The sequence below is a fragment of the Lissotriton vulgaris genome, chromosome 7, assembly GCF_964263255.1.
Source record: "Lissotriton vulgaris chromosome 7, aLisVul1.2, whole genome shotgun sequence".
Classification (NCBI taxonomy): Eukaryota; Metazoa; Chordata; class Amphibia; order Caudata; family Salamandridae; genus Lissotriton; species Lissotriton vulgaris.
The window spans coordinates 669849741-670138098 of NC_141695.1; positions in this window are offsets into that span (position 1 = coordinate 669849741).

Sequence of the window (288358 nt, forward strand, 5' to 3'; positions counted from 1 at the left end):
AAGTATGTTTAAGTTAGTTATATTTATTATTTCATTAATTTGAACTATTAAAAAAATTAAATATTTTGACTATCTATATTTATTACAACGATATTTTTGATTCAATATGTTTGTACTTACCTGTTTGGAGATAGGAAGTCGATATTTTGGCATTCTATATTTTTTACTCAATATTTTTTTATTTCTATATTTTTGCCATCAATATTGTTTCAGTGATCTGACTGGATTAGCATGTAGCCTGAACACATTTCTGACACACTGACCGGCACTGTGAGAAACTCTCACTGTCTGTAGCCTCAACTCCCGAGCTCTCAATTGTGCCCCATCTTGCACATCCTCCCAAAACTTACCAAGATACCTAGAGGGAACCATAACATCCTGAAAACATCTATACCCTTAGGAAATGCAAGATGAAGCAAAATGTGAAACTGGAAGGGCATCACTGACAGGGATTATTTTAAGGGTTTACCATCACTCAATGCACTCTCCAGGCAGGCTAAGGACTGGATGAGCATTTATTCTGAACACATAAATCACCAATAGATATTCGCGAAACAGTCACTACAGTTAGCCTCGACTCCAGGGCTCTTAATCGTTCTGTCATGCTCATCGATGCATTGCCTGATCTTATGCAAAGACCATAATGGTGCAACAGATCATAGAACGCACTATACAAGAGTCACATACTTCACGAAAAAACACAAAAACACAAATTCAAAACATGAAATAAAAACATGGACTGCAACTGCATCACTTGCATGGATTACCTTAAATGTTTGCTTTTATTTATGATAACTCAATCTGGGCTGTACTGACTAAATGAGTCCCTGCTGCTGTCTAGGAGTGCCAGCTTGCCTTCTACTGCGTCACTGGTCATCTTATTCAGAGACTTAACCTGACCTGGAAAGATGTGTGAGCTGGGCCCAGAGCTGGTTTCAATACAACCACAGTTACCTCTTCCCTGGGCTCGTCTCACACTGCCTTGAACACGTTAAAAGATCAATCAGGGGCGTGGCTTGCGCGCCGACGAAGATGGCGGCGTGATACCGGAGCTCTGGAGCCGACCCTTCTTTGAACGCGATTTGCAGCGTTCTTCGGACCAACTCAGCCCAGCCACACACTCCACCTATCACCGGAATGTGAGTTGAGCCCAGCGCCCTCACTCATGTGACTTTTCTTGCCGTTTTGACGGAGTTGCTCGTTTCGGCCGGATGATTTAGCTCCGGCCGCCATTTTGTGTGCGACGCGCACTTTCCTGCAATGTCGGCGCTTCCATTATGCTTCTGGCCATGCTATTTGACTGAAACTGCGCTTCCCTTCTAGCGGTGTGTCTCCCATGCTGGTAGCTGTTTGGTATGTGCCTCATTTCCTCCTCTATTGATGCCAAATTTACACCTGCTTTGACAACCGCCATTTTGTGACGCGCTGACGCCTTGTACCTCTGCAATGCAGCTCTCTCTTGGTCTCCTTGGCTTTGACCTCTTGACTACGTCCCAGTGTTAAATGATGAATGGCGATCGTTTTTCGCTTCTGCATGTCCCTGCGTGCTTTTGAACTTTTCTTCACCTCAACTGAATTCCACGCAGTTTTGCCATCTTCCTCTCAGCATCTGCTGCTGCTCTTGCCAATTTGCCTCCATGGTTTTTGGACTCTCCACACATGTCTTTAATATCCACCGTCAACTTCTCTCCTGGTGTCATAAGCTGGCTGATATAGCAGGTGCTCTCATTAACGAAGGGGTCCAACCCTACTACTTTCTTTCAAACTTTCCTCTCAAAAGTCTTAGATGCTCCGGCCCTGGCCTCCATCAACATACAGAGAGCTCACCGCCTTGGTCCTAGAGTCTTTTCTAAGCCTAGAGGTGTTGTCATGCTGTTCCTTCAGTATACTGATCTTCTGCAAGTTCTCTCAGCTGCAAAAGTTAAAAAACAAATCGTTTGGCAAGGCCACCGCCTCTATTTGTCTCAAGATGTCTCCAAGGCCACTGCAGACAGGTGGAAAAAGTTCCTAGATATGCGCCCGCAACTCAGAGCTCTCAATGCCTGATATGGACTTCTTCATCCATGTCTTTTCAAGGTTACCTACAAGGACAAAACTACCACCTATGAAGACCCTGCTGTCCTTCAAGAATTCCTTCGTCAGCACAGCTCTGATGTTATGGACGTCTCCAGACCGCCTTGAATGAACTTCTATCTTATATGTTCCTCCATTCTGCTATCATTCTTTGTACTCCATGACTCTTTTCACTGTTTTCATTTTACTCCTTTGTATATCTACCTCTGTTTACTCCTACCTTGCGCCATGTCTCCCTCAAGCCTTATCCATTTACTCTGTTTTCTTCTCTTATATTTACAGATGCCGCTCTTTTCTTCTCCTCCTCCCCCATGTACCCATCCTGTTTGTATACCACCCTTCGAATCTGTGATTTTTGTGGTCTGGCACCCGTTCTTGGTGTTACCGTCGTCATCTCCTCGGCGCCTCCACCCCCATCTCCGTTTGCGTTTTTCGTTTTCGTAAGTATGTCTTTCAGTCGTTCGTTATGGACGTGTACTGTATATTTGATTTTTCTTGTCCCTGTCCTTTTTCTCCTCCTCTCTTTTTCTGAACTTCTTTCTTCAACTCCTTCCTTCTTTTTTCTTTTCTTCTCCACTATCTCACTTTTCTGTGCTTTCTGGCCTCATTTTTCCTCTCTTATTATTCCTCTACTATCTATATCATCTTTTCCTTTCATCATTTCACTAGTTTCTTTCTCAATTTTCTCAGTTTACTTCTTCTGCAATAAAAAGCATGTTGTTGTTAGTTGTTTTTCTCTACTGTTCCATTCCGTGTAAAGACATGGAACATTAAGGGATTAAATAATCCCATTAAAAGGCAAAGGGTTCTTTCCCATTTAGCAAGACTTAAGACTGATGTTGCCCTCCTTCAGGAGACTCATCTCGCTGAGGTAGAGGCTCTAAAGCTCAAGCGTTGTTGGGTGGGTCATGTTATTTGCTCTCCTACGGCAACCAGAAAGAATGGTGTTGTAATTATGTTGCATAAAAAGTTAAATGTTTCTTCAATCACTCATGAATGTGACGTTGAGGGTTGTTGGGTTATTGTTACATTACTCATAGATAATATTCCTCTCACCCTTTTTAATGTGTATGCTCCTACTGGGATTGATAGGTCCTTTTGGGCATCTATCTCTAATAAGCTGTCCTCCCTCTCTGGGGATTACATACTTCTTGGAGGAGATTGTAATCAGGTTGTTGACCCCTTCCTTGACCGACATTCAAAAGTCAAATTTATCCCCTCTAGGATGCACACTCAATTTGTAAATTCTTTTCAAAACAATGCTTTGGTAGATATATGGAGATTGTGTAACCCAGATATTAGAGAATACAGTTTTTTCTCCCCCACTCATCAATCCCAATCCCACATTGACCATATTTTCCATTGTAAATCCCTGTCCCAACACGCTATTCGCTCTGAAATCGGATCCATTCTGCTCTCCGACCATGCTCCAGTTTTTGTGGATCTTGACCTACTCCCATTTTCTCCCCACTCTGGCAGATGGCGCTTCAATAATGCTTTGCTTTTGGAACCCACTTTTTGTACCACTGAAATTTTCCTATTAAACCATACCCCTGATTCCTCTTTTGTTATGGTTTGGGACTCTTTTAAAGCAGCCTCTAGGGGTTTTATTATCAATTTTGTGGCTCGGTGGAAGAAACTCCGAGAGGCCAAGTCAGAGAAAATTTTGGCTGATATTAAAGCTTTGGAACTTGCCTATTACACTTCTAAATCTGAAATGTCCCTTAAATCACTTATTGAAGCAAAAATCTCATTTAACAAATTCACTACCCACGCTGCCTCTAATGTCTGGCCAATTATTTAAAGATACGAAAGGAACGTACAAAGATTGAATCTATCAAGACTTCTTCTGAAGAATCTACATTTAAGGATAAAGACATCCTCACTGAGTTTGTCAAATTTTACGATAACCTTTATACTCCCGAACAGGTTCCGGAGTCTGCTGATCTCCTTTCTTACTTTCATTCTCTTCCCTCTCCCCCGGTTTCTCATGTTGATTTTCCCTCCCTAGAACAGGACATTTCCCTCTCTGAAATCTCCCATGCTGTTTCCAATTTACGTCACGGTAAATCTCCGGGTACTGACGGATTAACAATTGAGTTTTATAGCCACTTCGCCTCTCTCCTTCTTCCTAAACTTTCACTCTTATTTCAAGCTTTCCTCGGAGCGGGCTCTTCAAGCGGCTCTTTTCAACAGGCTTTGATTTGTTTGATCCCAAAGAGAAAGAGAATAAGAATCATTCTTTATGCAAGAATTACAGATCAATATCCTTGGTCAATTATAAGATTCTAGCCAAGATACTAGCATTACGCATGGATCACCTCTTACCGGATCTAATTGGTCCTGAACAATCGGGTTTTGTCAAAGGACGTCTCTCCTCCGATAACTCCTGTGTCTTCCTTAACATACTTAGCAAGGCTTCCTCTCTGGCTCTTCCTTTTGCAGCTATCTCTTTAGACGCAGAGAAAGCCTTTGATAGGATTGGATGGGACTTTATGTTTCAGGCTTTACGTTGGATCTGCATCTCTTCCAAATTCATCTCTATTGTTTCTTTACTTTATTCCGATCCTCAGGCCTCTATTTTTGTCAACGGGATGTCCTCGGACTATTTCTCTTTTCATAGGGGAGTTCGACAGGGTTGCCCTCTATCCCCCTTACTTTTTGTTTTAGCCTTGGAACCTTTCCTTACTAAAATCCGTCTGGATAACAGTATTTCTGGTTTCCAATTTGGTTCTTGTCAGGTTAAACTCTCGGTTTACGCTGATGACATTCTTTTTTATTGCTCTGATCCTATTACTTCTATTCCCTCCTTTCTTCAGCAGGTCTCTTCCTTCTCTGCAGTGTCTGTTTACCGCTTAAACGCCGATAAGTGTGAAATTTTGCCTTTGAATACTCTCTGCCAGAACCATCTTTTTTCTCAAACAGGTTTCTCATGGCAACCATCTAAAATCAAATACCTGGGGGTGTGGTTTGCTCCTCTTTTATCTGATACTCTTAAACTAAACTTCGATTATATTTCCAAGAAAATACACGCTGGCATCCGCTCTTTTTGTCCTGGTGGGGCCGGCTCAACTCTATAAAGATGATGCTATCCCCCCTTCTACTTTATACTATTTCCATGCTCCCTTTATGCATTCCAATTTCTTTCTTCAAAAGGATTGATTCTTTATTATTGAAATTTCTGTGGAACGGTAAGCGTCCTCGGATAGCTCTTGCCTCCTTAAGAAAGGACAAGGCTCATTCTGGAGTACGTTTTCCTGATTTTAGAGAGTATCATCGAGCCTTTTCTTTGAAACAATCAATCCGTTGGTTTTCTTCTGATCTTCCTCATTATCTTCCTGTCTTTGAGTATGGAATCCTCCTTTATTTCTCCCTTTACCTTTCGCGAATTCTTGTCCTTTACATCTTCCTTAGCTCGCCTTCGTACGCCTGTTATTTCTCATTCTCGTAATCTCCTTTTACCCTACCTGTCTTCATATTATCCTTCCCTCCTTTCCATCCACGAACAACCGATCTGGAACAATTCACTTCTTAAAATCCGTAATCGCACCATCTTTTGGAAAACATGGCATTCTCGAGGAATATGTTGGATTTCTCAATTAATTTCTCATGGTACTCCTTTCTCCTTCCCGGAACTTCAATCCTGTTTATCACTACCCGCTTCTGCTCGGTCACAATACGATGCCCTTTATCCAGTGTTGATCTCATATCTTCGTTCCCTATCATCTTCCAACGATGTTCCTTTAGAGCGTAGATCCACTTCTCTATTATTAGAGGCTTCTCCTTCTGCATCTGCTCTGTATAATTATTTCCGTTTTACCAACGATAGACTAAAATCTTGTATTGAGATTGCCTGGCAATCGAATATTTCTCACAATTGGACTGTACTTTTTTGGGATAAAATATGGACTAAACTTCATAAGACCTCTAGAGCTGCTAATACTACCCAAACTTTATATTTTATTTATAACAGAACTTTATTCACCCCACTTGCTTTATCCTGTTTTTCATCAGATACTCCCTCTACTTGTTGGTCATGTCCCTGTCCCTCTGGAGATCTCAAACATATGCTGTTTGATTGCCCTCCTATTTCCCAGTTCTGGCAGCTAGTTTGGAAGCAAATACAAAGAAATTTCCAGTTCCAGGTTCCCTTTTCCCCTACACAAGTTTTTCTAGGCTCCCTTTCACCGGATCTTCCTCAATCTCCCGGTCACTACCTTTTATTCGACCTTTTAATAGCTGTAGCTTTCCATAACATCACTTCAAACTGGAAACAAGCTGCAAGTATTTCCTACCAATCTTGGTGGAATGCGGTCTGTTTTCATCATCGTCTAGATACCAATTATGTGTCTCCCATCTCCCTGGCCATTAAACGTGACCTGATTTGGCTACCTTTGGTAACATATCTTTCTTCCTCTGCTCCTGTGCATCCTTCTCCAGATTCTAGCACAATTGAAGTACGCAAACCCCCACGATTTTCTTATTACCTGATTGCTGTAATTTTTTAAGTCTCACTATACTGTATTATACCTTTCATTTGTATTCACATGCTATGTTCATAATTTCTCATGCTTGTTATACTTACTTTTCATGAAAATTGTTAATGTATTGCTTATTTCATCTATATATTTATTGTAACTGTTATTCCCCCTTTCTCCCTCTCCTCCCCTCCCCCTCTTTATTTTCTTCAATAAATCAAACTTAAAAAAAAAAGATCAATCAGACTAGTCCTGGCTTTACGCATGCTGCCCTGAGATGAACTCCCCTTCAACAATAAAGAGAAGCTAAACATGCATGACAGTAAAGTTTAATTTTAATGCGGTGTTCCAGGAACACCCACTAAAATGCATTAGACTAACCCGAGAGGCCTGGCACTTGAATGGGCTGCTTCAACGTGGACTTGTGCAGAGAAATAATGTAGCTCAAATCTTAGAATAAGGGCCACAGAAGTATTATAACAGAAAGTAATGATTTATAACATACACTAGAAATTATGACTGTTAGCCAGCTGTCATAGAACTGCTGCAGCACATCGCAGACGGAGAAGATACAGGCATGGGACTACAAAATACACACTAAAATCAAGATGATTAAGCAAGTGTGAAAACATAAGCAGAAGAAAAGATATCTGGTGGCAGTCATCTCCGGAAGACTGTCGGACATGCCATGATCTCAACTGATGTCTTCACATTCATACGACCTCAGTAGTTCTTGAAAAAGGGGTTAGGTCAGTGCCTAATTTGTACAATAATAAGTGGTGAGTCCCAAAGTTTTGCTCTGAGGCCCACAGCCGGCACTGCCCAATTACAGGGATGCCGAATACCAAGACTGTGAGTCTCAGTTCCACATCATGCCTCTTTCATCCACCACCAGACACTCTCAGCCCCAATTATCTCACTTTTGCAGGTTATTATTTTATCCCTGCTTTCTCCCTTTGTAATTCTCTTTCGGTCTTGTTTGTCTCTCTGTCTCTTGCTCTGGATCTAAATCTGATGAGTAAAAGTGCTGGTGCCCAAAAATAAGTGCCTGTTGGCACCACCTGCAATCAGTCTAAAATTAAGCACTGGGTAAACACCAAACAGAACTATTAATGGTAGTGAACATTGATTTGTTTTCACAGATATTATTTTTTCTCCCAAACCTGTTTTATTTTCATATTATATAAAACATTAATTAGAGAAATATGTTTTCAATCTTTTCGACAATTATAGAATGAATTGAATAAACACTTAGCAGCCAAATATATCACTAAAAAGAACTGTCAAATGGGAATGGAGATAAAACATATGTATCTCGAGATTTATATTCATAGAAATTACATCTGATGTAATCCTAACGTTCATCAAACAATGTATTTTTTCTGAAGGTTACCACATTTGTTGTAGGACTATCCAGTGTTTTCTTTTACCTACAAGATTTGTGGTGTAGCAAGACACAGCATTTTCAAAAATGTTTTTGAGAAGTCCTAGTGATTTTTCCAGGCCTCATCTTTAAGCCTCACTATGTTCAACATTTATATTAGACTTCTGGTCATACTTATGTGTTCATATAAACTTTTTATAGACATATAGACAATGCACAATCTATAGGTCATGTCGAGAGGAGATTTGGGAAATGAAGGTGAAATTTAACATTGATTATGTTTCATTCTCAATTGAATGAAACAAAATGAGACACTGCTGAATGTAAGCAAAATGGAAGTCAAACTGGTTGGGGGCAAATTTTTGGCCCAACAACATGTGTCCTTCCCCTTTTTGGAAGAGGCGATAAAAAAAGTCTTTTAGGCATAATATCAAGAACAGCGTTAAAGTTATCGCTGCTTTAGCGGCGAGAAACTGCAGCTAAAGCGGTGATAATGGGCTTGATAATATGCCCATGTGAATTCCCATAGAAGCCCAAGTTCACACCAGACCATGGGCTTTTATGGGAATTCAAAAGGGAATATTATCAAGCACATTATCTCAGCTTTAGTTGCAGTTTCCTGCCACTAAAGCGGCGATAATTTTAACGCCATACTTGATAATATGCCCCTTGGTTTTCTTTTTGATCACAACCTGTGAAACCATCAATTGCCAAAACAACAGCCACTTGCTCTGTCTGTTAAAAGGCTGCAGAATAGTATTCCTGTCTGCCCTGCAGAGACGGTCAAAAAATGTTGGTTTTCATTTGGATCACAACCTGTAAAAAATTCCAAATTAACAAACCACTCGCTCTGCCACACTGAAAGGCTGCAGAACCTTTTTCCTATCTTTCTGATAGATAACGAAAGATCAATTCTTCAGGTGACTATTACATCGTGCCTAGAGTAGACTAAGGTAATTCACTCTATAAAGACATGCCCCAATATTTTATAGGTAAATGGAAGGTAGCTCAAAACACAGCTGCTAGATTGATATTGTCAGGACACTCAGATCAGGAAATCTGAATCCAACAGGAGCAAGGATATGTTCTGCACTTCCCCAAAGCCAACTCCACACTATTATGTTGAAGCTATACTATGGGCTTGAAGAAAGGAGAATGGGACAAGGGAGATGATGGATAACATCAGATGCCTGGCTGAACAATGGACATAAACTGCACTACTGGAGCATCTACATCTAAAAAGCAAATGGAGGTTTCAGTATAACAATAGTTTGAAAACTGATGTTTCAACTTGTAGTGTTACCTATGATAATTCTAATGAGACTTTCAGTATTTCCACTCCCTGTTGTAATTTTAAACTCAGCCTCTCTTCTGTGCTGAAATACAATTACGTGTTGGTAGAGTAACTGAATAACCACCAAGATGCAGTAAGGTTGTTTTGCAATGAGCGCTACCTCTAAACTTGGGAAATAACTTTGTGTGCTTGGTTGTGTTGAAGGTCATATGTGGATACCTGTAACATGAAAGTATGTGTGCTGCATATCTAGTTTCCAACCCTGCTCGTGTATGTATTCTCTGTCATTCATAACAGCATATCATACAGAAATGTGCTAATGGATTTCCATTAAAGTTTGCAATAGTTTTAACCCACATGATTGATTCCTTGTGGAGTGAACAGTGGAATAGGGTTCAATGTTTTATCTAAGACTCTTGAGAAACAAGCTAGTGCTATGAGTAGTACTTCGATTCAAGTAAGATACACCTGTCGTTCTAGATGTCTTGATCACCTTCATGGAAAAGCAGAATATAAGATCCTGACTGCAGTGACTATATATCACAAGGAATTAATAGTATGTGCTTCAAGTTGGCTGCCACCTCTTACTTGCGCTGTTGCAAATTGTTATGATCTTCTATGTTCATTATGGAGCATGGAGCTCTGTGTTAGTGTATTCTACATTCTAGTTGTGTGTGGATGTTCTCTACCCTGGCAGCTGCTGTCTGACTGGCCAGGGGAGAGCCACGCTTTTCTTACTCAGGATTACTTATAAGAATAAACCTTTTATTCTTCATTCAATACCTTGTTTTGTCGTTGGATCTATCTACAAAATTTTTGGCAACGTTTTGCCCAGTATTGCACTATTCTGAGTAGGACTGGCGAGAGGACCCGTACGCGAAAGAAATATTGGCAGAATATTGGCAGAAAAGAAAATCTTCGCTTTGCCAAAGATTCTTACCGGTACCTTCCTTCTATGAAACTGACTCGTTGTGAGTAATTTTGTCCAGAATTTATTCTCCGTCAAGTTTGGAGTGTGACCGTTGCTTTGAGTCAGCTCGTACGTGAGATTGAAAGACGCCGTCTCGAGCTGTGTGCGATCTCGAGCTGTGCATCTACCACGTCACAGTCACTGCATCTAATGCGCTCGATCGGCTGTAGATACAACGTCACGCACATCACGTTGCTGCAACAAGGTCAACTTTCCTTAGAAACCAACGTGAAAAAACGTAGTGCCCATTTTGAAATGTTGGTATTTTATCGGAAACCCCAGACTTTCTTTACTTTCATGAGGAATGAGGAGAATCTTTGGATAAACAGGTATTACTCGAAGGATTTTGTTTACTTTTGCAATTGAGTCATTTTCGCTCCAGCGCTTCATTCAGAAAAATTTATAGCGTTATTCTCTTCGTGTTGGTGAAGTACTTTTTTTTTTTTTTTAAATTGACTATATTTTTGCATCCAATTGCTTACTTTTGTATTTTCAATACATTATGGAGAGTCAAAGTTCCATAATTACTCCTCCACTTTTTCTAGCTTCACCTGGACCACTGTTAATAGAGTGGGAAGATTGGCTACCTATGTTTGAAAATTACTTAGATTCCTTGGATGGCTCAAAGTTCAGTGCTGCAAGAAAAAAAGCTTTACTTCTAAACAACATAGGCAAAGAGGGTCAACGCATCTTTAAGTATTTACCGGTAGCGACTTTACCAAATGGCAATGCAATTGAAGATGTTTATGTTGAAGCTCAGAAACGTTTGGAAGTTAGATTTGCAAAAGAGATAAACATTGTCATGAACCGATACCAATTTTACACCCATAGACAGGAAGAGAATCAATCTATAGATGAATATGTGTCCAAACTTAGAGAGTTATCGCTAGAATGCAAATTTGGAGCAATGACAGATGAGTTGGTAAGAGACCAACTCATAGTACAATGCAAATGTAAGAAGAAACAAGAACGACTTTGGGCGGCGAAGAACCCTTCCTTGAAGGATGCTATAGATATAGCCAAAGTTCTAGAACACTCTCAAAGAGGAAGGCAACAAGTTAGATCTTGCTTTAGGTGTGGGAACTTGTCCCACAATGCTGACTTTCGCAAATGCCCTGCCTTCGAAAAAAATTGCCTGAAATGTGGACGTAAAGGTCACTTTTCAAAAATGTGTAGGAAATCATTTAAACAACGAGTAGCAGTCATAGATGATGATAATGACAACTTAACTCCAAATGTTTATTTATCTGGTGCTACTAATGATATTTCTTTACAGGTTGACCGGATTTTACTTGTTGATGATCCCAGTGATCAGAGTGGCAGGAAAAATAGACCTAAAGCTAGCTTTAAGATTAATGATGTCTCAGTAGACTTAATGGTTGATTGTGGTTCAATGTACACCATCATACCAAAACATATTTATGACAATTTGTGGCCTAATAGTGCATTATTACCTAAAGATATAAATCCAGGAGGATATCAAGGTGAAACGATAAATATTATGGGTTACATGAAGTCTGTCATTGAGTTCAAAGGCAGATCCGTTGTGGGCAAGGTATATGTGGCAAGTGATGGTCCACCTATCTTAGGTTGGATGCACCAATTTGATCTATCGATTATTATTGATCCCAGAGCTCCAACTCAGGTTCTGGTGGTGGATGATCTGCCCTTAGAGAAGATTTTAGAAGAGAACAAGGAGGTATTGAAAGATGAATTAGGTGTTTCAAAGGGTATGTACACAAAATAGTGTTGAAACCCAATGTTGTTCCAATACAGCATAAAGTAGGAAGGACACCTTTAGTAGCTAGAGAAGCGGTCAAGGAGATGCTTCAAGAGATGCTTACCTCTGGGGTGATTGAGCCGGTTGAAAGCTCATCATGGTTTCTCCAGTGGTGATTACAGAGAAATCTGATGGCAAATTTAGATTTTGCATTGACCTCAGGTCCCTCAATCAGAATGTGGTTGTTGACACTTTCCCACTTCCAAATATTAACAAACTAATCTTAGCGTTGAGTGGTGGTAAATTCTTTTCAAAGTTAGACTTGAAAAATGCTTACCACCAGATCAAACTACATGCAGACTCAAAACCCCTTACAGTAAAAGACAAAAGGGAGGCCTCCTCTATTGTAAAATAGGGGACAAGGAGTCAAAGTGTGAGGAACAAGAAAGGTCCCAGAAAGCCAATTGACTTGTACGACCCCAAGTGTAAATCATATATTACGTAAAATGCCAGATTTATAAAAGAATTTGTACCATATTTTCATAAACAGATATTCAGTAAATCATGAACCATAAAAAATGTGTGTATTATAAAAATATACAATTTATTCCAATGTGAAGATAAAATCAAACAATTTACACAATAAATGTGCCCAAAGACACAGTGGCTTACTAAAAACAATAAAAATTGCAAATGTACCACATAAAGTCCAATTGTTTACAACCTTTCTTATACAGTTCTCAGTGTGTATAAACTGTGCCCAAAAAAAGCATTAAAAAACGTTTTAATTGTGAAGAGAATGAAAATGCAGAATTCTGCAACAACTGGCATGTTTCTAATTGTAATGTTCTCTTGTAGAATTGTTTGTCCTGAAGAAGGTGTTATCTCTGATTCACCGAAACGCTACGTCGACTACAACAACAACTGTGATACCTATGAAAATTGTTTTAATAATTTGTGATTTTTATTGTTTTTAATAAGCCACTGTGTCTTTGGGCACATTTATTGTGTAAATTGTTTGATTTTATCTTCACATTGGAATAAATTGTATATTTTTATAATACACACATTTTTTATGGTTCATGATTTACTGAATATCTGTTTATGAAAATATGGTACACATTCTTTTATAAATCTGGCATTTTACGTAATATATGATTTACACTTGGGGTCGTACAAGTCAATTGGCTTTCTGGGACCTTTCTTGTTCCTCAAAACCCCTTACAGCCTTCATCACCATGGAAGGTATCTACCAATGCACCAGGATGCCTTTTGGACTTTGCTCTGCAGCAAGCATTTTTCAGAGGATGATGAATGTACTTTTTAAAGGGGTGAGAAATATCGTTTTCTTTCAAGATGACATTTTGATATTTGGTAACACGGTTGTCCAACACAACTACACACTCCGTGAGGCTTTGTCAAAGATTAAAGATTCTGGATTAACGCTTAGGTGTGATAAATGTAAGTTTCTAGTAGACAAAGTAGACTATTTGGAGTACGAGATTTCAGATTTGGGAGTGTAACCTAAAAAGAATTTAATAGATGCAATTAGGTTAGCTCCTGTTCCTTCAGATAAAGACAAACTTAGGTCTTTCTTAGGTTTAGTAGAATACTATTCCAGGTTTGTCAAAGATTTCTCGTCTAAGACAGCTGATTTAAGGTGTTTGATGAAGAAGGGTGTTAGTTTTTCATGGAGTGCTTCACAACAAACCTGTTTTGAAAACATAAAAAAGGATATTTGTGAGGCAGGAATTCTCACACCATTTGACACTAAATGTCAGACGGTACTCACTGTTGATGCGAGTGCCACAGGTCTAGGTGCTGTCTTAGGAACAAATTCATAACGGTCAAGAAAAGACTGTGGCGTTTGCATCAAGAACTTTAACTTGTTCAGAGAAAAATTATTCCGTTATAGAACGTGAGACCTTAGCTGCTGCTTGGGCTTGTGAATACATTAGAACTTATTTATGGGGATCTAAGTTTTCATTGAAGTCTGATCACAAACCTCTTGTTAAAGTACTGTTACCAGGTGGTGATGCCAGATGCTCAGCTAGGTTGGCTAGATTAGCTTCTCGCCTTCAAGAGTACTGTTACAACATAGAGTACATTCAATGGTGGAAAAACACACAAGCAGATTGTCTATCGAGACTGCCACTAGATTGGAAGACAGTTGATGAAGTAGCTGTTTTAAAGAAACAGAATGAAGGAGCAGTTGCTTTTGTACAGGATGTTTTGAATATATGTGAACCTTAGGCCTTGACCAAGAGTGAGTGGATTAATGCTATGTCTACAGACAGTTCTATGGCTGAACTTAAACTAATTCAAATGGGATGTAAGAGAGAGAGCACTGTTTCACTCACCAATAGGCCGTTTGTTAAGATGTTAGATGAACTGTCAGTCTATGATGATACTGTGATAATGCGGGTGATTTGTTTATTCCTCCGATTTCCTTGAGAAATAGTTTGATTATGCTAGCCCATGAAGGACATTTTGGTCAAACGAGAACTAAACAAAGACTGAGAACAAATTGCTGGTGGCTAGGTATGGATTCGGAGGTGAATGTTTGGATTACTAAGTGTGAAGCTTGCAAAGAGAGTGATAAACGTCTGAAAGTTGGTGTTCAGGCTTCCTCTGGACATATCTCCGATCCAGGTCAACCTTGGCACACCATATGTTTGGATTTCATTGGGCCAATGAATAGCTTGAAAGAGAGTTTAAGTTTTGGCATTGTAGTTGTTGATGTACACACGAGATGGTTGATTGTTAAATCACTAAAGACATCACAACTTCCACTACCATTAGTGCCATGAGGTGCATTTGGAGAGAAGAAGGTATACCCTTGGTTCTCTTAACAGACAATGGTACACAATTGACATCTGACCTAGTTTAGGACACCCCCGCGCCGCACGGCCACCAGCTGCTGCGTGTGCCTCCCCGCCTGACTGCCTCGCTGCCCCGGCTGCCGCCGCGTGACCACGCCCCCTGCCACTGAGCGGCGTGGTCGGTGCTCGCCTGACCTGCAGGCTCCTGGGCCCCGCTTCTTGCCCTGTGCCCCTGTATTTATTGTATTGTATTGTTATTTTGCATTTCTGTAGTGCCTGTTTGCCTGTTTTGTTGTTGCCCATCGTCTCTTCCCTCCCCGCTCCCCGCTTCCCGCCACCGCCGCTAACCACGCCCCTTTTCTCCTTCTGTACCCTCCCCGCTCCCAACTCCCAGCTGCTCCGCCCCCCCTCGCACTTGGCCATATATGGCGACCGTGCGACGCAGGTGAGTGTGACCTAGTTTAGGACACCCCCGCGCCGCACGGCCACCAGCTGCTGCGTGTGCCTCCCCGCCTGACTGCCTCGCTGCCCCGGCTGCCGCCGCGTGACCACGCCCCCTGCCGCCGAGCGGCGTGGTCCGTGCTCGCCTGACCTGCAGGCTCCTGGGCCCCGCTTCTTGCCCTGTGCCCCTGTATTTATTGTACTGTATTGTTATTTTGCATTTCTGTAGTGCCTGTTTGCCTGTTTTGTTGTTGCCCATCGTCTCTTCCCTCCCCGCTCCCCGCTTCCCGCCACCGCCGCTAACCACGCCCCTTTTCTCCTTCTGTACCCTCCACGCTCCCGCCTCCCAGCTGCTCCGCCCCCCTCGCACTTCGCCATATATGGCGACCGTGCGCACGCGCAGCGGTCACGCGCAGCGGGCGCGCCGATTGTGCGCCGATGGCGCGCCAAAGGTAAGCCCGTCTGCGCCCATCCGCGCCTGGACCGCGCCCAGTGCCAGGACCCCTGACCCTCGAGGACCCCTGCCCACCCGCCTGATGTACACCGCCGCCACCCTCAACGCGCTCAACACCGGCCGAATCCCAGGATGCTACCGAGCCACCCCGAGACGCACCCACGGACCCATCAGCTGCCACGCCTGCAAGTTCACCTGCATCCGGACCTGCCTCGCACCAGCGCCCGCCAAGCCGAACACCAGCAGCAACCACCTCAAGTGCATCCTGCTCAACACCCGCTCCGTCCACAGACACGCCATCGAACTCTGGAACCTCCTCGACACCACAGCCCCTGACGTTGCCTTCCTCACGGAAACCTGGATGAACGACTCTTCAGCGCCCGACATCGCCATCGCCTTACCAGAGGGCTACAAGATCACCCGGAGGGACCGCACCGCCAACCAGATGGGAGGAGGCATCGCCATCATCCACAGGGACACCATCTGCATCACGACCAACACCGACAACACCCTGACCACCGCCGAACACCTGCACTTCCAGATCCACACCGACCCGAAGACCACCCTCAGAGGCACCCTTATCTACCGACCCCCGGGACCACACACACAATTCAGCGAGGACATCGCCGACTTCGTCAGCCCGCATGCCTTTCCCTTGGCTGACTACATCCTCCTGGGGGACCTCAACTTCCACCTGGAGAACAACAGCGACCGCAACACCATCACCCTGCTCGACAACCTCGCCAACCTCGGACTCAAGCAGCTGGTGTCCACCCCCGCCCACCTCGCCGGGCACACACTCGACGCCGTCTTCTCATCCAGCAAAGACATCGCCTTCAGCCACGCCACAGGACTCCACTGGACGGACCACAGCTGTGTCCACTTCACCTTCAGAAGAACGACGATCCACCACCACCAGCAACAGGTTGCCCGAAGAAGCTGGAACAAGATCACAGCCGACCAGCTCGCCGCTTCCTGAGCCAGCACCCTCCTGCCAGCTCAGCGAACCCCAGCCAGGCCGCCGACAACCTCACGAAGTGGATCAGCAACTGCGCAAGAAAGCCCCATGGTTCACCGACGAACTCAAGAGCTCCAAGAAGAACTGCCGAGCCCTCGAGAAAGTCTGGAGAAGGGAACCAACACCGGACAACATGACCACCCTCAAGCTTGCCACCCGGAAGCACCACCAACTGATCCACGCCACCAAGAAAACTGCATTCAAGGACCGGCTGGACAACAACGCACACAACTGCAAGGAACTCTTCAACATCATGAAAGAGCTCTCCAACCCCAACGCCGGAAACAACGACATCACCCCATTGCAAGACCTCTGCAACTCCCTCGCCTCCTACTTCCACAACAAGATCGCGGACATACACAGCAGCTTCAGCATTCAACCGACGCACGCCACGACCGCAGCAACACCGCCCACCACCACCCTCTGCGCCTGGACTCCGATCAGCACCGAAGACACCGTCCGCATGATGAACTCCATCCACTCCGGATCTCCGACCGACCCCTGCCCTCACCACGTCTTCAACAAGGCCGACGCTGTCATCGCACCCCACCTGCGGGACATCATCAACACCTCCTTTGACACCGCCACCTTCCCGGAGAGCTGGAAACATGCCGAACTCAGCGCTCTACTCAAGAAACCAACAGCGGACCCCACCGAACTCAAGAATTACCGGCCTATCTCGCTCCTCCCGTTTCCAGCCAAAGTCATCGAGAAGACCGTCAACAAACAGCTGGCCGCCTTCCTCGAGACGAATGGATCCCTCGACCCCTCACAGTCTGGCTTCCGAGCCAACCACAGCACCGAGACCGCCCTCATCGCTGCCACCGATGACATCCGAGCCCTGATGGACAACGGAGAAACAGCGGCCCTCATCCTCCTAGACCTCTCCGCGGCATTCGACACTGTCTGCCACCGCACCCTAGTGCAGCGCCTCAGCAACGTCGGAATCCAGGAGAAGGCACTGGAATGAATCATCTCCTCCCTCGACGGAAGAACACAGAGAGTCCGCCTACCACCGTACAAGTCAGAGGCCACCGAAGTCATCTGCGGCATCCCTCAAGGATCCTCGCTGAGCCCCACCCTCTTCAACATCTACATGAGCTCCCTCGCGGCCATCGCACGCCAACACAACCTCAACATCATCTCCTACGCCGACGACACCCAGCTGATCCTCTCCCTGACCAACGACCCAGCCGCCGCCAGAGCCAACCTTCACGAAGGGATGAAAGATGTAGCCGAGTGGATGACGACCAGCCGCCTAAAAATGAACTCAGACAAGACGGAGGTCCTCATCCTGGGCTCCTCGCCCTCCGCCTGGGATGACTCCTGGTGGCCCCCGCCCTGGGCACCGCACCCAAACCGACGGACCACGCACGCAACCTGGGCTTCATCCTGGACTCCTCCCTCTCCATGACCAGACAAGTCAACGCCGTCTCCTCGTCGTGCTTCAACATCCTGCGCATGCTACGGAAGATCTTCCGGTGGATCCCCACCGAGACCAGGAAGACTGTCACCCAGGCCCTCGTCACCAGCCGACTGGACTACGGCAACGCCCTCTACGCTGGAACCACCGCCAAGCTCCAGAAGAGACTCCAGCGGATCCAGAACGCCTCAGCCAGACTCATCCTCGACATCCCACGAAACAGCCACATCTCCGGACATCTGAGAGACCTGCATTGGCTCCCCGTCAACAAAAGAATCACCTTCCGTCTCCTCACCCACGCACACAAAGCCCTACACGATCAAGGCCCGAGCTACCTCAACAACCGCATCAACTTCTACGCTCCCAAACGCCACCTCCGATCAGCCAGCCACGCCCTCGCCGCCGTCCCCCCCATCCGAAGAGCGACAACAGGAGGGAGGTCCTTCTCCTACCTGGCCACCAAGACCTGAAATTCCCTCCCTCCCGACCTGAGCCTGACCCAAGACCACCTCTCCTTCAGGAAGAAGCTCAAGACCTGGCTGTTCGAGCAGTAACGCCCCCCCCCCAAGCGCCTTGAGACCCTACGGGTAAGTAGTGCACTCTATAAATGTCTTTGATTGATGAAAGGCAGAAATTTCTTTCCACTTGTGGAATTAGGCACAGCTGTACCTCTTTATATAACCCACAGGGTAATGGCATTGTTGAGAGGGCTAACCGATTAATTAAAGGTGCTATACAGATGGCAATCTCCAGTGGGCAAGATGTAGAGTCAATGGTATCAGAAATGCTGTGGGCTCATCGCTCAAGTGTGCATGGTGTCACGGGTAAGTCACCATTTGAAATGATGCGTGGGAGACAACCAAATACCAAGCTTGTACCTACTTGGATGAGAGACATTATTACTGGGAAAAGTATTGCTATTGATTCACCTTCGGTTTCTTCTCAACAACGTGTGAACTGCAAGAAAAGTCTTGATAAGAAAATTTGTCCTGGAGATTGGGTCAAAATACGTTCTGGTAGACCTAGTTCCTCTACAAAGTTTCTTGGACCTTTTAAGGTCAAGGTTACCTTGCCGTAGGAGGTAATATTGAATAATGGTGAGAAATGGAATTATAGGAGGGTCGCATTGTATCAGAAAAGTAATGGTGATGTAAGTGTTAATGCCAAACCCATACGTCATGATGTTCCTGTAAGCAACACTTTCTTGTCAATGTCAGATGATGATTTTATTCAAAATCCTCAGAGTATGAGTGTTTCTCAAAATGTGGTACAAGGAGGAGGTGATGCTCCTGCTTCTCTTCCTTCTGGTTCTCCTTGTGTACGTCAACTGAGGGCGTATAGAAATTGTCATCCTCCAGGTTATCTGAAAGATTACATTTGAAAATAGGATGAGTACTCTTTTCTTTTACTAGTTTTATACTACTGTTATATTTTGTTTGATCTAATTTCCTTGTTTCTTTTCTTCTTTATTTATTTATATAAGAGAAGAGGATATGGTATGATCTTCTATGTTCATTATGGAGCATGGAGCTCTGTGTTAGTGTATTCTACATTCTAGTTGTGTGTGGATGTTCTCTACCCTGGCAGTTGCTATCTGACTGGCCAGGGGAGAGCCACTCTTTTCTTACGCAGGATTACTTATAAGAATAAACCTTTTATTCTTGCTTCAATACCTTGTCTTGTCGTTGGATCTATCTACAACACAAATGTTGTTACACAGCTTTGAATTTGTCTAAGGTTAGCCACAATGATGAAGTGAAATGTATATTTCAACTTTCCTACGTAGATAATATTGTGCCACCCTCTATAAACTTACGCCTTAATGTGTTTCTCTCTTCTGATGTATTTTGCTGTTGTTTCCACGTAACTACATCTGGTGTGACCTTTGATTTGCTGAAATGTAGAATGACGTAATGCCCTTCCTGTTTTCCTCACAGCATAAAAAAGGTGAAGGCCTTCCGATGAAGTCAAATACGTTGAGCTTAAAACTTTTCTAATGCTATTTTATTGACATCGTATTTATTTGGATTGTTGTTGCTCTCCGAGTTTCAATAAGAAAAAAGTCATCATTTTAACTTTTGTTTCTTTTCTTAAAGTTCTGGCTTAATTTGACCAGATAAAGGAGAAAGGTATTATATTGATGAGAGACATGTTGTCATATATCACTGAGGAAACATCCCTAAAGTTTTTAACTGAATCTGTATTTTGGAGCTTTTATAATATAGTTTTACCCTTTCAGCAATGTGTTTTTGTGCAATCGTAGCGTGCTTCGGAGTACAAAATTATGTAACAACAATGTTTGATCAGAGATAAAAGAGGTGCAGTGGAGAATGCATCCAGTAAGGTCAGGTAGGCACCCCAAGTTGATATTTTGTAGTCATGGTTTATTAAGTAGGGCACTTCCGCTCGAACAAGAGCTGAAACAATTCTATTTGCAGGAGTTTCTTGAAGAACAGGTGGTTAGGCAGGGATCAGCAGAGTGGTCAAGGGCAGTGGTGGCCGAAAGAATAGGCGGTAGGGGTGGGAGGCCTGGAAGGGGTTGAAACAAAATAGTGGAAAAACGTACATGATTGCTGAGCTCTCCTACGTCTCTACTCCGTGTCGTCTCTCCCGGCCAGACGTAGCAATGCATTCAGCGTGGTGATTGGTCTGAACGCTGTGGTTCACCACACAGACAGGCAGTGGGAACCTGGGCATGCTTTCCACCAAGGCTTTAATGCAGCGTGGCTGGAGAAAATGCAAAGTGAGACAGCCAGACAAATATTCATGCGCGCTTGGAGTGGGCAAACCATTCACCCCCCTGCTCTGAGAACAGAGCAGCCTGCCTTCCCCGCCCCACCCTGCAAAGCTGCACCAGCCGGAAAACATAAATTGATCATAACCCCGAGTTATTATCATTTTATGTTTCCTTTATTTTACTGAGGCAAAGCAGTGGGCGACACTCCTCCGTCTTGGGTTAGGAGCCACCACTGGTCAAGGGCATTCCATTGTCTTGGGCTTTGCACATCCAGGTGTCTCCCTCTGTGTTTCGTGAAGTGTAATTGATCTGGATGCCACTGATGAGTGGACGTTTCTCCCTGCGGTATAGTGTGAAGGTAGCTTATGTAGCTAGTTTTTGGGTTTTTCCCCAATAAGCTTTTTGGCGATGCAGGAACCTTGAATTTGATCCAACTTTGACTGATAACCAGTGAAGGGCATTTAGAGCAGGCTAAATATGTTCTTAGTTGTGATGATTAAGGCACATTCTGGCTCCTGGTTTTTTAGTCTACGTAGCCTGGCGATGGCATGAACGACTTAGGACCTGAATCACAAAGGTTAGCTAAACTTTGAGAAAGATTACATTTTGAAGTTAGTTTCACTACCTTTTGGTATACACAAACTACACTTTTGTAGTAGCTTTCACTTTTGTAGTAAACCTAAACTTTTGTAGTAAGTCCAGTAGTACACATGTCAACCTGCAGATACTACCACACCCTTCCATAGAAAATAATGGAGAGTGGGATTGTTAGACCTGGCATCATTGGCGTGGGTTTCCCATGTATGTTTTCCGTTACCTCCTGTTATGTTGCTGTGTGTTGGACGTTTGTACTGGTCTAGATGCTTTGGGCACTTTGCCCCTGCTGTTCAGTGCCTAAGTACAAGTGCTCCCTGTATATTGTTGTTAAGGATTAGTGATTCCATGACTGGCATATTTGATTTACTAGTCAGTCCCTAGTACAGTGCACCATGGGTGCCCAGAGCCTGTATATAAAATGCTAAAAGTGGGCCTACAGCACAGGTTGTGTCACCCTCATAAGCAGCTTGTAATTATAACTCAGGCCTGCCACTGCAGTGCCTGTCTGCAGTCTGGTACTGCAATGTCGACCTGTCAAGTGCACCCACTAGCCAGGCCCTAACTTTCCATTTAGGGAACCCTGTGAGCAGGGTGCAGTGTATTTGAAAGGTGGGATATACCCTGATGTGGGTGGCATGTCCTGATAGTGAAATACGGCCAATTCCGTTTTTCGCTATCTGTCCCTAAAAGATAGAATGGGTAGTTTGGTTATAACATCTTATGAGCATTACTGCCCATGGGAACAAGATAGCACAATAAAGTTTGATATGCCTGAACTCAGAATGTTAAGATGCATCTTTTTGTGAGGGTGATTTTTACATTCTGGGTTTGAAAAGACCACTTTTAGAAAGTAGGTATTTCCTTGCCTAACCATCCAGCGTGCCCCTGGTAGGTTGTGTATTGACTGTCTTGCTTTGGAAGTGACGGCTGGGGATGTACATTGTGTTCAGACAGCCAGTTGGTGTGTTAGGTGTGTCCTACATTTCCAAGGTGAGTCAGGGCTGGGTTGAATAGGAGGAGATTTCTTTCACACCTGAATGGGTCTGGTCTGCCAAGGACAATGCTGTCTCCACCTCCTGCCAAGAAGCTGCACCACAGAGGGCAGAACTAGTTTTGGCTGGGTGAAAAGCTTCTCTGCACCAGAGAACAAAGGAATTCACTGTATAAAAAGTGGAGCCCAGACCCACATTTGTATATCACTTTTGGACTTCAAGAGGAACCTCTGCCATGGAAATAATCTGGAAGAGACTAGAGGAGGAGTTCTGTCCCTTTGCTGGGTGCTGTCTGGGGTTGGCCTGCAGTAGTTTTTTCTGCCAAGGAGAGGAACTGTGTGTGCATCCCGCTTGAGAAAGTATCTCCAAGGGCTTGGAAGTGGTGTTTGCCCCTTGTTTAAGAGGTTTCAGGAACAGCAAAGAATTCACCATCGTTCTGGGCATCGTCTCTGGAACCACTGGTTTCAGCAGCCACAGAAGAAAGGAGCAACCAACTCTGTCCCCGAGACAGTTGCAGGGTTCTGTGTCATAAAGGCACCACAGAAGGCCCCACTGCACTTCACACTGCATCTTAGGCCTCACCAACACCGTCTGGATGATCATCACCAAGCCATTGCTTGCACCACATCCCGTGGGAAGCTCACTCCGCACCTTCTCACCTTATCTTGCCTGGACCTACTGATACCATCATTGCACGACCCACACAATGACCAGCTTCGTCGCCTGCACCGTCTCACTCCGCACCTTAATCCCTGGGCTCACCGATGCCGTCTGGACAATTGTCACCAAGCAGCTGCTTGCACTGTATCGTGAGGGCACCACACTCTGCACCGCTTCAGTTTGTCTGTAACGCAACCGCGAAGGTTGCCCCCGACCGACTCGCACCAACATGTCAGTGTAATGTATGATATTACACAAGGATGGTAATATTAAAAAGGTTTAATGGTAGGAAGCACAGGAGCAAGGTAGAGCACAGCCTACACAGGACTTCTTCCCCAGCAACTGTCTTCACAGAAGCAGGGAAAGGAATACTGTGAACATACAGAAGGTTGAAGCAAAACAATTCTAGAAAGAACTTAAATAGATAACATGACACATCTTCTTCCTTATGAAACAAAAAGAAACAAAAGAAAATTAACAAACAAAATCCTCTAACCATTTGGGTTTAGAGCAAACATGTTTCTTGCATATAACAATATTACTGTTACACTCAATCCCATCAACATTTGTTGTATTCTGATTTACACAATTTTGAACAGAATCTTGATTAGTTGAAATATTCATGCTAGGAGTATTTACAGAAAGATCATCAACAACTACATCAGTAGCGTTACTGGAAGATTCATTGCATCCATCCGAGTCGGGCAAGGTGATATTTTTAGATACAATTAAACCACCATGATCCTCTTTCTGAACAGGTTGAAATTCAGATACATTCCTAGAAGATTTATATGAAGGCAAAAAAACATTACATGAATCTTTTTTACCTTTATAAATGGCAATTCTTCTCAAATTCCATACTTTGCCATCACTTAAAAGTACAGCATTCCGTAAAACTTTTTTTACTTTTAAGGGTTCTGAAAACTGAGATTCACCTTTGTGAACCTTCCAAGGTTTTTTAACCTTGACCCACATGCCAGCTTCAACTTCAGCTGAACCCGAACCAAATTTATCATCAAAAGTCCTTTTATATTGTAAATGTTTCTCAAGAATATTGGATCTAACTTTATTCATGCATATATCTAAACAAGAGGTTTTATGCAACCAATTGGGACAACATTTGGTTCTAGTAATATGACCTCTCATGATTTCAAAAGGTGACATTTTCAAAGCATCATGGATACTGGTTATATAGGACCAAACAGCTTTGTAAACGCAAGTTTCCCAATCTTCCTTTTTTAAACTAGCAATTTGAATAGCATTTTTTAAAACTTTATTAAATCTCTCACACAGCCCATTCCCACTAGGATTATATAATGAAGTTGTTCTGTGGATAATACCAGTTCTATCAAAATAAGCTTTAGCTAATTTTGACATAAATTGTACTCCGTTATCACTAATGATTTGAGTAGAGAGACCTTCTTCAATAAACACTTTGTCAATGAAATCTAATACTGTAGCTGAATCAACTTTGTCAACAATGCTAATACAAGGCCATCTAGAGAAAATGTCATTAATGGAAATTACAAATTTATGATTATCACCTATGGACCCCATAATATCCATAGCAAAAGTATGCCAAGGAATCACAGGTTCACACATGTCAGGTCTTAAAGTGTTAAGTACCTTATCTGAATTTGAGCAAATGATACATTCACGAACAACCCTTGCAGTAAAAACATCAATTCCTGGCCACCAGTACCAGTGTTTAACATTTTGTTTAGTTTTAACTATACCACAATGGTCTTTGTGACACAACTGTATAATGGAATTCCTTAAGATTGCAGGAGGAACAGCCTTGTCACCCCGAAAGATGGTATCATCCAAAATAGTAAGTTCATTTTTCACTTCCCAAAAAGGTTTATTTTTCTCTATCCACCCTCCACGAATGAATGAAATAGCAGAGACTAAAATACTGTCTTTTAAATACTCCTCATTCCATACCTTTTTATCAACACAAAAGGGATTTTCATCATGGATAAGAGCAATCCATAAAGAATCCCACTCATTAACCTCACACTCTTGTAAATCAGAAGGCATGCGGGAAAGAAAATCAGCAATTACATTGCTTTTACCAGGAAAATATTCAATTTTAATGATAAAATCCTGTAGACGCATAGACATTCTGGCTAATCTAGCCGTTGCATTGTAAAGACCATCAGTGGAAAGGAGCTTAGTAAGAGGTTTATGGTCAGATCTAACTATGCATTTCTTACCCCACACAAAACTCCGAAAGTGTTCTAGAGCCCAAACTACAGCCAGTGTTTCCTTTTCAATCACAGAGAATTTACTTTCTGGAATAGAAAGAGCCCTGGACGCGAATGCAACAATTAGTTCTTTACCTAATTCATCAATTTGGGAAAGCACACTGCCCAAGCCTTTATTGCTGGCATCTACAGTAATTACAGAATTGAGGTCTAAATCAAAAGGAGATAACACTGGAGCATTAATAATGTCCATCTTGATGCCTTTAAATTCATCCTCGCATAAAGCAGACCATTCAAAACTAACCTTACTTTTCAGAAAATGTCTGATATTGAAAACTTTGCTAGAAAAGCCCTTAATGAATTTGGAGTAAAATTCTACCATTGCAAGGAATGATCGGACATCATCCTTATTGGAAGGAGGAGGAGATTCCTTTATAGCATTAACTAATTTGGGTTTGGTAGCTACACCATCAGAACACAATACATGCCCTAGGTAGGTTACGGATTTAACACCAAAGTGACACTTCGAAAATTCTATGGTTAAACCTTTGTTTTCAAGAGTGCTAAGGACATCCTCAAGGATAGAATTGTGTTCCATTAGGTCTTTTCCATATAACAGAATGTCATCGTGGAAAAATTTAACTTTGGGATGTTTACCAAAAAGCTGATGCATAATGCGTTGAAAAATGGCAGCTGCATATAACGAATAAACGAATATAAACACATTTTGCCATTAGAACGTCTGGCAATTACAACTGGCGAAATCCATTCGGAGGATTCTACGGGTTAAATTATATCCTACTTAACTAATTTTTCTAACTCTTTTTCTACATCCCAACGTATCAAAATAGGAATGTTTCACTCTTTGAAAGTCTTGGGAATAGCATTAGTCTTTAAAACAATATGATGGGAAAAACCTTCAAAACAGCCAATTTTCCCACTAAAGACTTCATGGAATCGCCAATTTCTGCACCATCATTGATGACTAAAACAGGTTCTGGACTGTTAGGATTCAAGATAATATCTAAATCCTGTTGGTCTCTCCATCCGAGAACAGAGGGTCCATGTTTAACAACATAACGTTTTCCAAATGATTCCCTCCCCTTAAATCTAAACTTTAATGGTCTGAAACCTACCATATCAATTTTTTCTCCAGAATATCCTCCAGGAGCACTGTCTGGTGTGTAGAGGTTATGTCATAGGCAACGTACAAAATCAGAATTCCAGACATCCTCATTGACGATAGTGTACGGAGAACCAGAATCAGCATATATATTAATAGGAACTCCACCAATAAGCATAATGCAAATGGGTTTCTTGAGAATGTTTTTACGAAAGGAATCATTAATATTAAATATGTAAACCTTTTCAAGAGGTCTTTGAATACATTCATCTTCAACTGAACAATGCATCACTTTTTTAACACATTCATCCTCAACAGAACAGTGCATAACTTTTTTAACAATGCACTCATCATCACTGGAAGATGAATCACAAATAACTTTCACTTTTTTACTTTTAACTCTGTGGCAAGCTCTGGAATAATGCCCAATTAATCCACAAATTGAAAATTATTCCTTAATTGCTGGACACAGTTTGTAATTTGCTAAATGTGAAAACACTTCAGATTATCACTATTTCTCACTTCAATAGGTTTGACTTTAGGTTGAAACTTTTGTTTATAATTAGATTTACTTTGAATCTTGGAGATGGTTTGCTCAGAGACTGTTTTGTCCTCTACTTTATTAGCCTTGGCACTTCGACCAGAAAGTTCCACTTTCCTGACAATAGCTAAAACATCTTTTGAATCAGAATCACCATTGATCCAAAGTCTGTTTTGAATCAATGGATCTGAGGCATGCATGACAACTTGGTCTCTCATGAACTGTTCTTGAAGATGGTCAAATTTACAGTCTTCTGCCATTTTTTTAAGTTCAGCAACATAAACATCAATGGTTTCACCTGGAAGTTGTTCCCTACGGAAAAAACTTGTATCTGGTGATGCCTATGCACACTTTAGGAGAATAATAATTATCAAAATCTTTCAAAATAACATCAAATACATTATAATCTCCACCAACAGTAGTTTTTATCATTTCATCATAAACCTTCAAACCACCAGCACCTAGAGAGTGTAAAAATAGTTTTTTCTTTCTTTCTTGGTTCATTTTTCCTTCTTCGTCATTTGTTTCAATACAGTTTAAAAAATACACTTTCCACTGAAGCCACTTCATACATGGTTCAATTCCAGAAGGCCAAAAGGCTTGTGGTGATTGGATAGTAAAGTTTTGAGAGGCCATGTTAAAAAATACAAGTGAATAAAGTGGATCACTTACTTGTAAAAGTCAAAAGCTAAATCAGTAATATGAAGGAGTAAGAAAGAAAAAAAATAATGTGAATATAACTGTTGAAAAGATTAACTTGAAATTGTGTTCATAAAAATAATTAAATTAATCAGTGAAACAAAACCTTTTTAAAACGCTCTTCAAACACTGCAGAAGAAAATTTGTAAAACGCTGCACAAAACGGAGAAAAACCTTCGGGATCCGAGGTTGTTTACGTTGTTATGGAAACAATCAAAGATGGCTGCCAAGCGTCTTACGATATTACGTTACGTCGTGCGTTGTTCATGTAGGATGCTAGCATCATTCCAGTAAGACAGAAACAACATTCGACGTGCGCGTAGAGAATGAAATTGATCTGGTGCACCCGCGCTTCAGGTAACGGATTCTGCTACTTTCAAATGACGCGTTAGCAAGCAAAGGCGCTTTAGCAGCAATTGTATCCAAGGAAGGGCACTTTAGCAGCAATTGCATAAATGTCAAATTTCCGAATGTGCAGGAAATAAAGTGGCACTGGCAAGGATTGGTATTAAACGACACTATGAACATTTAAGCGCAATTGAGTTAAAATATTCCAGATGCGTGCGCGTCTAAAATGAAGAGGCAGAAAATTAAATAATTACTCACATAAGTCCTAAAAGAAGGTGGACACGCACTCTTAGGCAATTAGAAGTTGAAATCTTCTTCCATAAATTCACGATGAGGAGGATTATTGAATAAATCCATGAAATGTTCAAAAGTAGGTTTGAGGGTTCCTGGTGCTTCTAAGGATCGTCGCCAAAATTGTTAAGTATGATATTACACAAGGATGGTAATATTAAAAAGGTTTAATGGTAGGAAGCACAGGCGCAAGGTAGAGCACAGCCTACAAAGGACTTCTTCCCCAGCAACTGTCTTCACAGAAGCAGGGAAAGAAATCCTGAACTTAAAGAGACAACATGACAGTCAGCCGCAACAAGAAAAGTACTGTTCACGAGTCTGTCAACGCTTTAGCTGGCCCGTACTGACGCAGTGGGCTGGAACTGTTGGACTCTGTTGTTTTCGGCATCGCAATAGCCCCGGACGGAGCTACCGACTTGGAAAAATTGTGTTTTTCAGCTATTTCTACAATTTAGAGGTTATCTTGCAAAGTAACTATTTTTGCAATATTGTATGTTGGATGTTTGGTCTTGTTGGTTTAGATAAAGTTTTGCCTATTTTTCTAAACTGGTGTGGTGTACATCTGTAGTGTTTTCACTTTAGTACTGTGTAAATGCACAAATGCTTTACACACTGCCCTTGAGATAAGCCAGTCTGCTCATGTCAAGCTACCAAGGGGATGAGCAGGGATTATTTTAGATGTGCATCCCCCTTCCCCTGACTAGAAAGAAAGGTCCCTACTTAGACAAAGGTACTTACCTCTACCAACTAGAGATCCCAATTTCTAACAGGGATTTACTACAAAAGTGTAATTTAAAGTGTATGTTATTAAAAAAGTACAGTTTGTGAATATCGAAAAGTAGTAAGCTCACTCAAAAGTGTAAGTTACTCCAAAAGTGCAATCTGTGAATAGCATTTTGTAGTAGATTCTGTAATACTACAGTGTTACCACAAACACACTGCAAAGTGCAGATTGTGAACCAGACCCTTTGGGTTTTTCTTTGGTCGAAATTGTAAGATACTATCTTATTATTGTCCCAGAAATGTGTTATGAATGCAAACAAAAACATCAATGAATTCATTAATGAAAATGTTTAATCTATAATAACGGTAGTTAGTCTTTGATTGCCTTTTGAATATTTAGTTCATCTATCTAATGGGAAAGAGACGAGTGGTATTCATTCAGGCTGGAGCTGCCCCAGAACGGAAGGTCAAGCTTTCAGCACTATGCAGTGTCTTTTCTTAACAAGAACTGAGTAGCACTTCATGCACTTTGAGCTTGGTACCATGTCTGGATGCCTGGTGCCCTTTATGGAGACTCACTTAGTACAAAAGTGATGTATAGAAATCGTAAATTAATCTAAACTGCCAATAATTAATCTGTGGAAATTACGAGTCCTTTTTTTAAAGTCTTCTGTGTCATTCCGACAGGAGTCAATCAATTGCAAATTAATCTTGGCCCTGTCCTTAAATAAGCATTCCATATCCAACATTCTCGCCAAGTTCATTTCCACAAGCACATCAGCAACCCAAGGCTCGTTTCCAAAAAATGAATGAGATCATTTATTAATGTTGTGCTCCTAGTGTGGCAACTCTTCACTACATCGTTTCTTTAGTCATGTTTTGTCTATGCTTTTTTGCCGAAGGGCAAGCCAGTTTGCAAGTTTTTACCCAATGACTGGTAAACTTGAAGGAAGTGCATACATGTACTGATGTATGTGGTGGCTCAGTGAACTCATAAATCCACTGCCAGGTCAGTCTTTGATCCCATGTTCACATCTTTCATACTTTTAAGTTTGAAGAAATTAGTATAATTAGATTTGCAAATAATGAACATCTTTTCTTTGTGACAAGATGTCCACTACCCGATGTGCACTTTACAAATACACGTGCTATGTGAGTACCTCTACTACTCAAAGTTGTATTTTAATTTGTAAAGCACTTTTAGATCTCTCCTTGCAGTATTGAAAATAGTAAAAGAAAAACCTACACACCCCTTTCAAATCGCCAGGAGAGTTAGGCAGGGCTGTGTTCTTGCGCCATGTCTCGCCTCCCCTTATACAAATGGAGTAGAAAAAGCCCTTATCGAGTCCACAAGAGATGTTCCAATATTTAATTCACAAACTCTACCTATCTTGGCATACGCAGGCGATGCGGTGCTGATAGCCAGGTCCCTCCTTCAGCACCTCATATCTTTGTATGTATCGTTTATGGACTCACTTGATTTGAGGGTGAACCGTACCAAATCCTTTCCTGTAATAGTGGGGGCAAGGAAAGAGAGAGAACACCATACCTCCATTTGGAGAATAAGAGGATTGAGGTGGTGGATTCCGTCCTATATTTGGGGGTTCTTATTGATAAGGATTTGGCTTGGACAACACTAGTGCAAGGACGTGGAGGGGTAATGGAAAGAACCCTGTCGGCAGTAAAGACCTTTGCTAAAAAACTGGGCAATAGGCCATTATTACCAATAAAACAAATTTATCAGGCTAAAGTTACACCAGCAGTGACATATGGGGCGGGGGTATGGGGCACTGTCGACATGGGTGCACTGCAAACTATAGAAAACACGTTTTTCAAATCAAAAGCTGGCCTCCCCACCTCAACCCTTAACTACATTTTGCACTTTGAACTGGGACTCCCCTGTATCACTGACTCAATACAATTGGCCCCTGTCCTTCTGTGGCACGCAATCTGGAGAAGGGATACACTCCCCCTGACACACACAATAATTAAGAATTGCTTAAACATGGATAAGTGGAGGAGATCCAGATGAATGGAGAAAGATCTTTAAAGAAAAGGTCAAATATGTTTTTATGATGAGGGTAGAGTTTGAGAGAAGGGAAACTCATGGTAAGAAGCAGGCAATGGTGAACTATAGATCAATCCCCCCAGAGTTAGAGAGAGGATATTTCATTTATCTGTCAGATGTTACAAATGCACAACACAGATTCATATTGATTAGGTTTCGTCTGAATATGATCCATCTCATGTTAGGTTACCATGGTAAAATGTATAACCTTGCTGATGTAACTTTGTGCCCCTGTAATGGCTTGTAAAGACAAACTCATCTGCACCTTGTTTTATTCTGCAAACTGTATAAGGAGAGGAATAGTTATTTAAAACCGATATTGTAGAAGATGAAGTTCAAACAATGTAGGGTGGCACTATATTAAAGATCAGATCCTTTTACTTGTTTTACATTAGCTTCGTTTCTATGGGCGTGCATGAAAAAAAGAAAAAACCCAACACTAGAATCAACCACTGGATAAAAAGTATGTAATAGGAGTAAAACCATGGAAACAGATCATCTTTTATAGATTTAATTTCAATATTTTTAGTAAGGTTATAACGGACCATTGTATTTTGGATTTTACATGGAATAGAATATCTTTTTTTTTATATATATGTACTTTTATGATAATTTTGTAGTTGATCGAATAAAGGATTTTGACTTTGGAAAACCTAGAGAAAATATAAAAGGATGTATTGAAAGTCATATAGATATCACATTTTTTTAAAGGTAGCAGATCCTTAATTTAGTTTGCACTTTATTATTAACATGCCTGCTACTGCTAAAGTCAATCACCCCAACTGTAAGATACTGAGCGGGAGCATCAAAGATACACGTAGAACTCTGACAAGCTGCCGAAGAAAACTCACCCTTCATTTATTCTTGTTATGCTAGCAGCAGCTCACTCTTTCTAGCTCAACCCACTTGCATTGTGCCAAATGCAGTTAAAGAAGCAAGGCCAATTCTCGGAGTGAAAATTATTTCAGTGTAATGAATAATAACACCCATGTTCATAACACTCTAGGTGTATGTTATATTAAATGTAACAAACAGACAGAGAGGCAGCAATAACAGTGATATGATAATGTATCAATACATCACAACGCAGCACAAGTCCTTCTTTGATATGAAAAAGTCCAGTTTTAATATGTTTTCTTGACACAATGATACAATTAGACAGTCAGTACTATTAACATAGGAATACCAGGTGAATGAATATACAAATAAGCTTGTTGATACAGGTATCCTATGTATTTAGCAACCTAGGGCCCGATGTAGGTAAAATTGATTTACCGATTTTCAATTACCGAATTTTACCGATTCGGTAATTGAAAATCGGTAAATCAATGTGGTGGACATGTAGGTATTTCCAGATGTGTAAATACCGAATCTGTCACTTTCGGTATTTACCGATTCTGTAAATACAGATTCGGTATTTCCCATTGATTCCTATGGGCTTCAAAGCCCATAGGAATCAATGGGAAATACCGATTCTGTATTTACAGAATCGGTAAATACCGATTTTTGCAAGGGTGCAGGGGGTGTCACTTTGACACCCTCTGCCACCCCACAAATAGGCATGTGCGCCATGTGGCACACAGACATGCCCTAAGGGCATGTCTGTCTGTCACATGGCTAGGTGTGCATGCACACATGTGCATGCACACCTGAAATCGGTATTTTACCACACAATAGGATTGTGTGGTAAAATACCGATTTTGTAGGGCCTTTGGGACTCAGAAGACTCCCACCTACATCAGAGATTTACCGAATCGGTAAAAATACCGATTCGGTATTTTACAAAATCGATAACTTTACCGATTCGGTAAAGTTACCAATTCTGTAAAAATGTGCCCCTACATGCCAAATCTTGTTTACCGGTCGGTAACGGCCGAAAATACCAATTTTCGGCCGTTACCGACCGACCTACATCTGGCCCAAAATTCTTTTTTGCATGAAATTTGGTTGAAGAGAAGAGGGCGCCGAGATACCTTGGAAGATATGGGGACGTGCTAGAATACAGATGACTTATTGTGAGTGTTGCCTATCCTAGCCTATACACTCATCGTAAAACTCAGCACCTCTTTTGTAAGAAAAGGAAGATAAGCACAGATATTACGCTGTCTGCGTGAATCGTTTTGGATAGACATTGTGTCCAAGTCATGTCCCCCTCTTCTTCTCGTTTTTGTTGCTACATACACAGTATACCTGTATCAACAAGCTTATTTGTATATTCATTCACCTGGAAATAAGCGTGAATACGGTTAATCTGAATAACCTGCCCTGAGGAAGCCCACATCGGGCGAAACGTGTTGGCTGTTCCTTGGCTGCTTTTGTGATCATCTTATGGCTATTTCTTGGCTGCCTTTGTGATCATCCTATGTTAAGAGTACTGACTGTCTAATTTTATCATTGTGTCAAGAAAACATATTAAAACTGGACTTTTTCATATCAAAGAAGGACTTGTGCTGTGTTGTGATGTATTGATACATTATCATATCACTGTTATTGCTGCCCCTCTATCTGTATGTTATCTATCTTTTTTGTATGGTCCCGTGGCAGTGGACCTAAAATGTGGGCAGCATTTTTAAGAGCAATCTACTTGAATTACTGTGTATAGTTAGGTGGTGCGACGACAAATCCTTTACTGCCATCCTCTTGCTGTCTTGTTATATTAAATGTGTACATGAAATATGTCTAGGGTGAGGAAAAAAAATAAGAATATTTCTTTTTACACTTTATAATTTATTATATTAATACTATTATTTGTCCACTTATATGGCACTCCTTCCTACACACATTCGATTACTAATGAATTAACTGATAGATTCCAGTAAATCTCTGGTCAAAATGTATCTGTATCTGTTTTTGAGGCCACAGATTAGGAGCTCTCTTAGCCTACTAAATTAATTTTTAAGTGGTGTGAATGCTGTAAATCATGATAGTTTCTTAGTGTAAAGCTAATTGGCAGTGTGTGCCCTAACGTGTAACAAAATTATCTTAGCACACTGTTAAATGCAAAATAACATTTATGTTCGTTACCACTGACCAATGGGATGCAGGTGCCAGCCAGGTGTATGACTACTTTCTTCAAAGTGCAGCATATTCTTGATCCAGAAAGCACTATTCATTAAAAGTCCAAAATGGAGAAACTCACTGCTGGAGGATTAGATCTGGCTAAGTCAACCCACTAGTGTGGCTATGTTTCCCTAACAGTCCCCTTCCTGCGCCTTCTGCTAATCTAATTACAGGGGCTTCAGTCTCGTTGAGAGTGCAGGATGTGGGGGCGAGTCTAGGCTGCGCTAAACTGTCACTTCTTCTTTGAAGACCAGTTTGGCTACTCCACCCCTGCCTTTTGCTCTGCAGCTTGCAATTCTCTTTCCACTGAAAATCCTTTGTCTCTAGTCAGGCCATTTCACTCATTAAGAAAGCTAGCCTGGCAGAGGTTGACCAATCAAAGCATGGCTGCTGGAAGACTGGATGTTCGGTTACAGAAAAGAAAGTTCTATAACTTCTTTTCTGTGAAAGCTATAATACATCTAACATTGGCAAGTTGTTGGATCTGTTCTATCATTTTGATAAACTTTGAAGTATGTTTGTAGCCCCTTTCTTTCAACAGTTATACTTTAATAAAGTATTCCAATGTCAGCCTATGGAGCCATTGTGCTCCAATTGGGAAATGATATTGGCCATTTTTCCACTTACCAAGGCTCATAAAACATGTTTTATAATGTTCCTGCTTATAGTTAAAAGGTACCCACCCCCTGGGGCGTAGGGGAGACCTTAGGGATGACATATCTGTGTGAACATAATGAGGTCTGAGACTTCAGAATTCCAAAGACAAATTTGCATATAATTCTAATTTAAAACAAGCCTGGAAGATAGGGCTGGCTTTTAAAATGACAGCAGACACCTCAGCAGTGCCCACTCAAGTACATTATATCTAACTTTACATGCCCTACCATATACTAGTGACCTACAGGCAGATCGTCAGTACTAATTATCATGTACTTTTAATCAGAGCGCATGCCCTGGGTCTGGCTAGCATAGCCCAGGGCACAATCAAAGTCAGATAACCAACATTTAGTAGTCAAATGAATCGAAAAGTGGGGGGGGGGCACTGCAAACAGGTCCTGGTTTTTCACGGCCCCCAACAAGCAGATCCATGTATATTTTACACACTTACACCACTTGAGCCTCAGCTCTGAAAATGTTACTTCTCTTTGATCACAGAGATGCTACTTTGGTAAAACAAAATCCCAGCATTCATCCTTTTCCTACCACCATCCTCTTCTCATACATCATCCCTAACACTACACCTTTGTTGTCTTTGTAAAACTGTAAAGCTAATCAGGAACCTTATAGTTCATATAAGCTAGATCTCTGGCTCCATTCAAAGATTTGAACTGCCATGGTAAATTAGTCCCTTTACAAGAAGTGTGCACCTTTTATGCTGAGAAGCACTGATTTTATTTTACTTTATGGTACTTATGGTTCGCAACTCATAATATGATTGTAAATTGATTGAGAGTATTCATTATGTTACGGTGGTTTTGGCATCTTATTTGATAGTGCTTGGAATGCTTAGCCATCTAGGGTCCGTATTTATCAAGCATTCATTCAGCACAATGTAGCAAGCCACCGTGCTGTGCTGAGATGTGCTGCGCAAAACAACAGGAATGTGATGTAAATACCATTATAAGGTGCATTCAGTCCTTTCCTAGCGCTGGTGCACTTTTGCTGCCTAGCGCCAAAGAAGGCTCCCATGCACCATGAAGAATTCAGCCCACTTAGAAAGAGGAAGCAATGGGGAGAAATAAAGATATCTCTTCTCGTTGCGCCTCTGGTGGGGAGGCGTACAATTCTGATTCATTTCCAGGTCTACCAATGTTGGCAAATCTGGAAGTATTATAAACGATGTTTCAACGCACTCCTATTATGTACTGAAAAAAACTGTTTTAAGAAAAGATCAATGATGTGTGCTACCCAGTGAGAGGCTGCCGACCTCTTAAATCATGTAGTCCTGCTGATGAACGTACATCAGTGTACTGGATGCACAGCAAAAAATACAGTCACTACTACTCCACGTTTGAGCAAAAATCAATCATATTAATTAATTGTTTAAAGAAAAATTATATTGCAACAAATGGTCAAGAAACTGAATATATATCAGTCACAAACCATGTATGCTGAATAATGAATGACAATATGAAACATATATTACAGAAATTATTATTTTGATTGTTTGCAATCTGCAAAAATAAACTTCTAATACATTTTGCAAACTGAATTGCCCAGCCCATCCCAATGCATTTCGGGATTCAGATAATCCCTTCTTCAGGGGCCACTGTGGAAAAAAGATTAGACACATGATCAATATGAGTGTACATTCAACTCATGGTTATTGTACAGAATCTAGAAGTGTGTCAGAATTTATGACTGGATGTGTGGGACCACCCACGCTCCACCCATGGGTCATCTTTATGTGGCAAACTAACGCAAGTCAACGATTTGCGCTGCCCGTCATTGCTCCTGATTTATCAGGCCACTCAGGGCCACTTAAGGTGGGCTTGCATGGCTTGATAAATCTCTTTTTAGGTTTTGAATCGCCCTTGCGTCCTCTTGCGTGGCACAAGGGCAACATAAAACCTTTTATAAATATGGGTCTAGTTTTCTATATTTCAGGTGTGTCCAAAAGAGTTACTCTGAAGGACTTTGAAGCTTAAAAAATCTGAAAAAAACCTTTTTAATGGAGAAAGGTTTTAAATCCGCCTCAATACCTTAAAATGTTTATCTTGTGCTAAATCTGGAAATAGAATATTCACATTTTTATGTAAGAGGGTCAAAAATGTAAGGAAACATGGATAAGCTTCGAAAACATAGATGGAGTTGTGTCAATCCATACCAAGTGAATCAATATACTCGAGGTAGTGCTTTTCTTCATTCTTTAGCAAGAGTGTCAATTATCGGGTCTACGAGCAGCAAATGCGCGAAGTTTTCAAAGGCATCCTAAATGTACATGCTTGATACACGTGCATAATATTGTTCCAAATGTTACTTCTTCAGTTGCGCATGTTCACTGATCAAGCTCGAAACCTGCCTGGTTTGTGGCTTCCATGGACAGGATCTGCAAACCACTACTATAAATATAATCGAAGCCATGGAAAATACCAAAGATATGTAAAAAAAACAGCAAAAATATGGTCTCTGTGGCTTTCTTGACAACACATACAAGCCAAAGCTCCTCCACAGGGTAATTTTTTCCATGGACTATATCAATATTTTAAAACCATCCATCAGCAAATAATGTGACCATAAAATTAAATGGCTATTAAACATAAATAGTTTGACAGAATTCACATCACTGGGAGTGGATACCAGCTAATGATGATTATACATAAGCACCTGACTGAAAGTACACAAAGATACAATCTTTCGCTTTAGATTTTAAATAGTTCAGACATTCTTAAATACCATGTTTCTGAATATGCCAGGTCAGTGTAAAGAAGCTAATTGTATGAGATCTAAACTGCGGTATTAAAACAAAGCATGTTCCTCATACCAAACATTTCTCTTCGAATTGTTTGTTTGGTGTTTCTTTAAACAAGTTTATTTAAGCTATCGATGCAATGCTTGCTCTATGCGTGCCTGTAAGAGAGAGTAAGAGCGAGAAATGGAAACATTCACTTAAATGCTCGAAGTTTAACCATTATTTATACTGTTGTACCGTTGAATCAATTGCACAATGCACTGCCCAAAGCAATGCAACTACCTTCAAAAAATGCACAGTTGCGACCACCAGGAATCGCATTATGCAGTCAAGACAGATATATAATGACACTTTTACCCGGATTACCTTTGTGAAAGGCCATATGGCTTTGTAGCAAATGTGCACAAGAATTGTGCTTTAAAAAACACTATTAAATTATTTTTTTCATGTTTTTCTCAGACAGATAACCTCCTCGAACCCTTCTAGTCGAAGTGGGGGTTACTCTCTTCACTGGCTTGCTGAAAGTTAAAGTTCGTTCAAATTTAGGCCGGTACAAAAACAGATGCAGGTGCGAACGCGCAGCGGGAACGCCGAAGGCAAGCCTGTCTGCGCCCATCCGCGCCAGACCCGCGCCTAGCGCCATCCCCCTGGTCGGATCTTGTCAGGTAAAGATATAATTCAATATTCAAATACTACACTTAAAGCCCTCAATCCTACTACCTCATTCCAGAGGTGCTCGACATCGTACATGGATTTTGCACTCCCTCGGGGTAAGGAGCATTGTTCAGAGTGTAACACCATGTTGCCAGAGCTTCTTCTGGAATCTATAGCGACCCCACCACCGATAAATACAATTGGGGTCCATAATAACTCTCATTTGGCCCGTAAATGTACGCTGCTCAATGCCAGATCCCTGGACAGATGATTCCTCTAGTCCAGACCTAGTTAAAGCCACGCCACCCAATTACCTCTCCTACACTCTGAATAGACCCCATAAAAAGGGGCGGGGCTGGCAATTATATATCATGAATCCATCTCCGCATCCTTCAGTCCCATTCAGGTTGTGAAGCCTTAGAGTTCTGTCTCAATTTCTCACACCACTATTCTTTTAGAGGAGCCCTTATCTACAGGCTCCCGGGCCCAAGAGGGCGGTTTCTGGCACAGATAGGATGCATACTGGAAAGAGGGATTAGCCTCAATTCCTACACCATTCTGGGGGACTTGCACTTTCACCTGGAGACCTCCCTTGATCCAGATACCCTCCGGTTGCTGGGATTAATAGAAGGTGCAAATTTAAAACAACTAGTGAGAGAAACCACTCATGTAGCCGGCCATACCCTAGACGGTATTTTTTCAAACAACTCGTTATTGGAAACCCTCAATGTCCTCCCCCTGACATGGTCAGATCACTCAGCAGTCTTTTATCAGGTCACCTTGCCTGACCGTATGACCCCTAAACCTCTAAGAAAGCATTCAGTAACCAGAGCCTAGAATAAGATAGATACTAAGGAAGCACACCAACTGCTCACATCAACCATGCCGTTGATGTCTAGAGACATAGATGAGGCCACCGATACTTATTCCAATTGGCTAGCAGAGGCAGGTAAGGAACTGGCACCTATAAAACATCTTCATCAAACTAGTCAAAACCCCTCTGCCCCATGGTTCTCTCCCGAACTCAGAGATCAGAAATTAGTTTGTAAACATCTAGAAAGAAAATGGAGGAAGGGCTACAGTGACAAGGATAAGAAGGACCACAAAACAAGTCTCGTAGTATACAAACAGCTGCTTCTCAAAGCAAAACAAGAATATTTTGCTGACAGAATTATTCAGGCCAGAAGTTCCTCCAAAGAGATTTTTACAATAGTAAAACAACTATCTGCTCCACGCACGCCACCCCTTAAAGCCAATCAGGAGCTGTGTAATAAAATTGCCAACTTCTTCTTTGAGAAAGTGAACAACATTTTTGTCACCTTCACTAAATTGTGTCACGAAACTACATATGGTTTAGCACAAGCTCCTACAGAAATTAACAAGAATAACCCGCTTTTACTCAATTTTACCCCACTAACAGAACTAGGCACCTGCAACCTACTACAGAAGGTAAAATCGGGTTCTCCAATGGATCCATGCCCCACTTCCGTAGTTATTTCAGCCGTAGCGCCTGTCTCTAAAATACTGACCCCGATCTTCAATACTATGTATTCGGTGGGGTTCTTCCCTAAACACTGGAATCAGGCCTCAATTCTACCACTGCTAAAAAAAACAATCTGGATGTCACTGATCACAACAACTTTAGACCTACTTTTAGAATCCCTTTTCCTGCAAAAGTCATAGAAAGGAACATTAATGCTCAACTGAACACCTTTCTACAAGATACTCAGGCCCAGGACCCAACCCAGTTTGGGTTCAGAGGAGGTCACAGTACTGAAGTTGCACTCATAAAATCCACAGAAGAGATTAGAATGATTTTAGACCAAGGAGGCAAAGCGGCATTGATAATGCTGGATCTCTCGGCGGCATTCGACACGGTCCATCACGCGGTGTTGATGGACCGTCTACATGAGATAAGAGTGAAGGGCTCAGCTTGGAAACTCCTTAAATCTTTTTTAACGGATAGAGTACAAACTGTAGCTCTTGAAGAATTCAAAGCAGAGCCATTCTCTCTGCCTTGTGGTGTTCCTCAGGGCTCATCTCTGAGCCCGACCCTTTTTAATATTTACGCCTCCACGCTGGCCCGGATAGAAGCATTTGGATTCAAAATAACATCCTATGCCGACGACACCCAGATAGTCAGGAACCTTCTTCCTGGCGGCTCTCAGACTGCCCCCCGGAGGCTACAGAACTGTATGAGTGCCGTGGGGGATTGGATGGCCCGAAACTGTTTGAAGTTGAATTCCAACAAGACAGAGGTGGTTGTGTTTGGAAATAATCCTAATCTCTGGACACCAGACTGCTGGCCGGTAGAGGCCAATGAGCCAGGATGGGTTCCCCAGTGGTCTACAGCGCCACAACGCCTCAGGGCAGCAGTGCACTTTACAAAACCACATACTTTACAAGACCACATACATCTAGGGCAGCTTCCCACGCCAGTTAAAAAAGTGAAAAACATTGGCTTTTGGATCGATGAGAAATTGAACTGTAGGGACCAGATCAATAAAGTGGTCTTGACTAACACCTATATTCTTACATCCTGTAAAAAAATATTGCCATCTCTCCCTAAAGCAGCACAAAAAACTATTGTTACTGCCTTAATCATGCCTAGGCTAGATTACTGCAACAGCCTGTACCTAAAGATACATGAGGGATCTTTGAACAAGCTACAAGTTCTGCAGACGCAGCGGCCATATTACTTACCCTCATCTTAGAGCCGAATCCATCTCCGCCCAAATCAAAGCCCTGCACTGGCTTCCGGTAAGGAAACGCACCCAATTCAAAGCCTTATGCTTGGTTTTCAAAGCCCTTCATGGAAATCCTTAAACAACTCACCCAAAGGTACACCCAGACCAGAACGTTATGTTCCTCTGATTAAACAATACCAAGGGTTTGTGCAGTGACTCGCAGCACAGTTTTCCGGTGGCGCTAGAGAGCAACCGCAAGCAGCAAGCAGCGAAGCAGAAGCCGCAGGTGCCGGAGGAGCCGTGAGGAGCCTGCAGGTGCCGGAGGAGCCGCGAGGAGCCCGCAGAGCCCGCAGAGCCCGAATCCAAGCTAGTGCAAGCAGGGGCGGAACAGCGGTAGCGGCCCCCTGGCACCCAGCACCCGGCATCCTGCATCTAGCGTGGCGGCGGTCACTAGCGGCGGAGGAGAGGTGAGCAGCGGCAAGAGGTGAAGGCGGAGGCGGGCGGGAAGAGGGGAGAGAGGAGAGAGCGCAGCCCCACGGCCCTACGGCCCTGCCTCGCCTGTCGCCTTGCATCGCCTAGCATTGCTCATACTGCAGCCAGAAGCAGCGTTTAGCGTGGTAGCGGTGGTAGCGGTGTCCGCGGGAGAGACAAGGCAGCCGCGGGGTGCATCAGCCGAGCCCGAGCTCGTACAAGGAGCTTGAAAATAAATAAAGGTTCAATGCACAAGTGACCGCGCCAAATGCAAATGTGAAGGTCAAACAAGGCCTCTTTAAAAGAAATCCGCTAGACGCTACTGCCTCAGCAATCTGCCACAAAGTCCGTCGCCCGCCAGAGTTGCAGTCGGAGACCCCTGACCGGCCCGAACGGCGAGAATGGCCTGAGTGAGGCGGGAGTGGCAGGAGCCATAGCAAGCCGTAGCAAGCTGTCCAGGGGGCCATGGGGAACAATCTCGGCGGAACTGCGGGACAGCCCGAAGGAAGCAGGAGAGGGACTGCCCAAACCACCGGTAAATACTAGAAACATCAGAAATACCCGAACAGTTGCCCGCATAGCAGCAGAGGAGCCGCTAACTGCACCTGGGGACAAGAGAGCAGGTGCTAGCAAGGCCAGCAAGGTAAGAGGCGGCAGCCGGAGGGGGGAGACGAAAGCAAGCGCGGCAGCCGTTAGAGGCTGCAGCAAGGTAAGAGCCGGGGGCGGACACAGAGGCCGGTAGACTAGGTCCTCCCAGCTCGAGTGCCCCCCGTGTGCTCCGCTTGCTACCGCGTGCAACCCCTGCGCGCCTCAATCGCAAACAGCTGCCTGCCTGCCATTTGCTGTACACCATCACTCAATCCCCCCCTATTACAGCTGGCAAAAATATAAACACTATAACTCTGAGGGTTCAGCCAGGCCCCCACTTTGTTCATAGGCCAAGCCTACAACACTGCCCTTCACATACTGGTGGCCACAGTTTGCCGGGAGGGAGGCACAACGCCACATAGCGTGTGTGGAGAGGGTAAACACCAATAACACAAAGAGCGCTGCACCACGTCGTGGAAAATTACCAAGCTCAGCCACAACAATCAAACTCCCTCAAACCACTAACTAAAAGTCACTTATCCACGCATCCCAGTCTAAAGTCAAAGGACTTACGAGGAAAACCACGACCAGGCACCAACACAGCTCTGCTCACTCCCGACTCATTTACCCTGTCCATTGAGAACAAACCTGGTTTACCTGACCAACTGGTAACATCAATTTGCCAAGAAGCTCGGCCACGACCCAACTTAACATTAATAATAAAAGAGCCTGAGAAACGGAGTTCTCCAAAAAAGGGCGTACACATCAGATCAGGCTCTAGATCAGACCTTGGGTCGTCCAAATGAGATCGGGAACAGTCCGCCAAGCGGCAATAGGCAAAAAAACAAACAAAAAAACAAAATCAAAAAAATCTATTGAGGAAATTTCACACCTCAACAAAACAACAAAGGAAACAAGTCTAAGGGAGAGGCTGGTCTCAGTTCCAACCCCAACAACATTAACGCCAAGCCCGAAAAACAAAACAGGGATCCGCAAATTCTTTTTCTTAAAGGATCCAATGGCGGCAATATACGCTCCAACCGCTGAAATTGCTCAGCTACCAAGCCCAATTCTCCCTGGTATTTCAAGAGCTCCCCCCTTACAGTCACAAGTAAACCCGAACAATGCACCACAAGGGGATCACCTTCAGCAAAAAAACATGGCAAGTTTATACGCGGGAAAGCTTGTAACTACAGCAGCTCAGGTGCATCAGACAACGCCCATTACGCTCGCCCCAACACTCAAATACAAACTTGAAGTGACAGCCAAAATTTCCAACTGCCATACACCTGAGCAAGACATCAACATCACTCCAGAGCGGGGGCATGACACCCCCAAGGAGAAAATGGGAGAATGTAATAAACTCAACGACAGTATTGTAGATCTCAACGCAGCTTCGGATGGCCAGATTATAGCCACGGGATCAAAGAAGGAAAAACCCTTAGCAGACCCAAACGAAGAAGGTCCCTCAAGCAAAAAAGGGGCAAAGGACGAAACATCACTTCCAATACCCCCGGCTGTGTTAACGAAAGAAGCTCCTGCCAAATCATTTTCTATGTTAAATGACTCAAACTTGATGGAAATCCTGAAAAAATTGGAATCCAATAGCCAGGAAAAAATACTCCCAGGAAAGGATCCACAACCAGATCCAAGTAAAAAAACGCCACAGAACAGATCCAAAATATCGGCATCCACCCCTCTAAGCAAGTCATTCCTCCAGTATCCTATACTAGTCGAGGACACGCATAGCTCAATAAGAGCCAAGCACCCAAATCTTTCACCACCAATAACCATTTCATCAGTCAGTAGGATAGACCTCGGGTCAGAGGACTCGGCAAAGCCAAACGAAGACTATTCCCACACACACTGGACCCAAACTTTGATAACCACCTTGGAACAAGCAATAAGAGTTCTGAATTTCCAGTCAGACAAAATGGATGTCCAAATAGACCTTTTAAATCTTATTGCCAGCCATATATCTGGCATAAACAACAAAATGGACCTAATAACATCCCTACTAACACACAGGGGAGACATGGACCAGCGAACAGAATACAATAAACAACTTTCGAATTGCGGCTGCGGCCCAATTATAGAGAAATTGGTAACCCTCCCTGAAATCCTAAACGATATCCTGGGGGCAGTAAAACAATCCTGTAACAGCAAGCAACAAAAACAACCGCAAAAAATAGCTGATCCAGAGGAAAAAACAAATGTTACTAACCCAGTAATTGAGGAACCAAGCAACGTTATTAACCATATAAAGAAAGTGGACCCCCAAGTCCAACTGGAGAAAACAGACCTCCAATCAGAAGCCTCGCTGCTCACACCGAAGCAAGAGGTGGTTGCAAAACCTACAAAACGGGAAAGAAAGCGTGCAAGGAAGGCCCGGCTAAAATATAACAAACAGCCAAGTCCAGCTCTGAAAAAAATATTCCCGCTCTTTACTACAAAAACACTGCAAGGGAAAAAAAATAACAACACTCCCCGAGACGCCGCACACTTGGAAACAGATTGCACTAAAACCCCTCAGGCCTCAAACGAATCACAACAAAGTACAAAGCCCCCTCAGATACTTCAAACGTCAGATGAAATCATCAACATAGATACAGGATCCTCCCCGGAGGGCAAAGTAGGCCAGAAATCTACTCAGGAAGCACTGCAACTAGAAAGCAACGAAGCAAGTGAAAAAGGAGAAGAGCGAAGGAAATCAATTCACTTGTCAGGCAAAGGAGAATCCAGGTGTAATAGAGATCCAAGCACAGATACACAGGAGCTCCCTAAAGAGGAAAGGAAAAAAGGGCCAGATCCGGTAAATCTAAAAGCCTCCCCAGCTAAGAAGCTTCAGGCAATACCATCTTCTCAGGCTGAAACCCTCATCAACCCAATAGAGATCACAATAACCAGCACTACTCGTTATTGCAAACTCCAACATCAGGATTTAGAGCCGGAGCAATCAGGGAAGAAAGCAATCAAAAAATCGGGAACGAGGGAACGGAACTCGAGGGAATGGAATACGAGGGAGATATATCCCGCAGCCAAAGAGCACGAACCACGACCCGAAAAGGCCCCCCCATCAACAACAACACCTGAAACCGGAAGTAAGGAATTTTTATCCCCCAGCCATAGTGACCATAACCAGTCTGAGGGATTCGAATTAAAACTGACATTCGTTCCTGAATATATGACTAAAGGAAAACAAGATATCCTAAATAGAGGGAATCTGTTGAGGCTATTTAAGGAAATCTCGGAACTTAAAGGAATCCGTTCTCAAGATCTAATAGCCGTAGAATTCAAACAATCCTCAAGGACGGCAATCGAAGAGACCCTGACAACCTGGTCCTCAAAGGATGTGGTGGACAAAATATACTCAAAGAGCGCTAGGTTTTTAGCCTGGGGAATAACGTTGAAGGTCCATGAGCGCCCCAGGTACCCGCACCCCCTCCTTAAAAATCTAAAAGATGTGGACTTACCAGGGAAAAATTATAATACATGCGTGCGCGGCGCACGCTCCAATTCGCCCCCCATCCCTTTCAATGAGAACAGGTTGAACAAAAAGCAAAAAGGGAAGTCCTGGAAAAATAGAGGGAAGTTCTCAGGAGAATATGGATTGGTCCTGGGTCTCAAAAACAATAAATAACAAGTATACCTAATGTAGAAGCGAAAAGTGCTGCGGGCAAATGGAGGCGGGCCCCCAAAACGGAAGAAGTGCGACCAGCTTATGTAACGTTCTGCTCATGGAACGTTCATGGGTTTAAAGACATGGGGCAGGACCACGAAACATCAGCGTTTCTTATTCATCACAATATAATCCTGCTCCAGGAAACGTGGAATCTGTCTCCAACCTCAATTCCTGGATTTATAGAATTCCACATTCTGGCGGAAAAATTTTCGAGCTTCGGGCACCCAAGAGGGGGCCTTTCAACCTATGTAAAACAAAATCTGGACTGGTCAACCGAGGAACTGGACACGGGGACTAATTGGGTCCAAGTGACCAAACTAAACGGCAAACATTCGTTTGATGAAAATAAGAGGCAACTATTAGTAATCAACGTTTATATCCATCCCGAAAGAAAAAAGCAGAATGAAAAATACGCAACTTTAACAAATTTAATAAAATCTTTGCAGAAAAGTCATCAACATTGCCAACTGGTTATTTCAGGTGACTTTAATTGCAACCTCATAGCGAATTCCCTGCACAAAAGTAAAAGGCAAGTTAATCTGGGAGCCAGAACCCTATTGGACGAATTAGAACCTCTCGGTCTGACAATCTTGAACGGGAAAATCTCGGGTGATATCCCAGCGGCTGCTACATTTCTGAGCGGAAAAGTGTCTTCAACAATAGACTTTTTCATTATCAGCAACAATCTGCTTTCACAAATCGACACTTTTAAAATTACATCACGAGTCGAAAGTGATCATCTGCCGCTTACTGCAAGAATGGCCATCAAAGTAAAGCTTGCCCAAAAAATTAAGTCCATAGCACAGTACCCAGAAAAATTTAGCCTCCAAAAAATAAAATGGCAGGGAGCAGTGCCACAAGCCATCCAGGAGACAGTCAGGGAACATTTGGGCAAACAGGGCCCACAAGCCGTGGCTGATCGCATCAAAGCATGGGAACAGCTGGCCCAGCTATTAGTCCAAAGGTTCCCAGCCACTTTAAGTCGGACTTCTAGGACGGCGACCAAAAGAGAGCCCTGGTTTAATAATGAGCTGCGTGATCAAAAAAGAGGGCTTGCAAGAGAGGCACGACAACAATCACGAGCGGCAAACAAAGGAAGTAAAATAAAAAATTGGAAGCTGTGCCAACTAAGGATCAATTATAGGAGGAACCTGAGCAGAGCAAAAATAGCGTACAAGGGGGCAATCTGGACACAATTACTGTCCGCAAGCAAAAAGCCCAATAGCAGCGACTTCTGGGGCATAATAAACAAACTGGCAGCTGGCCCAAAATTACAGCAAGAAGCGGGAATCGGTCAAGAAACGTGGGTTTACCATGTGAAAACTCTGTACAGCAACATAGCATCAGGCCCGGCAGAACGGCCTGGAGGGCAGCATCCAGAGCAAGAGGAAACGCAATTAGTCCCCAATTCGCACCATCTGGGAGGCAGAGAAACAAGTCCGGAGGCAGCTAGTAAAGAGCTGATTAACTTGACCACCGAAAAGGAACTAAGAGGTCATATTTTAAAACTCAAGCCCAAGGGCGCGGCAGGCCCAAACGGCCTCCCCAATGCCATCTTCAAGAACGACCTGGATTTCTGGTCCTCCTACTTTACACCCATCTTCAATGAGATCTACACACAGTCCAAAGTCCCGGATTCCTGGAAAGGGAACATTATCCACCCTATATACAAAAAGGGTGACCATCGTAAGCCGGGCAATTACAGATTGATCTCACTGATCGACGTGGAGGCCAAGCTGTACGCTTCTTGTCTGCTAGCCCAGCTCCAAGATTGGATAGAGGAGAAGAACATAATCCCCAAGTTCCAGACGGGCTTCAGGCAAGGGATGGGCACCTCAACTAATCTGGCTACCCTAGCACTCTTAACTGAAAAAGCGTCAAGAAAAAAATCCCGACTCTTTGCATGTTTCGTCGACATCAAAGCCGCATTCGACCGAGTAAGCAGGAGTCTTCTCTGGAACAAACTCAAGGGCATGGGTCTGTCAACAGAAATGCTTAACGCCATAATAGCCCTTTACACGGAAACCTGGGCTAGAGTTAAGCTGGGCGACGGGTGTAGCACAACCCCGAGCATCTTTACCCAGCGAGGATTGAAACAAGGATGCGTGCTAGCTCCCAGCCTCTTTAATTTGTTTCTTTCAGATATCGCACAGCACATTGAAAAAGCCGATTGTCACCCTCCAAACTTGGCCAATGAGTCAGTCGCCATCCTACAATATGCAGACGACATTGTCTTGCTGAGCCAGACTCCCATTGGCTTGCAGAGAGCAATAAATCATTTAGCATCCTACTTGGATCAGGTGCAACTGGAGCTAAACAAAGAAAAAACAAAAATCGTTCGCTTAGTGGAGTCTAAAAAGACAAAGTTTAAATGGTCGGTAAAAGGGGCAATCGTGGAAGAGCAGCGTTCATATAAATATCTTGGCATAATAATTGAGCAGGGCATATCTCACAAGGAACAAAAATTGGCTTTAAAAGCTAAAGCCCAATCACGAATCTACGCTTACAGACTCCTACATAAAAAACTAGACTGCCCGAACTACACTCATCTGCTGAAAGTCATGGCCGCACAAATCCAGCCCAGCCTATCGTATGGCTTAGTCACCTGGTGTGGAAAAGAAGCAAATCTACTGAACGAGCTCCAGACCAGGATCTACAAGACCGTTTTTGAGCTGCCAAAATCTGCCTCTCCTTCTCAGGTTCGACTGGAATTCGGCCTACAGCACCAGAAATTCCGGACAATGAGTAGCTTTGTCAAACTTTGTCATACATTCCGCTGTTCTAACCCGGACACCCTGAACAAATTATGCTGGGACGAAATTAAGCTCCAGATGAACTTAGAAATACCGAGCTCATGGGGAAGCTTTTTGAGAACAGCTTTGACCGAGCTGGAATTACAAACAGCGTGGGAAAACGGGGAAGACAGAGCAAGCTTCGGCAAAGTCGTAAACGCCGCAGCTAAAAAGAAATCCTTGCTGGCTGACAAAAAATCAATCTCTAAACGCCGGCATGGGTGGACAGTCATCAACTCATACAGAACCCTAAAGACCCAAAATTATCTATCCGCTCATTTCAGCTTGCATTTAAAAAAGAGCTTTACAAACTACCGCATGGGCTTGCACGACTCAAAAGACCTGTATCCAACTTGGAAAAAGCCCTATCTCTCCGCAAACTGTCGATTATGTGGTTTTAAATCAGAATCCGTAACTCACTTATTATGTGCTTGTCCAGCAGTCCTGGAACAGAGGAGACTGTATTTAAAATTAATTTTTAATGAGTTGAACATCCGTTCATGCAGACAAGCAGTGATAAGCTGGCTGGAAGGCGCTTCCATTATCTTGGTCTGCAGGGGCGTCAAATTCATGACAACGGTCAGAAACCTCCTACGGCAAGCAGATGGAGAGTAAACAAAACAAGCAGGACCAAAGTCACCTTCAATAGCCGACCAACAACATTAACGAATGGACAGCATGCTTACTAGCGACTAGCTGCAGGTCGCAAACAGTGGTGTATGAACATTAAAATTTGGAACACTGGGGTATACACTATGCAATTATCTTTTCTAAAAGGTCCCCAAATTTTTAAAAAGAAATATACACCCTTTTATATAATTATGGAACCATGTTAAAATTCAGGTGTACTTATAAATGTAATGAAATTTTTACTACGTTTTTATGGATATGGGGGGGGTTTGTAATGATTTTAATTAATCAAACAATAAACTTATACATACATACCAAGGGTGAAGAAGGCTAACTGGGGAGGCAGAAGCTTCACAGTTAATGCAGCTAAGGCCTGGAATGCACTTCCCCTCTCTCTGAGAAGTATGACTAACCTTCTCGCCTTCAGAAATACATTTAAAACATGGCTTTTTACAAACTGTTCCAAAAAACCCCACTACTCATCTTCCATTTGATTCCTCTTCAGAACTTCTCCGAGCGCCAGGACACCTTTTTGGTAACAGATGCGCTTTACAAATAGCTTTAACATTAACATTAACATTAACATTATACTCCCTACCACTTTCTGCAAACTCCCCACCACTTTCTGTATGCTCCCCGCCACTTTATGTATGCTCCCTATCACTTTCTGTATACACTCCACTACTTTCTGTATACTGCCGACCACTTTCTTCAAACTCCACACCACTTTCTGTATACTCCCCACTGCTTTCAAAGATCACCAACTGCCATTGATATATTCTTTTCACTCGATACAAAGCCTTCAGCCTTCGATAGCTCTGAACTCATGCAGTTCTCGGCCTTCACATCTCCAATAGTCGAGCCACAGACTGATTCATTCAATGTATGGGGCTCATTCCTCAGTTGTGACTCCTTGAGGGTGTTCACTAAAATCCTGCTCGGAGTTCTTTTATCTTCTCAGGAGACCTTTGCCTACCTTTGCCTACCTGAGAAAATCTTGGTCCCGCCGAGTCCTGCACACTGAGGGCGATATTTTCAGATGGTCACCCCCGCCGCCGCGACCCACAATCACAGTGGTCGCAGAGCGGGGGGACCACATTGACCAGAGAACCCTGCGGGACGGACCCGCCTAACAGCCGCAATTCCGTGCCCGGAGGCGCTTAAAGACACTGCGCCCGTCCTGCGTTGCGGGACGCGCGCGAGCGATCGCCGGGCTGAGCCGGGGCAGAAGGCGGAAAATATACGGCCGTCCAGGGCCGGAGGAGGCTGGGCTGGGCTAGCCCTCTAAAGTTTCTTCCCCTTTGGTAAGACCATTTCCTTTACCTAACTGAGAATGGCCTTAAATCTTGGAAAGGAGGAGACACGCTTCCCTACTACAACTGGCCCTGGGGGAAGATTAACAGGAACCCTGGACGATTTCTTCATTAGAGCAGCCAGGGTTGTGGGCAGAGAAATTGCATTAACCTAAAAACACTTATCACAGGAGCTTTTGGGTGCCGAACGTTCCTCACTAGGGGACTTAAAAAATGCTGTTTCACCAAACCACGTTGATTCAAGAACCTTACTCACATGTAGCCCCATCGACGTGGAAAGTCATGATTTTAAGGACAACTCTGAAGCTTGTGGTGAAGCTGTACCATCTTTGAACATTTCGTCATGTAGCAGTGCTTCTTCAGAGGGCTTTCATCCGATAGTGACCAGGAAAAGTTTACAGCCCTCAGATGTACAAATTAAAGCACCTTTATGTCCTAAGCAAGCAGGCAAAAGGAAGAGGGGTGGAGGTCGCCATTTGGGTAGGAAACCAAAAATATCAAAGCTATCATGTAATATAGGTGTATTTCCTTAAAAAAAAGCCACTTTTTCATCTAATAAACATATCAAAGACCCGATAGGTTCAGGCACACCAGTCCCACAGTCTTATAGCAGTGTACAAACCCTGGGGAAAGAGGAAGAGGTAGAAATGTCTTTTCCTAACATGATACACATATTAAGATATTTTCCTTTCACTTTGATTGAAAGATTAAGGGTTAATAATGGGAAGCTAGATGCTCTGAGTGAAGTAGCACTTGAGAATGCACGCAAGCTGGATACTTTAGTACCACTCGAGCCTAACAAGGATGGTGTGATAGAGCATAGAAACACTTTAGATTCTAAAGCTCCTCTAGTTACCAACATAGCGCCAAAGGCCGCCTCTAAAGACCGTAACAATACTGGCCAAGCTCAGATATCACCAGAAAAAAAACCTATTGAAATAAACCATCACTGAAAATAAGTGAGAACAAGGGGGGGGGAGGAGACAGCGCAAGCCCTCTTGGACGATTGGGACTCCCTGCCCGTAATTAACCTCCCGTACGAGTCTCTACCGATAGTATTAGTGCTTGGAAATGTCCCTGTGTTGAATAAAGGATCAAGGGAGAATTACGGCCAACTTAAAAACAAGGGGGTCCACTGGATTGCAAACAATACATCAGAGGGCAACAAGATATGGAAAGACATCATCATGGCCCGCAGAGTCGCTTGGATAGGCAGGACACGAAAGAATAAAACAGGGGACTGTGTTATAATACATTTTACCAGTCCTGATCCAGTGAGAAGAATCCTTAGCGAGGCATTATTTAATGTTGGGACACCGAGAAAAGGTGTTGAAATTCTCCCTCTCAATTATTTTTACAGAGACCTGAACAGACCTAAACCAAGTACTGGCTGGGATCAAAGAGGGACACCACACCCACAAATCTGGCAGAGGTGGGAATATCCCAGAAAGAACTACCCAACTTGGGTATGGAGGGGAAATGAGGGCTACGCTCCAGCTGTCGAATGTATAAACCGCTTCTCACCCTTGAGTGGATTGGAAGGAGTTGACTGACGACCAACCAGTGAGCTTGGGGATATCTTTACAGAGGGTATCGCAACTGTCATAGAACACACAGCGGTAGCCAGCCAAGGTAACCAGCAGAAGCTGATCACCCCATATGTTCCATCAGGGGTACATGCTATGAAAGGTTTGAGGGTTACTTTTTGGAACATTGCGGGGCTTCGCTCCAAGATAAATAATCCAATTTGGGCAGACTTTATTAAAGATGTAGACATATTATGCCTGCAAGAGACCTGGTCTCTTGACGAAATTTACATTGACGGTTTTAAAACATATCATGTACCAGCAGGTTCATCTAATCATGGGAGGAGCAAAGGGGGGCGCTGTGTTTACGTAACAAACCTATTGGGGGGTAGTAACACTGAAAATGGTGAGGTTGTGTAGCAATTATCAAATAATTGTAATACAGGTGTCCCCTAAGGTTGAGATAATTGTCATTAATATGTAATATGTACAACAACATAAAAAATGGCCTAGTAAGTGATATGGTGAACACCCTTAACAAGGAGGTAAGGATTTTGATGGATAAACCAGGGAGGGATTCCATCCTTATTTGGGGAGGTGATTTCAACCACAATCTTTGCAAACAGTTTCAGAGCGGATGTGGAGATCAAGAGGCAGACAACTCCATTTCTCTCATAATAAAGGGGGGGTCATTTAATGAGATGATGGGCTCATATAATATGGGTTTTGTTAACATGCTATGCACACCTACAGTGGAGTTTAGCCCAACCTATGTGGGGAGAGGGCACAGTACGCTGATTGATTTTATTACTATCTCAAATACCCATGCAACCTGACTAACTGACTTTGTAACCCATATGATAGGAATAAGTGATCACCTCCCACTTAGCTTTTGTATTCAACTCCCTAAAACTAAAGAATGTACACTGGTAGAAAGGTTGGCCTGGACCACTAACTGCACATTGAATAGACTAAATGGATATGCTCTTAGATGGTCACGGAGTAGCCCGGAGATCACTAACATAAAAATAATAAAGCAAGCCCTAACTTCTATTACCAAATGTCTGCAGGATGAGGTTTCACATCCAGAAGTACTAGACTCTTTTGCTGACATTACTAGGATTATTCAAGCTAATTTACAGCACCCTAATAGAGGCAAGAAACCTAGTAAAAATGGGTGGTTTGATACAATCTGCACGAAGACTCATGCACAATTAAAGAGGGCCCTGCATAAAAATTCGAGAAATCAGGAACAAATAAAAAAATGTAGGCAAGAAAGTCCTGTAAAAGTAAAATTAAAAATGACACGTGGGTGAACTTATACGAGGCCTCGCTGAAAAGGGATAGTTCCTCTTTTTGGGAAGCAGTCAAGGCACCGTTCTTTAGCACAGGGGACATGGCGAGAATGGTAGTGGCAATAACTGAAGATTCCTGGATAGACTTCTTTGCAGAAGTCTACAATCCAGGTGGGCAAGCAAAATTGCAGACATGGGGACAAAAACTCATGGGTATCGGGAAAAATTTGTCCCAATTGATTTATCGATCATAGTTTTTTTTTTTTGAAGACCTTTATTGCAAATGATACAAGTACACAGCAACAGGCCTACAACCCGTTGATAGGGCCGGCCGCAAGTGATTTGGTAGCAGTAAAAAAGAAGCACACAATTAATGACGTTCAACAGCACCTACTGATATACATTAAAGCAGACACCACTCTGTGCTCCAGGCTTCACTTGTATCTTACAATAGCGTTGTACACAGTAAATATGGTCTCATTTTGTGATTTTATATAACTAACAATTCAATACCCCAACAACCCTCCACCCCATACCCCAGGAGTCCGGCCTTGGCAGCATTACACGGTGCTTAAGGTCGTAGATCAAGCATCAACCATTACTCAGCTGTATAGTACATCAGGGAAACACATCTCAAAGCTCTCGATCGTCCAGATCTGCGTGTAGAACACGGCAGTGGTGCACATATAACCCAACCACATGTCTATGCAGGCAGGCGTCAGAAGAGAATCTGTGGATGGGAGAAATCGCAGCACGCATCCAGCACTCCCCTGTAGTGGACCCCTCCTACATCGAACTACACCGAGCCTCCCTCCCCTGCCGACGAACCATCATGTACACTGCTAGTGCTATTGTCTTCAGCCATGGAGAGCATATACGCCGTATACGGGCCCAAGAAATCACGTGGACGCGACTTCGCAGGTAGCCCCTCGTAATAGCAAACCAGTTGATCCCTGCAGTACGCCATGTCCTGCAGCCACATCTGTACATCTGGCGCACGTCTCCCCCCCAGGCCATAGCCACTCTGCGTTTAGCAATCTGCAATGCCAATATTATCAGTCGTCTCACACTCGCAGGCACACCGGAGGCCATTCCCAACAAGCACAGGCGGATGTCTAGCGCTACCACAGCTGACGTCATTTTAGAGAGTGCCTCGGTCACAGCAACCCAGAAAGAATACACCCGTGTGCAACCCCAGGCCAAGTGTACAAAGTCACGCATCGTCCATCCCACATCGAACACATTGAGACGTCTCTCGAAGACCATACCTTACTAACTGTACTGGTGTGTAGTACCATTGATGTAAAAATTTATAATGGATAAGGCGAAAGTTGCCGTTGGCTACAAACCCCCCAGTCATAGAGCAACACTCAGACCATTCATCATCTGTTAACGGGTCAGGTAAGCACGCGTCCCATCTAGCCTTCGCCGTCACTGTGCCTCCACCCTCGTCCTCCTGCGAGGCTCTATATAATCTGGAGAGTAATTTTACTTTATCCGGCGCCGTGTATAGCAATTGCAAGGCACCCAGCAGCAATGGTTCCTCCGGATATGTAGGATATAAGGTGTGTATAGCAGCTCGGAGCCGGGCATATATAAATGTGGACATAACAACGTTCGGGGAACAGTCCGTCATAGCCTGCAATGAGAGGAAAGAGGCACCTGGAAAAAGTTTCCCAACCGTGTTTAGCCCCGCACCTTGAAGGACCTGCAAAGCCCCAATTTCACTGGAGACCGAAATCTCTGTGTGATACAGCAGTGGCATATCTGGGGCATATAACGGCAGTCGGTTCGCTCGTCTACCCAATTCTCGCCAGGCGTTAGCAGTGGAGCGCACCGTGTCTACTTCCCCCTTCTCAAACACAGAGTGTGTGTTGACTATCATTGCTTTCAATGGAATAGGCATAACTGCACTGGCCTCAAGCACTACATGTGGCGTATACGGCGGGGCCGACAGCCAATAAGCAGCAAACTGCGCCTGAGCGCATAAGTAGTACAGTTTCATGTCCGGGATGGCAAAGCCCCCCAAGTCATATGGTTTAGTCAGTACATCCCATTTCACTCTTGGTTTCTTACCGGCCCAGGTCAGCGCTATCAGCAAAGACTGCAGTCTAGCAAAGAAATGCGACTTAAGCGGGAGAGGAATATTAACAAAAAGATATAAAAATTTCGGAAGAATCACCATTTTTATGAGAGATACATGGTCAGCAAAGGTGAGCGGAAGTCGAATCCAACGTGCCACCTGATCCTCTAGCTTAGCAATAGCCACACCATAATTAGCCCAAATGACTTCCTGACTATCCCTATGCATCCAAATTCCAAGGTAACGCACCGCTTCCGTGGCCCACTCTAACAGGAACTCTAAGGGGAAGGGAACTGCAACGTCAGTGAGTGGTAATATAACAGATTTCTCCCAATTTATGGAAAGACCCGAGTGATGGCCAAACCGAATAAATTCACGCAGTACAGGTTCCAAATATCGAGCAGGCTCCCGCACATAGAGGACCATATCATCGGCGTACATGGACACCGCCAGAGACCGAAGAGGAAACTTCAGGGCAGCGTCCGCATATCGCTGCCTCAGAACACACGCCAATGGCTCCATTACAAGAGCGAATAGTAAAGGCGACAAGGGACAGCCCTGCCTGGTCCCTCGCTGCACAGGAAACGGAGCTGATACATGGCTGTTCACCCGTACACGTGCCATGGGATTCGTGTATATTAGAGTGACCAGTGACGTAAAAAAGAACGGCACTCCCATACGATGCAATATCGCAATCATATACCGCCATGCGACTGAGTCGAAGGCCTTTGCGGCGTCTAGCATGACAGCCACCGCAGCCAAGTCCGGCTTGAGAAGATGTAGCACCGCAAAGATGGCTCTCAAATTGTGAGTGGTAGACCGGAGAGGGATAAAGCCAGACTGATCCGGCAACACCATGCCTGGGAGGAGCAGGCGCAGCCTGGTCGCCAATACTTTAGCTATGATTTTAACATCGGTGTTCATAAGGGACAACGACCGATACGACTCGCATTTATTTTGCGGTTTACCCGGTTTCGGTAGTGCAACCAACAGTGCCTCTCTCATTGTGGTCGGGAATTGACCCTGTTCCACCGCCTCCTCTAGGACCATTGCCAGATGTGGTAGCAATAGATCCACATATTCCTTATAAAATTCGGATGGTAACCCATCGGTGCCCGCTGCCTTACCATTCGGCAAGGACGCTATCGCATCTCTAAACTCTCCCTCCGTTATATGATGCATAAGGAACCCCTGCTGACCCCTCAAAAGCCAGACCAGCGCTATATCCTCAAAATATTGTGCAATTTCATCCTCCCCCGCCGTCTCCTTACACTCATACATTTGTTCATAATATTTGGTAAAACAGCTCAGAATGCCAGCCGCACTAGTGACAGTGGTATCCCCATCCTCTATCTCCTGCACTGTACAATGCCTAGCCCAAGGGTCTTTTATACGATTCGCCAATCCTCGCCCTGGCCGCCCCCCCTCGCCATAATAACGCGCTCTAGTCTGCTTGGACATGAATTTAACCTCCTGATCCGCTAGATCGTTGTATTCAGTGACCTTCAATCGAATATTGGCCAGCAAAGTCTCCTCAGGATGTTCCTCCAGTTGTCTTTCAAGCAACAACAATTCTCCCTCCAACCTGGCCATTGCATCCCTCAACGATGTAAGCACACTCGATTGCAGGCCTATGCATGCACCTCTTACAGTCACTTTAAAGGCTTCCCACACTGTGCACATACTGTCAACAGACCCAACATTCTTATCAAAGAACTCCTCAATAATCGTCCTCAGACGCTCACGCAATACCAAGTCAGTCAGAGTACCAGGCGGGAATCTCCAGGAAAAAGGGGCCGGTACATGCGTTGGCATCCCCACCTCCAAACATACGGGTGCATGATCAGAAATCGTTCGAGGGAGATGCCCAACATCTATCACCCATCCGCTGACATCTCGGGTCACCAACCAATAATCCAGCCTCGACCACGTGTCATGTGCTGATGTGTAACTCGTGCCCTCCCTCCGCTCAGGATGTTTCAATCGCCACACATCCACCATTCCAAGCCCTTCCATTCCATCTTGCACTGCATCAGCTGCTCTCTTGTGCGCATAAGGCCTATCATGTTTCCTGTCCAATGCTCCATCAAGAGTGACATTCAAATCCCCCCCACAGATTATAGCCGATGGGGGCAACAGGTAGACCTTATTCCATAGATTAACATAAAAATCGGGGTCGTCAGCATTGGGGCCATAGACATTAATCCGCGTAACCAGCGTGCCACATAGTTTACCATGTAATATGATATATCGACCATTCACGTCAATCTCTTCATGCAGTGAAACAAACGATACATTTTTTTATCAGAATCATAGCTCCTCGTGCATATGCCGAATAATTCGAGGCCATCCTAGTACCAGCCCACTGTTTACCCACAGTTTCAGCCGCCCTTCCCCTAAGATGTGTCTCCTGTATGAAAGCTACTTTTGCTCCATGCCTGTTCAGTAATGCCAACATTTATCTAGTTTTCTGCGGACGATTCAATCCTCTTACATTCCAGGTAACACAAGTAAGTTTACCCCCCCTGTTCATTTAGCCAAATCCTAAGTATACCCTGTAAACAATTGAACAGGTCCAATGCCCCACAGAGAGTGCAGAGCATGTGGTAAGCAAACAAACAAGAATCAGCAGGTAATGCCGCACATGCAAGGCCACCCAGTGACCAGGATCGACTCAATTCTGTCCACCCAATCCAACCCCCAATCACAAAGCTCAAAACAGATCACCCTGACCCACAAACTCCAAAAGCCCAACATCCCCCCTCCACCCACTTCAGCACCCCAAACCTGCCAAAGCTGTCCCCTACCCCCTAGACCCCAAAGCCCCAACAGTACAACCATTAATGTGTGGGGAACTCCCTTGTGTCGGGGGCGTAGTGACGCACAGCCCTTGCTAGTAAACTAACAAAGAGCAGACGTAGAAACCATGTGAACATTCCACCCCTCCCGCCCCAACCCTGCAGCAGCTAGGATAGCAAAGATTCAGTTTTCCACAGCGCTCAGCAAATGGCTTAAGGATAGTTCTAACAGCACCACAATACCACTCATAGTACATGTCAGATAAACAGCGCCTCAGTGTAGTGTCCAGTATCCTTCGTACAGTTCAGCAATGGACATACCAATACAGCATAAACCCTCCCCGACATAGCCACCCCCCAGTGCAGATTGTCAAATGATACATGGGCAATTGGCAAATCAACGTAATAAATGTGCAACAATAAAGAACCCAGTGATTGCAGCATACACAATAGTCAAAAGTGGCTGTCGAGCAAGGCGTGATCAGCGTGAACAGTGTTCCCTTAGGTCAAGGAGAAAGACCACATGGCATTAAGAAGCCGAACAGCAGCACGTGGATTTCAGCTATTCGTTAATAACCGCAGAGCGATCACTTAAACCACCTCCTCTTGCAAATCCTCCTCCCTGTCTTGCGCCACATTTGAATCCCTTTTACGTTTTTCTGTTTTTTGGCATAGTCCATGGCCGCCTTGGGAGAGGCGAAGATTTTGTTGTCCGAAGGAGGCCCAATCCGAAGCCTAGCCGGGTATAGCATGGCGTACGGGATATTTTCGGCGTGAAGGAGCTGTTTTACTGAGTCGAATTCTTTTCGCGCCGTCTGCACCGCTACTGTGAAATCTGGATAGAATTCAAGTTTATTTCCCTGATACTCCACAGTGCCTTTTTCCCATGCAAGACGCAATATGACATCGCGATCCCTATAATTAAGAATGCGGGCAATGACGGGGCGAGGCTGCGCCCCAGGCACCGGTCTTTTCGCCAAAGAGCGATGTGCGCGCTCCACAATGAACACACGCGATAGCTGGTCAGACCCAAATATGTCCACCAACACGCGTTCCATGAAGTCCTCCATTTTGCCCACATTCGTAGATTCCAGCAGGCCCGTGACGCAGATGGTATTGCGTCTGGACCTCCCTTCCAATTCCTCATTCTTTGCCTGGATGACGGCCAAAACTCGCTCCATGTTAAACACGTTAGTAGACATCGTGGCCAGCCCATCCTCAGTGGCAGACATTCTTTGCTCAACTTCGCCCATTTGCTCATTTTGCCAATCAAACTGCGTCGCCATGTGGTCCAGCCTGTGATTAACCGCTTCCATGGTGCCCTCTATGGACTGAAGTGTCTTTTGCATCGCCACCAGTGTGGCCTCCTGGTTAGGGGTACCACCAACCGCCCCGGAGGAGTCATTGTCTGTAGGGGCCTGCGAAGATGACATCGCTGTTTTTTTGGCGACGAAGTTAAGTTTGGGCTGGTTCCTCTCAGGCCTGCCCATGTCGATACGCAAGGTCCTCTGACCGGCCCAGCAGCAGTAGTCCAAGGGTAGTGTACCTCCCAGTGACCCTCTCAATGCAGGTCCTGCCAATGTCCATTAACCGGCCAGGCCGGAATGCGCCCGGCCTCCCCCGCCGTCTTATAAGCAACTGCTAACCAGGGACACAAGGAGCCAACCCCGTAGGCCAGGGCTCCTCTCTCGATCCGTGCAGCAGCTCAGCCGGTACTCCGCAGCGGAAGCAGCGACCCCCCGCGTGTGCACTGCCTTCAGATCTCCCCCTGCATCGCTTCTCTGCCGGGGTGTGTGCCCCGCCCGCGTCCCCGCCAGGTGCAGCTCGCTCGGCGCAGCCCAGTGCGGCCCAGTGCCACCTCCGCAGCCCCGGGCTCGCCTAGAGCCTCACCCCACTCACCTCACATAGCAGGGCCGAGCTCCGGGCCACAGGATCGCCGCTCTCTCCCGCCTCGTCGAGACTTGCCCTCGCCGTCACTGGCACTCGCCTCAGTCCCCTCGTCCGCTTCCCTAACCCAGGGAGGGTACAGTAGAGCAATGAAGCAGCCGCTGGAATCCAACCACAGGGCCGCACACCTCCAGAGCCGGTCCCGGCGCAGCTCGCCACTATCAGGAAAACAGGTCCGGCGTCCCGCTCGGCAATAGAAAGGCGCCTCACTTTTCACCGTAATGCTGTAGCTGTCGATCCGCGTCGGGTTGGTTAGTGTAAGCGGCAGGATTTAAAGGATATATAAAGGAATTAAAACGGTCTCGGCAGAGCCTCACATATGTGCGGTCATCTTGCCTGGCGCCCTCTAGCGCCCCCATTTATCGATCATAGTTAAGGAAATTTCAGAGGCCATTACACAGAGTAAGGGAAATAAAGTCCCAGGAGCGGATGGCGTTCCTATAGATTTATTTAAATATTTGACTCAGTTATGGTCCACGTTACTCACTCGCGTCGTTAAGACTAGTTGTGATTTGGGTTTTATTAATACTTGGTCTGACTCAATAATCATCCCGATATTTAAAAAGGGGACCGGGAAAATCCCTCTTGTTATCGTCCTATATACCTCCTGGATTCTTTCGTGAAAGTTACAGGGAGGGTAATCTTGAACGGCCTGCAACAATGGGCAGAAGATACTAATATCTTATCCCCTGTACAATACGAATTTAGGGAGGGACGGGGTACTATAGACAAGGTCTTAAACTTTACGATGCTCCTAAGGAAATATACACAGGCCAAGGATGGCAAACTCTATGCAGTGTTTGTTGATCTAAGAGCTGCATTTGACTGTGTTATTCACAGCCGTTTATGGCAGATTTTAAAGGATCTGATGGTGGATGAGGTGTTAATTTCCTTCCTAAGGCAACTTATGCTGGAGCCAGGGAGAAAGTGTGATACGGCACCAACGGCGAATGTACTAAGTCGTTTAATGTAATGCGGGGGGTAAGGCAAAGATGTGTACTCGCCCCTTTTCTTTTTAATTTATACACTAACGACTTGGAAAAAGAATTGGTGGCTGAAGTCCGTGATTCCCCGCAGGTTAATCACAAACAAATTGTGTCTCTCTTGTACGCGGATGATGCCGTGATCATGGCACGCACATAAAGAGGCTTACAAACGGCATTAGACACATATCTAAATATTATGGATATCCGGGGTCTGAAACTCAATGTAACTAAAACTTTTGTTATGACCTGTGGTAGACATAAGAAGAGAGAGTGCCGACTATTTGCTGGGAAGGAAAAAATTGCTTCAACAAAAACTTTCTCCTACCTGGGCATTGTTTTAGAAGAAACTGGGTCCTGGGGGCCTGCCATTAGAAACAGGACAATGATGTTTAAAAGAGCAACGGCAGCACTTATGTGTTTCTCTAAAAAAATGGGAAAAAGACCTCCCGAAATCCTAATAAAAATCTACCAGGCCAAGTGCATTAGTACAGCCATTTACGGGGCAGGTGTGTGGGGAATTTCCGATTCTACCCCTATCCAAAAGGTAGAGAACGCCTTTTTAAGATTCATTTTGGCAACCTCCCAAAGTTCATCAGTATTTAATTGCCACTCAGAGTTGAGCATCCGATATGTGAGCGACCTCATCAGTATGCAACCCCTATTGCTCTGGCACAGAGTTTGGACATCATCCGATCTTATGCTTAACAGAGACATTATTACTGACTGTATGGGTTTGGACAAGGCCATCAGGATACCCTGGCTGTCCTATATCTGTAAATTTACTATGGATCTAGGAAGACGAAAAAGAAGTTTTTTAATCACCCTTCTATGTGTACTATAGTGAGGAAGGACTTGAAGTTGTTGTGCTGGTATCACCTAGAAGCTCTCAGACTAGGAGTAGAATTAACCAAAAAAACTGTAATGCAACATCAATTTACCCTAGTCTCTTATTCAATTCAGCCTTATTTAACTTGGTGTGTGGAGGGCTTTGATCGTTATTTATTGACAAGATTTAGGTTTGATGTCTTTTTTCGTTTAATTACATTTCCAAAACCGAATGATTGGGGCAGAATCCTTTGTAAGTGCCCGTGTGATAATCTGTCCAATCAATCCACATTGCATGTGATTTGTATTTGTAAATTTTATGATGTAGAAAGGTCTAGGTGGATCAAACCACTTTTAAAAAAACATGGCACATGACGTCAATGCCGTCCGGCACTATTGTTTCTATTTTCTTATAAAGACGTACACTGTGTGGCCGTAATGACAGGCTTTTTAAAAAGCATTTTAAAAAAAAGGAAAAGCTTAATCAACTTTTAAAAACATATGTATTTATTCTTAGGATTGTAAATGTGTGGGATATATGTTTTGTATACGAGATGAACTTGTTGCTTTTATAATTTTATGAAATCGAATAAATCTTTTTCATATCATATCATATATAATTCAATGTATAAGGTTGCACGCTTATTTATCATTGTTCCTGCCGCTCAGCCCATCCCTCAGTCTGTGCTGGTTTTGAACGTCCATGGTTGCTCCAGAATTACGCATTTTCTGGGCCCATTACTTGACTGATTCTTTGTCCTAAAGAATGTTTGCGCCCATAGTTGCCATCTACAGAGGTGGGTCACAGAGGGGGTGCTGCAGGGTGGTGGGGCATTGAGGGGCAGGGTGGGGGGGTAATGGAGTCGGACATATGACGGAAAGGAGTAAAGTAAATAAATAAATAAGACTATTTACTTTGTGTTTGCTGCATCACCAACTCGGCGCGTGTCTGGATCCATTGAATCTTGTGTTAATCTTTAACTTTCAGTCTAAAATATGACTTCACTCTATGTGCTGTTGTATCTATATGTATATTTGTTGTCTTGGCTTTTCACATAGTCGAATGAACAGCTCTGGTGATGGCTACATCATGGTTTTATGCAGCTGGCTGAAGATGTTCCTGTGATGAAAAGTCCCTGAACTCTGCTGCTCAAACAAATACAAACAAAACAAATCCAATGTTTTTATCACACTTAAATATAATGTTATGTTACTTTAAACTTTGATGTTTTCCAGTGAATTTCTAAGGTTTATTTAAAAGCAAAAACAGATTGGTTTATCATACCTAACTATAATGATGCTGCAAACTATTGTTTTCCAGTGAATTTTGAAGGTCTTAAAAAAAAGAAAGAAGATCATTTTATCACACCTAACTATAATTTTACCAGTGGCGTAACTAAACCTGAGGGGGCCCCCCTGCAAAGCACAATGAGGCTCCCCCAGCGTTCCGGCCCCCCACCTACCACTTTGCACCACAGACAAAAATAAGCAGTCACTTAAAGCCGTATTTTCAGCACTTATCTGTGCATTCTTCGAGCAGCAAATATAAATAGAATGCACTTTAATTGTGTTCTAGGGCTGCCTGAATGATGAGATCCATGACTGATAATTAAAGGAAACAAAGACAGAAAAGTCACATTACAAATGAATACATACTTTTTTATTTATAACCCTATTTAGAGTCAAGATGAGGTCTTTCCAGGCACTTTAAACACATGGTTGGCATTTTTATTTTGGCAACCCTACTTTATATTCCTTGTCATGAAATGCATTCTTACACTACAGCAGTTAATGAACATTTCAAATGCAAGGAATAGGCAGAGTGGGGGCCCAGGGGATACTCGACCAGAAAAAAAACAGTTCACAAAGGTATGTAAATATGCAAATTGTCTCTGGCCTTGAGGCAGTTGCCTTCAATAATCCTTGTTTCTGGGCCTGAAAGCTCAGGTCACCTGCACCCACAGCATGCGGCATGCACTTGTGGTAAATACATTTTACCTAATCCTTTTTTCCATATAATTATCAATACAAGACAGCTCATTCAAATGAGAGGCAGAGTCCGTGGAATCTGAGTCATACGGGCTTTAATATAATGCTTCGAAGCATGGGACGTCGGTTCCATCACCACGCAGGTTCAGGAAGGGACATTCTCACTTTTTATTAACATCACACAATATATATAGTAAAACAGTATACATGGAAGTGAATACAGTAGGCGTAACAGGTGAAAAGAGAGGTGAGAAGAACACATGTGCGTAACAGGAGGCGTGTAAGAAGGCGTACACATGGGCGTGCAACCGGACATGTCAGAGAAACGTAACATAAAACGTCACAAGTGGGTGGATGCATAGAGAAAGTTGCAGAATCAGCAGAAACTTCTAACCTATATGCGCGCGCAGCTGAGCATGACGTGTAACCGGGGAGAACTGGGGGCTTTGACTTTTGCACGAGTAGAGGAGACTAATGTCTGGGGTGTCAAAACGACCTGTACCTATAGCATATCTGATATCGTATGTTTTGAGGATGTAGTGTCTGGAGTAAAAGGTCTCTCGGGCAAGGGCCGTTCAACACTAAATGCGAGTGCGTGCAAAGGGATCTTCAGGTAGAGTGCGGGGGCCATGGGCCTACCATGGTAACAGGAGCAGTAAATTACTTGCATGGAGACAGGAAGGCAGGGCCCTTTGCTCTGCAGCCGGGAATATGTTTACCTATTTCACTAGACTGGAATGTGCTTTCGAGGAGGCTGGACAGATAACTTGTAGGTAAAACATCATCTTGGCAGGCGTACCAGGCCGAGCCGGGCACTGCACGTCTGAGGCAGGAAGTAAGGCAAGGGTCAGGGATGCATACAGCTTTCAGAGACAGGAGAGATGAGACTCGGGCCTCGTTTAAGGGCCTAACTCGACTGGGCCAGAAAACGTGGACGAAAACGTGAAAGTGTACCATGTAAAGACGTTGGCACCGTAGGTCTAGAAACCTAATTAACAGGATATTTATGCATGGCTGGATAGCTGACATGTTAACGTTGGACGCAAATGAATTTGCGTCTCTCTAGCATGAACAGGAAAGAAGTTACACGACATACAAGGAACATGGGTGCATGGATAGGGTGCGGGTAGGGGGACACTTTGGCTACATGAAATTTTCTATTAGCTCACACTATTTAATCTATGAGATAGGACTGTTAGGCTGCAACTCACTGGTGCAACCAACGCCGGCGGGAGAGTGTAGTGCTGCCTGTGTGCGTTTCAGCGCTGATGGTGGCTCTGGAGGCTGGAAAATGGGGGCTGCTGGGGGCATAGCTGCCAAGGTTTCAGATTGTCAAGTGTGGCATTTTCATGATTTCAATGACTATAAGGGACACTTTCTTGCGGACAAAATTAAGCAATGAAGATGATCAACACATATAAATATCAGAAAAAACACGACAAAGACCGTTCCGGTAGAAAAAAGTCAGTCTTTTGAATAAACTACTACAGCAACTATATCTCAGAATGCAAGCTTTCCTCTGTGTGTGACCACAATGCACGGCTATTTGTATTTCTATAGTGGGGCATGCTCCCACTGCTGTGCACCAACCCTGACAGGTGGATGTGATTGGGAGACTGTAGTCCTTTCATATATACATATTTATAGCCTTTCTTTCATACATCCATCAATCACTATAAACACGCATCAATCTACACATTATTTAAACCATTTATCCTTCACTTTTACCAATCTATCTATTCTTCACCCTTCAATTCATTCACCCTTTAACCTGTTGAGTTTCACTCTTTTTTCCATCATTTCAACATTCCCTCTATCAATTTTTCCGCTTTTCAATTCATTAATTTTTATCATTCCTTTCACCCTTCCATCTTGCCTTTTCTACCTTATTTCCTTTCTTGTTTGTTTCCTTCCAGTCTTTCTTTCTGTCTTTCCTTTATATACCCATCTGCTATTTCACATCCTTAATTTTCTTTTCGCTCATAATCACTTTCTCTATTTGTCCCTTTATCAAGGTGTTTCCCATAATTTATCTTTCTCTATTTCCTTACTCCATGTGAGCCTACCACCTACACCCCTCTCTTATGATATTGCTTGTTAGACCTGGCACCTTGGCGTGAGTCTCCCTTCCACTTTTTGCTGATGTGCCTCAGATGTTTTTGCTGGTGTTCGATGCTCAGGGCACTGCGCCACGGCCAATCCGTGCCGCAGTGCAAGTGCTTCCAATGTAAAGTGTATGTACGATTGATTTCCACGATTGGATTATTTGGTTTACCATCAGTCCCCAGTAAAGTGCACAAGGCGTGTAGAGGCTTGTAGATACAAAAGTCGCTAGTGGGCCAGCAGTGCTGGTTGCGCCACCCACAGAAGTGGCCTCGCAAGATATGTCTCGGGTCCGCCATTGCTGACCCCACGTACAGTCCAGCACTGTCACGCTGACTGTGCAAGTACCCACACTTGCCAGTCCCAGAACCTTCCCTCACCTTCATATCAGCCACCCCTATGGTAGGCTTACTGGCAGGGTGCATTGTAAGCATAAGGAAGGACAAGCCTAGAGTGTGGCATGTCCTAGTAGTGAATTACCGCCCTTTCTCGATCTTCACTATTGAAGGGCTACCGGTTCTCTTAGGCCAGCTGTCGTAGCTATTACACGCTATAGTCCCGGCAGGCTCAGGGAACAAGGTAGCAGATCGAGTTTAGTATGCCTGAACTCAGAATAATAAAATACTTCCTTTAGTAAGGTTTATTTTAATATCCTGTTTGCAAATGCTACTTTTAGAAAGTTAGCCTTTGCTCGCCTAACTGTTCAGCCCGCCTCTGCCAGGATGTGTATCCGCTGTCTGGGTTTGTGTGAGTGACAGGGCTGGGAGATTCCCTTGGGATAGTTGGGTGCTCAGGAGGGTGAATGAGATGCTTACACCAGGATGGGTGGGCGGAGTAGTCCTTGACTCTGAATAGGGTTGTGCTCCACCACCACAATGCTGGCTCCACCTCCTGCGGAGCATCTGATGTCTCTGCCCTGCACCCTGAATGCAGACGACAGCGTCCTGTCAACAAAGTACTTCTGAACCGGGTTGAACCAGGCTCAGGCCCCCTGGCCTGCAAAGACAAAAGAAATGCAGTATAAATATAGGAGCGACGCTCCTTACAAATCAGATCCAGTTTTGACCACGACGAACCTCTGCCTGACTAGAAGGAGCAAGAGAAGCTGAAGGACGGAAACCAGTCTGTATCCTGTAAGACTGGCCTGCAGTGTTGCCTTGCTGAGAACGGAGAGGAAAGGACCAGATAGGACTTTGTAGACTTGTGCCTGAAACAATCTCCAGGAGCTTGATCAAGAGCTTTCCCCCTGAACGGAACCCCAGGACCATTGAGTTCCATCTGCTTGTTCCCGTTTGCTGTTGGGCCTCAGTTCTTATTCCCTCACCAGAGTTGTGACTCGGGTGTCTTCGCCCTCTCCCAGGTCGTGACAGCTCGGAGCCTGGTCGCCCGGCCGTACAGAGTCCCGCTCATCCCTGAGCCGCTCTCCGCTTCAGTGCCGGGTCGCCTGCTCTCCTGTCACCTCGCGGCTTACGGAGCGAGCTTCGCACCTCTCATCTTCTCCAGCTGGAATCTGCACGGACAGCATCTCATAGCCTCAGACGGTCCGTACATCATAACGTACCCGACTGTCTCGCTTTGCGCTCCTGCATACCAAGGCTCGTGCCGCACTTCAAGAAAGGCCTCCCCGTACCGTGGTACCGGAAGCCTGGTACTGCACCCGTCTGCCCGAGAACTTGACGCCCCTCACAGATCCACGAGTCAGACCCAGCGTGCTAAGAAGTAGTACGCCCCGCAGACCTGAACGGCGCCTCGCCCCGTGAGCTGTACCGATCACGGATCGCCGCAACCCTCCACAGTCTAGCTCCTCCACCTCGCTCCTCAAGGGGGATTGAGCCGGAGAGATCCTCTGGAGAACCGTTGGCCTCGTTCGGGGTCCGCCCTCACAAGTAGCCACGCCTGAAACGCCTCGGATTTCCACCAGCAAGGTACACTGGAACTCCGTCTTGAGTTCACATCGGATCCAGGGTCCACAACGTTCTTATTTCCCTGTCATCGTACCTTGCTAACCAACGAACATTGAAGGACTAAGTTTGCCTATTGTAATCTGGTGACCTCAATGTACTAAACGTTATTCTGGTCTTGTGATAATCCTGCTTGAATCTATCTTTTAAATAAAGTATACGTCTTGTTGATACAACCATACGACTGGTGTCCATTTGTGGTGGGTCAGTGGGTTTACTGTGTGTGGTCATGAATGCTTAACCTACTATCGCCCTGAGGATTAGCCTTGTCTGCTCGCCCCACACTACCTAGAGGGTGAGCAGGGGTTATTCAAAGGAGTAGTTCCCTTGCCCTGATGTAGAGCTGAGGGTCCCTGCTTGTCACAAGTGCATACCTGTGCCAACCAGAGACTTCCGGTTCTAACATTGCCTAACAGTATTATTCATGAGCACCTTGTATGGAGGGCTGAGAGAAGAGGCTCAGAAACACAGGAGTTGATTGTTAGTCAGAGGTTATGTAGAGCGGGGCAGGAATGCTGGAACAAAGGGATTTTAGCGTTTGAAATAGTATAACATTTTCAGAATGACAGCCATAGTGAAATTGCTAACTGGACCCCTAGTTTATAGGATTAACTAAAATGTACAAGTCACTTTTATTTGTCAGTTAAATTTTGTCTGGAAAACATATTGCAAGAAGCAAAGTTGTGTTGAGTTACAGTAATGGCGTAATAGTTATCTGGTAACATACCAGTGTATACACACCGGCATTTTATGCATTACTTAAAGTATTTTACGCTATGACAAGTACGATTCCCAAACCCATCAAATATTCAAGGTTGTTGCAAACTTTTGTCAGTAACAAATTCGATTTATGGGCATTGACAGGTTAAAAACACAGTATCCCGAAATCATCCACTCATCTGAATTTAGCCACTATTTTTCAAACTTCAACTGCTAAAAGCTAATCCCTGACATCTGTCCTGTTGCTCTCTCCTTGTCCGTACACCATATGTCTATTTGTGTGCAGTAAGTGAGAGCGCATGGCGTTTTCAGGTATGACCCTCCCTCCCCACAGTGATTGTTTTTGTGCAGTGAAGGAGTCTCTAGTGTGTGATTATGTGTAGTAGGTAAGCCCTATTATCTCTTGAAGGTGGTGTTTAAGGATTGCTGGCCTCCGTATGTACCATGAGTGTAAAAAGGGATAAACCTTCACATTTGAACAGATATACTGCTAAAGGAAAATATTCTACGCTACCTATAGCGCTATACGCAAAGGTCGACATATTGGCATGCACGTTACTGGAGGACAGAGCATTTAGTATCTATTTAGGAGCAGCTTTGTGTGCATACAGTGTTTGCAGAGATGTTCTTAGTGTTTTCCTTTATAGGTTTACTATTCTAGGGTTCGTGGGCATAAGCATCCTTAGTAAATAGATTCTAAGTGCTTGTGTTGCATTGTTAGATCGGTTTTCGTGCTTGTATATGCATTGTTGGCACAATGTCATCATTCTTTTTTGGAATGTGCTTTGTTATCAAAGAGAGTGATTCGACCTTGAAATTGGGAAACCAGGTTTGTGTCTCGGCAGGGACGCTCAACATCCTGATCTGGGTAAATCAATTAGGGGCAGATGTATCAAGTGTTTTGCATGTCGCAAATGCTGCGAATCGCAATTTCGCAGCGTTTGCGACATGCAAAAGTGCAATTGGTATGTATCAAAGAAATCGCATTGCATAATAAGAATTCGCATTTTTGCGAATTCTTAGTGTGCGAGAAGTGATTATTCGCAGAATAAATTGCGATTTCTAATTTTGCATTTTCTCAATTTTGCGAAAATCGCAAATAAGAAATCGCAAGACAATAAATCGCATCGAGATGTAAGAAAAATTCGCAAATTGCGAATTTCCAAAAATCGCATGTTAAGAAATCGCTATTAACACCAAGTAGAAGCAGGTGGTAAAAAAAAAACACATAAAAAAGCTCCCAGAATGCATTTCCTTTCTCTCCAAAATGGCGGGACTGTACCTGATTGCCAGGAGGCTGCGCATTCAAGCTCTTGCCCAGAGAAGACAAAGGCAGGATAGAATATTCAGAATACGCATTACGCAGTTCTAGCAGACTCAGGAGGAGATCTATGAAAAATACAGGCTACATCCTCACACCATTCTTGACCTCATTAATGAATTGGAACCTTTTTTGGCACACCCAACAGGCAGAACACAATCAATACCAACACATGTGCAGGTATTGTGCTCACTGCACCTTTTGGCTTCTGGCTCATTTCAAACTGTAATTGCAGAGGTTGGTGGAGTGTCACAGAGTGCCCTATCACGTTTTTTTCATGTCTTCAAGGACGCAATGATAACTAGGCTCCAACATTATATATATTTCTCAAATATAACAGCAAGCCATACAGGAAACCAAGTTGGATTTCTATCAAAATGCAAGATTCCCACATGTGATTGGATGCATAGACGGAACCCATATTGCCATCACTCCACCAGCAGCCATAGAATATGTATTCCGGAATAGAAAAAGCTATCACTCGCTGAACATCCAGATCATATGCAATGCAAAATACATAATCAATGACATTGTCGCAAAGTTTCCAGGGAGTACACATGACTCTTACATCTTCAGACATAGAGCAATTCATAGACGTCTCAGTGCTGGTCAGTTTGGAGATGGATACCTGCTTGGTAAGTAATACACATGCAAACATCCATCCATCCATCAATATGGAATGGAACATACAGTTACTTTTTCCTCTCTAACTTGCAGGTGATAGTGCCTACGCAGTGTGTGATTTCATACTCACCCCATACTTAAATCCTGCAAATGCAAGTGTACAACAGGGCACACTGGTCCACACGTGGGGTAATTGAACGTACTTTTGGAATCCTGAAAAGCCGTATCAGATGCATACACAAAAGTGGAGGTGCATTGCAATACAATCCAGAGACATGTTGCAAAATTGTGACAGCATGTGCAATGCTGCATAACATGGCAATTCGCAAAGGAACAGAAATTGAAGTGAGTGACTCTGACACATCTGATGATGATGATAACCCTCCACCAAGAATGGCAGTGACAGGAGTAGGAGCCATGGCTGGTCGTCAAAGAAGGGCAGAGATTACACGTAACTATTTTTAGGTAAGTAAAAATACTAAACACCAATATTAGTTTGCTATTGTTCTTTTAATTCACAACATGCAAACAGTACTATATGTTTGACTCATTACTTCAAATTTTTGAAAACTTAAATATCCATACGTGTTAAAGAAATGAACAAATTGTCTCAATGCATTTCTGCTGCATAGGTAATTGAACACAAAGTCATTTTTTACGCTGGCTGGTGGAAGCATGTTGCTCCTGTGGAGGCAATGCCTCATACTCAGCTCCGGTAGTGGAACGCCTTCCACTCCTGCATTGTACCATGATGTTAGTTGGGGTAGGGTTGTTACTACTCCTACTGGAGTTGTCCTCGCTTTCTCCAGAGCAGAGGAGAGCGCTTGCACCTGAGTGGGTGGTTTGCATGCTTTCCAAGACCAATGTCATTTTGTCAACACTCTTTGCAACTGCACGTGTGCAGTCACTTAATTCTCGCTGCATATTGATACTGCGACGTGTGAAATTGCTGGTGACTGCACATAGCCTGTTGATGGCCTTGGTGTATGTGTGCATTCTATTTTGCGCAGCCTGGTCAGCCCTGTTTCGTGCCTTTTCAGTTTTTACAAGTGTCACGCAGAGTTTGTCAATTGAAGCAGCCATGATTTCCTGCTTTTTGTTTGATTTTAGTAGCTGCCTATTAATTGATCTCAGTGCCTTATGTTGTAGGCGCTGCACCTGAAGCATGTTCTGCTCAAGGCCTGCGAACACTGTGAGTCCTTCACTTTGTCCTGTGTTCCTTCCAGATGCCTCCAGACGGAATGAGGGTGCCCTCCTTGGAGTTTGGGATTGCTTTTGTGCGTCTTGGGAGGACACTGTAACTGTGTCATTGGGGACTGATTCAACATCAGAATTTTCATCCTGTCCCATTGGTTCTATAGGTGGTACACTTTTGCGCTTCCTTTGTATGTTCAGATGTTGCACAGGGGCATTAGTGACTTCATCTTCATTTTCTGACGTCACATGGGGAGGAGAAATTTCAAAATCATTCTCTGTCCTGGCCTCACTTGTAAGTTCTGTGGATGTTGAGTGAAAAATATGAATTTGTGTTCATTACAAAATACATTTTTTCATAGCAGACTACTACTTGTACTGCACTGCTTCAGCATACCAAAGTACTACTTTGAAAAATACCATGAGTGACTATGATTGAGTGTTACTATGTCAATAGGACTACCACTCCCATAATGCATTGCTCAGTTCTTCTTTCACAGTGTAAGTGTACTACTATTTATCTGACATGCAGAGCACACACACATTCTTTGCACACACACATGGATGTAAGTTGCAGTCATCTTACCTTGTGAAGTTGCTGTGGGTTCTGAGCTGTCAATGGTAGCCACTCCACTCACACTTTCAGGTAACAGTGTGGATTCAATCAGTTCCTCATGGGGTGTGGGTTTGTCCACAACAGAAGTTCCACCACCTGTTTGGTTTGCCTCTTTGATCCTCTCAGCAAATCTTTCTTTGGATCTGAGTCTCATGTCATACCACCTTTTTTTTATTTCCTCAATGGAGCGAGTGGTGACTCCTACAGAGTTAACTTTCTCCTGGATCACCAGCCAGATTTTTCTTTTCCTGGAGTCAGGTACTAACAATGCTTTTTTGCCAAACAGGTCCTCCTGGTTACACACCATTTCTTCAATGAGCACTTCTTGCTCCTTTTCAGAAAACGTCTGCTTTCTTTTCCTCTTTTCCAATGCCTATTCCTCCTGTGCCTTCTGTGACTCCATTGCTCTCCAAACAGGTCTGCTCTGCCTCAGCACACTCTTCCAACTGCCACTGGATGTGGCTCTGGTTAGCAGGTGCAAGCAATCACTGGAACTTCCTGGTTGTGATGTCATCAGCCTGTTCCTGCATTGCATGATTCCCGTTTTTGCGATTTCTTAAATTGCGATATTCGCAATTTTAGAAATCGCAAAAAAATCGCTAATTATTCTTCGATTTTTTAGAAATCGCTATTTTTTCGCAGAATTCTTCTTACATACCATTTTGCGATTCTGAAATTACGATTCGCAAAAATTCGCAATTACGGACTCGCAAAATGGATTTTTGATACATCTGCCCCTTCATTTTCCTTTGACTAACAAAAAATTAATGTGTCTGTCTGTAACGCAACCAGTGCTTATGTAAAGCGCTCCAATACCTTCGGGTCCAGTTTGCGCTATATAAAACAAAAACAAACAAAAAAAATGTGAGTACCTTTTGGGTTATTGCAGACGTGCATCTCTCTTGTGCATCTGCTTTGTTGGTGTTTACATTGCGCTTATTGCCTGTGTGTATACGTGTTATTTGTGAAGCACCTCATGATAGTGTATATACAATGTTAGTTTATTTGAGTTGCATCAACAAGAAAGACTTAAAAGAATGAAAGCTTCTGGTGCATTAATGATTGACTGACTAGTAGAAGCAATTAGTTTGAACAGCATCTCGTTCAAATCAAACGGTTTGATTGTAAATAGTTTGAAAATGTCCTTGTGTGTCAATTTGAGCCTAGTTATAATTATTTGGTTCGGATTTTCTTTTCCTGTTTTACTAACCCTGCCTGAACCTTGGCCCTAATTCTATCTATAACTCTATTATGTAAACTGACCCCGATCATAATCGAATCCCCACCTTCACACTAACATGTGCATTTGACTAATCTGTAGGCCCTACCCTGAAGACCGCAGAAACATCTATCTGCGTGCCGAACATCTTTTAATTAATGAAGAGACCTGACTCCGCTGAGTGAGGCATTCCCTTGAGCACGCCCCCCTCCCCCGCAAAGTGGAGACCTTTGTTATGCCCTGGGCCTACTATATAGGATTAGGTTCTACTTTTATTCCCACTCACACTGCAAATAACTCAAACTGCTAGTATGAAGCGTAGGACACAGTCTGCTCACCACCACCCCGCCCCCCTTCGATTCTGGAGTTTCTGTTGCCCAGGAAAGTTCAACAAAGGATTCTGCACCTGGGCTGGCTCGGCGGGCCACCTTACAGTTTGGCATGATGCTTTGCATGTCCAACGCAGTTGACAGTCGAGATCTAGGGCAGGTTTGAAACAAACAGCTTGTTTTGTGAGAGTCAATGACTTCACACCAATTTCATTTTCCAGGAAGAGTGACTTCGCCACAGGGGTCTGCATGCGAGCGCCTAGAAGTCACAAATCTCATTTAACCACCATAGCAAGCTTAAATGCGCTTTCAAGGTGGGACAGGGCTGGGCGCTGCAGGACCCCACCCTGGTGCAGAGGATCACTGTTGCAGCATCTTTGCACTCACCAACACTGGGTCAGCTGCTGTGACCCAGCAGGGGCATCAGCACAGTGCCAGGCCTGAGAGTCCCCGTCACTGCTGTCATGGCACTCTGTTCACGCATGTCCCTGCACTGGAAACAGGGCAGGACGCGGATTGGCATTGCAAACACCCAGTAAGAATACCTACTCTATAGCCCAGGCCTCTGCCCAATTAATTCCAGCTGAGAGGCGCATTGCCGTACGGGGAGGTCATGCGTGTGCAACTGCGCACTGCGCAGTGTGCTCAATTCACTTCATGAAGACTTGCCTGCTTGCTCCGCTGAGTGAGGTGGCCACTGGAGAGTGGGAGCCCCCACACACCACGGGGCCTGCAGGGGCCGGTGTAACGCCCCTGAATGTTCATAAAACTTTGGGTTTTTTCACTGAATTTTTACATTTTTAAAAACATATCAAAAGCAGATCTTTCTATCGCACCTAGTTATAATGTAATAATAACATTTGTTTTTTAGTGAACTTTTTCTTTTTTTAAGAAGTGTGTGTTTAGTGGAATAACTGAATAATTTATCCTGTGTGCGGACATTATTTTGAAAGGGAATTTCTTTCATATTGTAACTTTACAAGAAAGAATGCACATTTTGCAAAATGCTTCTAAAGAATTATGTTTGAGCATAAAACAGAGTAATACACCAATTTTTGTGTTGCGATTGTTTATCTCCACAGCTCTTCTAACTCTTATATTGAAACATTTTCCCAGCAAGTTCATTAATTTTGTAATAGCATATTTTTCGTAGCCTTTTCATGTGCTTTTACATTAAAGTTGTAATTATAATTGAGGGAGAGAGCAATCAGTTTTTGGAATATTGTATAGTATGAGGTTTCATTATATAAATCTATTTTTCGTTTTTGATCACTCTAATAGGACACTCACAAGATTCTAGGGTTCTATATTTTGTTTTAATCTAGTGTTTCAAGTTCTTGTACATGTGTGGAATTAATATTTAATGTTAATCTGTAATAAGAGTCAATAAAATATGGTTGTAATTTTCATTTGCTTTTTTATAAGGCATTGCGATGCTTGCAGATGTCAACCACACAATTCCATGCATGGACTCTGAGGAGTATGTACTTTCTGGTCAGCTCTCTCGACCCTCTTGCAAGCTCATACATTTGGGATTAGATAGAAATAGTGTTTTCTTGTAATTCTGAACAAAGGGTCAGATATACGACCCTCAGTATTTGCGACTTGCAATTTTAATTTTTTTGCGAGTCGCAAACACTGTTGTACAACAATGTCTGAGAGATTGTTTGTGAGTCCCAAATGGGTTGCAAAAGACCTGCCTCTTTAATATTTATGAGGCAGGTTGTATTTTGTGTCCCATTGGGAAATGGCAATCACATGGACCACCATGTCTGTTGCTGCTTTTTCAATAAAACAAACAAAAAAAGATGATGGACGGAGCACTGAAACCTTTCAGACACTCAACCCCAGTCACAGATCTGAGTTAATGCCATCATCGTTCTTTAGCTCACATCCCCACCCCAATTCTGACCCAGCTATATGCAAATCAGGCTTGTTCCTATGCCTCATGGGAATAGTCCAGCCTGAACCACCAAGCCAGGTCTTCCCTGGACCAGAAACAAGCATCTTGGAACCGGTTGTTATGTTATGTTATGTTATGTTATGTTATGTTATGTTATGTTATTGCCATTTGTAACGTGCATGGCTACTCAAGAGTGTCCCTGCGCGGCAGCCAACAAGCAACAGGAAACTGAGGGAAGTGCAGCTTAATTAAACAGCAGAGTCTTTAGGTGCTTCTTGAACAGCCTGAGGTCTTAAGTGTTCCGTAGTTTGAAAGGGAGAGCATCCCAGGCTACAGCAGCCTTAAAAGGTAGAGAGCAGCCCCCGCGCGAGAAAGACAAAAGCATGGAACCACAACTAAACATTGCTCAGCTGAGCGCAGTTGTCTCTTAGGCTCATGAAAGCGAAAGCGTCTTCTAAGATAAGGTGGCCCCGTTCCATGCAGCGCTCCATAGGCGAGAGTGAGGGCCTTAAACTGGACACGACTGGCCACCGGAAGCCAGTGAAGGTCCCTAAGATGTTGTTTCATACTGGATCTTCCAGGAATGCCAAGCAAGACTCTTGCAGCCATATTTCGTATTGTTTGTAATTTTTTAAGTTGGTAGCCCGGCAAGTTAATGTATAGTGCATTGGCATGATCAATGCGCGACATGATATGGGCTCGAGTCACCATCTCCTTTGTATATCTGGACAGCAAAGGCAAGAACTTTCAGGAAGATTTCAATATGCCGAAGCACCTGCCAGCAAGTCTCTTTATCTGAGGGGAGAACCGAAAGTCCTCGCTGAACCATACCCCAAGATTCTTAACTGGATTGCCGATGGATTTTAAATTGGGTACTCTATAGGCCAGGTCGACTCCCTAAAATATGGGGGGAAAGAGCCGTACAGTAGTATCGCTGACTTATCCTCATTGCATTTGAGCTGAGCAAGTGCGAGCCATTTAAAAATAGCGGAGACACAGTCTGGGGACAAGTCGTTTTCCTTCCAGGTAAAAAGAAGTTGGGTATCATCAGCATAAGCTATGATCTTGGCTCCCAGTTCTTCTGCTAAGTAAATCGAGGCGTAACGTAGAGGTTACAGAGGATAGAACTTAATGTAGATTCCTGAGGAACACCTGTGATCACCCTTTTGGGGGCCGAGGAGAAATTAGGTATCCATACCTGTTGAGTTGTATCCTCAAGAAATGATTTAATCCAGCCCCAAGCCAGACCAGAAACACCAATAGTCGAGAGACGAGCAAATAGTTGACGGTGAGGTACCATTTCGAACACGGCGGAGAGGTCCAACAAAATGAGGGCCTCTCTACCGCTGGCATCCAAACATTCTCTAATAGCCTCTGATATTTCGACTAGGGCCGTCTCCATACTATACGTTGCCCTGAATCCCAATTGAGTAGGATGGAGGGCTCCGAAGTCTTCACAATGGTGGCCAACTGCTTGTAAACTTCTTTTTTGCACACCTTTTCTACATCTGGAAGAAGGGATATGGGTCGATAACTTGCTGGCGTATTGGGGTCTAAGGAGACCTTATTAGTAAAGGTAGAAGTTTGGCCTCCTTCCACTCAGGTGGAACTGTGGGTGTCTGAAGTGACATGTTTACGATGGAATTAACTTCAGGATTAACCACCTCAACAACTGTTGCTAGCAACCTTGCTAGACATGGATCCGCTGGGGAACCAGACTTCAAGGATTGAAGGATTGACAGAGAGTCCAGCAAGCCAATAGAAGAAAATCCCTGGGGGGACACCCGTAGATTGGACCCTGAATAGTTCCTAGATGAAACTGTATCCTGCCCAGGTGAGCTAGACCCGAAGTTGTCCTAAATCGCCTGAATCTTGTCGATGAAGAAGCAAGACAGCCTTTTGCACCAGGTCAAAGAGGCTGGTGAGGCAATGCGCTCAGCTTCAGGGGTCAAAAAGCTCTGCACAATAGAGAAAATGTTGTTTGAGTTACTTTTGGACATAGCATTCCGTTCCGTGTAATAGCTGCCATTAGCCTCCCTAATGGCAGCATAATACTCTCTCTGGGCCTTCCTCAGTGCTGTTTTGGCCAAGAGACAGTAGACCAAACTCCAGCTACGTTCTAGCTTTTTACAGAGCTGTTTTAGCTCCTTCAGCTTGCCAGTATATCAAGGCTTTGAGGGGGCATTTCTAGCTCATCTATTGGTGAGAGGCAGAGATAAGTATTCAACTGCATGAGAAATCCAATTACAAAGGCTCTCTAGAGCTCCCTCGAAATTTGTGGCATGGGGGGTTGGGGGGTAAGTGTCTAACAGAGCCCTGCTCAGAGCTGAAGGGTCAACTCTTGGCAAATGTCTGCTTTGGGGATGTCCCTTCGTAAAGTGCGGCATCTGAATGGTCCATGAAAATTGGATCAAATAATGATCTGACCAGGATGTTTGAATGGGCTCTTTGACATTGAGTGGAAAGTTGGAACAAATCAGGTCTAAAATATGCCCTCCACTATGGGACGAAGAGCTAGTCCATTGTGTAAGTTGAGCCAGGTTAAGCGACTCCTGTATGTCCCTTGTATCACTTGCCTCCCCACGATCCCAATGGATATTGAAATCACTGAGGAGCAAGAATTTTGAGAAGCGTAGAGCTATTACCTCGTCCAGAGCTTTCAGAAAGGCTCCCGAGGGGCCTATACACCAGTGTGTCACCCCGTGTAAGGTGGGGCAATATGATGATGGAAAAATGTAGTACCTCACCATCACCGATAACCTGGGAGTCCTTCCACATCTCCCTCACCACCACAGCTATTACACCACCTCTACCCTCTTTGCAGTCAACCCTGGCTATTTTTTACCGACTAGGTATATCCAACTCAATAACTGGGTTGGAAAACTCATTAAGCCATGTTTCAGTTACAAAAAGTTAGTCGAGCTGCTAATCTGACAGTAACTCATGTATATCGGAGGTGTGTTTCACAAATGAGCGGGAATTGATTAGAGCCCCCCAGATAGAGTGTCCTTTCTGAGTGGCTGTAGAGGGGGGCGGAGGAAGGGGGCAGACTTCCAGATCAGTACAGAAGTTATACGTACAAATATTGCAAATCCTATCAATATTTTCCAGTACATCCCAGTGATGGTTACACTTACCCCAGTGTGGGTCAAATGATATTAGGTCAGCGCAACTGAATGAGCGGCGACCTCTTTGTGACAGCGATTTGAAACGGGCAGCGTGGCTGGCGCTGGCTGCTTCCGGGATGCTGATGGGCACAGATGGGCTTGCCTTAGGATCGCCTTCTGCATGCCAGCGGCGCGACGCGCAGGGCGCATCTTTTTTGGCAATCCCCAAAACAACTAGAGTGCGTCCCACGCAAAATGGCGCCCAGAAGAATCAACGCCAATGGCGTCGTGATGCATGGTGAGTGGAGCAATGCAGCATTTTATAATTATTTTTTCATCGGGGTAACACCCCTCATAAGCCAGGCTAGCTTGAATCCAGTGGCAAAGTGAGCAAGGGACCAACGTCTGGGTATACCCTGCCAACTTAGGATGAACAAAGCAAAAAATAGAGATGATGGATGGAGCACTGAAACTTTTCAGATGTACCAAATACCAAATGCACTAAGCTTCTAGGCCCTGTTAAGTTGACTTACAAAACACATGCACAAAATGCTTGCACTTTGTCTAGCTTCAGAGAAACAGCTTTAGTAACGCAAGGCTTGCTCAACAGAGATACATGGCAAGGGAAGATGCTCGCTTAGGCACATACATTTTGACATATCTCATTTTGCAATATGTTTCTGGTCATTGCTATTATGCTGCAATTATTAACTGGAAAAGCACCAGACTTATATGTTACATTGGACAGTGGAAAGTCCCAGAAGCTGCCCACTTGGCAACAGTATGTTTCGGACCATAAATGGTATATAACTGTTTAGGCCCTAGCTAATTGGTCGAATGAACCATGCTTAATTTGTGCTACGTATGTTATGATGCTGCATCCTTTGCAGTTTGGGCCTATAAAAGCTGTCAGACACATCACCTCTTGGGACATTCAGTGACTTTGCTGATGTCTCCGTGACCACGATAATCTGCTGTTGGTTGGTCTCCAATAAACTTTGCTATCTTATGTGCTAACAGAGAGTCCTATGTGTGGAATCATTTATCTTTTCTATTTCAGCTTCTACACAGACACTTACCCCCAGTCACAGATCTGGGTTAGATCTATCATTGTTCTTCAGCTCATTTCGCCACCCCAGTTCAGACCCAGCTAAATGCAAATCAGTCTTGACCCTGTGCCTCATGTGAACAGTCCAGCCCCAACTGACAAGCAAGGTCTTCCCTGTCGTACATCTGGCCCAAAGTAACAGATTCGAGATGTTCATTAGATTAGTAAAATTTTTGATTTGTTCCATTGAATATATAAAGCTATCGTCTTTTTACGATCACATGATAAACTGGTAGGAGTTGAACACAAAATCCCCTGTGTGGACTCTGAGTGGGCTGTACTTCCTATTTGTCTCTTGTAATTTACCCACAAGACCCAGCATTTGGAATTAGGTAAATATCAGCTTTTGCATGTAATTCTGAACAAATTAAGACATTAGAGATGCTGATTAGCTTGGAACAATTGATTATGAATAGTTCCAATAAAGCAATAATATTATTACAATCTTTTGAGACACATGCAGGAATCGTGAGAGAGGTCCCTGGGAGATAACACACCGAAACAAGAGTTATGGCTGGTTAATATACATGTCTTAATTTGCAAAAGGTAGATTCCATTATTTTGGTTTATATGCCTATTGACATTTTCTGTGGCTAGACCTTCTTGTCTTGCTCTATTTGCCTTTTTGTTTTGGAATAGATGATTTTGGGTGTTGATGCACCCCAAGCACCTCAGGCTGCCAAAAAGTCTTAGGTATAGCAATTGTTTGACATGCGACTCCTGATGGTAAAAACGTCTCTGCAAATTATGACATGTGCAAACTTTGCAAGAAGGAGTTGATCAAGAGGAATAGAAACAAACAGTACAGTATGAGGACTATAGGCATGCGGAGGCACTTCAGGGCGATGCATCCACAAAGGCTTGGCTTGCTCTGGCAAAGTTACCTCAAGCTGCGGAGCTAAACATCTCTTCAGGTGCTTACACCTCATTTGAACCAGGAGATAGTGTGCCTCCCCAGGCAATGAATGCTGTACAAGATAACAACCCTGCTTACCTTAATAAAACACTCTTTCGATGCTACATAAGCAGATAATAATTTCATTGGAGACAGGCAGGTCTGCACAGCAGAAACTTGTTCAAGATCACAAGTGCCCCCTAGGCAGTAGTTAGTTTATGTTTTTTAAGCGTAATATTTTTGCAGATTTTTCTCCAGTTTCTTTGTAAGGCGACATCATTGTTTTTTATTACTTATTTTTTTCCAAATTGTATGTTTTAGTTGAAGCCTATTTTAAAAATAAAAAACGCTAAAGGTTTTTTAAAATGTTAGAAAACAAAGAAAATTTTAAGTTGTTGAAAGTTTTTAACAAAAACAGCTCTTTTCAGAGCTACCCTATGCTTTTATTATATATGTTGTTTTAGTATGTTTCTTTTTTTCCTTCTGAAAAACCCTTGTGAGACTCTTGTGAGAGCCATAAAACCTCAATACAATTGACGATTCAACATTGCAACATCCATTACAATGCATGATATTACAACTTATGCCATCAAAATGCATTTTTAGAAACATTTACAACTCATTCCATTACAACGCATACCATTACAACCCATACCATTAGAACGCATAATACTTTTAGGGCAACAGTAGGGTAAGCGTTGAATAGTGTAGGGGTAAAAAACACTATTTCCACTCCAGTGAGTGCAACAATAGGATAAGTGTTGGATAGTGTAGGGGTAAAATTTACTGTTCCCATGTACCCCAAAACCCATACCCATTGTCAAACTTAAATAATCCCCATTACTTGCCTTATAATGCGTTGTAATGGCAAGTGTTGTAGGTACATGCATTGTAATGGCTGCATTGTAATGGCATGCGATGTAAAGGCTGTTGCATTGGCATTGTAAAGGTAGTGTGTTGTAATGACTGCCTTTTAATCGATGTTTCCCGTCTGGCCACTGTCACTCAACAAAATGAAGGAATCCACGGGCTGGAGACCCACATTGCTAGGGCAATGAAGATGCATCACGATGTGAGCCCTGCCCACCAAAGAGCCAACAGGTGGGAGGTGCTGGAGGGCTGCGCTGACCAAGGAGAATTGAAGGAGCCTTGCCCGGGACCATATCCCTTAACTGCATGGCACCCGGAGAGTCGACTACCAGCTACAGGGGTTGCCTAGAGGAGTCCAACCGGGTGGGGGTGCCGCATTCCTGAGGGGAGTGTGGGGTATCGGTCTGAGGAGGCTGCCTCGATGTCAGCAGATGCACCTTGAGTTTGCAGGCAGCTGGCCAAGACATGGCCATCAGCAGGGAAGGCCCAACGGGGTCTCCCCGTGTGTTGTAATGAGACCCTGCCTTAAGTTCTCAGCTGCACCGCACAGCCATGAGTAGCTGCCATTTGACCTACTGCTAGGGGCACTGTTTTTGTCTTTCCTCACCACAAGTTAGCCAAGCGGGCGGGAATCCTTTGCAGAGACCCCGCTCAGCCCCCGTTCTCCTGACCTGTTTTGGACAGCAGAATATAGCAAGGGTTCCCAACAGTGTAGGTGATTCACCTTATGTGTTTAGGGTGGAATGAATATGGTGATTCCCCTGGTTTTGGACCTTACCCACCTGACTCATATTTTGTACCCTGATGTATAATGTGCTTATATTGACAGAATAAGAAATACTCTCTTCAGGAGCTACCTAACATATGCACAAGTAATGCTGTTTTCATGATTCCCCTAACATGTGCAACTTATGGAGATTTACGTTATTTCCCTAAATGTGGTATGGCAATTGCCTTATGGCAAAGTGATGATAATTTATGCATCCTTATGACCAGTGCCTAGTGGCACCGTAATTCAGGTGAGTGCAGTCTTATGAGTCTTATGAGCCTAATGTGTATCTTTATTACAAGCGTCTAGTGGCACAGAGATTTGTGTCAGGTGGTCTAATGTGCTATACATGCTGCAAAGTGATTAATGGTCTAATGTGTTTTTATGTAAAACGCAAAGGATATTTTTTATATAACCTTGTGTGGAGCCTCTTTTTGTGGTGTGTCTAGTTTGTCACTGGTGTGTGTGTGTGTGTGTTGTGAAAATGCTTTACACATTGCCTCTGGGATAAGTATGACTGCTCTGCCAAGGTACCATGGGGTTGAGCAGGGTTTATCTTGGGTGTGTAACTCCCTTACCCTGACAAGAGTGGTGAGTTCCGCCTGGCTTATGTGTATAACCTAGCCAATCAGAAACCACATTTCTAACACCCATCATGATCTCTTAACTGCCCGAGCAGAGTAGAGTTAGGAGCTAGAGAAATTGGAATGCTGTAAGAAATTGGGGGCCAGATTTACAAAGGGCCTCCGCACTCGTGGTGGAGGTCCTGCAGTCATCAGGAAGTCTTTATACTAGGGAGGAATTTCATCAATGAGAATTCTTATTGCATAGATTCCGCCCGAGTGTGGAGACTCCGTCACCACTGTGAGGCCTACGCCACTAGTGAGGAGGCCCTTTGCGAATAAAGCCCAGGGTCTCCAGTTGGCAGAGGTAGGCACCCTGTCCAAGTAGGGACCACAAACCTAATCAGGGTAAGTCAGTCACACACAATAAATTATCCTGTGCTCTCTGTCTGGTAGCTTGGCACTGAGCAGGCAGGCCTAACTTAGTAGGTAATGTGTAAAGTATTTGTGCAACACAGCACATGCTAACAAAATGGAAACACCACAAAAAGATACCACACCAGGTGGTGGCATTGCATTTGTTCCGAAGAAGATGCAGCAAGTAGTGTTGGTTCCAAAAAAGATGTGCCAGGTTTTCCACGCAGTTGAAGGGATACGTTGGTTCTCCCACAATGCAGCAGTTGGTGCGTTGGTACCAATGTGTCCGTTCTTTAAGAAATGTCCAGGTTCCGACAGAGATGCACCGATTCTACTTCCGTAATTGGGTCGATGCACTTGTTCTCCTGCACATAGAGTAGAGATGCCCCAATTTCTCTGGAGCAAGTATCAGTATCAATGAATGAAGCACAGCAGCAGGTGGAGATACTTTGATATCTCTGCGTCTCAAGCAACAGGAGGCAAGACAGCAAGCCCTCAGAGATCACTCTGGGTTCAAGGCAGAGTACATCTCTCCCTTAGCAAGGCCAGAGAGGAGCAGGCATTGGCGAAGCACAGCAGAAAAGCAGATATTCCACAGTAGGAGTCCAGCAGAGTGGCAGTCCTTGTTGAAGCCCAACAGTGCTTCTTTCAGGGGTTTTAAAGGCCCAGAAGTGTCAGAATTGGTGGGGTCAGAGACCCAGCACTTATACCCACTTGTGCCTTTGAAGTGAGGGTGACTTTAAAGAAGGGTCTTTGAATTGTAAAAAGGTCCTTTCTTTCCAGCTCTGGTTCCAGGCTCAATACAGCGGGGTAAGCAACCCTTTGTGTGGGACCAGTATACTGCCTGTTAAGGTGTAAGTGTCAGTTCCTCCATCTCATCCTGCCCAGGATTAGCCATCAGTATGCATAGGGGCACTGAGCCACACCTAACCTTCCTTTGTGTCTGGCTGTCGATAGGAAATGCACAAAGTCAAGCTGTCACCCACCCTAGAAGTGCATTGGAGACAGGCAGCAGGCACACAGAGCTCTAAGAGCAGAGAAATGTACACTTTCTAAAAGTGGTGTTATTAAAATAGTAATGTTAAATCCAACTTTACCAATAAAGAGAATTCATCATTACCATTTCAAAGATATAAAACGTATCATTGCTACTCCTTCTCAATCAGGAATTACAGCTGAAAATGTAATAAGGAATTCCCAATGTTAACCTAAGAGAGGAGGAAGATTCACAGTAGTGAAACGTGAGTTTTTTTGTTTTTCACTACCCGGACACACAAAACATTAAAGTACATGTCCCACCTTTGACATACACAGCACCCTGCCATATGAGCTGCCTAAGGCATACCTAAGTGGTGATATATGCGTAATAAAAGAAGAGTTTAAAGCTCAGCAAGGGGTTTTAAATTCCCAGCCGAAATGGCAGTAAAACTGTACATACAGGCTGTGCAGTGCCAGACCTGAGACATTTTTAAAGGGCTACGTGTGGGTGGCACAATCAGTGCTGCAAGCCTACTAGCAGCATATAACTTATAGTCTCTAGGCACAGGTAGTGCACTCTACTAGAGACTTACAGATGAATTAAATATCCCAATGGTGGCTTTTTTAAATGTCCCAATGTTTAGGGGAGAAGCACATGCATTTAACATTGGTCAGCAGTGGTAAAGTCTTCAGAGTCCTAAGCTCAATGAAAAGAATTAGCAAAAAGAGGAGGTAAGCAGGTGAAAGGTTTTCAGAAAAACACTCTAAGGCTGACAGGTCTAACAGGTGCCTTAAATATAGGGAAACTAAGACCTGACAACATGGGGAGGGCGATAAAGCAGGAGATATTTTGGAATGATTTTTGCATTTGGATGCCCCAGAACCACAGTGGTCGTGATACAGGACATTTCTGGAATGGTAGTTAATGTGCAGTCTGCGAGTAACAGGGTGTTCTTAGACTGTTATGCTACCCTCTACTCATCCGGGGCTGGATTGAATGAAAAAGTGGGTTATGATTTTCTGAGTGCAATTCCCCTCCCTAGCCTTACTGTGGAACAGAAAGCTGAATCATATGGCTTTCTTTGCCCAAGGATATCACACAGCGATAACGCAAATGTCCAAACCTGAACGGTCTCCCCTTGGTATTTTATGCCACTTTCAGACTGGTACTAGTGCTGCGCTTATTAAAGACCTGTGAATCTGCCAGTAATTTTGGCAATCTTCCTAAGTAGATGAAAGAGGCATTGGTCGTGGTCTTACCATAATCCGGTAGGGATACACTAGCGGTAGATTCTCGTTGACCATTCTTTCTGTTGAACCTAGATTATAAAATTCTGGGGAAAGTGTTGGCTAATAACCTATACCCACTGATCCAGTGTACGATACACATTGATCAAAACAGCTTAATTCCATGCCAAAATACTTTTTTAAATCTTCAGTGCTTATTTGGGATCATGGACTCAGCTAGGCAGCCCCAAGAGCACCACTGGGTGATCTTGCTAGATACCTTAAAGGCCTTTGATACCCTCAGCTTTCCTTATTTGATGGGGGTGCTTCAGCAGTTCGGCACAGGGGTCGGTGTCCTTCGATAAGTGACACTGAGGTGCAGGTATGTACAGGGGGACTAAAATCATCCCCAATCCAGATGAGAATAGGAATGCATCAGGGTTGTCCACTCAACCCTCTTACATTTGTACTGGCTATAGAACCTCTGGCCTGCTCCTGTGGGCATGGGACTGAGGGTCCCAATGGGTGAAGAATGGCACATAGTGTTATTATATGGCGATGATGACCTAATATATCTATGGAAGGGAGTTACAATGAACAAAACCTTGCCGTAGTAATGGCAGTACTTGAAGACTTAGGCAAGGCCTCAGTCCTCAAACTGAATTGGGATGAATCCTTCCTGTTTCTGTTGACTGCCAGGCACTCTAGCAGGCAATGGACTCGCTCAAATACTGTACTGCCTTTGCTGACTGATACATTGAAATTCCTGGGACTGCACATCTACCACAACGAACAGGATCCGTTCAAGGATTACTTGGTGGGCGCTGTTACTTCGAGCAGGGAAATCCCTTTTCTTCTGGAGCTCATTATCATTATCCACATTGGGCTACATTGCAATTTCTAAGATGATAATATTCCCTAGTTACTATATTTCTTCTTAGCGCTCCCACTCATACTGAAACTGATATTTTTTAACGAGTTGCGCTCCCTATTATGCGTGATAATTTGGGCTGATGGAAGGCACAGGGTGAGGTTGACTGACTTTTTTCTCCCCCAGGATGAAGGGCCTGGATATACCTGACTTTCAGCTATATTACACAGCAGCGCAATTGCGGTGGCCAATGAGATGGATAGTGGCTTTTACCATCCAAGAGACCTGGATTATGCGGGCACACTTAGGGCCTGATTCACAGAACTAACTTAAGACAAAATCCTAAACTTACTACCATTTTGGTATTCACAGAAGCCACTTACTCATTTTGGTATTCGCAGAAGGCACTTACTCCTTTCGGTATTCACAGAAGGCACTTACTCATTTCAGTATTCACAGAAGTCATTTAGGAGTCCTAAAGTTATGAGTCCTAACTTTTCTACTCCTAAACTGAGAAAAAGCCTAACTTTAAGTCTTTCGGTATTCACAGAATGCATTTAGGAGTCCTAAAGTTAGGAGTCCTAACTTTACTACTCCTAAACTGAGAAAAATCCTAACCTTAACACTTTCGGTATTCACAGAAGGCATTTAGTAGTCCTAAAGTTAGGACTCCTAACTTTAGGACTTCTAAATGCCCTCTGTGAATACCGAAAGTCTTAAAGTTAGGATTTTTCTCAGTTTAGGAGAAGTAAAGTTAGGACTCCTATCTTCAGGACTCCTGAATGACTTCTGTGAACACCGAAATGAGTAAGGGCCTTCTGAGAATACCAAAATGAGTAAGTGCCCTCTGTGAATAACAAAATGGTAATACGTTTAGGATTTTGTCTTAAGTTAGTTATGTGAATCGGGCCCAGCGGCTGCCTGCCATTGCTATGGGGACTCTGGGAAGCAGATGAGAAGCAAGCAACCACCGATTTGCTGTTTTGAGTGGCTCACTGGTGCTGGAAGAAATACATGCAGAATGCCCCTACACAGCCTGCATATGCTCCAGAGTTGTCCTTTTGGTCCCTTCCAGGAAGCGTGACAATGGCTGTCTTGCATGACATGCGCCACTGGACTGATGCAGACGTCAAAACATGGAGAGATCTCTTCAATGAAGAAACGTTGCAACCCTTTCCTGTCCTCCAAAAGACCTCTAATCTGCACAGTGATAGTGGGATTCTGGGACGGAGTACTGCAATGTATAACAGATTACATGGGATGGCTGATACCTATAGATTCCTTGCTTTTCCTGTTGAGGTTAATGGCCTGTTCGAAAAAGCACAAACATGTGTCACAATTTAACGACCTGGCATTGGGGCTAGCTATACGGCGCATTGCAATGTTGTGGAAGGCGGCTGTGGTGCCGACACATGGAGACTGGGTGATACATGTCCAGAAATGGGCCCAAGTTGAGATGTATGTCTGGACCCCGAGGTGTGCGCTAAGCTGACTGGGACACCTACCTGAAAAAAAACGGAAACTAGATGGAACATGCACTCTGCTTGAGCAGTAGCTACATGGCTATGGCAGATCAGCCATGGAAATGCTCTGTGCAGGATGGTGGGTGCTCGGATGAGGTCCTTAGCTCGAGGGAGGATGGCACTATGCAGTAGCCCATGGCATGGTGCTAGGCTTCATGCTTAAGTATTACTGGTCGTCTCACAATCTTAATTACTCCTACACAGCAGTGCACTCGGAGAGTTATGGTTAGTGTTACAGTTGGTCACTACTGTGGTAATTATACAGACATTATATAATGCAAGCTCTGTTACTGATATTTATATATTTAAGCTGTAGAATTTAGCTGGAATTGACTGTCCCGGAATTGCATGCACTTCTGGCTGAGTGATCCTACTGCATTGACTGTTAATATTCAATAAAGAGATATGTAAAAAAAATCACTCTCAGTGGAGACGTTCATTCCTTCCAAATTCTTGGTGTCATTTACACTTCGTGGTCATCCACTTTCCTTTCCCTTTTCCCTCCTGCGCTTGCTAACTCTAGAAAAGGTGACTGGCTAAGAACTCAGTCAGTTGTCATGACCATTAGAGTGAAACATTCACATTTCTCTTGCCAGTAGGGCACCTGCAAACGGGCTGGCAAATAGCCATCTTACGCCCTTCCACCAATGTGGCAGAGCAGGTGGGTATTCATTGTATGACCACGCAAGCCTGAACGAAAAGTAATGCCAGATGATTATTATTTAGATGTGTTCTAGATATCATTTCCTATGAATTATCCACGTTTTAATGTCTTTTAGTCTGGTAATACAGAATGTCAGCCTATACCTCAGTGCCTGTTGACCATTTGGACACTGTGGGATGTTCCGTGTGGTTCAGCCCTGAAGCAGCCAATATCCCTCTCTAGTCTAGCTGGAGCCTCCTCCGTTGCACTGCTCGTTGGGCCTGCCTGCTCCATTACCTCAAGATAGAATTGGCCTGTGAAAGAGATACTGAATGCACTATATATGCTGTGGGAGGTTTAGTAATTGGGGGGCTGGAGAATGACCTATATAGTGGAGTGTAGGGCCTGCTGAGGAGGATGCAATGGTAAGAAGCATGATGAGAAAGGGATGCTGAAGCGTCCATCTTTCGACGCAGCAGGCTGCCAATGATTTGGCACTTGCACCAGTCGTTGGCAGACACCCTGTGCAGTTCCATATGCATGCAGCTCCAGCCTGCACCCATTGAGACCTGCTGCAGTCAGTGCCATTCTGAGCAGAAGTGAGCAGTGAGGAGCAGAGCAGGCCGATGGGTGTTGGTTTGGGTAGCATACTAGCTGCGATGGTTGCACCGAAATTGGCGTTACGTAACGTCAGTTTTGTTTCTGGTATGACAGTATTTCTGTTCATACCCGTGAGGTGTGTATTCATATATGATATAACTGCTGGATACATTAGAGCATTGTGGATTCTTAAATTGCAATAGTGCTTTACTTTTTTTGCTCGATAATAGTGCTTTATCTGCTGGGTTCTTCTGTACAGTGTAGGTGGCTTCTTTCTGCGGAATTATGGATATCGGCTTAATCATATAACATTTAGCATAATGTATAACTCTACTGTTCGAGGCCTACACCAGCATAAAATGAAGCCTGCATCACTCCTGAATAAAGAGCCGCTGTGTCATGAATACTGCCATCGCCCCATGACTTGTTGTCTGCCACAGTGAACATCAGGGTGGGACTGGCCATAGCGGGCATCCGGCTTTTCCCGGGAGGCTGTGATGGTGGGGACTGATTTAGCAGCTATAGGGGTCGGTTTTGTGCTGGTTTTACAGCGGTGCTGCAATATTGGCCCCCAGTAACAAAAGCAGCAGTGCTTCATACCCTCACACACCGCTATACCCCTCGGTCTGGTCTTTAAAAATTGCCAGGGCTGCTCTGGGTTCCCTTTTCGGCTCTGATGAAAGTCGCAGACGTGCTTGAGCTTCAGTGATCACTCCCGGCTGGCTGGTGTTATGAGAAGGTGTATTCGAGTGCTGGCATATTCATTATAACACTAATAAGAGCACAGCACTTTGGACTTTCGGATGGTGCATGATACGGATAGGCAGTATGTCCTCACAGAATGTAAGCCGTTAAACTCTGCACATGGGACATTTTATCTGTATGCACTCGGTGAGGCACACTGTCACAGATTGATACTGCATCTCTGAGGCAGAAACATTTGTCTTCCTCTCTTTTTGTTCCTGCAACATCATTTCTTTATAGGCACAGGCATGCTTGATTTTCAGGTTTGGAGCAATATTGCTACTTGAGTGGCTCGTAAATTCCGATTGGCCTTAAAGGGAGCTACAGGGACCTTCACAATTATAGGTTTTTGTTTTTCACAAGGATAGTTTGGGTGATTTCCGAGTGAAACACTGCAGTAAACGCTGGACAAAGCTGCGCGGGACATTGATCCCTGCATTTAATTGCCAATCTACGTAACTCCATTATTTCTTTGCCTTTGGAATTACCGGGACCGTCAGTAATGATCATTCAGGGGTTGAGAAATGACAGGATTTTAATAGCCCAGCCATAAGGAGGATCACGAAGAATTGGGATATTTAATTCCTTTGCAATCAGAACTGTCTGTACATCCTGTGGCTTTTTACCTAATAAATTGTGAAAAACTGTTGGAAAAGGAACTATTTGTGCCTATTTTGTAGATCTGTCTCTATCAGGTAGGCGCTCCAGCTCCACGCAGACCTCCCTGGAAGGGGCAAGATTCCCTTGCTGTGCTCACTTGTAAGGTGCAATGACAGGCTTGAATAATTTCGAGCCCAATCCAACCGAGCATCATGCCAGAATCTTAACATTCTCCTTGTCCATCCATAAATGTCTTTCTTTACACTTGTGCTTCATGCACGTGGTTCTCTTGTATATTTAACAGTAGGCTCACATCAGTGAACTGTTAAACATGATATATTTCACATTGAGAGGATAAACATGTCTGTATTGACGTCATTTAAAGAAGTTGGCACCTTCTCATCCGTCCACCGAAACAATGGCACTTTCAGTATATGTGAAACCCAGCACATTTCTGCTCTACCTCAAATTATTTCACTTTTTGGATGCTTGGAAATATTTTCACTTACTTTTTACTTTGATAACTTTATTTCGGTCAAGGACCATAAAAGTGCAATGAAATATATACAAGCACAGAGATAAAAGATAAATACATTAGAATTAAAAAGTTATTAAACTTTGGTTATCAAAGAAATGGTAGAGGGTAAAAATCAGTAGTCCGTTATTTCTTATGAATAAAAACAGTTCTTCTCCGCCACATGCCAAGTAAAAACCGGGAGACAGCAAAAACAATGAGAGGGGCAGTGTCATAAGTTAAAACTCTACAAGCGTGTACACAATGTCTGAAGCCCAGGTTTTTGCATATTGGGATGATCCAGCATCTCCGAATTTCACTGTATGCTGGACAAAAAAAGAGGATATGTACAATGTCTTCCCTGGCGTAATTACAGGCAGGGCAGTTGGCCTTCGTCGTTTTTGCCCATCTGGATGACAATGCCCCTATCGGAAGAGAGCCGTGCCTCAATTGGATATATAGTTTTCTTGCTAATGGAGGCTGATAAAGGAGAGCCTTAACATGTACCAGCCAAGGTATGTTCTTGTTCTTTAACTGCCCCCAAATAGTATTGAATTCTGCTCTAAAAGGTTCAAGCTCCGGCACAGACCAGAGCCTTCTCCAATGGAGCAGGGGTCGTGCAGCCACCAAATCAATAATAGGTTCCAGGCCCAGGTCCAAGCGTAATGGTACGAGGGGCGTACTTTGTGGAAGACCAAACAGATGTCACATAAAGGACTGCTCGACTTTCAATAAATTGCATGCATTAATGTGTCCCCAGAGTTCGGCAGCATACAAGGCTGCACACCTGACCTGTGTTTTGTATATCTCTAGGGCAGGGGTAGCAGGTTTAAAGGTTGAGGCTCTATGGAGTCTGCCTACGCCACCCATAATCTGTGCAAGTCTCAGGGAGGATTTAGAGACTTGATGGTCCCATGTAAAGTGCTCGGTAAAAGTCACCCCCAGGTATATAAAGGTCTTGACTCGCTCTAGTGGGGTTCCATTCAATGTGGGGTTTGGGCGGGTGTGCCTCGGCGGGTTGAAGATCATGAACTTGGTTTTCTCCAAGTTGATCTCCAATCCCCGCGAGGCGCAAAAGGAGACAAACCCGTCCAGTACCCGCTGCATGCCCGATGATGTCCGCGACAACAACAAAGTGTTGTCCGCGAACATCAGAACGGGCACCCTACCAGTAGCCAGGCGTGGGGCATCGTTGTCCCTGACACAATTAAGTCTATCTATCAGGCCATTAACATACAAGCTGAAGAGAGTAGGGGCCAGTACGCAGCCCTGGCGTACGCCCCGGGTAACAGGGAAGCGGTCAGATAATTCCCTGTTTTTCCCACACCTCACCTGGGCGTAATTCCCGGTATGAAGTCTGATTAGGGCATGTAGTAAGTAAGGAGGGAGACCAAGTTCCTCCAGCACCGTCCAGAGCCTCTCCCTAGGAACCAGATCGAATGCGGCCCGCAGGTCCACAAAAACAAGGTAGAGGCTGCCACCCTCTACTCCTGCAGTTTTCCAGTATAGGACCTGGAGTCGAAAGATCTGGTCCAGAGTCTAGACCCCTAATCTAAATCCAGCTTGGAGGGTGGTCAAAGTTTTATTTTCCTCTATCCAGCCCAGTAATCTCTCCAGTAGAATTCGGCCCATCAGCTTCTGGGTCGTGTCGAATAAACTAATCGGTCTATAATTAGATGGGGCGAGCGGGAAGCCCTTTTTAAAGATTGGAACAATCTCGGCTCCCAGCCAGGTCTCAGGTACTGGGGAACCCTGTAGAACAGCATTAAACAGGACCATCAAGTATGGGGCCCAGATTTTTGGCTGGGAGCGAAAAAGATCTCCAGGGAGCTTGTCCAGACCCGGGGCGTTATTCGGGAGCAGTCTCTCAATTGCCAGTTCAACTGCCCTGAGTGTAATATGGTCTAAGCTATTGGTGGAAGTCCTGTTATGGGCATCCTGTTGCACAATTGGGAATCCAGGGCCCGAGGCCTCCAGCAGTCTACACTTGTGCAGGGGGTCCGGGGCCGTGGAAATCTCGGGAGCTTGATTGAAGCCGTGATTTTGACAGGGGGAAGTCCCAGAGCCCGGGGCCACCAGCAGTTAACACTCGTGCAGGAGGTCTCGGGCGTGTAGGTGCGTGGAACCAAGACCCCGGGCCCCAGGGCCCCCAGCAATCGGCTCTCGTGCCGGAGGTCCCGTGGCGCACAGGCTCGAGGATCCAAAACCAGTTGTGGCAAATTATCCTGACCCTGGCACCCAGTTCCCTCCATCTCAGGACTTGTATAAAGTGACTTAAAGTGTGCCTCCCACACTATAGGAGCGATATTCGAGACCCCAGCATCTCTCTCACCTGCCACTGAGGAGGTAACAATTATCCAAAAGGTCTTGGAATCTTTAAGGAGTAGTGCCTGTCTCAATTCATCCCACCTAGATTCCTCCCACTCGCTCTTTGCTCTAATGAGCACCTTCTTGTACAACAATCTTGATGCTCGAATTTTTAGGATATCCCTAGATTTAATTGCTTTAAGAAGGTCTATCTTTGAATTTTTACATGCGTGGTTATGCCAGGGATGTGTTTTGTTCCTCCGCAACTTAGTCCCACTGACCAGATAGAATAAGTCCCCTAGACTCTCAACTAACTTTCTGTGGGTCTCTATAGTCTGCCCATGGGAGATGGAATAACCCATATCGCTTATTAGTGGGATAGCTATCTGGTAAATTTTTGCGAGACGGGTAGGAGAGTCCAGGCAGGAGGGCCATTTAACTCTTCTCCTATTATTAGATATAATATGTGGTGGGACTGTCAGGCTGGAACTAGAGTCAGGGTTAGTTAGTCCAAATGCACCAGGTTTGAGCGTCAGGACCAACGCATTGTGGTCGCTATCGTGCCTTGGGACAACCCCAAAATCTTTAAACTTGTCCCAGTGTTTGGCTTCCAGCATAAGATGGTCAATGGTGGAAAGTATGATTTATCCTATTATATGTGGGCAGGCCGGAACTTTCGTTATTGCCCCTTCCATTGCATGCCAGCAGAGACTTTGCAAGGGTCAAGGCTTTAATTTGTAATACTAACAAGGTCCAGGCCTTAACCGGGGCAATTCTTGGGGCTGGAATGTGCCAAAATTAGTCGACCTCATCCTCCTCACACAGCTCGGATCCACCCAATGGTTCAAACTGGCAATTCAGATCGCCACCAAGAATAATCGAAGGAAAAGGACGAGTGCCTTGATAGTACTCGATTCTTTTCTGTTCACGGTTGGCCTAGAGTAGATATTAATAATAGCCAATGTAGGTTTACTAACGTATGTTAGCAAAACACATTGGATATCTGGGGAGTTTGTATCCACTTGTGTAGCCTGCACGCTTAAGTGTAAGCCTCCCCATATGGAAAGACCACCCGAAGGGCGGCCTTTCCCCCCGTAGACTGCAGGAATGTCATAGGTTGCAAAGCCGGGGCTGGCGCTCACCTCAAGGGACCAAGTTTCTTGCATCAAGCAAATATCATGTGTGGTCATAAAAGAAGACCACTCTGGTACAAGTAGCTTGCTCTTTAGGCCTGCAACATTCCATGAGAGGATTTTTAGACTTCCTTCCATATCCTTTACTATATCCTTCACATCCCCTTGTTCTCTAGGTAATACCTGGTCCAGGCTTTGCTCTGCCCTTGTCTCCTGCCCCTTAGATGCATTAGGACAGGAGTCCTCACAGCTAGCGGAGGGTAGTGTCTTTTCCTGTATTACATAGCCCTCATCTAAGTTACCCTCATTATGTTCTTGTAGGGGCGTACCTGTCTGTGTGAGTCAGTCCACCTCCTCGAGGACACTAAACCTGTTCCAATGAGCTTGTAATGGGTAGATCGGGGTGGGTGGAAGAAAACCCTCCCCAAATGGCTGCCATTGATGAATCCTGTTCGGGTGGGTGAAATGATTTCTGGTATACTGTGGTCTCCTATGATAAGTCGATTTATGAATTGGGGTAGGGTAGAAATAGGACAAGTGCAGAGGAAATATTTGGGACTCTCTGTGGGAAGGGGTTCTACAGATGTGATCAACAGCAGAGGAGTCCCTAAAATTAATTGTAACAACATCCCCTGCCACTGTTTTAGGGCCCCTTCCAATCCAGTCTACTCTTCTCACTGCCAATATGTGACCCGAAATGTTGGGAGGTAAGGGTCTGTTAAGGCTCAGCCACTGGATGCACTTGTTGTGTAAGTCTACCTCATGTTCTCTCTTCCCCTCACTAAGGGAAGGGAAACCCACTAGGGCAACCACATATGGTTGTGCTTCTGGGGACAAATTTATTGACGGCAATCGATTGAAAGTTGCCGTAGACGGGGGAGTTCATTGATGATGGTGCAGCATTTTTTGGTGCCGTATTTTTACCCTCCTTGAGATGTTGACTAGGTTTGGCAGTTTGGCCCACTACGGGGGGTATGGTATGACCTAGTGGGTTGGCTACAGGTGTAGGGGGGGTACGGGGTTTGTGGGCTTGGCAGTAATAGTTGCTGGTCCTAGCTTTTTATTTTATACTACTGGAACGGTGGACTTAGCTACTTCAGGACAGGGTGCCTTTGTAGAAGCACCGGCTAGAGCAGGGGGTGCCGAGTTACCTTGGGAGTGTTGTGGCTTTGTTGTCCCTATAGTCCTATTATTTAAAATAGAAGTTAGTCTGTCCAGTTTTGAGACCAGAGGTTTAATGTGGGAAGCGATGATTTGCTCCAAACTATTCTGAAGATCAGTCACCATATTGGTGACCCAGCATGGTATCCCTGTAGTTGGGTGCCCGGGATAATCAGATGGGGTTACCAAGTTATGATTAGGCTGTTTCTTTGTACCTAAATTCTTAGGAAGACTATCCTTTTTTGTCTTAGAGCCCACCCTACCAGGTTTTGATTTTGCCACGGGGGGAGTCAAGATACAGGGTTGATTGTTGTTGTTAATAGGGGACTCTACTGAGACCGGTAATAAATCATCAGCTACTGAGGTCTCAGCCGGGATCTGTGCACAGGGCAGCTCAGCATATGTGGATGTTAAATAAGAGTCCAGAATCGTGGGATCGATGGCAATAACCGAGCAATCTTCGCCATGGTCTTTAGAACTTATTGTGGGTGGGAAGGATAATCTTCTTTCGGTATTTTCAATTGCGTTGGCAACCACCCCTATGGTTTGTTGTAACATTTTATCAATGGCCGTCAATGTTGGGAGGGACTACGGCATTGTGGCCTGAAGTCTAGTATTTGGGCCTGAAGCGGGTAGTTTAGTTTTCTTGCCCTGGATACTCATTTTTGCTGGGGGGTGCTTCCTTGATTAATAACAAAGTTTGGGAGACAGTATTTGATGGAACGAATAGTCCCGCACAAGACAAATTTATCACTCTCACTCTTAAGGGAGCCAGCTGGCTCGATGAACCACAGTTAAAAGGCAGGGAAGAGCGGATGACAGTACCTTGTTAGTGAGTTCCGAGTGCTTTCAGGTTCGAATACCACTGGTAAGGGAGGTGGCCCGTCCCGTCCCCGGACGGCCACAGGCGGCCCACCCTCTGCCCAGGCTCTGCCCGGCATCGCCCGCGCGCGTCCCGCGATGCGGGAGGAGCGGTTCGATGATAAGCACCACTGGGCGCAGGCAAGTGATGCGGACGCTGCAACTGGCGTCCACCTGATGCAGCAGGGCACGCTGGGGATTGTAGGCAGGAGACAAGAGCCCCGGTGTCCAGGAAAGCACTCTCCCCACTCGGCGGTGGCGGGATTTCACAGGCGGCGGGGGAGAGTGAAGCAGGGGGTCGCGGTGGACAGTTCGACCCTGGTGAAGCCTGGCGTCAAAGTAGCACCCAAGCAGTTCTGGCCCCCCTTACTATCATAATAATTAATCAACTGGTAGGGAGGAGGAAAATGATTGTGTCTATTTTATTTCCCCATGGTAAGTATCAAATTAATCAAAAGAAAAATGGACACTTGTAACAGTTCTGAACCAGTGGTTTAGATAATGAAACGCCCTCAAAAGCTTAATGTTAATCGGAAAAAGCGGTATATATGTTTTATCCGCCCCACATTGATGTTGTGGCAGTTATCATTGGGCGTTCCAAAACGTGCTTGGTGCCAGCCTCATCCAGAGGCACCTCTGGTATAGAATGCAGGGTCCAGAGATTATGGGTTACCCACACCAAATGATGAACAAAACAGTTCAAGAGTTCATGGAAAAGCAAAAATGTTAAAAAAAGAGAAGGTCACCCTTGTGTTTTAATGTGAGGTGAGATTCAATTATCATAAAATGAATCGATACTACAACAAGATCGAGTAACTGGATCTCTTTAGTATTCCAATGGACTTGTCGACATGTTTCAGCTCCTTTTGGCCCTGCGGGGTCTATGGAGCTTTCGTCAGGACTTACACACATATAGATTTGTCCCTTACACAATTTGTGTAGTAAACTTTGAGTGTACCTTTTCTGGTCCTCAGTTAAGGAAACTCGCTCTCCACAATCTGTAATAAAATTGAGAGAGACACACAACAGTACAAAAAAATTATATTCGACCGATATGGTGTTAGTGGTGGGGGGTATCATCAAGGAGGAGAGATATTGATAACCTCCTTTCAGAATCACAGCTTGTTATTATCGCTGGAGTGTTAATTTTGAAATCGAAGGAAAATGTTTAGGCATGGGATACATTTGTGCGGATTGCATCTTTACATTGGAATTCATTGTGGCTGTGTTATTGGCTGTATCTGACTTACCCTCTATCTACAAAAGCATGTTATCGATTTTTTTACATAAGGTACGGGAAATGGTAGCTCTAGGTAGGTCTAACACACTCATTGTATGAGGAAGAGGAGGACAGCATGATTTTGCAGTTATTATGTGGTTCTGATATCTCTTTATAACGATGGTGTCACATGTGGCTATACAGATAGTAGTTCTCGATATCTAACGTGATCGTTATGTTTGTGTTACAGTTCTGCCAGTTAGCTCAAGCCTTTCTGTCAAAAAAGATTGCCCCACAGAAGATTATTTAAAAGAAGCCTGGCGTTACAATGTGTAAATATAGCTTTAAACCGTTTGCGAGATAGAGATATTATCACGTTTAATCATACCTGTGTTTGAGGAGTCTCAATCTCCAAGGGGGGTACCGCTTCTTGGAGCGCAGAGCTGCAGACAAAGGGTTGGACATTAGAAGTGCCGCTATCGCGTCTTACCGGTATGTCTGGAAAAGTTGGAACTGAACCCGCCATTAGCCGTGTGGTACGTGCTTCACTGACTTGTGTTGACTCTGCCCCCGGAAGTGAGGGCTTACGTATTGAGCTCCTATTTAAAGGGGCTTTGGCGTTGTAAGTAAAAAAAAGTATCTTTCAAAACAACTTTATGTGTCGTTGTATCGGCTCCAATGGACAATAGTCTTTTGGAATAACAATGAAAATATTGAAAGTAGTCTTAACTATTTTTTCGGAGTTCTGTGATTTTTCTATATTTCTTTTTATATTTCTTTCCGTGCATGAAGAAATATATAGGGATGACTTGCCGAAAAGTTAAAACAAGAATTGGGGAACACAGAAGCAACATGAGATTGAGAAAGAACACTACGAAACTATGTGTGCACTTCATAGAAATGAACCATTCCTGTGACGATCTGCACTGGACAGTGATAGAAATGCTAACAGAAAAATCACAGAACTCCGAAAAAATACTCTATGAAAAGGAACAGAGGTGGGTGAACCGACTCAAAACTTACCAACAAGGCCTCAATGACAATCTTCCTTGGCATCAATTCGCTAAGTAACATACCTTGCTGACAATACTTAAGACTAGTTCTATTATATAACCTGCCTAAGAAAAGGACAACATCTATTCTATCTTATCTACAACGCAGCACTACCAACGAACTACAATCCTCTGTTAATATTGGATTAATAAAGGAACTATCTTCATTGTATCTTAAAAGACTATTGTCCTTTGAAGTCGATACAACGATACATAAATTTGTTTAAAAAAACTGTGTTCCCTTATAGCGTCAAAGCCCCTCTTAATAGAAGTCCAATAATCCTCTGTCAATATCGGATTAATAATGTAAAAACTTTCAATATTTTCATTGGTATTCCAAAAGACTATTGTCCATTGGAGCCAATACAACCACACATAAAGTTGTTTTGAAAGATACTTTTTTTCACTTACAACGCCAAAGCCCCTTTAAATAGGAGCTCAATACGTAAGCCCTCACTTCCGGGGGCAGAGTCAGCACAAGTCAGTGAAGCACGTACCACGCGGGTAATGGCGGGTTCAGTTCCAACTTTTCCAGACATACCGGTAAGACGCGATAGCAGCACTTCTAATGTCCAATCCCTTGTCTGCAGCTCTGCGCTCCAAGAAGCGGTACCCCCCGTTGGAGATTGAGACTCCTCAAACACAGGTATGATTAAACGTTATAATATCTCTATCTCGCGAACGGTTTAAAGCTATATTTACACCTTGTAACGCCAGGCTTCTTTTAAATAATCTGCTGTGGGGCAATCTTTTTTGACAGAAAGGCTTGAGCTAACTGGCAGAACTGTAACACAAACATAACGATCACGTTAGATATCGAGAACTACTATCTGTCTAGCCACATGTGACACCATCGTTATAAAGAGATATCAGACCCACATAATAGCTGCAAAATCATGCTGTCCCCCTCTTCCTCATTCAATGAGTGTGTTAGGCCTACCTATAGCTACCATTTCCCGTACCTTATGTAAAAAAATCGATAACAATGTTTTGTAGATAGAGGGTAAGGGAGATACAGCCAATAACACAGCCACAATGAATTCCAATGTAAAGATGCAATCCGCACAAATTTATCCCATGCCTAAACATTTCCCTTCGATTTCAAAATTAACACTCCAGCGATAATAACAAGCTGTGATTCTGAAAGGAGGTTATCAATATCTCTCCTCCTTCACGATACCCCCACCACTAACACCATATCAGTTGAATATAATTTTTTTGTACTGTTGTGTGTCTCTCTCAATTTTATTACAGATTGTGGAGAGCAAGTTTCCATAACTGAGGACCAGAAAAGGTACACTCAAAGTTTACTACACGAATTGTGTAAGTGACAAATCTATATGTGTGTTAGTCCTGACGAAAGCTCCATAGACCCTGCAGGGCCAAAAGGAGCTGAAACATGTCGACAAGTCCATTGGAATACTAAAGAGATCCAGTAACTCGATCTTGTTGTAGTATCAACTCATTTTATGATCATTGAATCTCACCTCACATTAAAACACAAGGGTGACCTTCTCTTTTTTAACATTTTTGCTTTTCCATGAACTCTTGCACTGTTTTGTTCATCATTTGGTGTGGGTAACCCATAATCTCTGGACACTGCATTCTATACCAGAGGTGCCTCTGGATGAGGCTGGCACCAAGCACGTATTGGAATGCCCAATGATAACTGCCACAACATCAATGTGGGGCGGATAAAACATATATACCGCTTTTTCCGATTAACATTGAGTTTTTGAGGGCGTTTCATTTTCTAAACCACTGGTTCAGAACTGTTACAAGTGCCCCCTTACTATCAGCCAAAGTTTTCACTGTTTTGGAAAGAAGATACGCACACGCCTCAGGGAATTGTGAAAAGCGTTATCCTCTCCAGCTTACATCCACATGAGGCAAACTGAGGAAGCATGAACTGCTGCTGATACATGCATCTCGGAGGAGCCGCGCCAAGCTTAATAAGGGCAGTGAGGCACCATTGTGTCAAGTCTTCAAGCAGAGAGTGGTTTAGGAGAGGCAGGCTGACAAAGAAAAAAGAACCAGGAGTGGCTCCAGTGCCTCAGAAGCGAGCCGCCATCATAACGGAACACCCGCGAGAGGAAGGAGGAGAATGCAGAAAGAAACGCCGCTGCAGAGTCACAACGACTCCGAGCTCCCAGTTACCTCTGAATGTCCGAAAGACACTCTTACCGCCTCCACCATACACTGTTGCCCCTGTTTACCTCTTGACCTTTCACCCGGGGCTAGTGGGTTACTGTGCTGCGCAAGGGTTTTCATTTAAGGTCTTAAACTTACAAAGTCCATATAAATAAATAATACTGAACAATTGATTTGGCAGCATTTTCAATTCAGCGAAGACATCACTGACTTCATCAACCCACACACCCTCCCCTCCGAGGACTACATTCTCCTCGGGGACCTCAACTTCCACCTGGAAAAGAACAACGACAGCAACACCACCACCCTTCTGGACAACCTCGCCAATCTCGGACTCAAACAACTTGTTGACACCCACACCCTCTATGCCGGTCACACGCTCGACCCACTCTTCACCTCCAGCAAACATATCTCCTTCAATCACACCACAACTCTCCATTGGACGGACCACAACTGCGTCCACTTCAACTACAAAAAGACTACGACCCACAACCACCCACAACCAATTCCCCGCAGAAACTGGAACAAAATTACCTCCGACCCGCTCATCACATCGCTCCACCATAACCCTCCTGCCAAATCATCGGACCCAAACCAAGCAGCCACCAACCTCACACAATGTCTCACCCACAGCGCTGATGAATTAGCACCCTTGAAAAACCATCAAATCAAGCAAGGTAGCAAAAAAGCCCCCTGGTACAATGATGACCATAAAAAATCCAAGAAGATCTGTCGCACCCTCGAGAAAGCCTGGCGAAAAAACCCAACCACTGACAACCTGGCCACCTTCAAGAACGCCACCCGCAAACACCACCAGTTGATCCGATCCACCAAGAAATCAGCATTCAAGGATCGACTCGACAACAATGCCCACAACAGCAAGGAACTATTCAACATCGTCAAAGAGTTTACCAACCCCACCACCGGCACCAACGACATGACTCCCTCTCAAGTCCTCTGCGACTCTCTAGCCTCGTTCTTCCACAACAAAATCGCTGACATACATAACAGCTTTGGAGACGAGTCCACCCCACCCAACTCCGAACTTAAACCCCCCTCCAACAACCTTTGCGCCTGGAACCCAATCACCACTGAAGACACCATCCGCCTGATGAACTCCATCCACTCAGGATCGCCAACCGACCCATGTCCCCACCACATTTTCAACAAAGCAGACTCCATTATCGCACCCCATCTCCGAAACGTCATCAACTGCTCCCTCAACTCCGCTACCTTCCCGGAAAGCTGGAAACATGCTGAACTCAGCACCCTCCTGAAGAAACCCACAGCAGACCCCACTGAACTTAAGAACTACCGCCCCATTTTGCTCCTCCCATTCCCTGCCAAAGTCATTGAGAAAGCCGTCAACAGTCAGCTCGCCGCCTTCCTCGAATCCAACAAATCCCTCGACCCTTCACAGTCTGGCTTCTGAGCCAAACACAGCACCAAGACCGCCCTCATCGCGACAACAGACGACATTCGAACTCTACTGGACAACGGAGAAACAACTGCCCTCATCCTACTTGACCTCTCCACAGCCTTCGACACAGTCTGTCATAGCACCCTTATACAACGCCTCAGCAACGTCGGAATACAAGGAAAAGCACTGGACTGGATCATCTCCTTCCTCTCCAGAAGAGCCCAGAGAGTCCGCCTCCCCCTTTTAGATCAGAGGCCACCGAAGTCATCTGTGGCGTATCACAAGGATCATCACTCAGTCCCACCCTCTTCAACGTATACATGAGTCCCCTCGCATCCATCGCACGCCAACACAACCTCAACATCATCTCCTACGCAGATGACACCCAGCTGATCCTCTCCCTCACCAAAGACCCAAACACCACCAAAACCAACCTACACGAAGGGATGAAAGAAGTAGCCGAGTGGATGAAGAACAGCCGTTTAAAACTGAACTCGGGCAAAACGGAAGTCCTCATCTTAGGATCATCCCCCTCCACCTGGGACGACTCATGGTGGCCACCGGCCCTGGGAACCGCACCCATACCAACGGATAACGCACGTAACCTGGGCTTCATCCTGGACTCCTCCTCCCTCTCGATGACCAGACAAGTCAATGCCATCTCATCATCATGCTTCAACATCCTACGTATGCTCAAAAAAATATTTTGTTGGATCCCCACCGAAACAAGAAAGACGGTCACCCATGCACTGATCACAAGCCGGAACCACAGCCAAACTACAGAAAAAACTCCAACGCATCCAAAACGCATCAGCCAGACTCATCCTAGACATCCCCCGCCAAGCTCACATTTCCGGTCACCTGAAAGACCTTCACTGGCTCCCCGTCAACAAGAGAATAACGTTCCGTCTCCTCACCCACGCACACAAATCCCTCTACGACCTAGGACCCGAATACCTCAACACGCGCCTATCCTTTTACACCCCCACCCGCCAACTACGATTGTCCAATCAAGTCCTCGCTGCAATTCCACGCATCCAAAGATCCACCATGGGGGGAAGATCCTTCTCCTACTTAGCGGCCAAGACCTGTTTTTCTCTCCCCACCCACCTCCGCCTTACACAGAACCACCTCTCCTTCAGAAAACAACTAAAAACTTGGATATTCGATAAGTAAAGTACCCCCCCTCCCTCAAGCGCCTTGAGACCCTCTGGGTGAGTAGTGCGCTATACAAATTTTTAAACTTGAAACTTGAACTAGTGCTAAAAATAGCTGCCTAGCACCAACACAGACACCCTTGAGCCACAGTGCAAGTGTTCCTAGCATTGTAGGGAATCATTGTCTCTTCATGCACATAAACAATCAATATTGGTGATTTGCTACTTCTATGTGTGCTGCATTCTGCATGTAAACAACCTTTACAGGCGTTTTGGTAAATACCGAATCGGTAATAGGGGGAACATATTCAAGGGTGGCAGGGTTTCACATTGACACGCTGTTGCACCCCTGAATCGTGCATGTGTGCACATGTGGCGCACATACATGCCCTAAGGGCATGTATGTCTGCCACATGGCACTGAGAAAAAAGCAAAAAATTGCTTTTTCAAAGGTATTCGGTATTTACCACCAACTTATAGTTGGTGGTAAATAACTGATCCTTAAGACTAAAATGCACTCACTTGAGTGCTACCTACATAGGCTTTAAGGAATCGGTAATTTACAGATTCCTTAAAATAAGGAATCAGTATTTTACTGATTCCTTAAAATAATGAATCAGTAAATTACTGATTCCTTATTTGCAGCCTCCTAAATCTCTAATCCCTAAATACCGGTCGTTAAGGGTGAAATTTACAGAATTTCACCGTTACCGACCGGTATTACCCCACCTATATGTGGCCCTTAGTATCCTATCCTCCAGCAAGGATCATTATGCAAGGTTGGTGCCCCTTTTTATGTGGGACGCCAACATAGTTGATCTTCATATATTTAAAATGTTCAATTTCTGGCATTCAATGCTCTCGCCAGAAAACACTGAAGAACTTAATTTCCTCTCCAGACCAGATATGGCCTGGCTTACCTATAGCTATATTGTCTCACCCCCTGAATCCCGCTGGGGATGCCCAATGTGCAGGTTCCTTCCCAACCCAAAACATTCTGGCTTCCTTCCATATTGCCACCATAGTTTGTATACGTGTGGGCAAATCTCTGGGTGATCGACAACTGTGTTTTACAGTTTAGCTGGATAACCTCTGCTTCCCATTTTGGATATTTGGATCCTTGACTCATCTCAGGGTTCTAAGCATCCAATTATTGATGATTATCAACTATGTGGCTCAGTAGTATCTCCTGATATCAGGGAGTGCCATATCCTCATCATAAACTAGTCCCCTAGTCAGATTGGCTAGGGTTATGCATGGCGCCTTCCTGTTCTACAGCAACAACCAAATTGCTGTCCCCAATATCTTAAAGAAATGATCTGGGAAACTATATGGTGTGTTTTGAAGGTCATACAGGAACCTGGGCAAGCAAATAATTTTTAACATAGCGACACTTCCCAATAAGGGAGACAATTAATACACAGGCAACAAGTGAAAATGACAACCGCAATGGCCACTAGGAGTATTTCCCAACCCCATGAGGATTTCAAACCCCAGAACAAACAAGAAAGGGACCAGGTGCCATTCTCTTGGTGAATATCGGATGCAAGTCAGTGCAGCTTCTGTATTTTGCTACATAGACATTTGGAGCACGGTCGGGTATGTACACAAAGCAGCTACTACCAATGACGCAACAGGCTCCACCCTGATCAGCAAGGATGACGTCTAACACCATCCAGTTTTGAAGAGCAACAAGTCACGTAGCCTGAAGCTCAGCTGTGATGTTGGTCAGTATTTCTGCGTTTGTGTTAATAATTCCTTCCACAACCCTTGTGAGTCGGCGAATGTTAAGGCTATTGGACATGGGACTCCAGAAAGGTAAGATACCCTTCAGAGCATCAGTAAACTGCTGCAAAGTAGTGTCTGTCTGATCTATGTCTTCCGTGTTGATAAGCCTCCTAACACTCGGCAAGCATAAGCTCCTTCAATGCAATTGATGGTCTCTGTGATAACTGGACAGTGCTATATATACTAGGGGTAGGAGGAAAGAAACATAACATATGTACACATTGAGGGGTGGAAGTAAAGGTGGAGTATTGGTCATGTTCAAGTCATAAGTATAGTTGCAAATGCTCTTTCCCACTTTAAACACTCCCAATACCCTGGACACAGAAACTTGCGGTCATAATAACTATTGGCACTTGCACTGCTTAGTCCTGGGTAATATTATCCACCTGAAAGTAACCTAAAATATTCAGTAACATTGAAATCATGGAAATCCATCATTTCATTTTGGAGCAAAGTGACATTCTTTTTGGCGTCAAAAACATTCATGCAGGCATCTGGATTAAGCCTGGGCAAAGCACTACGCTACGCTCGCGTAGTTTGCGAAGTTTGCGCTACGCGAATTGCACGTAGCACCGAGCAAACAAGCGTAGTGTAGTGCAGCGCTCATTTTTTGCTTGCTCGCGGTCCTCAACGTCAAGTTGGCTACCGAGAGCAAGCAAAATGACATCCCAGCGAGACTTTTTCCTCGTTCGCGATCAACAACATCAAGTTGCCGAGCGCGGAAAATAAACCTCCCGACGAGCTTTTCAATGCGTAGAGGTCAGGTTTCTCATTGCGAGTGGTCGCGTATGCTCGCAACCCCTCGCGATGAGAAACTACCAGTCTGTGTTGAGAAAGCTGCCGCTCGAGTAAAAATCTACTTTAGAGGCCGTAAAAGATAGCTCACACTCTGCAACTTGCCGTTTTCAATTATTGCACAGTGCGGAAAAGCATCCGGCACTGTGCAATCATCGCGAACAGTGCACTATGCAGTTCGCGTAGTGCTACGTGTACCTCGCGTAGTGCAAAGTGCACTTCGCATAGCTATGCGTAGTGCTACTTCGCAACCTACGCCCAGGGTTAATCTGGATGCAAAGTATCAGGGGCCACTTTTTTCCCGTAGTAAACCCCTGATGTACATTGATGTACTTTAACACTGTTTCATAATCATCATACATTATATTCATTGTATCAGTATGGTAATGGATTTACACTATGGTAAACAGCTAGAACCAGGCTTCACAGCTCCATAAATAAGAGAAGGGTAGGGACATCAATAAATCATTTTTATGCCTCAGGGAGAGAGTAAGTCACCAACCCAGCAATTAGTATTATTAGACTTATGATGTGCCCGATGGAGCATCTGCAAGAAAACTTTATCAATGTACGTTTCTCTGCACTTCTCATTATGAAGGGCCTAGGTGACAAATACATGTTCAGGGGCAACAGGAGTAGTACAGATCAAAGAATGCACATGATTTCTCTTCCAGGACCAATAAAACTCCAAATGCAGTTAGCAAAAAAATCAGAACTTGTATGATAAGGACTATCTTGCTTTTGGTATACCAGCTAGACCAACCAGGACCACTTTGCTTAAAATGTGGGGCTGCTAGGGGCTGTTCTTCATCCAAAATGAGGTGGCCAAATGGATACATATTTTTATTTTATATCAGACTACCAGAGGGAAGGTAACACAATGGAGCCAACGGTGATAAAAAGAGAAAAAAAGGCACAAATCCAGTGTCCTTCTGAGCCTTGATGGTAGACTCCTATTGTTCATCTATAGTGGAGCTATTGAGCACGTCTCGGTGGAGCTGCACAATCACAGCCCTTTTTGAAATCCACTTCGCTCAGGATAGGGCACCCACACTCCTGGGAAGACACCCTCAACTTATCCTGTCCAGTGTCTTGGACAATGCACCAATCTCCCATTCCCTGATCTATCGTTGGTACCACAGGCAAGGTACATTCACCCTATTCTTCATCCATGAAATCCATCCATACTAAACTGACTTTTCCTTTGGTGCACTGTCCCTCCGTCAGGGGCGCAAATTGTACCAAGCCACTCCATGCACCGTGTCGTCACGGAAAAGGATTTTAAACTCAGAAGGGTCAGGGGACTGAGACTGAAGCTCCTGTGGGCCAGATGGAGGAGGATCCTGGGCAGCCCTTACTTCTGGGGGGTCCGCCTAATGCAAGGCAGCATTGTGCTTCTCCTTCAGGTGGCCTTTGTCAGTCGAGCATCAGAAAACTGAACAAAGCGTGGCACCTTCTCCATCACATGGTCACCAATGCCAACATGGACCCACTGATCGTAGGGGAGAAGTAGTGGGACTCTCCAGCAAGGAAACAAGTGGATCCAGTGTTTCCGGCCGTCCACATTCACTGAAAACCGGAAGGCGAGGAGGACCTGCAGAGGTCCTCTGCAGCGTGGCTCCTAACTCCCCCTCCTCTGGTAATTTCGTTCCAGGATATAGTCGCCGGGCCAAATGCTGTGACCTGGCCCCACAGGTATTGGCGGTAGAGCCTTGTGGATCAATTGATGAATAGAACGCACATTTTTAGTCATCTCACACAAGTAGTCCACAAGCAAAGGTTATTCTATTTTGGAGAAGCAGCGAGGCCGTAGGATGCTCCAGACATTTGTGGGACAGCCGAAAACGACCTCATATGGTGACAATCCTGTTCTAGAGTGGGCTGTCGCCCTTGTGGACAACATGGCTAGGGGTAATGTATCTGGCCATTGCAATCCTTTGCTTCCATTGAGTTTTCACAACTTCAGTTTGAGAGTACCATTGTACTTCTCAACTAAACCTGCCGACTGGGAGATGGTTTGCTGCGTGAATTTTCTGCTTGATGTGCAAACTATCGCACACTAACTGGATAACCTTTGAGGTGAAGTGACTTCCGTAGTAACTCCAATTTAAATGGGGCAAGCCGAAGCGTGGGAAGAACTCTTTTAAGAGGGCCTTCGCCGTTTCTATGGCTGTGGTCTCATTAGTGGGGTAAGCCTCAATCCATTTTCTGAATTCACAAACAACCACCAATACATACTTTAAAGTGTTGACTCATTCCATTTCGATGAAAGCCATCTGGAGAACCTCGAAAGGGAAGGAGGGTGGTGCAAAGTTACCAGAAGGTGTAGGGGTACCTTTTCCAGGGTAATGTATCATACAGACCATGCAATAGTTCACCAGGTAGGCAGCTACTTTAGGGAAGTTATTGTTCTGCCATACAGGATCTAATAATGTACATTTTGCCTTCGCACTAATGTGGGCTGGCCCATGCGCCATGGTGATTAAAGGGAGTACATATGCGTCTGGTAATATCCATCTCTGCTTCTCCGACTTGTCAGTCCAACACCCATAATTGTCTAAATTCTGTTCTCTCCTGCCATATTGCTACCTCTTCAATTGTTGCCTCCATTTTGATTTCTTTAACATTCTCCAATGTATCCTCAAACATCGCATTGCCGGGTACCCATCTAGCATGACCTGCCAGAAACATTCTTTTAAATTTAGATTGGGCTGTCTCCTTAGCTGTCTGATCTGCAAACACATTTCCCCTTATCACATAATCAGTAACTGCCTTGTGTGCACTGCACTGCATTATTGCTAACTTTTTGGGATGTGTCAGAGCTGACAGAAGCCTGTGTATCAGTGGGCCATTCTAGATCTTTAATCAATGCAAAGTCAAGAATCCCCTCTCCGCCCAGAGCCGCCCAAAATGATGGGCTACCCCGAAGACGTACTGGCTGTCAGTATAAATATTGACAGTCAGTGCCTCACTTAACTCGCATGCTCGTAGGAGAGAAACTAGCTCTGCAGCTTAGGCCGATTGATTAGGAACACATAATGTCTCAACTACAGTATGCAGAGTAGTATTGGCGTACGGTGTGGTGGTGATGACATCTGGTAATTTAAAACAGGAGCCATCGACATATAGTTCTCCTTGTGGGTCAGATAAGGGAACATCAGTCATATCTACCTGTCTCTTTGTTTCCTCCCTCACTTTCAGAAGGGAGGGGTAGTAAGGTGGCTGGGTTCAGAGTGAGGTGCTGTGTCTTGATTTTGTTCAAAAGTGTGTCCACAGCATGAGGTACCATAACTGTGAGATCAGTATCGAGGACGAGCCCCGCCGATTGTCGGACAGAGACAGCCATGGCCACGACCCCTCTTAGACAGCTCAGGAGGGCTCTCACAACATTGTCAAGAAGAGCAGAAAAATAAGCACACAGTCTGTGCTTACCTCCAAAGGCTTGTGTTAAAACAGAGAGTGCGCATCCAGCTGTCTTGTGTACTTACAACACAAACGGTTTAGCATAGTCTGGGGTGCCAAGCACAGGTGCAGAGCAAAGCACAACTTTTAGTTGTTCAAAAGCTTATTGACATTCCGGTGTCAAGGACAAGGGTTCATGCACATCTTTAGACATAGTGGTTCGCTGCAACAGCGGCTTTGTCAGTGAAGAATAGTTTGCAATCCACGGTCAACAGTACAAAGTTATACCGATAAAGGATCATACATCCCGTTGAGTCTTTGGGATTGGTATTTTAACGATAGCACTAATACGCTCAGGTGTTAGACTCCTTCCCTCCGTCGACAGTAGGTGACCAAAATATGTGACCCCCTATTGAGAATATTGAAACTTTGGAAAGGACACTTTATCACTTTATGTCGGTGCAGTGCCAAATGTAGTAATATTATACACCATCCGGGGTCCAAGAAATTGTAGCATACAACTTCTTCAACAGATCTAGTCCCATTAAATTCTCTCTGCAATTTGTTGTCAGTAAGAATGGCAAATCTACGTTAAAAGGGCCAATAGTCAAAGCAAGGGGTTTGGAAATTGGGCCCATAACCGGTACGCCTGAAAAACCTAGCAAATCATTACTTTGGCCATACAGAGTTGCCCCGGGGACCAGTGAATGAGAAACAGAGCTATTCATTGCACCAGAATCCACCAAAAATATTTTCTCTGAGCCATGCAAACTCACCTTCAAAACTAGTGAAAAAAATCACACAACACTTTCATCTTTCTTCTGACGACAGGCTGCTAACTTGTCCCAATCAACTCATCTAGGTGGGATGAGGGAATACATGTAAGTAATAATATGTTATGTTATGTTATGTTATAATTACTTATATAGCCCTCAGCTGCCCCAGCAAAGGGGTTTCCCGGCGCTTACAGCAGCGAAAAGAAAAGCATACTACAAAGAGATCCAATAAGACATGTTCCCACGAGATTTTATTTTTTTAAGGGAAAGAGATGGGTCTTAACTGCCTTCCTGAAGGTCAGCAGGTCATCTAGTTCTCGTATTTGGGTCGGTAATGAATTCTGCAGTTTTGCTGCCAAATAGCGGAAGGAGCGATCCTAGGATTTGGCAAAGCTGCTATCTCAGCCGCTTTTCACCAGGCGTCATCTCTTTATTCCATGCCCTGATCTCGTCCCAAGTGCCACCCAACTCTACTACGTTGTCCTGCGTATGCACCGGTATCCAAATAATCACCGGTACCAACAACCGGAAGAACATCTCAATATCTGCCAGTGTCATCACCGTCGACAAGGCGGCCTCTGTCAATTCTTTGTAATATGCAGTCAGATTTTTCCTAGGATCCAGCAACTGATCTTAAGAGAAAAAACCTCACTTCTTTTCAATGGAGAGTAAACCCATTGTTCTTGAAAGTGAGCCTCTACTCGCTACCTGACAACAGCATTCTGCTGATCACGCAGCTCTGGTATCTCAGGGGGAAAAATAGAATGTACTTCCCTCATTGGAAACTGGGACCATGTCATTGGTGGTTTTTGTTGTAAACTATTTAAATAACCGTGTGGCAACATTACTAAAGACGTAATTTGGGGCCATGTCAGCAGCGTGCACACGGTCCCGAATGTTATAAATTATCTGGGGGGGGTGACACCATTGAAACACTGTTCCCACGACCCTATTAGTGTGGCCAACATGTGCTGGAGAGCATGCTGCCGCACAAACGGCTCAAAGTCTTTCACCAAAGTCCACACATGCTCCATGCTATAAATTGGATTCTGGGCCCACTGTGTGGCCTGATCAGCTGACATCTTTTTCTCCTCATTTCCCACATCAGATCGAATCAGCCTCCACCCTATTCGTTCTCGAGCTGCTGCCCAATTTCCTTCTTCCAATCCACACACCAGCGTCCCAATACTCAAAAATGTCAGGGAAGAGATATTTGAGGAAGACACAATAGAGTAAGGGGCAGGCATGAGCGTTAGTAATGGCTGTGTTGAGGGTGTGAGGGATGGAAATAGAGCATAAGCAGAGACAATAGGCATAGCAGGGAGACTTGTAATGGTGGCATTCGTAGCATGTGAGGCTGAAGAAAGAACAGGAGGTGCTGTAGCCAAAGCCACTGGGTCAGGAGCAGAAGAGCCAGAGATGGAAGCAAGAAGGGCGGGAAACTGGGGCGTCGGGACAACAGCATATATTCTTTGCGGAAAATAGGGAGGCAGATGTCAAGCATCTAACAGCTCATTCACAAATGTATTGCCCTCCAGTCGGGTGACATACGATTTGTCACATTGCAATCGAACCTTTCTATGACCACACTCTATACCCTTTTCTATTTTCTGTCTATCATACGCTACTGCTTTCTGAGTCACTGTCTGCATTTTCCCTTTCTGCCCTCATGCACATTTTTTAGCTTTCTTTTGCCACACCTGAAGAGAATCCAACATCTACTATCTACTTCATCTTGCAAACAATTTATCCTGCAGGAAAATCAGTTTTTGCTAATCAATGGTACCTGTCAGTGGCCAGTGGAGCTCGACATTGTCTCTCATATATTTGTGCCACAATGTACTAAACATAATAGGGCCAATGCCGTGCTTTACGTACATGTAAAAATTCATGGTGTCTTCCAGAGATGCAGGTTGTCTTTCCTCCAGTCGAGCATCAGCAGAACGACACCCCAGACACCGCAATTTTCTCAAACAAGGAATCTTAATATAAGACATGTTCACTATTCGTACATGATGAATAATTTGCAAATATACAACCTCTGCTTTTCTCTCTCTTCTTTCTCTTGTGTTTTTATTTTTTTATTTTATACGAGTTGGTCCTCCTACCACATCAAACAAAAGAAACCAAGAGTCAGTCCTCAGACTCCACCAAAAGCAAGAGTCAGTCCTCAGACTGCACCAAAGAAACAGTCTCAAGCCCCAGGCATTTTCAAGAGTAGGTTAAATTCATTATGTTGCATGGCAGATTCTCTGTAGACCCTCTGTGTCTAAACGGTCCGCATATGCAACAAGTTCAAGCAAGCCAAGAAAGGATCTCCACACCATAGCCAATATTATTAAAAAACGGTGCCATATTTACCAAGAATCAAGACAAACTCACCTAGTGCACACATGTTGAACAAAATTATTCTCCACTGCCGGCTCTTTGGACCTAGCGGTCAGATCCAAGGGATTCGCCTTTCAGGATCCCAGCCGGGTGACTGCTAGGTGATGCACCGCCCGATCAGACAGGCAGGGCATCTGTGAGAACTAAGGACTAGATGTAGGTAAATCATTTTTACCGATTCTAAAATACAGAATTTTACCGAATCAGTAAATCTGATGTAGGTAAATATTCGGTATTTTTTACCGAATCGGTAAGATTCGGTAATTACCGAATTGGTATTTACCGATTCGGTAATTGCCATTCATTCCTATGGGCCTGGAGGCCCATAGGAATGAATGTCAATTACCGAATCGGTAATTACCGATTCGGTAAATACCGAATAATTCAAGGGTGGCAGGGTGTCACTTTGACACCCTGTTGCACCACTGATTAGGCCTTGTGTGCCATGTGTCACACATACATGCCCTTAGGGCATGTATGTGTGCCACATGGTGTACATGCACAGATTTGCATATACACAGGTATTCGTTATTTACCACCAACTAATAGTTGGTGGTAAATAACGAATCCTTAAAGCCCTGTGGCACTGTTTACAGTGCCACCTACATCTTAAAATACAGATTCGGTAATTTTACCGAATCGGTATTTTAACTGAATCTGTAATTTTACCAAATCTGTAAAATTACAGATTCGGTAAAATTACAGATTCAGTAAAATTTCCGAATCTGTATTTTAAGATGCCCTACATCTCAGTATCCAAATACCGGTCGGTAATGGCTGAAAATCGGTATTTTCGGCCATTACCGACCGGTATTTGGATACCTACATCTGGCCCCTAAGCTCTGTCTTGTGGGGTTCCCCGATCCTCCCATCCACCCAGACGCGGACCATCCTCCACACCCGGTTGCGGGCGAGACGGGTTAGCCTGATGGAGTTCCTGTTCGGGTGCCAAATGAAGGACCCAAATCGGGCCACCTGGGTCACTCGCTACCACCTCTCTGCCTTCCAAGAAATGAAGAGTTGGGGAGACAGTAGAGAATATAAACCAAGTTAATCATTAGTAAATGCACTGCAGCAGAGTCCGGTCTGATCAGCCTCATGGGATAACTGCTGAGGGACTGAATTCAGAAAACTTGGTAAAACATGATATGCACTTTGCCGTACCCTAAACTCCCACCCAGGCCGCAATTTTCCAGCTGGGGCACTGATGAACAATGGAGGTATAGAAGGATGAGCTACCACCTGCAGGACCGGTACACATTATCACACTTTCAAGGTCATCTTTTTTTGAGCTCAGAGCTCTCATGTGTGGGTGTAGGGCTACGATGGGGAAAAGGCATGCATAGGAAGAATAAGTTATTTATTAGTACATTAGGATTCAAACTTGAATACGATAATACAGAAGTAACTCAAAGCAGCAGCTAATGAAGCAGAGGCTCACTTTCCATCACAGAACCAAATGGTGGCTAAAGACAAAATGGCAACGCAAATGCTAACTTAACTTTCAGAATGCTAGAAGGAGTCGACTAGATGCATTTACAGTCCAACCGTGCCTTCGTAGCGAAGTCAGAGTTTTTGGACCCTTGTCAGGCAGGTTTTTGGGCCGCACACTCCACCGAAGCAGTGGTTATGTCAGTGATCAACGAAATGCGCAGGGATATGGACAATGGGAGCACACAAGCTATGGTGCTACTTGACTTATCCGCGGCCTTTGATATGGTTGACCACTCCCTGTTGGCTGACCGGGTCAGGGCCATTTGGTTACAGGGTATAGCACTGAACTGGATGATCTCTTTTTTGAATGATAGAACCCAAGCGATCCGGCCATTCCCTTTCATCTCTACAGAAGTCAAATTGAATTGTGGGGTGCCTCAGGGTTCTTCTCTTTCTCCTCATCTGTTTAATATTGACCCTTGATCAACTTCCTCAATAAGATGGGAGTAAACATTTTTAATTATGCTGATGACATGCAACTGTTATTCAATGATAGCTCCACGGCAAGTCAACACTTTCAAAACACCATGCTGCTCATCCATGATTGGATGAACGGTAATTATCTAAAACTTTACTCTGAATAAACCAAGATAGTTCTCACTACGAATAGGATTGCTTGTTGGAATCCCACTTGGTGGCCCAGTGAGATGGCTCCCTCCCATTCCCAAAAAGGCAGCAAAAAATCTGGGGGTTATGATTGATGAAGGTCTCTCAATTAAACAGTAGGTCAGTGCAATGACCTTGGGCTGTTTTCTGCCACTGCGATTGGTAAACAAGATTTGAAAATTCCCTAAAAGGGAGGCCCTCGTTCAAGTAATCATGGCTCTAGTTATGTCTAGAATTGTTTTCGTGAACTCTCTCTATCTGGACCTCCCAAAGCTTCTCCTTTGCAGGCGCAAGCTTATCAAAATCAGGCCGCTAGACTGATAGTTCACCTGCCTAGAGGGGGGCACACATCGCAGGTGACCAAACACCTCCACTGGCTGCCAGTGGTGCAGATAACTAGGTTCAATGTATGCTGTATTGTGTTTAAGGTGTTATATATGAGATGCCCGGCCTTCTTGAAAGCTAAAAGCATGAAATATTTTCTGACAACTGAGATCTAGTTACCTCCACTACCTGATCAGCCCCACTTTTAAGAAACACAGGATTGGAGGAAGCAGATTCTCCATTGCGATTCCTCGGGCTTGGAAACACTTCATTTGGAGATTAGGCAGTCCTCCATTTACATCAAATTCAGACAATTTTTGAAGCTTTGGCTCTTCAAACAGGCTAACCAGTAACAAAGGCTTACTGACGTATCAGCTACTAGCGCCAAGAGACCCCCCTGGTGAACGTGAGCTCTAGACATGGCCAATAACATAACATAACATAACATAACATAACATAACATAACATAACATAACATGACATGACATGACATGACATGACATACCATAACATAACATAACATAACATAACATAACATAACATAACATAACTATGACTACAATAGCTAGCGGCTGATTGACAGGAGCCTATTCCATTCACAGGCCACCTCCTACATAGTCAGTGTTAGAAATAGGGGTCTCTAGTTGGCACAGATAGGTATCTTTGTCCAAATAGGGACCCTTGCTTCTAGTCAGGGTAAGGGAGATACACTTCTAAAATAACCTCTGCTTGCCTCCTTGCTAGCTTGGCATGAGCAGACAGGCTTATCTCAGAGACAGTATGTAAAGCATTTGTGAACACATACAGTAATACAGTCAAAATACTACAAATGGACTCCACACCAGTTTAGAAATATATGTAATCTTTATCTAAACCAAACAAGAGCAAAATTACAAAAATCCCCAACACAGTAATAAAAATATGACTTTCAAATGGTGGAAATAGTTCAGTTCAAAGCAAATTGCAGATGCAACACTTTTTACACAAAGTACCTTGGATGCGTTGTGCACCCAAACAAAAAGGGCCACAGGGAAGGTGATGCGACGGTTCCTTGCTCCAGGGATGTGAAGCGTTGTTTCCTTACTGCAGGCAAGGGAGGTGATGTGTCTGTTCATTAGCGGAGAGGAGGTGATGCGTCGGTTTCTTACTGCATGGATAGGTGATGCTTCGGTTTTTTACAGCATCCCAGAGCGATGCGACAGACTTGGCTCCTTGATGCGATGCGACAATCCGGGAAGATGCATGGGTTCTTGCAGCTGCACAGCAGGGCTTGTGTTGGAATTGGTGCAGGGATCTCGGAATTCGAAGGCCGGTGTACTAGATGCAGCGTGAGACAATTTCTCGAGCCACCGACAAGTGCTGCACAATTTCTTAGGCGATGAGTCAGAAACAGGTGAGGATGTGTCACGCTTCTTGAAGTTGCGTTACTTTTCCAGCTCCCAGGATCGAACAGCCTCCAGAGGTCCAAAACAAAAGCAGGTCAGAACTCCCAGCAAGGGAGATCGGGGGAGCTTTGTGCCCACGAGACTTCAGAAGAGGAGACAAGCTTAGTTTCAGACCCTTGAAGATCTACCTCAGCAGGGGACACAGCAAACTGCAAAAGTCCTTTTCCCTTTCCTTGGCACAAAATAGCCACAGCAGGCCAACCCCAGACAGCAAACAGTGCAGACGCAATACTCTTCCTTACTTTTTCCAGTACTTCTCCTTGGCAAAGATTCCTCTTGATTTCCCAGAAGCTCTGTGCCCAGTCAAAACTACTTCTGTCCTCTCTGGTGCAGCTTCCTGGCAGGAGGTGGAGACAGCATTGGGAAGGCATATCAGGCCTATTAAGTTGAAAGGAAATCTCCTCCCCCTACTCTAAATGCAGCCCAGGTCTATTCAGGCCAGCCCTGACTTATCCAGACTCTTTAGAGCCACTGCACATCCCCAGCCCATGTCACTCCAAAGCCAGACAGTCAATATACATCCTAGCAGTGGCACACTAGATGACTAACCAAGAAAATACCTACTTTCTAAAAATGGCAATTTCAAACATAGAATGTAAAAATCACGCTCACTAAAATATACATTTTAACATTCTGAGTTCACTTTCGAGGGCAGATTCCTGGTAGTCAGCTCTGACAAGGGGGCAACAATGTATCCATAACCCTTGACAAATCTCCTGTAATACCCAGTGAGTCGGAAGAAGGCTCTCACTTCTGTCTGGGTTTGGGAAGTTCCAAGCCAGAATGGCATCAATCTTGGGCTTGAGGGGCGCCACCTGGCCGTTCGCTTCCTGGTGTCCACAGTACACGTATTGTAGTACGGTTTAGGGTCTCTTTTTGCGTGCATGTTATGTTAGCATGGCTTATTAGAAGTTTAAACACATTTTTACTTTTTGCTGCTTTTTGCGCACGACACTGCTTAGCTAATTTTGCAAGTTAGCTTTCACGAAGGTCTATACATGGGAAAAATGTTGTTTTTCGACATCTCTAGACATACATCGTGCCCCCAGTCTGTACAGTGAGTGCTGAGCCGCCAAGGTTATCATAACATGTGAGCCTGTTTATCGGCATGTCCGTGAAACACATTCTAGACACACCATTTTGGCAGCTGCGAGCCGAGCAAGATTCTGGAGCCTTTATCATAGCACACTTGCCATAATTTATCACACTTGGAAGATTCCAGGGATGCAGAGAGACTATCAGATCCAGATGTAATTTACACTTACCGAGCGGACAGGTAATGGGGGTCCCCCAAAACAAGCTCAAGAAACCTTCTATAGCTTATAATACATAGTTCCTATATAGGGAGGGTATTAAAACTAGCCGCTATTTCACCTCTTTGCACTATCAGTGTAATATATTTCCTCCGTTTGTAATTTATGGAGTTGTAACCATGCCGACCATATTATTTTTAATCATATGTCTGCTTTTGTTGACTAAAATACTACGCATGAGATCACATCATTAAAATAAATATTTTAACCTTACAGTGTCTCTATTTTACTCCTGTTGTGGACTGGTATGAGAGTATAATAAAATAGTGTTCTCACTTCCCACCATTCCTGAGATGGTCCTAAGTCGTATCTTCTAGGTTGTTTAGTCATTGGTTACTTTGCTATAGGACGAAGAGCTAATGTGACACTGATTGCTAGCTGGTTGGGGTTCCTAGTTCCTGAGGTGAATTTCTGGTACACCACAATTCACTAATGTCCTAGGTCTCTGTGCACAGTTCTGTGTATGAGCAGAAATCCTTGCAACAGTATAAACCCTGCCTGATCTTGCTTGCCTTGATCGTGAGGCCTGCCCTCTGCAGTGCCTTCAACACTTCCCAGGGGTGGTTTATATGTTCCTCCAAAGTGGCACTGAACACTGCAATGTCATCCATGAAGGCGGCACTGAAATCCTCCAGCCCAGCCAACACGTGGTTGACCAACCTCTGAATGGTGGCAGGGGCATTCTTCAACCCAAAGGGCATCACCCGGAATTTGTAGTGGCCCTCTGGCAATGAAAATGCTGACCTCTCCTTGCCCCCATTAGTCAAGGTAATCTGCCAGTACCCATACGTTAAGTCAAACGTACTGAGGAACTGGGCAGCTCCAAACCAATCTATGAGCTCATCAGCTTTGGGGATGGGATGTGCATCAGTCCTGGTGACTGAATTGAGCCCTCAGTAATCCACACAGAAGCAGAGTTCCAGTGCGGTACTGGGTGGGGAGCCTTTGGGACCAAGACCACTGGGCTGGCCTAAGGGCTGTTTGAGGGCTCTATCACCCCTAGCTCTAGACCTCCTCTTGAACCTGTCAGTCACTCTGTAAATTTTGTGTTTCAGAGGAGGGTTGTCCCCAGTGTCAATATCATCGACACACCACCGAGTGACACCAAGGGTCAGGGAGAACAGAGCAGCAAACTGTCACAACAATTGGTGGCAGTCATTCTGCTGTTCAGCAGTCAGGGTGGGGCTGGACGGAGCATCTGAATCAATCAAATACTCACACTCAGTCAAAAGACCTGGGTTTAATCCATCACCGTTCTTTAGCCCACTCTGCCACCCCAGTTCAGACATGGCTATATGCAAATCAGTCTGACCCTGTGCCTCATGGGAACAGTCCAGCCCGAACTGCCAAGCTGACCCACCATGTTCCTTAGCAGACAGGAAGAGGATCAGTCTTCTCCTCCATTCCAGCATCTGTTGCTAGGAGTATGCCCACTTCGGGCCTCTCTAAGTGGGGCTTAAGGCGGTTCACATGTAGGAACCACAAATGGTTCCTTGGAGACTGCAAGTCCAGCAGGTAGGTGACGACGCTCTTGCGCTCCACCACCTCAAATGGCCCAGTCCACTTATCTTGGTGTGCACAAAGCTCCACTGGGCCATGACCCGCACTTTTTGACCAGGCTGAAACTCAATCAGAGTAGCATTCTGATCATACCATCATTTCATCTCTTCCTGGCTAGCTTCCAGATTCGCTTGTGCGAATTGCCTGAAGCGCTTAGTATGGTTCCTGAAGGCCAGCATGTTGCTATATACATCCTAGGGAGGTTTACTGGGAGCTTTCTCCCAGCCTTCTTTGATCCGACTTAGAGGGCGTCTTACAGGAGCTTGAAGGGACTGACCCCTAAGAACTTTTGCTGTACCTCCCTGTAAGCAAACAAAAGGCATGGTAAGAGGACGTCCCACTTATGCTTCATGGGTTTACCAAAACCCATAATCATGTCCAGTTGAATATCTCAATCAACCCATTACCTTGGTGGTGGTAAGGAGTGGTGATCTTGTAGGTAAGACAGTACTCCTGCCACAGGGACTTCACATACTTGGATATGAAGTTGGTACCCTGGTCAGACACCACCTCGCTGGGGAAACCCACTTGGAAGAAATTCCCCATCAATGCAAGACCCACCATGGGGGCCGTCACAATCCGGAGAGGGATGACTTCCAGGTGCCGGGTGGCATGGTCCACCAAGACCAGGATGAACCTGTTGCCCAAGGCTGTCTTGGGATTCAGAGGCCCCACAATGTCAATACCCACCCTCTCAAAGGGAGTGCTGACTAGAGGTAAAGATTGGAGAGGAGCCTTGCACTTCCTCCAACTCTTACCACTTGCCTGGCAAGTCTGGCAAACCTACAATAAATGTCAGAGTTCTTCCGCATTTGGGGCCAGTAAAAGTGGGTGACAAGTCTTTCAAAGTTCTTGTTTTGCCCCAAATGCCCTGGCAAAGGCACATCATGAGCCAGACCCAATCGTAAAGCTCCAATGCACTGGGGTACCACCAACACACAGGCTGATCCAGGCTAAGCAGCCTTAGGCTCAAAATACAGGAGACCATTCTCCCAGTAAATCCAATGTAATCCAGACTGATCACCTGCTGCCTGGTTTGCAGCCTGCTGCCTCAACTCAACAAGGGAAGGGCATTTCTGCTGCTCCTGGCAAAATTCCTCCCTGGAGGGCCCCCTCCTGCTGCCAATAGGTGAGCCCAGGCAGGTCCCCCAGTTCGGCCACATGCCCCACTATAGAATTCAGGGCATCCCCCCTTAAGGTTCACCTCCTCCTGGACTGTGTGAACTTTGTGGTCTGGATTCCCATGGCCCCTGCCTCTTCTCTTCCTGGCAGGCACCTGGGCCCCTCTTTCAGGCTCCAGGTCCTCTTGATTCCCCTTACTGACTGCCATAGACCAAGCATCTAGACCAGCAAAACAAAGTCCAAAACAGAGCAAAAACACCGGAGGCAAAGGCAAAAATACAGCGGAAACCCATGGCAATTATGCCAGGTCTAACAGTCAACATATGAGGTGAATGTTTGCTGGCCGTGGTAATATGCAGCTCTACTGGAATGGCATTGGGGTCAGTTTCCTTGCTTGATTGTAGTTTCTTGATGGCTACAGCTATCTTTTGGCACAAATCTGGGGAGATGGATATCCTCAATGAAATTTTCAATGTCCCCTAGTGTCCTCTCCCACTTCTTTGTTGTTTCTTATTACCTGTCCTCGAGGAGATTGTTGCTCTGAAATCCAATTGTTGCATTTCTCTCTGTGTTTCAACTAAGCCGGAGCTTCCCACTTTATTGTTTACATAAGATTGGCTGTATTGGGAGGTTTGAAAGTCAGTGTGCACCATCCTCAGCCACACTGCGGTATTCTTGTTGTTTTATATGAAGCTGTGTGTATCCAGGATTTTACTCAAATATGACTGCATATCATCCAGTTGTTCTCTACTTTTTTTCCAGACAACTGCCACTAAGAATATGCCTGCCAATGCACATCTGTCAGAAGGCCTCCAGAGCCACTTCCAAGTCACCTGTACCCATATTCTCAGTAAAATATAGATCAGAATTCTTCCTAAGCTTTTCGATTATCTACTTGTTGCTAACAGTAAAACACCTTTGGGGATGTATCATCCCAAAAGGCCTCCTCAAAATGGGGAATGACAATTTTTGTGCTTACCTATTTTGCGAAAGCATTTAGGGAATCAAAATCTTCAATTTCCTAAATGCAATGCAGGAAGCTGGTAAGAATTGTGACCTTGCTTTAAGGAATCGCAAATTACCACTAACTTCAAGTTGGTGGTAATTTGTAAATTCCTAAAAAAAAAAAAATTTTGTATTTTTTCTAAGTGCCATGTGGCACACAGACATGCCCTTAGGGCATGTATGTGTGCCTCACATTTTGATACCCTATCACCCTTGTAATTGCATTCGCAATTTGCAATTACCAATTTGGTAATCGGAAATTGAGAATGTCTTCCCATTCATTCCTATGGGCCATTCCTATGGGCCATTCATTCCTCTAGGCCCATAGGAATGAATGGGAATGCATTCCTTAATGGCAAATCACAATTTTCGATTCACTATTAAGGAATATGTAGGAATCAGAATTTTTTTTGCGAAACCTACATACATTGCATTTTGCGATTCAATAATAGTGAATCAGTAACATTTGCAAAATGCAAAATTCAATGTTGAAACATCTGGCCCCAAGGGTTTTTAAACCATCCCTCGCTACCATTGCGCCTTTGCCCTGTAGCTCAATCTACAAAAGGGAATCATCAGTTATTTCACTGGCCAAGTACATGGCACCTGTGAAGTGTCGTAGATATAAAAAACAATAAATGAACAACCCTTATCCCCACTGCCCTGTATTGCAGGACTGAAATTACCTGCACTCCCAACTAGCAGAGTGTGCTTGCCCTAACTGTAGTGAATGCATCACCAATTATGAATTTCAAACTATTACTATCCTACCACCTGTTAAAAATGGGATACTGAATTGGCTGAGGTATCCACCCAGGCAAGGAAGGAACCACCACTCTAGTGTGGCACATCTACAAACACACTAAAAGATAACCTGTGCTCACCGTCTGGTAGCTAGGCACGGAGCATTCAGGCTTATCTAAAGAGGCAATGTGTACAGTAATTACGCAACACACTCACACAGTAGCGCAATTAATACTCCTCAAAAAGACTCCACACAGATTCAGAAAAATAGATTATTATATTCTGAATAAAAAAGACCAATAGGACAAAAATCCAATGTATAGAAGTTGAGATTTATAATTTTAAAGGAGTAAAGGCAGTAAAGTGCTTAAAACCAAGCAATGCTAAAAAGGTTCCTTTAAATTGCACTGGACTGGGGCAAGGTCAAAGTTCAGGCTGACCGTGATGAAGTGCCAGCCAGCTGCAAGACCCAAGCAAACCCTGGTGAACAAAGCACCTTTCCTGGTCACAAACAACGAAATGTGTTGACGCAGTGAAGGCAGGTGCCGCAGTCAAGAAGCGACATGTGATGCACCAGATTCTGCCACGTAGTCAAGAGGATGTGTCGATTTTGCCAAGCAGCAGCAGTGGTGAAACATTGTTTGATGTGTCGATCTCTGGAGGGAAAGTGCTGGTTCTGGTGTGAAGAGCCCTATTTTACTCCCACAACTGGGTCAATGTTTCGGTTGTGCTACACGCAGAGAGGAGATGTGTTGCAAAATAGCTGCAGAACGCCCACTTCTGAGGCCCAGAACATGGAGAGGGCATCTTAAACCTTTGGGATTCTCAGTACCCTGTCTCTACACAATCTCCACAACTCAGCCCTGCTGCAGCTCTCAATTTTGTTGATGTTTAACACCATATATATCAGGCCCCCGGTATATACTCTGAACTCACACCTCAGCTCAAGGTTCTCATCCTCAGTTGTTGCTTGCAGCCTTCCCTCCTGACTTCATCATAGGCTTTGAGAGCTATCCGTAGGTCTGCTGTGGAAGCTTTCCTGCCCAAGCCATCTATCTTGCAGAACTGTTTCAGCTCCCTCCTAGTGTAGTATGCTAGGTAGTTGAAATCCATGGACATCCTGACAGGGTATCACAAGTGCAGCAACATGAGTTTCAATTTGATGAAGGTGAAACAGGAGTCAAATTTCGAAAATTGACCAATTGAGAGAAAAAGGAGAAAAATAATAACTTGCAATGATCTTTGTATAGAGTTAAAGTGAAACATTATTACAATGCTATTTCACAGACACAAGTCCTATCCTCACTACTGATCACAAATGTTACATATCAGATTCCTAGTTGGTTGAGATGTGCACCCAGGCCAGGCAGGAGCCACCCCTCTAGTCAGGGTAAGCTAGATACACACTAAAAGATAATCTGTGCTCACCCGCTGGTAGCTTAATACAGAGCAGCCAGGCTCATCTAAAGAGGCAATGTGTGAAGTATTTGGGCAACACATACACACAGTAACACAATGAATACACCAAATAAAGACTCTACACAGTTTCAGAAAAAGGGAATATTTTATTCCTAACAAAACAAGTCCAAAACAACAAACATCCAAAGTGCAGAACTGGAGATTTTGAATTTTAAAGGAATAAATACAGTAAAGTGTTTAGAACCCAGTAGCACTAAAAAGGTTACTTTAGGTCACGCTGCACGAGAGCAGAGTCAGAGTCCAGACCTACCACGATTTAGCACAATCCGGCTATAGGATTCATGGAGGCCCTGCTGAACAAAGTACATTCCTGGATGCAAACAACAAGATGTGTCAATGTCGAGTCCCACAGGTGCAGAATAATTCGATCTTCTCCATGCAGTGAAGGCAATGCTTTAGTTCCAAAGACGGGTGCCAGACTCAAGAGGTGTCAAGCAATGTGCCAGATTATGATGCACAGTCAAGGGGATGTGTTAACCTTGGCAAGCTCCAACAGTGGTGATACTCTGTCTGATGTGTCGAGCTCTGGTGGAGAAAACGCTGGTTCCAATGCGATGTGCCGATTTTACTCCAGCAAATGGGTCAATGTGTCAGTTCTGCTAGATGCAGACAGGCGATGCATCCAAGTCTGTGTTGCAAAACAGCTCAGAACCCACTTCTGAGCCCCGGAACTTGGAGAGGGCACCTCAGGCAAGGGTAGGACTCACAGGATGTATGGTCCAGCAGCACTAGCTGAATTGTAGGAAGTAGTTTGTGTCCCTGAGACCTCATAAAACAGAAGGCAAACCAGCAAGTCTTTGGAGATCACTTGGAGGGAAGGCAGAGCCCATCTCTCATTTAGCAGAGTCAGGGGCGAAAGCAGCACAGCAGTCCATCTGGGAGAGGTTCAGTTCAAGATACAGAGGTGCCTAATTTTAAGGGATCAGAGACCCAGTACTTATTTCCAAAAGTGTCTTTAAGTTGGGAGTTACTTAAAATCAGCTCTCTGAAGTGCACAGGGTTCTCTTTTAACCCAGTCCGGTCTGTCAGTCTATCTGTGAATGGGCTGAGTGGACAGGATACTACCTATTGAAGTGTGTCAACCTTACCCCCTTTTCTCCCTGCCCAGGAAGATGCATCAGAATGCAGATGAATGCATATTAGTCCTCAGAATGCAGAGGAGCATCACCTTCCTGTGATTGTGGCTGTCTAGAGGGAATGCACAAAATGTAGCTGTCACCCAGACACATATTGGAGAAAGTCAGTAAAGCACAGAGAAATGTCCACTTTCCAGAAGTGCCATTTCTTAAACAGTAATGCTAAATCCAACTTCACCAGCAAGGAGGATTTGTCACTACCGTTACAAACATATGAAATATGAAAAAGCTACTCTTCTCTGATCAGGAATTACATCTTAAAAGTGCATTAAGGAATTCCCAATGCTAGCCGATGAGAGAAGCAGTCCTCACAGGACATGTAAAATAGTAGATGTCCTAACTTTTATTTACACTGTATCCTACTCTTAGGGCTACCTAGGGCATACCTTAACGGTGACCTATGTTAAAGAAAATAGGAGTTTTAAATGCAAAGGTAAAGTGCCTGTAAACTCCACACACAGGTCCTGCAGAGGCAGGCATGGCAAACTACTTTACAATGCACGTGGGGCAGCCCCGACACCCACCGACCACCCACGCAACCTAGGAATAATCCTCGACTCAACGCTCTCAATGACCAAGCAAGTCAACGCCGTCTCCTCCTCCTGCTTTAACACCCTCTGCATGCTCCGCAAGATCTAGAGTCTTAGGACTCCTAAACTGAGAGAAATCCTAACTTTAGGAGTCCTTTTACGACACCTAAACTGAAAAAAATATGGTATTTACAGAAGGCATTTAGGAGTCCTAAAGTTAGGAGTCCATACTTTACTACTACTAAACTGAGGAAAATCCTAACTTTAAGACTTTCGGTATTCACATAAGGCATTTAGGAGACCTAAAGTTAGGAGCCCTAACTTTACTCCTCCTAACATGAGACAAATCCTAACTTTAAGGCTTTTGGTATTCACAGAAGGCATTTGGGAGTCCTAAAGTTCGGACTCCTAACTTCTGTGCATACCGAAATGAGTAAGTGCCTTTTGTGAATACCAAAATGAGTAAGTGCCTTCTGTGAATATCAAAATAGAAGTAAGCTTGGGATTTTGTCTTGAGTTAGTTCTGTGAATCGGGCACTATGACATTATTGATGTCTGCTCTTATTTTGTTTAAATTATTTAGCAATAAAATTGGAATGAAATAGTGCCTTTTAAAATTTCAGTGTGCAGTGATTGTGCATGTGCATGTGATGAACGGTTCCTAGATCCTATAACAGCAATTCCTTAACTATGCCTGATAGTTTCTGCCATTGTTACATGTCCAGTACATATTATGTTCAGGTATTTTCACTGAGGAGCTTTGGTCATACATTCCTACAGCAAGAAGTTGGCAAAAAGGTCTGTAGAGGGCCACAAAGGATATACGAATTGTGTTTTACATAATGCTTTTTGAAAAACGATTTACTCACAGTGAACCCAGCCGGGTTCTTGGCAGTGATGGGAAGCCGGGGGGGGGGAGAAAAAGGGCATGGAGATGAGAAACGAGTACTGGACTTTGCATATTAATTGTGTCAGTGGACACTGGGGTTTGCAACTTACCACTGGTGGTGGTGATTAAGCAAGGGGTGAAGTCTGGTCTTGCGGTGCGATCTGAGTGGCGCAGGATGGTGCTGTGATCTTTACGGGGGATCCAATGGTTGAAAGATCTTCTGGAATGCTTGTAGTGAGCATACCCCTCGGTGGGGTGAACGTTGTCAAGGACAATGCCTGTGTGAGGATAACGAGATGTTAGGAACCTCACTGTGGCATGGGGTGCAAGGGGCAGAGTCTCTAGGTATGCAGCTTACCTTGTGCAACAGCTTGATGGCGTGGAGCAGTCAGACACGATCCGACTGCTACGCTGCGGGATAGCCCACTAACCGGCCTCCTCAAGGGAGTACTGTATATCTGTTAGAAAGAGCGCAGTGAAATTAAGGAGAGCTGCGAGATTGATCTGTCAGCATGGCCAAGGGAGGAAGGCAGATAGTGTAGATCTGCTGTGTCATAGTGGAAGAGCGAGTAATTCTCAGAGGGGGCAGCGGTGCGCAGATGTCATGGGGAAGCGGGTGCTATGCAGGGTCATGAAATGGCAGGAAGGGGATTTCTGTGCAAAACAAGTTGGCAAATACACACAACGGAAAGGAGCATTGTTGTGCGGTATAACCTTCAATTGAGAAACTCACAGCATGGAGTATTGGAAAAAATAGTGCAACAAGTCGGAATACATATGAATACCGATAGTCTTGGGCTAGTGGATTGGCTTTTATGTCAAAGCATTAATTACAATAGCAGTTATAAATGGATCTTACATGGTGACAGTACACACAACGGAAAAGAGCATTGTGTGTGCGGTGTAGCCTTCAATGGAGAAACACAACAGTGTGGAGTATTGGAATCAATTGTGCAACAAGTCGGAATACATACGCATACACATAGTCTGGGCTAGCTTCAGAGAGCATGCCGAAAGTTACACATACCTGAACATGTAGAATGGGTGTAGTGAAGCATATTTAGTTTGCAGTGATTAAACTGTATGAGCATCAAGACTGTCCGGAGCACGCGGTCATATGTACATGTGTGTGTGCCGTGGCCATGAGGTAAGACATCATTTGGAGTGGCTTACGAATTGACACAACGTTATACAGCGGGGAAGCTACATGGAGGGTGTGTGTCTTATGTGAGCGTGGCAACAAAACCACGCCATTCCTCAGCAGAATTAAGACCGTGGTTGATTGAATCTATTCTGTCAATCCAATGGCATTCTCGACATTGGAGAATTTGGGTGATGTCACCTCCTCTCTATGGGATTTTGGAAATGTTGATTACCTGCCACTTGATCTCATCGCCTGTGTGATTTTTTTCAATGAAATGTGAGACCAAGGGCGCTGTAGTTACCAAGCGTCTTACCCGACTGCGGTGTTGGCCTATTCTGGCTTTCACAGGTTGTTGTGTCTGTCCGGTGTATGGGGGCCCACAGGGACACCAGATACAGTACACGACATTTCGCGCGTTGCAATTAGAGAAAAAGTCTAGAATGCGATTACAATTCACATGTTTGAATGTGGTTGTGTTTTCTGTATAGGGACACGCAACACAGTTACCACATTTGTGGTGGCCTGATAATGGAGGTAGCCCCCACGTATATTCAAGTGTGCCTCCTTTATTTCTTGTGGTCTCTGTGGAAGATCTGGCTAGATGGTCATTCACATTTTTTGCCCTTTTGTACGCAAATAACGGGACTTCTATCGATGGGTCTATACTCTTCATTATGTGCCAGTGTTTAGTGATAAAGTTGCGAATTTTGTTGGAGTGTACACCAAATGTTGTGACAGACAATTTTGTTGACTTGTTTCTTGGGTCTTGTGATGAGCAGTTCTTCTCTAGAACAGTACCAAGCCGGTTTGAGAGATCTTTTGACAATTTTATTGGGATATCCTCTTAATATTAACTTGGTTTTTAGTATTCCGCCTTCTTTCAGGCAATCTTACTTTCAGACAGCACTTTGATTGTACATAGTGTCTGTATTATTCTCTTGTTTACAATTCAGAACGGTCGCTTTCCTTGAAAGATTTATTGCTTAGAAACCGTGTAAATACCTTCACCCAATATCACTCAACTGTCGCTTTTTTTTGGTTCTTCATAACACACTGGGGACACTTTTGCACTGTAAAAATGTCTTTTGTATAATGTTTATACTGTTACTATTTATGTGTTTTTGAAATACAACTGCATTGTCACAAAAAATCTTTGGCGTCAACAGCCTTTTCTCTCTAACATCACCCATAAACCTTATACTATAATTGCTATTATGCTTTACTGTTACCATACTAAGTAAATATATCACCCCACGGGAACCGCTGTTTCCTATATAAAGTACGCACTGTGGTTCCACAATGAGTAGGGTTCCCTTGTTCTTCCCTTCTAGGAAGCAGGCAGCAGGAACCAAATTACAAGAAAATGTCAACATTCTAAAAGTAAAAGACACACAGATGATGGACGGAATACAGAGCACATCAAACATTCACCCCCAGTCAAGATATCTGGTTTAAATCCTTCATTCCTTTGCTCACAGTACCACCCCAGTTTAGTCCCAGCTGTATGCAGATCAGTCTTGACCCTGTGCCTCATGGGAACAGTCCAGCCGAAGCTGCCAAGCTGGGTCCTCCATGGACCGGAAACAAGCATCCTGGGACTGGTTTCGGGGCATCACCCCTCATCAGCCGGGCTAGCTTGAATCCAATGGGACTGTGAGCCCGGGAACCACGTCTGGCACTTAGTACGAGAAAGCAAGACACACATATGATGGACAGAATACAGAGCAAATCAAACATTCACCCCCAGTCAAGAGATCTTGGTTAAATCCTTTGTTCTTTTGCTCACCATGCCACCCCAGTTTAGAACAAGCCATATGCATATCAGTCGTGACCCAGTGTCTCATGGGAACAGTCCAGCCCAACCTGACATGCTAGGTCATCACTGGACCAGAAACAAGCATCCTGGGACCGGTTTCAGGGCATCACCCCATATCAGCCGGGTTAGCTTGAATCCTGAGGCCCAGATCTCTGTACTTGCTGTGAATGTATGACATTGTTCTGCATTCTGTTCATTAATTGTTTTTTTTGCATTTGTCACCTCGAATGGGACAGGTATTCCCAGACATGGGTAGGTGCTCTCCATGCTACTGGAGTTAAGCTATCCTGCCTGGCTGATGAGGGGTGAAACCCAGAAACCGGTCCTAGGATGCTTGTTTCCAGTTCAGGGAGGGCCTGGCCTGGTAGTACGAGCTGGACTGTTCCCATTAGGCACTGTTAAAAGATACAGCACGCCCTGCCCTATTGGCTATTTAGGGCCTGCCCTAGTGGTGACTTATATGTATTACAAAAAGAGAGGTTTAGACCTGGCATACATTTTTCCAGGTTGAAAATGGCAGTTTAAAACTGCACACACAGGCTGCAATGGCATGCCTGAGGCATGTATAAAGGTTTACCTCAGTGGGTTTCTTAATGATTGCTGCAGGCCAACTAGTAGCATTTAATTTACAGGCCACGGATACATGCAGTATCACTATACTAGGAAGTTACAAGTAAATTAAAAAATAACTTTAGCACTGGTTAGCAGTGGTAAAGCACACAGAATCCTAAACCTAGCAAAACAAAGTCAGCAAAATCATGTGAATGGAAGGCAAAAAGGTAAGAAAAACCATGCCCAGGATGGTAGGGAGGGATGTAGAGGTGGGGGAGAGGGCTGTAAGGAAAACCATGCCCAGGATGGCAGGGCGGGATGTAGGGGTGGGGGAGAGGGCTAGAACTATTCAGATAGTCACACAATCCCTACTGATCCTTTTGAAATATTTCACTCAATGGTAGAGTTTGCACCAGTTGAGGCTACTATTGATTATTTTGTCACATCTGAGCCACAATGCATATCATATGAAAGAAAGTGAATCCCTATAAGTTATCACGAACATTCATTATTGTTCAAAAGAGAATTAAAACATGTTGGGAATCCAGTTACTATGCATCCATTACATCTTTTGGGGACCTACATGGCCAACAGTGGCTAGCTATGTATTTTACCCAGTTACAAATAATTTGAATACAAATCATGTAAGAAAATTCATGCAAGATTTAGTGACTGTTTATAAAAGAATGAGACAGTACATATTACGGATAGCAGGCACTGCTGGTTGGACTCCAGTAATCACACATGGATTACTGATACACACAATCTTTATACAGGCTATAAATGCAGTAATAATTATGTGTGTACTATGTAAGATAAAATCCCATTCTGGATGGCTCGTAAAATAAATCAATTATGGTTGCTTTACAAACAGTACCTAAAGAAACATAGAATATTGAATATCTGCTATTCCTTGGCAACAGTAACACCCGTTGAAGAATGTGGTACAAGGGGAAGAATATTTTCATATATTACACGCAGTGCACCATCTATTGAGGTATTACGAGAAATAATAAAATGAATACAAATTTAACACGGACCACACTGGTAGCTGATTTAAGGGTGAAACTGGACAATTCTGATGCAGTCTCTTCAATAGTTCTTAGTAAAATTCAGGGAGAGGCAGAATTGTTTGCATATTACAAAGTCTTGCCACCATACCACTCCATAACCAGAAACGACTTTTTACCTTAAATCATTTCTAAAATACATCTATAATTTTAGATTCCGTAGGTAAGATACTTTCAAAACCCCAACTTAAGCCTAAAGATGAGATAGAGAGAGCACAGACAGAAAAAAACACACCTTCTGATGATAATAAGAAAAAGAAGGCTAAACATTACGGGATCTCAACAAATGCAGGAGTCAAGTGTGGGTAGATAACATTTGAGAGGCTGTAATAAAACAAACAAGCATTTGCAATGCAATAGAACTCACATTTATGCGAGACCTATTGCACTGTAAATGGCAGTCATCACGTACAATGGGAGGGAGGGTGGGAGGCAGGTGGAGGCACAGACAACTGGAGTGAAGTGGGGAGAAGGCATGGACAATGATAGTGCGGGTGGGGGGAGGGGGAGAAGGGGACAAAAAGGCATAGACAATGCGAGTGCGTGGGGAGGAGGGGAGAGAAGGCACGGGCAAAGGGAGTGAGGGGGAGTAGAGAACGCAGTAGGAGAACCTCGTTAAAGAAAATAGTGCTCACAGTCTAAATAACACCTAGCGTGTAACACTTGAAGTAAAGGGGCCAGATACAAATGACGACATGGCTGTGATAAGGAGGAACTAAAAAGCCTATAAATTAATCCGAAGGCAGCGTTTAAGAAGGACAAAGACACAAGTCAATAGTCTATGAAAAATATGGGTGGAGGAGTGGGTGGGGCTTCCCTCACATACTGAACTACAGCAGATCTTCACCAGAGCAGGGCTTGAGCGCTGACTCTAGTCTCGACCTCAAAAGCCTATTTGTTATCTATATATTGATAAGCATTCTTCATGGGGTCCCGCTGATAGTAGGTGCTGTGGGAAATTCTTTTCAGATGAAAGGAGCTGCCAAACTGAGTAAAGCAGAAAAGACAAGTGTGCAAGTAAGAAAGCTAAAATGGGGCAGACTCAGGATACGGAGCACAAAGTGAAGAAGAAGGATTAAGGTTGATGTTCAAACACTCATCATAAAATTAATAAAGTGGCAAATGTGGCCAAAAGAAGAAATATACCTCAATATGCCTCAGAGAACAAGAGACTTTCTAGGGAACTGGACATCAGCAGTGGCTGTTCAAGACCGCATAGAAGAAATTGCTTGTTAGACCATGAAGGAGCATCTAGTTATGACTCTTACTAATGCATGCATTCAAATGGAAACACTGAGAGGACACGTAAATTTGCGTTTTAGAGATTGTAATATATAAATAAGAATAAAGGGTGTAATATCTGCACTGTGGAAATAGGTTTCTGGTCAAATATTCAGTTACCTGTGATAGCCTCATCACTGAAGATGATTGGCCTCTTTCCTTTGAAAGGGGCAAGCCTTATAGCGAGGATGTAACACTTGAAACATTTTTTTCCTTAGTACTTGTCAGAACCCTTTTCAGAGGCCCAAGGGGCAAACAGGAATTAATGGGTCCAGCCATGGGGACTGAGGCTTTTTACTCCTGCATATCGGGCCCCATACTATGCAACTTAAGCAACTGGGCCATGCCCCCCTTTAGCACTTGTCTATCAGCCTCAGTGTGGTTCGAGGAGTCTAAGGGGGGAGTCGCTACAGGGGGTGGACACAGTGTAGCAACTCAAAATACACGTAGCAGCAGTAATAAATTATTGTCCAGCCAAATACTTATTTTTATATATAAAGAGAAGTATTTTTCATTTTACCGCTATTAACACAAAGGAAAATACAACATTCACAAACAAACTACACAATCCCCATGACGTCAAGGCTCTAGTGTTTTTAGGCAGCTCCTTGTGTTCCACTCCCTCCTCAATCTAGTGATAGTGGTTATTCCCAATTCACTGTAGGCAACATCCCCACTAGTAGCCCAAGTCTAAAGAGTCCACTGTAAATATGTACTAAAGTCGAGTAATCCACCGCTGAAGGGCTATCTAACAAGCAAATTCCTCCAGGGCTGACTGGCCCCAAATCAGTTTTATCCATATCTGCAGGGTTGCAGAAACTGGAGTTACTGAGCACACTCCCTCCTGTGCACTGGAGCAAAAGCGGCTGGCTCAGGTCTGTTAACTGCACAGGGCCCAATCAGGGTGCACTCAGCAGTCTTTGATTTTCTCACATGTGGTCGTGTAACTGCAGTGATTGGAGGTTCTTCACAGCTACTCTTGGCAGGGTACGATTTTTGTCTGCCCCATAATGGGAGGGAAGCAGTACAAAGGTCCTGATGCTGATCCTTTGTCTCGGTGTAGGTGCACAAGGGTCCCGACAACAATCTCACTCCTCTGGTGATGATCCTGATTAGGTCACTCTTGTTGCTGGTCCCGGTCACCCCTCTGTCATATGGGTATCTCTACTGCACATAAGCTTCAACACAATCAGTACAGAAGATTTATTCACAGTGACCTCTCCTGGCCCACAGGGTCACCAATCCTTCATTGCATGCAGGCTCTTGCCCAACAGGTATAGCAACATCATAGTTCATTTCATGGCTGCTCCTCCTGGCATACACGGTCCCTGACTCCTAACTGCTCATGGGTGATGACCCATTAGACACAATGATATTCACGGTCCACTTCACTGTGGCCCTCCTCCGGCTTAAAAGGGTCACTAATTTTTTCTTGCACATGGGCAATAGGCAGATCAGTGGAGTCCACTAAACAGGGTTTCTCATTGGAGCTAGCTCCATCCGTTGCTCTCCTCTTCCTCGCAGGGCACATTGGTCATGGCTAGTAGGCAGGTGCTGGTGCTCCAGGCTCCAGAGGAGGTGGTTTTAGTTTCCTTGGGCGATGTCACCTCACCCAGCTAGGTGATGCCAACTAACCCAGGTGGGAGACTAGTACCACCAGTCCTTGTCACAGGCAGAAGTCTTGCAGTGCTTCCATCCTCTCACAGCCCATGTGGCTGCTTAGCATATGAGTTTTTTTAATTTCAACCTCCCCTTCTTATAGTCCATTTGCAAACACAGAATGTGATTGAGGGTCTTGGTCTTTGACGTTTTATGTTGGGGTACTGTTTCTTTTGAAGTACATACCTCTCCCTCTTCCTCTTGAAAATAAGACTGTCACAGAAGGACAGACTCCAACGCTGATATTGCCACAACACAAACCGTGGGAGTGACTAGAGTTCATACTGGGTGTCAAATACAGTGATATGTGCATCAAAATGTTAAACTTGGGCTCCCCGTCTTTTTGATTCCCTTATCACCCCATCTCCTTCCTGAGATGTCTTTAGGCCCCTTCCTTGTAATCTCTCAATGAATCAAAGAGCACCATTTGAAGTGTACAGACAGAGCCTTGCTCTCCCTTCTCCAGTGTGTCCTACCCATCTCACAGATGTGTCTGGGTGTGATTCCCCTACCTCTTCTTGTCTTCACTAGGCATTCCCCAGCCTCCCACTATGGAACCCAGAGTCTTCCATGTAATGTACCATTATAGGCACACTTGCACTCAGTGTATATCCACAGCCCACACACTGTCAAGCACTGTTGCCTCCATTTATTGTGCTACCATGGGCACATATGCACTCATTACATACATTCACACTGCACGCGCTGCTCAGTACTGTAGCCTTTCTGTATTGTGCCACTTGCAGGCACACATATACCCAGCGCACACATTCCAACGTATGCACGCTGAACAAGACTACAGTCTGCATGTACTGTAGTCCTTGCAGGTACACAAACACCCGGTACATGCACTCAACATGCACACTCTGGATAGCACTACTTATTTCATATACTGCGCCAGTAAAAGTTACATATACATCCAGTACATACCCTTACCCTATACACCTTGAACAGCACTATCCCTGTATTGTACCCTTTTCAGACACACATACAAACAGTGGAGAGTCACCACACCTGACCTGCACAGCACTTCCCGTCTAACTTAAGTAGGCCAAGGCTGACTTAAGCACACAGCAGCTGATCTTTAAAAATAAATGAGTGAGCCTGTAGGCCTCACTCCAGTATCACAGTTTAAAAAGGAACTGTTCACTCCTCCACACAGTATGCTGCCACCACTGCACTCCTGTTGCTTAAATTCTGGTGAGAGTAGTAACCTTCTATCACTATGAGAGTAGCACTCTGGGCACCCCTTCCAGTACAAAAATACTGCAATCTATGAGACAGGCCTATTTTTATTATTGATTTGTGCAATTACCTTTTATGTTTATTCTGCACTTAAACTGGTGTGAAGCGAAAGTCTTTAACAATAACAGTGTGGATTTCTTGTGTGTGCGCAATTTTGCATGGGGCCAAAAGTTACCAGAACACAAAACAACAATATCAAATATGACTGCCAGTTTTAAGCATTGTTACATGCATTATCTCCATGTGAGAGCAGGAAGATGTTTTGGTCATAACTTGTTTCTTCAGTCAGCTTATAGTTGGTAAGTTTTTCCTATATTCACTTGTCACAGTGGCTACGAAGGACCTACCGGACCATGTTTTCATAATGCTTATAGGGATATCCCTAACTGCCTGTCCAGGTCACCTTTGAATGGGAATACAACCAACCACCTACTGGATTCGACCTACTTAAGCCTTGTCATGGGTTCAGGTTGTGTCCTATTTCAAATGAGCACAGTTGCACGCCTAGGCATACCAGCTGCACTCGCTGCATTGCAGAAAAGATAATGTGCTAAATGTTTTTAAGAACTCAGCCATGGCAATTGCTTGTGTTGCATTTCAGTCAATTGCTTTTTACCCACTCGTTCAGACAGAGCCTAGCCGTATATTAATCAGCTAAGGTCCTGCTCCAGTACACAGGTCCTCTCTGAATGGGAGCACAGCACAAGAATCCCAAGACTGCTTGCAGCCTACTTAGGCTTCATAAGCAGTGGTGATTTGTGAAATGATTGCAAACAGTTTCAGCCACTGGAAATCATTGGGGCCACAGAGCAGTCCATAGTTTTTCACCCACTATGAGACTTCAAATAGAGGTGTCCTTCCACTGCTGTTCATGAAATGACATGAGCACACAAGAGGCCATTTTTCCCATAAAATATTATACAAACCATTGCAAGATTGCCACCTTTGCATCAGAACACAGTTACACACATGCACAGGCATTGTTAGTCATCTTTATGTTATTATACCTTGTCACTTTACCATTAGTGTGTCATTACAAGGTGGCTGATGTAGTTCTTTCTTGGAAAGATAGACTAATGATAAACTAAAACAAAGGAAACAAGAGTTGGCAAGCCACTAGATCAGTGGCCAAGAGCATAACTATTGACTTTGCCACTGCGTTTTCTTCATTTATTCTATATTTGCTTGAGGATTGCCCCCATGCAAATATATGACTGTCATGAGAGATAGTTTTAAGGTACACATTACTAGTTTTTTTCAAAACTAAGGTTACACAAGGCAGAAGGTGGGTACTTAATCAATAGCAACCAATGTCTCAAAAGTAAATAAAAATCAAATAATATGAGAGGCTCACCATAAGGTCTACATATAAACAAAGCAAGTAGCTATATCTAAGTATAGTTAAGCAGGAGGACTGACATCAAAGTCTGCCTCAAAAGAAAGTCTCTCTGAAGTATAAAAAAAAAAGATATGGATGGAAGGCTTGAATTAATCTCATCGACTGGTGCTTACTTGGGGTCGCATCCCAGGCAATCATTACTTTGCACACCCTACCACTCCAGTTTCGATACAGCCATGTACAAATTAGTCTTGACCTTACTCTAATAGAAACAGACAAACCCAAAATGCCAGGCTATGTCCTCCCACAGCAAAAGAAACCCAAAACCAATTTCTCCCATATTAGAGTGCATCAGTTGGGTATAACTTGGATCCAGTGGTACAGTGTGCATGCGACCCACATCTGTGCATGCCTGCCTTTTTAGGGTACCACACAGAAGTATCGGAAAAGTGATGGATAGAATGTTTGAATTAATCTCAGCCACTGGTAATAACGAGCCAGTTATTTTTTGGTTCCAGAAGAACAGTGTGCATGGGAAATACTTCTGGACATACCCATTCTGCTTAGTATGTCACACTGAAATATATTTGCTCACTGTGCCAATGTAACCGAGCTATACCTGGCTGATAACCTTAACATGGGCTAAACATGTCCTGGATTGCTCGTTTTTCAGTTCAGGGAGGAACTGGCCTGGGAATTCAGGATTACTGTTCCAATTGGAACAGGATCAAGACTAATTTACTTACGGCTGGGTCAAAACTGAGGTGGGATGGTGGTTTAAAAATTCTGGATACGGGGAGTCCTAACGGGGCAAGATGGCCGCTGCTTGACATCGTGAAAGGCAGCGCTGACCGCTCTCTCCCCCTTTAAGCACCCCCACTGGAAAAGGATGAGTTGTGGTTAAAATATGCCATGCTGGATATGTTTTCTTTGAGTCTCCCGTTAAGTCTACCTCTGTGTTTCAACGAAAGCTTGCAGAGTCAGGCTCCATTGCTGGATTACCTGCTTCACCGATACGGTCTCTCAGGGAGGTCTCACAGCAGCGTACAGCTCCCGCAGCGCCTATCGTTTTCACCTTTTGCACAACACATTAGTCATACTCTCTGACGCTGGTTGTGGTGGAAAATGGCACCGAAAGCGATAAAGACTCCAAAAGAGCAGGGTGCTCTTAACAAATATTAAAGTGAGGTGACTATTGGAGCGAAAGAAAAGAAAAAACAGATGAAAGAGCAGCCAGGGGCTTCATTAGTGGACCCTAGCGCACATCCTGGAGCAAACCAAGGGCAGACACGGCGCGGTGGTCCAAAAAAGAAAGGTGAGGAGAGCAGAGGCTGTGATGTCGGTGTAGCCGGTGGGATAAGATTACGGACGGCTAACACTGGCGAGAGTGCTTTGCGCCAACCGTCTGTAATGGAGGCATTTGGGATGGCAAGTTCGACTGTGGCAGAACTTGGTAATATGACTTTACCTGTGAGCTTATCTGCATATCCACCTGTTTGTCCACCTTCATCCCCTGCAATGACTTTGTCCCTTGGAACAGATATTGTTTCACAAGAGGGTGATCAGGCTCAGGCTTCAGGGAATACTGCTCTTTCCACTACCGCCCAGGTGCATTCTGAGATTGGTAGTTTCTCTTCCAAACTTTCATCACAGAGGAACAAAAATAAAAATCAACAGCTTCGAATCGGACCCCCTCCCCATTATTAGAGGAGTACCACAAGGGTCAGTACTCACCCCGCAACTTTTCAACATCTACATGGAACCCCTCACCGCACTTCTAAGGAACTCCAACATCCCCTTCCACCTCTACGCAGATGACACACAACTCTACCTGGAAACTACATCGATCGCTGACATTAACAGACTAAATAGTACACTCACGGAGGTTCAACACTGGCTCTCAACCAATCACCTCAAACTCAACAAAGAAAAAACAGAAGTGCTCCTCATCTCAAATAAAGATGAAAACCCCCAAATAACTTAATGGCTCAGAGCCCTAAATGCCCTTAATGTTCCTCTTGTGCCGACAGACTCTGTAAAATCCCTCGAGATTACACTTGACCCCAAACTGGACATGAAAAAACACATCTAAAAAACTGCCAAAAGTGCGTTCCTTAACCTGAAACTTCTCTACAAACTAAAACCCTTCCTCCCCTCGAAAGATCTGAAACAGGCCACTCAGGCACTGGTGCTCTCCAGAATTGACTATGGCATCGCAGCTCTAACTGGTACAGCCAAATCTCACCTGGGACCTCTGACCACTACCCTCAACGCCGCAGCAAGAATGGTCACAGGAACAAAGAAATACGAACGCATCTCACCGGCACTCAAAGACCTGAAGTGGCTCCCTATTGACCAAAGAGCTTGGTTTCGCACAGCTTGCCTCACACACAAAACCCTGCATACAAGCAAACCAGAATATCTGGCCGCAAACTCAAAAGGGCCGATCAGTCTAGGAACCTCAGAAGCTCCAACACGCTCCTTCTCATCTCTCTGAAAACACAGAAACATAAAACCACAAAAAAAACCTTTGCGGGCAATGCTCCTAGGATCTGGAACTCCATCCCCCCCATATCAGAATGACCATCTCCTTCCTGAAATTCAAGATGCTACTCAAAGCCCTCTTCCTTGAGCGCTCTGGAGCGCAACGAGAACCCCATGTCGGATTGTGAAAGACCTCTATCTCTATGATCCGCGCCTGATCTCCGTCCAGGAATGCGCCCATGGTGTCATTGTTCAGACTTTTATTTCCCGCCTGGGCTCCTTACTCCTGTTTACCGTCCACACTCTCTATCTGATGCATATCTGTATTTGTCTATTTGGTGTATATTTGTATTTGATGTGAAGTGCTCTGATACCCTTGGGTCCATCTAGCGCTATACAAAACTTCAATAAATAAATAAATAAATAAATAAATAACGAAGTGAGGATACCTGTTGGCGAAGTGGCAGAGGGGGCAGGTGGACTGCATCTAATGTCGGTATCGGAGGGGGGGAAATCTTCTATAATGTCCTCTGCCACGAGTGCCCAAGGACCTGCCTCAATATGGTTAAGTGCTCCTTTGCTTTCACCTGAAGTAGACAACTTTTTCTCTCTAAATGATGACTCGGACTCTGGTACATCCCAGATTAGTGAGCAGGAATCATAACAGGAGAGTGTCTCTGGAGAGGAATCCGCGGCTACGCAGAAGCAGCATTACAGCCAGTCTAAAAACTCTAGGCAGCGGACTAGGGGAAAAGGCTGATCTTTGGATTCGGCTAGTAAATGGCTTGAATGGGATTACTCCGCTTCAACTCTCACAGCCTGCTCTGGTAGTGGGCCTTCCGGAGGCACTGGCGGAACCGACACTGCTGTGAGCACCCCACCACCTATGACACTGGAGCTACTTTATGCAACTCTTAAACAGATGCAGGGTGAGGTGCGTCAAGAGAGTAAGAGGTCGCAGCTTGCTGCTAAGAAGCTCCAAGGGGCTATTCACAAGACAAATAAGTTATTTTCTGACATGTCGGAGCGGATAACCCATGTAGAAACAAGAACTGTAGCTGTGGAGGAGGAGGTGGAGACATTGCATATATTTCAAGCTGCCCAGGAAAAAACACACACGGGATATGGACTGGAAACTCGAGGATTTTGAGAACCGGCAGCGCCGAAATAATGTCCGACTGATATGCCTTGAGGAAAATGTGGAAGGGGAGAACATTTTGGCCTTTGTTGTAAAGCTAATGAAGGCGGATTTTTCAGATCTGGCACACTGGAACTGGGAGATGGAAGTGCAGCAGGCAAATCACTTTCCAATGTTTAGAAAAGCTCAGTCCAAAAATCAGGGAGAGCGACCCAGAGCGATATTGGTCTACATTGGCAATTTTTTGCTTAGGCAGGCGATCATTGATCGAGCCAGACCTGACTCAAAAAGAACAGTAGAGGGGCATACCTTCTTCGCTCGGCCGGACTTTTGCCCACACAACGGTTGAGCGGAGATGGATGTTACGTCAACTTATCACCCCATTTCAAGAGTGGGTTGCGATGCCTTTTTGCTCTCCTGCACGGCTCAAGGTTATATATAAGGGCAGGGTCCGAATGTTCTTTTCTGAGATAAAAGCCAAAGAGTTTCTTACTGAAATATCTGAATTACGGGGGGTGAGGGCATTGGCCAATTCAGTAGAAAGGGAAAATGGGGATGTAGGTAAGGAGTGATGTACTGATAAAAGTGTTTTCCCCCAAACTGATAAATGATGATGAATGATAAATGTATGAAGCCAAATGTTTAGGTAACTTAGTATAGTTAGATACCAATAGGATACCGAATTTGGCTTGGGCCATAGATACGGGGGACAAAGTAATAGGACGCTGTGTTGCTTCTCTTTGAATTTATCTTTTTCATGTAATCTGTCGGACTGAGGTTGGAGCTTAATTTTATTTGTTAGCATAAGTCACTGATGTTTGGTTAGGGAGTTTGAAGTATTTGTTGTGGCATGGTTTTCTGGGGTCACGTGAGGGGGGGGTCAGGCGCCACTGGGAGGGGAGTCTTCTCGGCCACTCTTAGGTCATCTTTGACCTAATTGCCTGTAAGGGAGGTTGGGGGGTGGGGGGGAGAAGTGGGATCTCATTAAAGAAGGAGGGTGGGGTCTCAGCACAGGTTAAGGAATTTCAAATTTTGAGGTTAATGAAGGGGCAGCAGAATTGGCTACAAAATGGTTTGTCCAGGCTATTCAAGGAGGCATACATAATGAGCACAAATTGAAAGGAAGGTCGCAAGAGATTAGCTGTAGGAAGGTTTTATTGGAAGGTTCAAAGAAACTTGAAGAGATGAGTCTGCGGATTCTGACAGTGAACATCTGTGGGCTCAATGAGCAGAACAAGAGGAATGAAGTAGCAATGTGGCTGAAATCCCTACGGGTAGACTTCCTTTGTGTCCAAGAAACACATATAGAGGACAGCAGAGCTCCTATAATGGAACAGCTCGGGTTTAAACTGCTGGCACATACTGCACAAGGTGCACAAACTCGTGAGGTCGCAATCCTTACTAGGAGGAGGGATATTAGGGTCCTCAAAAACCTTGCGGACCAATGGGGCCGGTGGGTAATGATTTAATGTTTGCTTAATAACTTTAAATACACACTATGTTCGCTCTATGGCTCAACATGTGATGACCGGGAACTCTTAGAAACTATAGATGCCACACTGGCAATATGGCCTACACCAATAATTATGTGCGGGGATTTTAATATTAATGGTTTAGGTACACATTGGGGTTTACCGGCAAGTATGCTTGTGGGGAAAAAAAAGAAAGGTTGGCTATGCTTTAACTAATTTAGTCAGGAACAACAGCTTGACCGACATATGGTCATGTATGAAGCCTTCTGAGCCAGGTAATACATTTTTCTCCTTTCCGTATAAGACAGTCTCCCGGCTCGATTAGTTTTTTGTCTCAAAACAAATTATTATTAATTCCAGTATAGAGAGGCTCCCTCGCATCATATTGGATCATAATCCGTTAATTTTGACCGTTAATTCTATCATGATAGAGAAGGAAAGTGCTGTATGGACATTTGAACGGAGGTTGCTATATGATCCGGATTATGTAGAATTTATGAAAGGGTGGATTAAGGAATTTTGGGACTTTAATCGGGGGAGTACTTGTCTTAGTATTATCTGGGATGCTTTCAAAGCAGGGGTGAGAGGAGAAACATTAAGTTATAGTTTGCGCCACCAAAAGACTGAACGACTTTGGGCACAGTCAATTCAGGAGAAGCTAAATAAACTTGAAGAAGACTTAGCTACTGCTATTCGCACTGGAGAAGGGATTGATGGCATACTAGGTCAACTGGCTATAAAGAAGGCTGAGGGGGGAGAACATATCACTAAGAGGGCAGCAGAGGTGTATCTGGCCAAGAAAGAGCACTGCTACGAATTTAATGAGCGGGTGGGTCACACTCTGGCTGTAAGGGTCAGGCAAAAAATGGCAGCCAAGGAGATTTCTGAAGTTTATAATGGCAATAGAAAGCTGATTACTGATGCTTTGGGTATTCGGGAAATCTTTAGTTTATTTTACCAGCGTTTATATAGTAGAGGACCAACAGTGGCAGTTGCTCGTAAATTTCTAGGCAAGGTAGATATACAGAGGGTAGACATCTCGGATAGAGAGGAACTCAAGAAGGTGTCCTCTCAGGATGAGATTTGGGATGCTGTGAAATATCTGCCCTCTGGGAAAGTAGTTGGTCCGGATCAGATTCCGCTGGAATATTACGAGATTTTTAAGGACTCAATCGCCCCTGCTTTTTCGGAAGTCTTGCTTTCAGCCCAAAAGGGTAAGTCTCTTCCTGAATCTTGGGCGGGAGCTGACGTTGTTGTTTTTGTGAAGAAAGACAAGCCTCCCAGAGAGCTTGGATCATATTGACCTATCACGCTATTGAATAGTGACGTAAAAATCTTTTCCAAAGTCTTGGCAGCAAGATTAAATGCGATTTTAAAAAGGACTATCCACCCCTGTCAACACGGGTTTATACAGGGCCGGGGAACCACACAACATGTGCGATGGGTGATTACTCTCTTTGATGCAATGGAAGTCTTAGGAGACCCTATGGTGGCTTTGCTATTAGATGCTGAGAAGGCATTCAATAGGGTCTCCTGGGATTTCCTGTGGGAATCAATGAGGTGGTTTGGGCTGGGTGAAGGGTTCATTAAATCTATACAAACGCTGTATGTTGCACCTACTCGCGCCTAAGGCTGAATGGAAAATACACTCTTCCTTTCAATATACGAAGAGGGACACAACAGGGATGTCGGTCTTCACCATTGCTATTTGCTATTTATATGGACCCTTTAATAAGGCTATTTGAGTCCAGTATTGGAATTTGCCCAGTCGTGAGCCAGGAGGTCAAATCGAAAATCCTCGCCTATGCGGACGATGTGGCTATTCTTACTACAGATCCACTTATGGCATTGGATGCGGTAGAGTCTATTGCATCAGAGTTTGATATATATAGTGGATACGCACTTAATAGATTCAAAACTCAAATAGTGAAGAATTGGTTTGTTGATTATGAGGATCCCCGTGTCACGGAATCAGCAATATACTTAGGCATAAGGGTTACTTCTGACTTGGATAAGCTGGTGGCTAAAAATATTGAACCCGTAAGTAGGAAGGCGAGATTGGATTTCTATAGGCTAAATAATCTTCATCTTTCTTTGGTCGGACGCTGTAATGTCATCAAGATGATGTTTTTACCAAAGATTCTTTATTTGTTCAGGGCAATCCCTTTGGAATTTCAAAAATCGTGGTTTATTATTTTGGAGGGTTTAGTCACTTGGTTTATCTGGGCACATGGGAAAACCAGGAGGGCCCTACGATTTATGTAATTTGCACGTGAAAAGGGGGGCCTCGCAGTTCCTGAGCTCCGTAGTTATTATTGGTCAGCTGCATTGCAATACATGGGGATTTTAATAGGGTCAAGCTCCGGGGATATGGAAGGGGAAACTGAGCTCCCAGATGTCTACAAATTACTATTAGGTGAAGATGCTGAGAACTGCTTCTGGAAATTTACGGAGCCCAGCTATTATAAAAGGACGGAATTCAAGACCTTACTTGCAACCTTTACGATAGGGGGGCTTTAAAAAAGAAGCTAGGTCAGGGGAGACTTTGTCATTATACAATGCTTTATAAAAATCCCTCCCTTCCTGAAATTTTTTCAGATGAGACCATGGCAGGATGGGCTACAAAGGGGGTTTGAAAGGCTGGGGAATTAATTGAGATCGAAGGGGTCTGCCAATTTAGAGACATTCAGATGGAATTTGGGCTGGAAAGGGGTAATTCCTTTAAATATTTGCAGTTGCCAGTTTCTTTGGCAAGAAAATTGGGGGGCCTAGTGGGTTTTATACCAATGCAATTATTGATATTATGCTGCGCAGGGACAGGGGATCTATTAAGCTAATATATGCGGAATTGATCAGCTTGAAGCCAGATGATTTAATTAAGCATGGGACTAAATGTGCTGAACGAGTGGGGTCCGCTCGGGATGCACTTATAAAATCTTTAGAGATAGCCAAGACTGCCTTGTGTTCTGCTGGGCACCAGGCGCAACATTACAGAACTGCTTTTTCGTTATATTACACTCCGACTAAAATAGCCCAGTGGGGCGGGCGAACAGGGACTTTGTGTCCTAAAAGCGGGGGAACCAATGTGGATTTAGTGCATATGTTCGCATCTTGCCCCCGCCTGCAAGGGCTCCTGGAAGCAATCAGGAAATTTTTAGTTTTCTCACTTGGCCTAAAACTGTTAACCTCCAAATTAATTCTGCTAGGAGTTAGTAGTAACCGGCCAAATGAGATAGCTTCCCATTTTCTCTTTATCGCTATTGCCATTTTGAGTTTAACATTGCTTCTGCATGGCCGGATCCCCCCCCCCCCCCCAACCTTTCAACAATGGCTGGCCCGATTACTTTCTATATATATGCTGGAGAGGTCGATTTATGAAAGAAGGGGAAAGAAAGCAAAACTGGTGGGTCAGAACATCTGGGCCCCTATAATAAGATGGAAAGAAACAGACTGATAAGAAAAGTAGTATGGGAGTAACCCAGATGCAGATGTTATAAATTCCTTCATTACAACTGAATTATGCTGAAGTTGATTTATGGTATATTCTTTGCTCAAAGATAATTGTTTACATTTCGTGTCTTTGGTAGGTTTGGTTGATTATTTCAGGTAATATTCCCTAAGTCTATGCCTGGTCTAATGATTTGTTGTTTTTTATCTCTTTTGAAACTTTGTATTTCTGTTGTCCTGTTTATGTTGGTAATTTACCGTGCCGATACCTTGGGAGGAAATTGTAAAAATTTCAAGTAAAATATTAAAAATAAATAAATAAAAGTAATGGATTGGGATGGGATGTGACCCTGAGCGATTGCGAGTGGCTGTGATTATTTCAAACACCCAATCCATTATCGAGTTTTTAGTATCCAAAGGAAGGCTGGCACATACCTCTCAATCATAAACTTTTATAGGCTCAGTAGTGAGATGTGACAAAAAAGGGTTGAACTCACAATGCATCAATATAGGAAGTCAATGAACATTCTGAAACAAAGATAGATTCAATAAAGTACATTTAGTAACAGAGAAACACCTACTTCTACTACATATTAATGAGTGAGTTCTGCATAGAAAATTAAGGAAATTACATGATGTTCATATAACGCAGAAATACAAGTTCAACTAATGAATGGTCCTTAGAAAAGGCAAGGGGTTCATGAAAGCAACAAAGATAGGAACATCCTGAACATGGTTTCCTCAAAAGTAACACAAAGTAATACAATTTATTAATACTGAGTCACTGAATTGGGCTTCTATTTCGCAGAATTTCTGAGATGGAAAAACACACGGCAGACATGCACATGGAAAAGCTGGTTCACTTAAAATAAAAGTGCACATTCTTTTTGCAAATGTGAATATATGCCAATGCAAGCTGTTGGCAAATGCCTAGTCATGCTAACTAAATCATGACTAAATTAGACCTTAATTTTTAATTAATGAAGACTCTTTAACATTTCTCACCCAAATTCAATTTTGGAGAGTGGCTGTACATTTAATATCAGAGGTTTCACAGCCCTTTCATTATTAACGAATTATTTTGGAAGTTCAAATCCTTTGAGAGAAAAACAAATAATGACGTAGGGAATGCTTGATTTAATATGGCATTTGCACTGGACAATATTCCAGTCTGTTTATTTTCTGGTGAGAGGTTCACTACATATAGTGACCAACTATTTCTCAATCAGTCTTGGCCTTGACCCAGGTGGAGCAACCCAGTCCAAATATCCAAGCCATACCCTCTCTGTACAGTAACACATTCATCTTAACATCAAATGCAGACATCTGGGCATACCTATACCACTGAGGCCCTTATTATCAGTGGTTCAGTAAATGGGATGGACTTTCCCCACATTGGAGTTAATGATAGCATAGGTACCAGCAACTCTGGGGATGGGGAAAATCAGGTCCACTACGAGTAGGACCCTGAGTGTCCACCAAGAAACGAGGAACTACCAAGGGAATTAGTGATTTTGAGTTTGATTAATCCAGTAATTGCTCATTTTGGAAAGAGTTTCAACCACAGGAAATATCTGGGTGACAGTTAAGAGATCGGCAGTGTTTCCATACTGTAGTTACCATCTTCATTGGAATTAAGAGGTGCAAGGAAGTGGCTCTTTTTACATGACCACTTTCAAGTTTTTGGACTGATGTAGTTGTTTTTTTTATTTGAAAGTGCACTCATTTTTGGTCTCAGTGCCTGTGCGCTGACCCTCAAAAGGTACATGCCTAATTGGTCTACCCACAATTGGCATACATTAACCAACTTATGCATTCCTAGTATATGGTACCAGGCGTATCCAAGGTCTGTAAGTTAACTGACCCTCATAGACTGCAGCACTCATTGTGCCACCGCGAGTGTGACAAACGACAATATGACACCCAGCAGGCCATTGCTGGCTGCAAGAGCAGTCTAAACCAGGGTTCCCCAAACCGGTCCTGGAGGGCCGGATCCATGCCAGATTTTTAAAATAACTATATGTATCTCAATGGGGATATCCACAAAATATGGCATGGATCCGGCCCTCCAGGACCGGTTTGAAGACCCCTGGTCTAAACTGATAAACCACATTCGCCTATAAACCAATGCAAAGCCCAAACCTTTCCTTTTTAATGTTCATACATGACCCCCAAAGCAGGTCTACTGAGCTCTAAGGGCAGTGTGCATTACACTAAAAAGCTCGATGTGTTTATTTCACCTTTGCATATCCTGACACTAGAAACCACTCTTTGTCTTTTTTCACTGTGGAAAAGGTGGTATCCCCATTGGTGAGTATGGTGTTATATGCAGACAACTCAGCAATGCTAACTTCTGAATGGACTATTAAATATGATAACTTCAACAGATCAAAACAATTATTGCATTAAACCTGACTTGATGCTCAAGTGGAATGTGATGCAACTATTGCACAAATAGCACACTTAGAATGTTTCCAGTAGCCGTGTACATTTGCACACAAGCTTTTGTCTGTTATGTCCTCCTGGAAAGAGGTGTGAACAATTCTCAGGGAAGGACACAGTGGATCTGACGGGAGTAGAAGTGTGACCTCCAACTGACTGGATGATCAATTTAGACGTGAGCCCAAAAAGCGGGCTTCAAAGGGGAAGCTGCCTTTGAAGGGCACATGGTAGTCAGACACAAGTGTGGCTACTCTTTTGTTTTAGCAGACAGACTGGAATCTAGAACAGAGAGGCAGGAGCAGTTGCCAAACTGTTTTTTTATTTGGGAGGGTGGTCCCCAGGTAGTCACACCTCTAGGTTGGGCTATGGAGCGCCACACACCAAAGAAGCATTCCACCATGTTGAGAGCAAAAAGAAAGGTGCATTATGGGATATCAAGATGCCAAAATTCACAGGAAGTCATCACTGGCCAGCAGGAGGCCAAGTAGCCCATTGGCTAATAGTCGCCAAATCAAAACACACAAGATGATGGACAGAATGTTGCACATTGACAAAACATTCACCCCCAGTCACAGATCTGGGTTTAATCCATCCTTATTCTGCTCACCACGCCACCCCAGTTCAGACATTGACATATGTAAATCAGTCTTGACCCTTTGCCTCATGGTAACCGTCCAGCCCAAACTACCAAGCCATGTCTTCCCTGGACAGGAATCAAGCATCCTAGGACCAGTTTCTGGCTATCAGCCATCATTAGCCAGGATAGCTTGACTCCAGTGACACAGTGAGCACGGAACCCACATCTGGGCATACCCTCCCACATAGGGTGAACAGCAAAACACACAAGATGATAGACAGAATGTTGCACATTGGCAAAACATTCAGCCCAAGTCACAGATCTTGGTTTAATCCATTGTTATTTTGCTCACCACGCCACCCCAGTTCAGACATGGCCATATGCAAATCAGTCTTGACCCTGTGCCTCATGGGAACAGTCCAGCCCCAACTGCTAAGCCATGTCTTCCCTGGACCAGTATCAAGCATCCTAGGACCGTTTCCAGGTATCAGCCATCATCAGCCAGGGTAGCTTGACTCCAGTGGTGCAGTGAGCACGGGCCCCCGTCTTGGCATACACTTCCCACATAGGGTGAACAGCAAAACACACAATATGATGTACAGAATGTTGCACATTGGCAAAACATTCACCCCCAGTCACAGATCTGGGTTTATTCCATCGTTATTTTGCTCACCACGCCACCCCAGTTCAGGCATGGCCATATGCAAATCAGTCTTGACCCTGTGCCTCATGGGATCAGTCCAGACCGAACTGCCAAGCCATTTCTTCCCTGGACCAGAATCAAGCATCCTAGGACCGGTTTTTGGCTATCAGCCATCATCAGCCAGGATAGCTTGACTCCATTGGCTCCAGTGGCCACGTCTGGGCATACCCTTTCCACATAGGGTGAACAGCAAAACACACAAGATGATGGACAGAATGTAAAAATAACAATGTGCAACATTCCGTCCATCATTTTGTATGTTTTGGTTTAGTAGTCGCCACATCCCCTGAGGGCAAGAAACAGGCATAGAAGTGGCATACCTGGTACCCAAACCTTCAATCAATTCTGTGCTGGAGAGAGGCCTGAAGAAGAACTGCCATGATGGTTCCTGGTTAGAGCAAAGAGAGGGTGCACCAAAGCTGTACTGCACCTTCTGCACCTTAGGCTAGCAAAGAAAGGACTGTGCCTATGGTGTCCCGCTGAAGGAAAAGTTGTTCTTGAGTGCCAGACAGAGAAGAGGACTCCAAGAGTGAATTGACTAACTCCCTGTTAGAGCCACAGGGCCATAAAGGCCAAAAAGCCTGACCCTTTGAAAACACAGTGCCAAGAAGTCTAATCATCACTGGACATTGAGGTGTAGCCTGGGAGATTGAGTCCCAACTTAAAAAATTGCACTCAAGTCTGCTGGACCCACGAGTATTGTTAGAGTGCAGTTTGGTCACCCAGCACAAAGGTTACTGCAAGTTAAAGGGAACCCCTGGTTTCACTGTAACTGGAGTACAGTGGGCCAGTGGCAACTGATTTTGTGCTCAACTTCACCTGAACTTCAAGGGACATTGACCCTTAAGGCCAAACTCAATCATCCCCTTGTTCGTGAACCAAGGGGTGGCCACAAGAAAACGCTCAACATCGGTTCAGCATCTTCCGCATCCTTCAGTATTTTTAGAATCATACATGCCTTGCATTATGGCCATTCCATTGATTCCTATGGCAGCTCACCCATAGATCCATGGAACTGGACGGAAGAATGGTTTTTGTTGCACAGTAAGTGTTGAACTGAACTGTATTGGTATCTGTGGATGGCTCCCTTCTGGAGTTGGACCACACAGGAGTGCCCTTATACTTTTTTTCAAGTTATTTGTTGTGGCTAACCATAACAGCGCAATGTGAGAAATTACAGTGATTTATTGCGCTAAGTGAAAAGGAGTGATTTATTGTTTCTTAAAAAATTATATATCTGAAACCCACAGGTGGATTTTTATCATTCAGGTGTATATTGAAAGTAAACAATGTCACTTTTGTTTTTTATTGGTGTCGAATTTTTTATTATGTTGGCCATTTTTCTTATTCAACTGTTTTTTGCACTTCTTAATAGATTACACGTTTTCCTTTGATTAAGCCTAACTGCCCTGAGCCACAGCTACCCAGGACTGAGTCAAAGGTTTACAAACGAACCTGACTGAACTTGATATGGAAGAGTGTTTTTATTACATGTGAGGTTGCTCAACTGCACAACACAATAAGCCACTTTCCTCACAAGAAGCTAGTATAAGTGAGGGCCTAAGAGTTATTCAGTGCAAAGCAGAAATGTGATAGATGGAATTGCTCATTTAATCAGAGGTTCTAGTAATAACAATCTAATTGAGACACTTCCCTATATTTGCAAATTAGCACCCATTTTTGTATCGGCAAATTTCCACCAACTGTGGCCTCAGCGCAAGTTGTCTAACATGGCCCACATTTACGTTTGAGTTTGCAAATGGAATCAGTCTTCTTGTACTTATTTTCTGGCCACTCGAAGCTTAGATTTCAAGCTGCAGATTTCTTCGTTGCACTTGGAAATTGTCAAAAGCATGCTTTTGTTGGTCTTTCATTAATTTAGACATCTTTCTTTGTTTGGTACAACGACAGGCCGCTACCAACCACCTTTTAAACGCGCACACCGTTCTTATTAAAACGGAGCTAACCAGTCAGAGCTTCAGGCATGTGCCCTATACCGCTAGAACGGTCGACCTCTGTAGGTGAGGAACAGTGTTCGCGTCGCGCAAGACGCTCAACATCCTGTGATTCCTGGCAAATCTCTTAATATCCCCGTGCCTAACAAATAAGAATCTGTCCTTCTGTAACATAACTGGTGTTCATGTAAAGAGCTCTGATACCTGATATCTTCGGGTCTAGTTCGCGCGATATAAAACTCTAAAAAAGAAAACTGGAGAAATGGGTTACTTCTCTAATCATTGTTCAAAACACAATGAGTTAAAGTAAAGTGCTGTGTTTAATGTCACAAGTAATGGCCTTTTAATTAAAGGTCTATGAACAAAGGAAAGAATGTTTTAGGACCAAAATAGTCATTTCAATATAAACATCAACTGTCAACACATTTTAGGAATAGCAGAAAATGAAGTATCTTGTGAAATGTAATAGGTAGACAATTCTAGCTGCTTGGAAAATGTGTTCATTCAGCACAGGCCTTCATGCTAAAATAAGTGCAACGACAGGAAAAGTAGATTAATTTAGAAACAATTGCCAAAGGGGTTTTGCTAAAATTCCTTTTGCATTAATCAAACCAGATCCCCTTACTATAGAATTATGTGGTTAATGGGTAGAATGTATTTTGGGTGTTAAAAGAGGAATGTTTTGACTAACAGGGAACAGCTGAGTATTATGGTTTATAAAAACTATGAGCCATTTAAGCATGGCATGTTCACGAAAATGAAACACTTAATTTAGAATTTATTGTTAACATATTTCTGCAAAATAAGTGAAAGTTCAGAACTTAAATTTTCAAGAGTTAGAAATTGCTATCAATGTTTTTTTAAATTATGTTCGTAAATAGCAAGACTACCATGTTCAATTTTGCTGACAAATTGCATATATATTTTTAAAGTTAATACAAATATATACCGTTATATAGCGTCGTCCATACTTTTAGAGCCAGACATTGAAATTCCTAATATGCAATCCTTATCAAACTTGGCATACATATGCAAAAACAACCAATACATTTGTACCAAAATAACTTCAAAGCATGACATCTATTCAAAGAATGTATATTGTATTACCAAAATGTGAATTCTAGAACGTGTAAAAAAGTGTTTTGATTTCAATTAAAGGTTTTATAAGGTTAATATGAGGGTCACAATTCAGCTAAAGTCTGCATGGCTACCAATGGGCCTAGTTTTTCCCGAACCTCCTCTGATTTTCATAACTATGTTACTTGCCATCTTCTCCAATGCCAACAAGCCACTTCTGGTGATTCCAAGTAGCTAAAAGTCTATTTTGTGTCAGAGCACTGACATCTTACATCACTCCCCTTTCCCTTATTTTGGCCCAGAACTGGACACGACATCACAGAATCACATCCCTGGTAAACGATTCATTGAACTACATCCCGAGCAGCTTACCACTCCTTTGAAAGCATCAATACATTAGAGCCCAGCCACGTGTCCTGGTACATAGACGTGCCAGTTAGCAGGATTCCCGGAAAGTCTAGCTGCAGCAGGCTGGAGTGACAGTACAAAATGCCGGAAAGAAGCTGCCGAGCTGTCTTCCAGTGGAGAGAGATGCAGCAGCATGGAAGATGCACAGGCGTGCCACGTGCAGTTCCATGCAGTTCTAGGGCAACAGTCAAAGTTGAACTTTACCTAGTTAGACACGGAGAGCGGATGAGGAAGTCAGACACACATGTATTCCAGATGAGGGGACATAGGGATGGCATTTCATATTCAGGTGCATTGTCGAGGCAGAGAAGGATCCTCCAAAATGACTCATTTAAAACCAGAGTAATGAAGACAGAACATACTAGAATTGTTTGAAATATTGGATACTGTGTTAAAGACACAAGTAGTACCCGTTAGATAGTCATGGTGATTTACTGCCTCCCACACACTCAGGTGGAACAGTCTACCTATACTGTGCACTGAATTTAGGAACTAAGGCAGTGTAATCACATAATCGCACTTACGCTGCATCTGAGTGGACACTCTTTCGCATCCCAGTGTGCCTTTCAGTAACACTCTTGGCCTGCACTCTTGTTGCTGGAGCTGATTTTAATGCCACTATCGAGCCAGACAAAGTATTGTTTTAGAATTATCCTAAGTTGGTAGATAGATCTTCAGGCCTGTGCAGAAGCAGTTGCAAGTAATGGTGTACCCTCCGGTAGTAGTTAATATTGTGGACATTTAAGAGAGGATTTGTGAGAGGGGTCCTTCCCGTTGCGCACTGAGCATTGGCTGAGATATGGCCCTATAAAAGGGTCAAAGGAAAAGGTAATTTGGGTCAATGCTGGAGGTGATTCATCCTTTTTTTAAACAGTTGATGTCCAGCATGAAGTCAAACGTCTGCAGGACCTGAATATCCAGCGTAGTAGTGCCAACTTCTTTACAATGATGCCATCTTAGTATAGTTTGAACATAGCTCAGATTTCCAGGTACACAGGTGGCTCCAGCATACATTTGTCTGGTAAGAGAACCAGGTCTGCTCTTAGCCCTTACACCAGCCAGTCCTTCACAGAAGGAATCAATGCGGCTACGATATCAACGTGGACTCAAGGACAGGTTGTGGTGTCCAACATGAATTTGGCCCTTTCCATTAGGTTGCTGTTGATAGGCCTCACATTCCTAATATGAACGAAACTAGTTATGTTTGACTTATGTCAGAGAATGATGCAATCAGAAAAGAGAAGGTATTTAAAGAATACATAGTTCCCACTGCGGGAAAGCTGCTATGGGAAAGATTGTCCTCACTATCTCCCATGACTAGGGCTATCTATTTCCCCTGATATTTTTCTAATTCCTCAAACCTCATTAGCTATTCCTTACTGAAACTACATGATAATGGAAAACGCAGGTGCGAGCTAGATGGAATAGTTCGAAGGATCAAGGATTGTGGCACACACATGATCTAGGTACTGTCCTGTGGAGAACTCTGCTGAGACCCCGATTTAGGGGATTTAGAAACAATAAAAGGTGTGAATTTTACACCTTCATTGTCAAATCTGTCCACCGTGTTGATTTTCAGGATGCAGCAAACAGTTGTTCCCATAGGTGGTAGGCAAGTGAGGATAGAAGTCCCCAAAACCGCCACTATACTGATGCAAAGAAACCTCTCAACTGAAACGTACAGTCTTAGGAAGGTGTTGGGTGCGATCTCTGTACAGAAGGTCGTGACATAGAGCCTTAGGAAATAGCTTGAAAGATCAAGGAAACAAGCGCAGGGAATCTGATAGCAGATTCACAACTACACAGACAACCAAACAGGAGACCCAAAGTGGTTGCAATGGACTGTGGGGCTTATTTACAAGACCCTTGCGCCACCCATAGGTCACTTTTATCATGCTAAAAATGATGCGGAAGTGGCGCAAGGGGCTTTAAATAAGCCCCTGTGTATACATCAACAGAACAAAACCACAAGGTAGGGATACGCTTTGAGCTAGGAAATGCGTCCTGGCTAGAGTGAACTAGAGTCAAAGTGAAGATAACAAAACCAAAAACTCATTAGGAGGCTGGAGCATCAACATGCTTGTGTGTCACAAAAGAATTCATGGTTTGAAGTTTTTGAATAATTTTCATTGAAATTCATTGTCATTAGATTCTTTGTCAAGATGTAGATCCAGGGAGAAAAGGATGAAGGACCATATCTGCCTGGTCCCCGTTAGTGTATTTAAAGTCCTTGTGGAGGTACTCCTCTTTCACCTTTGCCCTCTGATGGGAAAACCACAATATAACTCTTTGTGATTCTGCTCCCCTCTCTGAGTCTCTGGAGAGTTGTGAAGGGGCTTTTCTACGATGGGTTGTTAAACACATACCGCAGCAAGTGTTGAGGTAGCCATTCTGTTGCCCCTCTCCTTCAGTAGGTCATACATCAGGAGCCTCATATCGATCAATGTTGAAAAATCGTATACGAATTCCACGTGGATTTTATGAACCAGAGCAGTTAATTTTTTCTCAAATAGTTTGACTAAACATTTTGGGCCCGATTCACAAAGATAAAGTGAGACGAAAGTCTAACTTTTCGACTTTAGGTATTCTCAAGGGGCATTTACTATTTGTCAATGCCCTTTCTGAATAATAAAAGCCCTAACGTTTGACTTTCGGTATTCACCAAGGACATTTATATGAGTAGTAAAGTCTTAGGGCCAGATGTACAACAGTTTTTTGCGATCGAACATGGAAATTCAGCCCATTTGCGACCGCAAAAAGGGTCCTGGCGTGTACAAACGCTATTTTGTGAGTCGGTGATCCGCAAAATAGTGTTTGCGACTCTCGCTATTTGAATGGTGCGTCCCTTCGTAACAGTGAGTCACAATCGAATGTACCATTGCTTTGTAGCCACATTTGCGGTCGCAAAACACTTGCAGTTTACCAACTACTTCATGAAAGGAAACCGGGCTGCATTTAAAAAAAACTGCTTTATTTAAAAAAGCAGTCACAGACATGGTGGTCTGCTGACCCCAGCTGCCCACAATCCCTGGACGTGCTAGCCATTCCTGACGGGGTCACAAATTGCACCTGCCTCATGAATATTAATGATGCATGCAATTTATGACCCCATTAGTAATCACAAACAGTGTCTGAGACACTGTTGTAAATTCCAATTTGCGAGTCATAAATTGCAAGTCGCAAACGAAGCAATTTGCGACTCGCTTAATGGTAGTGTCGTACATCTGGCCCTTGATTCATTGTATACCCATCTCTGGCTTTTCTTAAGTACTTATGAGTTTTAAAAAACATTTTTAAATCTCTTTTGGAATTTCAGAACTAATTTTTGTGAGAACATTTGTGTACATGTTTATTAGGATGTACCATGGATGGTTAATCTTGGGAAGATTGTGACGAAGGCTGACCCAGGAGGAGCCATCAATCCAGTAGAGTGCTCTCAGTTTTCAAGAAAGAAGTTACTGTAAAATTTGGTAAAAAATCTCGCCATTAAAACAGATTTAAATGAATGTGAGAATAAAAAGAATCTTAACTATATCTGTGAAGGTGAATTCACTGGAAAGATAATATCATACTTAAAAAGAAAGGTACAGCCATACTTCAAAGAAATAAGACAGGAAAATGTTATATGGTGGATGTTGAAGCTGAATTTGGGCCAAGATCCTTTTTTAACATATTGGAAACTACCAAAGTCTGACAATATACCATTATGCCCCATTTATAAAGAGGGTATTGTTACTATTATATATCATACTGTTTTAGTATGTATTTCTTAATGAGCAGGAAGAGATTCTTGATCCGTGTTTTTAGACAAATTAATATTAGAAAAGTTGATGAACTTTTAACCTGCACAATAAATTGTGACAATACCCAACTCTGTTACTGTTTGGGGACATTTTGTAGAAGTAATTATGATGAAATTAGATGGTCTCTGTAGGAGACTGGCTTATGTATTATATGGTGCTCACTTATGTAAGTGGAGTACCCTTCTTTAATCCAGAGAACACTTATGGTGTTTTTAGTGGTCTTAGACAACCTTAGAAAGCTCTCTAAGTGGTAGCTGTGGAGAGCACTAATACACACAAAAGGGAGGGGTAAGGGTAACAGGTGACCCTTAACCCAGTCACCCCACTCACCGCACGGCCCCCGTGTTCCCTGGTCACCGCTGCTGTCTTCTCGCTGCTGCCTCCTGCTGCCTGGGCTCTCGCCCTCAAGCTTGACCCCTCGCCGCTTCCTGCGGCTGTTTCTCCCGCCGATCCCTCTGTGACAGTTTTTTTCCTGCCCTTGTACCCCCCTGCTCACCGCCGCCGCTCTTCTGCAGCCCCGCCCCTTTCTTCTCCTTGGTCCCCATTCGCCACCTCGCTCCCGCCTCCTGGCTGCTCCTCCCTCCCACTTGGCCATATTTGGCGTGTACCGCCCGGCAGTGAGTTGTGACCCTTAACCCGGTCACACCACTCACCGCACGTCCCCCCGTGTTCCCTGGTCACCACTGCTGCCTTCTCGCTGCTGCCTCCTGCTGCCTGGGTTCCCGCACTCAGGCTTGACCCCTCGCCGCTTCCTGCGCCTGTTTCTCCCACCGATCCCTCGTGACTGTTTTTTTCCCACTCTTGTCCCCCCGCTCACCAACGCCGCTCCTCTTCAGCCCCGCCCCCTTCCTTCTCCCTGGCCCCCATTCGCCACCCCGCTCCCGCCTCCCAGCTGCTCCTCCCTCCCACTTCGCCATTTATGGCGGGGACCACACGTACGCACAGCGGTCACGAGGACTGGGCGCGCCGATTGTGCGCCGAAGGCGCACCAAAGGCAAGCCCGTCTGCGCCCATCCGCGCCTGGACCATGCCTAGTGCCTGGAACCCTGGCCCCCGAACATGCCAGCCCACATGACGGACTTACAACGCCGCAACCCTCAACGCACTCAAACCCGACAGGAACCCCGCCTGCTACCGAGCCACCCCGAAACGCACCAATGGACCCTTCACCTGCCAAGGCTGCAAGTTCACCTGCCTCCGGACCTGCACCGCAGCCGCCAAGCCAGACACCAGCAACAACCACCTCAAGTGCATCCTGCTCAACACCCGCTCCGTCCACAGGCACGCCATTGAACTCTGGAACCTGCTCGACACAACATCACCAGACGTCGCCTTCCTCACAGAAACATGGATGAACGCCTCCTCAGCCCCCGACATCGCCATAGCCATCCCGGAAGGCTACAAGATCACCCAGAGGGATGGCGTCAAGCAGACCGGAGGAGGCATCACCATCGTCCACAGGAACACCATCCGCATCACGACCAACTCCGATGACACCTTCATCGCCGCCGAATACCTCCACTTCCAGATGCACACCGACCCCCAAGACCACCCTCGGAGGCACCCTCATCTACAGACCCCCGGGACCACGTACATCATTCAGCGAAGACATCGCAGACTTCACTAACCCGCACGCCCTCCCCTCCGCTGACTACATCCTCCTAATTGATTGACTTCTTGCCTGACACAGAGGATTGCTCCCGGACGTCTGTACCTTGCCTGCTCCCTGAGGCCGTGCCTGCTGGTGTGAGCGGGTCCGCAGTCGGCGGATAGCTAAATTGCTCCCAGCGTGACATCGCCCAGGTGGAGGACCTTTGGCCTGCAACACAGCGCAAGGAGCCTACCGGGGGACTGCGAGGCCCAGCATTCCCCATTCCTCACAGCTGGTGCCTCTTCCCCCGGCAGCCACGCCTCCTGTTTTCACCCTTCTTTACCTTTCAGGACACCCGCTTCGCGGGTGCTGCTCATTGATTGACTTCTTGCCTGACACAGAGGATTGCTCCCGGATGTCTGTACCTTGCCTGCTCCCTGAGGCCGTGTCTGCTGGTGTGAGCGGGTCCGAAGTCGGCGGATAGCTAAATCGCTCCCAGCGTGACATCGCCCAGGTGGAGGACCTTTGGCCTGCAACACAGCGCAAGGAGCCTACCGGGGGACTGCGAGGCCCAGCATTCCCCATTCCTCACAGCTGGTGCTTCTTCCCCCGGCGGCCACGCCTCCTGTTTTCACCCTTCTTTACCTTTCGCGACACCCGCTTCACGGGTGCCGCTCATTGATTGACTTCTTGCCTGACACAGAGGATTGCTCCCGGACGTCTGTACCTTGCCTGCTCCCTGAGGCCGTGTCTGCTGGTGTGAGTGGGTCCGCAGTCGGCGGATAGCTAAATCGCTCCCAGCGTGACATCGCCCAGGTGGAGGACCTTTGGCCTGCAACACAGCGCAAGGAGCCTACCAGGGGACTGCGAGGCCCAGCATTCCCCATTCCTCACAGCTGGTGCCTCTTCCCCCGGCGGCCACGCCTCCTGTTTTCACCCTTCTTTACCTTTCGCGACACCTGCTTCGCGGGTGCCGCTCATTGATTGACTTCTTGCCTGACACAGAGGATTGCTCCCGGACGTCTGTACCTTGCCTGCTCCCTGAGGCCGTGTCTGCTGGTGTGAGCGGGTCCGCAGTCGGCGGATAGCTAAATCGCTCCCAGCGTGACATCGCCCAGGTGGAGGACCTTTGGCCTGCAACACAGCACAAGGAGCCTACCGGGGGACTGCGAGGCCCAGCATTCCCCATTCCTCACAGCTGGTGCCTCTTCCCCCGGCGGCCACGCCTCCTGTTTTCACCCTTCTTTACCTTTCGCGACACCCGCTTCGCGGGTGCCGCTCATTGATTGACTTCTTGCCTGACACAGAGGATTGCTCCCGGACGTCTGTACCTTGCCTGCTCCCTGAGGCCGTGTCTGCTGGTGTGAGCCGGTCCGCACTCGGCGGATAGCTAAATCGCTCCCAGCGTGACATCGCCCAGGTGGAGGACCTTTGGCCTGCAACACAGCGCAAGGAGCCTACCGGGGGACTGCGAGGACCAGCATTCCCCATTCCTCACAGGTGGTGTCTCTTCCCCCGGCGGCCACGCCTCCTGATTCCACGTACTTTAGCGGTACATGCCTCACCGCGATGCGGGACCCGCGCGGGACGGAGCTCGGGGCGAAGACCGGGCAAAGAGCGGGCCGTTTGAGGCCGTTCGAGAACGTGAGAGACCGGACCGGGCCCTTACTCTAAGCCCTGCTTATACGGACTAGAACTGTATGTACCCACTCAATTCATTGACATTGAAACTGTTTATTCACCAACTACCTATAAAGTCCCCGTGAACCTTACATACCAAAAATGAATACGAGGGGTAGCAAATTAAAAAAAAACTAAAAAAGTAGGGGTTGGCGAGCAGTTGTTAGGGCCCCCGGATGACTTTATCACTAAGGCAAACTCGTTTATAGACCAAAGTATTAGTTTGATTGAGGATAGAGTATCCATCGACCTCGCCATTGCAAGGCGATCATCCATGGGGCTATTGGCTGTAGCAAGAACTCCAGAGACAGGTGGCAATTCAGCGCAATTATCACAAGGTAATAATAGGCTTAGCCTTCCGAACGTTGTAGATCTTTCAGCCTCCCAACTCTCCGTATCGACTTCAGACTCAGACCTAGAAAAAACACCTGAAATCTTACCTGATTACACCCCAGAGGAAGTAAGACAAGCAAGAGGGAGGAGGGAGGGGGCCATTAAGAAAAGAAAGGAAAAGGAAAAGGTAGATAAAATAATAGTCAAGGACACTGCTGATCTAATTGAAAGTTCAAACACGACAGGGCCAATTCTCCAAACAGTTGATGATATCGACCGCCACGTGTTGATACACCATTCTCCACACAATATACCAGACACTATCACCCCAGGTTCCCTTGTTCTTTTACCCCCCAGTAAAGAACCCGACACTTCTGAGCTGGTAAACAGAATAGCCGTATTACTAAATTCCTTCTTTCTTCCCCTAGAAAGCAGACTATTAAATATTGAGAGTCAACTGTCTAAACTTATAAATCCTCCAAAATCAAAGCCAATTCAAGGGCCTCAGAAAATGGGGACAAATAAGCTGGTCGTACCTATTCTACAAAAGAAAACCACAACTTTAGTCTGCCCATCCTCTAAACAACAAACAGCAGCAAAGGCCCCCACAGTGGAGAAACCCCCCCGAAAGCCACAACGCCTATACTTCAGACTAATATGGCTCCAAAAACACCAGTATCAAAAACACCAGCTCTAAAAACACCAGCCCCAAAAACTCCTGCTCTAAAAAAAAAAAAAACACCAGTAAATAAAGGAGGTACGAGAGGAGCACATGAGGGTAGACTCCCCGTTAACATGCCACCTGAGGCATGCCCATTCGTGGTAGTGATGACTGGCGTACCAGAATTGGTGGGGCAGGGCGTAGAACCTAATTGGTCCTTAAAAAATAAGGCGCAATACTGGTTAAACACAAATCGACCCATTCCCCCTAACTGGTCAAGTAGGATACTAACGGTATGCAGGACCCCATGGGTGGGTCACAGTAAAAAAATAATACAGGGAGATTGCATCGTGATCACCTTTGAGGATCCGAGAGTAGTTGAGTATATTTGCTCCTGGGAACATCATAGCACAAGCGGCGGGATTGACACAAAGCGTCTTTCCTTTTTCTACCCGAAAAGACATCATAACAGCTACCTCCAGGAATTTGATAACACCTGGTGTAAAGCAGTCCCACAGCCTTGGGAACTCGACATCTCCAGACCCAAAATGGCCCGCGTCATAATGATCATGATAGCTCCTGGTGGGCAGTGGACCCAACTATCAACACTACGAGGGCTCATGGCAGATCGTGGGACCACGGAATAGAGGCAGAGAATGGGAACAGTGGGGTGGGCCTCCACAGCGACCATATAGACCCACCTACAGAGAAACACCACATTGGGACAATTGGTCGGGTATACCGACCATGAATCGGTTCAGTGGCCTAGAAATGGTCGACTGACCATTAGTAGAAAACCCAACTTTCGAACAAACTATCCCATCCTCAGACCCCTTAGGGATGATGACTTCAGGGCCAGAAAATAAAACACAATTCCTGTTGGTTATCTTCTGGAATATTGCAGGCCTCCGCCCAAAAATTGAGGATGGCTCCGCCGCTCACTTCCTTGAGGAAGGAAAAATAATCTGTCTACAAGAGACATGGGCCATGAAGGAGTTACATCTCCTGGGCTATAAAACGTATTTCTCTCCAGCCCTTCCAAGTAACGCGGGGAGGCCTAAGGGGGGTCTGGTTATTTACATAGCAAATACAATAAAAAACTTGAAGACATTAAAAACAGAATTTGCCTCAAACTTCCAACTGCTTTGCCTCTCGGTAGGGAAAAAAGTAACTATTATTCTAATAAATTTCTATAACAATTTAGAGGATGACTACTTTTGTAACACTCTTCTAATAATTCAGGAAAAAATTGCCCACCTCAGACAATTGTATGAAAAAAATGGTACTGTTCATTTATTATGGGGAGGGGATTTTAATTTACACCCCTGCCCGTGCTCGGACAAGCGGAGTTGCGGGATAGTGGATGAGTATGACAACCCTCTCATGCACTTCCTCCACGTAAGAACGGGGACAGCTATGAACAATCTTCTCCTAGATTTAGAACTCTCAATGGCAAACAAAACAGGCCCTACTCAGAATCTTCTAGAACCAACATACCTAGGGAGGGGGCATGAGACCACCGTCGATTACATTCTCTCGACGAATGGACTGAGACACCTAACCAGGGATTTTACACTTATGAAAAACACCTTAAGTGATCACTCTGCCCTTAGGTTGGATCTTTACCTGAATGATCTAGAAACCCACACAACAATAATAGCAAACACCCTATCTCAAAATAGGATAGAACTGGGCAAAAAAAACGGGTTCACTCTAAAATGGGAAAAGATTGACCCTATTCAACTAACTAATAAACTGATAAAGATAACATACCCCAATATAATAAAATGCTTAGATCTTTCAATAGATGATGGGATGGTTCTTGAAAATTTCAAGACAATATTAGAGAAAATAAAAGGATTGCTGACTAGAAATTTTAATCAAACTAAGTCAACTCCAACAGGATGGTTTAACCACAACTGCACTGTGGCACAAACCAAGCTAAAAAAGGCCCTTAAACAACCAAACAGAGACCAGCAACAGATACAGCATCTCAGGCTCCAATATAACAAGGTTAGGAAGCTGAGAAAACAAGAGCTAAAACAAGCTTTATGGGACGATCTTCATAAAAGTGCAGTTATGAAAAATAGTGAGTCCTTTTGGCGGATAGTTAAGACCCCCTTTCTATCTGATTCCAACAGACCCAAGATTGAAGTGGCCATAGAAGAGGAAATCTGGGTAAACCACTTCTCTAAAATTTTTTAATTAACATCTCCAATAGAAGAGTTACACCACTCTCTTCCCCCAGTTGAATTTCCAATTTCTTTACAATTTGACATACTCGATGTAATACAGGCATTAAAACTAAGTAAAGGTGGTAAAGCACCTGGACCTGATGGGGTGCCAGTAGATCTGTTCAAACACCTCCCGGATCTCTGGGCCCCTATACTCACAAGAGTATGCACCGCAGCAGCGAAACTGGGACTGATGGAGTCCTGGTCCAACTCCATCATGGTGCCAATTTTTAAAAAGGGGGACCGCCAGGACGTAACATGTTATCGTCCCATTTCAATGTTGGACTCTCTGGGCAAAGTAGTTGGCAGAGTAGTACTAGAGCAGCTCCAGCAATGGGCAGACGATAAGAAGATTCTATCTTACCTACAATTTGGATTCAGGGAAGGTTTTGGAACCGTAGAACAGGCCCTTAACTTAAGCATGATCGTGTCCAAGTACATTCATGCAAAGCAGGGGACAATGTACATGGTATATGTTGACTTGTCCTCTGCGTTTGATTGCGTATCTCATGCGAAGCTATGGACCCTCCTGAGAACCATTGGGGTGGATCCCCCCTCCCGGATTTTTTGAGAGAATTATATTCTGAGGCTTCTACAAGAGTGCGCTATGGGACAAAAGGGGAGCTCACAGCGTCTTTTAGAGTAGAGCGGGGAGTCAGGCAGGGGTGTGTCCTGGCCCCCTTTCTCTTCTCGCTGTATACAAATGGACTGAAGGAGGAGATACTGAGAGGGGGGCAGGACCTCCCCAGATTAAATCAACGCCTGATCCCCGCACTACTCTACGCGGATGACGCGGTTATCCTGGCCCGCACACCAATAGAACTTCAGTAATCCCTGACCAAGTATGCTGATTTCATGAGCGCTTTAGATTTACATATAAACGTCAAAAAAACATTTGTTATGGTCGCTGGTGGAGGGCGAAAACGCACAAAGAACATTTATTTAAATGAACAAAAACTTGAGAGGACTCCCCAGTACCCTAAATTGGAGGGCAGCCATTGAGTCTAGGAGGCATCTTTTTAAGAGAACAATTGTAGCACTGATGAACTTCTCCCAATGACTTGGAAGGAAACCACCAGTCGAATTGCTAAAAATCTACGCAGCAAAATGTCAAGCTATTGCACTGTATGGGGCTGGGGTATGGGGGCATGCAGATGTTGGCTCTCTCCAAATAGCAGACAACTCCTTTATGAGATTTCTCCTATCTGCTCCAAAATGCTCCTCTATCTACGCCTGTCATGTAGAATTAGGAATCCCATACATAGAAGACCTGATAAAGGTCCAGCCATTGTTACTTTGGAGGCGCATTTGGGTATCGGATAAAAATGTGCGGACCAAATATATCTTAGAGGATTCCATGGCGCTGGATTGTGCGCACAAAATAGCATGGCTCACTTATGTTAGGCACTTTTTCTTAGTCTTGGGACTAGAAAAGTACTACTTTACACCAGAGAACCTAACTGAAATAACAAAGAAAGAGCTGAAGCAAATAGCTATGAATCATTTAGAGACTCTCAGGATCACCCTGCTATCGACCAAATCATCTGTATTACATGCAAACATGGTACAGTTCACCCCGCAAATCCAGCCTTACCTTACATTAAAAATCAGTACATATGATAAGATGCTCCTGACAAGGTTTAGACTCAATCTTTTTCATAGGCTTGTAGCTTTTCCAGTAAAAAATACTTGGGAATTAACTTTGGCTTATTGCCCATGTGATGATATGTCGCCACAGTCCTGTATGCATACAATATTGTTTTGTAAATATTTTCATACTCACAGAAAAATTTGGCTATTCCCACTGTTAAAGCGCTGGGGTTACAGACAATGCCGTCTCGCCATGTTATCTTTACAGATGTTAGACTTGTTATCATGTACTTAATTTTTTAAAATGTATTATCAGGCACAGGAACAATCTTTAAAAACTGAAATATTTTAACGGACTCAATCTTTTTAACATCCTGGAATTTTGCCAAAATATCTTCATGACATACTTGACAGTTTTTTTTAAACATGTAAATGAATGAATCTTATTGCTGCTTTTATGGTTTTGTAATGTTCAAAACCGAATAAAGAAAGAATTATTATTACATCCTCCTAGGGGACCTCAACTTCCACCTGGAGAACAACAACGACAGCAACACCACCACCCCCCTGGACAACCTCGCCAACCTCGGACTCAAGCAACTGGTGGAAACCCCCACCCACTACGCTGGCCACACGCTTGACCCCGTCTTCTCCTCAAGCAAGCACATCTCCTTCAGCCACTCCACTGGACTACACTGGACTGATCACAGCTGCGTCCACTTCAGCTTCTGAAGAACCACGACCCACCACCACCCACAACAGGCTCCCCGAAGGAGCAGGAGCAAGATCACAGCCAATCAGCTCACCACATCCCTCAGCCAGAACCTTCTTACCAGCACATCGGACCCCAACGAAGCAGCCCGCATGTTCACACAGTGGCTCATCAACTGCGCAGATGACCTCGCACCACTAAAGAACCCCCCCAGTAGACACGGCAGCAAGAAAGCCTCTTGGTTCACCGACGAACTCAAAAACTCAAAGAAGAACTGCTGCACCCTCGAGAAAGCCTGGCGCAACGATCAGACCACAGAAAACATGACTGCCCTAAAGAACGCCACCCGCAAACACCACCAGATGATCCGCACCACCAAAAGAACAACACTCAAAGAACGACTGGACAACAACACTCACAACAGCAAGGAACTCTTCAGCATCGTCAAGGAGTTCCCCATCCCCAGCGCCGGAAACAACAACATCACCCCCTCGCAAGACCTCTGGGACTCACTCGCTTCCTTCTTCCACCGCAAGATTGCCGACATACACAACAGCTTCGGTGCACCCACCACGCACCCAACTACCGAACCAGCACCCCCCACCACCACCCTCGGCGCCTGGACCCAGGTCATCACCGAAGACACCACCCGCACAATGTACACCATCCACTCCGGATCCCCAACCGACCCCTGCCTGCACCACGTCTTCAACAAGGCCGACTCCATCATCGCACCCCAACTCCGGGACATCATCAACATCTCCTTCAACACCGCCACCTTCCCGGAGAGCTGGAAGCATGCCGAGCTCAGCGCCCTCCTGAAGAAACCGACAGCGGACCCCACCGACCTCAAGAACTTACGCCCCATCTCGCTCCTCCCTTTTCCTGCCAAAGTCATTGAGAAGATCCTCAACAGACAGATCACCGCCTTCCTTGAGGCAAACGGATCCCTCGACCCCTCGCAGTCCGGTTTCCGAGCCAACCACAGCACCGAGATCACCCTGATCGCAGCCACCGATGACATCAGATCCTTGCTCGACAACGGGGAAACAGTGGCCCTCATCCTCCTGGACCTCTCTGCAGTGTGCACCCTAGTACAGCGCCTCAACAACATCGGAATCCAAGAGAAGGCACTGGAGAGGATCATCTCGTTTCTCGCCGGAAGAACGACTCCCCCCGTTCAGATCCGAGGCCACCGAAGTCATCTGTGGCATACCACAAGGATCATCACTCAGCCCAACCCTCTTCAACGTCTACATGAGTTCTCTCGCAGCCATCACACGCCAACACAACCTCAACATCATCTCCTACGCAGACGACACCCAGCTGATCCTCTCCCTCACCAACGACCCCGCCAGAGCCAGCCTTCAGGAAGGGATGAAAGACGTCGCCGAGTGGATGAAGAACAGCCGCCTGAAACTGAACTCAGACAAGATGGAAGTCCTCATCCTGGGATCATCGCCCTCTGCCTGGGATGACTCCTGGTGGCCCCCTGCCCTGGGCACCACTCCCAAGCCAATGGACCATGCACGTAACCTGGGCTTCATCCTGGACTCCTCCCTCTCGATGACAAGACAAGTCAATGCTGTTTCATCATCGTGCTTCAACACCCTGCGCGTTCTCCGCAAGATCTTCAGATGGATCCCCACCGAAACCAGGAAGACGGTCACCCAGGCACTCGTCACCAGCCGACTGGACTACGGGAACACCCTCTACACGGGAACCACAGTAAAATTACAGAAAAGACTCCAGCGCATACAGAATACCTCCGCACGACTCATCCTGGACATCCCCCGACACAACCACATCTCCGTCCACCTGAGAGACCTGCACTGTCTCCTCGTCAGCAAGAGGATCACTTTCAGACTCCTCACCCACGCACACAAGGCTCTCCACGACCTGGGCCCCAAGTACCTCAACAACCGCTTGACTTTCTACACGCCCACCCGCCAGCTACGATCGACCAGCCTCGCCCTCGCCACCGTACCACGCATCCGCAGAGTCACCGCCGGAGGAAGATCCTTCTCCTACCTGGCGGCCAAGACATGGAACTCCCTCCCCATCCACCTACGGATGACCCAGGACCATCTCTCCTTCAGGAAGCAACTCAAGACCTGGCTTTTCAAGCAGTGACCGACCCCTCCCCCCCCCCAGCGCCTTGAGACCCCTCCGGGTGAGCAGTGCCCTATACAAATTATGTGATTGATTGATTGAGATTCACCTACCCCAAACCTCCAGTCAATACATTTTACACCAAAAGGAATAGGGAGCAATAAAATGTCTTTGTCTCGTGGTGGCATCTGCTGTGTGTCTTAGTACTACCCTTACTCACACAATTGTGTGACATGCTTCATCATAGGGCTGCTTACAAAACACCCCAACACAGCCAACGCCAGGGGTGGAGTAATAGGGTGGAGGATGACAATACAACACAAAAGGGAAACAATAATATTTCAAAAGTGACTGTGAACGCCGGAAGTGAAAGTGCAGTGTGATGTAGATTAAAAATAGCTCAGAGGTGTCGCTGTGCCTATAACTTTATTTCTGGACCCATTTGACAGGATTAAAAATGTGAAGGATGGTGGTGATTGGGAGAGGTAATGTGCTTCTTACACTCTTCCTTTCTGCCAGGTAGTTGACATTTTTCGGCCATATGTCTGTGCCCCTTGATTGGGGTCACGCCGGCCTTTGCCAGGACTCTGCCAGTCCCAGTGTAATTGTGTAACTCTCTCACCACTGGTTGAAATAAGAGGGTGTCAAGAACCCTAGTTCCGTATCGGAGGGATTTCCTCAAAGATAATCATAGAAATTACTAAAAGGAACAGGGGGACAAGAGACATAACAGAGAAAGAGAAAAATAGAAGAAATTAGAAGGAAGAATCTCCCTCGTGTTTCTAAAGCTATACGTATAGGTATACATATAAGCTGAAGTATGTCCTGTTAGATCGCTCATACCACCAAAGACAAGGGTACATCACCCTGACAAAACTAATTTTTATCAGAGTAAATCTAGTATTACTGGTAATACTTGTTGCCTTCTATGAAGGCATAGATATCAGTGTCACGTACACCATAATAATTATTCGAACAGTCCACCAACTGCAACAGCAGGGGCTCAGTGTGTCCTCACTCACGAGTTTCACCCTAATTCATGTTTGTAATGGCGGTGGGCAAGGAGAGACCCCTTAGTATCTCATATATATGGAAAGGGATTATTAATTTGTAGTACAATGGTTGTCAAGTCCTACCTTGGTATTTCATATATATGGAAAGGGATGGGTATGTATGACACTAATGATTAAAACACACTAGAGAGTGACACCTAGGAGTGTTTCTAATTGCAAGTAACCACAAGGAGATGCATTGACTATTAAAAATCACAAACGTAAAGCCTAATCTCTTGCTGTAGTCACACTCTATGGGAGGAAAAATCACAAGGAAGAAATTGTCATAGTTAATGGTCATAGTGTAGCATGACTTAATAAAGTCTTTAAAACAGGATTCATTTGTTTTGGAATGTAACCACCTCTTGCGTGATTAGGTGGAAGCTTTTTGTTCAGCCACAACTCCATGTCATTATTAGAATGTGCTGCATGCAGTCTTAGCACCTGTTAAAAAGCTAGGATGGAATCGAACAGAGTGTCGTAGAACCTGACCTGCAGCGCTATAAGTGCTTTTTGTGAGCAGACGGTTACTAGGTGCTGAAGGTATGGATTGTAATGCATCCATAACTCTTATTAAAAATGCCTCCCAGCAAGGTATGCTAAAATACTGGTCAACATATTTAGGGAAACGCCTTAGTGCAACGAGGTGCGACGGTTAAAAGAAGGCTATGAAGAGCCAATATTTGTGGAACCAAAACAACCCCAATGCTTAGTTGTCTCATGTTGGTACGCTCACGATATTCGCCACACTAAATAGCCTCCAGTGTGCCCCCCTCTCTCCTTACTACTCCATGGGTGGTGCTCCTCTCATCAGCTGCTCGCCTGCTGCCGCTGTGTAGGTCTGCGGCAGACCAGCGAGCACATGTTTGTTATATCCGTGTTCTGAGTCCGGAATAATTTCGGTCAGGTGGGGTGTGTGATGGCGTGTCCTAGGAACATCATGGCAACCCGGTCGTTGCCAGAGTCCCTCACCATGTATTCAACGGGTCACATTGGCCCAGTGACCAGCCTCCTGTCAAGAGATGGAGGCTTGCAGAAGCAGCCGGTTCTGGCTTCTAATAAAGCACGCATCAAAAGGTATCTCATATATATGGAGTGTTTCTACTTGCAAATAACCACAAGGAGATGCATTGACTATTAAAAATCGCAAACTCAAAGCCTAATCTCTTGCTGTAGAAGACATAATTCTGGTAGTGGGTATGGATGCAGCTGATAATGCGACAAATGGAACCACCCAAGGTAAGTAACCAGGAACCTGATTGAGGCTGTGTGCAAAGTGGGAATGCGACCGTGTGATCAACACAAGTCAATAGGGAAGTTGCGGTTGCAGTTTTTAAGAAAAAGGACCCTTTCCAGAGGACCCTGAAGAAATTGTGTGGAAAATGGAAGGTTGCAGAGTCACCCCACCCCTGTATACCCTGGGAACCGGGATACCTACACTAACCCTGGGTTTAGTGGGCTTAGTGGGTGTAGTGGGGCTACGTGAAGCACCACGAAGTGGGGGGAAATCTACGCCCACCCACACACTTCGTGTAGCCCCACTACGCACCGCCCGCCTCCCTCCCGCCCTGTTCTAAAATGCCCAACAACATTTAAAACAATGTAAAACTAATGAAAACGACTTACCTGAGAAGTGGCGTACCGGGGCTCCCTCTTCCTAGTTTTTCGCCGACTTCTTCCTGATAAATGTGCATTCGCGGGCAAATGCGCATTTCTCGCAAGAAATGCACATGCTCGGGCGATCGCGCATTTGCATTTCTTGCACACTGTACCCATGGCATAGGTACACCCCTGGTGTACCTATGCCATGGGTACATTAGTACCATACACAAGGGAATTATAAGGTTACACTAGTAGCCAATCCCGGGGTACCTAAGTACTCACCAAGGTCCAATTTAGGGGGGAAACACAGCAACTGGGGTTCTGATTAGCAGGATCCTTGTCAGACTAGTCAGGAAAACATAATCACACCAGCAAATATGGGGGTAACCAAGAAAGCAGATCCTACTTTCCTACAGGCTCTGTGCACAATACTAGTTTTTCAATAGGAAGGTGAAAAATACTCTTCGATGCAACATATCAAAGTAGATTACCTTAAAGGGTGTATGAATTTATGCTCTAAAATATGGCGTAGAGCTATGGGGCCACACATCAGCTGCCCCTTTGATGCTCACGGAAAACAGTTTTATAAGGCGCTTGCTCCGTCTTCCTGTGAGCTCGCCCTTGATTCCTTTGAGGCTGGACCTGGGCCTGGTACCAATCCAGGCGATCTCAGCAAATCGTCCTCTATTGTATTGGAGGCGTCTTTGGGCGACTCCTGAGCTCTCGAGCTATAGGGATGACAGACATTCTGCAGAGGGGGAACACGGGGAAAATACCATGGTTGAATCATATCAAGCAACTCTGCCCGGTTCTAGGCAGAGGAGACATGTGGTAATTTCCCCAAGATTCCTGTCCTTTGCTTTCTAAAAAACTACTGAATTTAGCTCTTAGGAGGTATGGCACGGAGTCTACAACAAGTAACCCCTCGATGGGTAGGCTAACAGACATTTTTCGGAACATCAAGGCTTATCCCCGCTTTGAAGTCTTTTGGATGATATCCAGCCCTTCTTGGCTAAGAAACTTTACATCCAGTTCAGACACAGCGCACTACCATTGAGGGCGGTAACGCACAAATGGCGGAACGCACCCTCAACAGCAAGTACCTGCCCGGGGTGTTCGAGCGGCAGTGAGACAGATCTGCATGTTCTGCTCTTCTGCCCCACTTATGCTAGGGCTAGGGAGAAATGGATTCTGCAGCTATGTAGGGCTAGGGGCTTTAGGGATTACAGGGAGGTCTGCAGGATTCTTAAATACGACACTTCCCCCCTGATAGTTTTTGCCACAGCAAGATTTCTTCAATCTATGTGGTACAAGAGATGCTGGTGGCTCATATTTTGTACTAAGGGCTACTTTTTAAGAGGTGTCATACTTTTTACACAATTTTACATATTTTATATACTGACATTTCGGTGTAATAGTCCGAAGTTTTTAATATTTGCAGGAACTGTTTGTATGTGATTTTTAATACAAGGTTTTATTTGTTTTATCTTTTAATATAGTGTTATGTTTATGTGCATGTATGGCCTTTTTATGGTATCTTACCGAAATAAAGTACTTTGACTGACTGGCTCTAAAATATGTTCAACACATTTAAATGTTTTACATTTAGTGTATGTAAACCATTTTTTTTGTGTTTCATATATAGAAGATAAAAAAGTTAATTTTTTCTCACCAACCCTGGCTAAGGGGTTAGGAGAAGGGTCAAAGATTCTAAATTTCCAATATTAGCAAATATCCCAGTGCTGCCCCACTTCCAGTTCTTTAAATAGGGAACAACACTTCAGGCCCAGAGTACACCAGGCAAGTCAAAGAAAAAAACCTCACACACCCCTATATGTTTTATAAAAGAGAATCTACCCATTTAGTTTTCAGTTTAAAAGTTAAAAAGATCCATGGGCAGCGTCTGGTTGTGAATAAAAATCCTGTCCCCTCTAAAGCATGACCTGACAGGTCTGGGAATGTGCATATTCTTGCTCCCTTTCAGTGAAGATCTGATCTACTTGCTGCCATTTTAAGTACCTTCTCTATTTGACTAGGATTCACTAAGTCCACCAGTAGAGTGCCAACACCTTGTTCAGCTGCAGAGGATACCTGAGTTGCAGTCTGATGGATCCTATAAGCTCTATCTGGGAACCTTCATTATCACCCATTATCTCATTCTGCAATCGTCTTTTCATTATTGTTTTCAGGTCCCTCGAATCACAGGTGGGTAGTTTACACAGGATCCTCAAATGAGGCACTTTCACTTAATTTGCAGAGAATTTCATTTCGACCACAGTTCAGACAAAACTGTAACTATACATTGTTCAAAATGCTTCCACTGGCATGCATACCCTTTACAGTTCCTCCCTGTTCATCTCCAGAGTAATTACCCATTGATATAACTTCCTTTCAGCTTCCATGATCCACTGTTTGTTTGATTGACTCAAGCATTTCCTCCAGAGATGAGAACTTATTTTTAATTCATTGACTACTTTCTTGCAGGGGTTATTATTAAGTGCTCTCTCTGGTGTAAGGCCGAGCAAATAGCAGTACTATCTCCACATTCAGACTCCTGGTTTTATTTGATGGACTGTAGAGTTTGAACAAATAAATCTTTCTTGTGTCTTTAAGGCTTTCTTATGTTATGTTATTTATTCTCAATAAATTGCTTGTTCACCAACAGTTTCTTGGCATGAAGTGGACTGCAGGCTAAAATATAATGTAAGAGTGGTAACACATCCTATCTCCAAGTGATATGCTTTGCTAACTAACCATGTTTTTAGTGTTTTCCTGAAGAGCCTGAACTTGGTTTAGAGTTGCAGATGGTTCAGAAGAGAGGTCTATAAAGTGAATGCCCATGTAGAGAAGCTCCAACCACCCGTACATTTCTTTGAGTATATGGAGATAGTCTGATAGTTAAAGCAGGCAGACCTTTAAATGTCTAAAGTTTTTTAGGTATTCTGCTCAGGAACTGAACTATGCTTGGGGCCATAGAACATCAGCATGTAGGGACTGAGTCACCATACGGCCTCAGTATTTATCATCCCAAATCTGACTAGCTATAGTTCCTCACTTGCCCTCCTAACCCTTCACGAGAAACAAGTGAGTTGGCACCCGAGAACACAACACTCTTGATCCTCTCAGGGATCACGGTAACAGGACACACCGTTTTGCTCTTTCACTAGGAGTTGTCCACATTAAGGTAAACAAGAGACACAAAGAAAGTTTATAATATTTATTTAAACCATTGTGCTCTAAGGGGCAGTAATTGCACCAAAATTAGAAATCAAATGCATTCCAAAAATATCGCTAGCATGGCTAACAAACCATATACAATATAAAGCCATGTCATATAGCAAGTTGGGTGGTCAGACCACCATGAGACAGCTGCTGCCATCAAGGATCCATGATCCTTGGCCTTGCAGCGGTCTGAGGCCCCTAATATGCTGGCGGTGCCACTGCAGCACTACCAAGCATGTTAGGAAATTTATGGCGGTGAGCTCGCCGTGAAAAGGGTGGAGGTGAGGAAATAAAGGGAGGCTCACGTATTGGTCTTAGCACTGCACCGCAGTGGACCAGCTGCAGCAGGACCACCCGACCTGTATTCCTTTTGAAATCTGTCAGGCAGTCACATTATGGTTTTGGCGGTATGGCAGAGGGATGCTGGCCTGGTGGCCGCTGCTACACTGCCATAATAATGCTCTAAATGATTATATATCAAAGATCTCAGGGATTAGTGGCAGACCCTGTACCTTAGCATACATAGGTCCTACTACTTAGCTAATGCAGTAATCCTGCTCAGTGAGTGTTTTCAGAAAACTGTCCCAGTTATATGACAAGATATGAGTGTGCTTACGAACAGCAGCTACGTTTTCTTGTTATGTCTAAGTGCTAGGGTCTGACAGAGAGAATAACAAAGGGGCTTTTTAGTTTGACCTTGTCTGAAGAGTTCAAACCAAATCCCAGGAAAGGAATAAAATACAAATACATGTGCAGGTTCTGTGTGAAAATACAATGTGGCACAAAGGCAAGCATGTTATGTAGTGATGTGTGCAAAAGGAATGTGGCCTACAAAGTGTACCATTAGGCGAAGATAGGGAAAATGACATTGTGCCATGTGAAAAACACACAACACCATCCCTATGGTCAGAATAGTAGCTCGATAAAAAGCACTTATTAATGTGTATATCATAAAAGATAAACAGAATCAAAATATAATTCAAATTATGGTATATTCTACAAAACTAGTAAAGATATTCTCAATTTGGAAAAAGAATCAAATTATGATGTTTCGAAGGAATCCACCATGTCATTTGCCAATTCGAAGGCTATTGACTCTATGAAGGAGTCTGTCTCTGCACACGATTAATGTTCCACTGCCCAAGTCACAAGTTTCAGAGAACAGACATGATCCTCTATCCCAGTCAATGCTGGAATGATTATCAGGCCACCAGCATCCTTATTAGTAAAGCTTATATTCCGTGCACCATGTGCCTATGCACAGCATATTTCCACTAACATGAGTGGCTCAAACCTCACATGGTGAAGATGCCACAAACCCAAGGGACGGTTGTGAAAATGAGTCGCCAAGGTACTCATCAGCAGTCCAATGTCCGAGGCAGCGGATATCTATGTAGCCAGGCAAATATCCATTGCCCATTCACAGGGGCACCAGAGACAGTGGAACATGGGTTATATGCAGGTATGTTAAGGACCAGTGAAGATCCAGTCCCTGTAGCAGACATAGTCCAAAGATTGAAAGCATGCACTCACAGTAGTGTTGGAGCGGTTGTAGTTCCAGAAGGCCAGCAAAAGTAACATCCATTGCAGAGAAGCAATTGAGGAATTACAGCAATGGAAATCATCTGAAAACACTGGAAAATATGGAATGGACAAAAGCCGGGATTATTTCAGTTTGGAATGAACTGATGAGGCTGAGAGCCAACAACTTTTAAAAAAGTGTGCAAGACTGGCTGTGGTGGAGGCAATAATTCTCTGAAATGTAGGGGTAGGTTTGTATTTAGCAATGACTGTATTTCACTAGAAGTTCTAGCCAACTACAATTCAAATGTTTCACGAGCAGATGTGAGAGCTGACTCATGTTGAAACAATAATGCTTTGAGTCTGTTTAGCTTGTTGAAGTCTGCCTTCAAATTTGAAATGGAAGGCCACAATGAGCTATCAACAATCCCATGTGGAGGGGGAAACAGGACATTGTTGGAACAAGTGATTAACTGGGACATAGATAAAATATACGGGAATCCTGCTTGCATGCCTCAACAATCTTGATCACTAAGCATCAAGTAACTCCCATTATAAAAGAACCGTAATAATAGGAAGAATTGCGGAAATTGGTATTACTTTAAAATAACAGGCCAAATTTGGTGCTGAAGCATCACATGTGCTGAGTATTTTAACATGCCTGCAAATGAGTGAATATCCGAGAGAAGAGTTGCATTCCTCAAAAGTGATGAAAACTTCCTTATTTGAATGTTCACATCGATTTGTTATGGGAAGTGACCATAATTCATTAATGAAGCTGCTTCCAAGGGGATTATATCTACCTACAGGGAAATATTTCATGAACACTGTGAATAGAAATGTTACAATAGGTAACAAATTAATACAGTGGATTAACTATACAGCCGAAGGAGTTTCAGCTACAGTGAGTTGAAGTTGTTCTAATTTTTCTAAGTCATCAGTTGCTGTTTGCATATTAAATGGAAGGACAGGAATAAATCACTGCAATACAAGTAGTACCATGGCACACAACTATTTTAAGTGTTTGAAGTATCCAGCTAAACTGTATAATAGATCCAAGCTGACTTTGCCCATGATACAGTTTTGACATGCCACTTCACATAATGTCAATAACAGATGACACAATGTTGTTTAAATGTATAAATAACAGAAAACAATATATTAATAATACTGTTATCATACTATTGTCAACAACAGTAAGCACTTCATCCAAATTATCTTGGTCAATTTGTCTTAATTGTGCAGCAGCTTCCATCTGGGATCATTTCCAGCTATCATTAAAGGTAGCATAAATAAATCTTTTAGAACATAGGGATTTGAGACTTAAAAGGAAAGCAGATAAATGCATGTCTTCAATAGAGAAATATGTTGTTTCACTGCATACATAGAGGGGTCCCAGACTGAACACACAATAAATTATATTATATTCTTACAATATTGTTGAATTGATCCAAAAAGTAATGAGGGTGCAAAGTGTTTTTATTTTCACTGCACCATGAGCCATTCAATGATCGAAAAATCAATAGTAAAATACATTAAAAAAAAAAAAATTCATTGCGCCCACGAGAGGAAAGGAAAGAGTGCAAGGGAAGGAACACATTTCAAGTAGTTACACATCACTAGTCAAAATTCATTATGCATAAATTGAAAAGTCAAATCATAAATATTGTTGATCCACATAAAAGAGGTCAAGGGAAAGCATATATCACAAAGCACATTTTTCATGAAAGAGACTCCTATGTTGCTGAATGTATCAAGCTAGGGTTAGGAGTTCTTGGTTGTAGATAATGTCTACGTTTCGACCCAGAAAATGTAGGACAGTAGATCCTTACTGCGCGGGTCTTCGTCAGGACGTAAAAGGGGGGTGGAGGGTGGTGTGGGGCTGATTCCTGGCGGAGCAGCCAGAGGACGGCCAGGGAAAACCGTGGTCCGTGACCAGGCAAAGCCTTGTTCTGCACAGTGTGCTGTCCAAATCTTTATGTCAGGACAGTTTCATTAGAGGATATAAGCTCATTTACTGTTCATCCGTCAAAACGGGGTTTTCTTTGTAAGTTTCTTTAAAGTGAGAGGGATCACTCGTGATACATCCGAAAAAGGGATTGTAATTGTCAAACGGGAGAGCGTGCAGGCGAGCGTCTCACCACGTCTCCTCGAAGTGCCTGGTCACGGACCAAGAACTCCTAACCCTAGCTTGATACATTCAGCAACATAGGAGTCTCTTTCATGAAAAATGTGCTTTGTGATATATGCTTTCCCTTGACCTCTTTTATGTGGATCAACAATATTTATGATTTGACTTTTCAATTTATGCATAATGAATTTTGACTAGTGATGTGTAACTACTTGAAATGTGTTCCTTCCCTTGCACTCTTTCCTTTCCTCTTGTGGGCGCAATGAATTTTTTTTTTTTTGTGTATTTTACTATTGATTTTTCGATCATTGAATGGCTCATGGTGCAGTGAAAATAAAAACACTTTGCACCCTCATTTGTTTTTGGATCAATTCAACAATATTGTAAGAATATAATATAATTTATTGTGTGTTCGGTCTGGGACCCCTCTATATATTCTTCATTATCTACCCAGGTCCCACTGACTATATGGGTTCAACCCAAGTATCTACAACACGTTTCACTGCATACAGCGTGGAATGTTCAGGGTTCAAGTCCCGACGCGGCAGGGTCTTGGGCTCAATGTCCGCGGACTCGATAATTCTCGCCTCAGCGCCTACTCTAATCATGGGTCCCATGCTGCAACTCTGGGCAATAGCTTGCTTAATCTCCACAATGGCCCCTACAATACTGGGATGCCTGGCTTCACCTTGGGGGTGCCCAGGAGGGGCATCTCACAGGGAGAGCCAGGAAGGGTTCCACAGCGTTATACAGCGCCGGGACGCCCCGTTGGGGCAGCTGTGCGCTTTACAAAATACACTACATTTACAAAATACACTACAATGTTACAACCATTGTTGACATAATTTTCCCACCAAATAGGTGTAAAGATATCAAACTGTGTTCCCTGAGAGTATCAGGGATCAGGTCTGTTTGATTTGAACCCAGGTGTAGAATTAAGAGAACAAGCATGAAAACCATCGGTCCACTGGTCATAATAACCACCCATTAGGACCTGAAAATATAGAATTATATGTACCATTCTGGACCACGCTATTTAGTTGTTCTACAGTGTAATTTTTCAAACTTTGCCAATTTTCAAAGATGTCAATGGAGGGAACTGTTGGGGCGTTCAATTCTTTAATTTTTGCCAATCCCATAAATGTAGTCTGCTGCATCGTTTTATGTGTGGGAATTAGACAGTCTTCAAAACAGGGTTCTGCTCCCTGAACCTGCCAAGATTTTGTTCCCCAAATCAATTGCAAATCAACTGCATTCTTCCAGTAATCATTGCCTTTAATGGCTAACTGGTTGAAAAACAAAGCTGTAGAGAGGAGCTTAGTCTGGGTAAGCATATATTTTTGTGACGGGGTAGGAACTAATTTGAAGTATTATGACATGGGCCCTGAAGTGCCATATCCTGTAAAATATGTGAAATTATCTTTTCACTTTTATACCCCTCATCTGAGCTGCTGCCTTCTTGGTACACACTCAGCATTCATGGGGAAAGGCAGCCTATGAGTTACAGGCTGAATGTGGGCACCCGGCTCCAGGAGTGCGATCCATCACTGGACTACCACCTCCACTACAAGGATCAGTCATTGCTTGGCTATATTACCAACCTTGCACAGGAGTGTGACCCCTCTGAAGGCAGCCTTCCCGGAGTACAAAGGAGACTCTCTGTCCGACCCGCCTCTGTAGTTCTATTTTATGCATAAAGGTCACCTCTACACTTGGGTGTCTCCAATTCACTAAGATGTAGTAGTCACTAGAAACTTGAAAACGTGTAATTCCTAATGTGGTTTGTTGAGTTGAGGGTTGGTAATAGTTGGCCGCCCTCCCAAATTGCTACTACCTCCACTTGAGACGCTTTTTGAATGAGTTGGGCTATTAGGGTCACCCTGTATTTTCATCTTTTTGTGTGAGAGACACAATTGAACCTTAAATATTCATCTCTTACCTTGAAAGTAGGAAAATTCAAAGTTTGTACTGAGGGAGGTCCTGCCATCAGCCAGAGGCGTTAAGAGAAGTCTAATTATACACATCAAAAGGTCCAAGAACCACAGGAGAAGCACTCAGGGGTTGAGACTCACTTCAGCATAAGTCTTCAGTTGGCGCATATCCGTGTTAGATACATTTTACATTTGTATGTTTTAAGGATCATATATATTAAACATTAAAATGTAAAAATAAAAGTTTTTTTGGGGAATATTTTATAAGATATAATGTTTATATAATTTATACGTTTTGATGCATATTGTTGGAATCACATGGCTCTTTAGCGACTGTGAGCTTTTCTTCATTTATGATGAGATATATATATTTGAGTTTTCATGGTACATAATGGGTTGTGGCCCTCTGCATACATTTTGCATAAGTCAGGAGTACCAATACAGACATGAAACTATAACGCCTGCAAAACCTGCAGGTAAAACAACAAAAAACATGGCACAGATAGTCTCAGATCCCACGAAGCTCAGTATGTCTGAATAATTATAGGTGCAGATGGTAGCATACTTTGTCTGGGTAGCTCGATGGCCAGATATGTGTAGGAGGACAATCTTATCAGAGGTCTGAGGATGGTAGGGGGTAGATCTATGCTCCAATAAGTCGCCCAACTGGACCATATTTTTCTGTGCTTCTGGGGGCAGCCCCGGGCCTGAAACATTGCAATCTCTGCTCCCATGCATCTATCTATGGCCTTTTTCCACCCACCGATTGTCGGGGGACATTCCCTCCCACAACTGGGCGATGTCCTGCTTGGCGAGAGTGAGGGCTAGAAAGAGCAAATGTTGTTTGTACTGATTCCCACCTATCCTGTTGGTACTATGTTAGTAGGAACAGTCACGGGTCAAATGGGAGATCCAGCGATAGGACTCGGCCCAGGCAGCACACAATCCTTTGCCAGAATGGTTGCAATGCTGCACAGCTCTAGACCATGTGTAGGAAGGTCCCCTCTTCCCCTCGCATCTCAGACACATGGTGGACTGGATGACACCCATTTTCCATAGACGGGATCATGAGAAATATTGAATTGTATGAGTCTGTATCGTGAGGACCCTGCCACGTCCCAGGGGCTGGCCAGGGCTTCAGTCCAGTCATCAGTCAAGTCAAGTATGTCATCTAGCCATGCTCTTTTAGTCTTACATAGTGTTTTACGGGTGTGGGGATCAGTGTCTGGTAAATCTGGCAGATCTTATGAACTCCTAGGTCCCCCATCAACAAGTGGCCTTCAAGGGGATAAAATGCGGGCAGGGTATCAAGTGGATAAATTAGGGGAGCAAGTGTATGCCTTAACTCGAGATATTTGTAAAATTGTGTCCTATGCAAGTGGAACTCTGTCTGCAGTTGTTGAAATGATTTTAGGGTAGTACCTTGCATTACGTCTCCCCGAGTAGATGTGCCCACCAGTTCCCACTTACGGAATCCAGATAGGGCCACCACAGGATGATGATATGTGCTATGTCACAGTGGAGTCCCCTGTGTCAGGCGGCCTCCAGTGCTCAAGTGCAAAAGCGGGGTTTGTTCGCAAGTTATGCCACCATTCATTTATGATTATAAATGGGAGGCTGCATAGTAGGCATAGACATCCACTGGTGCAAAGCCTCCGCAGTAAAGATGAGATATTTCACCTGACTAAGATATCAGTCATGTTGTTGTTTTGTTGTTTTTTGTTCACTTAGAGGTCCTCAGTAGGGTCTATTCTAGGCCATATTGCTACTGGTCAGCTTTCACTACTGGAAAGCTGGCAGATTGTTGTATCCCCGTAGCCAGAAAGATGTCAACTAAGTGGCCATTGGAGGCCACGTCATTGACCTGGGTACAAGTGGGAGCAGATCCAGCAAGTTCAGTCTTTGATCTAGGCTTCTGCATGGTGCCTTGGACTGCCATATTTATTGATTGCACCAGCTGGTGACTGGGGGCAAAATCTGACTCCTCCCTATCCAAAGAAATAAAAGTTTCATGGGGCAATCCTACTTTTGTAGCAGTGCCTATTTGCCTACTGTAAACTAACCAAAATGGTGGGACCCTTACTCCCTTGTACAAAGCCTATGTGCCCACCCAATGCTGTGGTCAAGTAAATGAGCGGTCTCCTCCTCTGGGGTCTCTCAAAACTGGTTGTGGGGGTTGGTCTTCCCAATGGGTTTGGTGTTTGCCTGGCTGGTAGGACAAATGAATTTCCTTCTCCCCGTTTCAACTTACATTTACTTGTGAAAGGGCAGGGCCTTTTAGAAGATAATGAAGTTCCTGGTTCCTTCCTAATGACGTTCCTGCAAGGGGGGAAAACACTTCCCTGCACTCTGGCCATTGTTCAGGCTGTGAGAGCAGTTTTCACACCTACTGCAGGGCAAGCAATGGATGGACAGCTGCTTGAGAGCTAATGCAACTCTAAGATTATCAGACAGGAAAAATACAAATTTCTAAATGTTACTTTTCCTAAATATTTATTAGAAACTGATTTGTGCTTTAAATAAATATTACAATTAGAGGTTGAACCATTTTTCTAGCTGATCCTAAACCAATAGTCCTTCTTATTTGACAGCCAGAGCCTGCCATAGTGAAAATTGATTTTGGGACCTTGTCAATGTAGGGTCATGGTACTATTCAATTTCCAGAAGTATTACTGTTAAATACCATGCACCATACCTTGTGGACTATAAGACAAACATCGGGGTGACTTATTAATATTTAAAAAGGAAGGATTATTTTGATAGGTCGGACTATAGCTTTAGCCTGTAGCAGTCAGCTAACACTAGCAGGCCTGAAGCCATATTTTCTCTGTCACACTAGAGGATGGCACAATATGTACTGCTGTCCACAAGTGTCATTTAACTTTCCAATGTCATGGGTATATTTCTACACCAAATACAATGGCCTTATAGGAAACTCAAATATGCCAATTAGGAGTTAGCCAATTTCATCACATTCTAGGAGTCGGAGCACACGGACATGTACATGCACAGGGGCATGGCCAAGATGGCGAGTGCGGCTGATGCTCCATGAAGAGCTCTGTCTTAGCCCGGGCATAGAATATTGAAAATATCAGTAGATAAGCCACCCCCACTAGTAATTGTAGCTGACTACCCCCTGGTCTGGGTACCCTAAAGACAGGGAAAGCCTGACAACATAATGTGGGTGCAGCCACCTGGGCATACTCAGCATCCAGTGCTGTGACCGTGACACTCTGAGGGGAGATGCAAGTCCTGTGAATGGGTGCCCCTCTCTAAGGGTGAACTCCTGACCTTGCTTGCAACTTGTTGAGATTGCCAGTCTGGACCTGTGCCACACATTACTAGTGCAGAGGACAAAGAAGCCATGCCCTGGGTGATGGTTCCAAAGAGTAGATGGGCCGTCAACGTGAGAGGTGAAGAGAGCAAACTGAGCAACCGCGGATGAAAGGTGAGCTCTGCTGGGCCACCGGAGAGAAACGTCAGGAACACAGGAGGGGCTGCTGCCAGGTCTGGTGCCGGACTGAGAAGTAAAGAAGCAAGTCTGTGCTGAGTATTGGATCACAGAGGCCCCACCACCCAAGGTCTGGGCGAGGCTCCCGTAGAAAGAAAATACACTGGAGACTGGGAGAATTGCTGTGACCACAGTGCATGGGTTGGTAGCCCAAAATTCACAGCTGAAAGCCCCTATTTGATTGTGAATCCCAGGTCCCACCAGTGGCTGGGATAGGAACAGGGACTGAGCCTACATCACGAACAGCCTGGGCGGTGGCCGAGGGGTAGGACACCCTGGATGACGGCACCTCCAGGCCATTAGGCCGATAACACAAAGGCATAGGTTATAAAAGACAACAGCAGAGGCTGTAAGGAGAGCCCAAGTGCAAGATCCAGAAGATACTAGGAGGCTAAAGTGGGGCCACCGCAGAGCCTGGAGCAGGAACTGCAAGGTGAGATTGAAAGAAAATGCCTGATGTGGGAGCCAAGGGGCCTACCTGCCTGGAGTCCCAGCAGACCACTCGGATGGTGGTCATGCTTTGCTGGGTGGACAAGTCTAAAGGAGGCCCTCTACATAGGGGGCTGCTCACCCCGCTACACATAGAGAACTGGGGTGTGCATGGAGTGTCATCTGGGGCTAGTCGGGCCCCCAGATAAATATGTCTATCACCTGTCGTAAACCTGGTGAATAAACCCAGCCTGCCTCTGAAGGAATGAGTACTTGGATCTGGTGGCCCCAGTAGTACTACACATATGGTGAGTCAGATTGGCATGAGAGACTACAGACTAAGTAGAGCACCTAGCCCGTGTACCTTTGGTGAATTTATGTTGATGGCTGTCACTCGCTCTAGACCAGCAAAGAGAATGTAATTGACTAAGAGCACAGCCAGCACGGCCAAGCCCGGGGAAACACGCATGGAGCAAAGAAATCAATGAACTAAGAGAGTTGGATTCCGGCATATAATCTGATGTTGACCCAGACTCAAAAGACCTAGAAGGGACGGTACCAACCTCTGATGGCCTGGTCTAAGAGCAGTGTAGTCTCTCTACAGTACAGTGCACCAAGGACGTGCCTAACCCAGCAGCTAATTAGACACTGGAGAGCGAGTTGTAATCCGCACATTAGTGGGCAAGTTACACAACCCATTTACAGCAAGATATCAGGACAGTGTCAGTGGGGCTGGGTCTACTACAGGTAGAGCACCACAAACTGGTGGACAGAATGAAGGAAATGGAACTAGCACTGGAAGCGATACAACCAGAACAAAAAACAGCATCTCACAGACTGGACGACCTAAGCACCAGGGTGGCAAACCTTGAATACTGGGCCTCAGATGAAGAAGGTCATAATTGTAACAATAATATTAGGGTGGGGGGGATTCTGAAGGACACAGAGAGAACAGATATGGTGGCCTTCTTAGAAAATTGGTCCCAGAAGAGAGTAACTCCTGGATCATTCTCTAAGTTCCTCGCACTTGAAAGAGCGCACAAGGTCCTGTTGTGACTTCTGGCACCCGGGCGTCCACCACACACTGTTGTGGCAAGACTGATATACTATAGAGACTGGAACACCATATTCCAAGGCTCATGCATGCATGGCCTATATGTGATAGATAAAAACAAGGTGTCAGTATTTCCCGATTTTACAGCAAAGGTTCAAACACAAAATGCCTCATTCCTAGAGGTCAAGAAAGCACTACATGCACACGGTGTACAATACTCTGCAGTTCCCAGCCTGGCTTAAAATACCGTTGTATGGAAAGGCATACTTTTATGACTCCCTGAGGAGGTGTGGGCATGGCTGGAAAGCTAAAAGGCAGACGCACAGTCTTCAAGACCGCAGAAAGACACAATGGCTGCTACTTAACCAAAACTGAGGAGGTTGCAGAGTTCTACTTGACAAATCGTTGTGCAAACACCTAGCTCATCTCAGACAGCGCAAGAACGACAAGCAGCTCTGAAAGTAGTGGCGGAAGTCCTGTCGACACCTCTAGCAGAAGGTGAAGTTGTGGAATCCTCAGACCATGGAACTGGTTGCTCAGACTCGGGGATGTCGACACAGAGTGACATATTGCTCCTGGTAGTGACTCCAGGTTCACTAGATGAACTGAATCACTGACAGAATATAGAGAAGCAAAATATCGACCTGAAAAATATCAGTGACAAAATGTCGACTTCCAGAATATCGAATTCCTATCTACGTACAGGTGAGTAAAAAAATATCAATTCCAAAATATCATTGTAAATAATATAGTTTGTTAAAATATCGATTTTTTTAAATGTCTTAAAAATAATGTAAAAATAATGAAATAATGAATATAATTAGGTAAAACATACTTAAAAATACTTAACCTTAAAACTAATAAATAATGAATGTAAGTAAATAAAAAAATAAACATGCATATTTTTTTTAATACATGTATTACCTTAATAATATAAAAACATATTCAATAGTTTTAGCTTAGGATAACATAGGGAGGGTAACATTTACTATTCCCACTCCAGTGAGTGCAACAGTAGGGAAAGCGCTGGATAGCGGGAGGGTAAAAATTACTATTCCCACTCCAGTGAGTGCAATAGTCGGGTAAGTGTTGGAGAGCGGGAGGGTAAAAATTACTATTTCCACTCCAGTGAGTGCAACAGTAGGGAAATTGTTGGATAGCGGGAGGATAAAAATTACTATTCCCACTCCAGTGAGTGCAACAGTGGGGAAAGCGTTGGATAGCGGGAGGGTAAAAATTACTATTCCCACTCCAGTGAGTGCAACAGTAGGGAAAGCGTTGAATAGCGGGATGGTAAAAATTACTATTCCCAATCCAGTGAGTGCAACAGTAGGGAAAGCGTTGGATAGCGGGAGGGTAAAAATTACTATTCCCACTCGAGTGAATGCAACAGTAGGGAAAGCATTGGATAGCGTAGGGGTAAAAATTACTATTCCCACTCCAGTGAGTGCAACAGTAGGGAAAGCGTTGGATAGCGTAAGAGTAAAAATTACTTTTCCCACTCCAAAGAGTGCAACAGTAGGGAAAGTGTTGGATAGCGTAGGGGTACAATTGACTATTCCCACTCCAGTGAGTGCAACAGTAGGGAAATTAATGATTTAATAATTAAATACAAATACATTAGTTATCAATACCAATAAAATATTAGTTAAAATAAATTGCCAATTACAAAATATTTCATAATTAGTTCATTATAAATACCAAGAAATATTATTTATTAAAAATCAATTACTACTTATAATAATTATTTAACAAATTAATGTTCAATGGCAAAAATTAATAAGTAATAAAACAACAATTAATAATTAACAGTAAATTAATTATCAATACACACACTAATTTCAATAATTACTTAATTAAATAAAATTACTTACCACCCTAGTCCCCTATAAACCCACAACCCATTCCAAATAATAAATGAATACAATTAATATAATTATCAATTAATCAATTAATAGAAATTAATTACCAATTAATACAAATTAATAATTAATGAACATTACATTAATGATCAATACCAGTAAATAAAAATAAATAATTACTTAATTACAATTAAATTACTTCCCACCCTATTCCCCTATAAACCCACAACCCACTCTGAATAATAAATTAATACAATTACCAATTAATCAATTACTAAATATTAATTGCCAATTAATAAAACTTAATTACTAATAAATAATTAATGAACAATAAATTAATTATCAATACCAATAAATAAAACTAAATAGTTACTTAATTACAATTAAATAACTTCGAACCCTATTCCCCTACAAACCCACAACCCTCTACAGAACTAAAACGCAAAATTAAATAAAAAATAATTAATAATTCCTAAAAATGGATATTTAATTTACTATAATTAAATTACTTCCCAGCATATTCCCCTATAAACCCACAACCTGCTACGGAATTAAATTACTCAAAAATGTAATACCATAAAATGCATTACTTTAAAAACATTCGAACATACTTTACAAAAATCATACATACTTTTAACACATACAATAACACTTAAAACACTATAAAAAAATGAAATATTTTTAACAACTATATTATGACTGTCGATATTACTAACTTCGATATTTTGAAAATCGATAGTTCATACCTGAATTTTGATATTCCGCACTACTATATATTTGCAATTCGATATTCTGTCCATTCTAAATGAAAAACTCTATATTCTGTCCAGTCGATATTTTTTTTTTTGATATTGTGACTGTTCACCAGATGAACTAATATGAAGATGATCTGTGGGGCAAGTAAAGTTAAGTGAGGATCAGGGGGACGAAGGACAAACATGACTTCCTCGTTACTGGGGCGGCGAGTGAAATAGTGATTGCTGGGTGGGGGCAACTTGAAGGTGGTGGGAACAGCAGTTACAGAACATGATTACATTATAGGGGTGATTTCGATGTGTTGTGCTGGCACACCTGACTATCACAAGGCTGCTGCTGTAATGCATTAAAACCTGGGGAGGGACAGGAGATGCACAGTCTTATTAGACGCACCCCCAACTAGATTGGCTCTACCACAAAGTAGACAGAATTCATCTACCTTTATCACTTCTTCTCTGTACAGGTTTGCGCAGCAGGCTAGTGCGAAGCTGCCCTAGGATTGGAGAGTTACTAGTTCAGTATCTGTCCAGTGGTTCTCGTACTTATAATGCCTGAAGGGGAGGGGCGTGGGAGGGGAAGGGAGAACAGATGGAGTCTGAAATATACCTGAGCCGAATATAAAATGCACACACCAAGAGATTAAAATGCTAACCTGGAATGTAAGAAGAATGGGTCACCCACCAAGCACCATAACATACACAACTATGTGACTAGGAGGGGTGCGCATGTAGTCATGCTGCAGGAGACTCACTTTACTGCAGAGGAAGGAATCAGACTATGGCGTAGGTGGCGGGGCAACTATACGCAAACTTCTACTCCACCTTTTCAAGATGGGCACCGATATGGATTAGAGCTGGCATATCATTTGAGTAGCAACTCACACACATAGTTCCGGAGGGCAGATTCGTATTGGTACAGGACAGACTATTCAGAAGAGAAGTCACACTTGGGAGAATATATATACCAACCCATGACCAACTTTGCTTTTTGGTGCCCTGTCTACATTCCTTCCCTCCCTGAATATGACTGACTTGTTTTTGGATTGGGACTTTAATTGTGTGGTGAATATACAATTAGACAGATCAACCCCTCACTGCGTGGCACATCAGTTTCCACGCTGGCTCAGGGATTTAGAGAGTGGTTGGCACAATGAGATCTTATTGATGTTTGGAAAGTACATCATGGTTTCTGCCCTTTGATGGAACCAACAGTAACCCACAAATGGCGCCTCAACCCCGCACTTGTGTCCGACGAATACTTCAGAAATTCCTTGTCTACAATGGTCACTGAATATTTCCTGCTCAACCAGGGCTTGACTGAAACTAGGGCTGTAGAGTGGGAAGCATTTAATGTGGTGGTACGGGGGCACTGCTTGGGACAGTCAGTGGGCTTGACAAAGAAACTGTTGACAGAATTTGCCCAATTTGAGTCCGCCCTACATGATCAGAGTCTTAAACTGTCAAGGGACGCCGAAACACATAGACAGTTGGACAACATAAGAAGGGAGTACATTAGGCAATAGAGTGGTTGAGGGGCCTAGACTTATGGGTGAATACATTACATTTAAGTGCATAAAGAGGGTGGTAAAGCGGGTAGACTACTTGCATGGCTAGTACGGCCGGACACTAGAGGATCACCCATTACACAAATTACAAATGCAGAGGGGGGATACTATGCTCCCCCAGAAGTATAAATTAAGCATTTAGTATATTCTATGAAAAACTTTATGAGGCCCCAAACCGAAAACCTGTAGGGGATATATGGGAGTTACTAGTGCCCTTGACCTTGCCAGTGAGGTTACTGGATTGGGACATCTAGTGACAGCCCACAAAATACGTAAGGCTCTCTGAGAAATGGCCACTGGGAAAACACCGGGACCAGATAGTCCGCCGGCAGAGTTCTATTCAGCACTGGAGACACCATAAGCGGATGCCCTGGATAGAGGTGCACTACCGGCCTCTAATAGGGATTCCCCTTCGAAAGTCGAATCAACTAGGAGCACAAGTGTCTAAGTTCAGACCTCTCTCCATGCTAAATATTGACTTTAAAATCTTAAGTAAGGTCTTAGCATCGAGACTCCTACCTCACAAGACAAACCTTGTCCATGGAGATCAGAATAGGTTTATCCTTATGAGGGCCACATCTGCCAACATTCATATACTTTTAAATATTAGGCATCACCCAGATAAGGGCAGGGACGGCTCTAGGCTCATGGTGGCCCTGTGCAGGGAGGGTAGGTGGGGGCCCCGGAAGGGGGGGTACGGGCGGGGCGGAGCTCAGGAAGGTGTTTTAATAATTGCTCGTGCTGATACACTTTTCCTGTTGTCTCACAAGTGACTGTCGGGCCGGGGCTCAGCACTGCAGCAACTGGCAAGGCTCATGCAGATGACGGATGGTAAAGGACATGATGGGTGCTGCTACTAGCGGGTGATTGTAGGGATTTGTACAGGTGCTTGATGTCTGCCAGTACCACGCTTTTCCTCCCCCCCTTTGCCGAAACACCATACCTCACGGGGCAAAGCTGTAGGTCACTCTTACCCTCGACTGGCAAAATCATGGCCTGCATGAGCGACTTACAAGGAGCGCTGCCTTTGCTTTTGCGCTGCCGCTGTCCAGCATCTTGTGCAGTCTCTCAGCAGGCGCCCATCATTCTTTTGCTCACCATGCCACCCCGGTTTAGACTTGGCCATCCCTCATCAGCCTGGACAGCTTGAGGGGGCAGAGTGTGTGCTGTACACGTGTGTGAAGGGACAGAGAGTGTGGCTGTCCATCAATTGTTCTCTTTGCATTTGTAACCTTGCTGTAAAGGCTGGTGGTTTTAAAGACTGTGTGATAAATGAGCCCCCCCCCCTCACTGCCTCTGCCCGCTCACCCACTGGGTGCAATCTCACTTGGTGCCTAAAGATGGCTGAAAAGGGGGAAGGGTGTCCGTGAGACGGCCGAGGCCAAAAAAGCGTTACTAGAAATTCTTCCCAAGTGGCTGGATCTGTGCATTTCATGCCATGGCTTACATACAATATAAGACCTGAAGTCCTGTTCCTCGACGCACGCAGGCCCCCTGCAGAGCAGCAGAGTTTTGTGCCAGTGCGTCCAGACATCACACAATCACTCCCCCCTTCACAACACTGCCTTGTGCACTCTCGCTGTGTGTGACACCGTCCCCTTCATCACTCTGCTCTCTTGTGCACGTCACGCGTGCGCCACGACCGACCTCTTCATGCCTTCTCCCTCCTCACCTGTAAATAAAGAATTTTATTTTCGTTTGCTGTACCTCCTTCTCAAACGTTCCTTTAGAATTACATTTAAATGTATATACACAACCATCGCTCAGCACGCTCTGCCGAGAGGCCAAGGATTGCATGAGCAAGTCATCTGAGACTGTACACCTGTGTCCCACTGGCAGGCACAGTGAGACACTCGCTCTGCCTTCAGCCAGCCCAGAGCTCTCAGTCGTGGCCCTTTATAAACCCACTCATCCCACACCCACCCAGAACCAGAGCTCCCCTAGGGACCTAGCGGAGACTCAGTTCAGAGTGCATCCTACAAGAGTCATATGTGGCACGGACACAGCTACAGAAACACACCATGTAGGAAAAACAAAGGCTCTCATGGATTACAATATCAAATAAAACGTGATATGAATTCCGGCGCCGCTGACACCTTTTGAAGAGTTTTACAGTCATTCTTGTGAAGACGATCGGTGGTTTTATCCGTAAACTTAGTTTAAGACAATAATAAAGTTACTATTTATTGACTGATGGGTCTGAGAGAGCTCTGGCAGGACTCACTGTCAGGGCTTTGGAACTGTTAGTAAAAGTGGAAGCCGGGGTCGGAGGCCGCCAAATCCTGCCAGGGGCCGCCACAAATATGTATGATTCATGTATCCGATACTTGTTGTGGCGGCCCCTGGGGTTTGGCGGCCCTGTGCAGGTGCACACCTTGCACATGCCCAATACACAGAAGCTCTTAGAATGTCAGTAGATCTGGAAAAAGCCTTCGACTCAGTCAGATGGAATTTCTTGGGCACTAGAATGGTTAAAATGGGATTTGGAGATGGGTGGATAAAATGGGTTACACTACTGTAGTGTATTTCCACCTCACTGCTCGGGTGAAAACAGGGAGGGTCGGTAATATCACAATCATATAACATCTACAGAGGCACCATGCAGGGGTTCCCATCATTCCATCTCCTGCTTGTCCTAGCTATTGATCCCTTAGCGCAGTGAAGCTCAAAGTTTGGCCTAGGGGCCACATACAGCCCTCCTGACCTTTGAATGAAGCCCCCTGAGCATGAACAGCACTGGGCTGCTGTTGACTTGACACAGCACTAAAAACTAAAAAATGTTAAATATTCAGCAAGCACTTATTTAAAGGTTAATTGCAGTTAAACAAAAGGAAGTAACTAGGCCCTTAACTTTCTGAACACCTTCATTTTTAAAGACAGTAATGATGTAACAATACAATAGTCTTTTCAAAAATCAAAAAAATATATTTCATTGACCTGTAAAACCATTTCACCTTAATAAATCAAATTTTAGCAGTGCCTTCAAAAGTATTTTTTTAAAGTGCTGGTTTTCAAGCACAAATTTAAAAACGTTCATGCTTCTCACCGACCCCCCGCCCCACCCTGGAAACAATGCTATCAGTGATTGTATCCAAGCATGAGAGATGGTGTTGTACAGCATGCATCCTGCAAATCATGTATCTCGAGGTCCTCTTATATGTGATTATTAAGAAAAATTAGGGAAATTGAAATAAAACATTTCCCCAGGGTCACACAATTTGGTCAAGTGGAGAAGCTTGGATTTATCCCACGTTTTCTGGTTTCACATTGAGCCATTGAGTTCAGCCAGTAGATATACATTCTTGGCCTCCCCTGCACCCACTGGCATCATTGCAGCATCAGTGCGGCCCTCTGGCCCACTAAAGACCAAACATTGCGGCCCGGGAGCTGCTTGTGAGTACCCATACCTTAGTGGAACTGTTTAGTCAAAACGGCAATTCCACGGAATGCGTCTGGGAGAGAGAGACCATATTATCTCTCTGTATGCAGAGGACTTATTATTATATCTGGGAGATGGTAGCGGGGGAGTAGAACAAGCATGAGCCTCCTGGAGAAATATTCAGCATTAGAAGGCCTAAGATTAAATTAAATGAAAACCTACGTATGTCTTTTGACAGGAGGGGCACAATGAATAATTGATCTGCTAGCAGCCCTGAACTGGGCCTGCTCCTTTAAATATATAGGAATACAAGTATTTAATGATGTGGACAATCTGCAGGAAAGGAATTTGAAACCAGTTATGCAGTCCCTTGGGACGTGTATCCCATTCCGGGCCCATCCCTCATTAAAACTTCCCATGATGGCTCGAATCGTACTGGCTAAAATGAACATGCTTCCCAGATTGCACCACTATTTTGTGCAGTTGCCAGTGGTGATCCCACCCCCATGGTTTGCCGAGCTTAACAGACTATTACAGGAACTAATTTGGGACGGGTGCAGAAGCAGAGTCTTACTGGCTGTCCAACAGAGGACCCCAGAGGAGGGAGGAATGGGGCCCCAGAGTTCGAGTTAAATTACTTGGCAGCCCATCTGCGATGGCTGGCCCAGTGGTTAGATGGGTGGCACCTAGACTTCCTAAATACTGCGCACCCAATTATCAACCAGAGGCAGGCAGCTGATAGCTCTGCTTCTACACCCCTCAGTGAATATCTAGAGTCCAGGGGTGTTGTTACAAGTGGCTTTGTATAGTTGGAAGAGTTGCCGGTGGCGTACAACTTACCCATGGTATGCTCCGGGCCTGCCCCTCATTGGGCCTCCACATGGCACACCGCCTACCCCATTTTTGAGGACACAAATGTCTAGATGGGCAGAGGCTGGGGTTATGTCAGAGGGAGACTGCTACCAGAGTTTAGAACTTATCCCCCTGGAGGACTTCCTGGCTCAATATGATCTGCCAAGGGGTCAGTTTGAAAATGTTCAAGACCTCTGCGGAAGCACCCAGAAGGAAGCACAGACAAATGAAATGCTACATGTATTAATTACACTGGGATCTGCTAGGCACTTAGTAAAGTGGCAATACAGAGCACTGATTGGGATGGTGAAAACCCTCTTGGAAGGGTTATGGGACAGATAGAACGGGCGGTGAGGAGGAATTTGCGAGATAGGGAATGGAACAAATACTACACAGCCCGAAATGTATATACAGGAATTCTGGGTAAAAACTCATTTAATTTAATTATGTTCATATGGTCTATCCCGCACCCCACAGACTGAACCTAATGCATGGGGGGGCGATCCGGGGGTGCCCCAGATGTGGACAACGAGACGTGGGATTTATACATATGATGTTGGAGTGTACGTAATTACAGGAATTCTGGGGCACAGTATTGAATCAGATAAATTCGACATTGGCACGAGCACTCCCATGCTCTGCTGAGACATGCCTGCTAAGATTGTTCCCCAGACTAAAAGCCAAAAAAGTATGTTCCGGTTTGTAGATCCAGCCCTGGTTCTGGAACACAGGTAAATGGCTATCACATGGAAAGCACCAAACGGCACCCAGTATTGCTATAGGACAAGAAAGTAGACACCTGGGCCAGAGCAGAAGAAAGGGCTATACACTGAGAGGAAGCCAGAGGTCTCCATTGGTGCCCCATAGCAGAATTATGGACAGAAATATTGAGGGCTTGGAACACCAGAAGTGCTGAACATATGGGTGAGCGGTGGGACACAGAAAGCACAAAATATGATAGTGACTCCTCTATGAAAACATACATGGGAAATGGTCAGTAGGGATTGAAAGTGAGAGATTTCCCTCCCAGGGTAAACCCACCCTCCTGGCCCCCCTCGTGGTAGTGAAAATTGGAGGCAACACAGTATAAGAACAAGTTGACTTGTTTCTCAGTGAATGGGACATTTTGTTTGCTATTATAAATAAGGTATGGTTACAATGTGCACAGACAGACGTCACTCCCCGGCGTACATAATGCTAATTCAAAACAGGAAACATTATTAGGAGGTAAAACTGTACCAGTACATTGTGTAGAATAAGGAAAATAAGGTAGAGCTGCAAGTATAAGTTGGGTAGTTAATGATTTATCGATGTGCTTCAAATATACTTTCTGTACTTGGTGGGATAATGTGTATTAACAATACCTGTATATATGCAAAACTGAAAAGTTGAAAATACTAATAAAGACACATCTGAAAAAAACAGATGTACATGCACAGGCGATGGAGCAAATGCACTGGGTAATGCGTATAGGGAATTCAGCGCCTCAAGGTTAATTTGCACTAGTTATCTGATATTTGATGATTTAATAGTAATGGTGCTTCAAGGTGTGGGGAACCACTAGCCTCCACAAAGCGAAAGCAAGCCTTCAGGAACAAGTTATACTCCTAAGCACACGTTTAAAGTTGTAGCAGGTTTCCCTGTTATTCACAAGCAAATATAATACTGTATAAGCAAATTATGCACAATTTCCTTCAATTTCCTTTGTTGAAGCTTTATTCTGTTGTTTTGAGCCACAACCAACACGTGTTTCGTTGCTAATGGGGCGTGATCCCGTGACTTCTCAAGGCTAAATTGTCCAAGTTTCACAGTTGTAAATGTGATGATACTTCCAACCCACACAGGGGTTCTATCGAGTAAAATGCTCGTCCTCAGACGGCAGTTCCTTCCTTTTTTCCAATCCGAGTTTTCACCATTAAGGTTTTCCTTATCTCCTCGTCATGCAGAGTGCAGCAAAACAAATCCAGAGCATCCCGATGCCAACGTGTACGATTAGCAAGGAATCGTACACGTTGGCATCGAGATGCTCTGGATTTGTTTTGCTTCACTCTGCATGACAACTGTGAAACTTGGACAATTTAGCCTTGAGAAAGTCGCGGGATCATGCCCTATTAGCGGCGAAACACGTGTTGGCTGTGGTTGAAAACAACAGAATGAAGCTTGAACAAAGGGAATTGAAGCAAACTGTGCATATTTTGTTTGTCCAGTATTATATTTGCTTGTGAATAACAGGGAAACCTGCAACAACTTTAAACGTGTGCTTAGGAGTATAACAGAGTAAAAAAGTAGCAGCATCAGTTAATAAAAATAGGAGTGGTGAACTCCACTCCGTTCACGGAGTTTGCAGAGTTTTCTGCACTCCGAGGAGCTCACAGAGTACAGAAAACTCTGCTAATCGTAGTGCAGCAGAGTTTTTCCCCACTTGGCGAGCACAAGCTGCCGCTCAGGTAGAATTTCTACATGAGTGGCAGGAAAATCAGCATGAGCGGTAGTTCGTGTTGCACTCCGTCACTTGCGAAACTTTGCAGAGATTTTTTGTCACTTCGCAAAGTTTTGCATAGCAGAACTCCGCCCGGCCTAGAGATCACATCAAACAGAGCACTTTCACATCGATCCATGAATGCTATGATTCTGTAAATCAATGTCCTAATTTTCCAATTCACCCAGGCGTGATGACCTCCATGGATGTCACTAAAACACACACTCCTTTAATCAGGTTTAACAATAATGAATCCCTGGGTCAACTGTTATTAAATAAGCAAATGAAATCCTTTTAAGCACTCCAAGATGAATTCCAGTTAAACCTCAACAATGTTGGAAATACATACAACTTTGACATTGCCTGACTTGAGTACTCTCTCCTCTATCAGTTTCTCTTTTCACATCCAAAGTATGCAACAATTTAAATTTTGACATAAAACCCCCAAGGTCAGATTCCATTTTAAATAGCCCCTCACTCTATCTTAGTAAATGAGAGTCACCATTTTTACCACAATTTATGCAGAATCATTGTCACCTTTGCCATTGATGCAGATGTTGGTTGACTCTATGTGTCTAAGAACTGTGAACTTGCCAAATCATTCAGACAATGACAGATATAACACCTGATGCAACATTAGTCCGAGACAAGTAACTAGTTATCAATATGTCAAGGTCAAACAGGAAACAAACACAGACATGTAGCTAATACAGTGAACTCTGATCTGAGGATCATTTACCTTATATGTTCATAAGGATGCATCTGGGACATACACCTTGATGCACATAATCTGTCAGACATTCCTAAACTTACGTCAGAGATTTCAATATCTACTAGGATTTTATATATAAGGACTGTTACTTGACCAATTTTGAGGCGAGGTCCTTCACCCAGATTATCACACAAGATACTGTTGGAAATGGGCTTGACTGCACCAAGATGATGCTACATCGTACCTGATGCAGATAACAAGCTGAGGCCAAGAGAAAGAATGCTACTGTATTGTGTATTTTCCTTTTGCAGGCAACACTGACTTCATGCCTCACTGATAACCACCCGTTTTTGCTAACAACAAGTTATGAAGTGCATTGCTTCTCCCTCAGAAAGTCTAGATTGCAAGTTCTACTTTCCATGCTCTCCTAGTGTAGCACATAGAAGTAGATTTTAGGGTGCTTGCTTTTTAATGACAATTGAACCATGTTAGAAATGTTCATTTTATTCTGGATGTTCACCACATGCCTATTTGCAGCTGTTTTGATATTCTGTGTTTTTTAGATGTGCTGAGAAACAGGTTCACCTTGCTGTAATAAATGCTTTTAGTTAAAAGTCTCTATTCTTCTTTGTACCATTTGTGGGTGTGATATTGTGAAGAGATGATTTGGTGTGTTTCTGGTACCACTATGTCCTAGGATCCGGTTTAGGGATTGTTAGTAACCCAAAAGCAATGTTTACACTTCAATAATGTATTGGGTGAGGTTCTGCGAGTCTACAATAACCTGTGTTTCACATTCAGTGCTGGTGCATTGAACCAAATTCACCCGTGTCAGTCATGGATGGGAAAGCAAATTTTGTAGAACTACGCCAGAGTCGTAGTTTACACAGCAATCTCTAAAAATAGTCTTGGTTGAGCTGCTTCTAAACATATGACTGTGGCCTCACAGGAGCAAGACTAAAATTTAGATGAATGAACTTCCTAATTAATATTCATTAGGCAGGATCACAATTTGCAAATCCCCTAAAATGAGTTGCAATTACAGGGATGGTAACCTGCAACAGACAGCAGACCATCATTCCTGTGATTGCATCCCAAAAGCAATTTCTTTTTATACAACCCTGGTTAAGGAACCGGAGATGCTTTTAAATAATCTGCTTTGGAAATCTTCCAAGATAACAGGCAATGGTTCTTTGGACCTCTGCCTGCGCTCACTGAGTCCCAAAGAAAAATGAGCATTACAGGAACCCCTCTGATTTGGTGAATCAGCTAGCACCCTCTTTAAGGAGTCAGTAATTGGTCAGTGGTTTGAACCAGGAATCCCAGTCACAAAGCATTGGTACATATGTTACGGAATTGCAATTCGGACGAAATGTCTCTTTCATGAGCATTCCAAAAGGTGAATCACTATTGGTCATAATCTTAATACTTTTTCCGAAGTGCAATGTGAGTTTTGTACATCACAGAAAAGGATTCTGAGGTCAAAAACCTGGTGCAGTTGCAAATCACAGGGTTTGTGGCAAAATCTGCATGTATATCTGGCTCTGTATTTGGTATTTCTCTGAGGGCTACAGTTCTTGATGTGCACATGACATATAGTTCATTTTTGAGTACAAATAGACATTTTGTATACTTTGCATAGGAGACTTCTGTCTCACTTGGTCTGCTTTGTTTTTTAATCATACCTCTGCCTTGACAATAACATATGACTCATTGTTAACACTTTCTTATAATACACAGTAGTCTCTCTGGAGTCTCTTAATTTACAATACAAGAAAATTGTGCTAATTAATTCCTTTACCCTATTCAATAACTTCAAGCACTACTTAATGTATTAATTATTGTAATCAATAAGTAAAATGAAAGTCCAATAATCCTATAATAATAACCATGAACCTACATTTTTAAAAAGAAGCTTATACAAATATTTTACCAACTTACTTTTCGCTGAAATTCCATATGAGTATATTAAATGGTCTGACATATGCAAATGTGGCCATGAATGTGGCACATTTTGTATTTTCAATTGACACGAACATTGACAAAAAAAGTGATATGCTCTCTAAGTTAGAACATGTTTCAAGGCAAATAAGATACAGATTAGTGATGTTGAGAATCACATGACTATAGACACACCTTCAAGATGGCATTAAAGGTGGTTAGACATGATCATTTGGTACTACAGAGAGTAATACTAGGCACAAGGCATGCCCTACTGCTCATTCATTCACGGGTACTGGAAACAGAGCATTGGCGAAAGTCACATGTAGTTGAATTACTATGCACAGGAACAAGGGAGTGGTCATGGTAGAAGTTCAAACCATACATTCAGTACCCACAAAGCATAGGCTGGTTTTGTTACAAAACCCAATAAATTACAAAGAGATAATGAGCAATATGTCCAATGAGCTGTTAATCTATAGAGAGTGGAGCATCTGTTATCTGAGTTCAGTTGACCCGGTCCTTTTTAGAGTGATTGTTGGTAGTTTTATTGCCCACTCTGTAGAATGAGGCTCTTCGTAAGGCCCTAAGTAAGAGAGGGTTGCAACAAGCTTCAACAAAAGATCTTCCTTCGGACAAGCAAGAAACCAGAGTCGTCTAAACAATTGGTCAAAGGCAAGATAAGGGCTCTGTAAAAACATTCTTTTGTAAGACACATCATACAATTAACTGTTGTTAGAGGGTGACATAGGGCCCAGGAGAATTGGGGTAATGCAGAAGACTACAGAGGGAGAACTGGAGCATTGGTGGGCAGTGCAAAAACAAGATCACAAAGTTAAGGTGGTTAGTCCTGAATGAGACGTTGTACCCACAACTCACAACCTTCCCCTTGTACAGAAGTCTTCACAGAAAGCTCACTCCCGCCAGGCACAAAAGCCACATTTGGAGGCCAAGACCCTCTAACGCAGTCTTCACTACATAGAAGTCTTCATGAAGATCCCACTCTCTACAGACTCTCACGCCCCTTTAGGTGGCCAAGCCTTCATTCTGTACTTGATCCTTTTGGGTTGGTGAACTCTTGAGCGCAATCAATAGGACACGGGTGGCCAAGCCCCTAGAAGTCACAGTCTGCGTTTTGTACAGAATTCTTCATGAAGAGCCCGCTTACTCCACCCAGTTGCGCCCCATTCAAGCCTCTACTACACACAACCTTCGCCCTATAGACAAGTCTTTACAGAGAGTCCAGTCCCTCCAGATATTCAAGTACAGTTAGATGTCCCAGCACCTACTAAGCACAGCGTTCGTTTTATACCGGACCTTCTGCTACATTGCATCAATTTGAGAGAGCAAAATTGTGCCATATCGGGAACAAAATGGTGCAGTTATGCTTTGTTAGTGTGATGACACACTCTGTGCAGACTTGCATCGATGCAGGCAACTTTACACTATAGTGCATTGCACACACTTTGTACAGCCTTGCGCCAATGCAGGCACCCTTGCACAACTTTGTGCAACCTTGCACCCCACAGGTATCCTTGTGCCAAAGTGCAAGGGTGTCTGCATTGTGCTCAGCATAGTTATTGTACTGGAAGAGGTCTAATCTTGTACAAAAACTATCCTTTATGGCTATTTCCTCTATGCATGTGTATTGTAGAATGCAGCAATGGAAGACGCAAAAGCAAAGAGAAAAACAAATATTTCCAACCTCAGGGGAGGCATAGGGATTTGTAGATATGGATTTTCATTAAAATCCATGGATGAAGGCACGAAAGCACCCATTCCACAAATGGAATGCCCCCAATGCCAAGAAATGTATGGCAGTGTACTGTACTACATTGAATTACTTTTGGTTATAAACAAAAAGTGATTTCTGGTGGTTTAACCCCTTCCCTGCACATGACGGAACCATGCCGTCATGAGCCAAGGGAGGCATGTGCTCATGACGGCATGGCTCCATCATGCTGCAGCCACTCCGCCCACGCGGCACTGATTCCCTGCCTGTGCAGGTGAATTAGTGAGGGGGCGGGGTCGTGATGGAACCATGCCATCATGAGCACAGCTCGCCCGTGACTCATGACGGCGTAGTTCCGTCACAAGCATGGCGGCGCCGCGCTCACCCTCTACCCCCTCTGGCGCAGCGGCGGAATTAGCGCCATAGCCAAGGGGTTAAAAATACCAACCTGGATTTTGTGTCAGGTCTATGCTAAAAAGGTAACACAAACCTGAAGCAAAATATTTGAGAATCTCACAAAATGCGATGGTTAGAAGTGTTTGAGTTTTACTGACAATTTGACAATAGACTTACTTTTTATTATTAGCCATAGGCTGCTATAGCAGACTATTGTGATATACTTACATAAAGAGACACATATGACAAACAACATACATTTTTTCAGTTTTTAAGCCAGAAAGGGCAGTTCTACAAAGTACCCTTTTGTAGATTTCATTTTTAAACGTTTAACTGTTTTATTACTTTAGATTTCTTTGCAGGGTTCAACTTGTAAATAACCCTGTGCATAGTTCACGTAGTAGCGCTATGCGTTGCTACGCGAAGTGCACTTCGCACTACGCAAGCTAAGCGAGCTACGCAAACTGCGTAGTGCACTGTGCAAAATGCTGTTCGCATTGATTGCACAATGCCGGATGATTTTCTGCACTGTGCATTTAGTGCAAACCACATCTAGCACGGTGCAACCGGTTGTTTTCTGCCGCTTGAGTAGATTTCTACTCGAGCGGCAGCTTTCTCAACGCGGACTGGTAGTTTTTCATTGCGAGCGGTCGCGGGCATACACGCCCACTTGCAATGAGAAACCTGACCTCCCCACGTTGAGTATCTCACCGGGAGATTTATTTTCCACGCTTGCGATCGGCAACTTGATGTTGCTGATCGCGAACGAGGAAAAAGTCTAGCCGGGATGTTATTTTGCTCGCTCGCCGTCGCCAACTTGACGTTGAGGAATGCGAGCAAGCAAAACGCGTGTTTGCACTGTGCTGCGTGCAATTTGCGTATTGCGAAGTAGTGCAAACTTCACAATCTAAGCGAGCGTAGCGTAGTACTTCACCCAGGGTTACTTGTAAAACAAAAACAGGGAGTGTGAGCTTGGAGAGAGGAAAAAAATGATTGGGTCTCAGTGCACTGGTGTTCCAACATAAACGTGTCCCTCACAGATCATTTTTGTTCCCCGGCATGAAAAACCTTTCTGCACTTCCTACAATAAGCAATCTTGTCCTGATACGCAGGATGACATCAGACGTCTCCTGCAGCTCTTCTGTTTGCACTCGGCTGGTTCAATAGAGAGGCCTGAGTTAGAAGTGAAGGCCACACATGCATTCTGTTTGTTCTTGTCATGTGCACGGTGTGCATGGAAGCATGAGCGAATGTGTATCCACAACTTGGAAATCCCATGTGAAAACTTTTTGGCAGTCCCTTTTGAAAACTGCTTATCACAGATTTTGCAGTTGTCTTATTCCCCTGCAGGGATTGGAAAAAACTGCCACACCAAGGACTCTCTGGTAGCACAGCAAGTCTCCTGCTGCTCCTCTTCCATCCTTTAGTCATTCATCACCAGAAGCCATAGTTACGTTCTACAAAAAATAAAAAAAAGAGGTCAAGGGCCCAGCACAAAATGTGATTACACCAAAGTGTTAATCCCAAATGAGGCTGAAAGGACAGAAACTTCCTGTAAATGAAGCAAGACTTTGATTTCAACTAATCAGATGCCTTTGGTGCATCATATTTAGGTGCAGCTGGACCGCAAAACCCAAAAACGGGGCAATTTCACAAAAATACTCAAGTGATCCTTATTAATTGACCCAATTAGAAAAGCGGTATAGTAAAAGTTAAAGTTAAATCACTATTTGAAACTAAACACAGCTTTTTTCGTTTTTTACGTGCCACACAGTATTCTTGCTGGACCCAGAACTGGAAGTGAAACCTACACGGTAGTCCGACGGGGACTTTTGATTGGTTGAGAGGCTCTTGCAGGAGTTCCGCAAGACCATGACAGAAAAAAAACACACCTGATAACAAACATAAAAATGTAACATTAAAGCATACGATTGAAAATTCAGTGCAAAATCTGAAGGCAAAATTCACATTATAGTTAACTTTAAAGATTACATTTTACTTTACATAAAAAAACAAATATTAATTGAGAATAACAAACGTTAAAGGGATGCTGTAGTTAGGTGATAATGTCAGTCATAATGCACCATTTTAAACCCTAAAAAATGGATATTCACTATATCTAGCTCAGAAAACTATAACTTGGGCCCCCGCCATGCACTGCTATTGACTTCACAAATTACATCACCATGTCATGTTCAATGATATTATTTCATGCCAGAGCAAATTACATCACTGATATAATATGATAGATTCTTATTAATAAGTATGGGCTGAAAATCCGTTCCGTTCACGGAATTTGTGGATTTTTGGCAAATTCGTGGTCCGCGCATCGCGTTAATTTGCCCAAAAATCCGCAATTCGCAAGCTGGTGGATTTTCTTGCTTGGTCGCACTTGAAAAATACAATATCGCGCGCGCAGCATTGACTTACCGTGAATCTGAGTTTGCCGAGTTGTTTTTCCTCCCAGTTTGCATGTGCTGCGCCATTTTGGATCTTGCTGCGTGATCGCACAAGAGTTTTTTGACCGCGAGTATGTCATCACGGACCGCCATCTTGCACAGCAAGAGTTTAACAACGCGAGTACGCCATAAGGGCCCGTGATCACGCATCGCGGGAGTAAACAATTGCGAACACGTAGATGCAGCGCGCAGATGACTTCCGGTGGGAGATTTGAACAGCTCGCTTTCCCGAACTTGCAAAAATTGCAATTCTGCAAAAGAAATCCACCGCAGGTAGCATAAACCTTCTGAAAATGATGATTTTGATCAGAATTACTCCTCAGATTGACATTTGGCTGCACTTTTTTGTGCAAGGAGTCCATTTTTTGGGGGGTGGGAGGAAGGAAGTTCCCCAGAGTCTCCAACTTCCTGTTCCTTTCCGGCAGGCTCCTCCCAGTGCTTTGTCCATGTCCTGGTCACTTTTCATTTGGATCTGGAGCTGGAAGGATTCATTTTGTGGCTGCTGCTGGATATTTGTATTTGAGGACTTTTTGGACTTTGGATCACTTTTGGATTTAATATTGTACAAGTAAGTTGGTGTTGTTTGTTTGGGGCATTGCAGTTGCTGCAGCTACAATTTTAAAAACATTTTCACAACTTAAAAAAAAATATATTGTGGGTAGCCACAGTATCCAGTAGGCCCGGGGTTAGTCATGGGTGCATGATACAACTGTTTCTGGGAGTTTTGTTGAACTTAAATCTCATTTATGTCATGGAATTTTAGCTGTTATGTGTGGATTTTTTTTAAAATTTTGGGGTGCCTGTAAAGCCACACTAGCCAGTAGGCCCAGGGGTAGTGAGTGGTGCATGGACCAAGTCTTTCTGTGGGGTGTCTTGAATTTAAACATCATTGAGGGCATGGATGGCATTGGATTGTGGTGATGTTTGTGTGTGTTTCGACTTTTTGGGGTGTTGTTGGGGCCGGGCCATGTGGGTGGGGGGCATTTTGAGGCCTGGTCCAGGCAGGGCCTGGCCATGTGGATGGGGGTCAAGGGGTCATTTTGAAGCCAGGCAGTGTGCTCAGGCCTGCACCCAGTTTGCCTTGCTTTCATCCATTATGCCCAGGGGTACTCAGTGGGGCATGGACCAAGTCTTTCTGTGGGGTGTCTTGAATTTAAACATCATTGAGGGCATGGACGGCATTGGATTGTGGTGATTTTTGTGTGTTTTTCGACTTTTTGGGGTGTTGTTGGGGCCTGGCCATGTGGGTGGGGGCCCTTTTGAGGCTTGGCCCAGGCAGGTCCTGGCCAATTGGCTGGGGGTCAAGGGGCTCCTTTTGAAGCCAGGCAGTGTGCTCGGGCCTGCACCCGGTTTGCCTTGCTTTTACCCATTATGCCCTGGGATAGTGAGTGGTGCATGGACCAAGTCTTTCTGTGGGGTGTCTTGAATTTAAACATCTTTGAGGGCATGGATGGCATTGGATTATGGTGATTTTTGAGTGTTTTTCGATTTTTTGGGGTGTTGTTGGGGCCTGGCCATGTGGGTGGGGGCCATTTTGAGGCCTGGTCCAGGCAGGGCCAGGCCATGTTGCTGGGGGTCAAGGGGCCATTTTGTAGCCAGGCAGTGTGCTTTGTGCCATAGGCCTGCAGCCAGTCTGCCCTGCTTTCATGCAGTATGCCCACGGGTACTCACTCAGTGTGGTGCATGGACCAAGGCTTTCTGTGGGGTCTCTTGCATTTAAACATCATGTAGGGCATGGATGGCATTGCATTGTGGTGATTTTTGTGACTTTTTCGACTTTTTGGGATGTTGTTGGGGCCTGGCCATGTGGGTGGGGGCAATGTTGAGGCCTGGTCCAGGCAAGGCCTGGCCATGTAGCTGGGGGTCAAGGGGCCTGAAACAACTCTCTCTGTGTGGTATCTCTTCTATTAATGTAAACATCCATTTTTGATTAGCATTGCAATTTTTAGTTTGGGTCTTTGGGTGTGTTGTAATAATATTAAATGCCTAGTTGCAAATATTAATTGAAGCACGACATATGCACGACATATGCAACATTTATTTAACTGATGTTCCTCTGGCTTCCTTTGCTTTTAGGTGCACAAGAGAACCACATCAGTCATCGTTCATCATTCATCAGTGCCAGGAAGAAGTCCTGCAGCGGTGTGTGCAGCACAACGTCATGTGACGTCACGTGTGGCCACAGACAACTCTGCAACTCGTGCAACTGCGGCCTGCTGTTCTGACATCTGAAGAAGATGGGCCCAAAGAAAGGTGGCATAGCTTCTCTACCAAGAAAGTTGCCAGTGCCACTGCCAGTAAGAAGGAGCAGAAGAAGCAAGTGGCGCCACTTACCAAGGAGACTGGTGTGCCCACAGACACTTTTTTCGGGGGAAAAAACATTGCCTGCAGCAGCGGGGTCTGCCGGGGACCAAGCTGGGAGCAACACCTCCGCTTCATTGAGCTCAGTGCCACCACGCCAAGCTAGGTCGAAACCCATTAGTGCTGCAGAGGCAGCCATTTTAATTGATTAATCACCATCAACCAGTGATGTTGGCTCATCGCAAGAAAGTAGCATCCAATCAACTCAGGGTGTAACTCATCTGACGAGTGTTCAACAACCACAGCCGCAACGACAACCACACATGGAACTAGTACATGCGCCAGGAGAGGCGCAAGTAGAGGCGCAAGTAGAGGCGCAAGTAGAGGAGCAAGTAGAGGCGCAAGTGGAGGCGCATGGATAGGCGCATGGAGAGGCACAAGGAGAGGCGCATGGAGCGGCACAACTGCCCACAATGCTTGTTCCTCCAGAAGTAGGAGCACATCAGGAAATTGAGATTCAAGCGGAGGTGTCATCCGAGGAAGTCACTCCTCCTGATGATGATCCATTGTCTTCCAGATCCCCCGCAAGAAAAAAGGTGAAGGAGAGCTACTACAAGTTCTTCTTCAAGCCCCTTTCCTTCTGATGATCTTGATGTTGATTGGAACCCACCAATGCAGTCTGAAAGTGAGGCTCGCCATGAGCTGACAAAGGTAGCTAAGCCTAAAAGGAAGGTTTCCGCAAGGCTTTCACTTATGGGTGATGACGACGAACAAGAAGTGTTGTATTCTGTTGCTGATAAACAGTCTGACGATGATGACCCAGTCATCACAGTCGTCACTCCAGCCCCAGCGGGCATGCAGCAGACAGACATTTTGACCCTATCCCGAATTGCTGCTGAGCGGGATGTGGATGGCTAACGCAGTTAACTACTACACCAACATGACCTACAGCTTCCATATTTTCTCATCAGAAGGGCCGGCAGGGACCTCCATCCAGCTTGACCACCATTACCTCAAGTAGTGGTGCTGTAAGTGCCCAACAGAGTCAAATTCAGCAACGCCCATCCTCCACTTCATCTGGCATTTAAAGTAGCACCTCCACCACCAGCAGACATCTCCAGTCCACAGTTTGGGACTTCTTTAGTGTTAGCAAAAAGGCGGAAAACATGGTTGTTTGTTCGATTTGTAAAATTGTAGTTAATCGGGGTAAGCTTGGTACCAACGATGGTACCGAATGCCAGAGAGGTGATCTCCAAAAACACCACACTATCATTTGGGAGGCACAACTAAGGAAGATCCGGTCAGCCAAAAGTACAACAAATCCAAATGTATCCATTCATATTGCATCTGATGATTATGAGGAGGGGCTGATCGTGCAGGGGGGAAGTGAAGAAGCGACAGACATTTTTTCTGGTACATCCAGTAACCCTGGCAGCAGCACTGCAGTGATAGCGCCCACACCCTCTACCCCAGAAACATGTATGAGGCACAATAAGAGTCTGGGAGAGACACCAATGCGAAAAAGTACATCAATGAGCCTAACTGGGTTGAAGAAGTCTGCATCATCATCATCGTCATGTATGAAAACAGTCCAGACCACCATTAAAAGCATGTTTTGGTCGGATGCGCCATTTGAACGCAACCACCCTACGGCACGTCTTTATAATGCAACGCTGGCTAAAATGTTAGTGCTGGACCTTCTCCCTTTTTCTTTCGTGGAAGGGGTGGGTTTTCTAGAATTTGTGGCAACAGTCTGCCCTAAATGGAAGGTTCCTAGCTGGTCCTATTTTGCCAGAGTTGTGGTCCCAGCACTACATCAAGATGTGCTGTAGGTGATTTGGGCAGCTTTGCAGAAGAGTGCTGTTCACACTATCTACCTGACATCAGACATGTAGACCAGTTTCCAAGCCCTTGGTTACATGTGCATCACTGCACACTGGGTCTCTTTTTCAGGGGTTAGAGACAAGTTATATGCAGGTGTTGACCCAGACACAGTTTTTCAAGCTACTCGGAAACATGCAACAGTAGCCATGTTTGCCATGGAAAAAACTCATACTGCACTAAACCTTTTGGATGAGTTTCAGAGTAAGGTCTATAAATGGGTGCATCCAAGAAAGCTCATGAGTGGTTATGTTTCCACGGATAATGGCAGTAATATAGTTAAGGCCATGCATGATGGTGGCTATTTCAGAGTGCCATGTTTGGCGCACAGTATTAACATTGTTGTTCAAGAGTTCTTGAAAAAAGAAAACACAGTCAGCAAGTTACTGACCACCTTCCGAAGAATCTGCACACATTTCAGCCATTCTTTTAAGGACCAGAAGCAGCTGGGGAACATGCAACGTGAACGTAGACTGCCAGTCAGAGGACTCATCCTGGAGGTGGTAACAGGTTGGAGCTCAAGCTTCTACATGCTTGAGCGTCTGTCTGAGCAGTGCTTGGTAATCAACGAGTATGTCTTTGCACTGGGTTCTACTCTGAAAGACATGAGGCTAGACTTGGAGGAATGGAAGCTAGTTAAAAACCTGACAGACATGCTTCGTCCTTTTGAGGTCTTCACGCTTGAAGTCAGCAGGGAGGACTGTACTTTGGGTAAAGCTATCCCATTGTTGCGCATGCTAGAGCAGCAACTGAAGGTGTTGTCTTCAACGTTCAAATTTGTTACTGCCAAGTAAGACGCATATCAGTTGGCAGAGAGCTTATTAACCCGCCTAGTTGACAATGAAAGGCTTACAAAAATACATACAGAACAACATTACATTTGTGCCACTATTCTGGATCCACTGTACAAAAAGGCACTGGGCATCAAAGCATTCATTCCTTTTAATGAAGCAGATGTTTCAAAGTACAAACATTGGCTAGCTTGGTCAGCCACTCGGTTAGAAAAAGAGCGGCAGGAAATTGAAGGAACTGGCAGAAGTACTACTGAATCAGCAGGCCATTCGGCGTCAAGGTCCACTTCTGTGGCCCAAGGCAGTCACTTTCCCTCAAAGCCGTTAAAGACACCAGCAACCCGATCATCACCTGCACCAGGCCCAGCCATAGTTGGATTACTCATCAAGGGTTTGCTAGTTCCAGTGTTGATGCACAGGCAAAAGATGGTACGCAAAGTGGAGTACCCCTGGAGGACCTTGAGCGGATGGTGCAGGCCTATCTGGATGACCCAACAGAGGTTTTCATTGATCATAACTCATTGCTGTATTGGTATGGGAAATGGCCTCAATGGCCACTGATCACCAACCTGGCTCTAATTTGTCTTGCCCACTCACAAGTGTGTCTTCTGACGTGTTTTCAGTGCTGCTGGTGTCATTGTAACTTCAAAAAGTACCCGCCTCTTGCCCAAAAATGTGGAGAGGTTAACAATGATCAAGATGAATCAGCACTTCATATCATCAGATTACAAAATATGTGAATGCACGCAGGAAGAAAAGGACATTGACTTAGGTGAAGGAAGTTATTCTCTGTTAGCTGACCTACTCCCATCTCAGTTCACAGAGTTTGAGGACGAGCTCTACTTCCCTGACAACCGGGCCTGAAAATGACTTCCTTTTTTCTCGTCCTTATTCACTTTTATTCCTGTGTGTCTTTCTTTGTTTTGCAACTTTTACCACAACAAAACTCTAATCACCTAATAACAACAAATCCATCAGCAGCACTATCTTCATCTTATTCCTTATTGATTTGAAGGAGCCGCTGTCTGCATTCCTGAGGTTCACAAGTTCACAACTCAGTCATGCTCCTCTATTCTCCTCCTCCAGACTCCCCCTATTCATTTACCTCAAGGCAGATGGCTGGATTACGCAGAATCAAGAAACTTTAGCTTCGTAGACGAGTCCCCTCAAGTGGGACTGGAATTACTGCCTACATGCTGATTGCTGACAGTTACTTCTGAAATTGACAGGAGAGGCTGCCCTGTGGTCCTTAACTTTCAGAACAAGATCCGGACAAAAAGTGGAATAGGTAATGAATATTGAGAAGATGGCATGCAGTGGACAGCAATGGCTGTCTGGCTCTGATAAAAGCAAGTTCTGTTTGTTTGTTGTGCATGAAATGAATGATATGTCTTCTGGTATTATTTAATCTTTTACACACTAAATGTAACTCAAGTCTACTCTGTTTTTTTTTACCTTGTTTAATTCAAATTGTACTTCAACTGCAGGGGCCACTACGTTGCATTTTCCAATATGCAAAATGACCTTGGATTCACTTTTGCCAATATACCATGATGATGATGAGTGTTGATGATCAAAGTTAAATAATATATCTTTTTTATTTACAGTCACTCACTGGGATGGATGGATCATCATCATCGGTTTACGGAAGAACTATGGACAATTCGTGAGTGGCAAACAGGTAAACCAGTCAACAACAACTACTACAGCAGAACTACATGTCTGTCTAGTCGTGGTATGGAGTGGTCGAGCCAGTGTAGTATTATGCCAGAGTCCAGACAGTGGTTCATGTAAAATTGCGGCTATGTGGTTTGCTATATAAAATTAGATCTGCTTTGTCTGTCTGTGTCAAAGAGGTATGCTACATGGAAGTTGGTTCACTCAGTGCTGCCTGCCTTGACCGTCTGCATGGCCATTGGCCCAGGCCTGCTGTGCGCTAATTATTATCCTGGAAACAGAGACTCAGAGTAGGCAATTAAGAAATTATGCATGTATGTAATATACTGTCGCCTGTGAAAGTGAAAGTGTTATTTTTGCACTACACAGCGTGCCTTATATTTTTTACTCTGTGGTGTTTTAATATCACTTCCTGTTTTTCCATCAACAATTACAGGCCAGCTTTTACCCTGTGCGATGGGAAAAACGATTAACTCAGGCTTACCATTAGCGATCCGCAAATCCGCATCCGCCAGGCAGGCAGTGGACAGTGTGTCTGGTCACCAAGATTGATCGACGGAGCGTCAGATGGAATGGAAGAGTACCGCGAATAAGAGGAATGGCTGGATGCATGCAACTTCCCAAATTCAACAGGATAACTACAACATTCAGTTACAGTATCCTCTTTACTTCTCCTTATCTTTTAAATAATGTTATTGTTGTGAACTTCTATGAGTGTGACTCTGTGCATTTGTTACTGAAGCCCTATACTGTCACATTGTTTCTTCATAGTTAGTAAGTTGTAGAAAGTACTACTTAGTTTTCAGTAACCTAACCATCCATTTAGCAAACAACTTCATGCATTCACTAGTGCATGCACTTCCTTTATGTCCCTTAATAGATTTATGGATATCTTCGTATCCAAAGATTTGCTTATCTTCATTTGTTGTTTAAGCTTGCTGAGTTTTTTTTTCCTCCCTCCATAAAACTTTCCCAAAAACCCCCATTCACATCCAATTTTCAAACCCTAACCCTCTTCCCCCGGGCTGTGTGGTTTTCATTGAGGTGTGACTAAATGACAACAATAATTCCACACACTTGCTGGGGAGGATGAGGTCAAAGCAACAGAAAAATCATTCAAATCAGAATTTCATGTGCGCCATCGTGGATTGATCATCAACAACATCCTCCTCCTACACGTGACGAAACTAATGCTTAATGCTTACGCTGCTGTGTCCTTCGCCTTAAATACCATTTCTTATTGTAGCCATACTCCATGCAACTAGTACTTATATTTCTAATACTTTAGCACTGCTAAGGCTACAATTTATGGCACTGTTCTATCTATCGTACTGTTCTAATGCTACGCTCGGGCCACTCAATGTTTTATTTCCTTTTTTTCATATGCTGCTACTGCCAGTGTGTACCACTACTACTACCAGCACAACAATGACAGTTCATCCGTCCAGGATTCCATACCCAACCTTAATACCCATTTGCTATGCAGCCAGCCCTGTGCCTAGCCCTATTCTCAAACACGAATCACAGGTAAGATAAGCATTTTGGGGAGGTAGAATAATGGGCTAGGACTCGGAGGAGAGGAGAGACTGACAGTAGTACTAGTAAAGTACTAGTAAGGCAATTGAATTCACTCTGTTAGTGACACTTTTGTAAATTTTTTGACGTTTAGAAAATTCATGCTGGTAAGTTTGAGGAAACCAAACGTACAGTAACGCCCGCCCACCGCCACAAAAAAAATTATGAACGCGTATACTAGGTTTAAGTATATAAAATAAATAAATAAATATATTTTCCCTAACAAAAATAAACTATTCAAAAGACCCAACTCACCCCCCTCTCTAACCCCTACCAATGTCCAAATGTCCTCCCTTTGAATCCCCAACGCCCAATTCCCACCCCCCAACAGTCTTTAAAAAAGGGGCAAGGGACAGTCACTTCTTCCGGCAGGTATCCTGTGGACAGCTGGTCCCGAATCTCTTTGTGCTGGTGCTGGAGCTTCTCCACCACGTGCTCCAGGGAGTCCATGTGCCATCCACGCTCAGGGGGGGCAGCAGGTGTTTTTGCTTGCTGCTGCACGGCGGCGGTAGGCTGTCGGACCACGGCGCCGTACAACTGGAGGCTGCTGGCTGTTGGTCCCGGGGGCACTGGAGGAGGATGCAGTTGTTGCCGCCTCCTCCTCCTGCTCCTGAGCCCATAGCCGCCGATATTCAGCAAAAATGGCCTCCACCTTCCGGGCACTGGCCCGGACAGCCATCTCCTTCCTGGTGTGCTTTTGTGGAACATCTATATGAAGAAGGAAAGAAAAATACTGTAACCAATACTCTTTAATATTAACACAAAATAATTCAACAGAAAGTTGTCTCACAGTAACACTAGCAACTTGCAAGCACAGTATAACATTTTGGCATGTATCGTTCCGCTGTCTTTGTAGGCCTGTAACATTAGTGGGAGTTTCAGGAATTCGAATAGCAGCACTATGGACTCACTACATAGTCAGAGAGTCAGAGAGTACACCAGTCTTCTTCTTTTTTCTCTTGTTTTGCGAAAGAAATTACTTGTACCTAAACTTGTGGTAGCTGGCATAATGCCAGCTCACTCACCTTGCACCCAAGAAAACCAGATTCAAGCCATGATGATGCAGACTCGCATTACTTTAAGCAGTACATGCAGGTGGGGATAAAGAAGCTCTTACTTTTCTATAGGGCTGACAATGGCCATACTCGGTAACATCAAGGGCTACTGCTCAATGTAATTTATATTTCGCACTGCCCCCGGGCCTTGACTACTACAAAAGGAAAATGAAGATTAATTATTTCTGATCATATATCCTGCTGATCACATGATCTTTGCTTATATGATGGATGAGTTTTGATAGGTTGAGTGAACAACAGCGATAGTCCACCCATGACATAGCTGAAAGAAAATTATTAACATAGGGAGTGAGTGTGGTACCCATATTTGCCGGAGGAAGGAACTTGACTTGACATAATGTCAACTATACAATACATACACAATATATGCTGTGCTTGCAAAGTAAACTACTGTACTGTTAGTCAAGGGAGTATTTCTGAACAATCACAACTTCTAGTATTTGGATTTCCTCTGCTTTGCTACTCTGGCACGGACATGCTGTTCAAAGTAACACTCTTCATCCACTGAGCGTCTACTCTACACATACACCACTGCTATCTATAAGGAAGAAGATACCATCCAGGCTTCCAAAGTAAACGTCTATCATTCTTCTTAATGTCTCAAATGTACCAACTTTACTTTTTCTCAACAACCAACTAACCCCCTTTTTATTTTATTTGGTAAACCACCGTCTTGACTTGCATTTGAGTTTCACCCAAATGATATATTGCAATGCACACCACACATGCATTTTCTGATTCACCCACACAGACAGTCATCTTTTCTTTCTCCTCCAACCATTCTTGCTTCAAGCAGCCATGCATCTGATTCCTTCCTATCAGCCACCTCTGCCTGCATTCAAAAACACGTATCATTCTTTACAGTCATAAATGTTATGACTCGCTCGTCCTTCCTTTCACCCTAAGTTCTTTCCCTTTTCGTTCATCACATCCCTCAAGTTTACCTGATATGACTTGACTTCACGATAAAAGTTTCCCAGCTGAGTTGAAGTCAAATAGAGGGGGCCATTGCTTACTCGAGAACTACCGCCGCAAATGCTATTGCTAAGTCAAGGGTGACTGTCTTCTCTGTGATTGGCAAAAATTTAGTTTTAAATTAGTAACTGTTCTTAACGGTACAGTGTACTTGTACTAGTGTACTGTCTACTGTACAGTACATCATACACTCCTTTGCGAGCCTACTCTAAAATGTCAATAAGTAAGGAGTATAATAGCTTACCACCGTCCGCCGCTGCTGAGCCATCCCCCACAGCTTCTCCTGGTGACACTTGTGGCGCCACCGCCTCACCCCCTGGAGTAGTGGACACCTCCGCACTGCTGGCCCCGGCACTGGTGGTGGGAGGTGCCTCATCCAATGTTGTGATGACGCCTAGAAAAAACATGTCATATTTTTAGATGCCATACACTACCCCATATTTCGTCTCGTAATGGAAGAAAATGTTTATACAGAAACAATTTTTAATTATCAGGAATGAAAAAATGTGACGGTTTTGGGGAGGGTGTTAACCTTTTATATGCTTAGCCATTACATTCTACACTTTTTGGCACAACTGATGAATGCTTGCTTTTTAAAGTGCACCATTTTTCTAATTACAGACAGAAGATTCCATTGCACTTCTGCCAACAAGAGCTTTTCAATTCACCACCTACTCCAGTCTTCATCACCACCAGTACTTGAAGTTGAAACAAGGTGAGGGCTCCCGCACAGTTATTCTAAATTAGATGTGTTAAGTTGAAGTATATTGATTCTAGGGAAAGGTGTTTAAACTTTAACGTCATCTATCACCACTGCCCGCTTGGAATACTGCGCAATTAAAAATAAATAAATAGTTTTTTTATTTCTTATTTGAATGCATTGTGACTCTGATAGGTCGGGACTCGGCGTTAGTCTTCTTCTGTTCTTCTGGATCATATAATCATTGGTCAGACACACTAGATAGTCGGTCAGTGGATTGGGGGTTCAACTTCTGTTCGGACGGAGGTATGTGGAAAGTCGAACTGCACCTATCATCAACAATGTCCTATTTCTCTTGTCCATACTTCTGTATGTGCAGAATAGTCCCTGAAACACTAGCGGTATGGTGTGTGCTCCTATCAAATCAAAAAAGCCAAATACTAGCTTATTCTTGGTGGACACATTGACATTTTGTTGTTGGAAATTGTCAAAGCACTTACATTAAGAAGACTGGAATAGACAGCAAGGGCAACCCAGAGGACTGCACTCAGTGCCTAGAGCTATTACTGGATCAGAGTTTTGTTTAACACCGTTTGCTGACTGGGCAAGCTAAGCTACCTACACAGACCGAATCATAATAATAGTAAATAGTAATAGCACAGAGAGTGATAGTAGAGGCAGGATAAGAATGTAGAAACAGTCTACAAGAAGATCAAAGATTGATTTGTAAAAAATAGAATTAGGAAACAGTTTGGAATGAATAGGTGCTGTAAAAGTTAGGGAAGTATAATTATTAATATTAACAACAGAACAACTCACTGGGGCCAGCAGAAGAGATCGCAGAGGACTGATCCTGCCCACCTTGTTCTGCCGGCATCGCTGTAGTCTTCTTGCCCCTGGGAGTTGCTGATGATCAAGAAATAAACACAAACATGGATGATTGTTTTTTTCAAATATTTGATTTCTTTGACCACAATCTAAAATTATCTCGGGGAAACAAATTACCAACAATATTAACCTATCTGATCTGGTCAACTAGGAGGATAGTACAGTATTGCTGGATTCGCTGACCGTCTACTTGGAAAGTTATGTATATCACTAACTAAACGAACAACAAAAAGGTTCTACTACGACTGCCAGCACTAAGCAGCACGCGACGTGACAGACACAGTCTGTCATCATTATTGCAGACCATTAAAAAATGTCCTACTACTAATAACAAGTCATAATATACTCAACCTATCAATCCACCACTATCTCTTCTTCTTAGTGGCAGCAGGAGTACAAAGGAAGGACTAGACTTGAGTCTCTAGTCTCTCTAGCATTACGCAGTTCTGTAATACATAATCAGGCCAATTGTAAGCCTCAGAGCAGGGGGACAGTGTGGACCCTGGCTCCCATTAAAAAATTACATTGGGCCCCGGGGGATGGGGTCCCTGGTCCCAACATCAACCCTTCCCCTGTTATTATATTGGACCACTGCTCCTAAATGGGCTGGAGAGGAGGGCCCTACTGACTGCCCCATCCACAAAATAGCAGCCACCACTTTATTTTCCTTTAGTTTTGCCCCGGAGGTCCCTCTTGATCTCCCCTATAGGGCCTAGGGTGGCAGGGAATCCATAGCCTGCCCCCTTATATCATTTATTTTAACTTCAGGACAGAGGAATAAGTCCTCAAGGCTGGCAATGGGTGCCAGCAACATTTTTCTCATGTTGCTAGAGTCTGACTCCCTGGGAAAAAAGCACCCTTGGCCAATGAGAACTCTCTACTTTTAAATTGCCGCTCCCTATGAGACTTTGCGCGACTCCTGCGGGCCCAACTGTACAGATATATAAATATTTTTACCTACTTTACGGATTTACAACAAATCAAAACAGTCACAATTTGCTAACCTATATCTAGCTTGCTGCCAAATTTGGTGTAATTACGTTTAGCAGTTTTTGCGGTAACACTTCTGAAAGATTTGCATGGAAAATGCATGTTTTTTTGCATTTTGGGCCACCCTTTTTTCTTAGCCCTCATTTGACGGATCATCCCAAAACTTTCCATGTACAAACTCTGCAAAAAATAACTTATTTTTGGAAATAAGACTTGCTTGTCTGCAAGGAGTGGGCTCTCTATGAACAGTTTTTTTCGAAATAAAGTCTGTGAGTAGTAGGTGATTCACCTTGCAATGGGATTTGAGAGTCTGGAGGTAGTGGGCTCTCTGGGAAAAACTTTCCACAAGATGAATGCTATGTACATTAGTGGTTTTACCACCTGAGGGGCCTTGGGTGTCAGGAGGGAAGAGGACCTCCATAAACAATGTGTACAAGTTTAAGATTATACATGGAAGGGGTTGGCTGCCTCAGGGGCCTTCAATGTCTGGATGAAGTGGGCATTCCATGGATAGTTGTGTACAGGGTGAACACTGTTCGTAGTAGGTGCTTGTTGATGTAAGGAGGCCCCTGTGTAGGCCTGAGAAGTAAATTCCATTCCGCTCACGGAATTTGGGTAATTTCACATTCTGCAAAGTACGCGGAATTGCCAAAAATTCAGCGATCTGCGGCTTTGCAGAATTTTTTGCTTGTTCGCGCTTTCAAAATGCGTGTTCGTGAGATATTTCGTACCAAGCACACAAACAGCATTCGCACACAGGAAAAAAGCATCACGAACGGGTGGAACAAGCAATTCCGCCTTTTTGCACAACTCCGCGCATGCTTGTGGAGATTTTCTACCATTTCGCGGAGCTTTGTGTAGCTCGACTACGCAAATTTAGCCCACCTTACTTCTGTATCTTGAGGGAATGGGCTGCACTATAATTATTTCATATATGCACATATGTTCATATAATGTTTAGTTTTACTTGACTGCAACATTTACCACTTATTATCTTTGAAATTATTTACTGGTGTATAAAATAAATTTAATAACTGGAATGGGATGGGATCCCCAGGGCCTAAATAGGCTCAGGAAGCTCTCTTTCATAATTACTCTGCTCTAAGGGATGGGGTCCCCGGGTCGATGACAGCTCAGGGAGGGAGGCCACACATTCCCCCTCCCCTTTTTAAGTCTCACCTACACAGTGCGCATGCTCTGCATAGGAAAAAGACCTGTAGCAAGCGATTCGCCTTTTCAGCCAAAAACGTGCATGCTTTGCATTGCTTTCAATGCAACGCGTGCACGTTTGGCGATTCCCTTGCGGGAGCGAGCTTTGAAACCATCTAGTTCCTGCTCACTCCCACAGGGAAACAGGAGCAGGACCCCTCCTCTCTCCCCTTCCCCTGCTGCCACCTCCTCTCCTCGTCTTTTTTTTGTTTGTTTCAGGCGCACGTGCTTGTCATAGATATGTAAAGTTTACGGCACTTTGGTCAAATTACCCTCTCGGAGGGAGCTTTGGTCACAAGTTTTACTGTCTGTAAGATGCTCTCCTGGACAGCAGAGACCACTGACAGTGTTGACCATACCTTCCTCTGAGCGCCCCTTGCAGCCACCTCATTGCCCCCTCCCCCTTACGCCTGCCCTCAGTCCAAGAGGTGCCCCTCATTCCTACCAGCCTCGAGTCTCTGGGAAAGTGATTGTGTGGCTTTCCCTGGAGTCGGCGTTTCAGGTGACAGAACGAGCGAGGGTTCCGTGGGGTGTCAGGAGGGAAGGGGACCTCCATAAACAATGTGTACAAGTTTAAGATTACACATAGAAGGGGTTTGGCTACCTAAGGGGCCTTCAATGTCTGGATGAAGTGGGCATTCCATGGATAGTTGTGTACAGGGTGAACACTGTTCGTAGTAGGTGCTTGTTGATGTAAGGAGGCTCCTGTGTAAGCCTGAGAAGTAAATTCCATTCCGCTCACGGAATTTGGGTAATTTCACATTCTGCAAAGTACGCGGAATTGCCAAAAATTCTGCGATCTGCGGCTTTGCAGAATTTTTTGCTTGTTCGCGCTTTCAAAATGCGTGTTCGTGAGATATTTCGTACCAAGCACACAAACAGCATTCGCACACAGGAAAAAAGCATCACGAACGGGTGGAACAAGCAATTCCGCCTTTTTGCACAACTCCGCGCATGCTTGCGGAGATTTTCTACCATTTTGCGGAGCTTTGTGTAGCTCGACTACGCAAATTTAGCCCACCTTACTTCTGTATCTTGAGGGAATGGGCTGCACTATAATTATTTCATATATGCACATATGTTCATATAATGTTTCGTTTTACTTGACTGCAACATTTACCACTTATTATCTTTGAAATTATTTACTGGTGTATAAAATAAATTTAATAACTGGAATGGGATGGGATCCCCAGGGCCTAAATAGGCTCAGGAAGCTCTCTTTCATAATTACTCTGCTCTAAGGGATGGGGTCCCCGGGTCGATGACAGCTCAGGGAGGGAGGCCACACATTCCCCCTCCCCTTTTTAAGTCTCACCTACACAGTGCGCATGCTGTGCATAGGAAAAAGACCTGTAGCAAGCGATTCGCCTTTTCAGCCAAAAACGTGCATGCTTTGCATTGCTTTCAATGCAACGCGTGCACGTTTGGCGATTCCCTTGCGGGAGCGAGCTTTGAAACCATCTAGTTCCTGCTCACTCCCACAGGGAAACAGGAGCAGGACCCCTCCTCTCTCTCCTCCCCCTGCTGCCACCTCCTCTCCTCGTCTTTTTTTTGTTTGTTTCAGGCGCACGTGCTTGTCATAGATATGTAAAGTTTACGGCACTGTGGTCAAATTACCCTCTCGGAGGGAGCTTTGGTCACAAGTTTTACTGTCTGTAAGATGCTCTCCTGGACAGCAGAGACCACTGACAGTGTTGACCATACCTTCCTCTGAGCGCCCCTTGCAGCCACCTCATTGCCCCCTCCCCCTTGCGCCTGCCCTCAGTCCAAGAGGTGCCCCTCATTCCTACCAGCATCAAGTCTCTGGGAAAGTGGATTGCGTGGCTTTCCCTGGAGTCGGCGTTTCAGGTGACAGAACGAGCGAGGGTTCCGTGGAGTCGTGTTCACCCCCGCCCTACTTTGCAGCCAAACCCTGGTTCTTCTGAGTGCATTCAGATAGTCGCCGCACCCGAGGACACAGAACCGCGCTGGTCCAGCACCTAGTGCCCTGGATCCGCCTGAGGTCAGAGCAGCATGGTGCTCGCCGGCATGGGCGTAGGAAGTGTGGGGGACGCGGGGGATATATCCCCCCCAGATTTTGTAGTGGGGGGGACACGGGGGACAAGGGTGGAGGGGACAAAAGAATTTCCCCTCTCCCTTCTGTCAGTCGCAGGGCCATTGACACCTGAAAGCGCTGGTGCTTTCAGGTGCCAATAAGTGCTTTGAGGTGCCAATGGCCCTGTGACTGACAGACAGGAGAGGGGAGATTCTTTTGTCAAAGCCTTTCAGGTGCCGATGGCCCTTCCCTTTTGTTGCGCTGCAAAACCCCCAGGAATTTTCGCACCTCGTTCTCCCTGCCATGGCTGCCTGCACTCTGTACTTCTAGGACAAAGGAGGAGAGACAGTTTGTTAATTGCTGTCTGCATGTTGCACCTCCTCAGCCCCGACCGGACCCTACTTAGTTATTTTGACTCCGTAATTTAGCCGCTCAAAGGGTAATTTTTGGTGAAATTTATATTTTGAGCAGTTGAAACTCGCCAGGGACCATGAAAAAACAATTAGTATCAGACACGTCTGAGCCCACTTCTGTTGGGTGTCAGATGTTTTGATCTGTATTTAGGTAAATAAGGGGGACGCGGGGGATATATCCCCCCCAGATTTTGTAGTGGGGGGGACACGGGGGACAAGGGTGGAGGGGACAAAAGAATTTCCCCTCTCCCTTCTGTCAGTCGCAGGGCCATTGACACCTGAAAGCGCTGGTGCTTTCAGGTGCCAATAAGTGCTTTGAGGTGCCAATGGCCCTGTGACTGACAGACAGGAGAGGGGAGATTCTTTTGTCAAAGCCTTTCAGGTGCCGATGGCCCTTCCCTTTTGTTGCGCTGCAAAACCCCCAGGAATTTTCGCACCTCGTTCTCCCTGCCATGGCTGCCTGCACTCTGTACTTCTAGGACAAAGGAGGAGAGACAGTTTGTTAATTGCTGTCTGCATGTTGCACCTCCTCAGCCCCGACCGGACCCTACTTAGTTATTTTGACTCCGTAATTTAGCCGCTCAAAGGGTAATTTTTGGTGAAATTTATATTTTGAGCAGTTGAAACTCGCCAGGGACCATGAAAAAACAATTAGTATCAGACACGTCTGAGCCCACTTCTGTTGGGTGTCAGATGTTTTGATCTGTATTTAGGTAAATAACAATTTAGATACCACTAGTTTGTCTGATTTCTCTTATTGCACCACTCAACCCAATCCAGAGTGTCAGAGCGCCTTACATCACACATGCACATTGGCAAAGCATGGGCCATATGTATCAAGCCTTTTTTTTTCGATTCGCAAAGGCTGGAATTCGGCGAATTCCGGCCTTTGCGAATCGCAAAAGGCTGTTTAGCATTTTTTGATATATATCAAAAAATCGCATCATAAGGAATCGAATACATTTGCGATTCCTTATTTTGCTATAGCATTTAAGGAATCGCAATTTTGCGATTCCTTAAATGCTATGTATGAAGCATTTTTCTATAGGGAATTAAGCTTAAGAAATCGCAATTTACCACCAACTTTCAATTGGTGGTAATTTGCGATTTCTTGTAAAAATGCACACATTGGCATTTTTTAATGTTGCATGAGACGCACATACATGCCCATAGGGCATGTATGTGCGCCATATGCGCACACATGCTGACTTCAGGGGTGCAGCAGGGTGTCCTTGAGACACCCCTGCACCGTTGAAATCAATCTCATTTTGCGATTAGCAAATTGCGAATCGCAAAATGAAATGCATTTCACAATCATTCCTATGGGCCTCCTGGTCCAAAGGAATGAATGAGAAATTATTCCTTATTTGCGAATTCGCAAATAAGGAAGATTAAGGAATCGCAAAAAAATGTGATTTTTTACATACATACCGTTTTGCGATTTCTAAATAGCGATTCCTTAAAAATCGCTATTTAGAAATCGCAAAACGGAACTATGATACATATGGCCCCATATGTTTTAAAATCAATTTAGTGGATGTGTTACATAAAACAGGGTTACAATTTGATGATTCACATATCTTTTCCTTCATAGTTCACTGTGCTATATTAGAAGGATTACAATTTATGAACTGTAAGTAACGAAAGGATCTCTGTGTTAAAAGCAATGACCTACTTACCCATCCATATAAAATAAAGATCCATCATCTGCGTGTCACATGATGTTCTTTGTGGGAGGCACATTAACCCTCCATGCTACTTTGACAAAACTGGAACTAGACAAAACACCTGTCTCTCCAGCAAGTGCATTAACCTCCAGAGTTATTTTACAGTATAATTCCCTCAGATTTACTGGGTACTTAAAGATCTATGCAGCAGGCACCTTAACGCCATAAGATATTTTAGAAGACAGACTTTGCAAGCAATTAAGCAGAACAGATACACTGCCACGTTTCTCCTTGTTGCCAATTTCTTTCTGGCAGAGTTTAAATAAATAAATGTGTAATCTGAGGCCTAGATCTTGCGCTGGGGTTGCAACACTTTTTGGTACAACTCCGACGCAAGATCTAACTTGTTAAATATTGTAATATTCTCAAATGTACTCATGACAGACCTCCTTAACATATATGAGGTCTTAAAATCTGATGTCATTTTTTGTGATAGTCACTTACATACTGCCTAACTTGGTTAGTGCCCCACTTCTTTTTTAGGACTTGTATCCTGGTGGGAAAAGTACAATGGAGAATTAGTATTGGTGGTTGTAGGAGGCTGGTTTAGTATATAGTGTATGCCCAGGAGAGATGCACCTTGCACTTATCAAGACAACCCTTATGGTGATTTTAGTGGTCTTTGATAACCATAGAAAGCCCTCAAAGTGGTAGCTGTGAAGAGCAACCTTCAGGCTTATTTTGAAGGAGTGTAAAGATTAGATGAAAAAGAACCACACAGTGTTTATAAAAATAGATCTATTTATTATGCAACACAATCACTAACAAATTGGCATATCTCCTAACCAGAGATATCAATAAAACACACAAGAATACTTCAAAATAATGAAGTCAGTAGTACAAATATACACTGGTCTCCAGGGGAAGACCAACCCATATACTAAGAAAGTGGAATATAAACTGCAAAGGAGAATGGGACTTGGACCAGAAGACTCAGAGGAGCTGGGGACACAAGGAACCACCCAAGGTAAGTACCCAGGACCCCCCCCAGATGCTGTGTGCAGAGTGGAAACATAGCCACATGCCCAATGGAAGTCAATGGAGAAGTCACAGTTGCAGTTTTAAAGAAGAAGAAGAACCCATTCCAGAGGGCTCAGAAGAAACCCTTTGGAAGTTTGGAAGTTGAGGACCCGCCCCACCTGGAATCAAGTTACTTGCACTAGGAAAGCCAGGTGCATAGGGTGAAGTGACATCCGAACCTGCCGTAGACGACAATAGAATACTTTGAAAATGACTCTGGAGAAGCCTGTGATGGAGTTTGGTGGAATCCAAGAGTAGACTCTTCAAGTAGTGAAATGAAATGAAATGAAATGAATGAGACTTATATAGCGCACGATTTACCCTGGGGCATCTCAGCGCTTGCTTAGGGAACCCGTCCTGGTATTCCCCTGTGAGATACACTGGCTGGGTATCCACAAGGTGAAAGCCAGGCATCCCACCGCGAGGGGCCGTTGTGGAGATTAAGCAAGCTATTGCCCAGAGTCGCAGAGTGTGAACTCGTGAGTCGAGAAGGCACCGGAGCGAGAATTAACGAGTCCGTGGAATTTTGAGCCCAAGACCCGCCGAGGCGGGGAATTGAACCCTGGTCCCGGGCCGAACTCAAGCTCCAGGTCTGCCGCCTCTAACCCCTGAGCCACACTTCTCCACTTCTAGTGAACCTGCAAGCAGAGTGGGCAGAGTCTATGCCACTTGGAAGTGACCAGGAGGCATGGAAGCACAACGCCCACCTATGCCTGGAGGTTTAGGAGTGAAGACAGTTACCTTGTCCCTGCAGCTGTGAGGACCAGACAATGCTGAAGAAGACCAGGAGCTGTGCACAAGCTGGCCCACATCAGGTGTCAGTGTCCAGGTGTCTGGCGGGAGCAGCAACAAGCCTTGGTAGCCGCAATTGGCGTAGAAAGCAAAAAGATGCAAACGTTGGGACCAGCAAGGTCCAAGGGACTCGCCAACAGCAGGAGAATCAAAGCAGGCCCTGAGCAAGCAGAGGAGCCCACTGCAGCAAAGGAAGACCTTTGAAAGGACCCACAGGACCTCAGGCCGCTCAGCAAAGATGGTGGTCCAGGTTGCAGATGATGCAATGAGGATGCTGATCTTCAACGGATGAGGTACTGGAGGCTTGAGCTTCTTGTAGCCCAAAGATCTCTGGAATACAACAGGCATTGGCAATGGCAAGTAGATAGGGTGCACAGGGGTTCAGTCCCAGCGGCTCCAACAAGGGATAGTGTCCTCAAAATTGCAGAGAAGGCAGGTCAGGCCTCGAGGGAGCTTCAGAACCACCACCTGTGTTGCTGGGCCTTGGGAAGCCCTCCGAACAACAGGAGCAGCAGACCAGTCAGCTTTGTTGCAGTGCCTGTAGATGCAAGGGATGTCCTTTATGCCTACAGGCCTTCTGGAGAACCTAGATGAAGCACAGACAACTCAGAAGACTTGACCGCAAGACCAGGAGCAGCAGGACTCTTCCTTAATGCAGTCTCGGTTCCAGTCAAAGCCCAACGAAGTTCAAGTATCCAGACGTTCAGAGAGTGTTTTCTTGGTTTCAGAAGTGATTCTTGTTGTACGATGAGTATGAGGACCCTCCCACAGTGGAGAACTTCGGTACCATATAGAAAGCGTTAGAACTTCACCATGGTCCCTCCTAGAGGAGGGGCTGGACAGAGGGGATGATCCTGTCCTTTGGCCTTTCTCCAGTTTCTTGCCAGAGCAGAAAAGAAGGGTTCCTGAACTGGCTCAAACTTGAGTATGCAAAGAGGGACTCAAGTATGCCCTTCATAACAGTCTGGATGCCTGGAAGAAGATCCCAACCCAGCCCAATACACTAAATCCTGTCTGGGAGGAGGTCACAATTCATGTGACAGAAAACCTATTGTTCTGCCTTCCCCTGTTTAGGCTCAGCTCAGTGGCAGGAGGGCAGAATCATGTCTGTGGCTGGCAGCAGCACCAGCTTGCTGGCAGACCCTAAGAAACTGTTACCGGGAGTACATGGGGTCTCCTAAAGAGCCCCCAAGTGCATGGGATCATATTTCTAGCACCGGACATTGCTGATTTGGAGCAGAGCACATGGATTGTTTCAGGTCATCAAATGTCTTCTGACAGCTAACTGTCCACTGAACTTTCTTAGGCATTCTTTGGGGGGTGAGATCATTAAGGGGTGTTGCTATGGATCCATAGCCCTTAACAAACCTTCTGTTGTACTCACTCACCCCCAAGAAAGCTCTGACCTGAGTGAGTAGTGGGAGCAACCCAGTCTATGATGGTCTAAATTTTGCTCTCCAATGTTGGAAGTTGGCCTCCAACTACAAGGTGGCCGGAGTACACAACTTTACTCTGCCCTATCCGGCACTTTGTGATCTCCATAGTGAGGCCTGCCTTCTGCAGGGCCTCGAGTAGCCTCAAGTACATTTCTGAGGTAGACCAGGTGATCCTCCCAGGTGGAGTTAAAGACAGATATATCATCTAGATATGCTACTCTATAAATTTCCAGTCCTGTTAAGACTTTATTCACCAGCCTCTGAAATGTGTCAGGTGCATTTTTCAAACCAAAAGGCATCACAATACATTGATAATGCCCACTGGGGTTTGAAAATGCTATTTTTGATTTGGCATCCTCATAAAGTCTGATTTGCCAATAACCAGCAGTGAGGTCAAATGTACTGACACATTTGGCAGAGTCCAAAGTATCAATCAGTTCATCTGTCCCGGGAATAGGATAGGCATCAGTCCTAGTGACTTCATTGAGACCTCTATAGTCAACACAAAACCTAATCTCTCTCTTATCATCCTGGATATGATCTTTTAGTACAATGGCATCAGGGCTAGCCTAAGGGCTATGTGAAGGTTCAATGACCCCCTCCAACTCCAGCCTCTTTTGGGATACGTTTCTGATGCAATTTCTGACATGGTCAGGCTGTCTGTAAATGGTGCTCTTCAGAGGCAGACTGTCACCTGTGTCCACTTCATGGCTACACCATGTGGTTTGACTGGTTCTCACAGAAAGAGACCAGGAAACTGATTGAGAACATGTCTGTAATCAGCTTGCTGTTGATCAAAGAGTCTGTCTGTCAAGACTAATCCTTCAACTGATCCATCAACAGGGTCCTGAGAGAAAAGATCAGGGAGAGGGTCACTTTCTTCCTCCTCACCCTCATCAGAGACCATGAGCATCCTCATGTAAACCTGATCAATAAACATTTTCAGGTGATTCACATGATGCACCTTGTGGGGACTTCTTGGAGTACCTAGGTCACCTAAGTAGGTGACCAAGGAGCACTCCACTGGTCTTGAAAAGCTGCATTTTCTCCCTTTACAGTCAAGAGTTTCTCTACCTTTGTTTGCAAAGGAGAGCCAAAGGATAGGTGCCCATTGCCCAGAGGAATCTTCTGAACTTTACAGGCCCTCTCTAAAGCAGTATCCCGCTTATGGATGTCATCACCCTCCTGGTAAGGAGGGAGTATCCTGCTCCAGTCCAATTGTCAAAGGGATCTTCCCTAACTCCAGGTCCACTAGTCCTGCCATCATGGGATTATAAAATGAAATTCTTCCTAGCCCTCTGCACTTCTAGGGGGTCCTTATCTAGGGCCAACTCCTTCTTGATTCTGAGCTTGGCTCGCTAAAGTTTGAACAGGTGGTATTTCCTTTCTAAAACATTTCCCACTTCCTGCCAGAGATGGAAGTCCCTATTGAAGTGGCGGAGGAGGCTGAATTAACTGAGGAGGGCCTGGACTTCTCCTGAACCTTTTGTACCCTCCCAGGAGGAATAACGGTGGCCATACCTCTAGGGCCTCCCCCTGTGTCACTAGAACTATTCTCTGGGGGACTAGAGTTCTCCAGTAAGGGGCCTCCAGACTCCTCCTGGGTGTGCTCAGAAGGAGAGCTTGGCTCATCTTCAGGAGCATCCCCTACCATATCCAACTTACCCTGTCCATCTGACCTTTTTTCTTGGTAGCAATTACTATTCTCCAAAGATGACTTCACTGTTAATACCCAACTCTCCAAATGTCTCTGGTAAATAAATCATCATAGTCTTGAGCAAGGCCTCCACACCTTCAATTATTGTATTAATTAAATGCTCCATATGTTGGCTAGAAAAAACCTAGCATGAGGCATATTTGCTAGTTTGGTCATTTTTATAGTTTTTGTGAGCCTCTCATATAACGTTTTTGTGCTTTACTGCATGCCTCTCACTTCTCATGTGTGACCTTCCACCCACTGTATTCATGTGTAAGCTTCACAAACAAACATTGTTTCTGGTGTTCATCACTAACACCTCATATCTGAGCTTTGCTACACAATTCATTCTGCATATCTAACTATATCTATCTTCTGTGATAATCTCATTTGTGTCTCACAGCAGGCTTTTTTACATTGGTAAGCATCTCTCTTCCACACAAACACTGTAAATCTAATTTTTGTGACATCCCACACAAGGATAATTCTTATTGCAAATTTATCTTATAGGGTATCTTATATTCCTAAGCCAGATAATGTGGTTTGAGTGCACTCTACACTTATGTCATCCAGCTGCAATAGCGCTTCTCATAGATTAGACAACAAATGCTTTTGTATTGCGTTGTACACTTTGTGAAGCATTGAGGGTTTCTCCACCCTCAAGCCTCAGGAATGCAGGCGATAAACTTAGTGTTTGAGAAACTATTCTCGCTCTCCTTCTAGTGCCCTGCTAAACCTGGGACTTCCAAAAAGGGTCTGACTGACTTCAATACTCAAACAGACACACAGAATCCTACACCATACTGTTAGACCTGCCTGCCTTAGGATGGACTTCCCCCAAACTTTTTTGCCTGCTTACCTCCTCTTTTTGTGATTAATTTTGTTGGCCTTAGGACTCTGAGAAATTTACCTCTGCTCACCAGTGCTAAAGTGCAGGTGCTTCTCCCTTAAAAATGTGAACATTGGTGTATACACAATTGGCCTTTTAGATTTACTTGTAAATACCTTGTACAGTGTTACACCATATACCCAGGGCATGTAAATTAAATGCTACTAGTGGGTCTGCAGTACTGATTGTGTCACCCACACAAGTAGCCCTTTAAACACGTCTCAGGCCTGCCACTGCAGAGCCTGTGTGAGTAGTTTTACTGCCAGGTTGACTTGGTATTAAAATCCCCTTGCCAAGCCTTAAACTTCCTTTTATTATACATATGTCACCCCTAAGGTAGGCCCTATGTAGCACACGGAGGAGGGTGCTATGTTGCTAAAAGGTAGGACATGTACTATGTTTTGCATGTCCTTGTAGTGAAAAACATCTACATTCATTTTTCACTAATGTGAGTCCTATTCTTCTCATAGATTGACATTGGGAATTCCTTAATACACTCTTTTAAGGTGGAGTTCCTGGTTAGAAAGGAGTAGTAGATGCATGTTTTATAACTTTGGAATGGCAATGATAAATCCTTTTTACTGGTAAGGATAGATTGCACATTACTATTTAAGATATGCCACTTTTAGAAAGTGGACATTTATCTGCTCTTACAGCTCTGTGTGCATGCAGCCTGTCTCCAGTACACTTCAATATTAGTCCAATTGCATTTTGAGAATAGGAATGTCGCAAGAGTATTCAGTTTATTTTTCCTTTTTTTCGTCCAACCTTTGTTTGCTTGATGCATGACGGTGTAAGATTCAAAAACATGTTTTTTTCACATTTGGTCTAATTACTTTATGAATGTAAATAACAATTAAACATATTTGCAAACTGTGTCTACATGCCTGCAATTATCATTGTTACACAACAAAACTATGCAATTGTATTTTTTTAACAGAGCGTACGGCTCTCAGACAATGGCCGATTTGTAAAAGGTCACTGGAAAGTCCAAAAGGTTGTCCCTGTCCCCCCCAGAATTTTAGTGTCTCCTACGCCCCTGCTCGCCGGCACTCCAGGGGCTCCCTTCCCCAGCTTTGCCTTGCCCCTGCTGGTGAAAGGACAGTAACCCTGCAGGACCTGCCGAGGGGGCTGGGGGTGCACACAGCAGCGGGGACCTGCGCCGCCTCACCGCGCACTGGAGGGAGATCTGCGCACAGGGTTGCTATGCAAGTGCGACTTGTTCCTTGGGTTTTTATTACTTTGAACTGTTTGGAATACATCTGCAGCTGGCAGCCCCTCAAAGAACGGCGACAGCAAAGAAGTATGTACAACCTCTGTCACCTCATCTCTGGTCACCTGTCTGCTTTGCCACCTGTCTGCTTTGCCTACCCTTTACGCAGCCATTGGGAGAGTGTCTGCTCCCCAACGGTTGTTACCTTTGCGACAATGCTGGGCAGACCACTACATGAATCCAAAGACTACAATGGCTTTATTGAGGGGATGTTGTAAACGAAGGTGATTCAGCGTATTTTCCTTTACCAAATACCAACAAGGGATTGTAACTTTACTTTGTACTGTAAAAAACAAGCAGTTTCTTAAGAATGTAAGGTGTTTATTTGTTGTTTGTACCTATTGATAATAGTGTGACCTCATCATTATGGAAGGGTGCACAAATATGCTGCACCACATACCAGTGTGCGGGCTAACAAAAGTCTGAGAGGTGCATGCAAGAAAGGCAAACATACTCTTTTGTGTTTCTGCCATCGGTGCGCAACTGAAATTGTGCTCATGTAAAGCCCCCAAATACCTTCGGGTTGAGTTTGCGCCACATTAATCTGCAATACAAAACATACAAAACAAAACCACATGCAAGGTTGAAATGTTATTTGCTTTTAACAGAGGGTCCTTCACTCTATACTTCGACGACAACACAGTAGCCTCCTTCTTACAAGCTGCAATGGGCAGCGTAACATTAGTTGAGGTCTATCCGCCTGATTCATCATGCTCGCGTTTTGCGAGGCCCTAATAGCGATTCATAGCGAATCGCTATTAAGGACTCGCAAAACGGGATTCATGTAGGAATATGCAATAAAAATGCGATTCCTTACAATTCCTTATTTGCGATTAGCTAATTGCTAATCGCAAATAAGGAATAACTCACCATTCATTCCTATCGGCCAAAAGGCCCATAGGAAATGAATGGGGAGTATTCCTTATTTGCGATTAGCAATTAGCTAATCGCAAATAAGATTGCGATTTGAAGGGTGCCAGGGGTGTCCACAGGACACCCTGTAGCACCCCTCAAATGAAATTTCACACAGGTGTTGCACACACACATGTCCAAAGGACATGTGTGTGCGCAACATGCAACGTAGAAAAATGCTTTTAAAAGCATTTTTGTAAGTTTTTGCTATTTACCGAGAGGTCTGACCTCTCGGTAAATAGCGGCCCGAAATTGCGAATTAGCAATTTAAAAATGGTTGATGAATTGCATTTAAGGAATCTCAAATAGAGATTCCTTAAATGTAATTCCTCGCAATTTAGCGAATTAGCAATTACCGATTTTTGCATTTGGGATGATGAATCCCAAATGCAAAAATAGCGCTCGCAAAGGGCCAGATTCTCAGAATCTGGCCCTTTGCGAGCCGATTTGGCCTTGATGAATAAGGCTGCAAATGTTTCTTGTGAAATGTTGCTACTGAGCCTCAGTCTAATGCCAGTCTGTGAAGGGTTTATTTACTGTGGAGACTGCAGTCGCAGTCGAGGCGTCAACCAGGCGTTCTCTGGACTCCTGGGCCATGTAAGATAGGGAACGTGTGTCTGTCTGTCTGTCTATTGGATGGAACCGAGAAAAGAGGTGTTTCCCTCTGAAGACAGAGGTGCGTAGCTCCAGTTCGGCCCTCTTTGGCTAACGAGAAAAGCGCATCTAGCTTGGACGCACAGCCACAGGAGAACTACCCAGCCCAGGGGTATGGGGGGAGGGGGCGTAGGGAGAGGCATGCAGAGAGCACCCTGAAATTTGGAAAGTGGAGAACAGGGTAAGTCATTAGCTATAGATATTATGCTACATGTTCTGCTGCTGTTATAATATGCAGCTACTTTCAAAACATTAACATATAAAACAAATACCGGATTTAATGCTAAACCTACCAACCCTTCATAGAACATTCAGGATTTTTATTTTGGATATTGCATGTGTCTGCAACTTTTTTCACGTCACGTTAACAAAATTTAGTGAGAGACGTGGAAGCGCAAATTCTTCTATACTCCCCATTGGATTAAAATGTACATTGATAATTTGTTTATGCTACAGCTAAACACGTATAAGGTCCCAAAGGCGAGACCTAATGGCTATGCCATTGCTTGTTTATATTTGACTTTGGGGGATGGGGCTTCACACCTGCCTTCCCTGTTTAAATTTATTTGGCTCTGGGATAGGGACACCAGGGCCTTTTAAGGCTTAGGGAAGGTGGCCACACGGGCCCTCTCCCCTTTTTAGTGAAACTGGTTTCGGGATGTGGTCCCTGTGCCAATTGAAGGTCAGGAGGGGGCTACATGCCCCCTTCCATTAAAAGATTATGTTTGGTCCCAGGGGGTTAGGCCAACTCTATGCTGTGCATGCCAAAGGCTGTACACAGCAAGGGGTTGGTTGCCTGCGGGGAGTTGGACGCAGTGCATGGCTGTCAGTCAGGCCCTTTGACCCACGCCCAGCGCGTGGTGAAAGGTCATGCTCAGCATAAGGCTGGCTGCCTAGAGGGGAGTTTGCCTGCCTCCAAGGGAGTTGCTAACAGGGCCCTGTTGCTCTGCATGGCCAAAGGTCATACACTTGGGGGTGTTGGCTTTACATATGGTTATAAAATATTAATTCACATACAAAGAAATTGAAATTCACAGAAAAAATCAAAGGTTAAAGTAACTGTTGGAAAATGTCCATCTCTGAAAGGTCACCCCAAATCTTTTGCCTTCCTCCTCTTTTTTCGACAATATTTTTGTTGGCCTTAGGGCTCTTAGCACTTAGCCACTGCTGACCATTGCTAAAGCACATGTGCTTCTCCCCTGAATATGATAACCTTGGTGTATACACAATTGCATGTTTAGTTTACTTATAAGTCCCTTGTAAAGAGGCATACTATATACTTAGGCCTGTTGTCTAAATGCTAATAGTGGGCCTGCAGCACTGACTGTGCCACCCAAAAAAGTAGCCTTTCAAACCTGTTTCAGGCCTGCCATTGTAGGGCCTGTATGTGTATAATTTACTACCACACACTGCCTCTCCGACTTGGCATTTAAAACACTTGCCCTAATTAGCCCTAAGGGCAGAGTGCTGTATAAGTAAAAGGTAGGACAAGCAGCTAAATAAATGTTTTACCACTGTGAGGCCTACTGCTCTCATAGGCTATCATATAGTCAAGTCAAGTCAAGTCAATAAATTTATATAGCGCGCTACATACCCAGAGGGTCTCAAGGCGCTTGAAGAAGGGTGGGGAATTACTTGTCAAATATCCACGTTTTAAGTTGCTTTCTGAATGCTAGGTGGTTCTGAGTAAGGCGAAGGTGAGTGGGAAGTGAGTTCCAAATTTTAGCTGCCAAGTAGGAGAAGGATCTACCTCCCATGGTGGTTTTGTTGATGCGAGGTACAGTGGCAAGGGCTTGGTTGGAGGATCGTAGCTGGCCGGAGGGGGTGTAGAAGGACAGACGTGTGTTGAGGCATTCGGGTCCGATTTCGTAGAGTGCTTTGTGTGCGTGGGTTAGGAGCCGGAAAGTAATCCTCTTATTGACGGGGAGCCAGTGGAGGTTTTTCAGGTGACCAGAGATGTGTTCTTTACGCGGGATGTCTAATATGAGCCTGGCTGAAGCGTTCTGGATGCGTTGGAGCTTTTTCTGGAGTTTAGCGGAGGTACCGGCGTAGAGGGTGTTTCCGTAGTCCAGTCGGCTCGTGACCAGAGCGTGGGTGACTGTTTTTCTAGTTTCAGTGGGGATCCAGCGAAATGTTTTTTTGAGCATGCGAAGAATGTTGAAGCAGGATGAAGAAACGGCGTTGACTTGTCTGTTCATCGAGAGTGAGGAATCCAGGATGACGCCCAGGTTCCGTGCGTGGTCCGTCGGGATGGGTGCTTTTCCGAGGGCCTCTGGCCACCAAGAGTCATCCCAGGCGGAGGGGGAGGTGCCTAGGATGAGGACTTCTGTTTTGTCTGAGTTCAGTGTCAGACGGCTGTGCTTCATCCATTCGGCTACTTCTTTCATTCCTTCATGCAGGTTGGTTTTGGCAGTGTTAGGGTCTCTGGTGAGTGATAGGATCAGTTGAGTGTCGGCGGCGTAGGAGATGATGTTGAGGTTGTGTTGGCGTGCGATGACCGCGAGGGGGCTCATGTACACGTTGAAGAGGGGGGGCTGAGTGAAGATCCTTGTGGTACGCCGCAGATGACTTCAGTGGCCTCTGACTTGAATGGTGGAAGGCGGACTCTCTGGGTTCTTCCGGTGAGGAACGAGGTGATCCATTCCAGTGCTTTACCTTGGATTCCGACGTTTCTGAGGCGTTGTAAAAGGGTGCTATGACAGACCGTGTCGAAGGCTGCGGAGAGGTCGAGGAGGATGAGAGCGACTGTGTCTCCATTGTCCAGTAGAGTTCGAATGTCGTGTTGCTGCGATAAGGGCGGTTTCAGTGCTGTGCTTGGCTCGGAAGCCGGATTGTGAGGAGTCGAGGGATTTGTTGGTTTCGAGGAATGCGGCGAGCTGGTTGTTGACCGCTTTTTCGATGACTTTGGCCGGGAATGGAAGGAGTGAGATAGGGCGGTAGTTTTTGAGTTCAGTGGGGTCAGCTGTGGGTTTCTTCAGGAGGGCGCTGAGTTCGGCATGTTTCCAGCTTTCTGGGAAGGTTGCGGAGTTGAGGGAGCAGTTGATGACGTCTCGGAGGTGCAGTGCTATAATGGAGTCTGCTTTGTTAAAGATGTGGTGAGGGCATGGGTCTGTGGGGGATCCTGAGTGGATAGAGTTCATCAGACGGATGGTGTCCTCAGTGGAGATTGGCTTCCAGTCATTGAGGATGTTCAGGGGGGGTGGGGGCCCTGCAGGGGGTTGGGTGGGTTGGTCTTTAGGTCGGTTGTCGAAGCTGTTGTGGATGTCTGCAATTTTGTTGTGGAAGAATGAGGCTAGGGAGTCGCAGAGGGCTTGAGAGGGGGTGATGTCGTTGGAGTTGGCTGAGGGGTTGGTAAATTCCTTGACGATGTTGAATAATTCCTTGCTGTTGTGGGCGTTGTTATCTAGTCGGTCCTTGAAAGCGGCTTTCTTGGCATTCCGGATCAGTTGGTAGTGTATGCGGGTGGCGTTTTTGAAGGCGTCCTTGGTGCTGGTGGTTGGGTCTTTTTTCCAGGCCTTCTCAAGGGAGCGGCAGAGTTTCTTGGATTTCTTGAGATCATCGTTGAACCAGGAGGCCTTCTTGCTGCCTATTTGGATTTGTCGTTTTTTCAGAGGTGCTAGGATGTCGGCGCTGTTAGATAACCAATGGAATACACTTTTAAGCTATAATTCCTGTTTAGAAAAGAGTATCTCAATGTTTTCATATTTTCGAAATGGTAATGATGCATTCTCTCTACTGGTAAAGTTGGATAGAACATTACAATTCTATAAATGACACTTTTAGAAAGTGGAATAGTCTTTGTTTTATGTGCCTTGCATCCTGTCTGCATCAAATGTCTGGGCTGGGTGCCTGACAACTACACAATGTGCATCCCCTCTAGACAGTCACAAACACAGGAAGGATGGCTGTGACAGAGGACTCATCTACATTCCTCGGCATTCTGATAGCCTTCCTGGGCAGAAAGAGGGTGTGGGAGCTGATAAATGCATCTGAATAGACACTGTCCAGTGTCCCACTCGAAGGGCTTATTACCCCCCAACAGATAGCCTGGCAGAAAAGGCTGGGATGAAACGGGACCTGCGCACTTCATGGAGGGAGCTGCTTTGAAGTCACCCCTTCATAATAGGCAAATTTGGGTATACGGACTTGGGCTCTGACCGTGCCAAGACAGTACACTGCTGGACCTGTGTAAAGACTGCTGTGCTACAAGGATTGCTGCGCTGCTTGACTGACTCTTCCAAGAAACAGCTTCACTGCTGTGCTAAGCTGCATCTGCTGATATCTGCCCTGCTGAGGGAAAGTATTGAACACATCTCACTTGAGCCCAAAGTGATCACAAGGGCTTACTGTCTAGCCTCTATTTTTCTGAAGTCTCAAGGACATAAGCGAATTTCAACTCCGCTGGTTCTGCTGGACTCTGCCACTTTTGAGTTCTACCCTTACCTGAGGTGCCCCCTCCAGTCCAGTGTCTCAGAATTGGGTTTCTTCAGCTTTTCCTACATTGATGTCAATGCAGCGGCGAATTTGCACCGATCAGAACTGATGAGTTGCCTCCAACCCCAACACAGTGGCTGCTTGACAACAGCAATTCTACCACTGATGCAGCTCACCGCCAACGGACAAATCGGCTCGACATCGACGCAATGTCTACATCATAAAGGGGTTCCACTCCAAAACTTTAATCATTTGCACGAATCAGTGCTGACGCCTTCCTCTATCCACAGAATCAACAATGAAGCTTGGTCTCCTTGACTCATTGCCTTGAGTCTTCGACATCAGCACTTTGCCCCATTCAAGGTACTTTGTCAGCGGAACCAGTCTGAGTCCTGCAGCCGTCCTGCCCTCCATAGCGGTCGGCCTGAACTGTGGATTTACCCTGCTCTAGCAAGACCTCCAATGACATTTTAGCGCTATTGACTTCTAAGCACTTTCTTTGGTTTATTCTTTAAAAAGAAATAACTACACTTCTACATATTGGATTTTTGTCATTTTGGTCTTGATTTATTCAGATAAATATTAAATATTTTTCTAAACCTGTGTGAAGTCTTTTTGTGATGTTTTCAATATGTTACTGTGCATGTGTGTGTATATTGCACAAATAATTTACACATTGAGTCTTTAGATAAGTTTGACTGCTCTGCGTCACACTACCAGTGGGTGAGCACAGTTATCTTTTAGTGTGTATCTAGCTTACCATGACTAGATTTGTGGTCCCTACTTGGACTAGGTGCATACCTGTACCAACTAGAGTTCCAATATCTAACAGTAACTTTATAGTTAGGTAAATCTGTCAACAACAACATTAACATTTTGAACTCCAAGAATCACCAGATATAGTTAGCAGAGTTAATTATAACATGTGTCCTGGTTGTGCACTACTTAAGACCTCACATATTACATCACATGGGACATGTTCTATGACATCATTCATGGCTTTACTGATGACATCCCAAATGACATCAATGATGACATCACTGATGACCTCACTGATGACATCATCCAATGAGTGTGTTAGCTTGTTTTATAGTTTAAAACCATTAGTAAGTACCATATTACTTCTCTACCTATTTTGTACCACCTGTGTCCAGCTAATAGGTGTAAGTGTTTATAAAACACATGTGCTTCTAATATATCATAGGTGTGTAGAGGTGTTGAATATTTTATAAACCTTTGTATTAAAGAGTAACTCTGTGCAGATGACAGTTGATGTCTTTTGTTCAGTATGTTCCTCACAAGTTTTTGGGCTCTACAGAAAAAGTTTTGAAAAGGGCAAATATTCTACATAGTAGATTCTAAAGGCCAGATTTTACACTTATTCATGCAGCAGAGTGCAGCAGCCGCAAATGCTGTGCTACGTGAAAAGGCTACACAAATATCGCACTCTCCTCCCCTTTGCCTAGCGCCGGTGCTGAAATCAGTTGCCATGCACCATTGAGAAACATTTGCGCCATAGTGCAAGGGTGTCTCTGCAAGTCTAGCATAAGTTTTGTATTGGAAGGGTAACCTTCCATTACAAAATACTATGCATAGACTGACTTTAACCATTTTCCTTCTTTGTATGTGTGCTGTAAAGTGCAGTACACCTATAAAGTCAGAAAAGGAAGAAGAAATTAAAGCATTTCTCTGTCATTGCACCTACTTCAAAAGGGCACAGTTTTCCAATGCTAAACCCTGTCTACTTTATTTAGTAAATAGGGTTAAGTGTGAGAAACCTTGGGTGGTTGCATAGAAATGCCCATGGTCCACCCAGGGTACACCCTCTTGGCAAGCAGTAAGGCAAAGTTTTCACGTTATTTCCAGTGCTAAACACTGGTCAGGTATTGGAGCGTTGCATCTTTCTTGGACCCCTTATTGCGTATTCTGAATGAAGTACATGCGATTGATCTTGCCAAACACTGAACTTTACTATTCTGTTAACCTGAAGTTTCTCTGAATCGGGCTTTGTAACACCTGTTTTAATGAATTCTCACTGTATTGTATTAAGAAAGAGGATTTACTGTTTTTATCTTCACTTTAATGATCTATGTTTTTAAATCAGATCGAATAAAGAGTAATGAATTTAAATGTAGCACAAATATCACCCAGATCCATCCCACGTATAGCCCAATGACAGAAGTGTAGAAAACACTTTTTATCCTATGTTTTTTTGCAGTTTTATATAGTGCAGGCTGGTCAGATATTGGAGTGCGTTACATGAGCATTGGTTACATAATACAAGGACAAACTCATTTTGGTTGTAGGCCTAGGGAGATTATGGGGTTTGACCAGAATCAAAGAATGTTGAGCTCGAGCAGAAACTCCAACATGGTTCCCCAGTTGCAAAGTCTGCAGCTCTGGAGGTAACAGCACATTCTCTCCTCTAAGTGTAACATTTAATCAAGTGGTCAACTAGATAAAAAAACATAAAGATAACAAATAATTTAAAAATACTTTTTGGCATATTATCAAGAACGGTGTTAAAATTATTGCTGATTTAGGGCGGCATTAAAGATTATCGCCGGTTTAGAGGCAGAAAACTGCTGCTAAAGCGGCGAAAATGTGCTTGATAATAGGCCCTGGAAAATTCCAATAGACGCCCATGTTCACACCCAAACATGGACTTCTATTGGAATTCTTAAGGGCATATTATCAAGCCCATTATCGCCTCTTTAGCGGCAATTTTCTGCCTCTAAACCGGCGATAATCTTTAATGCCGCCCTTGATATTATGCCCCCTAGTTGTTATTTGAAAACTCAGAAAAAATATCCTCATTTTAGTTTTTTAGAGCACTAACCATAATTTCTATGCAAATAAGACACTGTCATTTCTATAATTTCTAAAGGAAATGCTTTGGGTATTATAGTTTTGATTACATCAAGATGACGTCAGGCCTGCCACACTTTTGTAATAAATATAGAATGTTAGCAATCAAGTTGTTAGGATACTGTTGGCAGAGGTCAGGGGCAGGGACTCAGAAAATTGAAGGCAGGTAGAAGGGGGGCAGAGCCAACAATTTGACCCCACTGGGCTGGCAGGAAGGGCAGTGGCAGCACAACATGGAGGGCAGTGGAAAGAGTGGCAAGGGCAACAGGCCAACAATGAAGGACAGACAAGAGAGGCTGTGTCAATATAATAGACCATTGAGGGCTGAAGGAAGAGGCAGTGGTAGTACAACCATACATGCCAACAGAGACAATTCAGGCAGGAAAACCCAATGTTTTTGAGCCCAAAAGGGCTTTATTTTATCTGTCTCATGTCTACAAACTCCTCTTTTTCTGTGCAAGTCGATTGGAAAAATCAATTCCCCAGTTTTTTGTTCTTCAAAATCTCCCTCTTACCAAATTTAAAATGTTAGCAAGTATGATACATTGGATCATGGAAGGCAGGAGGTATTGGGGTTGGGACATAGACTCGGATAACAGAGGACAGGAGGGACATGTACAGGTGCACCTAACTTAACTTGCAGGGCAGAGATCAGGGTTGGCAGCAGCACAATACACCACACAGGGCATGCGGGACAACATGCAGCACCACAAACCATGGAAAGCATTAGGGAGGGGACAGGAACATGCACATGGAGAACAGAGAACAGAGGGGAAATAGGCAATGTCAGCAAGCTGACCATACCAGAGAAACAGGAAAGAAAGCTGTGGCATAACGGACCATAAAGGGCAGGAGGGAGGGATCAGGGGCATGACAATGCAACAGACAAGCCAAGAGTGAGGTAATAGTGGTCTGCACATGAAAAGGAAGAGCAGGGCGTTAGGGGCAGGGCAGGGGCAGCAAGCTGACCATGCAGGTCAGGCAGGATGGATACTATAAGCACAGCACACCATGGAGGGCAACAGTGAGACTACAATGGCAAACACACAGACCATGGAGGGAAGGTGGGAGGGGCCATGGCAGCACAGAAGACTATGCTTGGCAAAAAAGAGGGTTAGTAGCAGAGCGATTTGGCCAGGAGTGGCAGCTAAGTAGAAAACTCTGAGTAGATAGGAGAGGCAGGTCCATGCAACATGGTTGACAAAAAGTATGGATCAGGGGAATGCACACGGACATCAGAGGGCAGGGGGAAGGAGAGTAGGGGCAGCAAGCTAAGCACAGAGGCTAAGCAGGAGAGCAATGATTGGCAGGGGGAGTAGACTGGGAAATCATGGTAAATGGAGGGCAGTGGCAGCACATCAAACCATGCATGGCAGAAGGGAGGAGGCTAGTGCATGGACGCCACACAGGGCTATAATGTGGGAGCAGGGGCATGGACTTGGACAATGGATGCAAGGAAGAGGGGAGGCAGTAGCAGCAAGCTTGGGTGGGGGGCCAGCACAATGCCAGGCCAGCCACTGCTTCCAACCCCACACCATCTATTGTGATAGGCATCCTACTTAACGTTAAAACACCTAGAAATTTGCTGAGAGAAACAAAGATTACAAGGACATTATAATTAAACTCAGGTTTCACTCTTACAAAACCATTGAAATTCAGCAGTTATAGTTACCCGAGCTAACTATAACTTACGCCCCCACAATGCACTGCTTATGACCTCAGTCATTACATCTTTCATGACATGGTCAGTGGCATCACTCAGGACATCACTCATGACATCTCAAATGAGCTGTGAATGGAATGGAAATATAATCACTAGAACTTTATTTAGGGATAGTGTGTGTATATTAACACCCCTTTTTATTTCTTTTCTTTTGTGTAAAAACCTCTATATTGTGCAACGTGCCCAGATCAATATGGCCGATAGTCTTTCACTTTAAAGTAATGTGTAGTCCATTGTTTGTGTTGAAGTTTGCAATCATAAGTATGCCTATTATGAACAAGTCATGTTGAGGAATAAACAGTTTTCTTTATTGTATGAATTTCTGAATTTTCGCATTGTGACCAGGCCAATATGGCTGACAGTTTTTTGGTTTGATGTAATACCTAGTCCTTTGTTAATGTTGGCAACTGGAGCTATTTTTACATTTAAATAAGGAAACTACAATGATGTCTTGCATCATGATCAAGGTTCGGACTAGCCAAAACATCCTTTGTAAATTAAGTACTTCCAAACTACAACCCGAGCGCAGATTTTTTCCATGTAAGAGTGAGAGGAGATTGAATATATACATATATATACACTTCTCTTGCTTCTTTCTGCACCTCTCTTGCCTCTTTCTGCACTTCTCGTGCCTCTTTCTATACTTTTCTTGCCTCTTTCTGCACCTATCTTGCCTCTTTCCATACCTCTCTTGCCTCTTTCTGTACTTCTCTTGCCTCTTTCTGCACCTCTCTAGCCTCTCTCTGCACTTCTCTTGCTTCTTTCTGCAGCTTAATCTCTTCTTTCTATACCTCACTTGCCTCTTTCTGAACATTTCTTCATCTTTCTGCTAATCTCTTGCCTCTTTCTACACCTCTTACCTCTTTCTGCACCTCTCTTGTCTCTTTCTGCACGTCTCTTGCCATTTTATGACCCTCTCTTGCTGCTTTTCACAGCTCATTCTCTTCTTTCTGCACCTCTCTTGCCTCTTTCTGCACGTCTCTTGCTTCTTTTTGCAGCTCCCTCTCATCTTTCTGCAGTTCTCTTGCCTCTTTCTGCACCTCTCTTGGCTCTTTCTGCACATCTCTTGCCTCTTTATGCACTTCTCTTGCTTCTTTATTTGCCTTTCTTCCTGTTTCTGTACCTCTCTTGCCTCTTTCTGAACCTTTCTTCCTCTTTCTGTACCTCTCTTGCCTCTTTATGCATCTCTCTTGCCGCCTTCTGCTCTTCTCTTGCCTCTTTCTGTACCTCACTTGCCTCTTTGTGTACCTTTCTTCCTCTTTCTGCTCCTCTCTTGCTTCTTTCTACACCTCTTATCTCATTCTGCACCTCTTTTGCCTCTTTCAGCATGTCTCTTGCCTCGTTCTGAACCCCTCTTGCCTGTTTCTGCAGCTCACTCTCCTCTTTCTGCACCTCTCTTGCCTCTTTCTGCACCTCCTTCAGCTCACTCTCTTCTATCAATTCAATTTTTTATTATGATTTGGAATTCCAAGGAATTCCACATAAAATATCAATAAAACAGCATTTCATACAAATCACAATATTTAAAATACATAGAGGTACAAATTCAATTTTTCTAGGTTACACCCAAAGATAGGTAGTCACTTTTCTTCATTATACTTGGGGAAAACAGAGATCAATGACCAAAACATAAAAAGTTACAGGTTAAATTTTTCTTAACTGCATCCATCAAGAGGTGGAAATCTTTTTTCTTCATTAAGTTCATCACTTCTAATGGGCAACAGTGTTCTAGTAGAGTATACTTGCGACCAATTACAATAATTTCAGATGGGTACAATTTTTTACTATCACCCTGGTTTTATAAAATTAAATATTCTACATTTGGTTGGCACATATTTAAGAAGAGAGTACAATTATCACCAATTTACACATAACAATTTACATGAATAGTTAAAAAACTTTTTTAAGAGGGTGAACATGAAATAGCGATAGCAGCAAATATTTTGTAAAGTGCTAAATAAAGTGCTAATGCATTACATAAAGTGCTAGTGCTTTGAATACCCTATTCTAGGACACAAATGATTGACTAGGAGCTATGTTTCTAAGGAAATGCGTAAAGGAAATTAACTTTCTTACAGGAATACTAATCCACAATTAAAAATCAAATATCAAGTATCTTATTTAATAACTAATTAAAGTGCTTAAATTGCCTAAAAAGGGCTGTTGCATAAAATCACATCACTGAATACTAGAAAAACCTAAGGATCACCCTAGCCCACTATTTTTTTTTTACTAGACATTGAAAAATTCTTTAAAAAAACATTTTTTTTTTAAAACAAATCAATTCAGATGGGGGGGACAGGAGAAGGTTACGGGCCTGTTCTGCTGTGGAAATTTTATACTGTAAAAAACCACGCCTTAAGTATTTGCGGCGTATTGAAAGAAGCGCTGGGCACACAATCAGAACATGATTAAAATCTTGTATGCCACCATTGCATAAATCACAGTATCTTTCGTTTTTGGGGATACCCTCCCAGGCGCCTGTTACAATCCTTAGAGGCAACTGGTTCATTCTTAATAATAAAATCATTCTGCGAACTCCATGATTCAAGTTCCATAGAACATACGACTGAGGATTTTTAACTGTAGAACTCTCCACAATACAGTCCAACTTTCCATTCACACAGCATATTTTCAAGTCTCTTTCCCGGGAAATCGCATATATACTTCTTTTAATTCTATGCTTTAATGCGATTTTATCCAAACCTGCTGCCCCTTCAAAGTCTATACCAAAACTGCTTAAAGACTTTGAATAATTCCTAAAAATTACACTTTTTGACAACATATTAATACAAATTTCCTTATGCAATGCCAACCTTAATAGATTCTCCTGACAATTTATCAATGCATTTCCCCACCTTAAACAAGCTACCATTGTTAACACATATGTTGAAAGAAGGCCAAATTCGAGTCTAAGAGCAGCGATTGACGCAGCATGGCTCAGATTACATAGTTGTCACCAAATTTTACCTTCCACTTTTTCAAACTTTGCCCAATTGCATTCATCTAACATTTCATTTGCATAATTCAAAGTGGGGGGAATCTTTTTTTTATACACAGCAATGGTATGCGAAAAATGTCTTTTACCACATTGCAAGTACAATCGATTAATTGCAGAGGCTTGTGAGATGGCTTTACTTTTGCAGTGGTCCATATCTCTGTTAGCAGAACACCTATTAGTGAAGAATTTTCCTAGATAAGGGTAACATTTTACTATTTCCATTATTTCATCTCCTTAAAACCATTTTAGTTTTGCTCTAACCTTACAGCCATTATAACTAAAAATCATCACTTTACTCTTTGAAACATTTATTTTTAAAAAGTATTCCTTAGTGTACATAACTAATTCAGTCAGTCGTCTCTGCAGCCCAATTGGGGTTAAATCCATTATTATAGCATCATCTGCATACAGCAAACAACTTATTTTTAGGTCACCCAATTGAGGAGGATCCCCTTTACTTTCTCCAATCCGAATCGGTAAGTCATTTATTTAGATTGAAAAGTGTAAAGGAACCAATAAGCACCCCTGCTTGAAACCATTGTTAGTGGAGATTTTCTTTGACAGACCTTGAGTCCCCCCTAGCAGAACTTGGGTCCATGTTGAAGAATGGAGAGCAATTATTACTCTTAACAGGTTCCCTGGGATCCCCATAGTGATCAATTTCCTCCACAGCGTCCCCCGATCTACCCTGTTGAACGCTGTGGAGAAATCAATAAATGCTGCATACAATGGTGTCTTCCGACCAACAGAAATGTTATCTAAAGTGCCACTATTTTTCCTGAACCCTGATTGTTCAAGGGGAATGAAATTATTTCCAAATACCCACTCTTGTAGATGAACCAGGATATTTTTCGCAAACAGTTTTCCCGTCGCATCTAGCAGGGAAATTTGCCTAAAACTTGCCGGGGAGTTTTTTGGGCCCTTCTTATATAGTGGGACTATTGTGCTTTCCTTCCAGGAGTAAGGGATGTCCCTGAAATTGTAGCAATGGACAAATAGGGGATGTAATACATTTGCCCAATCGCCACAGTCCTTCTTTATTATGGCAACAGGGACGTCATCCGGCCCCATTGCACCCGAGTATCTCGACCCCTTAATATATCCTTCAATTTCCCTCACTGATGGCGCCTCTACAACACCCTCCAACGCTATGGTATTAATAGACCCCTCAATCTCCTCATCTAATGGGCTAGGGGCATACAGTAAGGAAATATAAATAGACCACTCTGTTTCTGAGATTACCATAGGTTGAGATTTTTCTCTACTGTCGCAAAATGTAGCTATTAAGGCCCAGTACTTTCTAGTATTTCCCGAAAGTGCCACCTTCCTAAGGTTAACCCATTTTTTTATCTTCAGAGGCCCTACGGACAGCTGCTAATTTTCTTTCCCGGACCTGTTTTAATCTATATATCTCTTTTTGTCTTAGTGGGCTAGGATCTCTAAATTGGGATCTAATCAACCCATTTATCTTATTATTAAGCTTTTAATTTCGGTGCGGAATTTTAATTTAGGGGCGGTTCATTCAACATTCTCCTTTCTACCCAGATTTCTTATGGCAGCCATTACAATTTCATAATTCACGATCGGGCTCTCCCTGATTGAACTAGGCACAATGTTTTTAAATACCCACTGGAAATTCATAAGGTTCTTGTGTGACCAGCAGGTGCGACCATTATTTCGAGAATAAGTTACATTGTCATTCCTCTGATTCCAGAGTTCAGGTTTCTCGAAATTTAATGCTAAATTTACAGCTAAGATATTGTGGTCGCTCAATTTAGTGGGAAGCACTTTAAACTGTGAACATGCCCCAAATAATTGATAAGACACTGCCATATAATCAAGTAAGGAATGGCCAAATGTCCCATGAAAGGTGAGTGCTGCGGGACAGTCCTCTGGGAATTTACCATTTAATAATACTAGGTCAAGATCCCCAAGATTCTGCAACAGTGAAAGGCCATGTTTGTCTGGTTTTACATTGGCCGGGAATACTGACTCTGGTATAAACCAAACCTCCTCCAAGTAAGTCCACATTGGAAAAGGACGAGATGGAGCTATTACTTATTTTAGCATTAAAGTCCCCTACCATCAATATACATACTCTTTCTCCATTACTACATAAGTCTTGCACAAAAGAGCAAATGGAGTAAACCAATGGAGTAAATGCTTTCCCAGGTGGAATATACATGTTTACCAGAAGCAGAAAGGTTACATGTCCCGAAATATATTTTCCCATTTTTAACTTAGCGCAGATACAGCAGTTTGATGAATGTATATATATCACAGGGTCCCATGCTAACTCACAACTTAGCAAAATGGCTAAACCCCCACTAGCATGCCCCTTAATAGATTTTTTTGCTTCACTGCGGAACACATAATAGTTTTATAACTGGAACTCTTCCCTTGCCCACGTCTCCTGAAGGAAAATTATCTTGGGTGCTAGATATTCTAAGGATTTAATCTTATGTTTTTCTTTTCCTAGCCCCGCCATGTTTCACGACACAATTGTCCCCAGTAGGCTACCCCCGCTCTATGGGTTTTATGTTAGTTGTTTTGCCCCATTCAAAGTGCTTGCGATCCAGCTCCATTTAGACACCTCATCTCCCTCATCTATACTAAAGACCTCTTGGACCTCGGGAGCTGTAAGCTTAATTTCTCTTGCACCCGATACCCTTCCTACTGTTATTTCCAAAACCTCAAATTTTGTGGGCATGTTCTCTCCCTCATGTTCGATAAATCCTTTCCCCTGCCGATAATTAGATATTTTGAGGCTTTTGGGTGGGACACCACGATGGACCATAGTATTTAGAACATCTATTCCTCTTTTCCTGAATCTGTCCACATTTGCTAAAATGAGGGAATACACTACTGCAGATGTAAAGATGGCTTTAGTTACATATGGTTTGTACCTCCAGTCTAGTTGGACCAGTTCTATATCATTACTGGTAATTAGATTTAAATCATCTATTTCAGATATAATTCTAAGGAGGGCACTTCTGTTCAATGTTATTAACTCTGCGTCAAAGAGTGGGATAAAAATTAAAGTCTTATTTACTTGCTGAGCTCCAGATTCGGGAAGCCTAATTAAATTAATATCTTGCTGGCTTCTGGGGAGATCATCATTTAAATTCACCCCTTTATTATTATTATCCGCTATAATCATTCTCCGACTAACTCCCCCGATATTACTTAATTCTGGAATCGTTGATGACACTCCAGGACCAGTTAACTCCTGTGCGGCACCAACTAGTTCTACTCTCAGGAGTGTTATGAAGCTTTTTAAATTAGCCTCTTTAATACCTGAGCTACTGTCCTGGTTAGAGACCCTTCTTAACCTGCCTACACCCTCCCCGTCATTATTCTGATTGGTGTTCGTCCTAACAGTCGAACTATTCTGCTGACGGGCAAGAACCTGCTCATGATTCTGACTCATACTCGTTTTTAGTTACCCCACAGAAGACATAGCATTCTTTTCGTCCACAAGGGCTATGTAAGAGTTTTCCCTTTCATTTGCTGGTTGGAACCGCAGCTTTCTCTGTTTGCGTTTTGGGAACCGGCGATTTTTCAACTTGTTTTTTCTTCTATGACCATTTTTAATTGTTCCCTTTCTTACTATAGAAACTTCCCCCACCGCAGAACTCTCTAAGATTGTAATTATTTCATCTGGTTTTTGAGGTTCAAGTTTTTTCAACTTACACATATTAAAAATTGGAAAAGCACGCACTGTGTCTGTTACAGGAGAAACTCTTGCATTTAACCTTTCCCCCGGTATGGGGACCTTTACAGAATTCTTAAGGTTTACTTGGGACAGGCTTGAGATTGAATTTCTTACAGGTGTCAAGCTATCAAAGACTACCAGCTAATCTTTTGGCTCCCCCAACTCATACGCTTTATCAGCATTATTTATTATATTATGTGTTTGACATGATTTACTAACTGGAGCAGAAGCACATTTCACGCAAGATTGTCTATGATGTTTAAGATCTAAAACCCCTCCAAAAATAGGCGTGAGGACTCTAAGTATATGATCGGTGTTAGAAGTACTTTTCCCCAGCAAAGACAAAATTGCGGATAGGGTGGTTTCCAATTTAAAAAACGTGTTCATTAGCCCATCTGCTCCTGAATTGTCATTCGCGGCCAGTGAATACAGGGAATTCCATATCCTTTTATCATATGACATTGAAAGTTCTTCACCAGAGAAATCGTGTAAGTCCGAAACCAAGGATAATTTAGTAGGAGTACTACTGTACATAATAGGCGTGTGTGTATGAACTCCTTCTCGAGATGTCAATCCTTCTTTATTAGAATGAGACTCAGAGACCAAACCTTGTGCATCCAGTTTTTCTAGCTGCTTCACTCGATTGACATTCTTTTCTAATGGGATGGCAATGTCCGGAAGAGTTGAGTCCTCTGTTTTTGCCTGCCCAATAAGTAAGCTGCATTCTTTCCGCCGTTCCATTTTTGGGGTGAGCTCACTTACTTTAACTAATGGGGCGTCCGACATGAGCCTCTGAGACATGTTTTGTCTTTTACCTTTTCAAAAAGGAATATCAGATCTGCTAGTGGAGAGTTTGGAGTGAATTCCTTTCGTTCACTGCCCTTGACTTGAGGAGAACCCACTGTCTAAGCCTAGAAAGGGCCATCTCCAACTCGTCCCCATTCATCTTTACTATTGTTACAAGGGAAAAAGCACCTCTGGGCCTATTGGATGACCCTCCACTTCATTCTTGGCTGTTATTTCGGAGTCCATTGAAACCTCTGATGTATTCCCCTCCTTCCCTTCATCTCCATTTTTTAGTCAAGTTTCATACTTAGAACTTCTTCTCTTTTTGGTAAACATTGACTTTACTGATGGATAAGATTTCAATAATGTTAGATGCGCACCACTTCTGAGTCGACAAATAGTTTTCTGAGGTTTTAGAGGACTCAGGAGGATCTTGGCACTCTGATCGATGGTTACTAAAGAAGTTTCTGCTGCTGATTTTGCTTTTGACTGTGAGCGCAATCGCCTAACAGACATTACCATAGCCCCAGAGATTTAACGCCACTTAGACTTGTTACTCCCCCAGCTGTTAATAAGAGGAGTTGAATGCAGATAACCATACGTTTGAGTTTGGATGAAAGAAAAACACGACCCTGAAAGAGTTGACGTAATTGACACTGCCTCAAAGTCTCCTCATTTGCCTCACATATGCCCCACTACTATTCTCTACTATTCACATACCACTTTGCCCGAGGCCTGGGCGATTCAGCAGTGGCCCAATCAGAATCCAATCAGACCCACACTCCGATCCCCATCTGGCACTCGGGATATGGTGACGTGGTAACCGTAGTAACCGTAGTAGACTGTGCAGATTGATGGAAAAGGTTTATGACAAAGATTGTGGTAGAGTGGGATACTCGGTAAGTATTATGGGCCTCATATATGAGAAATGATGCATCCCTGCGTGAAAGCAGCGATGCGTCACTTCTCAGTGCGCACCCCTTGCGACATCCCTGATGCGTCATATTTAATGTATGACGCATCATATCTCAAGTAGTTACAGATACGTCAGTATTTCTGACGTATCTGTAAGCGCAAAAGTGACGCATTGCTGGAGTGTGTCACAAAAGTGAGGCAACTCCAGCAATGCATCCTTTCACATGGGGCAAGCCCCATGTGAAAGAGTCCGCGTCAGTCTTAGGCCTGCTGTGAGGCAGGCGCATGATTTTGACGCAACGGCGTCCTAAAAGTGACACAGTGAAATCACATAGATTTCACTGCGTCACTTCTACGACTCTTCTTTGCGTCAATACGCCCCCCTTGCATACATTATACCTGGCGCCTGTATAATGTGGCGCAGGGGTTTACAAAGTGACGCATCTACCTAGATGCGTCACTTTGTAAATATGGCACAACAAGGCGCATTTTTTACGCCACTGGTGCATCACAAAAAGTGACGCATCGGTGGCGTAAAAGTGATGCACAGCCTCATAAATGAGGCCCTATGATTGAGTGCTTGCCGCGATACTATTACCAGTTTCATATAGTTCTCACTGTATATACCGCTTGCACTCACCAAGGGACTGTTCAGCGTCTATATCAGGCTTATTTCACGATTTATCCGGATCCAACTTACTTGAGGATTATTTGACAAGAGACAGGACACAGCATGAATCCACACAAACCCCCAGGCCCAGGCCCAGGCTAAGACTCCAAGCTGAAGGGGGACCCACCACTGTGGACCACTAAAGTTTCACTAGAGTTTCACGAGGTACCACAAAAGAAGTACTGGGGTCCCTGAGGTCCAAGCGGGTCACACAGGTCAAGCGAGTCACCCAGGGTGAATGTACGGCGGCAGGCAGGCAAGGGGGTGCACGCCAACAGCTCCCCGACCGCCTTGCTCACTCGCCTTGTTCACCTTGCTCTCCAGACACGCTCAAGACCCTGCCGTCCCACTATCGGAGCCGTGGCCGCCTGACTGACTGCCTCCTCCTTCACTGCCTCTTACTTTTCTGCTGCCTTGATGCCTCGATGCCTTGATATGTGCCCCAATTCAAACAGGGGCACCGGAGTTTAGCCCCGACCCTCAGCTCTTGACACCTTGTAGCCTCCTCACTGGTGGTCTCTGGCAGTGCTCTAGCAGGGCTTGCAGGTGTGCGTGTTCGCGGGGTTTGTGGGAATGTAGGCGCTCCGTCCACACGTGCTGGATACCAGCCTCCAACCTCCGACCTCCGACCACCGGTCTCCGTCACCCGGGCCAGGACGAGCCGAAACGGGATACAGGATAGACGGATCAATGGGCTCAACGGGCTTCAGGATATGAAATGCGGACCCGGACCCGGACTCCCGCTAACGAGACCCGCAGCGAGGACGCCACTCTCCGCTCACCACGCCACACAGCTGCTGCTCGGGCTAGCTCCTCCTCCGGACAGAGTAACAGCGTAACAGTGTAACACCTCTCTTCTATCAGCACCTCTCTTCCCTCTTTCTGCAGCTTACTCCCTTCTTTCAGCACCTCTCTTGCCTCTTTATGCACAACTCTTGTCTCTTTCTGTACCTCTCTTGCCTCTTTCTGCACCTTTCTTCTTCTTTCTCCACCTCTCTTGCCTCTTTTTGTACCTCTCTTGCCTCTTTATGCCCCTTTTACCCTCTTTCTGTACCTCTCTTGCCTTTGTCTGTACCTCTCTTGCCTCCTTCTGCTCTTCTCTTGCTCCTTTCTGTACCTCACTTGCCACTTTCTGCACATTTCTTCCTCTTTCCGCACCTCTCTTGCCTCTTTCTAAACTCTTACCTCGTTCTGCACCTCTCTTGCCTATTTCTGCATGTTCTCTTGCCTCTTTCTGAACCTGTTTCCTCTTTCAGCAGCTCATTCTCTTCTTTCTGCACCTTTCTTGCCTCTTTCTGCACCTCTCTTCAGCTCATACTCTTCTATCCACACCTCACTTGCCTCTTTATGTACCTTGCCCGCCTCTTTCTGTACCTCTCTTGCCTCTTTCTGCACCTCTTTTGCCTCTTTCTGCAGTTCACGCTCTTCTTTCTGCACTTCTTTTGCCTTTTTCTGTGCCTCTCTTGTCTCTTTCAGTACCTTTTTTCTTCTTTCTGCACCTCTTGTGCCTCTTTTTGTACCTCTTTTGCCTCTTTCTGCTCTTCTCTTGCCTCTTTCTGCACCTTACTTGCCTATTTCTGTGACTTTATTCCCTTTTCTGCACCTCTCTTGCCTCTTTCTAGCGCTTACCTCTTTTTGCACCTATCTTGCCTCTTTCTGCACCTCTCTTGCCTCTTTCTGTACTTCTCTTGCCTCTTTCTGTACCACTCTTGCCTCTTTCTGCCCTTCTCTTGCTTCTTTCTGCAGCTCACTCTCTTCTTTCTGCTCCTCTCTTGTCTCCTTCCGCACCTCACTTGCCTTTTTCTCCCCTTCTTTTCCCTCTTTCTGCAGCTCATTCTCATATTTCCGTACCTCAATTGCCTCTTTCTGCACCTGTTTTCTCTCCTTCTGCAGCCCACTCTCTTCTATCAGTACCTCTTTTGCCTCTTCATGTACCTCTCTTGCTTCTTTCTGTACCTCTCATGCCTCTTTCAGTACCTCTCTTGCCTCTTTCTGTACCTTTCTTCTTCTTTCTGCACCTCTCTTGCCTTTTTCTATTCTTCTCTTGCCTCTTTCTGTACCTCACTTGCCTCTTTATGTGCCTTTCTTCCTTTCCTGCACCTCTCTTCCCTCTTTCTATACCTTTTACCTCTTTCTGCGCTTTTGTTGCTTCTTTCTGCACCTTTCTTGCCTTTTTCTGCACCTCACTTGCCTCTTACTTTGTCTTTCTTCCTCTTTCTGCACTTCACTTTCCTTTACAACTCTCTTGCTTCTTTCTGTGCTTCTCTTGCTTCTTTCTGCACTTCTCTTGCTTACTTTGCACCTCTCTTGCCTCTTTTATCACTTCTCCTGCTTCTTTCTGGTCAAGGTTCAGCACTCTCTCCGGCACTCTCCCCAGCAGCTCAGCACGTTGCCGCATCGTTAGAACCCTCTCTTCACCTGGGCTCGCGCCGGCAGCCCACCGCATAAGCACAGGCAGCCCAGGCCCCTGCTTTGACTGCTGTCCCCATCACCCCCTGCTCTCGAGTTCCTGTTTTCTCACTGTCCCCATCCTGTTTTGGGGGAAATTTATTTGGGTAATTTTATATATTATATTTGCATTCCTGCTTGCTTTATTTCTACTCCCGCCTTCTTGCCACTGCAGCCCCTGTGCCCCCCCTACACAGCCCACGCTCCTTCCTCCCCTCCTTGAGTCCTATCTCCTCCCCTACTTAATGGCGGTGGCTGCACAGTGGCACAGCAGACGCATGCAGAGGGCTACCACGTGCAGCGCCAGAAACCCTGGATCTCCGGAACCCCGCTGATACATCTCCACCGCCCTCCATGCACTGAACCCTGGAAGACTCAACATCTGCCACAGAGCCACACCTAAAACCACCTAAGGACAGTTTTCCTGCAGACAATGTTGATGATCCTTCACCATCGACTGTACCCCCAAAACCACCAAAAACCACCAAAAACCTGCCAGATGCCCGCAGCACCGGAGCCCTGATGTGCATGCTCCTCAATGTGCACTCCCTACACAGACACACCACAGAGATCTGGGACCTGCTCAACACCCTGTTGCCTGACGTCGCCTTCCTCACCGAAACATTGATTAACGCCACCTCTGGCCCGACATTGGCACTGCCATCCCAGATGGATGCAAGATCCAGAAAAGGGACCGCCCCCACCGCCCAGGAGGAGGACTCACCATCATCCACAAGACCTCCCTTCGACTCTCCACCTACAACATGAGCCACTCACACTCCAACACCGAACACCTCCACTTCCAGATCCAGACCAACCCTGGGACCACGCTACGCGGCACCCCCGCCTACATACCCCCGGACCACGCACCAAGTCTGCAACCTCCATCGCTGACCTCATCGCCCCCCACATCATTGCTTCCATGAACTACATTCTACTCCATCACCCTCCTCCACATCCTCTCCAACCTCAGACTGAAGCAGCTCGTCACCACCCCTACGCACTAAGCCAGACACACCCTTGACCCCATCTTTGCAGGCGGGACAAACATCCATTTCAGCCACACCTCGCAGGCCCCCTGGACAGACCACCACTGTGTACACTTCACCTTCAACACATCCATTGGACCCAAACCACCCACACCTGCCCTGAAGGAACGGAGCAAGAACACTGAGGAGCACCTAACGCCACCCTCCTCCTAGACCCACCTGGTGTCACGACCGATGCCAACTCCACAGCCAAAGAACTTCACCGCTGGATCTCCAGCTGTGCTGAAAAGCACGCACACCTCCACCACCCAGGCAAACAACGCTCCCTGAAAGCAGCTTGGTACACCATGGATTTCCAAGCAGCCAGGAGCTCCTGCAGACGCCTCGAGAAAACCTGGTGGAACCAGAAAACCACGGAACACCTGAACAGCTACTGGAACACCCTGAAGGAATACCCCTAGCTTTTAAGAGAAACCAAGCGGACTTTCATCAGGTACAAAATCCACACCAATGCAACCAACACTTAAGAACTCTTCAACGTCATATAGCAATTCACCAAACCTGCCAGGGAAGCCAAGACATCACACCATCCCAGGAACTCTGCAACAAACTCAGCTCCTACTTCCATCTGAAAATCAAGGCCCTTACAACAACTTCAGCGAATAGACGCAGGACAGTACCCCATACTCCCCCACACCGACAAAGAGCGGATCATCACCACTTGGAATACTGCCACCGTCGAGCACACCACCATGACAATGAAGAACACCCACTCAGGAGCCCCCACAGACCCCTGCATACCGTACATCTACCACAGGGCCGCCGCCCTCATCGCACCCGAACTAGGACGCCCCATCAACACCTTTTTTCAAATCAGCCATCTTCCCCGATGACTGGAAGGAGGTGGAGGTCAAACCTCTCCTCAAGAATCCTACAGCCGACCCGACAGACCCGAAAACCTACTGGCTCTTATCTCTCCTCCCCTTCACGGTCAAAGTCAAAGAGAGACTCCTAAACACCCAGCTAACTGCCTTCATTGAAGAAAACTCTATCCTAGACGCCTCCCCATCCAGGTTCCCCAGCCACCACAGTACTGAGACGGCCAACCTCATTCCACCAATGAAATCCGCATGCTACTAGACCAGGGGTACACTGCAGCCCTCACCCTAATTGACCTCTCTGTAGCCTTCAACACCGTCTCACATCGTACCCTCACAGACAGACTACAAGAACGCAGGGATACGAGGAACCACCCTCTCAAGGATCCAATCCTTTCTCTCTTTCAGAACCCAGAGGATCAGACTCCTTTCCTCTCCAAACCCACTCAGATCAACTGCCGATTTCCCCAAGGATCATCTTACGCCAATGACACCCAGCACATCCTCTCCCTCACAAAGAACCCCAAAGACACCAGACTTTGTTTCCAAGAAGGAATGAGAGACATAGCCACCTGGATGGAAATCAGCTGCCTAAAGCTCAACTTGGAGAAGACTGAGGTCCTAATCCTCAGACCCTCCACCACTGCCTGGGATTACACCTGGTGGACCTCCGCCCTCAGGAGTTCGCCCACTCCTACAGACCACGTACGTAACCTTGTCATCATCCTCAACTCCTCCCTCACCATGACCCACCAGATCAACTCCATCACCTCCACTACCTTCAACTGCCTCTGGATCCACTGCAAGACATTTAAATGGATACCCCCAGAATGCAGAAAACCCTTCACCCACACACTCATAACTAGCAGATTGGACTATGGCAATACCCTTTTTGCCAGAATCAACAGAACCCCCCTACACAGGCTACAGACCATCTAGAATGCCGCAGGCCGCCAGACTCGTCCTAAGAACCCCATGGTACAAACACACGACCCAACACCTACGCAATCTACTCTGGCTCCCCGTCGAGAATAGAGTGACCTTCAAACTGCTCACAGTCGCCTGCAAATCCCTTCACAACATCAGACCCAAATACCTCCCATGAGAGTCTCCTTTGACATACCCATGAGAGACTTTCGCACTGCAGACGTCGCCCTTCACAGAACCAGAGCAGGAGGAAAAGCTTTCTCCTACGTCGCAGCGAGAGCCTGGTACGAGGTCCCAGTGAATATCAGATGCTCCCCTCCACCCTCCACACCTTCAGAAAGAGCCTCAAGACCTGGCTCTCTGACTGAACCTGAGCCCTCCCCCACACCTTGAGACGTCATGGGTGAGTAGCACACTTTATAAATCCCCTGATTGATTGATTTGATTGATTTCTTCCTTTTTTTGTACCTCTCTTGCTTATTCGGCACTTTTCTTGGCTTTTTCTGAACTACTCTTGCTTCTTTCCACACTTTTCTTGCTTCTTTCTGCACCTTTCTTTCTCTTTCTGTACCTGTCTTACCTATCTAGGAGTAGTTAGAAATTAGCATTTATAAAACCTAAGAAATTCCCTGCAAAAATCACAGGTTTCAGGGACGTTCTAGATAGAAATTAGCATTTTAAAAACCTTAGAAATTCACTGAAAAAAACATAGGTTTAAGGGACATTAAAGTTAGAAACTAGCATTTAAAAAACCTTTGAAATTCACTGAAAAAACAATAGGTTTCAGGGGCATTATAGTTAAAATTAGAATTTAAAAAACCTTTGAAATTCACTGAAAAAACATGGGTTTTCACTGACGTTATAGTTAGAAATTAGCATTTACAAAAACTTTGAAATTCACTGTAAAATACATAGGTTTCAGTGACGTTACAGTTAGAAATGATCATTTAAAAAACCTTTGAAATTCACAGAAAAAATCACAGGTTTCAGGGACATTATAGTTAGAAATTAGCCTTTAGGAAACTATGAAATTCACTGAAAAAACCGTAGGTTTCAGGGACGTTATAATTAGAAATTAGCTTTCAAAAAATGTTTGAAATTCACCAGAAAAACCATAGGTTTCAGGCACATTATAGTTAAAAATTATCATTTAAAAAACCTTTGAAATTCACTGAAAAAACTATAGGTTTCAGGGACGTTATAGTTAGTTGGACATTTCACTAGTACAAAACCAGAGAAATTTGCACGTTATAGTTAGTTGAGCTAACTATAACTCGCGCCCCTGCAATCTACTGCTGATGACGTCACATATTACATCATTCATGACATGATCAGTGACATCACTGAAGATATCACTGATGACATCATCCACGTGATAATCTGATGCACCTCCTCACACCCCAATATAACCTTTGATATACCCACTCTAAAATGCAGACCACCATTTTCGAAACCATAGGCACACCACTACCAGTTACTACATACCCACTCATTGATTCCTAGGTCTTTTCTCTACATGGCTGCTGCACCTCCACCCTTTTACCACCTGCGTTTAATTTCAATAAACTGAGCCCACGCTGTTCTGCTCCACAGCCATTCTGCTCCACAACCTGTGCTTCCTGCACCACGCTCGACAGGCTTCACAACTCGAGTGAAAATTAGGTAGTGTGTTGGATGCCTTAGCAAGAAGTCCTATTACTGGAAGTTGTTTTAAAAAAGAAATGTAATACAGGCATGGATATGCTTTTGAATCTGTGGAGTAAACCGCACCTGGTGTATCTCATTTGGAAGTAGCATGTTCCTTCTAGAATGTGCAGTGAACTTGTGACCTACTGGTTCCGCTGGGTTGCTAGGTACATTAAGCTAAGAGTGTATTGGGGGAATGGTGTTAAAGAGACTGAATTTTATTTTAAGTTGATGAGTTATGACACAATTTAAATAATGCTAAACTTTAATTTCCAACTCAGGACTATGTAATAAACTGCTGTTCTATATTTAAATGTAATAAAATGAAGCTAAATATCTGTTTGGACTCCTGTTTTTTCCCAACTATGATCTAGAAACCATTGCAGAGACAGGAACCTAATTTTATAAGCGAGGGGAAGAGTTTATAGATGCTAACCATTCACAGTAGTCTAAAATGAAAGACATAATATCATTTGCTCCTTTCTCATGAACATAGAGTAGAAAGCTGCATTTGTTGCTGTTTTATAGTTGCTTTTAATGAGAGTGGTGTACCATTCTTGTGCTTAGTTTTTACAAATCTTAACAGTGTCAAAACTATCCAGAAAGAGCTACAACAGCAATACAATTAGGGCTCCCAGTTTGGTGGCACTTATTTTTTTGACATTTCCATCTGTATTTATCCATATATATTTTCTTGCTAATTTTATCTGTATTTATTTATACTTATATTGGGTTTTGTGGAGAAATGCAGCTGAAATTAGTATATTTCCACATTTATTTAACAAACCATCTGCAAAAGATAAATCAATGCACTTATATGAAAATATGCCCATTTCAGTATCAACCTTGTGCATATAATACTGTTGGTAAATCCTCTTTACTGAAATTCCTTTCTTTTTTAACACCCTTACCTATCAATCCACACAGCTATTGGCATGGCAGTCATGGTAGAGAATATTTTGAATTTTTCAAAAAGCAACCCAATTTCCATTTTTATCCGCACTTAATAATAAATAAAGACAAGAAAACAAATGGTTTTTGTTTGAATTAATTTATCTGGAAAAATCAGTAAAAACGAAAAACAGGGAGCCTTAAATATAATCTACAAACTCATTTCATTGGTATGTATATAACTTTTTAATTATTTAAAAGACATACATTAGAAATGAAGATATATATCTGAGAGTTTGATTAAAAGGAGTATCACAGTGATTTGAAAAAATGGATATCTCAGATGAACTGTATCTGGCAGAGGATATGTGTTTAAGATGTTAGCAGTGTTTAAAGGTACCATGAGTAATGCCTTTAAAAATGACAGTGTTTTAAATGTTTAAGCATCATGTGCGGAACAGACAGAACTATGTTATTTGCATTTGGGGAACTGTAGTACTTTTAGTCACAATATTAAATAGGAGTTGTGTTGTCATGAATAAAACATAAGAAAATATGCTGTGCCTGTATGTAAATTATAAAGTAGTAATACTTGTTAGGTATGTATTAGGATGTGTTTGTCAATGTGTTTTTTTTAATTACATGACCAGTTTCCATATGTTTAGATGGTGAGATAATTTTTTTTTAGTTGTAGATAGTTATATGCATGATGACACTGTTGAGTTTGCTTAAAGATGCAGAGTACAATACATTTTTGGAAAGATGTCCGGAAGGTGTATTTCTAATATGAAATAACACTGTTTACGTTCTACGTTCTTCAGGGCTTTTGAACATTTCATGTATATAGTGAAAGTACAACATGTTCTGTTTAGTATTGGGGAGGGTTAATAGTGCAGAATGTCTTTTGAGAATTTGTCTGCTAGCTTCACTTGGCATGTAACCTTTCTTAGAGAGATGCTGACTATATGTTTTAAAGACACAAGAAATATTTGTGAAATAATGTAAGTATGCCATAAAGAAAAGGTTTTGTGCTTTCAAGGGGTGAGAAGTGATGTTGTCAGATTTAGAAACGTACTGATACACACGCTCGCTGAGTAACTGAGCAATGTATACTCTTAGAGAGGCATGTTTGCAATTAATTATGAAGTGTGATATCTCAACTTATTCAATCACCCAGGTACTACACATGCACTCTTCCGATCACACAGTCACTAATTATGTACTCATGGAACTATGCAGTCAACAACCATGCATTTATCCAATCACCCAAATAGTAGCAATATAGTTATGTGAATAAGCATATATGCAACCACTGATGTAGTTCCCACATACTCAAGGAAGCATGCATGCACTACCCATATTCTCAGGGAATCACCTAGGCACTAGCTATGCACTCATCCAATCACCCAGAAGGTATTGTTCTACTCAACCAGTAGCACATGTATTAACAAATTTCAGTGAGGAATTTGTACTCTTTTAGAACCATGTGGTGAAATATATATGTTACCTGTCACACACTGTTTGCATGCACTCAGAAGAATTAGTTATCTGTATGCTGGGATACAGATTATTGTGCTGATTTTTATATGCAGCGTTTCTCAAAATGTAAATTTGCCACATCTAAGTATAAAAGTATTGAAACACTAAATCTACCAGTGATATAGTGGTAGAGAGGCACAGAAATAGCTCTTATGTTATGTTTTGGGATTTATAGTATTGAGACGCTGTATACTTTTACACTTTGGTTGATTTTTATTTTAATAATTAGTACAAAAGGAATACATTGGTCTACTAGCGAAGTGAGAACTGAGATAAGGAAAATAATAAATTAAGTGTTGTGTTTATTTTGGGATTGATACATTGAAGTAAGTGCTTGTAATTATGTAGGTACGTTGATTTGTAGATTTAAAACTGCAACATAACATATTCTATTTTTCAGGTAGAATGCCTACAAAAGCTCTGTGGATAAAGGAACAGAAGCAATTACAGTATCTATACAGAACAGAGACACAAAAGGGGCAAAAGGAAGAAAAAGTGGTGAAAGAAAAAAGCTACTGTTCAGAAAACAAAGCCATTTCTTAAAAATATATGTGGCTACTTCCAAAGATTACAAAATATTTAAAATAAAATTCAAACAATGAGAAAGAACAACAGTGGACAATGTTTATATTCAAGAACAAAAACGAATGTAACAAAAGATGGACATACCTTAACCATGAGACAGAATCCGTTTAAGGAAATCAGAGTCAGGATGATTTGTAGGAGAGCAGTTATAAATCTACTGAGAATATGAAGACTTATAGAAGAAGGAGAGAGGCACTAAAACAGAAAGAACGAGTTGACAGAGTTCTTGATAAAGCCTTGGCTTTGAAGAGGAAGCTTTTAATTTTGATTTTAGATAGAATGAAGACTCTTGGCAAAATGGTGTTGTGCATGAGAAGACAAAACCACACAAAAAGATCAGAGAATAGAAGTGGAGAATTCATACATAGTTCTAGTACAACTCGTTCTTTATTCAAGAAAGCTATCTCCAGGATAATAGATTAGTTAATGCTCTTGATTACTGAGGATGATGTTGTGAAATGAATGATGGCACTCCTATAGCGAAAGAGCTGATAGTATATGCAAATGTAGAACATGTTATTGGAGAACAGGCACAAGGAAGGCAGAGTCAGGTGCCTGTATAGAAATCAAATTCTAGTAGAGTTTGTATTATTCACCCTGTATTATTCAACAGCATTCCTTTGATATATTAACCCTTTCGATGCTGATGACGAAGTCAGCTCGTCATGATGCACGGTTGAGCTGTGCTGATGACGAGCTGAGCTCGTCATGACACCAGCAAAATGGCAATTTCCAGCACAGGACAGGAAAAATGCCAGCAGCCAAGGTGTTAAGGAAATTTCTGCATAGCTTTCAAAGGTTTAAAACACAAAATAAGAATTTTACAAGGATTGAATACTTGCAAGATTATAAAGGACATACAAATTTGCAGGGACACTCACAATCTTGTTTATCAAACAAAGAGTGCCAAAGCACCTTTCATCATTTCAGGATGTTGGTGATACACGACTCAACAATGCAAACTTTAGTTAGGAGGCTGTACTACATGAAAACTGCTTTATGTTTAGGAGAAATTAATAGAGCACTTTTGTCTGGTACTGTGGCAGATGTGGAAAAGCTTTGTCATTATGTTGATGAATCATGATTTTTGTGAAATGATCTTGCTTGATCAAATCTGCTCATAACTGTGTTATTCACAAAACAATGACTAATGGTGTGACTTTTAACATCTACATTCACAGAGATATTTGAAAGTCCGATGTGAAATTGTGCAAAGATGGCACAACATGTTTGAATAAAATTGTTTATTTAGCTGAAATACGTAACATGCTGGAAGCTGAAAGCATGACAACTCTATAAAATGTTTTTACAACATTTGGAAGAGAGACATGAATAAATAAGAAAATCTGTACTGCTTACTGAATTGCAATGACATACTTTTTGTTTCTCTCGCTACCCCCTCTGTGTTGTTATTGATTATTTGATGTATTTGTAATGAGCTCTATTTTTGTTGTATTTCTATCTAGGACCCTAATTCGATATTTCCGATTCATTCCCTTGTGCGGTTATAATCAATAATATCCTTATAAAGGCATAAGAATCATATCCATATTCAGTAATAGCCCATGCAGTCCAAGGCACAGCACGGCTACTCCCATCGACTCCTAGAAAGCACAACGCGTTCTTTAAACAAACCAAGCCTCCAGCAGCCCAGGAAATTCCCCCCTGCTTTTGTTTTGATTTGAAGAAGAACTCCTGGAGTCCAGCAAGAACTGTTAGTTCTTAGTGACTTCTTATGTCCAACCTTACGTCAAACCCGGCACCTTTCAGGTATAAAATACCAACAGTTGCCTTAAAAACACACAGTGGTTTGGAGCAGAGAGGCTATCTACTTGCCCGAGAGCCCCGCTGATGCGAGAGCCCACGGAAGCCGCCCCTCCCCTTTGGCGCGCTGGAGAAGCTACTTTTTCTCACACCGAGAAAATCCAGCTCCAGTGTTCCCGAGTCACCCTTGCGGGTTGCTGGGAGATCGAGTCCTGAAGAAAGAGATACCAGACCTCCCACATTCTATTACCAAAGTACGGAGCTGACTAAACCCTTAAAGAGAATTCTTGATTCAGATCCTTGGCAAAAACAATCTTAACCAACTTAACTAAAACTGCTACTTACTTACTCCTTACCAAGTATTAGGCTTAGGTCAGGTACATCGGGGTAGGCATAGTTAGAAGCACCAGTTGAGTACGTTAGTCAATGGTTTTATGTATGTACATATATTTTATCTATTTTAAAGTATCATATGGCTAAGAAACCATATCTATGCATTTATAGTATTATTTCATAACACTACTTTTACTGTACGCACTTTACTTCATAAGTATTGCAATTGCGGCAATTCATTTCTCTTGCATGAGAAAGAAGACTTCTTACTAAAATAACACCTTTTATTGAAAACGCCCGTCTCTCTATTTCTCTGCACTCTGGTAAAAGTAAGTATGCACGATTGACTGAGTGAAATAGCTTCCTATTGTTTTCACACGACTCTAGAGATACACTCTATTCTGAGGGAGCAAAGTTGTCATGTTTGTATGGTTGTCAGAAGCGAATCCCTTCTTGTCTAATTCGGAGAGTTAACTCTTTCCTGAACATTCTAGAAAGTTTCTAGTGACCTCTGAGCTAGCTGGCGAAACTAATTAAGTCTAATATAGTCAGTAGAGACCTAGTCAACCTCAGTCCTACATCTACACTGCTGTTTATATTATTCCAATGCGCAGAGCCTATTGGGAATATAGGAACTACACTACATGGCGCCCAACGTTTGGTAAGGCGATAATCTAACGCAAGACACTGGAGTAACTCAGTTGTGCTTTTTCACACAGAACCCTTTTTCCGCAAAAACTCCAAAAGACGTCTGGAGTGGGTGAAAGGTTAATATCCACCGGAACTTAGTAAGAAGAGATTCCTATGTATTTGTTTAGTCAACGTTGAAGGATACAGTGTTCCAAAATATTGTGCACCTAATCTTTGTTTCCTTGAAACTTGATCTGCAACAAAGAGCTTTCTGTCAGTAAATATGGTGGAAAGTGATGATGAAGCAGAGAGAGCTAGAATAGCAGCTCAACTCATAGAGGATGACATAACCATCCAAGAAAATGACCCGAGTGCTATACTCATTCCGGTCAACGTAAGGAGAACTATAACTCTTAAACTTATACATCACGTGGTAGTACAGTCATATTCGTGGTAGAGGCCCATGAATATCGGCAGACAGGGGTATTCTATTCGTGGATACACTTTCCAGCAGCAAAAGCTATAACAAAAGAATTCCACTATTACAAAATAGAGGAACCTCCGGATATATACACTCCTTTCGAGGACGTTGAAATCCCACAAAATTACCAATAGCATCTCTCTGGTTTAATGGCACCCTAAAACAGCAAAATCACATCACCAGGCACGGTCCACTAGGTAGACCAGGAGCAACGTGGCCGGTTCTAGCCAGCTACACACCACATCCAGACATTGATCAAATGCCAGCCCAGGAACTTTTAGTTAAACTAAAACTATTAATTAAAATACATAGACAATTGGTCCAATATGTTATGCGGACTTCAACAGTCCAACCCACAATTAATATTCCACAGCTGACCCCTCATCAGGGGAACATAAACAAAATCACACCACAGAACATACAATAATGTCTTGGTAAAGTACCCACAAAACGGGAACAAATTCCATTCTGGTTGGCACAGAAGATTACTCAAATAGAAGCAGTATTTCCAAATACTACTCCTACTGAGAAACACAGAATTCTGAATATCTGCCTCCCAACAGGGATCGCATCACATGTGGAAGACTGTGACACTTGGGACACAGTCTTTGCTTCAATATACACAACAACACATGGTGTTCCGTCTATGGCGGTTATACCAGATGTACTTAGACAGATTCAAAATGAATACGGTTCAGAACCTGCTTTAACTCTTTGTATGAAATTATTGAAAGACTTCAAGCAGGTCTCGGCTATATTATTAGCAAACATAACAGGAGAAGCAGCATCTGTGGCGATCCGCCAGAAATTGAAGGAGACAGATATAGCAGACCAACCATTTGAACTTGCCAGAATCATAGAAAAATCCTATGAAGAGCTAGGAAGAGATAGTTTGGGTGGGAAACCGGTAAAACCCCAACTAACTGAAAATCCTGAAAAAACATTTATTAAAAATAATCTGAATATACCAAAAAGGAGCTGGGAGGGTAATAAACAGTCCACTCCCAGGGAAAAACGATTCCAGTCCAGAGGAAGGTCTCCTCAACGGAGAGAAAAATCTCCAGACCGAGGAAACAAGTCTCCCCAAAGGGAGCCCTCTGAAAAAAGATACAACCTTAGAGATAGGGGTAAATTGAGAAAACCTGATAGATATCAAGATGTTGATACACGTCCCTCTCGATCCCTCTCACTCAATCTTTCTCGATCTTCCTCACATAAATCAGAAAGAAGAGGATGGTCAGAACACTGAGAAGAGCACGTCAAGTGCAAAGAGAAAGAACCTGCTCATCAAAGTAATAAATCACAATATCCCAGAAAGAAGGTAGCAAGTATTAAGATGCCGAGGATTCTGAGGACACAACTGAAAAACGGAGAGTGAGCCCGGACAATGCTAGACAGTGCAGCAGAAGTGACCATAGCTCGCAAGATCCTGATGAATCATCTGGAGACAGTGGACACAAATGAATACATTCAGGTGGAAACTACAGATACCAGGGTTAGCAAACCCCATAAAATATACGAAATAACATTACGTATAGAGGGGGACAAGACAAGGAAAGTGAAGGGTCTCTTTTGCGATAACCTTTCGAAAGGCTATGACATCCTGTTCGCTGAAAAAGACTGGCCACCAGAGTTTGTCAGGGAGTGCCCTCATGGCAAAGAAATAATTATGCCTGCCTTCTCTAATCATATACCAATTCATAAAAAATATACACTTGCAAGAAAATGGGCCTTAGCCCAAGCTCCTGCTTTATATAAAAACCATGTAGGAAGGGATGAGGATGCACCTAACCACAAAATCCAGTTAAAATATCAACCCACTGCACAAAGGCAGTACCCAGTTAAACAAGAAGCTAAAAAGCAAGTCAAGAAGATTTTAGATCAACTTGAATATCAAGGGGTGATTGAAACATGCACCTCACAAATGAACAATCCTTTGTTTCCTGTCTCCAAGCCAGACTATTCATATCGTCTAGTTTTGGACTACAGACACCTTAACTCCTGTTGTAAAACATTTGCAGTACAACACTCACACAGTGCAGCACTAATGAATAAAATTGTGCGCAAAAAATATAAAACAACATTAGATATCTCTAATGGATTCTTTTGTCAAAACATTGCACCTGAAAGCAGGTATTTGACCGTTTTCTCAATAATGGGGTCACAAAAACACTTCTGTCGACTCCCACAGGGATTCAAGAATAGCCCAGGATTATTCTCAGCAAGGGTAACAGAGTTACTACAATTATACGACAATGATGCATTATCATATGTTGATGACATCTATCTTACAGATGATGACCTGGAGACTCACTTAACCCCTTCCCTGCTCATGGCGAGCTCAGCTCGTCATGAGGCACAGTGGAGCTGTGCTGATGACGAGCTGAGCTCGTCATGAATAAAGGAAAATAGCAATTTCCAGCACAGGCTGAAAATTGCCTTAGCAGCCAAGGTGTTAAAGAGAGTGAACACCGTAATACTTGGGTTCGCATCAGAGGGTTACAAATTCACCTTTAAAAGGTCACGAATTGCCCATCTAACTGTCCTATTTTTAGGATATGAATTGTCAAATGAAGGCAAAAGCCTGGCAGACAATTTCTTAGAGAAATGTGCTGTACTCCAAGCACTAAAAACACTGAAGAATTTACAATCTATACTAGGTTTCCTGAATTTCAGAAGAACATACATACTAAATTATGCGGAGAGAGTTAAACCTCTCTATGAATTAATAAGACCTGATTTCAAACAAATAAATTGGACTCAGAAACACACAGAATTTTTAAGATCACTACAAACAGACATGTTAACTAAAACAAAATTGCAAACACGTGAAAACACACATAATCTTGTAATCCGAGTAATCCCAGGAAGATGCGGATTCACATGCCTGACCTCTAATGAGGGAGAAACGGTACCTATAGCTTACAAATCACATTTGTACACTAAAGCTGAAATGAAATCCAGTTCTACAGAAAAAATTCTGATTGCGGTTCAAACTGCTGTAGCAAAAGAAAGAGCCCTGGCTAAGGCAAGAGAATAACTGTTTATACTGCAGAATCAGCCCTTGAGGCATTAACAAGTCCACGCAATCTGAATACAGTGGCATTAGATCCAAAATGGGTACAATGGGAAACTTCCCTTGCTACAGAAGACGTGAAATACTATTTTGACCAAAAACTGAAAAAACTAGATGATCTAGAATACGAACAGGAATATCCTCTGCCAATCGAAATTCTGCCTCTGGAACAGAACACGTGTAATCTACATGGACAGATTTGCACAACACTACGATGTAGACGAAAAATCCTACAATGCTGCGTGCGCGAATGTTAAAGGTCGTTGGCGCTCTGGTAAATTCAAATCGATGAGTACCAAAACTGAATCACTCAGAAACTGTTCAGCTCAGCGAGCTGAAATAGGATCTTTAAAGATGGCGCTTGAAAATGCCGATTGTGAATTCCCGACACTAATAGTGAGCGATTCGCATTTCTGCGTCAAGTCTTACAACAGTGACATGCAGACATGGAGTAAAAACGGTTACAAAGATGACACAGGTGCCAAAATAAAGCATAAAACGCTTTGGGAACAAGTAGTTCTTTTAAAGAAAGAATGGAAAGGGGCGACCACTCGGTCCCCCCGAACGTATGGATGGGTGCCCCGATCCCCCCGGGAAACCATTTTGGGCGGGGGCGTGGCTCGGCTGGTATGCCCAAAGTGGCGTAGCCGGGGCGCGCCCTTTCCCGCCCAGGAGGGGTTGTCCTAGACACTCGCACGGAAGACCACGCCCAGTAGGCGTACCTGAGGAGGGTCCACGCCCTCCCACAGATGGATAAATAGAGCGGGAATCCGAAGAAGCATCCTCTTGTTCCTGTGCTCTGAAGGCTGCACCAACTCGTTGCTCGTGAGCCCTCGACGGAACAAGCGGCAATTTTGAGAACTTGTAATCTTGCTGTTTCTCTTTCAGTCATTTGGAGTGCGAAGGATCCGGGACCTCGTTGATCAACTAGAGCGGAGTACACGAAGCTATGGCCAGCAAGAAAGCAGGAAAGAGCTCCGAGTTGGAGAAGGTACTGCGCACCTTGTCGAACCAAATGGCGATCATGGACCAAAAACTCGGTAAAGTTGACTCGATCGGTCGGGCTCTGGCCGAAGTAAAAAAACAGTTAGCGGCCCAGAACAGCTCAGGCCGTCCTAAGAAGGTAATAGGCCCGGCCTTGCCGGGAGTCGTCCCTGAGGGTTGGGGGAAGCGTATTAAGTCCGGGGAGGATCCGGTTCCTCAGGTGCCCCCAGTCGCCCCCATGACACCGGCGGACAGCCCGGTACCAAGCCCAGATATAGGTTTACCAATCCCGGTTGTAATTACCCCTGTTAATGATGAGGAGATGCCCCCGGAACTGGCCATCCAGTTAGCGGCAGTGTTGCCCTGGCTCAAGAAGAAAGCGGGGGGGCAGTGGCCGCGGGGGACCCAGCCGAGGAGGCTAGACTAATAATCGAGCAGTTACGGCAGTCGAGAGAAGCCGCAACGGCGAATGTTCCTCTTGTTCCCCCACAGGTGGCGCCGGGAGTACCTACGGTTAGCAGAGAAAAGGCGGCAGACACGACGGTCGAACCTGGTAAGCACACATTGCCAATGGCAGGGGAAGGTGCGTTACCTTCAAGGCGCGAAAGGGTGGCCCAGCACATCCCTGCGGCCACAAAGGAACTGATATGGGGGGAGAAATATGTGAATATGTTTTCATTTCGACTGACCATGACGAGATGGAATATGCAAAATCCCAGAAAGATTTATGGCACCCCAGTGTATGGCGGGCCAAGATGGTGGAATTTAGGGTCGATGAGACCGTAGCAAATTGGGTAAAGGCCTTTTCGATATTTACGGCAGTCATGGGGGAACGAAAGCCGGAAGTGCTGACCGAATTGTCCTGTTACCAGAATAGGATTATGGATTTTTATACCATGTATGAGGGGGACGAGTGGAAAGGATATGACATGAAATTCCGAAAAGCGAAAGAGTTTGATGCAACTTTGACCTGGAACTGCCTCGACTCGGTGTCATGGCACAAGCAGGTCTTGCCTGGGGCGGCAGGTACGTCCTCGCCGGGCGGGAGCGGGTCGGGGTCAATTCGGCAAAAGCCCACGGTGCCCTTTCGAGCAGGCGCCGGTGGGGAATTTCAGCCCAAGACCGGCGGGAATGGCGGCAAACGGGGGGTTTGTTGGGGCTTCAATAGAGGCAACTGTAGCAGGCCCCAGGGAACATGAAGGTTCAGGCATGCGTGTGCGGGCTGTGGGAACTCCTCACACCCAGAGAGTAGCTGTAGATCTAAGAACAGCGGAACGGGAGGAAAAGGGGGATCTAAGCAAGAGTGAGGTGATGCTTGGGAACCGATTGCCTACACCTGTCGATATCATGGCTCTGACTCCTTGGTTGAACAAATACCCTGATCATGTATCCGCCGGGGTGTTGATGAATGGATTCCTATATGGCTTCAACATCCCGGTGGGGGATTTTCAGGGGGACTCTTTTTGTAAAAATCAGTTATCTGTCCAACATAACCCAAGTGTAGCAGCAAAGAAAATTACCAAAGAAGTCAGCTTGGGGCGGGTGGCGGGGCCTTTTCATTGCCCGCCGGTGGCGGATTTCGTGTGTTCCCTGCTAGGGGTGGTTCCAAAGAAAGACCCAGGGGAGTTTAGACTCATCCACAACTTGTCTGCCCCAAGGGGTTCTTCGGTGAACGTAGCCATTGACTCGGATATCTGTTCGGTGCGGTACGCATCGTTCGACGATGCCGTTGCCATGTTAAATCACCTGGGCCCCGGAGCGCTGATGGCGAAATCGGACATTGAATCGGCATTCAGGTTGCTCCCGGTACACCCACGAGACCAGCGCTTGCTAGGTTTTGCCTTTCAGGGAAGTTTTTACATGGATAAATGCATGCCTATGGGTTGCTCCATTTCTTGTGCCTATTTTGAAATGTTTAGCTGTTTTTTAGAGTGGGCATTCACCGAGGCCACAGGGCATAGGCACGTTATGCACTATCTGGATGACTTCCTGTTCTTGGGAGCAGCCGGCAATACGAAATGTGCGCAGGCGCTGCAGGACTTCTTCATCCTCATGCAGGAGTTCGGAGTCCCATTGGCACCAGGTAAGACGGTTAGACCATCTACTTCACTGGAGTTTCTGGGAATTGAGCTCGATTCTGTGGAAGGATGTTTCCGTTTACCGATGGAAAAGGTGGCCAAGTTTAGGGCTTCCTTGACGCAATGCCTAAGCAAGGAGAAAGTGACCCTGCACCAGTTACAGCAAACAGTGGGTCAGCTGAACTTTGCCTTAAGGGTGATACCAATGGCCCGCCCCTTCTCACGCTCTATTGCACAAGCTATGGTTGGCCTCAAGGAGGGACACCACCGTACGAGACTGTCGGCAGAGGTTCGCCAGGATATGCGCATTTGGTTGGCATTTCTGGTGGACTTCAACGGTCGAGTTGTGTGGAACAAACCACCAGCATCTTCGGATGAACTAGGTTTGTGGACCGACTCAGCTGGGAGCGTGGGATTTGGCGCCATCTTTGGTAACCGATGGTCGGCGCAAGTATGGCCGACGTGGTGGCACTCCAGAGGTCTGACAGGTAACATTGGGTTCTTGGAGATATTTCCCATTTGGGTTGCTCTGATGGCATGGCCAGACGACTTTAGGGACCGCTCGGTGGTGTTTTGGTCTGATAATATGACTGTGGTTGAGTGCATTAATGAGCAGGCAGCCCGCTGCAAGTGGATCTTGAGATTGTTGAAAGAAATTGTTTTACGTTGCATGAAATTGAATGTACAGTTCAGGGCAAAACATGTGCCAGGCGTACTTAATTATGTAGCTGATGCACTCTCTCGTTCACACATGCAGGCTTTCAGGGGCTATCTACCCACAGCGGACCTAGTGGCGGCACCGTTCCCCGAAACGCTATGGCTAATCGGTGCCCCGGATTACAAGACCTCGTGGCAGCCAGCTTAGCTCCCAGCACAAGGAAGGCCTACGAAGGAGCGTTTCGTTCCTACTGCACATTTTTGGGTCCGACAGGGAGACAGAGCTGGGGTCAGGAGGAATCCTTCCTGGGGTTCCTGGTAGCGCTGCACAGAGAAGGTCGATCAGCGGCAACGGCCAATAGACATAGGGCGGCCATTTCGTTCATGGCACAGCTGCACGGCATAAGTGACCCGACGGGTTCCTTTTTGGTTAGGAAGGCACTCCGCGGCTGGCAACGCCTCGAGGGTCGCAAGCAGGATACGAGGCGCCCGATTGGCTTAGACAGATTGTCTCTGCTTTTAGCAAAGCTTGGATGAGACGTGCTCCTCCCCTTTCGAAGCAGTTCTGTTCCGGGCAACTTTCGCCTTGGCATTCCATGGGGCCATGCGGGTAAGCGAACTCGTAGCAAGAAACAAGAAGGATATGGAGGGAGGCTTGTGCAGGGATCACGTACAAATAAGGGGTGATTCGATGGTAATCTCGATAGCTAGGTCCAAGACTGACCAGGAAGATATGGGAGATAGTGTTGTCGTACAGCGAGCACGAGGGTCCCCCACTTGTCCGATAAAGTGTTTAGAGGAATACTTGGCACTGAGGACGGCTACATGGGGGGGAGCTTGCTTAGGCACAATGATGGCACCCCACTGACGAGATTTCAGTTTCAGAGGGTGCTAGCACTGTCAATCGCTGCCGCGGGCATGGACCCGTGCGATTTTGGGACCCACTCATTTAGGATAGGGGCTGCTACTGAGGCTACAGCCCGGGGTCAGAGTGCAGAGGAAGTAAAACAGCTAGGCCGTTGGTCCTCGAATTGCTTCAAAAGGTATGTGCGATTGCACATGTTGTAGAAATCAATTGACATGCACTCACGCTTCTTGTCTTTTGTTTGAATTACAGTTTCGCGAGCCTGTCACGCGGGGCGGAATTGGAAGTCGACCCAACATCAGGAGACCAGCGGTCGTGGATCACCGACTGGAGAGAGAGTGGTATGGGTCGTGGGCCACTCATATGTGAGGCGCGCCGGGGACGTGTTCAAGGCAGGTGACGCGACTCACGCATCTGGGGAATACGGGTACAGAGTGACCTTCCATTGGAAGGGCGGGCTCTGTTTTGACCAATTTCAATCATTTTTTGAGGGTCTTTTAGGGCAGCAAAGGTCACCGCCATCTGTAGTCATAGTACACCTGGGGGGCAATGACTTAGTGAAGCTGGGAAGACGAGTGTTATTAGAACACATCCTGTTGGCAGTTAGCTGGTTGGCTAAGAAACTCCCGGGGTGCACGATTGCCTGGTCCCACATGATCCCCAGGAAGATTTGGCGGGGGGCCTTTCAGTGTCAGCGTTGAACCACTCAGTGAAAAGGGTCAACAATAAAATTGGGAAATTGTTTCGCTCCGCGCAGTTGCATAGCATTCCTCACGGGTGTATTCGGGATGATCACATGTATCAGAATGATGGGGTTCACCTGTCCAGGGAGGGGAATGATTTACTCATAGGAGACTTCATAGCATGGCTAAGGGGTTTGAGGAAGCATGACCTTTAGGAGGAGTGGGGGGGCCGGATAGTCGGTCAACTATCCGGCCTGTGGCGGTAAGGTCATGATCGGTGAGCAGTAATTTCAAGGTCCCTAGAGGGGGGCGCCACCCAGGATGGATGGGAGCGCCCGGGGGGAGGCGGCCATTGGCCCCTTCCACGGGGAGGCGGCACCCACTAAGGATGGGTCGCCTAGGGGGAGACGGCCATAGGCCCCTCCCAGGGGGGAGGCGGCTAGATGCCCATCCTATGAATTTCCTGGGTGCCGGATATCCGCGACGGCGGAAGAGAGTGTGGGGATGGGGGGGAGTCCACGCTGTCCTTCCTACAGATACCTCACACGGGAACTCAGACGACCTTTAAGATGGCGTCGAGTGAAAGGGGGCCCCCACGACAAGGGAAGTTACAGTTGGCAATGAGGGTAAAGTCCTCTGCGCATGCGCCACTCACACTGTGAGGGCGGGATTTTGGTAGTAGGGATCTGACACCGGTTAAGACCTTGCCGTTGGCCCTTAATGCTAGGATGTACAATTTTAATTTAGAATGTATGCATTTTCAGGATGCTAGACTCGGCTAGGAAACCTTTGTATTAGAGATCTGTTAAGGTTAGCCAAAGAACATGTCTTCATCGAAATGTAATACAAGTAAAATTGTACATAATTCATGAAACTTTTATTTAATGTTTTAAATTTTGTTTCATATTTCAATAAATACGGCCGGGGGGGCTAACTCCCCCCCGCCTTCCAAAAGTTCAAACCTGTGTCTGTCTTCTCCCATTGGGAATTGGTGTTGGGAGGGGGTGGCGGGCATCCCGGCCATATGGAAAGGGGTGACCACTCGGTCCCCCCGAACGTATGGATGGGTGCCCCGATCCACCCGGGAAACCATTTTGGGCGGGGGCGTGGCTCGGCTGGTATGCCCAAAGTGGCGTAGCCGGGGCACGCCCTTTCCCGCCCAGGAGGGGTTGTCCTAGACACTCGCACGGAAGACCACGCCCAGTAGGCGTACCTGAGAAGGGTCCACGCCCTCCCGCAGACGGATAAATAGAGCGGGAATCCGAAGAAGCGTCCTCTTGTTCCTGTGCTCTGAAGGCTGCACCAACTCGTTGCGCGTGAGCCCTCAATGGAACAAGCGGCAATTTTGACCCACCCACCAGCCCCTATGGCAATGTTTGTTTAAATAAAGTTTGATTAGAAAGAAATGTATAGGACTTTTTTCCTTTGTAGAGAAGTAAGGGAATGTTTTATATAATGATGTGGCTTCTGTTTTTAGGACAATTTTTCCCTTTGTAGAAAGGTAAAGTTGATGACTCATCAAGGCTATGTCAGAATTTTTCTTCCCTTAGTAGGTAAAACAACTGTCGTATTTATTTTTTGGTCGGGCGTTAAGGTCATGATCGGTGAGCAGTAATTTCAAGGCCCCTAGAGGGGGGCGCCACCCAGAATGGATGGGAGCGCCCGGGGGGAGGCGGCCATTGGCCCCTTCCACGGGGAGGCAGCACCCACTAAGGATGGGTCGCCTAGGGGGAGACAGCCATAGGCCCCTCCCAGGGGGGAGGCGGCTAGATGCCCCTCCTACGAATTTCCCGGGGGCCAGATATCCGCGACGGCGGAAGAGAGTGTGGAGATGGGGGGAGTCCACGCTGTCCTTCCTACAGATACTTCACACGGGAACTCGTACGACCTTTAAGATGGCGTCGAGTGAAAGGGGGCCCCCACGACAAGGGAAGTTACAGTTGGCAATGAGGGTAAAGTCCTCTGCGCATGGGCCACTCACACCGTGAGGGCGGGATTTTGGTAGTAGGGATCTGACACCGGTTAAGACCTTGCCGTTGGCCCTTAATGCTAGGATGTACAATTTTAATTTAGAATGTATGCATTTTCAGGATGCTAGACTCGGCTAGGAAACCTTTGTATTAGAGATCTGTTAAGGTTAGCCAAAGAACATGTCTTCATCAAAATGTAATAAAAGTAAAATTGTACATAATTCATGAAACTTTTATTTAATGTTTTAAATTTTGTTTCATATTTTAATAAATACGGCCGGGGGGGTAACTCCCCCCCGCTTTCCAAAAGTTCAAACCTGTGTCTGTCTTCTCCCATTGGGAATTGGTGTTGGGAGGGGGTGGCGGGCATCCCGGCCATACTACAGAAGACTCCCGTGATACACGCACTGAGTCATCAACGTGATGGCGTTCACATTGCAGGGAATTCATTGGCTAACACAGCCACAGCGGAAGCGGTTCAACCAGCTTCCGTAGCCACTGAAAAGCGTTCAGAAAAACACATAGATGGGGAAACCATGCTGGCAGTAGAACCCTCAATAAAAGGCGATTATGCAGCATTACCTCTCAACTATCCACTCAGTAATACATACATAATTGATGCAAACTCCGTTCCTTTTGCTCAAATCCCTGGAGTGGGAGATAGAGTAATTCCAAACACGAACAGGAGAATTTTCTTGATTGAAAGCTCACACATGGGACTGGGTCCGAGGCACCAACAGATCTTGAAATCTTTAATAGAATTACAATCAGAGTACTGGTGGCCGGGAATGAGCATGCAAATTTACAAATTTGCAATGGATTGTCCAGACTGCAACAGAGATCGCAGCTGTGAACCGGACCAGACTATTGCCCGCACATCTTTGTTAGAAAGCTTCAGGCTATATATAATACAGAAATCCAACCAGAGAAATGCGTCCCAATAATTATTAAGACAAATCAACTTAAAAATGTAAACCACCAGCACCCGGCTGATGCCAGAACTGTTATAAAAAGATTTGCGAGTCTTAATCGGCATATACGAAATTGGCATGCTACATTCTGATCAGGGTCCTGCGTTTAGCTCTCGAGCTTACAAAGAGGCCATGAACAGCATGGGCATTGCATTGCGGTACTCTTCTCCCTTCCTTCCTGAGGGAAAATGCGGTAGTGGAAAGAAAAAACCGGGACATAAAGCAATCTATAACGGCGAGGGTATTAGGTTCGGGTGATGGGTGGGTCAAACATTTAACAAGTGTCCAACTTAGTCTTAATAATCTGCCACGAAATTCTCTAAAAGGTCTCACTCCATACGAACTATTGTTCGGCACTAGAATGCACATTCAGGATCTTGACTGTCACACTTCAGTGGTAGAAGAAAAATCCTTTGATATCAAAGATCGTTTGGCTGTTTTACAGGATTTAATTGAAACAAGAAAAAGCCTGAGTAACATAAAGTTGAAACAACAGCCGACAACCACTGAAGAAAAACCACCTGTCCCAGCAAGACCTGTCTGGATTCCAAAGATTGGGGATCTGGTCAGAGAGAAGATCTCGGTGAAGAAGGAATTTGGGTCTTCTTACAGAAAAGCTGTACCTGTCTTAGCTATCAGCGGAACGAGATCAGTTGTACTACTGCCCCTTGCTGGTTAAAAGGAGAACCGAGTTGCATCCATCGACCTGGTAAAACCTCAATCATGTGACCAATAATAAGTAAAAGGCCCAGTGGAGTCCGAAGAAATAGCAGAATACCGAAGTTTGCTACAATCCAAGAGGCTCATGCTGAGAGACTAATCACATTTGATAAACCTGCAGTGAATAAAAAAGGACTATGCAATAATGCCATGGAACTTGTGCCTCTTGAAACCCAAATTACGCCAGTTCGTCAAGAAACACAAATCTACAATGATGTAGCCTCTGACTATTCTAATGAAACAAAGAAAAAAGCAAAAGTAAATGAAAATCCGGAAATTATTCCAACAATTGGGCTACTTCATCAATTTCGACGACTTTTTAGAAGATCCAAGTGAGCATTAAGAAACGCCTGCAACAAAAACTTTCAAAAACAAAATAATTGAACTTTCTCTCCAACTAAAAGAAACATATCTGATTTCACCATGTATTGAATTTTGGGTTGTGTTAGGTGTACTTACTCTCCTGCTTTGGCTCATCATGGTTCTATGTTTGGGAAAATTCATTGATGGAAAATATAGTACAATGGACACAGCAAGTCAGAACATCAACTTGGTCCTAAAGCCTCACATATCCTCCCACATCGAGAAAAGAGAACTGTCATCAGTAAACATCACAGCCAATCCAATACCCAGTGGGGTAGCATGGGACAGAACTGTTTATGACATTTTTGGCCCGGTTGAACTCTTGAAATATCCACATCAGTTCAAGGTTTCATTAAGTGACTTGGTGACACCAAGTACTTTCTCTGATGATTGGGATTTTTAAAACATTATTAATATGATGCCATATTTAGTAATGTCAGCCAAATTTACTGAACATGATTACTTACAGGGTTCATCTAATTATGAAGAGTTATACTGTTATAACCACCTTGGTGATCACTATTTGCATAAAACTGCACAGCCTAGAAATGTTTTATCTTAAACCAATGGGAACACTGTACAACACCGCCAAAAGGCAGCTCAAACACATTTCATGAGAAATTCCAGTTTAACAACAGTAATCGAAAAACGTTTTATTTTAAAATGTTATATAGGACAGGAATGAAAACAATGTTGACAAATACTAAATTGATTTATTCTGAAAAATGTTATGACAAAATGACTACATTTGGTTTCGAATTTTGGAAAAACAACATTGAAACAAAAACAATATGGGGTACCAAAGATTGGCAAGTACAAGGCCTAGAAGCATTATTTAGGGCCTGCATGATCCCAGAACAAATTATATTTTTGAATGACAAAATTCAACAAACTACTTGTCTTGGCTTAGCTAAGATAAAAGACTTAAATACACTGTCTATTCCGAAACCCATAACTGATAGTGATAGCACTACAGATGTGGAGATAGACATATCCCAAATTATTTACCAAAACAGAAAGCATCCTGTTGGAAAAAGTGGTTGATCTGGCCATCAGACACAAACAACTGTCAAGATAGATTCCTGAACAAAACAAAGGGGTTAAAAATGACCAGGCCAGACCCAAGATACTCCCAGAGACAGCATCTAGGGATAGTTACAACATACAGTGTAGGGAAACTATGCCTTGAGTGGCTACAGAAATCCACACTGGCTGAAATTAAGCAACACTTGACTTTACTTAAAGACGGTGCTGACTTGCGTGATTTCATATTGGGACCACGCAAACAGCATCAAAAACGTTTCATAGCGACCGGTATATACGCTGCGTACAACGAAGCTTGGAAAGTAATGCAAATTGAAACAGCAGAAAAAATACGAGAAATTGATCGTATTCATTTGGAAAAATCACTTTCTGTGGTGGACAATGGGTTAACGACTCTGTCCTCCAGAACATATTCCTTGGACAGCATTGTATCATCTGCTATTTTTATAATAGAGCAGGACTTACTAATGTTACAACATGGTCTGTCTCAATTACGTTCTATTGTACAGCTTGGTTGGACGTTGCAAAATCTGCGTTCAGGCTACGTACTATGGCGTTTAATCAACACAACGTAATTATTCGGTATCTTTAACCTTACTGATAAACAAATCAGTTTGGCACAAAAAGGAGCAGATTATACGATTCTGAGCATTGAAAAACTTGAGAGATTACCATTGACAATGTCAGAGGCCTGTCATTGAATGAGTAATACACGGAACAATTTTAATTCCGATAACAACTTTCCAGTTTAAATACTGCCAAGAGTATATACCTGCAGGCCAGTATGAATAGTTGGGTAAAGAATACATCAAATCAACATGGGATTTACCCTATACACACAGATGTTATAGTGAAGGGAAAAAGGATGTGTTCCTTAGTGGTAACAAATATAAAAAATCACTAAGCGGTACACTTATAGAGGCAATCACACAGAAATGTACTCATCTATACAGTTATATACACAACCGCTCATTTATTCATACATATACTAAAACATACTCACTCACCTATACAGTCAATTGCACAAGCACAAACTCACCTATGTGGCCACTCACGCAATCAGTGTCACACATATAATCCCTCACTCATATACTCCAACACTCACCTATACTGCCTTCCACATAGGCAGTTACTCACCCACATACCGCTGACACATCCATTCAATCACCGACACAGACATGCACACAATCACTCACCTTTACAGCTCCTTACACACAAATCCACTAACCCATAGAGCCACTGACTCACCCACTCACTTATCCATACAGGCAGTTACACACCCCAACACCAATCCACACAGACATTAAGACAACCATACACGTAATCAGACAGCCAATCACTCAGCCATACAGAAACTCATATACCCACTCACACATATATACAACTACTTAGACACCACCTGACAGACAGATACACACAGATACAAACATTCACACAAGTCACTCACCCATGCATTCGCTGAGATACCTAATCACTCACTTATACAGTCAGTCACACACCCACTGAATCATCCATACAGTCACTCATACACATACTGATTCACCAATACACCTTGGTATATATATTTAACACTCATAAACATTTTAAAAACACCTGTAGTCACTGGATGATGTTATCAGTGATGTTATTTGAGATGTCATCAATGACATCGTTTGTGATTGCATTTGAGATGTCATAAGTGATTTCATCAGTGATGTCACTGACCATGTCACAAGTGATGCAATATGAGAAGTTATAAGCAGTGCATTGAGCGGGAGTAAGATATAGTCAACTCAGGTAACTATAACTACTGAATTTCAATGGTTTTATATGAGTTAAATGTGAGCCTAACTATAATTTCCCTGTTGCCTTTGTTTTCTACATGAATTTCTAAGTTTTTTAAAAATTGTATTACCTAGCTATAACGTCCCTACAACCTTTGTTTTTTTCAGTGAATATCTAAGGTTTTTATTAATTCTATTTCCTAACTAATGTGTCCCTGTAACTTTGGTTTTTCAGTTAATTTCTAAGGTTTTCTCAAACAGTATTCCTTAACTCTAGCCTGTCATGTTTCACAGTGGATATCTGAGTGACTTTGTGAGTCTGTTAGTGGGTATATGAGTATGTGTGCACGTCTCTGAGTGTGAGCGTGTCAGTGGCTTTCTGAGGTGGCCTATGAGTGCATGTCTGGGTCTGTGTGTGACTGGGTGAATGCCTCTGTGTGTTTGTCACTGGTTGTGTCAGAGCCTGTGTGTGTCTGTGAGGGGCTGTGCAAGTGCTGCTTTGGATGTTTGGGGTTTGTATGTTGCTGAGGTTATCGGTATACTAGTGGGTGTCTGAGTGGGACTATTGTTTTTGCTTTTCTCCATAATTAGCAGATTTAAAGGACAGAACCATTGTCTCTGCTATTACAAGGAGCTGTCATTATAGAATTCATTTGTCACACTCACTGAAGTTCAGATTTTACTCCAGTGTGTTTATAATGCATTCACCCCTGTTGAGGATTTCAGATTTATTTTCAATTTACATTTTCAGAGGGAATGTTTTCGGTTTCTATTGGTCCAGTCTAAGAGGATAGATTTGTTTCCATTTTTCTCAAGTGGAACTTTACCTGGGGCCTGTGCTATGTTTATATTTGTAATGTTTCATGTAGAGAATTAATTCATCTTAAAGGATCATGAGGATCTGAATGGAATCTAGTTTTTTAAGAAGAGTCCATAGATTTTCTGGAAAATGTGTACTCATCTGTGTTACTTTGTACTGGGAATATACTTTCTATGTTGTCATTAGGCAAATGTCTACTGTATATTATACATTACTCCTGCGTAATGGACCACCCATTTATGTATTTCTTTGGGTCACTTCATGTCATTTGTTTCAGTGGATTATTAACTGTGTTCAAAAAAAGCATTTTTAACATTGCAAATTCACCGCAAATTATTGTGATACGTATGTTCCGATTTCGAGGAAAAGCTGCAAAGACGGCATGTTTTTGAAAAAGTGGAAAACACATATATAAATATATTGCAATTATTGGTCACAATAGCTGTTTACTAATATAGCGGCAGATTCACAAACGCAAACTTGGATGTTTGGTCTAAACTTTGAGAATACACAAAGGGCATTTACGAGTAGGATCTTTATGTACACACTCAGCGGAGATCTGTCCCAAGTGCAGACATAAAGATAGTACTCGTAAATGTCCTTCGTGAATTCCCAAAGTCTTTAAACTAAGACATTTAGAGCAAACGTCTAAGTTTACTTTTGAGAATCAGGCCCTAAGTGTTTAACCCCTTTGACGCTGATGACGAGCTCAGCTCGTCATGAAGTACACCTCTGGTACGCTCATGACGAACTGAGCTCGTCATGAACCGCGGGATTCGCGAATCGTTAGCGCACAGCAGGAAAATGCGCCACACCGATGGTGTTAAACTTCTATTTTTGCAAACATTTTTAATGTAAAGAACTTTTAAAATGTATTTCCAATCTTCACGGTGTCAATGCTTTTTGCAATGTTGTCGATATTTGCGAAGATCATATGATTATGTAAGAAAGAGGTTTGACTAGAGACGACAGTTTTAATTTATCTTCAAAGGAAGTTTTCACCCATTTTTATCTTCTTGAATCTTCCATTCATTCTGGATCACTCTTTGGAGCTCTCCTGTGCTTTAAATACAGCACTATAATTAGAACTTTTGGTTTGTCAATTTTTATCATCAAAATTGCAACATGAGGTAGTGAGCAGCAGGAGGTGCAACAGCAACCAGAGCAGCAGGAGCAGGAGGTAGACCAGAAAGACTCAGGTGAGGAGGGACCTGCACCCAAAAAGCAAAGTATTGCTTAGGAACTATTTACGATCCCTCCTGGGGCATTCAAAGCTGTGCCAAACCCAAAATCCAGCTCCTAAAATTTAACAAGTTGTTAAAAAAAATTTACATTTTAATCCTACATTTTTAAATTACTCCCCACCTTTATCCCCTATGAACCCAACATCCCGCTCCTGAAACTTAACAGAAATTTAAATTATATCTAAATGTTAATCCTACATTTTTAAATTACTTTCCGCCCTTATCCCTATAAACCCAACATCCCACTCCTAAAAATTAACACATAAAAAAAATGTTATCCTAAATTTTTAAGTTGCTCCCCACCCTTATCCCCTATGAACCCAACATCCCTCTCCTAAATCTTAATTAACAAAAAATAAAACAAACTTTTTAACATATATTTTTAAATCCATAAAACATATATTAACTAAGAATAAATCAAAAAACAGAAAAATGCTAACATAAAAAAATGTATATTATGTACACCAATATTTTGACATAGAAATATATGCAATCAATTTTTTTCCATTACAAAAAATACAACATTTTTAACTACGAAAAGACTTACCTTGATATTTTACACCTTCAATATTCTTGACTCGATATTAATGCAAATCGATATTTCCATGTCGATATTCTGTTTCTGCACTGGTTCAGTGCAGAAGATCAGTTAGGCATTTTCATGGTGACCTCTGGAGCTTTTTATGGCCCTGTAGCTCACACAGGAGGCTGGAAACCGACCCTTGGAGTCTCTCAGATTAGCCTGGGGTGATGGGACCACACAGAGGTGATAGGGCTTCTGCTGCTGCTTCCTTCTGCTGGTGGTAATCAGTCACTGTTGTAAAGCCTATCAATCCTATTGACTAACAATGGGTTACCTTGTTACATTTAATGATGATAACTTTGGATCGGGAGCAGACAAAGATATGCTCTTTCACACTCAAATGAATTGTAATTTTAAATCGAATTTAATGGGGAAGTTGCCTTTTTAGTCCCTATTGTGAAATTTTCAGTTTTAGAAAGTTAGAATTTTTTTGGCCGAGCCATTTGAGCCTTCTAGCAATCTACTGGGTCACATTGCTGTAAATGGTTTTTCTGTTGGGTTGTGTACATTTCTTTCAGACCGTAATACTGTCTACTACTGTGTACTACTAGGGCTTAGGTGTGAACAGTATGGGCCATCCTGGAAGGATGGCTGGGAGAGGAGCTGTCAGCTGTACCCAGGCCCACTTATATTTCAAAGGGCTTTGCCTCCTGCACACACAAAGGAATCTGACATTAGACCTACCCTGTTTTTATCATCCCATACAATTTGGATCCTTCATAGGGGAAAGGGAAGATTATTCCTGAACTAGATGTAGGGCTAGGGCACATAGCCCCCCCTCCCAAAAAAAAACATTATGGCTCCAGGTATAAATATTGGCCACTCTTCAGTTCACTCCTGGACATGTGGACATTTCAGTAGAAGGAATGTCCTGCTGCTAAAGGAATGCCCTGCAGGCTTGAGAACTGGCTTGCTGTTTGAGAAGGACAACTTGACCTGCTTACAGGTCCCACAGCTCCCTAGCAGCCCAAACCCGTTTAGGGTCATGGTTGACCAAGTGATGCTGATGCCACAATGGTACACATGGGTGGACCGCCTGAACAACTATTTCCACACCATGGGGAAACAGACAGCAAGTTTTCAAGCTCTTCGAAACCCTGCTGGGAAAGGGAGAGGACAATGACTACAGTGCCTCAGCATGGGCCATAAATGCGTACTTCAATCCACAGCTAAACCCGGATATCAAAAGGTTTGACCAGCACCAGCCCTCCCAGATGGACGAGGAAAATGGATGTGTTCCAGGCTCACCTTCGACATCTGGCCAGCATGAATACAGATGGCAAATAAACAAAGGAGGTCATGCCCAGCTCAAACAAGGCTGCCGGTCCACCAGCCTTAAGCACCTCATTCTGCAATAGCCCGGCATGAACCTCGATGCCATCATTGTGCTGGCCCACTGAGCTCTCAAACAACCAAGCAGAGTAAATAGAGCTGGCCCTCAGCAGAAGTTCAATGGAGCAATTCAATGGTGAGGTCAGCTCCCCATGGATCAAGGAAGAAAGAGTAGACTCCATGTACAAGTGACCAGTACGCCCACTGTGGAAAGTACAGAGTGCCCCCACTCCTATGAAATGCTGGAACTGTGCGCCTGGAGGCACACCAAGGAGACACCTACAACTTGCGACCAAATCTAGAGCCCAATTGAGTCCTCAAGAACTTTGTTTGATGTCTGAACGACCCTGCTGGTCTGTTTTGAAGGTGCCATGATCACAAACTGACTTGGGTAGGAATGTAGTGTACCACCTGTCAATTATGTGGCCTGTGGCCAGAAAGCAAGTACCCTAGATGCCAGGATTGGCCAAAAAGTATGAATAAATGGGCTGTAGCCTGCTCATGGCAGCACTCAGTGAGTACATCTATTTGGGCCATACCATAGAGACTCACTCATCCCAAGAGTTAGCTCAGTCTTAAAGCTCTTTGTTTGAAAATGTCCTCAGTGAAACCATCAAAAAGTGAAAGGGGAAGTGAACATAGCCTGAAACAGCAAGAAATACCTACATCATATTTACACATGTCCCTTTGATGCTAATTTCTATTGGTAGCAAGAGGCTGTGTCCCTTAGACATCTACTCTTTGCTATCTGTCTCCATTAGACTTCCTGTTGCAAATAATTAGTTTTGAGGCTATTTCTATCAGCAGAGACACCAGTGCCAAATTTATCCTGACGTCTTCCCTAGAATTCAGGACACATTATACTGGCTACACATTAAATGATTGGACAACTTGATGCAATTACGTGAAACATCCGTTAGAGATTTCCAGAAACTGACTGTGCTGAGACTACTGAGACCTAGTACATGTGAACTCCAACAAAGCCAGACAAGTGCATACTGTCTACTCTGCCACTAAAAACAGACAGTGGCAGCTTTTTGGTCCACCTAGGTATCACTCAACTGACACATTATTTCTTACCGTCCCTTTCATGACAAGTACAACGTATTTTAGATCCACACATTTAACCTTCTTTTCCTTTGAAATGTAAGCTTCCATTATGGAGCTGACCTGTGGTAGAAACAACTGATAGAGGTCTCTGAATATTGATACCGTGGTTCGAGAAGTGATAGTGGCCCATATTTGATAACTCAAAAATATGCAATCCTGCATCAGTGGGTCCAGCATTAACTACTGCTTTTCCTTCAGAACTTGGTGCTTTTTACTCAGCTGTCAACCTGTGGGATAAATAAGGAAATGGTTTTAGGTAATCGGTTGGGACTGATTGCCAGTGTGACATGTACGGGTGCTGGCATTATTTGTCCTCTCAATAGGTTACCCTGGAGCTGACCGAGCAGTACTATGCTCATGATCCAGTGCTCAAGTCTGCCAATTCCATGTTTTATGTGTATAGGCTCTTAATTCTTGCCTCATAATTTATTTTGCTCTACTTAATCTTTATATCATGTGGCTCACATTTGTCATGCCCTGCTCTCCAAATATCTCCCCACCTTTGTGCTTCCTTCTTTGTGCAAATGCTCATGTGTAACTAAACTCCTAATCAAACCCATATTCACGTCCCAGAGGCCATCCATCCACCCTTCTATGCCCCCCATCATCGGTCTGTCATTTTGCAAAACAATCTTAATTGCAAGTAACTTTTTAAGTTATTCCACATTTGAATTACATATAAGTGCTACTAAGGAGCTATTATACACACGTAGAGGGGTGGAGAGACTCAAAATAAACCCCAAAGCAACCCGCACAACAAAACAAATATGATTGTTTTGAAAATACTGCACTCACTCACACACCGATGTGTGTGACATGCTTCATCATCGGGTCTGCTTACAATACACCCAGGTGTAGCCACACTCTGGACGGACCATAGGGGAGGGGTTTGAACATAAAAGACCACTGGACACAATACAAAACCAAACAACATATATACATAAACAGAAATGTGATCAGTGAATGTCACCCAGTGACTGGAACTGAAGTGCAACACGTGCAGTTAATAAGGAAGTGTTAAAACTGTTTTGAGGATACAAAGCAAGACTTTATTAACAGGTTCGGCAACCAGGATTAAACGAAAAGAAAGGATGGGTAGTGTTTCCAAGAGAAAATAAAGTTCTCAAAACAACCCTCCTAATACTGCTGTTGTCAACATGTTTCGACCGACTTACTGTGCCACGAGGGTCACCCCGGTTTTCTTCAGGACGTGTGTTGCTATCAGTCCTGCTATTGGTCGAACCGGAATTCCGTCAAAGTACCATTTAACTGATCACCCAGGATTCCAATTGAATCGACATGCGTGGAGGGGATCCCGACAACACGGGAAACATAAGCTGGAATTATATTAATAATCCCATATAAATATGTTGTAGTAGGGGATGCGCACAAACCATTTATAACATCCCTTGGATTCTGATATGAAAATTTCAAAGATTGGTCCGTTTAACCGGACTACGGGCATATTATGTTCATCACCCATCAATATCAATAAACTGATTACGCCATCCTGAAACTCCAATCTGAGCACCAATATTATACAGATTGTATAAAGAGCTCACAGATTTGGTGTCAGATGTAGGATGTTTGGACATAAAAGATCAGAATCCATGATACTTGTTCCTATTTTCTCCAAAAGTCAATATTTTGGTTATTTGTGGTGTTTCAGCGTTCTACTTAAACTAAATACGTATTTGTAAAGCGCAAACTACTCACCCTTACGGGTCTCAAGGGACTGGGGGCCATCCTGGAAATTAAGTGAGCTCAGAGTCACATGGGGCTGAGCTGAGCTGCCGCCAGAGCCAGAGATCGAACTGTGGACCCTGTGCTCCAAAGTCAGCTGCCCTGGAAGCTGCACCACGCCTCTCCACAGAGAAATGGAATTCCTCTATTAAAATGATCTGCCCCTGTCTTTTGCAATTTCAGGATGCACAGGAAATCTAACCTTCCAATCAAATATATAAAAACTATGAGCATTTACGTGAATGCATTAATTCGTTCCCAGCAGGAAAAGAATGCTCAGACGCAATATATAATTCTAAAGGGTAATCTAAAATTAGTGGCCTATTTGTTGGCAATGTGCTGGCACTTTTGTGGAAAGCTCGGTGTTTTGTTTCCTATTTCTGCTCATTGCTCTGTGATTTTTGCCCACCCAAATCAATAGTAATACATTAAATACTTTGAAATGCATTCATTTTGTTTTGTCCCCTGACGCATCACACAAACAGTTTTTCAGCAAGCTGTGGTATGTCTATGTTTTTCACAGAGTGCAGCAAACTGGCGCCAGTGTCATGGCAGGGTGTCCCAGAATCAAGAGCAGCTCTCTGCTCCGAGTAATGCTGTTTTGGCAGTATTTTTGTACAATGTGTTCTTTCTTCGTTCATTTGTGACCCTGGTAAGTAATGCTTGTTATATTATATCAAGAGCAGCCCCCTCCTTTATGGATACGCTATTATTTATTTCAGTGTTTCATGCTTTCCTGTTGTGAGTTTCCCTCATTCACTGGTTCCTCATATTTGTAGAAACATGAATTACAGTGTCAATTTATAGCTCTCATCTTCCAAATGCTTGTCTCCATTCTCTACATGGCTTTCTTTTACTCTGTGCTGTTCTTGTTTCTGATGTCTGTCAAGACGTTTCTGGAAGCAGTTAGAAGTAGGATGGTGTAAATGAGTTTTGTCCCACCATAATCAGTACAAACTCTTCTTCCCCCGGATACAATAATTACCACATAATAAGATTCCCCTGCTTCATATTTTCTCATTTAGTATCATTTGCTTGACAACGACAACTACAAGAGATGCATTGCTGGCCACTAAAAAACAGAAATAGTGTGCCCCACGTATGTGCCAGCAGCAGTAAGGTCACTACAGTGGCACCTGACTACTCCTGCGATGGCCATTGCAGGTGCATATGAAGTTGGCTTAGTCCCAGTAAACAATCAACTGAGATGCCTCATGGTCAGCAGTGATTATGTTGTGTATTCTTTTGACCCTCGCTTGTTTCCCACAAAGCCACTGCTCCTCCTTCCCAACAAAGATAATAGTAGTGGGTGGATCCAATGCGTCACTATGCAGGTTTTACTTCTGCACAAAACTCTCTAAAAACGTAAAGTAAGAAGACCAACATCTTGCCAGTTGCAACAATAAATCAAACTGGGCTCAACCCGTTATAGCTATGGCATGGAGCAGACAGGCTTAACTGAAGGAAAAAAGTGTGTTAAACATTTAGCAGTACCAGAAAAATGAAAAAAAGGAAAGCACAACATAGAAAATCCCTAACTGATTTCTAAAACTAGAGGATATTTTAAATAGAAAAATGAAAAAAATAATTAAAAGACAATCAATTTTCTGCAGTCCGTAGATGACATTTAACTTTCCATGCCATTTTTGTATTTTCCTATATTATATTATGCCCTTACTGGAAAATTTGGAAAGTTAAATGTGCCAAATGCCAGTTTGCTGTCTGTCAAAAGATATATATATTGAAGTATATAGTTAAACCAGTGGAAAACAAACCCCAATAGCAAACATTATAAAAAATGCATTTCTTCTAATACAGGTGATGATACATGATGAAGTTTGAATGAATTCTAACTATTTGAGGACCAGATGGAAAAGACTTGGTAATGTTAATAAAGTTTACTGTGTTTTAACTCTTGCTAGACTATGAAACGGAAATCCCCCAACATACATTGTAGTATTGTATCTTGTAAATAATAGTGTGATACTTTCTTCTCTGTATCAGCAGGGATATTCGAGTATAGACCTATATCTTAATTTGGAACGTCACTTGTTGCTAAGTGAATTTAGAATTTGTTAAGGAAGTCCACAGTTGGAGTGGAGCTGTGCCATTTGCTGCAACTCGTTCCACAACCATGTAGCTACCGCATAAAGCAGCTCAAACCACACCATGTCTGCAGAATCTTTACTACAGAAATGTATTTATTGGTTCATTTATCACTTACAATAACTAATAGCATATCACTTTAAGCCAACTTCACTTTCTGAGAATCCAAGTCGGTCGGAGCAGATTTGTAAAGCTCAATGGACGGCATTTCCGACCGACCGATTATGATGTCGGATTCCAACAGCCTTTACAACTCGGTCTGTCTGACATGAAAAGGCCGTCAAAAACTGACTTTGGGAGGCCCTAGCAGGCCCCCTTTCACCCTGAGTTCTCCAGTTTGGGGTAGCGGGGGTACCCAAGGGACCACCCTGTAAAACCATGCACAGTGTTGCAGGCACCATGAGGTGCCTGCAACAGGGTGCAAGTTTTGCCACAGACACGCATTTTCCCCATAGGAGCCTGTGTTGTCAGTTGGAACACAGCCTCCCATTCAAGTCAATGGGAGTCCTTCCGAACGGTGTTCAGAAGCATCATAATTGGTCGGGCGGAACCACAGACCACGAGACGGACTGAACCGAACCCGAAAAGGAGTTGGGCGGTTTAGTTTCTGACCAACATCATTATGAGGACTTAGATGTCCATGGTTTGTGTCCTAATTTTGTCGGCACTAGATTTTACCTTAAGCTTTAAATGTTTTGGTGTCAAATGTTTTATTTACATTTACTCTATTCTTCTAAATTGGTGTGGGAGTTTTCCTGTATTGTGTTTAAACGTTATTGCTTTTTGTGTACTGCATAAATACTTTACACCTTGCTTCCAAGTTGATCCTGAGTGCTTTTATGCTAAGCTACCAAAGGGTTGCACTCGGCTAATTTGGTGACTTTTGTGGTTCATTCGGAAAGGGATCGTGCCTATGCAGAGTGTTGTAGATTTGGAGGGCAGAAATGTGACTTACTGCACATATTATGTAATCACTCAAAGTTGGTGGTTTTTGCCATGGTTGGTGGACTAATTTGGCTTGGATAGGGAATTTCACCCTGGTAGCATCCACAGGTCTTGTACTCTTGCAGGATATGTATGAATGTTTGGTTCTTTCTAAATGTAGACAAAGATGGCCTGCAATCTCTCTGACTTTTGCCAAGATTTGTATATTGTGAGATCAACGAACATCCATAGTCCCAACTCTGGATGAAAAGCTCTCAGAGAAGCGCCATTCAAGTACATTATTTATGAACCTAATAAACAGGTATTTAATGTTATGATGGTATTGGTACTATTTTTTTAAATTCTGGTTTGGGTGATGGTACACAAGTGCAGTAGTTGGTGCAGTAGGGGTGTTGAAACTCCCTTCTATCGTGATTTCTTGGTGAGAGGTTGAGAGGTATGAATGTGATCAATATGGCCTATGCTAATAAACACCTTGAGTGGTGCTTGATTCCTCCTCATGACATTTTCTCACATGGTGATATTCCCATTCCTAGTCTCAATAGTTTCAATAAGAAGGTGAAGCATCTGGTTTCTAGGAGGTTTCAAAGGAAGCAGTAACTTTTGAAGTTTGGGAGTGTGGAGAGAGCCACAGTATGGATGTACCTTAATATCATTATGTTGTGCCATTAATCTACATAGTAGGATGGTTGCACCTTAGTTCCAGGATGCAAAAAACTTGTAATGTACATTGGCCTGTATGTGATTGGTCTTGCTCTATGTTATTAATGAAAGGTTTAGTAGTCAATGTATACTTCTGACCTTAAAAAATTCTACTAAAGAATAATTCCCCAAAAATAACTTTCCAATATCGGGGCATTAAGGAACAAGGTAGATGCTCAAACTGGTCAGTCAGTACGTTTTGTGGCCTTGTTTAAAAGTGTCAGGACAAGAGTTGATCGATATATGCACTGTATGTGCACTTACGACTGGCCTACTACATTCTATATATACTCAGACGTAACTTTGGAATATTATTTCAATGAACTTAATTTTAGAATTACCACCACCCAGTGGTTAAGCAACATTGTTGGTAGTGATATATCATTTCACAGAGCAAGAACATTTAATTTCACTTACAAAGCTACTGATACCCATTACATTTACTGGAATTGTTTAGGTCCAATTTCCTTTATTTGCATGATGTTCTTGTGAACATGGCTCTGGACAATGCTTGCTCTAGTGCTATTCCAAGCATAAGCAAATCGGATTATTGTATGTGTGGTGGAAGATGTATCTGAGCTCACCAATTTTTCATGACAAAAAAGCATCCCAGGGCTCTCCACTGTGGGATGATGCATAGTCTAATTGCCCTCACTATACAGGGATCTTAAATCATTAGTAGATTAACTTTCAAATGAAAAAAAAACAAATAAACCTGAAAGTACGAACCAAAACAAGCCATGAGTAGCATCACACTGGGTTCAAGGAAGAGGGATGCTGTATAATGCTTGCAAAAGAGCAGAAGAGGTCCTCAATATGTATCTTTTTTATTTTGATCAATGGTCGTCTTTGGTTTGTGGGTCATAGTGTTTGTGGGACATGGCAGTTCACTGAACACAGGGGTCTCTCTGCCCGCTATCGCATTGGAAAATACAGGATGCGCCTGACAGTGTGATTCAGAAAAGGGGGTGGTGATAAACAGAGTGTCTGAATTAAGCAGACCACTCTTACCCAGTCCAAAGATCAGGGCTTGATCCATCACCGTTTTTTAGCTCACTGCACCATCCCAGCTCAGAACCTGGCTACATGCAAATTAGTCTGTTCCTGTCCCAGTGCATGATGGGAACAGGGCAAACCAAACTACCAAGCCAATTCTTATACTGGGAAGGAAATAAGCTTCCGGGGACCGGTTTCTGGCATTTCAGCCGTCGTCGGCCCGGCTTGCTTGAATCCTGATGGTGCAATGAGCAAGGGACTCACATCTGAGTATACCCTTCCACTAGTATGGTGGACAAAATGATTCAGAAAAGGGGGTGGTGATGAACAGAGTGTCTGAATTAAGCAGACCACTCTTACCCAGTCGAAAGATCAGGGCTTGATCCATCACCGTTTTTTAGCTCACTGCACCATCCCAGCTCAGAACCTGGCTACATGCAAATTAGTCTGTTCCTGTCCCAGTGCATGATGGGAACAGGGCAAGCCAAACTACCAAGCCAATTCTTATACTGGGAAGGAAACAAGCTTCCGGGGACCGGTTTCTGACATTTCAGCCGTCATCGACAGTGTGGCGGGCGCATCCTGTATTTTTAGATTGCGTCGGGCGGCAGCACCCGCCACAATGTAGAAATACATGTTGTGCACTGTGCGGTGCCTGCCACCTTGAACATGCAAATGCAGGGGGGGTACCATAGGTACCCCCCACGTGCAGCACCCCCACCTTCCCATGCCCCGCAATGGGTCCCCAAAGGCATTGTCCACCTGTCTTTTTGCGGCAAAGTCTCTGCTGAAAAAGATCGGCATCGTAATGCCCACGGTGGTGCCTACACAGCACCGCAAAAATACACCCATTGTACCGGGTCCCCCAAGGAGGGTGGAAAAGGACCGCCTTATAGGACCACGGCGGACGGAAAGACCGTCCATTCACATTTCCACTGCCAGCCTAATTTAGCAGTGGGAATTTTAGGGCTGATGGCGGGAGGATGGCCACCGTCGGGCCAGCGGTCCTCATCGCCGGCCCGGCAGTGGCAATCCGCCCGCCATTGTAATCGGCCCCACAGTCTAAAGATTTGCTCAGTCAGAGTTTTTTTTAATCAGTTTTCTCAAAAAGAAACATTTTGGTAGAGTTGTTTTGACTGGTGCTATCCTATGAAATTATGGAACATTTTCAATATTATGCTGCTTTAAAAATTGTAGTCCTGTTCTCTCTCTCAGTGGTTTGCCCATAAACAGTGTCATCTGTAGTGAGCATTATGCATTGCTTTCAATTACTCTTTCTTTGCCTAATTTGGTGTGCGTAAAAATAGTAACAATTTTTTTTAGTATTTCGGACCTACTCTCAGGGGCGTAACAAATGTGCCCGCAGGCCCCGCGGTGCGGGGGGGGCCCACTCCCTTCAGTAAATGAGGGGGGCCCGGACCCCCCTCAGCTCTTCAGTGAGAGAGGCTCGCTTTGCGCTGAAGCAAGCCTCTCACTCTCCCTCTGAAGCAGGTACAGGCTGTCTGCAGCCTGTTCCAAGCCCCTCGCCCCCTTTCTCTGACTGAAGAGAAACAAAGTATCAACATACTTTATTTCTCTTCAGTCAGAGGTGCCAGGCCCAGAAAGAGGTTGGAGGTGGAGGCCCCAGAGAGCAGGTGGCAGGATAGAGCACTGCTGGGACTCTGACAAAGGTGGAGGGGACCCCAGAGAGCAGGAGGCAGCACAGAGCATTGCTGGTAACCTGACAAGGGTGAGGTGGGGTCCCAGAGTGCAGGAGGTAGCACATAGCACTGTTGGGACCCTGACAAGGGTGGGGGTGGGGCCCCAGTGAGCAGGAGGCAGCACAGAGCTCTGCTGGAACCCT